The 229,870-nt window shown below is 37.7% G+C and overlaps 2 protein-coding genes and 1 pseudogene across 19 annotated transcripts; 2 read left to right on the top strand and 1 right to left on the bottom strand.

The window, feature by feature from the left end:
• Nucleotides 1-11,676: 11,676 nt before the first annotated feature.
• Nucleotides 11,677-148,099, bottom strand: TRIP12 (thyroid hormone receptor interactor 12). 18 transcript variants are annotated; one of them, XM_045559460.1, is made up of 43 exons: nucleotides 147,929-148,067; nucleotides 120,173-120,319; nucleotides 105,323-105,448; nucleotides 103,851-104,506; nucleotides 103,704-103,763; nucleotides 85,032-85,137; nucleotides 81,948-82,084; nucleotides 75,564-75,647; nucleotides 74,315-74,410; nucleotides 62,430-62,578; nucleotides 59,464-59,499; nucleotides 59,289-59,384; nucleotides 58,369-58,461; nucleotides 58,006-58,167; nucleotides 56,280-56,348; nucleotides 56,024-56,189; nucleotides 53,272-53,389; nucleotides 52,997-53,153; nucleotides 51,009-51,162; nucleotides 49,674-49,902; nucleotides 49,250-49,368; nucleotides 46,428-46,635; nucleotides 43,993-44,093; nucleotides 43,591-43,765; nucleotides 41,990-42,131; nucleotides 40,912-41,103; nucleotides 39,539-39,690; nucleotides 37,891-38,048; nucleotides 36,706-36,779; nucleotides 36,421-36,620; nucleotides 35,550-35,677; nucleotides 32,966-33,117; nucleotides 32,162-32,304; nucleotides 30,918-31,074; nucleotides 28,273-28,371; nucleotides 21,714-21,828; nucleotides 21,254-21,408; nucleotides 20,076-20,240; nucleotides 16,856-17,020; nucleotides 15,162-15,275; nucleotides 13,399-13,493; nucleotides 12,795-12,898; nucleotides 11,677-12,216 (listed from the first exon to the last, which is right to left on the bottom strand). In XM_045559460.1, exons 2-43 carry the CDS (start codon nucleotides 120,268-120,270, stop codon nucleotides 12,020-12,022), a joined length of 6,102 nt encoding a protein of 2,033 aa, XP_045415416.1. In that variant the 5' UTR covers nucleotides 120,271-120,319; nucleotides 147,929-148,067; the 3' UTR covers nucleotides 11,677-12,019. The 18 variants fall into 18 exon arrangements, with proteins under 18 accessions (XP_045415416.1, XP_045415415.1, XP_045415406.1 ...); XM_045559459.1 differs by having other exon boundaries at nucleotides 37,891-38,063; nucleotides 52,994-53,153; nucleotides 147,929-148,051; XM_045559450.1 differs by having other exon boundaries at nucleotides 37,891-38,063; nucleotides 52,994-53,153; nucleotides 103,704-104,506.
• Nucleotides 34,967-35,195, top strand: LOC123643762 (annotated as a pseudogene).
• Nucleotides 148,100-148,337: 238 nt separating the features above from the next.
• On the top strand, nucleotides 148,338-216,540 carry FBXO36 (F-box protein 36). Its single transcript, XM_045559472.1, has 4 exons — nucleotides 148,338-148,666; nucleotides 199,746-199,854; nucleotides 207,324-207,496; nucleotides 216,044-216,540. The coding sequence occupies exons 1-4, from the start codon at nucleotides 148,571-148,573 to the stop codon at nucleotides 216,230-216,232; spliced, it is 567 nt and encodes a 188-aa protein (XP_045415428.1). The 5' UTR covers nucleotides 148,338-148,570; the 3' UTR covers nucleotides 216,233-216,540.
• The last annotated feature ends 13,330 nt before the right edge of the window (nucleotides 216,541-229,870 follow it).

The following is a 229,870-nucleotide window of genomic DNA, read 5'->3' as shown; positions in this document are numbered from 1 at the left end:
GGTTTCCGAGCCAAGAGTTTGGGGTGTTATGTTTCCACAGAGTATCACTGTTGCAAAGGCAGGTGGGCAAGTGATGGGACACAGGTAATATGAGATAAAGGCCTATGCTATGCACTTCCTGTTCCTAGAGGCAAGGTCCAGACTCCATGCTTTGATGGCTCTAAGAGGTTCACACCTCAGATTGTCTGACCCATGTTCTAAGTTATCAGATCTGTAGGGAAAAAGTACTTTTAAAAGACATCATGTCAGAGGAAAATCAAAGTTAACAGCCCATTGCCATTCAAAGTCCATGAAGTTGACCACCTACTCAGGGCCTGGAGCCAAATTACCTGGATTTGGATCTTGGGTCTGCCACCCCACATGACTTTGGGCAATTAGCTTCTCTACACCACAATCGCTCCCCCTGTGAAATGAGGATAGTATTATTTGCCTCTTAGTGTTATTGTGAGAATTAAATGTGATTGTGTGTATAAAGCATTTAGCACAATTCCTATCACATGATAACCACTCAACAGATGTTAGCCACTACTGTTTATTTCAGCTCACCAAAATCTTTTGAGTACCCGTTATATGTCAGGAGCTATATGAAGCAATAAAGCACAAAGACGAGGAAACTGTGAAAAGCATTCCTAGTTGCTCACCAACTGGGGGCAAATGGGCATACAAACAGATAATTACAGTCCAATGTGACAGGCAGGGAGTCTCATCAGTACACAAGAAACACCTAAGAAAGATGAAGTGGCAGAGCAGGCTTACCTGGTTCGCTTAAAGATGTTTGGGTATCCAGACTAAATAATTACAACCCAGGGCATTCACAGAATCTGCAGGTGAGCTTACCACACTATTGTTGATTTTGTGAGCAATGGCAAAGGGAAAGAGATGCTAGAAGCATGGACCTACTGGCACATAGAATCCAACTTTCACCAGGTGGCACTGACCACAGTTAGACTGATGCTAATTCTGGGCTGATGGCCCAGCCTTCATAAAAGCCAGCATTGATCCCTGGAAGCCTGCATAGGTCCACCATGAACAAATCTTGCCTGCTCAACCTCATTTCCTTTTTTGATAGGTTTCCTAATAGGAGAGAAAAGAATCTCTGCAAAAGTTTGCTAGGCCTCTTGTGAGATCTCTGTAGATGAAGTGGAGCAATACAGGCTGATTTACAGTGCATTTGGTTGGATTCATAACTGGTTAAATATCCTAATCCCCAGAGATAGGGTGTTGGTGGAAAGCAGACATGTCTGTAAGTATGCTCTTGCTCCTGTGGTGGCTCTTATTCCAACTTGCATTGCTCTCACGTTGATACCATGTGAGGGAGACATAAAATCAAGACAGATAATAAATATGGGACATGACCAAGTCAGGATCTCAAAAGATCTTTTATACTTTTGAATAGTGGGTCATATTCAACAAGATCTTTTTAATTTAGAAAATGTTAAATCATGTACCTGGAGTTTAGGCCGGGGGGGGGGGGCAGTTCCAACACAAGTTGGAGAAAGAATAATGGAAAATAGAAATAAAATCCTAAGCCTCCTGCTGACCAAACTGACCCCTCTCAGCCAAGGGAACCCCAGAGAAACCTTAAAACTGAGTTCCCAGCCAGGATGGGATGGTAGGCGGGACACGCCTCATTTTACCCCTCCCTTGCTAACAGCCATCAGGCTTTATTTCCTAAGGGCCAGGCCAGCATTCTTTCCTGATAAAAGACCAGCAACCATGAAGTGGTTTTAACAGTCTACAGAGCATGTGCAGAGAGGGTTTTCATGTCCTTGTTTCACCTTTTTGACATAGAGGGCAGCCATTTTTAACTATGGACTCCATGAAAGGACAGAAAGCCCCATTGCTCAGGAGCAGAGATCTCTTTGCATAAATATTCATGACTCCTCCTATAGCTTGTTAAAAATGCATATTTAGCCACCCCCAACTCCCAGTACAAAATCCTGTTCCCTTTGTCCTTCCCTTGAAGCACATATTCCTGGCTTGCGGCCAGGAGTCCTTTTTCCCAGCCTGCCAGAACGGCCACTGTGAGATGTAAAACCTTAGAAAATAAAGCTCTCCTTTTCCAAATTATAAACCCTCACTTTTTTTTTTCCAGTTACCAATAGGTATAGGAGAAAAACATGGCAGACTTTTTAACATTAACATTCTAGGCGTTTGTGGAGTAGATAAGAGTTATGGTGAGGAGGTTGTGGAGGGAATGAAAGGAGGGAGGAAGAGGAGGTAAGGGAGAAATACTGCAACAAACTGGAAAATAGTTTTAGTATAATAATAACAACTAAAAATAAGAAGTGCTAGCATTTACTGAGTGCTTACTATAAGCACTGTTCTAATCACCTAGTGTTTAGATGGATTTATACTGTTAAATATCCCAATTGAGAGTTACAGTTAATAGAAATAATATTTCTCCATTGTATCTACAAAGATATCTTAAGAGGCCTTATAAAATGTTTTGCAGAAATGTGTGTTTTGTCTACTGTCAGTTCCTACCAAATCACCTTCTTGGAATTATCTCTAATCATGAGGTGTGCATTATCACCATCCTTAGCCTTCAGGTGAGGAAAGGTGAAGTTGAGACACTTTCCCAAGGTTGTGCAGCTAGTACCTGGCTCTGCCAGACCTGAGCCCCCTCAGCTGCCTCTGGAGCTCAAGCTCTTGGCCTGCCTGCAACACTGCCTCCTGCAGGGTAGAAACTTCTATCTGTACTTACACATAATACAGTCATATCTTTACATATTATTCTAAATATGTAAACTGGCTGGGCTCATGACTGTAATCTTAGCACTTTGAGAGGCCAAGGTAGGAGGATTGTTTGAGGCCAGGAGTTCAAGACCAGCCTGGACAACACAGCAAGATCTTGTCTCTACAAAAAAAAAAATTAATTGGGTGTGTTGGCTGGCATTATATCAAAGGAATAATGGCAGGAAAATAGCTGGAGACTTAGGGAAATGTGTGAAGTATAGCTTAAGAAGAATATTGGGATGGGAAAGTCAGAAGGAGAAATGAGAGTGAACTTCAAAATTTAAGGTCTACCTTGTGGAAAGGGGATTAGATGTTATCTAGAATGGTTATAAAATACTGGACTGGAATGAGAATCACCAAAGGAGGCAGATTTCAACTCCATATAAAATGAGATTTTTCTACCTAGAAATAGCCTCCTCCCTGTGGTATAACGTAGTCTCAATATTAATTAAAGGACATTTAGAGAAGAAACCAGTTTTTGCTATTTCCTTGGGTAGTAGCTTAAGAAAAATTTCTGTGAAATAACTAATAATAAACTCAGGAAAAATGAGAGGCAGAGAGAAATGCAATAATCCCTAGGAATAGTCGTTCTCCGTAAACCATCCATTTCTCCAATGACAAAAAAATAAAAAATAAAAGAGCAAAGACTTCTACTAAATATTTCTGCCACTGGATTCAAAAAGTCAGACATGTAAAATAAATGTTTTTCCAGCAAAAGTTATTATGAAAATTGGAAGAACTTTTTAATAATGAGAGCTTTAAAAGCATTGATTGAAGAATAGGAGGGGTGCCAAAGGTTGAAGAGGAGGCACCTGGCTGAGGATACTGGGACAAAGACTTAGCACTGGATGAGAGGGGAAGAGGATCAACTCTGATCACGCTGATGGTTCCTCTACCTTGAGCGTCCAGGTGCAGTAGAGAGAGCAGGGGCTCTAGGCCTGGGTTCTACCCGTTCTACCCATGGCTCAGCCACTTACAAGCCACACAAGCAAGTCCCTACACCTTTCTTGACCTCTTTCTTCATCTGTAACTTGAGAAAGCTGGGTCAGATGATTGCTAAGATCTTTGCTAGCCCTCTAAATAATAGGATTTGGAAAGAGTTACCAGATAGAGGCCTGTTCCTCATCTGTTTAACAAACCGGACTAATACAGAGACAACTGCCATTCCGTCAGTCGTAGAAATATTTGAAAATTGCAGGTACATCAGACCGACACAAAATTCTATCTGAAAACACTTACACACATTCAAAGCTGACATTACTCAAAAAGACAATAAGACCCCCTTGGCCAGCTCATCACGCCCGAAACTCCAAAGGTAACCCTTTAACTGAATAACTTATTTTTTTAAGCTACAAGTGATTCATAGAACATTTTGCCACCTGCACAGGGAGAAAAGAAATGCCTCTGAATATTTAAGTATGCTTTCAAAATGTTAAGCACCTCCCACAGACTGTGGAAATGATATATTTATCCTGTGTCATTATCTGTCTGGGCACTGCCTGCATCTGGTCTTGATCCAAAAACACAGCCAAGTTCAACATACTTTTACCAGAGCGAGGATCACAGATCACAGCTGTCTCTCACTTGCCTGGGCTATTGGCTGGATCCAGTCGGCAGCAGGTAGCGGACTGTTAGGAGCCTCTGTTTTAGATTCCAACATACTTCAACCCCTGCAAGGAGACGTTAGAAATGTGATCAAGGACCCAGCTTGGTTTTCTCCCTCTTGGCCAACATTTTTTGAGTCCCAGTTCTACTGGAAAGGAAAGAAAATAATCTTTAAATAACTTGTATTGCTTGTTTTGTCTTACTACAAGAAGGGTTTGCTAAGGAAAATATAGAAAAACCAAAAAGAAGAAAAATTTGAATTCCATAAATGCAGCACCTAGAAACAGCCTTAATTGAAGAAGAAATGAGATAGAATAGACTAGAAAAGATCAGAGTATATTGCTGGTCGTATGGGTATTACTTTGTGGAACTTTTATTTCAGTTACAAATGTATGGGTATATATCGTTAGTTACAGTGTGGAATGTATTTCAGACTATGGATTGTGGCAAAACTCCCCTTTGATCATACCTGACTTTATTCTAAATGAGGTAACTTAGGATGGGGCCCAAGATGGCTTCAGGATGGGGCTGGTAACCCCAAGTGATTAGAAGGCTGGAATTTACAGCGCCACCCACCAACCTTCTGGAAGGGGAGGCATGGAGGCAGGGCTGGAGATTACGCTGTATGAAAACTCCTGAACAGTGAGGTTTGATGAGCTTCCAGGTTGGCAAACACATCAAAATGCTGGAAAGGGCGGTGGCCCAGAGAGAGCATGGAATGTCCACTGCCTCTCTACCTCCATACCTTGCTCTGTGCTTCTCTTCTATCTGGCTGTTCCTGAGTTGTAAACATAAGTGTTTCACCCGGAGTTCTGTGAGCCATTCTAGCAAATTATCAAACCTGTTGTCCAAGGTCATGGCTAATTAGTGATACATACGTCCGAGTTTAAGAAATAATGACAAATATAATTTGACCCTCTTGCATTTTAACTATGGGAAGATATTATGACTAAGCATTTTGTTCTGCTTTGAACACAACTCCTTGCTGTTTTTGTTCAACCAAACAAAACCTTTAAGACATGGGGCCTTTGGGAGCTGACCGGCAGAATCACCAGAGTGCTATGGATTGTAAAAGCTATGGGATCATATGAATCTATTACAGCTGCAGTCCCCCTCCCCCAGGCCGCCGACCGGTACCAGTCCCTGGCCTGTTAGAAGTAGGTGTCACAGGTAGGCAAGCAAGCAAAGCTTCAGCTGTATTACAGCCACTCCCCATCACTCACGTCACTGCATAAGCTCCACTTACGGTCAGATCAGCAGCACCTGTAGATTCTCACAGGAGTGCGAACGCTACTGTAAACTGTGCATGTGAGGGATCTAGGTTGCTTGCTCCTTATGAGACTCTAATGCCTGATGATCTGAGGTGGAGCTGAGGCAGTGATGCTAGTGCTGGGGAGGGGCTATAAATACAGATTATCATTAGCAGAGAGGTTTGACTGCATAGTAAATGTAATGCACTTGAATCATCCCGAAACCATCCCCCAACTCCTGCCCCAGTCTGTGGAAAAACTGTCTTCCATGAAACTGGTCTCCGGGGCCAAAAAGGTTGGAGACTGCTGTATTACAGCACTCAACCGTACATGAACGAAAGAAAACTTATTTTGCCTAGTCTATAATGAGTAGAGACCAACTTGTTTTAGTTCTAGAAAGCTAAAAACCTTGGCTTGAATATTTACTTAACATCCTCATTAGAACTATTAAACTTTTCTCAATGAATTTAGCTAAGGCTATTTTTAAATTTGAAAAACAGGACAATTGTAATGACATTTTCTGAATTCCCTCATTAAGAAAATGCAAACTGAGCCCACTGGGCTTTCTTTATATTACTGTTAACTTTGCAGATGAGCATTTCAGCTAACAGCAACTGTCCATGTAACATTAGCCAGCTAGTTTAGGCTTGTCCCTGTAGCAATCTGGATTTGTGTTTTCCACCCCAATCAATATTCCTTAGCAAAATTTTCTTGATAATAATATAAATCCTTAATATAGCATCCCTAATGAATATTTCAATGCATCTTAGCCACATAGAGGATATTAAAATCTACTCTTAACACCTCAATTCCTAGTGAGAGTGCAAGGATCCAACACGTGTGCCTGGGCCTCAAAGCCACAATGGGGCATTTGAGCTACAGACACCTTAGCTACCTGTCAAGGTTGCCTTGAGTCCCAAGGCAAATTCTTAAAGACCAGATATGCCTTTAGGTGTGGGGGTTCTGGGACGCGTTCCCCTGCAGTTTCTTGCATAGGAAGGACAGCATTATTCCAGGCATCAGCGTTGCCCTTCTTCCAGCCCTTCTCACATAAAGTGGGAGGGGAAGCAACAGGAGACCAGACAATCCTGAGGTCACTAACCTGGCTGAGAAGAGGAGGATGGAATGGCATGGGCTTCTATGGGAATTATACTGCAATCATACCCAAAATGCTTCAGGCTTTTGCGTTCATTGGCCTCAAAGAGTGTCTGAAGGGACACTGTACTTTCTATTGGGAAAGTGGCCCACTAACTGCCACTAAGATTTAAAACTTCATCCATATAAACCATTAACATGCCAATATCATTTGAAATAATGACATCAACCAAAAGCACAATGCTATCCAGCCCCAAATACAGAATGGGTAATACAGCATCGGATACAAACTTCAATGTGTGGCTTGTGTCTTGTGGTAGACTTGTATTTGGTAGCACCTTCTGTTTGAGATTTAGCCATTTAACAGACCAAGAGATTCATGGAAGGAAAAATGTTTTTTTTTTTTTTAGGCAGTTATACTAAGGCAGTATATAAGTAGGTATGTATACTTATATATATATTAATATATATGAGGTCTGTCTGGAAAGTATCCGGCCACTGTTAACATAATGAGAACATTTGCTCGACATCAACATACCCTGGCAGCCAAGGACAGTGGACTGTAATGCACACGCGTGAACAATGACAACTTCACTGTACTAGTCAGTGGGGTGCCAGATGCCACTGAGTGTGCATGTGTATTGTGTGGCCACCGCATTCAAGGTGACCGAGCAAGTGGAGCACCAGATCTGCATCAAATTTTGCGTTAAGCTTGAGCATTCCTCCATGGAAAACTATTCAGATTGATTCAGGCTTTCAGGGACAATGCAAAGAGCGCAGTGCAAACACAAGTGTGGCACAAATGCTTCAAAGATGGTGAGACTCTGTTGAAACTGATCCACATTCCGGAAGGCCTGCAACAAGCAGAACACCTGAGAATGTTGAACGTGTATGGGTTAGGTTAAGAGACCCTGGGGAGAACTGTAGGGAGGTCCCTAGGTGTCGGTTTTGAAAGGGACTGAGGTCTCATTGTCCTGTGTACAACGTTTCTTCTATTTTGTTCAATAAATGTCTTTATTTTCATATTACATGGCTGTATACTTTCTAGACAGACCTCATCTATATATAGACACACGTGTATTATATATCTGGACATACACATTTCATTCACTTCTCTGAAAAATAGCAAAAACTAAATTCAGTCATCATTCTTATAGTAAGAATTTATCTCTTCTCTTTCCTTAATCAATTCTACTTTCTTCTGTTTCAGTGAAATAGACTGATCTGGACACTCATCATGGGTAGAAAACAGTGACTTCAGTGAGCCAACCAGGAGGTTCTACTGTCTTTGCACATATTCAAGTATCTTCCAGTGCCAAAGGCACTACACTTCACCAGTGCATAGAAGGATCTTACACAAGTACAAATCTTTCTACCAATAAGCAAGTAGCAGGGCCATTTCTCTGAGTATATTTGTCTCCTATAGTGTTTTCCACTATCTGCCTCCAAAAAATAAAAACGGTAAGGTCACTTTATTACTTACCAAAATAGGAAGCTTTCCAAAAGCCACCCATACAAGCACATACCACCTCTCAGAAGAACCTTCTAGTTGTGTATAATTTAATAAAACTGACCATGTAGGATAATGCTGTTTATTAAAAATATAGTCAGGGAGAAGGAAGTCAGTGCATTTATGCAATTTTACATACACATCTGTAGTTTGAGGTTCCATTATTCCAACAGTTCATATAAATCACTGTTTCAGATAAAAGAAAAAAAATGCTTTACACAGGAGATCAGCAATTGGTTATAGGTTTGGTAATATGAGTAGGCTTGTAGTAAAAATAAAACCACCTCTTCCATTATTAAATGTCTCCTTTATGCAGAACAAGTCTCTAGAGTTAAGAACTTTTCCTTGCATAAAAATTGTTAACTTGAAGTTCTTGGAAAACAGCCAATCCTCTGCTTTCTATATATATAAACACTATACTTCATCTGGATTTTTTTGAGGTAACACATTTTCAGTGATTTGTCACTAGGTTATCCTTTACCATGTCTGTCAACTACTGCAATGTCAGACCTAAGACTCATACAAAAGCATTTCTCAGAGAATTATAAATACAGAGTATGACATTTTCAAACAATGTTCTCATTACAGCAGGGAAAACAAAATGTATCAAAGAAACAAAGCCTAAAATAAATGAATTGAAGGCTTGATCATCTTTGCTAATGGAGAAATGAACAATAGCATCCAGCATCTCCCCTAAAAGGATTTGGTTTATAAATGCACTTTTATGAAAACTTCCAACTTCTTAATCACATTTTTTTTGAAGTATCAACATTCCCATTTCCTGAGCTCATATTCACTGACAGGAATTCATAGTATAGCCTCAAAACCTGATGAACCAGACGGAAGATGACAAACTTACAATTTGCTTGCGATAATCCTTATTGTGGCAAATTAAGAGTTGGATCTAATTTCTTGGATGAAGAAGTTGGTGCTTTGTCCTTTGGCCTTCTAGCCCATATGTATAGGATGTCTTAGGGAAGTCACTCCAGGATAGGAAGTGAATGATCACATTCAGCCAGCTTTACCACTCCTTTCTGTATTATGTACCTAATTCAAACCCAAACAGGGACTTCAAGCACATTACCTTCTTTATATACTGCTATGGTGAAAGTTCTCTGTCACTACAAACACAGGGAACCAGAGACAAGCATAAGAAGAGAGAAATCTGCATTCCTTCTTATTAATGGCTGTGTGAAAGATTTCTGCTGGGTTTAGCTAAGGCATCTAAAACTCCCTCCATGTCTGTTCCCAATTAGTCTACCTAGAACTTAAGTTCACTTTTTGGAGCAGGGGACAGGGCGAGCGGATTACATTTAATCACCTCTTTCTTCTTAAAGTAGAATATTTAAAACTAGTTAAAAATGTGTTCTCATATACAAAGCAGATCAAGTCAGTAACTGTCTAAATAACAATACAAACAAATCTGGTGTTAGTGGTGACTAACATCTGACTCCATCTCAGTAAGAAAGGACAACAAAATCTCAGTTGCTACCCAACTGTCTACATGCTGTAAAGCATACCAGGAAATTAGTGCTCGTTGATAGGATTACTAAGCAAATAATTTTAAGGCATAACTGGAGTAACAGCAAATGAAGTATATACTTTTTCCCTATGAGGCAATAATAAGTCCTCTGCCAAGAGAGATTGATTGCTTTAAAATGGGAAGAGTTTTCCTGCTCCAAATTAACCAAAGATTCCCCACATTTAAGGAGTAAGCTAAAGGCTCAAGCTTTTAAACAGGTAACTACTGACTTTGAAATGCTCAGACTCCAGAGTTTGAGTCAAAACCATCTTATGTACTTGTTCGATGCTGGAATCAATGAGGCCAAATCTGCCAGGGCCACAACACGGATAAAATGTTAAATACAGATATTTTAATACGTTAACATTTTGTTTATACACGTCTAAATTTTAACTAACCCTTTAAAAAATGAGCAACAAAATGCTATGTTCACACAAAAATCATTGTGCTTAGTTTGTAAGATATCAGAACAGTTGAAAACCAATTGGTTCAGTCTTTAACTTCACTTGAAGCTGCTCAGCTCCAATGCTGTTAGTGGTGAAACTGCAGAAATGCAACTCCTTTCTTGGATTTCAGGATAAAGCTGCTCACTTGTCAGAGCCTCTGCAAGAACAGGGAGAGACTCCCCCCACCCCCCAAATCCTCTGACAGTTCCCTCCCACTTAATGGGGTTACTGTCCAAGTTAACTGTTAGGAGGGGATGTTTCCATGTAAGGCCATGTAAGTGTAAAATGACAAAGCAATCTAAGTAAAACAAGCCATTAAGTTTCTTTTGGGTGGTGGGATGGGGAAAGGGCTACTATGTCAATTAAGACTTTGGAACAGTCAGTAAAACAAAATTGATTTCTCAAAGTTCAATAAAAAAAATAAGTTCATCTCATTTTCAAAGAGATGAATTATGAAAAATTCTTACAAGTTATGCAACAGGCTTAATTTTGAAACTTAGGGAGTAATCTCCCATTTTCTCTTCACATTTTATGTTCTTCAAGTTGCTATTATAAATTGTTATTATATAATAGCAAAATTGGCCATGACCCGAATCATGGAGATGTGATGATTTACTTGCACTGAAATATGTCTATACAATCGAAACTTATGCATACAGCACAAAACTATAAACAAAAAGGTGAAGCAAACTTTATTTATTTTCAGGTAAAAACAGTAACCTGATGGATTATTGCAGATTTGAGAAATCAGCACATAAAACAACTGGACAGCATTGCTTACAGGTGCTTTTATCTGTGTCGAGACAAAGGCTGAACTGTTTGTCCCAAGTCAGCTCTAGGAGAAGGGAAAGAGGAGAGTGGAATAAAGAAAGAAGACTGAACAAAAACTTAAGAACAAGGGAGAAACAAATTTTTACTAACAGGGAATGAAAACTGCTAATTTTGTTGAAAACTTTACATCAATTTAAAAATGCTCTGGCCACAGAATAAATACAGGCCAGCCCAAGCTGTGGGTTTTTTAAGCTACATAAAAGAAATGAATGAGCTTTCTTTGCCTTCATTCCAGAGGCCGCTGCTGCTGGAATTGCCATGTAAACAAGTCCTAGTGTGTCAACCTGGTAAAAAGCCAATAATATCCTACATTAAAACTAACCTATAAGAAAAGTCTACTTAGTTACAAAGGCTGAATTATATTGACAATATTTTTCAATCCAATGAATTTTAAATTATATCTTTGAGAGAACATGGGACAACAAGAGCCCATGTCTAATGAAAGTGTAACAACTGTGAGTGTTGTGTACAAAAAAAAAAAAAACCCCTGAACTGCACAGACAATAATGAATGAGGGAGAGAAAATCAGAGGGAAGTGAAAAGCACATAGAGCTAGTCTACTGAACTGTATTTGTCAAATACATGTGAGCTTTAATTTCTGTACTTATGTACAACAAGAGTTGTCTTTGGAGGAAACAAAACTGCAGACTTAGCTAGATGGATACACACAGCCCAGAATTAAACTGCACAGCGACATTTATTGTTCCAGCCTGGAAAAACATCCCTTTTTTAAATTTCACACAGCAAAGCAAGTTAAAAACTTCACTCATCAAATAAATGATAATTTAAACAAGAACTTGCTAAAGAAACCTCATCACAACAATGTTTTAGGGCCTGATCACTTTAAGTCCATGGGGCCATTAATGAATATCAACCAAGTGTCTCTCTTATAATCTGCAAGCCGTTTTTCCTACAACAAGAAGGCGTAACACGTTTCCTTGACTCAGGTGATACATTTAGAAAAGAAATCATGATTTGTTTCTTTTGCTGTAACAGGCAGACACTGCATTTCTTGTTGTGATCAGGAAAGATGGAACGACTGCTGCCCTTCTCTTGCTGCTATCAACAGTTTTTCGCGCATTATCTCAATGCTCGAATAGTCCGGCAACTTAAGATAGTTCACACAAGTCATTACGGAGGGCAAGAAGTCATCTGGGTTTTCTGTTGATTCAAATGTCTTCCGGACAATTGTCAACGGTGGATTCAGACTCCGGAATCCTGATTAAGAGAAAAAAAGACAGATGAAGGAATTTAGCAATTTTTTAAAAAAATGCTACTACTAAAAATGCTTTGCTATACAGTATTATCACATTCACAAGATACTCTTCTTTCTCGCTTGGCAACTACACGTTCAATATACATTCAGCATAGGAAACTGACTTTTAAAATTCTATTTGTCATAAAAATTATTGTATCATTATATAACATGAAGGAAATGACTGACTTTTAAACACAGAGTCAGAATTCAACTTATATTAGGATTCATTTCTGAAAAACCAGATTTTAGAATCCATTCTTATCTAAATCAACTAAGAGTTTATAATGTACAAACACGCTAGAATTTTATCTAATGAGCATTACATATGCATTGGCAATCCTATTCCAGTATGTTCAAGATAATCCTTATGAATTTCCCTGCCAATGCAGACTGCAACACAAATGGAGAGCTTAGAAACATTATGACATGGGGATAACTAAGAGGCACTGCAAGTCAAATAAAGAACATCCTGCTATTAGTAGTGAAGTTTCTCTCTCTCTCTCTCTCTTGTAGAATAAATACGAAGCACAATACCCACCTCCAACAGGCAATCTTGGGCTACCAGTCACAAACTGGAGAAATAACCTCTGCTGCTCATTATCAAAACTACTGAGAATCTCAAACAAGAACTTCACAGCCCGACTACAGCAGAAATAAATATACCAAAATTAGTTCATCATGTTAAAACAGAGTTTTTAATCACACCACATCACTGGCAACCTCTCACAATTAGATCATCAATTTTAATTATGATTACATGTAAATTCTCATTATAATACACTCTGAAATCAAATTTGTTTTTGTTGTTACAGCTGAAATTAAAATGGAATGATTACTATTGCAATAATGGGACTTACTCTGATTGTAGATATTTCTGTTTTACTGTATTTAATAATGGGTAATAGGATTAAACCTGTATTTCCTAGCCCCCAAGATTTTCACAGAAATACTTGAAAAAGAAACCCTTAGGTATTAAATTTCAGTCTTGAGAGAAATAAGGCCAAAATATCAGTAAGCCTCCTTTAACAGGTGGACAAATTTTCGAATGACCTCCCCCCAAACTTTTGTTTACATACACCTCCCCAACCCACGCTCCAAAGTCTTGATTATCAATTTAAAAATTGGCAGATCCCAGTATTTACCTGTCATGAGTATAACCGTGATCAGGCCTACAGCATTCCATCAGTGTCTTTGCATCCCAAGTGTCTGCTTTACTGCCACACAGGAGCTGATCCAGCTGCGAGTTTAAATAAGGGTATAGAATTACTAAGGAAACATCTTGCCTACCTGAGTGAAAATAAAGGACCGCGTGTACCAAATCAGAGTGTCAGTTTCAGTACTGAAACCTTCTGCTTGAGATCTCCTTACAAAATGTATTCTTCTAACATATTTAGAGATTCCATTTCCTTTTCAGTTGCATACTAGTAGGTATGCTGCCCATTTGCAGGGACTGGGATCTGGAGAAGCCTTTAATCTCAAACAAAATACACCTGATATAGGCCCTTGATTTCGGTCTTCCAAACTCTTCTCATTACTTTAGAGGCTTTAAATTGATAATCTGCTTCTAATCTGGGAGATTTTTATAAATCTTGGCTTTCAGAAACAAAATGGTAAACCATAACAGAAGCAAAGAGACAGAAAATTGAGCTGGACAAAGAAATGGAAGAAAGCTGAACTGAGACATAAAAAAAGGGTACGTCTTTACACTTTGTAAAGAAAGGCACATCTATGCCATATGGTTGTTTGTATGGGACCAACATAGACATTATAGAACACATACTGAAAAGAAATCAAGAAGTGCTTTTGTGTCCTTAGAAAATCTAAGGTTAGTTTCAAATTAAACCATTTTTTCTCCCTCCACTTAATTGCCCAATTGTGGAAGACTATTTTTGAGAAAATCCAGTTCAGGACAAATGGTATTTAGTTATCTACTAGCTATCCACTTACTGTCCAGTACCTTATATATGTTTAATTTGCACCACTCTGTCAGATGAGGTTATTCCAATTATAGATAAAATAGTCCTATTAGATAAAGTAACTTGAGTAAGGTCATACAGCTAAGTGGTAAGGACCAGGATTCAATTCTAGAGGCAACATGTGCTGCTTTCAATTCCAGGTGACATGTGTGCCTAAAAGAACCAGGTATACCAGATGCTTGAATAAGCAGCAAATCGAAGTGGACATAAAAACACTGAATGTTAAAATGATAAGTCATTCAAAGATTTCCAGATTCAGTCAGTAATGAGTGTGTACTCTGAAACTAGTATTCAAAAAAATAAAGTTTCCAAATTGGGGGAACCTAACACATTCTACCGCCTTTCTATGACATCTCATTACCAGTGAATAGTTCTCTGGGATTGTTGTGCTTCAAAGTAAGGATAGCTAGAGAGAACCATGCACAGAAACCCTTTTTTTCATTCTCAGAAGTATTCTCTGTTTTGTGGCAATTAGATAATTTACCAACACTTCCTTAAAGCTTCAAGGACTAATTTTGATGATGAAACAATGCCTCATCTAATCCAGGAAGTTTAGTTTTCATTGCCATAGACCCATGGTTCTCCCTGCAGCCACAGTAGTACAGAAATATGCAGAGCACACCACACACAGCACAAGTCCCATTCTCCACTGAGACAATATCCCACGTGCCATCCAGGGTCTCAGCTGACAAAGATGCTATGCTGATTGGGTCACATGTTCCCTAAGAGAGAATACTTTATTTTAACATTCTTCCTTTCTCAGGAAATGTCCTTGTCTTTCCCAAACATCCATGCCTTGCTTCCAACCCCCATTTTTTGTTTTTATGCAACAATGGGGTCTGTGACTAAACAGCAAAGAAATACTCCACTAAGATAATTATAGGTACAGAACTAGAAATGATCATTTCTTTTAGACATACGCTACTCACTTCCTCCGGGTAGAAGTACTGAAGATGACTGAGTGGGAAGACTGATTCAAATCCGTCTCTGAATGAATCAAATTGCCTAGAAACGCCTTCATTTAGTGCCCAGAATATAACCAGCTGCAAAAAGGAAGGTTTTTAAAAAAATTGTGACAATATTTCAAATCTCTTAACATGTGACAAAGTACAAAGAAACACTCTTGTGGATCACTTTATAAAGAACAAACAAATTATTAAAAGTCTTTAAAATATCTCCTAGAAAATTGCACTAGTAAAACGTCAGTGAGGTTAATTTCTAATTTGGGGCTTGGCCAATAAGAAAATGTAAAAAATTTTGATATATGCATTTAAACTGTGTTTTAAAAATTGATTCGTTTAAAACTCCTACAGCATAGTTATATTACCTTACCAGATGAGAAGCAAATGAAAATTTCCCAAGAGGATAGAATATTATTGAGAATTAAAGATAATGTTTCAAGATTCGCAATTAGCAATTAAGGGTTTTTAATTTTTAATGTGAAATATTTAATTCTAAATCCTGTTAAGTTCTTAGAACCCAACCTTTCGGCAATTTGTGCCTCCTGCTAGAATGAGGCAAAGTCTAGAAATGCAGTGTCACGAAACTGAAGGGTAAGAGAAAGCAACTCTTACTGGTCCAACATTATCTAGTCACTAATGACTTTGGCTAACCCTCTGGGTACAGAAATAGAGAACATTTTCAGATAAAAATGAAAACATTAGTATTTTGTTGACAGAAAACTATAAGCATTAGTACAAATTATTTTCAGAGAACCTTAATCTGGACATTAACATTATTTGCTAGTAAGCTGAAAGAATAGCTTTAACAAAATCAGTAAAAGAAAGGGACAGGGTGAGAAGACAGTCCTACTGAATACTAAAAGGAATTACTTATGAATCCCAGAACTGTTAGGTAACAGGGGATATTAGACATTATTTGTCTTCTCTCTCTCTTTTAAGTCGATGAAGAAACTGGAGCTCAAGTTTTTCAGAGGTTCTACCTACAGTCCCACAGCAAGTTAGTGGAAAACTCAGGTCTAGGTGTAGGTGGATATTCTGACTGAAATCTAATGCTCTTTCCTCCCAATGTCAGGAATAAACCAAAACAAACTTTTCAAACACTGGTAATAAAGACCTATACAGGTTGTAATTTACTATATAATTCGCATTCAATATAAAATTATTTTTCCTCAATTTAGCAAACATGGTCAAGGACTACAAATAAAAATCCATAATTTGAAAGGCCTCAAACACGTGAGTATGAACGCTGGAGGCAATTTTGTCAAGTAAGGTGGCTTGAAAGAAAGGCAGAAACACACTTTAGTGAGAACACAAGTGATGGTTCCTTTTCACTCATTTTTCCTGAAACTGAGAAAATGTTGTGTTATTAGATAGTGTTCAAACTTGAGCATGGACAATTCAAGGTCATACAAGACATCAAGAAATATTTGATATGTTCTCTCCAGAGCAAACAGAGCTAAGGCCTGACAAGGGGGCCTTCATACAGTGGTCCTGGGCATGTGAAAGGTCTCAAGCCACAGTTTGTGCAGGCAGAAGCTAAATGACACCTGCCTTTGCTTCACGAGGTGAGCTCCCTTCCCCTTCCCTCAGAGGAGTTCAAACAGACGCAGTCCTACACCCTCACAGCTGGCCTGACCCCCAAAAGACATGCAGCTACATACTCTTAGATACTCCTCTAAATTGTAGATAGTGACTGGTATATCCTTCCCTCCTTTCTTCAGTTCGATGTTGGGAAACCCTGGCAGAGTGAAATCCAGTCCCAGATCTTCAACTGAGCAGCCATTCATAGTCAGAGTTTCCAATGCATATTGTAGACTCTCTTTGGTCTAAAACAAAACAAAAAATGGAGTAGTGAGAGAAGGGCGTTAAGCACAAGAATTCAGTTTTTTTGTTTATTAGAATATCTTTTGCTTTTATAAAGTTGGTAAGTTTCTTTAGCTCTTAGCTTTATTTTTGTAGAAGAGAACAAGATCTTGAGTGTAACTCCATTATGAACTGTTACAGCTCAATGTAAGCATACCCAAATCAAATTTCATGGAAAGTGCATAGTAGTCTGCCTAACATTAGTTAATTTTATGAGTGTAGACCCTAGAACCAGACTAACTTTTAATAAATTCTAGGCTAATCTTGGTGAATCCAATAATGTGTAAGTACATAGCAAATACTGAGTAATACAGTTGGGAGATTATAAATACAAACAATATACTATCTAGTGATGGTAATTAACTTTTTTCCCTGCAAAATTCAAGTCTAAAGAATACCCTGGAGACGCTTCATTGAACTACTTCAGGCCTCTGAAGCATAAAAAATTTGTATCCAAACGTAAAACTGTGATGAAAAAAATTCAGAAACTCTCAGAAAAGTCAAACCATACTCTGAAGACAAAAGTTATAAGCAGTCTTTATTACTCACTTTTAAAAATGCTTAACATTATGAAAGACCTACATAATCTTTTTTAAAATTAAGATCATCAGATCAAAGACCAACATACAAAAATGCAAATTCCACCTGAAAATGAAGGCATCTAGTATAGTAAAAAAGGTAAATGGCTGTCTGGATTGGAGATGCCTCTGTATATGAAATTCCTGTAGGCTAAGCAGCAGTTATGGTACACAAAATTGGTCATTTAAACTAGAAAAAGTTAGGAAGTTGATTAACAAATTAGTCATTTTTAAAAGACAAAACTGAAAGATGTTTAGGATTCCAGATAATTCACAATATCAAGGAAGTGGCAGATGATTTAAGATTATGGTAAAATATAGTCGTGAGGATTTATGTCCATTTTTAACTTCTCTGCAAAAACTCATATTTAAGCCTCTCTGCATTTCACGTGCATCATTTGAAGACCCTCAGAGGAAGGCGTTTCATTTTACATTTGAAATTTTCTTTAGAAGATTAAAAAAATAATTCTCTATTTTAATGTTCCCTCACTGGAAAGCTCTCAAAACTGTCTTTATACCTTATGTCACAGATCAAGGTGATCACCACTATGCAAATGAAAGTCTCTTCTCCCAAAGCTACCGAGGAAATGTCTTATTTGTAAAGATGTGCATTACAAAGTGTTGCCATTAGACAGAAATCTAGAATATACAAAATGTCCTAGAGATATTTAAAAGGAATTTACTGTTTCTCTAGATCTTACATGTTAAATTGAAAGTGAAGCTTTACTACATTTTCCATGTTTCATTTGAGAGTTTAAACTGCCAAGTAGAACCTGAGCCTGCACAACCTGTTCCATCTGTACGTTTTATTGAATAATGGGATGGAATGTTTTAGAATGCCACCATTTCTCATGCTCTTGTTGAAAGCTGGTTAATATGGTAAGTCAATTTCTAGAATGGGGATTTTGTGCTGTGCATTTTATAATTATAGACTAACAACATCAGGAATAATAAAGGACAGAAGAACAAATCTCAAAAGGGAACTACTAATGAAGAGAACTGTGGCAACATACTGCATGTGAGAAGAATATATAAAAGAGGTGGCATAATGTATGAGAGTGTGGGCTCTAGAGCAGACAGCCTGGGTTGAATTCCAGCTCTCCTGTGTTCTAGATGTGTGAACCTAGGCAAGTTACTCAATCTGTCTTGGTTTTCTCATCTGTAAAATAGGGATAACAACAATACCTAAACTTCACAGGTTTGTTGTGAGGAATAAATGAATTAATACATGTAAGGCATATGAAACAGTACCATGACTTTTACTTTCTCTTTTTCCTTCTCCTTTTTTGTTTTGCCATCATTTACCTAAAAGATAATCCTAAATAATACTGTAGTAGCTTAAAACTTACAAAGTTGGCAAATGTTAACCTATGTGGTTCTAAATATCTTAAGATGAAAGATTTTGCATAGAAAAGATGGAATTAGCCTCTTTACATGCTAATTTATCTTAATAAATAAGCTTATTTTTTCCAAAAAGTACCAGTTAATAATTACTAATTAATATTAGAGATTAAAATGAATTTCCTTGCAAATCATCATCTCCCTGATAAAAAGGCACGCTAAAACCCCCACCCTCTACTGAATGCACCTCTCCACCTCATCAGGAGATGTGACACGCCTTCTCACTACAGAATCTCAATTCACTACTGCTACTTTATACGATTTGTAAAATGAGAATTGATTTAACATTGGTCCATGTTACCTGCCCAAACAGAAGCTATCTGGGTCTGTGCCACAAAAAGTACAATATATTTTCTTCTAATACCAGAAACAAAACCACTACTCTTCTCACACTGACACACTGAGTCAAATGATTTCTTACCTATTGTTAATATAGAACACAAGTAGAACAATTTCAAATTTTAGAAATTGTGGTGCTTTTTTACCTGATAACCTCTTGGCAATGTGGACAAATAAAAAATATACAATAATGATATAAAGCTTATCTATGAGATTTAACAGAGAAAGCACAACATGTGTTACCAAGAAATAGTGGACACCCAGCATGACCTTTAAAAATATCTTAAGATCTTTCTAGAAACAAGTAAACTTCTGAAATTAAGCCACCTTTCCTGAAAATAGATCTGTTCTCAGAATAGCTTTATTAATCCAAATGCTTACTAGAAGAATTCAGTATGCTATAGTATCTTCCCAGATATATATAACATCCACCTAAAATCTAATAAACAAGACTTCTTATTTATGGTTTGATTTAGAGGTGTATTTTATTTGCTAACCAAGATGTTTATTCATCACCTGCTGTCCGTATAGGTCATCTGACCCACTATGAAATCACATGCTTCAGTTAGTATACTGAAAACTCTTCTAGAATAAAATATTAATATAAAATAACAACTGGGTCAAATACAAACCATTTAATAAAGCCTCATTTTTCTAAAATAAAAAACAAATACACTTAACTGTTATCTTCTAAGCCTACCTGGGATTTATCTTGTTCAAGTCTTTTCTTCTGTCTGACAATGTCTTCTAGGTGATACACTGATCTGGCTACGACCGGGTCGATATCAAACAAATCATGTGATGTCAGTGAAGTTTCCTGCCGCAGCATCCACTTATAGAAGGGTAAGCCAAGGGGGAGGTCCACCTCAAAGGAAAAATGCAAAATATCTTAACAGTCACTCTAGAATTACCTCAATTCTCTGATACTTCAAGAGGTCATTTAAATAGGTCAAGTAATCCCCAAGAAAGAAAATAATATATTTAGTAACTGTTTCTCCCCCTATATGAAATGTATTGGCTCAATTTAGGGCCCTGATCACTGTGGAAAACTTACAATACTGAAGAATCCTATTTAAATGTCAACACTAAAAAGAATTTTTCAATGGTGAGTATATTCTCCATAAGACATTTTACATGAGGGCTTCTGAAACACAAGTACTTAAGGCATGTTACTCTATTTTGGGGAAAGTAAACCCAATTCCACAGTATCCTGTATTATTGAATATTCTGAAGCAAGAAACATTTTAAAAAAGAACTTATTATATTTAAAATAGAAAAATTAACAAAACTTCTAAAATAACTGATAAAACTGCCTACTCTTCAGTTACAGTGAAATTGTAAGCTTGTAAATTTGGCCTTAGATAAAAATGTCTTAACCACACTGACAAAGTACCTCAGAAAATGGGAGAAGAGGAAAGAAGAAAAATCTAGAAATATTCAAACCTCTGTGAATACTGATTACTTGGGTTATTTTCACAACAGCACTTTTACAGAAATTTAATGAGGTTTAGCTACATGCTCATGCTTTCCTACTGAATTAAAAAAGTAATGTCAAACACTTTAAAAAATAAAATTAATACCACCCTTAATACTGCCTGATTCTCTGAACCCTTGCTACTCAAGGAGTGGTCTGCAAACTGGCAGCTGGGTATCCCCTGGAATCCAGTATAAAAACTTGGAATCGGGCAAAAGACAGCCTCACCCCTGTTCTACTGAATCAGAACTAGCATTTTAAACAAAATCCCCAAATAATTCATATGCATGTTAAAGTTTGAGAAGCACTGCTCTAAAATACAGCATTAAAGTGCAGGGGACTGACATACTTTCACAGAATATTATACAACAAAATTGTAGAAAAGCAAACCATCTTAAACTTACCAATCTGAAATCCATGATAGCCTTGGCCATTAATTTTCCTAAGAAGCGAAACTTCATCTTAACCTTTGCAATATGAGCTGGCTTAGCTGTCCTACCAAAGGGAAGCGCAAACAGGCCCTGGAGGTTTTGAATATACTTGGTCCCTTCTTGGCTTCCTGTAAAATAAGCAGTTCACCAATCTTTAGATTGTATTTCTAAAAACAAAACAAAACAAAACCTGGACACTAAGAACATTTAAGAAATTCAGTATTCTGAAAATTAGAGAGCAGATCACCAAATGAAGTCCTCCAGAGCTGGAAGGGCCTCACCTTTTGATAAATGAGAAATCAGAGGCTAAAAGAAATGAAGGTCAGAAAGCATGGTCCTCCATTAGAAATTAAACATATTTAATGAATTATAAGAGTCTGTTACCTGATCCGAGTAACACCAATTGACGGACTAACTCACAGATTAACATTACCTTTTGGATTGCTAAGAGTTATTTCTTCACCTCTCCAGAGACCCAAGTCAGCTCTCTGTAGTTCCTGAGATACAAGTGCATAAAACTCCAGTGTAGGCCCAAGACCTGTACCAACCTACAGAAGAACACAAGTAGAACAATTTCAAATTTTAGAAATTGTGGTGCTTTTTTACCTGATAACCTCTTGGCAATGTGGACAATTAACAGCAAGTGTTCATCAGCTTGCTCTCGAGATCATTTTCCCAAATGTCCTGATTGGATTTATTCATTCAATCCTGGTCACCTGGAATAAGAACTTAGCAACCCTTTATTACTTCCTATTCTCTACAGTGCCAACATTTTGATTGTATGGTTTAAGCTTGTACATTGATAAGATTCCTGTTGTGGCTATACATCGTTCCTTCAGAGAACAAGACAGCATTGTCTCCATATGGATCCCTTTCCCCTTTTTCTCTTCCGTGAACTGTTACCCAAAACCAGTGCAAATGTCACCTTCCCAGGAGAAGTTTCCCTATCTGCCCAAATAGTTAATTTGCTTCCTTTTTCTTAGGACTTATAATACATTTCAGCTATTTAACTACTTATTACATTACCTGACCACAATTTCATTATATACTTGTATATTTCACAAGAGGATAACTATTTTAGTTACTTTGTGTCCACTATAGTGCCCGGCACACCCTAGCCATTTAACTGAGGTCTGTTGAGTAAAATGTAAGTAAGGGAAGGTCTGAACCCACGCCAGAACCCACAGGGCTAACAGCCTCATACAGGATACCAGTGCTTCTCAGGCCCCATGGGGCACTGGAATCCCCGGGAACTTGATCAACATGCACAGACGGAGCGGCCATGTCCTGAAGAGGCTGACCTGGTAGGGTCTACTTTACAGCCTTGGCACTGGTATTATTAGACGAGCTCCAAAGGTGACTGTGGAGAACCACTCCTCCATTAGATGTGTGATATGAACCACAAATGGCATGGTGATCATAGCCTAGGCGCTGCTTCAAGTCCTACCAGCTCAGACCATGGCTAATTCATATTATAGTTAATAGGCTAAATCTAACACTCCTGTCAAGAAAGCTACATTTCATTTATATTAATAAACTGCTTGTAAATAAAGGACATTATTTTACCAGTTTAACAATTACTTTAAAAAATGACCCACACTAGCATAAAAGATTAGATGTAATCCACCAAATGTTTAACTCTGACTTTCAAAACAGAGATTTGCTTAGACCTGGTGGCACTTTCTTGATTAACCTCCATCCTTCTATTAGAATTCCACATCGGGAAAGAGAATCACTATTCACCCCAAAATGAAGGCTCCAATGAAAACCTTAGCACCATCCTTGTCCCTTCTGTAACTCCCCATAATCCAACCCATCAGTAAACACCATAAGCGCTACCTTCAAAATATATCCTAAACTGATTACCAACTTTACCCAGCCACCATCCTCTCTTTAAGACCACTACTGCTACATCCTCCTAGATGGTCTCTGTACTAGCTCCCCAACACCTTACATTCCATTCTCATGGTAGAAGAGTGAGCCTTATATTAATAAAACACAAGTTCATGTCACTCCTTTGCCCCCTCCAAAGGTTTCCCACTTTACTCAAAGCAAAGTTCCAGTTCCTATCATGGTCTGCATGTCCTACATGGTCCCTTCCTGTCCCCCACCTCTGACCTTGACTGCCCTGTCCTTGCTCACTATGCTTAAGGCACACTCATCCTCCAATAGGCCAGGAATGCTCCCTCTCTGTTCTTTTGCTAGATACACTCTTCTCCCAGATAGCAATGACTCACCTCCACTCAAATGACCCTCTGATCACCCTACCCTTTCCCATCATGCTCCACTCTTATTGTGCGTTGCTTTTCTTTACCACACAGTCTAAGGTATGTGTATATGGTGTGTATCGCCCTTCCCAAACTAAAAGATAAGCTCCACAATGGGGGGAACTTTGTATATTCTTTTCTACACTGAATCTTGCGCACTGGAGGAGAAAAGGGAGAGGAAAAGAAAAGAGAAACAAAGAAAACCCTGCAGTAACATCTGGTATCCACCAGATGGTGCTTTAAATCCAGTTAATTCTCCTTTTGGCATAAAATTATCCCAGGCTAAATAGAAGTCACAGATCAAATTAGTCTATTTCCTTCGTACAAATACTGTTATTTCTAAAAGTAAAACAGGCTTAACTTAAAATATTAAATCACACAGTGTAACTAAAAGCACTTTCCTCTTTGAGTCTGTGGCAGGTGGAAGGCCCAAGTCACATTTGCTCAGACAATACAAGCCAGCTACCTGGAGCTAGCCAGCATTTCCCTGCAGACCAACCTGACCTATCCAGGGATCTTCATTCTACCCAACCACACCATTAAAAAGGTAAGTTCTTTGGTTTTGCTTCATTTCTGTTTGTAAAGGAAAGGAAAGCAAAGCATAGAAGTCTAGACACAAAAACAGAAAAAAAAGTTGACAACTCGCCTTAAAATGAAGTCTTTTTCTTTCAGAGTTAACACTTGCATATACTAGCACTTATGTGACTGGCAATGTTCTAAGTGCTTTACACATTTAAGCTCATTTAATCATTCTAGCAACATGACATGATGAGGCCTCAACTGAGAAGAGGACACTGCCCAACTTCACACAGCAAGTACGTGGGGAAAAGCCACGCTCCACAGTCCGTGTTCCTGACCCTGCACCATCCCAAAGGGGACTGGGTCATTTTCAGCCCTAATTCCTCAGGCCTGGATGGCTTTCTGAGCCCATAGATTGGTTAACCAAGGGAAGAATTAAACCAATCATTTCAATTCAAGATGGAGCCCATTCTGATCTGACTTTTACAGCCAGTTAGAAATTTTTCCTAATGGCCATGAGCTGACTTTGAAAGTTGAATCTGATTTACCACCTGAAACTCTACACATCTATAAAGCCAGTATTTGGGGCGTGGGGAGTGGAAGATGCTACCCTCCTCCTGCAGTGAAGCCAGCTCCTGAAATCTTTCTCCAAGCCAATAGGTAAGACCCATCAAGGAAGATCACAATCCTGGTACTTAGAACAGTGTGAAGCCAATCTGAGCTTATTTAGGTTTCATGTAAGATGCAATTTTAACAGAACCATGAAGTATTAGAGAGGAAGGGATATTCCTGGCAAGGGAAAAATATGTTGAAGTAAAAAAGTAAAAAACATAATTAAAGAGAGTAAGCACACCAAGATGTGTGGTGTGCTTTAACAAGCAAAGGTTATGCAGTCTTATGAGTAAGAAACTTGAATACATAAATTTTTAAGAGCAGTATACTCTGAACAACAGGCATGATCAGAGTGAATTCAAAAGAAGATCTACGTTTCTTATCCCAGCAGCAAGGCAAGGGCCTCCACCCCCATCTGGACTCCTCTCTCTCTCTCTCTCTCTTTCCCCTCCATCCCAGCACTTCCAGAGTGGCACTCATTTCTGCCACTCACCACCAAGCCCTATGCTTTGCTCAATCCCCATCTCCTACTGGAAGATGGTCCTTTAACCCTCCCCGTCTCTTCCACTAAGGTCTAACTCAAGAGCTTACTTCTCCACAGGGCCTTCCCCACACACTTGAGGAAAGCCTCGTTCACGTGGTGCCTATACCATGTTGCATGCCAAACCCTTTGGTACTTTTGTCCTGTGTCTCTCCAGCTATGCTGGTAATCGTTTGAGTACAGGAACTCTGCTCTAACTTGGATCTCTAGCATGCAGTATACCTCCCAGCACACAACTTAAAACTTAAATTTTGGTGAGTAAATACTCTTCAGTTAGCTTTTTGCAAGTCTTACAAAGAAGGAGAAAATACTTTAAAAATGAATGGAAAATCAAAGTCATGATTAAAATTACTTGAATAGCTACAGATAACACTGCAGATTAAACTGCTAAATCTATATAGTGGTTACCATAAGCCAGGCACTGCTCTACCTCTCCACATATATGAAGTCCATCACAACTATGAGCTTGTACTACTATTACCCACGTTTTACAGGTAAGAAAACTGAGGGGAAGAGTAGTTGGCTATTATAAATAAATAACTAGTAAAATGGAAGGTTTGGAAGTTTTAAGTACATAAGAGGTTCAGAAAAGTCCAAAAACTCTCTAAGCTCTGTTTTTTAAAAAAAAAAAACAATAGGCAAGAGGAGGAGGGAAAGTATCCCCAGGAGACTCAATAAAATAAAACTGTCTTTACTTGCTATCTACAACACAGGTCAGCAAGCTACAGCTGGCGGGCCAAACCACAGTGCTAGCCATTGTTTTTGTACTATCTGAAAGCTATGAATACTTTTTACATTTTTAAATGGCTGAAAAAATCTTGAATATTTCTCAACATGTGAAAATTATATGAACTTCAAACTTCAGTGACTATAAAGTTTTACTGGAACATAGTCATCGTTTGTTTATATGTTGTCTATTGCCACTTTCATGCTACAAAGGCAGAACTGAGTAGTGATGGAGGTTGCTGTACTCACAAAGCCTTTATTATCTGGTACTTTTTACAGAATAGTTTCCGAAGCCATGGGTATACAATAATCCTAAATAATTTATTAAAGAAGTTAACTAATAATTAAGTTTATGAAGATCAGAGAAAACAAGTTAATATACAAAACCAACTGTATTTCTATAAACCAACAACAAACAACTGAAAATTGAAATTGAAGAACAATACCATTTTTAACACCATCAAAAAACAAACAAAATATTTGGGGAGAAATGTAATGTGCAAGAAAGGCCTAAAAACATAAATTAAGCAACAACACTGAGAAAAATTAAAGACCTACTAAGTGGACAGCTACACTATATTCATGGATCAGAAGATGTAATACCGTAAATATGTCAATTCTCTTCAAACTGATGAAGCTGATTCTAAAATTTATATGAAATACAAGTTGAGAATAACCAAAAACAACTTTGAAAAAGAAAAACAAAGCTATAAGACTCACACTATTTTGATTAAAACTTACTATAAAGAACAGAACAGAAAAATCTTGAAAGAGACCCAAACATCATAGTCAACTGACTTCCAACAAAGGGGACAAAGTAAATTCAATAGAGAAAAGAGAATGGTTTGCTCAACAATGGTACTAGAAAAACTGAATGGCCGATCTTTTTTTAAAAAAGCAAAAGAACCTCAACCCTTAATTGATGCCATATTTAAAAATTAACTTAAAAGTGATCACAGACCAAGAGCTAAAACTATACAACTTCTAGGACAACACATAGAAAAGAATCTTTGAGACCCATGGTTTGGGGGAAGATTTCTTAGGATGCAAAAAGCACAAACAAGAAAAAAAAAAAAAAACCTGATAAAACTGGATTTCATGAAAATTTAAATCTTCAGCTCTTCCAAAGACATTTTATAAGGAAATGAAAAGATACTCCACAAACTGGAAGAAAACAGCCAAAAAAAAGTGGGCAAAATTCTTAGACACTTCTCAAAAGAAGATATGTGAAGGGTCAATAAGCAATGAAAAAATGATGAATGTATCACTAGTCACCAGGGAAATGCAAATTGAAACTACAATAGATACCACTATAAACCCACTAGAATAACTAAAATTGAAAAAACTGACAACACCAAGTATTGGTGAGCACTTGAAGCAACTAGAACTCACATACATACATACATTACTGGTGGGACTGTAAAATGTGACAGCCACTTCAGAAAACAGTTTGATATTTCTTATGAAGTTAAAACATATCTTACCAAATGACTCAGCAATTCAATGCTGAAGTATTTGCCAAAAGAGAAATAAAAACATATGTCTGCCTACAAAAAGACTTGAACACAAATGCATATGGCAGTGTTACTCATAATAGTCAAAAACTGGAAACAACCCAAATGTGCACCCACTGGTAAACATATTATGTTGCATCCATAAAATGGAATACTACCCAGTAATCAAAGTAAACAACATGGATGAATCTCAAAAAGCACGACGCTAAGTGAAAGAAGAGTGACAAGTGGCTATATAGCATGATTTCATCCATTATGATAGTGTAAAAAATATAAAACAGTAGAGAAAGGAAACAGACCAACGGTTGCCAGAGGCTGGGGATGGAGGCTGGAGAGATGAATGGTTGCAAAGTGGTCTAAGGGAAATGTGTGGTGTTGATGGGACTGTTCTTTATCTTGATGGGGTAGTGGGTACAACTGTATACATCTGCCAACTCTCAGAACCGTAGATTTTTAAAGTATACAGTTTATTGTTTTATCTCAGTAAACCTGATTTTTTTTTAAAAAAAAGGGCAGTCCTAACACTGTGAAAGCTTTTAGCTCTATAAATTATCCTCCTACTTTATCAACTTGAAGACATTCTTAAACAAAAATATGCTTTTATGCCAGGAATAAACTTCTCTTTTATTGTAGTCAAACTTCTGAAAAATGGAGAACTAAGAACAAATCATTCAAGAAAAAATAGAGCACATCTTAGTTTGTAGCTAAATTTGCCAACTGTCTTTCAGAATTTCATAGCACCAAGAAACTCAAATGACATTTTATGAAGAGCACAAATCAAGCTAAACACCATCATCAGACTTGGAAGCTCACCTCATTCTCATACTGGATTTCTAACATGGCCCGTGAGCTGCCAAGATCCTGCATTACAGACTCGGCTTGCTTCAGCAGCTCCTCTCTGTTCACAGTACGCTACAAAAAAAGAACAAATGTGAGTAAACTATGCTCTACTTACAATACACTTTAATAAACAGGTGGCATTTTTTGAAATGCAAACAAGTCAATTCAATTGTTAGCAAATTATTTCTTCGAACGCATACCTCAGAAAACGTTAAGCAGCAGCTGTACTGCTACGAACATCAACATCAACCTGACCTCTATGAAGGAAAGCTAGATGCAAGAGTAATTATTAATTTGTCTTGAGGTCATGGGAGGTTTAGAAAAGTCAAGTTAGAGAAGAAAGACCTCTGTAACTTTGCCAGACATCAATGTAATTCAAGGCTGCAGTTTCACGAAACCTCCCTGCGTTCATTTGTAGTTAGATGATGGGGAAATAGGCATGGAGATGGCAAGTGAGACAGGTGAGCTGGAACCTATTGGCTCTGACCTGCCGACATTCTATAAGCACTACGGAACCCATCAGGTCATTAAATAAATATGAAGTGTCTGATTTTGAATCAACAGTTTAGTTTATTATATCTCAAACAAAAAGCAGTAGAAGTAGTCAAAGTATGCATCTAACCTATCAGCACAGTTTTGCCATCTTAAGGGTAGACTATGCCGGCAGTAAAGAAGCCTGGAGAGCAAGTGGCAATGAAATCACAAAAGGCATTTTCCACAGCTTGTTGATAATTGAGTATTTTTCCTTGCAAGAAGTGGTCCAAAGCCTGGAAGAAGTGCGAGTCAGGTGGTACAAGGACTAGTGAATACAGTAGATGATAGTTTCCAAGTCTAGTCTCTATAGTTTGAGCAGCATTATTTGTGCGACATGTGGTTGAGCGTTGTCTTGCAAGAGGATTAGCCTGTCTCTAGTGACCAGTCTCAGCTGTTTAATCGCAAGCAACCTCATCATTTCATCCAATTGGTTGCAGTAGACATCCGCTGTAATTGATTGACCAGGTTTCATGAAGCTGCAGTAGATAATACCAGCAACTGGACCACCAGACACCATTAGATTTTTTTGACGAATATTCAGTTTCAGACTGTGTTCTAGCACTTCATCTTTATCCAACCCTGTGCTGAATGCTTGCAATTGTCAAAAAGAATCAATTTTTCATCACACGTAATAATACGGTGTAGAAATGGTTCCCCGTTATGGTGTGACAGCAAAGAAAGGCAAGCTTTGAAACAATTTCTCTTGACACTCGTTTAATTCATGCAGAACTCATCTATCCAGCTTTTTTACTTTGCCCATTTGTTTCAAATGGCCCAATATTGTTGGAATAGTAATGTCAAACCTTACTGCTAATTCATGTGTAGGATGAGATGGATTCGCTTCCCCTATAGCTTTCAGCTCATCATTATCCACCTTGGTCTCAGGTCACCCATGTGGCTCATTCTAGGGGTTAAAATCACCAGAATGGAACTTCTCACACCATTGACGTACTGTGTATTCATTAGCCACATCCTTCCTAAACACGCCACTGATATTTCGAGCTGTCTACACTGCACTGGTTCCATGACAGAACTCATATTTGAAAATAACACAAATTTTTTACTTATTCATGGTTTTACAAAAATTGCTCTAAAATTTTTTTTATAATCACAGCGCAAAAAGAATGCATTTCAAAGAATGAGGATGTACCTTCACAATAAAAATAATACAAGAAGTGTCAGAGTGAAATGTGAGAGATTATCAACTATCAAACTTAGTACTTAAGGAAATCAGACATTTCATACTTAATAACGTAGTAATGAGATATATGGGGATGATAAATGTCCTGGCTAGATTTCTAAATCATGCCAAAACCATTTTTTATTGAATCCCAATGGGACAAATTAAGATAAGAATGGGATGGTTTTGAAGTACAATATTTGCTTTATGTTTTGTTTTACTTCTCATTATAAACGCAACTCTCTCCCTTTTCTATATCATTACTAACGGCTCTTATCTGTAAAAGGAGATAAAGGCTTTTGGGAGAGAGGTTTAAATCCTCAGAATAAAAGGGGCAGATGACAGAAAAGTCCACAGTAAGACAGGGCAGGTCAGAAGTGTAGGACTGGTTCTCAGATGGGAAATGACTCAGGGAACTGGAGTTTATGCAACACTGAGGATGACTGGTATAGATTCAAAATACATTAAGGATTTTGTTTCTTTCTCTTCTAATTGGAGTGATTTGTTGAGGGAATAAAATGGGTCTGACTGATTCTAATTATTGTGTTAGGGATCAATTTTAAAAGGGAGGCTATAATGCGAGTTCCTGATTTAGAAAGAAAAGTCTCAGTAAGAGAAAACAAGATTCTTTCTTGGTATAAGAGTTATGGCAACAATATGGGAAAAAAAGAATCATAAAAATTATTTCAGAAACTGTGGAGAAAGGACTCTTAATGGAGGATAAAAAAGAATCACACATAGCCCAGTTTCAAAAGACTGATAAGGAAATACGGCTAAAAAGGCAATGACTGTGACTAAGGTCTCCAAAACTAAGAGACCAACCAATATTTACATACATTACATTTCTAGTTTTCCCATTAGTTTGAAAAGCTCATTTATTTAAATATTTTGCGGAGAAACTTACTTTTTTTCTATCCAATCTAGGTGCAACTCTGCTATCTTGAGAATCAGACTGGTTGATTTCTGGGTTGGTATCAAGTAATCTTTGCATTGCTCGGTCCCGATCAAATGCAGTTACATAAAAAAGCATTTGCCGGGTATCAAAAGGAAAGAAAAATGGGCTGTAAAAAGATGCAATATAAATTTATTATCTGAATAAGAATCAGAAACCACCAACAATATCAAAACCTCTATTAGAAATAACTTTTGATATGATATAGAATTATGAATAAAACCAATAAAAATGATCTGGGCAAATTAATTTTTAAAAATTTTCTTAATTCTTGCATGAAATTTCTAAGTGATCAAGTAATAATGCATTACGTAGCCTTTCAATATAAAACCTGAAATTTAACTTTTAAAATCCTGCACTTCAGTCTATCCAAGACGATCTTTAATCTACTCCAAGTCTTTTAGGAAGTATAACATGGCTAGTTAAAGCTAAATGTAAAATTATGACCACCACTTCATGAGGCTGCCAAACTTCCTCCACACTAAGTGAACTTAGTGACCCCTCCCCATGCCACATATACACAAGAAATGGCTTTACTATTTCATGATTTTCCTCCCAGCTTTGGCATTTCTAAGTGACTCAAAACTGCTAAAAAGCAGCTATTGATTTTTAAAGAATGAACCCTGTAGGAATGGGGTTCCTAAGCCCTACTGCCTCTTGATGCATGATTTTGATAATCCTTGACAGAGTGCTGCCAAGAGCATTTACTATGGTGACCTGAACATTCTGTATCTGTTCTGTCCAATATGGCAGTCATGTGAGGATGTGACTGAAAAACTCAATTTCTAATTTTACTTAATTACATATAACTAATTCAAATGTAAAACGTCAGACATGGCCAGTGGCTACTGTATTTCCTGGTGCAGTTCTAGAGTCTCTGACCCAAAGAGGCTCAGAGAATAAAGCAATTACACCTTTGGAGACCAATTTTATGATGACAGAGGATTTAACTCTCCTCAAACATCCTTGTATACCTTCCTATCTCTTATATATAGACACATACCATCATCAAGGAGATTTAATACCAGCCAACGTATCTAGTCTGTTTGAATGCTAAAGCAAGCAGTGATCAAATACAACAGTTTTAATCAACATTTACTTAGGTCCACTGAAAGATAATGTTTCTGTTACAAAATTATATAAAGACCAACCCAATAACATTCCCAAGGCCACCATTACAGAGGTAACTGTCTTACCAGGTTTTTCCTAGCTCAGTAAGCCATGTCGGGATGTTTCCTGTCATGATTACTAAAGGATCTTGAAGTTGCCTATTTGCTTTTGCTGTTAACTTACTGTTGTTAAATTCACTAGTTGGAATAATCTCCTTGCACATTGCATTCTGTAAAATGTTAAAAAAAAAAAAAATTCTACATGCAGTAAAACATTAGGATTATATTCACAATCTCTTCCTTTATCCCCAGATACATGCAGAGTGCCTAGATTTCACCTGCTGGTTTCCAACGTACAGCATTCAGCTTTTCATTGGTTTATCTCAACTGATAATATATTGCTAAACACCAACCCAACTCCTACTTCCCCCACGGGATGCTGGTGCTGGCTCAGTCACTGATGTGGCAGCTAATGTTTCATGCAAGTCCAATTACTTTCCAAAGGCAGTAAGCAACTTTCACCCAACTTTTTACTTGATATAAATTTTTGGTAAATGACCTTTTGGTTAAATTTACCTAAAGAATTTTAATTATAATAAATCCATGTTCAGTTTTCATGTTGTAGCTTAATTTAATTAATTTATAGCTAGAGAATATTTTATAAATCTTCCAAGAGAATTAATCTAAGAATGTAGGCCAGGGGGCAAAAAGTGGGAGAAAAGTTTCCACTTATGAGTACATGGTACTTCACTAGGCTATAGGATCCCTGCAATTGGTTGAATCACTGTTTCTGTTTCTAGTGCAACAGGAAATGCATCAAACAGACACTATGAGATAACATGTCATAAACAACAGACCATGAAAACTTTGTAAGTGGGTAACATTACTCACATCATACAAGTAATACCAGTATCGACTGATGGCATGTAAAACTCTTAAAAGTAGGATCACATCTAATGACGGGTCTTCAAAGGTTATATTTTCAGGTGGTGTGGGAATGAGGTAAACTTCTAAAGGATTTGATACTGATGGGCATACTCCATCTAGAGGGCAAAAGATCAAAGTAAATTTTTGTTTGTTTGCTTGTGTTCTTTTTTTTAAGACAGAGTCTCACTCTGTTGCCCAGGCTAGAGTGCAGGGGCAGCATCAGAGCTCACTGCAACCTCAAACTTCTGGGCTCAAGTGATCCACCTGCCTCAGCCTCCTGTGTAGCTGGGTCTACAGATGCACACCACTGCACCCAGCTAAGTTTCCTATTTTTCGTAGAGACGGGGTCTCACTCTTGCTCAGGCTGGTCTTGAACTCCTGTTCTCAAGCAATCCTCCTATAGTGGCCTCCCAGAGCGCTGGGATTACAGGTGTGATCCACCACGCTCGGTCCAAAGTTAGTTTTCACAAGCTAAAAAGGATAAGTCAATGGAGCCAGTGTCTTATCATCCCGAAAACAGTAACCACAATTGTTATATTTAATGCTTGACATATTTTTTAGAGTATTGATAGTATAGACATTTTCCCCCTTTTCCCTTTCTATAAAATGTCTAGGCTTATGAAAATTACACTTTCCCCTCCCATACCCAAATAAACATTATAAAGAAGAAAAACAGAATCACTTGCATTTCTCCTTTATACCAGAAACAATAGCTAACAATCAAATGGCCAGAGGAATAAAAACTAACCTTTTAAATTTAAGTTCACTGTTATAGAAATTTTCTGGATTTTTCATATCCAACTTAAACCTGTCATACAAGATAGATGGAAACTCCCAAATCATAAATTTGATAAAAAGAGACTTGGTTATTTAACCCACGGCTTAGGACTGGGTAGACTGTGATAGTTTTCAAGCAGGGTCTATGATTTCTTTGTTTTTAGATCTTATTAAGTAATAGCATTTTTTTTTCTTTTGAGACAGAGTCTGCCCAGGCTAGAATGAGTGCCGTGGCATCAGCCTAGCTCACAGCAACCTCAAACTCCGGGGCTCAAGTGATCCTTCTGCCTCAGCCTCCCAAGCAGCTGGGACTACAGGCATGCACCACCATGCCCGGCTAATTTTTTCTATATATATTTTTAGCTGTCTATATAATTTCTTTCTATTTTTAGTAGAGACGGGGTCTTGCTCTTGCTCAGGCTGGTCTCGAACTCCTGAGCTCCAACGATCCGCCCGCCTCGGCCTCCCAGAGTGCTAGGATTACAGGCGTGAGCCCGGCCAGTAACAGCATTTTTTTAAAAAAAGTCTGAAGGATTGAAACTGCTGCCATTTACTTTTACCAAGTAAAATAATAATAATAAAAAAAAAATCACAACTATCACTTCATAAAAGAACGTTTTTAAACACCAAAATGAAAAACGACAATCTCAAATATTAAGAGCCTTTTAAATGAAACAAACTTGGTTTTATGGTAAAAAAAAAAATGCTAAAATGCCCTTAATTTCTGTGGACCAGAGAAACCAATGTTTGAAAATTACTGTGACCAGGAGTGTCCCCCCAGCCATTATGCTAAGACACTGTTACCACCATATAAAAAGGGCTGGGGGGGGGGGGGGGGGAGGGTGGCGGTTATGGGAGGAATATTAGGCTGGAACGAAGTACTGCAAAGGAAAGTAAGTCAATTGGGAAGTGGCTACTACATTCTGTAGTCACTATATTATCTGGTATCACTTTTTATAACTTCTGTAATTATTAAATTATACTACTGTAATGAATGACAATAAAAATTAAGGGCCAATCTGCCAATGCCCAGCCACTGCCTTTAGTCTTTTCTTTAGTGAATGTGTTCTACTAAAATTGGTTTCAGCCTTCATGAAAACATGAATTCTTAAAAACTCTTGAGTAAGAGTTTTTCCCAATTTTTGGAATTCTGTTTCAAGGTAGTTCTGAGCCTGTGGAGTAGATACCATGAGCAAAGCTCACATTTCGAACTGAAAAAAATTTATAGACAAGAAGTTATCACTGAAATTAAATGGTGGCAGACATGTCCAAGGAATTTTATGGGTATTTGATCCTTCTATGACTCTTGTGATGGATGAATGTGTGGAGATGGCAACCAGTGGGCAGGCAACAGAACAGTACTGGAATGGTGGTAACATGAGGAAACAGTATCCTCAGGGTACAAGGCTGGGAATGAGCATAAATAATGGCTGTTCAGCAGAGAAATCCATGTCCCCTCTCCAAAGGGTCTGTATTAGTATGATGTAAAAATCAGGTCATGTCCATTTTCACAACTTTTTCTTAAATAAACTTTTGTAATAGAAAAAAATAAATTCTTTCCAAATTAAATTTTGTAGGTACTTAATTTTTTGTTTTCTAGATATTAAAGTCAAGGATTCAATTAAAAGCAATCAGACTGTTGTAATTTCATTTGCTTCTAAATTATACTGAAAGATTTACTGTTAGATATACATCACTCCATTAAACTCGTGGAAACAGGAAGACTACTACCCGACAGCAATCCACTTTTCCTTTTATGTATACATCTTACCGTGCCATAACTCATCATGTTTTTTTGCATTCCTAGGGGAAGTTTTTGTTGGAGCTGTTTGGGCTCTTCCTCTTTTACCACCAACACAATCTTTATTACTTTCCTCATCCTCTCGCACCGGTTTGTACCTAAAATAACATAGTATGTAAACCAAATGTAGATTTTAAAACTAAGCATTATTCTACAAAGCCAAATCCAAGCCACAGATTTCACACACAGTCACCAAAAGAACTCTTAAGTCTATCCTCTCTTTCCCTATTTTGGGTTCAGAGAATTAACAATGACACTACTTCCTAAAAGAGACCACCTGGGAAACCAGGAGGGGCCACCTAAAAAACTCCAAGAGTAGTTCAGGGAAGAATGGCTCTCTCTTCAAATGTAAGTAGCAGACATTCACAGAAAATGCAGGAAGCTGCATCCAAATGCCTCTAAGGACTCAGAGATGGTAAATGTCTTAATATCTAATGAAATATATCTTATGGAAACATTTTCTTAAACATCTGAAATAAATCTAGACAAGTAAATGTAAAGCATGATTACTGCCCATAACTATGTTTTCCAAAAGACTGAACGAGGAGGCTACATATACATATGTATGAGCACACGATCAAATATTTGAAGTAGCTTTCCATCATTAAAATGTACGATTAAGGACCTCCTCTTCTTATGAAAGTCAGCCATTAATTTAATATAAATTTATATTTATATGTAATACTACATATAAATATATTATATTTTATTATATTATATTTACTTGATCAAAATATATTTTATTATATTTATATATTTAATAATAAATACAAAATAAACGAATGCTAACACACAGTTTCAAAGTTCATGAAAAACCAAAGGAAATAATTTTCCGACTTGCCATATTGTATGAGTCTTTGTCCAAATCCCAGCTCTCCCTAGAGGATTGCTCTCATCATCTGTGGATTCCCTTTCATCTTCTGCCTGTATGCTGAACTGCCGTACTGCCTGATACACAGTCATGTTATACGGTAGCAAATGTTCTCCAATGTAAAACTGTAGCCTGTGTCTTACATTTCCTGAATTTAAGAACTGCGCAGCCTAAATAAAGCAAAGCAAAATCCATTTAGCTACAGGCCTTGACCTTTACACAGAACAGTACAACGTGGTGGGAATAGCATCTTACCAAAGACTCATCTATTTCCTCATCTGACCCATCGTCATCACTGTCTTCATCATCTTCTCTTACTCTTCCATATCCTGAAGAACCAAGAAGGGTATTAAATTCCTAGCAATTTTAAGTGTCAAAAACAAAAAAGCAACAAATCCTGTATACACTGGTTAAACTAATATATTCTTAGAAAACCATGTAGAGGTTGAGTATCCCTATTTGAAATGCTTGGGACCAGAAGTGTTTCACATATTGGATTTTTTCAGATTTTTGAACATATGCATATATAATGAGACATCTTGGAGATGGGACACAAGTCTGAACACAAAATTCATTATGTTTCATATATATAAGGCCTAAAGGTAATTTTATAGAGTATTTTAAATAATTCTGTGCACGAAACAGTCTAGGGGCACTGAATCATCAGAAAGCAAAAGTGGGCCGGGCGCGGTAGCTCACACCTGTAATCCTAGCCCTCTGGGAGGCCGAGACCAGTGGATCGCTCGAGGTCAGGAGTTCGAGACCAGCCTGAGCAAGACCCCGTCTCTACTAAAAATAGAAAGAAATTATCTGGACAACTAAAAGTATATATAGAAAAAATTAGCCGGGCATGGTGGTGCATGTCTGTAGCCCCAGCTACTCGGGAGGCTGAGGCAGTGGGATCGCTTAAGCCCAGGAGTTTGAGGTTGCTGTGAGCTAGGCTGACGCCACGGCACTCTCTCTAGCCTGGGCAACAAAGTGAGACTCTGTCTCAAAAAAAAATAAAAATAAAAAAAATAAAAAAAAAGAAAGCAAAAGTGTTGGGTGTGGAATTTTCTACTTGTGATGTCGTGTTAGCACTCAAAAAGTTTCTGATTTTGGAGCATTCTGCATTTCCAATTTTCAGATTTGAGATGCTCAGTCTGTATATATTACACTGATCTATGAAGCAGAAAGGTCTAAGAAAACTGTCAAACACAAAATGTTATTTCCTCCACATTCCAACAAAGTAAGTTAACTCATCACTCAAGTAAACAGTCAACCCCTAGTAAGTTCAGTGTATGTCTACATACTAAATACAAAGTAAATGACATGAAAACAAGTTCTTTCTGTGTAGGTTTTAGAAGAAACAGCACTGAACAGAGAAACAGTGCATACATCTCCTAATATTTTCATCACAAATACACATCAAAACATACAAAACATACACAGGGAAAGTACCTCTAACTACAAGGTATCTCTCGATAGCTTGTACCAAAGCCAGGGGGTCGATCTTAACAGGTCCACCCTTCCACTGCTTCACATTTGCACAGTCTGGATGTCTTTGTAACTGGCATTTTAACTGATGTGTGTTGAAAAATTTTAAAGCCTGTGATCCTCTGTTGAGAGAAAAGCTCAAGATAATTTGTGAAAAAAAAGTTAGTCTATTATTTTCACAATCAATATATATTAATTCAAATAAAGGCAAGATAATACAAAGCCTGAATTTTCTTAAGGATATTTAAGGATATATTTTCTTACAAAATAATCATGTACCAGTTTTGTAAATGGTAAAGCCAGTAATTCAAGTTATTTAGTAAAAGTTACTATAAATAAGAAAAGATGGGTATGTACACATGTATATGAAAACCTTAAATGAACACTCAATCTCTATCCCACCAACAATCCATGCAGAAATATTTTGCTATAGATATTTAATTACTTCTCTGGAATCAAAATTCCTCAACTATTTCAGTGTACTCACTTCTGCAATATTTTGCCCTTTCCTATTAAATCTATTTAAAAACAAACAAAAAAAACCTCTTCTTTTGCTTTCAAAGATTTCAGTGACATTACTTCTAAAACTAACCTTTAAAAGTTACTTTGCTATATATACTTTTGAATGAAGAAGTTTAACAGCTACAGCCATCAAAACCTGGTAATAGTATTTAATTGCTCGTTTTTGAAAAGCTCTGACAGAAGTCAGATACAGACAAACTTAAAATGTGGTTATCTATAAAGCATGCAAATAGAGGTATGGAGACTATTCCATTATACTAATATATGCTTATTTAAACATATAGATTGTATACAAAAATGGACAAAAATTAAAAGTCTCATGGTTTTCTCAACCATAGTTGAAAATATCCCTTTATTTCATAAACTCCAGGATAGTACAATGATCAAAACTGAATACCACATTCTATATTAAATTTCAAAGCAGAAAAAAAACCCTAGTCCACACCGTGATTGCTTTATCCACTCAACAATGCCTATTATTTTAATTTAATCACATTTTAAAAGTATTTTTGAAACATCAGAATGTGGATTTTAAAACTGAACTAATTTATCTTCTAGGCTTCCAGTCAAAATATTCCACAAAGCTCGTAACATTCCATAACACACAACACTTAATTTTTACAATTAATTCCTTCTTGTAGCACAAGTCTCTAAAACTATTATTGAAAAGAAATAGAAACTTTTAAAAGTTTAAAATACTTGTTCAAACGCATCAAAATACAACCACTTATTATAACCATTTATTTCACATACGAAATCACATTGCACAGAATGTAAATATTTTATTATCTGCATCTATAAAGTTCTTTGAGAAACTTTATATGTTAAAGTATATCAACTTAAGGAAAACTAAGCCTATTACAAGGTGCCAACATAATCACTGGGTTATATATTTTCAGAACATCCTGCTTAAGGTATGATTTTAAACTTAAAAAGCATTTGATTTATTCTTTACAGTACTCAATTTCTAAGTCACTATAGCTCAATGTTCTTAGGGTACAAGGCTTTACGAGACCTCTTGCCACTTTACCTCAATGAAATTAAGCACCAAAGTCCAGTGGCAAGGGCATACCCCAGCAATGGTCCTTACCTGCCTCCTGTCCCATTTCCACTAGGGAAATCATGCACTTTTACTGGAAATTGTTCCATCTGGCTGAGGCAGTTGTTCATCTTGTGAACTAATGCCAATAAAGGTGCATTACCCACTGGTTCTACTCTTCCAATGGGCTCTTCTCCAGGAAGCTAAAGTTATAAATAAATCAACAGGTTAAGCAAGGCCTTCTGAAAATGGAACACTCTTCAACAAGAAAATTTAATAAGCAATTCTACAAAAGAGAATCATTCATCTATTCATTTTTATCTTTTATGACAGGTTTGGCTGGAACAACGTTTTCAAACATATTATTTCAATAAAAGCACTTCTTTGTACAGCCCACAATCTCTTATTCATAATTCTTAAATTCAAAAGGCTATGAAAACACAAGTCATTTGGTACCAAAATCTAGCCCAAACAGACATGAGGCTATTCACAGTCTTTATTTCCTATTTTAGTAAAAATATTCATATATTTTGCTGTAAAAATATTTAATGCACATGATTATAGAGTGTTGTTTAGAATCCACCAGGAATATTTAACGTACTGCAGACCACCGGAAACCCACCCAACCCCAGGCAGGTGTTTCAGGTTAAGAGATTGCAGACTGTCACATAATTTTAAGCATGGTATAAAGCTATATCCAATACTGTCACACATCTAATGAATCTCCAATAAATATCAACTCTGCTTCAGGTACCCCTACAAATTAGAATAATTCAAGCAGTACTCAAATGCCCATGAATACTGCAAGGGCATGGTGAAATAGTATTGCTAATACATAGGAGAGTTATCCTTAACCCTACTACACAGATAATCCAGACAGAAACTTCCCAGGGGATGCCTTCTCTTAAGCAGTTGTAAAACAAGAGGAATATTGTTCAGTCAAGCATCCACAAGTGATTACCCTGTTGTTCTCACCATTGAGAGTAAAGGGAAGGGAGCCACTCTGTGGTTCCTGGCCTTGTAATCCACATTACGAATGGTGATTAAGTACCCTTGAATGGAATTGTTAGGACTGTGTTTTATATACAAAATGGAAACATGTCTCCTCTATTGTATGTCTATAGCTACGCTATGCCTGCCTATTTCCCTAAAAGAAGATATGACAGTATGTTTAAAAACTATTGTGAATAGATACTTCCACCACAGAAACTGTGGCATGGGCTTCATTAAATCACCATTTCGTTGTTTTACTATTTACTTTGATATATAGAAGTTCAAGGAATCCAACTGTCCGTAAGCAAATCAGACATTTTCCCTCAATATCCTGACAAACACCTACTGGAAACAACTACTGGGATGAAAATATATGCATTAGTGAACACTAATTCTTATAATAAGATACACAGCTTTATTAGATAACTTACCGGAGAAGAAAAAAATACATGGAGGAATCTCTTTAATCTGATCTCTCTGCTCACAGCATCCTTTTCACTTTTAGACGTCAAATAAAGCAACAGCTGCTTCACAAATCCACTATGTTGGATTTCAAATGATGAAACATCTGACTCTGAGACTATGCTACGGATTTCTACAAGGCACTCAGCTCCACCATCCACCTGTAAGAGTTGTGAAGGGTATTTCTATAATTATTTAAACAGCATTTACTATATGCACAATTCACATTCCTCTCCCAAAACAAAAGACATTCTCAATGCCTTTAAAAAAGAGGGATAGGAAGTGGTATATTCTTAGTAAATCCTTTGAAAATATGTTCTTATATGTATACAACAATGGTCAATATTTCATGACCAAAAAAACAGGTATCCATAATAACATAAGAAAACAAATCTTCACATTCAACCAATGTTACTTGTTTAAAAGAAATTTTTTTTGTCAGCAGATGAGAATACAATCAAAGAATAAGGGACTATAATACCAGATAAAAGAATACAAGGCTTAGCTTTAAACTTATACATTCAAAATCTCAAATTTCTTGGAAAACATGTACTACCAAAATTGTCAAGGTACATCAAAAACGTAACAAAAAAAAAAAAAGAGAGAGAGAGAGAGAGAATCAGGTAAAACATAAAAGGCTTATTAAACCTCTAGCCTCTCTTAATAAAATGAGACTGCATGGGGAGAGGGGTTAAGGAGAGGCCTGCCAACTCTTAATACCTACAGTTGAAGAGGACTTAGAAAAGAGATGTGCTTGAAGTAATGGACATTTTTAAAGTCTCTTCATTTGTCAAGAAATATGGAACGTGAAGGAAAGAAAGTCAAAGATGATCTGTAGTACATTTAATGATAGAATGATGAAACCTGACAGTCAAGGGACAAGTAGCAGAAATGTCAGCACCAAACGTACATGTGGGATAAGAAAGTTAATTAATCTATGATAGCTAAATCTATGGAAAGCTACAGTCACCACGGAAAGCAGTAGTAAGACTAAAGAGATGCCGGAAGAGACTGAGAAGAACTAGCAAGATGCACCAGACACAGTACCTGGAGGTTGAGTTGTTCGGTTGCAGCACAAAGTCTCTGAAGGACATTCAGTGCAGGGTTGCTTCCATCCATATTCTCAGAACTGAAATAACGCTCTACAAATTTATGTGCCTGCTCCTTAATCCAACCTTTAATTTTCTCTCTACAAGTAAGAAAAAGGAGATGTTGAAGTCTCAGTGCATGTAAAAAGGATCTCAATCATAATTTCTGACCAAGACAAATAGCTACTACATTTAAAACCATTTTTGGCCTATTGCTTATAGATTAGTACATTCAGATTCCATATTAACCCAAATTAAATTTCACTTTAAAAATGGGCTAAGAGGTACCCAGAGAATTGTTCAGGTATTTAAGATACCTTTCAGGTCATTACAAATGTAAACAAAATGTTCTAAATTCTTAGAACCCTACAATTTAACAGTGTCCTAAGTGTTCACCCAAATGCAATTTTACATGACTGTTTTCTAAAGTGCAGACATATCTACATTGTCTTTTATTTGTGTTCCCTGGAGAAGTGAAGAACTATAGAGAAGAAACATGCACATGTTAGGTGCGTGATAAGGTATTACGAATGAAACCCACCTATTTAAATTACAAATACTGATAGTTTCAGAAATACACTTATTATTCTTATTAACTGAAATTCAGAACCACCGACAACCAAACCAAAAATCACGTTTTCCCAATAGCATTTGATTTTTCAAAACTTCTTATTTGCGAAGGAAATAATCCAAGTTGGGATGTTACATCCAGAGCCACCCCCACCCCCCCAAACTCACAAAATGTAATTCCCAAGGACTTTAAAAGCTGTAAGTTGGTGTGAAATTATTTAGCTGACAGAGCTCCAAGTTTTTTTTTTTTAAAAAAAGGCTCTCCTCTAAAATCTGAATGTTCCACTGTAATGGGTAGAGAAATTTTATCATAAATATGCATGGGTGTGGACAGAAAATGTCAGCTTTTCCTAGTAGAGAGGAACTGAGGAACAGCTTCCATGGGGACATAATTTTTTTTTTTTGAGACAGAGTCTCGCTTTGTTGCCCAGGCTAGAATGAGTGCCATGGCGGCAGCCTAGCTCACAGCAACCTCAGACTCCTCGGCTTAAGCGATCCTACTGCCTCAGCCTCCCGAGTAGCTGGGATTACAGGCATGCGCCACTATGCCCGGCTAATTTTTTCTATATAGATTTTTAGTTGGCCAGATAATTTCTTTCTATTTTTAGTAGAGACGGGGTCTCGCTCTTGCTCAGGCTGGTCTCGAACTCCTGACCTCAAGCAATCCACCCGCCTCGGCCTCCCAGAGTGCTAGGATTATAGGCGTGAGCCACCACGCCCGGCCAAGGGAACATAATTTGACTGATTTGAACATATATGATTTCCAGTTAAATATGTTGAAAGGAGCTTTAAAATATAAGACTGGAACTTAGGACAAAGCCAGATGCAGGGTTCATGAATTGAGTATCTACCTCATCTTTGAGATATCGCACTTCTGACAACAAATGGAAGTTCTGTGCCCATGTACCATCTCCATATAATAAATGTACTGGCTGAAATAAGTGTTTAGGATATGGGAATATAAGCAACATAGACTTCCCCCCATTTCACCTATTATTGGATATGGTGTCCTTTGAGGCAGCCCTGGCAAGACCACTAACTCCGGCAGTTCGTGCTGGCTCAATGTTGTTGCTGTTGGACTGTGCACTTAACCGTCCCCATGTTTTTGGATTCAAGCTTGCCAGGAACGAAGACTTAGGTGACTGGGTAGTGGTGGGGCTTTTAGCTATGAAAAGAAAGGAGAACTACAGTTAAATCATTTTAGCACAATTGATGAAAAACAATTGATTCAGTTTTAACATAGTAAAAGAAGGAATTAAGAACACTATGTCCTTAGGAAACTTAAGAAACCCAGGCGTACTTTAAGAGCTACTGGCAGTTTTAACAAAGTATATTTCTGCAACTGTGATCACTTTCCCCTTTGACTCCCCATAGTTTCATCAAAAGGATTACCTTGATTGTCTACTTTGTCATCATCTCTTGGAGGTGAGTACTTTGGCCTTCTCGGCCCTCGTTTTGGTAGTCGTTTTCTCTTTAGAACATCACTTAACCGACTATCACATGGGAAAATATGGAATAAGTTTAGTAATTACCACTGATTTATGTCTTCACTCATTGAAAAAGCAAGCTAAAATGGCAGAAACAATGAGTTACAAAATGTTGTAACGGTATTTTTCTTTTAGTGATTATTTATTTAATGCTGACTCTGTGCCAGTTATGTTCTAGAGGTGTACAGACACAGGAAATGATTAGTTCAGAAGATAACTAGCTATTTGACTATAGTGTACCACTAAAAATAAAACCAAATAGGGTAGTTAATTCTGTGTGTTCAACTTTCTTATGTAATACATAAAGTACATAAAGCAAATACACAACACAAAGAACCAAGATAAAAAAACTGAGTATTCACCAACTAGAAAAAGAGTATGTTAAATATGAGTACCATATTTCTTTCCTAACTTAAACAGCAACAATTAAAATATACACAAGCACTTAGTGTTCCTATTATCAAAGCATTTTCCAAACTACTTACAAAATACTACCTAAAAAATTTCATGGTGTGGCAATGGCAATAACATCCTAAATGAATACATTTATAAACACTTTCGTGGGCTTTTAACCTATATACAAATCTAGTAAGTAACAGTGTGAGTAACCTATTTTGAATTAGAATCACAGATTAAACGGAACAGCTGTAGCTTATGTTCTTAACACTAGAAATAGTTTGAAATAGTAATAGATTCTTAGAATGACAAAGCTACATAAGATGGAAAAGATGAAAAACTGCTTTTGTCTGAACTGCATCACAGTTCCCTGAAATTCACTGAGTACCTATGATGTCTCGGGTACCATGCCTGCATTAGACGTAAAACCCTGCAATTACTTCGGGTTACTACAGCAGCTAGGGGGCATGGGGCTGGGAAGGAAGTAAAGAGGATGGCAAGGATGGAAGGTTAAATGTCAGACAAACATAACCTTAGAATCAGGAAACTGGAGGCCCCAGAATTCTCCAAGTCCAATCTCCTCAGACTGGTCAGATGACATGGGTACCACCTAAACTCAGCAACTTGTTAAAATAACAGTCATTTTGACAGAAGTTCCAGTTTGCCACAAGTCCTAGAACTGCCAAAATTCATATTTAAGCTAGAATGGACAACTGCCACCAGCTGGTACCAAAAGCAGCTATCCTCCCTCCCCCAGCTGGCTACTTGCTCAAGACAATGCAGTTTAGAGGATTAAATGGTTGGAACCTACTTGTTGATTATTATTATGCTTTACCAAGATCTACTTCTCAGCTTAAGAGGATCAAAAAGGAATACTGCATTGAGTACATTCTGAATTTCAGAACAGATTTTGGATCATCATGTGCTATTCACCTAGCAATATTCAGTTCCTAACAGCAAAGAAACAAAAACACTTTTAGAGTGTGATTTGTTTCAAATAACAAAATGAAAACAAATATGAGGGTTTGGTAACATTCTTAGTAGCACAATATAACACAGATTAAAAGCTAATAAATGAACAGTAGAAAATTTTCTTAAGAACTCCCATTTTCCTTTATGAAAAGCAAAGTATTTGCTCCCATTTGCCAATTAAAGATAAATGGGGCCAGGCATGGTAGTTCATGCCTATAATCCCAGCACTTTGGGAGGCCATGGTAGGAGGATCACTTGAGGCCTAGAGATCGAGATGAGCCTGGGCAACTTAGTGAAGTTCCATCTCTATAAAAACATTTTAAAAAATTAGCTGGGCATTGTGGCACACACCTATTGTCCTAGCTACTGGGGAGGCTGAGGTGGGAGGATCACTTGAGCACAGGAGGTTCAAGTGACGGTGAGCTATGATTGTGCCACTGCACCCCAGCCTCCTGGGAAGCAGAGCAAGACCCTCTCCCCTTTCTTCTACCATCCCTCCAAAAGGGTAAATGGCAAATCAGGGGTTTGTTTGCCTCCATATTCTAAATCTTCTAATTTTTAATGTTTTCCACCAAATCAATATCTGGATATCTCAAAAGTGTATCAGAGGTGATATGTATGCAGTAATATAATAATAACAAGATTATGGAATAAGAAATGAACACTCAAATCCTGCATCTGTAACATAAGCGTGTATCACTGTGCAAGTCACCAGTGTTTCTCAGCCTTACTTCCCTTATATATCAATGAAAATGGCATGAGTCTCTTGTAGTTCCTAAACACAGCCCAATACAGTAGGTTTCCAATAAATGCTTTCTTCCCATTTCCATCAAACATCTAACGAAATACAGATGGAAAAATATAAAAGGTACACTCTAATATTTTACCATTTCACTCCCTATATGAGGTCTTACCCACCAAACCAGAGCTAAAGGCAAAGAGCATAAAAAGCACAAGAAAACTCTCACTTACCCTTGAGGGCTGAGATCTAAAGAATCATCTCTACTGTGCTGCAAGCTAGGTGATCCCAAGTCAGCTGCGGCGTTAGTGGCAGCTGTGGCCGTTCCACTGCTGACTGATGTTGTGGATCCCAAGGATCCTGACCCATTCGTACACGCCTTTGGTGGACTTGTCAGCAAAGACTCTGATTCTGCTAAGTGTTTTACTTGATGCATTACACCTTTACGGTAACAGAGATGAAAAGAAGTCAGTTTTAACACACTGACTGCCACACTAGAAAAAAAATTTTTTTCTTTGGGGTCACAGTGTTTTATTACGAAAATGGAATAAAAACTTTGAAGACAAAACTACCCTTTCTAATTTACAGAAAAATTTATATTTTTTTGCTTTTTACATGAGTTATATGCAACTTGAAAAATAGTTCTTGTGGCTCACTCCCAAGGTGAAGAGACATGAGTTATGTACGCTTCATGAGGCCCCAGGCTCAAAAGTAGCATGAGTTAAATACAACTCATAAGGCAGTTAACGTGTTAATCAGGAGACAGGACTGACTGCCTTCCTGTCATTACAAAATCCCCAAATAACACTGATATAATATAGAGAATGACTAAAAAATAGCTGGCAAATAGGGAAAAAAAATTAGGAGCCAGAGTTTTCAACTTGACTTAAATCAGAGAAACAAAATGAAAATTCAATGTTAAAGAAAAATATTTACACAGAACATCTTCTAATCTTCAAAACCAGATCATATGAAATTTAACAAGGTCACAAAGTCCTATTCAAAGTACAAAATACTCATTATAAGAACAATAATCAATTACAGAAATACAATTATGCACCTTGTGGTGTGATAGCTAGAAGGGGAGAAAAAGACCTAGAATCATCAGTTAACTTCAAGGGCTACAAAATTACAAGATCACAGTAACACCGCCACCAAAAAAGAAAACACCAGGTATTGAAAGGTGGTGACTGTCACATCCTTGGAGGTGTGTAAGAAGAGCTAAACATGAATAATCTCTGAGGCAGAGGTTCTTATCTGGGCTAGAATCACAGGAGGGTATGTACATGAAGGGGTGAACTAGCAACTGTATACAAAGGTGTGTGTCTATCAGTCTGGGTAAAATCTATGGCAAACCGGTGGACGAATTTATGTGAGTAGTGTCCACACATTCACAGTTTTCTGAGTAAGAGTATAGGTCTCCTTCAGATTCTTTAAAAAAAAAAAAAAAGAGATAGTAAAAGCAAACTGCTTAAAAAAAAATGCCACACGAATTCAAACTTGTAGCATGTGTTCCACAAATACTATTTGATGGAAAGGGACAAGGCAAATGCACTCGGGGGCCTTACTGACTAGTGAGAAAGATACATTTTGTAAGAAATTACAATAAAGAGTGATGTGTTTATAAGAAATAAAATACAGCACTGCTGGAGCTTACAGTGAGAGGATCTAACCAAATCCAGAGGTAAATCTAGAAGTAAGACAAGATCTTCAGAGAAAAGTGACATTTAAGCTGAAACTTGAAAGAATAGCAAGACCTAGCTAGATGCAAAGCAGTAGAATTAATCAAGATTTTGGCATAAACATCAAAATGTATAAGCTATATAATTATTTGGTGGTGGGAAATTTAATCTGAAGGCATAGCTGATCCTATCGAAATAAAAAAAAAAAAACACTCTGAAACGAAAGTGATTCTGATATAATTCAAACCAGAAAAGCAGAACAAATAGAAGGAAATATATATATGTATGTGTGTGTGTGTGTGTGTATACATATAAATAAAAGACATTTGTATGAGTTCAGAAAAATGCCTATTTGTTATATACCTGATGTCTTAACAACAGTTATCTTTGGGAAATGGAGGAATTTTGCTTTCTTTCATATAAATATGTATTGTTGGATTAAAAAAATTTGTTACTTGAGCAAAATAAATTTTAAATGGCAGAAACCTCTTTCCATTTTGTTCAATACTGTCATATTAGCACATCTATTACATTCCCAAGATAGGAAGAGATAAGGATCCAGCGTAAGAAAAGGTGATCAAAAGAGGAGAAAACAGATCATACGCAGAAAGAACTAGGATTGCCTGTAAGAATGAAGATAAAGCTAAAGATTTCTTGAGGGGAAAATACAACTATTTTGCAAATCCCCACAAGACCTTAGTACCCTAAAAGACCAGAAGAGCCATAAGGAGATTTCTGTTAAGAACGAACTTCCTGATCAATTAGATAATATTTTGACAGGTTTAGAAAATATAAAACACCTGAATGAGAGAAACAGTTTCATTTTTAAAGTCTTCAAAAAGAGAATGGAAAAGTACCATGTCTCCTACGTTGATTTTGACATTCAAATGCCTTAAATTGAAGACCTACGAATTGCATTCTGGAAGATTGTTCTAAGCCTTGATATAGTTAATTATGTGCTCAATAAAGGATAAAATAATTCCTCTAACATTAGAAGTGCTCTGATCTACTGATATGATTCACTGGGAAAAAAAGCAATTTCTGACTTTTACAGAAGGAATCTTTATATTACATACATATATACATATACATACATACACACACACACACACAGTCCACGATTGCTTCTGGCCTGCAAACACTGAAATCATTGAAACTTATTAAGTATTCATCAACTGATAGTGAATCTCACACAACTTGTATTATTAATAGGTTGTGTGAGATTCACATAAAAGACACACTGTACACCTTAGCTATAGGCATGTAAATGTCATAATAAGAAAAGCTAAAAGTTTCTGTTCTTAGATTAAAACTGTATTTCTATCGAAGTATTATCTAAAGGACCATTAATTTACTATCATGAATGACATTACCTTCTCTTCTGAAGTAAACACTAAAAATATCAGGTAACTTCTGCATTAAGATTTCTGCCATCTGAAGTGCTCCAACTACTATCTTCAGGTCTTGGCTTGATAGCATGGAAGCAATGTGACTAAAAAAAGAAAGCATTTGTATATAAAACTTGGCTTGAATTTGATAATTATTTTTGGCCATACTACTTTAAATTTCAGAACAAAATGTTTTCATTGTGAAACCATTCCATTAAAACAAAAATTTTTCATAAAGGCTCAACTTTTATATCTCATAAAAGTTGTGTGTGAATATAAATAGACCAAAAAAGGCCTCAAGATACTCCAAACTTGTATGCATATTTTTCTGTATTATTACTTTAGATATTTCTGAAATTACTTGCAGACTTGAATTTCTAAAACGTTTTTACTATTTTCATGAACACACCTTGAAACAGCATGATTTTTCAGAACATCCTTCAGAAGTTCGGCATCCGCAAAATAAATTATCCTAAGAATTGCTCTAAGGCACTTATGTCTGACTGCAGGTCCTGCTGAGGAACTATACACTTCATAAAGAACACCAAATAATGTCTTAATAAAAGACTTAGCCAGTTCCGGATCCTCTTTCATAAGCTGTGCTCGAGCATCATCCTTCTTTAACTCTGAATATCCACCTGTTATACATATTAAAAAAAAAAAAAAAGACAATCTTGAAGTGACAGATTTTAGAAACACAATAAAAAACATAAACCATTCATGTCAATGCAAACTGAAAATGCTACTAAAAAATTTTTTGTTATAAAACAAATTAACTTATCTAATGTGATCAACTAGGGTTTACAAAAATGCTAAAGGTGTCATTAAGATAAAATTCAGCCAGCTAGAAAACCACTAACCATTCTGGTCAGCTAAAGGTAATGAGATATCACCACACTGTACTTTATTTTATTAATATATATTCAATGAAATATTGGAGAAATTTCAGTACTAACCAACTAAGCAGTATTCAAGAAATGGATAGTATTTAGTAGAGTTCATGTGAACTGGATAAACAAGGTAATTCTGCCACTTTGCTTAGTGGCATCAGTTGTAGGGAAAGGGTAGTTGATGTAAGTGATCATAATAAGTGACCAGGGGTTGGCAAAGTATGGTTCACAAGCCCAATCCATCCCACCACTTGTTTTTGTAAATAACATTTTATTAGAACACAACCATGTAAATGTCTTTACATGTTGTATATGGCTGCTTTAGAGCTACAATGGCAATGGTGAGTATAGACTTATATGACTTACAAAACCTAAAATGTTTACCATCTGGCCCTTTTCAGGTAAAGTATGCTGATCTCTGTGCTCTAAACAAGAGAAGTAAAAGCAATGGACTAAATCTCTGAGGGAAAGATAAATGTCAGGGGAAAAAAAATCACTATCATCCGTTCTTCATTAGTTAAAGAGAATTTTGGCAGCAAGGTATACAATGAAAGTCTGTAAAGAACTAATGAGTGGATGGATCTGCATGAGTCAATCTTATTAAGCTGTGTCCCAGGACATCACATTAGTAGAAAACTCTTGGAGAAAATACCTGGTAGGTAACACTGGGTCTTTTGTCAATGAAGGAACAGGACTTAAAAAAAAAAAAAAAAAATGCAGCCACCAAAAAAACTAATTACTGTTATGCAGTTGTCTTAAGTTTAAAAGTATAATCAATGAATCAACAATTACGCAAATAGAAAATATTATTCACAAGACAATACAGTACTAATTTCAACTCAGAAGGTACTTACTAGTGTTAGTATTGGCTAAGGGGTTAGGTTTTCTCTGAATGGCACGTGCTGTTCCCGTGTCCTCATTGATTTGCTGCATAGAATTAAAATCAATAGTATAAACTCGTCCCAGAGTGGACAAGCTTATCTCATCCTCACCGACCTGATGGGCTGCCTGAGAGCAAAGAGAGAGAAACCTTGAATATAAACATGGAGAAATTTATTACCTTAAGACACAGCGGGGACCTTCCATAAATGCTATCTTACATACTTATTTCATCAGGCCTTAGATGGCAAAGTAACAGCATATGTATAATTTAATAGTGCAGATATGACAAAACTCATTCATTCAATAAATCAATTTTAATTAAACAAAGAGATACACCTCAGGCCCTATCAGGCACCCACAGACATAAATCCAAGTAAAATCCTCAAAGATCCAGTCATACATGCATCACTGACATGAAGACAACGACACCATTTGTACTACGAAAACTTTTAAGATATTGCTGATAGAAAAAAATTTGTTAGCCACATATCTTAGGATTCTTAGATTAAAAACATTTACATGATGGGTTCTTAGCAAACCCATCGGGATCCTCCTTTAAGCAAAATCATCCTATAAAATTGTCCTTAATAAACAAAGACAACTTTAAGATTGAAAGAGACACAAATGAACTAATGAGATTCACTACCAGGATTACATACAATATACAGAAATATCTAAATTGAGAGAGTTTGAGTAACACAGTTTGCTTGATTTTAGACAGCCTACAGAAGCGGCAGAATATTTATTATTATTACAGAGTCCAATTTATGGAACTCCTAGGCTGAATGGAGGACAAAACCCTCAGCACATACTAGAGACTAAGCTAATGGTGAAGATGCAATAATCAGGAAAATGTCAAAAAGAAGAATGCTGAGAGTTCAAAACCAGGATCATTAGTAGGCTTGGCCTGCTTGCTTATATGCTAAGGCTAACAATACACAAAAGACCAAAGTCAGCTTCCTCATAAAAGCTGGCTCTGAATTTAGATTTAATCTTAAGAACTCTCAATTTTATAACATTAAGCCAATGGTACACAATTTTTTCAAAAAGTCATTTTTAGAAACTGGTGGAAGACATCATTAAAGAATGTCTGTTCAAGAAGTGTGTTGCTCTAAAGAAATTCTAATACCAAAGGTTGAAATTAGAAAATATATTAACACTTACAAGCATCTTACATATTGAAAATATTAGTAAATGATGGACAGTATTCCCAATGCAGTAACCAACACTTCATAAGCTAGGGCAAATATGCTGATTTAATTTTTTAAAAATATTTCAGTGTAAACCTAGTAAGTATGAAAATAAAAATTAAAATCACACAAAACTATCACAGAAAATCACTGTTCATATTTCGGTGTATTCTTCTCCTTTATATTACTCACCTTTCACTTATTTTGCTAAGTTCCCATAAGATTCACATAATTTTGTATGTTGTGTTTTTTAATAATCATATCCCCCTTTTTGTCATTAAAGTTTATCCCATTATTTGGACTATATTCAAGCCAATATATGTAATCACAATTTACTTTTTCATTCACATACAGTGAGATATTTGTTTCAATGTTTTTACTCTTAAAAAGTATTAAGAAGCTATTTTTATCTAAATCTTTGCTTGTGGGAGATTTCTTTTGGACAGGAGATAGAAGATAGATATGTTTTGGAAACACATAGCTTAACTCCTCCAATGTTTCCTTTCAGAAATGAGGAAACTATGGAACAAAGAACTTAAATTACTTTCTCCAAGTCAACCAGGTACTTAGCAGCAGAAGCAGGACTAGAACATCATGTTTTCTGACCTGAACAGAAATGAGGACCTTGTTCTCAGGAGACAAAATGAGAGAATCTTGAGTTAATTCAAAATTGAGCATACTACAAGTACACATATCCACCTCCCATTCCATCCCTACACCCACTCTCCCACCAAAATAGACTTATTTAAACGGTACGATGAAACTACTACCTCAATGATCCGGCTGTCAATCCTGTTATAGGGATGCCAGAGGCCTCGGTCATCACGCCACTGCCATATTGCACCATCTGTGTTCTGCGTGTTTCCCTTCTTCAACATGGTATCGACTGCAAAAATGCCTTCTTTTGGTAAACATGGCATAAGTTCACTGAAAACAAGAAGTACAATTATTTTAATAAGTAGCTTTGTGAATTATTAGTAATGTTAGGTTTCTAAAGAAAAACAACCTCACATGAACCACAGGTTATTATAAGCGCAATCCTTACCAAATCAGAGATGTCAGTTCATACAGTTCTTGAGGACTTCGTGGAACAAGATCAATCTGTTCTTGACAGCTTCCATTGGAGGCACCACACAGGAGGAAGTGAAGCGTTTCTGCAATGTCTGTAAAACCAATAACAAAAAACAAAAGCCTATTAAACTAGTTATAGTACCTTACTTAAAAACCAAACATTCCCTGGAGGAAAAATAATCAGAATTAACATTTTGTAAAGCAACACAATATAGAAATTAAAGTAAAAAACCCAAAAGAGCTGTAATAAAAATCTAAAAAGAAATTCATGTAGAATTTAACAATACCTTTCTGAGGACTTCACTCAACTAATCATAATTCCTTCTCACCTCCAGAAACTTTAGGAATCTTATTATTTTCCTTAAGGAGTGTTTAATTTATACAAAAGTGCTTTCCATGTACCTCAATTCAAATTTGTCTTCGATTCAAATATACTGAAAAGGTGCACAAAGCATGATAAAATATAGCAATTTAAAAGCATCTGGATCTGACCATATTTTGATCAGGAAAACCATTACCTATGTGACACTGATAGCATGCCAACTTGATACAAAGATCATTAAAGTATTCTCTACCATAAGTTCCCATGCCAAGACATCAGTTTCTGGGGAATTATCCATAATAATTACTGGAATGGGCCGGGCACAGCGGCTCATGCCTGTAATCCTAGCACTCTGGAAGGCTGAGGCGGGTGGATCGCTTGAGGTCAGGAGTTCGAGACCAGCCTGAGCGAGAGTGAGCCGCGCCCCCCCCGCCCCCCCCCCCCCCCCCCCCGTCTCTACTAAAAATAGAAAGAAATTAGCTGGCCAACTAAAAAAAAAAATATATATATATATACATATATATATATATAAATAAAAATTAGCTGGGCATGGTGGCACATGCCTGTAGTCCCAGCTACTTGGGAGGCTGAGGCAGGAGGATTGCTTAAGCCCAGGAGTTTAAGGTTGCTGTGAGCTAGGTTGACGCCACGGCACTCACTCTAGCCAGGGCAACAAAGTGACACTTTACTGGAATGTAAAGAACTGTGAGTGGAAGGAGCTTCTGGTCTCTATAGTTTAGTCACTCTAATAGCTGAAACCGAAACACAGAGCTGGGTCTTTGTTGGTTGTGGTATTATGTGTCTGTTCCTATAAATATTATACATGTGTAAAATATATCCTACATAAACATTATGTTTTGCCAATAATCAGTAAGTTATGCTACCAGTGATAACAGAGAGATGTAGATAGTTAAATCCTTTCCTCAGAGAAATTTCACAAATAGTGATTAAAATTTTTTAAAAATTAGTTTTGCCAACTTTATCAAGAAATGTGAATACATGGAATAGCACATCAAAAGGATAATTTTTAAAAAAGAAATCAGAGGATGACAATGAAATGGAGATTAGGAAGAGGTCCATGTTTCCTTTGAGATATTACTATAGAAAAACTACAGTGGCCTCCTTAAGGTAAATATGTAGCAAACTTCCTGGAAGATGCAAAAGAGGTGAAAACATTCATCATCACATTAAAAGAAAAAAACTCAAATTGCTGAAACAAACAAAAGTAAGGCAGCAATTTCCCAAAATTGGTGCTCAGGAATATACTGTATGTAACAAGATATATAGTAACAAGAGGTCATCTGTACTCTAACTTCAGGAAATGTTGAGCTAAGCAAAGGTCAAAGAGCTCCTAAGGATTTTAATTAAATAAAGTATATTGCTACTAATCAAGAAGGAGTTGAACCTTTCTCAATCTTATTTATTTAGGCAGAGAGCACTTTCTTCATGACATACTCAAAACTCTTCTCTGCATACCAAATTTGGGAAAGACTCAATGCTTTAAGAGGAATCTTTCCGACTCATCACCTCAACAACTCTGGTTTTCTACAAAGTTCTGTACCAATGCATTAATTCACAAGAAATGCAACTAAACATACAACTGAGTTTCTCAAATATAAAAATATTATACTGCTATACATACTTTCTGAGACACTGAGACCAAATGCTCCTTTATCAGTGAATATCACCACTGACTCCCCCAATGGTAACATCCTTAGAGGTTAGAATTATGGGTATGAAATGACACATAATTATGGATGTTCCATGCAAAATTGATCTACTAGAAATAATTGTAACATAGATGTTTCTGAAGCCCCACCATTCTCTGACATTAACTTGTGAAGTCTAAGGTTTCAGAGAGGACTGATCAAACTGCAAACACAGTGCAATAAAATTGTATTTTCTGCACATTGGATGAGGCTGGAAAAGGTTTAAGAAGTACCAAATTAGCAAACATCAGAGACAATCATCAGCATAAATAAGTTCTAACTTTTTAAGGGAAGAAAGCATTCTGGAATCAGATAAACTGCTACAAAATTTAACATAGGCAGAAAAGACTAGCTATCCACTGAAGACAAGTGGTTATTGATAACATAAAACCCAGAATACTAATGAACGATCATTACGTAATTAACACTGTATAAAAATCAATGATCTTGGGTCATTAGCCCTAGAACCACCAAGAGTAAACTTTTAACATATACATAAAAACTGTACATTAGAAACATTAATATACTTTCCCAACACAAATTTATTACATATTAACATTTTTCTTCTTCACCATCCAGTGCCTATGATATCTGTGATCTGTTTTACTTGCTTGGCTTATGATGACTGTACTTATTAATGAAGAACCAACAAGCTACTTTTCCTGCATAAAGTAGAATAATAAAATAGCACTTACTTTGCTTCATGAGTTGAACAGCTAAAGTTGGACAGTTGGAACACATCAGAGAAAACATTCGAACCACCATAATAAACATCCCAGAACTTAAAATTGGCGGAGTCACTACCAACAGCTGTTGAACATTTGTAAGCAGATCTTTGGAAGCAACCTGCTGGAGTAAATTCTACACAAATACAAGAAAAAAGAAATTGTTACATCATGATTCAGTAATTCAACAACTTCATAAAAATATAACAAAAGAGTAAATGCTTACCTCCTCATGCTGGAAGTTGTCCACTAGACGTGCAAAACAAAGGCAAGTGCTTTCCACTGACTTTTTGTCCTATTTTTTATAAAGAAAAATAAAGTTTATTAATAGAAAACATTTTTTCACTGTGATACATCACTACTTTATCTTCTTCCTAATCCCAAATTTAAGGCAAGTTCAACTAATAAATGTGAGCTTTGAAAATGCAAATGGGCCTAAGCAAAGTGCAGTCAGTAATATCACAATTACAAAGCAAAGAGAATCATACCAATTGAACAACCTCTCTCCTCCATGAAGGCCCCAATGGATAAATGCAAATATACACAAAAGGAAGAACAACTATTGTGCTTATATAATCTCAATGCCTAAACAAATGTTATACTAAAGAAAAGATAAATATCCTACTTTCCTTTAAAAGTGTTAAAATGTTTAAACATGTATACTAAAAAGTCAGAAACAGTGAAGTATAGGTATGTGAACCAGAAATTTATTGATATAATATTTCAAGTAGGGCACAGATTTGTGTCTTCACTATAAAAATAATCTAGAGATTCACTAAAAAAATGATTTGCTATATTCACTATAAAAACAATAGAGTGGCCTCATTGAGAAAACATTTGAAGTAATCTTCATAGTAAGAAAAAGAATATTTTACTGGCTAAACAAGTGTTTTGACAGACCTTGTTTTTTCCTAATTTATAAGTGGACTTCATATGTAAAAACTATACTTGCTTCTGTAAAAAGGAGAATAATTTAAACCTTTGTTTCCACTACATAAATCTAGCAACAGTGCTACAAACAGTGGCCAACTATTTAACTTCTGATTCTCATATCTTATTTCTTTAAAAAGAACAGCATATGTTACTGATTATCACAATGAACTAGAGAATATATTTTTAGCATACAAAAAGATTATCTAGGACCACTGTATTTTTAAAAATAAATTTAGAAAAATGAATGGCACTACTTTGTCTTGCTCATTTTAGAAACAAATTCCTCCAGGGTGACCGAATAATCATTACTATTTTATCTTACATAAATCCCCTATTTGCTTAAAAATATTTCACGTACCCAATTTCCCCAAAGTTTTAAACACACTTTGTCATGGCAATTTTAAAGCTAGATTTTTAAAAACTTCTTTAGCAACACTTTACAGTATTAATTTATATTAATTTCTCCGTAACCTTGAAGCTTAATTCATGATCTGTCCTCTGGCCCAGCCCCATAACCCCCGATTTTCATACCACATTGCCAGGTCCATTGATTCTACCTCCTAGATAATTGCTCTTGCCCTTTTCCAACCCCAGACAGCCCCGGATTATACTTTTCATGTCTATTTGGGACACAGTCTAGTCTTTCTTCTGATCTTAACCCTTACCCTCCTGGTTCCCATCTGCCGACTCCAATCAACTTCAAGAAAGGGTAATCTTTCCAAAAGGAAATTCTGATCGTATCACATAGTAAACACTCAATATTGAAATAACAGTCATCCCTTAAAGTCTAAGTAGCTGAAAATACCAAACATATGAATTACTGTTTATTTGGGTAAACCCACCAAAATTTTACAACATAACCCATGTGGTCCATGACTGTGTAAAACAGGAAAAGACATTAATCAGAACAGTTTCAATTACATATATTCATCTGGAGGATTTAAAACACTAATTGAAATTATCATTTTTTAAAGAGTAATAAAAATGTTTATGACACACAAAATAGGTTCATATTTTACCTGATGGGTAAGCCTTTGGGTAAGCAATGGGAGGGAATCTGCCACAAAATGAAATTCATCTGGTGTGATACTCTGGCAGCAATTGGCTGCAATTGCTAGTGCATTTCTTTGGGCATTTATGCTGAAGAATTCTAGGTACAGCAAGCAGTCTGCCAAACCACCCTAAAATACAGAAAACTGTTAAGGTGAAGAAAAATCCTTTCTCAGTAATAAAGAAAAAAAACTAACTCCAAAAATGTCTAACAAATCACCTTGCAAAGGACATATGTTTCTTTCAGAGACTGCAATTAAGGGGCTAGTAACAAAGGTGGATTTAAAATCCAACATTAAATGAAACATACTCCCTTTGGTAACAACACTTACGGCCTGTAGAATGGCTTTACTGTGTCTCCGTGACAACATCTCCAAGGCAGTCAAGGCCTGTTCTGCCACATCAATACACTGAATAACTTGCAGCTGAAAACATATAAATAGGTTAAGGTTCTCATTTAAGTTATTCTCTACTAATTTATCTTCTTAATAAATAAACATGCAGAAGATATTTTATATGTCTAATTTCCATCAATCTACACTGTGTCTAACATGAAACCCACCATAGGAAATAAGTCACTTAGGAGCTTAAGCTATAAGGTAAAGAAAACAGTTTCCATCAAACTACTTTATTGTTTTAAAATGCTGAAAAATATGCTCTACATAAAAAAAACAAACAAACCCAATTACATAACTTTAAATCTTGTATTTAAAATAAATGTGTTGTTTTACATAAATTTTAAAAATCAGGTTTTAAATTTTATGACATATTCCAAGTTTATCAGATGAAGCAAATCTTATCACACATTTAAAAACTAAAAGGGTCCATAAGACAGACCAAAAACACAACCTACCACAGACCATATTAAAAAATTTCCTTTCTCCAGTGACTCAACTTTATGACCCTGAGCAGGGCACTTTGTCCCAATCTTTTCAGCTATATAATGAGTATATAAACAGCTACCCAACCTCACTGTGATGTTTTCTAGAAATAAGATTACTTTTAATCAAGCGCATTAAGTTCTCGTCTGAAAGATATTAAGTATAAAGCTGGGCTGATTCTATAAATGATTTATTAGCTTCAAGTTCAAACTACTGGTCTGCTGAACATAACATATTTTCCTAAAATTTTGGCTAAAAAATATACTTTAGTTAGATAATGGAAGCCAAAATTCAAGAGTTCTAAACTTGACTCCCCATGTCTACTTTTGAACAAGCTGGGGAAAGTAAGTTGGGCAAAAAAGTAGGATTACCTTTTCTAAAAAGACAGGAATAGCATCTACTACAACAGCAGATGATCGAGGAAGTGCTTCCATCATGTATGTTAAGGCTCGACAAGCATGGTTCATCTGGAAAAGAATGGATTTTACTCAATAAAAACTCAAAATGTAAATTTAGAGTGTTATAAAAAATTTAGTCTATACTTACAATATCAAAATTATGCTCCATCTGCAGTAAAGTTATCTGTTAAAAAGATAACAAAGTATATTAGAGAAGCTATATTCTGAGACAAAAATCCTAGTATTTCTTCTTTTTCCACTTCAAATGAAATGGAAAGTATTATTCAAGACTTTTATCACAAAAGATAAAACCTAGCATGCATACGCAAGAAATGATTAGACTTAGGACGGTATTCCTCACAGGCTGCTAGATTGCCATCACATCACAATCCAAGTCAAAACCAAAGCTGCCTTGTTGCTTCCAACCAACCCCTTTGGTAGATAGAAAAGCCTCTTCAGTAGTCCATTAACATATCACTGAGGACTTACTAGTGTCAAAAATACTGGATACATAAATGAACAGGACCAGTAATGCATTGACATTTGGTAACAATTGTTACCAAAGATTCAGGACATGGCTTCAACTGTGGTGAACAAGCTTCTCTAAAAAAGATTAGCACCATTTAACTCAACTGTAAACTATATAATAAAAGGATTTTAAACACAAGTTTGATCACATGAGAAACTAATTATGCACTAATTAAAAGCCAAATTAATACAATTACTTCACATTTGCATGACAGTCTAAATTTGTGATTTTATTTTAGTTTTTCTTGTGGAAAAACCTTAAATAGATTCTAGCCAGTTTCTCTAACAAGGTAATACAAAACTGCCATGTTTTTACACTCCATCCTCCTGAAGCAGCTGAGTCAAAGAGATTTCCTTCTTGGAGGGAAAGACAGTCATTCACTGTTTTCAAGTTCAATGGAAATTTTTAAATGCACTGGATTGAAACTGTAAGGTACCCTTCTATTAAATGTATAACTATGATAAAAGCCATCAGATATTCTAATACAATACTCATTTGAGTGTCTTCTCACTTCTGAAATATGCTGGGGAAAGTATATCCATACACCAGAAGTCTTGAGAACTATTTTTTGTTAAAAAAAAAAAACACAAACATATAAACACTCAATCTCAAGATCAAACAAAACTCTGCCTCAAATCACACATAATCAGCCACTTAAAACACTTTATTGAATTTCAAAGGATTGTCACCTTAAAAGATCCCCAATTCTTAAGACAGAATGAACCTCATAAAACCATGTTTGGAAAGGATCGTTGTGAACAGATTCACTTTCACCAAATATGACTATTTATGATCACACAAGTGTACTGTGATGAACATATATTAACAATATATTGTGATAAAAGATAAATCTGGACAACTCCTTTACGACAGCCATTGTTGGCACGAGCCAACACTTGTGCAAGTCAATTATGTACTTAAAATCTAATCAACTAACCATCAAGTTAAGCAAACTAGATTATGTGTCACCATTTCTGCCTAGACTTAATGGCTTCCTTATTTAACTAACAAAAACTAAATTTTAACTGTAAATAGAATAAGACAAGCCCAATTCTTTGTTATTTATTTTTTAATGAACAACAAAAGTTTAATTGAGGTGACAGAAGCCAGCTATTGAACGAATCAGCAATCTGTGAATTAACATAAGCAAAATCTGAAAGTATAAAGGCCAATATTGTTGTCATAAAACATTCAGAAAGTAACATACAAATAGTTTACCAGAATGGAACCAATAAGATTTGAGAACCCGGCTTTATTATCTGGAGGTCTGACTGGCAAAAGGTGAAGAACTGGATCTATCTTTTATCAAACCCTGCCAGAACTGAACCATCCAACAAGAATAGGCAGAATGAAGATTGTGTCACCTTGCATTCCACAGGCCTTTCTTTGCTCAGCTCTCTCTATAACTCGATAATGTGATCAAATGACACAATCTGGTATACCAACCTTAACTTCATTTTTTGACACCTTTATTGGCTATTGAAAAAGACTTACATAGAATTTAATTAATAATTTCTGGAAGAAAATATGCTATAAATGTAATAGTGAGGTTTATGTTAATCTTTTGTCAGTATTTGATTTGAACTTAAATTTCAATCTTTATAGTCAATTTCTTTACTTTTGCACTAAGAAAATTACATAAAAGCCAGTTTATTCTAAGGTACCCATATACGTATGGTAACAGCAATTTTTCTTCCTGTTGCCACATTAAAAAGCTTAGCATTAAATTAAGCTGTTTATAAATCTCTAATATCAAAATATCAAGTCACAACTGTGTTGAAAAGCCATTTAAATGACTTTTTTTTTTTCTTGCTTAACATAAAACCTTTTAAACTGGAAGGAGCCACATGGTATACTGGCTTGAGTGGTTTTCCCATGCACACACTTACCAAACATAAAACCTTTCTGGCCCACAAAGACAACCCAAACTAAGCTGCTTCATACTATTGCCCCACGATTAGCAAGTTAAAAGAGAAACATGCACTCTTTACATGGTAAGAGTCAAGGTATAACTGCTGAGGCAAACAACTTACAACCAGTATTTGAGTATCAAAAATCAGATGATCATGCATCAAAAAAATAGCTTAGAAAATTTACTAACTCATCATTAGCAGTCACTTCACAACATCTGTAAGCATGAAATAAAAGCACCAAGCCATAACCTCCTCTTAGTTCTATCATGTTTTAAAATTCACAATTACATCTGGGAAGCTGAGGCGGGAGGATCGCTCAAAGTCAGGAGTTTGAGACCAGCCTGAACAAGAGCGAGACCCCGTCTCTACTAACAATAGAAAGAAATGACCTGGACAGCTAAAAATATATACAGAAAAAAATTAGCCAGGCATGGTGGCACATGACTGTAGTCCCAGCTACTCGGGAGGCTGAGGCAGGAGGATTGCTTAAGCCCAGGAGTTTGAGGTTGCTGTGAGCTAGGCTGATGCCACGGCACTCTAGCCCGGGCAACAGAGTGAGACTCTGTCTTAAAAAAAAAAACAACCACAATTACAATAATCATGGATTCAGTAAAAAATCAGCAGCATTAAGAGGACAACTGAGATAAGAAGAGGGGACAACTCTATGCTTACCAAAGCTGGAACAACACTCTTGACAGGAAACCCTCCCAGTGTCTCCTCATTTCCCATGACCAATAACTGACACATTTCAATAACTGCCTGAAGCTGCTGGCTTTCATCACTGGCTTGTAGTCCTTGCAGTAGTTGCTGGGCTTTAGAACCTTCAGAGAAAAAAGAAATCATTATTTTTAAACATTTAAGAAAATTATTACTAGGTATAACGAGTGACTCTAAATGGTAACTGGCTGATGATCTTTCCTTGGATCCCAGTTAGAGGCCAGGTCTATACTAGGGTCAAGACATGCTGCCAACATATTCAGGGCAGAATTACATTAGTTGGATCAGCTCTGCGTTAACTTGATCTCACAGTTACTTCTGTTTTGGTCTTTTTAATTGAGAGAAATTGACTGGTTTTTAAAAGCAAAACCAAAAAATAATATCCACAACACTAATACGAACTGAAAGATTTAACATGTTTTTAAGGAAATACACAAAGTGAGCAAGATTTTTCTGTAATAACAAAAACTTGTTAAACTATGATGCCCAGACTTCAAAGAAAATGGTATATACCTCTAAATACCTGCACCAGAGTAAATGGAATTCTGTTAACAGCGAAAGGGTAAAGAAATAAAAACAAACAGAACAATGCATCTAACAAAATAGGTTCAAAGAATTAAGTATTCTGTAACAACAGCAAAACTATTAGGCCCTTGTATCTGCTCTCATTTCATGCGCAAATTGGAGCATTTCCACTTTTAAGACTCAATTCCGTTATCCAAATATCTGAAATACAGTAAGGCTGTTACACAAACAACTGAAATACACTAAGACTCAACTACCACAGAAAAATAAGTTATTGTTAAGCAGAACAAGACACTCAAAAACAAAGTCTACAAATGTGTTTCATTTTTATGAACACCTTCCTATTGGAAACCATGATTAACTCAATTAATGCTTACCAAACTTATACTTGATGTTACTTCCAATCCCTTTTTCTTCTTACATATTGTCAAGTTAGGGACTCTTTGTGTATTGGATTTTTCCATTCTCATATCACTAAGTATTGAAATGTACAGAAATGGGATATATGTTTGGAAACTGTCAATGAATGTGGAATATACACAAAACCCGAAGTTTTTTATTTCTATTAAGCTTCACTGATATTCCTGGGAGCAGAAAGCTCTCACCAGGGCACATGGTGACCCATGGAAGATTTCTCTAATATTTAAGACTGTGGCTAATGCATTCCATAACTATAGCTGCTTACCTAACCTGCACCATAATTAAAAGTTCCTCCAAAAATATACTGCAAAAAAGTCAAGTTTAGAGATACACCATTTTAAAAAGTTTAAACTAAATAATATCAATAATATAGATTTACCATTTTTGTGCTGAAATAACATGGAAGGAAAAAAATTTAACGAAAAGTAGTGAAAGCAAAAGAATCCTCAGTTGCTTCTAACTTCACTTTAAAGGGATAAAACGGTTATCAAGTATGTCCTAATAGCATAACCACCTAAAACAGGAAAAACTGACACTTATATCACTGGATAGAAATTTTATAAACATTGATCCACATTTGGTTGTGGATATGGAACTCTGCAATAAGGAGGGCCAACCGCATTTATTGAAAAACTCCACATATAGATGGACCGTGATGTTTGAAGGTCAACTGTATATTTTAAAAATGGGCCTTTTGTCACAATGATTTTTATTTTTATTTTTTAAGAGACAAGGTCTCATTTTTTTCACCCAGGCTAGAGTACAATAACTCAAGCATAGCTCACCACAGCCTCAAACTCATGGGCTCAGTGATCCTCCTGCCTCAGCCTCCCGAGTAGGTAGGACTATCTATACATACACATGCCACTACATCCAATTAATTTTCAAAATTTTTTGAGGAGACAGAGTCTCACTGTGTTGCCAGGTTGGTCTTGAACTCCTGGCCTAAGCGCTTCTCCCTCCTCAGCCTCCCAAACTACTAGGATTACAGGCATGAGCCACCCCACCTGCTACAAAGATTATTAAAAAGACATGTTCTTAGTAGTAAAGACCTAATTAAATTAACTGTGTTTCATTACAGGCATCTTTAAGTAAAGATGGAATTATTTTTACTAGGAGTATATGACACTGAATACAATTACTACTAGTAGAGTTTGGTGCCACCGCTTTGATTTTTGTCAAGGTAGCAGCTATTTTACCCACCACTTCTTTTGCACTGTCAGTTCGAACATCAAAGAGTGGAAAAGAAATAACCTTCATAACTATTATTATTAGTTTTGACACTACAGATTTCATGTAAGGGTCTCAGGAACCATCCTAGGAGTCCACAGATCACACTCTGAGAGATATTATTGTAGATCAGGGATTAGCAGGCAAATATTTTCTATCAAAGGCCAGATAATAACTATTTTGGGTTTTCCAAGCCACATGGTCTCTACTGCAACTACTCAACTCTGCTACTGTAGCTGGAAAGCAGCCATAAGCAGTAAGATTTATAAGAACAAATGAACATGGCTATATTCCAATAAAACTTTATATAGATACTGAAATGTTACCTCCATTTACTTTTCATATGTCACAAAACAATACTCTTTAAAAATCGTTTCAGCCATTTAAAAATGTAAAAGTTATTTTTAATTCATAGGCTGTATAAAAATTAGCAGGGGCCCAGGTGTTGTGGTTCACACCTGTAATCCCAGCACTTTGGAAGACTAAGGCAAGAGGATCACTTGAGCCTAGGGATTCTATAGACCAGTCTGAGAAACACAGTGAGACCCTGGCGCTACAGAACATTAAAAATTTAGCAGGGCATGGTGGTGCACACTTGTAGCCCAAGCTACTCAGGAGGCTAAAACAGGGGAATCACTTGAGCCCAGGAATTTAAGGTTGCAGTGAGCTATGATGACACTACTGCACTTAAGCCCAGGAGACCAAGTGAGATCCTGTCTCAAATAAACAAACAAAACGAAACAAGCAGGAGGCTGGATTTGGCTCTTGGGCAGTCGTTTTCTAGCTCCTGATATGAAAGAGAAAGAGAAACTCACCGCATAATAGGGAATCACAGGAGTCTAATGTGCTGGATTGAAATAGCCCCATCAGACATTTGCTGAGTTCTGGGACTGTGAAAAAAGCTAGAGGCTAAGAAGTTTTGCTAAGACAGAATAAAATCTCCTGCAGTCTCATAGTGCTTAGAAAGCAAAGTCCCAATAGAGAAGGCTTGCCTCAAACACACACAGCCAGCAACCAACCTCCCAAGACATCTGTCATATTTTGAAGTTGCTTCATTATTTAAGTCTGAGGAGACACAGGTTTGCAAAGGACTCAGTCAAAATCCTGGGAGGACCACAACAAAGAAACAGGGTTCCGCCAGAGGTAAATCGGTCACACCAAAATTGCAACTCTGGTCAAAACAAGCTGAAGTCCTCACTGGAGTTAAAGTGAACAGCTCTGGAACCTTTCCTTTATGTTTAATAAAGAAAAAGAGGAAACCATCACTAGCAGAAAATATCATCTGAACCACTCAGTTCTTTTACACAAAATGTCCAGCATATAATCAAAAAATTACTAGATTTTATGAAGAGGCAGGAATATGGGACTGAGCATCAAGAGGGGAAAAAAGACATTAAAAGCAGACCAACACTTCTAGAATTAAAAGACAACTATCTTATAACTATGATTAGTGTATTAAAAATATAAGCAAAGATGGACAAAATTATTAAGCATATACAGAATTTCAACAAACAACTGGCATCTAGGAAAAAAAAAAAAAAAAAAGAATCAAAGAACTATCCAGAACTGAAAAACATATCTGAAATTAAGAACTCGTTGATGATTTTAATAAAAGATTGATGAAGAGAGCAGCAAAAAGAACTAGTAAATTTAAAAACTGGTCAATAGGAAGTTTTCAAACTGCAGAATGAGAAAAAAATTCTGAAAACAAAACCAAAAATAAAAGAGAGCCAGGAAGACATGCTGGATGCAGACCAAACTTTGAACATGTACAATCTTGATATTCCCCAAAGAGAGAATATTTGAAAAGATAATAAGAACAATACTTTACAAAATAATGGCCAAAAATTTCCCAAAACTCAGGAAAGATATCAATTCACATATTGAAAGTCCAGTGAAGCCCAAGCAATTATGTGTCAAGGAAAACATCATCTCAGCCCAATACAGTCAAATTATTTTTTAAAATGTTTATTAATAAAGCATTTCTTTTTTAAAGCCAGAGTAAAAAAGAAATTGCCTTGAAAGGGCAATAGTAAACTTTTGGCCAGGCGCGGTGGCTCACGCCTGTAATCCTAGCACTCTGGGAGGCCGAGGTAGGAGGATAGCTCGAGGTCAGGAGTTCGAGACCAGCCTCAGCAAGAGCAAGACCCTGTCTCTACTAAAAATAGAAAGAAATGATCTGGAAAGCTAAAATTATATATATAGAAAAAAATTAGCCGGGCATGATGGCGCACGCCTGTAGTCCCAGCTACTCGGGAGGCTGAGGCAGGAGGATTGCTTAAGCCCAGGAGTTTGAGGTTGCTATGAGCTTGACACCATGGCACTCTAGCCCAGGCAACAGAGCGAGACTTTGTCTCAAAAAAAAAAAAATAAATAAAATAAAGGCAAGATGTTGGTGTGGATGCGGTGAAAAGGAAACGCTTATATACTTTTCATGGGAGTGTAACCTAGTATAACCACTCCAGAAAGCAGTATGGAAAGTCCTCAAAGAACTAAAAGTAGACCTACCATTCGATCCAGCAATCCCTCTACTGGGTATATGCCTAAAGGAAAAGAAGTCATTTTATACAAAATACACCTGCACCCAAATGTTTATCGCAGCACAATTCACAATTGCAAAGATATGGAACCAAACTAAGTGCCCAACAACTGATGAGTGCATAAAGAAAATGTGGCATATATACACCATGGTGTACCACTTGGCCATAAAAAGAAACAAAACAATGTCTTTTGCAGCAGCTTAGATAGAACAAACCAGAGACCACTACCCTAAATGAACTATCTCAGTAAGGAAAAAACAAATAACCACATACTCTCACTTGTAAGTGAGAGCTAAATGAGGAACATACATGGCCATAAAGTGGCACAATGGACACTGAAAACTAAGAAGGGGAAAGGGATAAAAATCTGCCTTTTGGGTACAATGTACACTATTCTGGTGAAGGGTACACTGAAAGCCCTGACCAGCATGAAACAATTCATCCATGTAACAAAAAATACTTGCACCCTGTAAATTTTTTGAAATTGACAAAAAAAAAAGGCAAATCAAGAATTTCTCAATCAGAAGCAGAGAGACATCATTACTGTTAATCCTGTACTGCACGGAAGAAAAGTTCTTCAGCCTGGAGGGAAACAATCCTTCACAGAAGAAAGAAACTGCAAGAAGAAATTAAGAGTAGTGAAAGGGTAGATAGGTGGGCAAACAGAAGTTCTAAAACAAGAATAATGTCTTATTGAGTTTATAACACACGTGTAAGTAAAACAAATTAAAACAACAGTATAGGCCAGGCGCAGTGGCTCACACCTACAATCCTAGTACTTTGGGAGGCCGAGGCAGGAGGATCTCTTGAGCCCAGGAGTTTGAGACCAGTCTGAGCAACACAGTGAGATCTCATCTCTACAAAAAACAAAAAATTAGCTGATGTGCACCTGTAGTCCCAGATACTCGGGAGAGGCTGAGGCAGGGGGATTGTCTGAGTGCAGGAGTTTGAGGCTGTAGTGAGCTACGATGATGATACCACTGTACTCTCTAGCCTGGGCAACAGAGTGAGAATATATCTCAAAAAAACAAACAAACAAAAAAACAAAAACAACAACAGCAGCAACAACAACAACAAAAAACCCACCAGCAATATAGAGGATGGCAGAAGGTAAAAAGAGTTAATAAACTGTTTTAAGGTTCTTGCACTTTCTGAAATATGATAAAGTATTAAATTAAGGCAGGCTATCATAAACCAACAATGTGCATTATAATCTCTACAGCTACCACTAAAAGAAATATATGAAGTACAGAAGATATATAATTGAAAAGTTAATAGAAGAGAAACAATTAATTATAAGGAATGCTTGATTAATCCAAAACTACCAGTTTCCAATTCTTATCTGTCAGTTTTGTAAAAAAAACAACACTATTCTGTTGTTACATATGACTGGTGGAAATGCAAAATGTTACAACCCCAAAAAGAGGGAAATTTACAACATCTACCAAAATATTGTATGCATTTACACCTTTTTATACACCAAACCTACTTCTAGAAATCTACCCTGAAGATAATGCAGGAAATAATATGAAAGCTGTATTTCACTGTAGCACTTAGCAATAACAAAATAGTGAAAATAACCCAAATGTCCAACAATAAGGAATTGGCTAAATAAACTATGTATAACCACACAATACAGTAGTATGGTAGCTTTATACAAGGAGTAGCATTCATATATATGTAATAGCTATAAAGAGTGAACACGAAAATACAGTGTTAAAAGCAAAGCTAAGTGTATAAAGTTTGCTACTCTTATCTAAGAAAGGCAGTTCACAGATAATATGAATTTGTTTTTGTTTTTTAAGTAAGTAAACAGGAGGATAAGTCATAAAATTTTAAAAGGTTATTTATGTGAGACGAGGAAATCGAAAAGAGAAAGCAAAAGAAGGTTAAGGCTTTTCTGAGTACACCTTGTTTGTAGATTTGACATTTAGAACCATGTAAATATCATATAATTATAAAAAACAAAATTAAATTTTAAAAAGCAATCCCCAAAAATCAAATGCAAAATGAAACAAATAAATCAAACCAACTTGGTAGCATGGAGAGAAGAATTATTTTAAATGACTTTAAAACACAAAAATTTTGTCACAAAGTAAGAAATATTCTAAGAACCCAAAAATATGTCAAATTTTTAACTTTCTCAATAACACTTTCGATGATAACTTGGAATACTACATTGTGGGATAAAGCAAATGAGTCACTAAGTTATTGTTGTTGCCAACTAAGATTTTTGGCATAGGAGAAAAAAACATATTATCAATGAAGTTAAATAAAAACCCTAAATATGAATTGATAATATCAGTATCAACTTTAAAAAATAAGATAAAAGACAATTATTTCCTAAGTTTGTCCATTAAAACAGTCTTATAATAATGACTGACCCAGTAGCAATGAATGTGCCCAGACTATGGGTCTCTAAATACCACATCATATAAAAGAAACAAAGGCTCTCTGGAGAAATGTACAATTTCAGGTATGGGAGGAAAAAAGTAAGTAAACTGAGTCTGGCACATGTTTTCATACCAGAAGGCAAGTAGGCTATCAATAACTACTAAGATCACGTCAAAAATAAAGAAGCCAACCTCAAAAAGATCCCATTATCCAATTATGGGACAATTTAAACATAAATAAAAATCAATGAAATGTCTAAAACCCATGTCTGAACGCACTGCTTGTAATACTTAAAAACGAACAAAAAAACCAAAACAAAACACTGGCATCTATGGAAGCTATAAAAATCATTTTTTTGAAAACTGTTAAATAAAGAGGAAAAATAATTTTTCCTATATTAACTATTCTCCAGGGTAACAAAGTAGAAGATAAAGGAAAGATACTCTTTATATATTTCTACTAAATTACTTTTTACTTCTTATAAGAGTGAATATTAGACCTAAAGTACTACCATTTTGTATTAATAATACCTGCTACCAAGGAAGGCATTGAGTTTCAATGGCTTGTTAAGAGACAATCAGATATTATGTACTGCCTAATATAAGAACACACTACCACTTCTGAATACTCTTTCCTCATGAAGGAATGAAAATAAAAGAATCAAACTCAAATCTGAAAAAGCCTCTAGATATAACTACCAGCTTATAAGAAATGCACTTATGACATCTAAGACAACAGAAATTTGACACTGGATAGCTATTATTAAGGAATTGCTGGTTTATTTTTTAAGTGTGATAATAGTAATCTGTGTGTGTTTAAAGGGGCATTATCTTGAGCTACCTGATGAAATGTTTATAGATAAAATTACAGTTATACATTGCTGAATGACAGAATACACCTTGAGTAATGCAATGTTAAGAGATTCTGCTGTTGTGTCAATGTCATAGCATGTACTTAGACAAATGTAGATGGTATAGCCTATTACATAGCTAGGCTAGATGGTAGAGCCATAGCCTACAAATCTGTACAGCATGTTACTGTACTGAATAGGCTATTTTAACACAATGCTAAGTATCTAAACATAGAAAAAGTACAGTAAAAAAGACAGTATAAAAGATGGAAAAAGAAAAAAAGATATGCCTGTGTAGGGCACTTACCAAGAATGGTGTTTAGAGGATCAGTTGCTTGGGGTGAATCAGTGGTAAGTGAATGTAAAGGCCTAGGCCATTACTGTACACTACTGTAGACTTAAAGATATTGTATATTTAGGTACACTAAATTTATATAAAAATTTTTTATTTCTCCAGTAATAAATTAAAATCAGCTTACTTTAACAATTTTACTTTATAAACTTTTTAACTTTTTGACTGTTTTGTAATAATACTTAGCTTGAAACAAAGTCATTATACAGCTGTACAAAAATATTTCCATTTGTTAAATCCTTACTCTTTTACTTATTTTATTAAACTGCTTTGTAAAAAACTAAGACACAAATGCACACATTAACCTAGGCCTAACACAAGGTCAGGATCGTCAGGATCATCAATATTACTGTCTTCCATATTCACATCTTGTGCCACTGGAAGGTATTCAGGGAGTGGAGAGCATGCATGCTAACGTCTCCTATAACAATGCCTTCTCCTGGAATATCTCCTGAAGGACCTGCTTATGGCTGTTTTACAGTTAACTTTTTTCCCCCAATAAGTAGAGGGAGTACACTTTAAACCATAAAAGCATAGTAAACCTATAGACCAGTAACACATTTATTATCAAGTACTTTGTACTGCATATATCATTACTGCCAGGAATTTTTCAGCTCCACTATAATCTCAGGGGACTAACATTGTATATGTGGTCTGTCAATGAACAAAATGTCATTATGTAGAATATGACTATATATAATGTGTTGGATTCATTTTAAACTAATATGGGAGGAAGGATGTGGATGAGGGAAAAGATAAAGATTGAATACAAAGTAGGTACAGGTAAAGCCAGGTTTTGGGCATGAAGAGGTATAGCTTTTTTCCTACTCTGGTTCTATTCTATGGTTTATATTAATTTAATGTGAAAATGTCAACCCTAAATATGGAGTTGAGATGTTTTAATGTCAATACTCTTAGGTACCCTTGTACTAACTTTTCTTCCAAGTTATCTTTCCAGAAATATATGAAGTGGTAAAATAAATAAAATCAAATTTCTCTTTTAAAAAAAAACAAAAACACTTAAGAAACATATTAATTGACTGCAATGTATAGATCATTTTGATCCCAATTCAAAGAAACAAATTTTTAAAATGGATTTACGAAAAGGACAGAAGCATTTGAACTTTGAACAGATATTTTACAATAGTAAAGACTGACTCTTAAGATAACCACGATATTATCTTAGAATTTTAAAGTGTGGACATTTATTTTTATAGTTATAAATTCAAATGTACAGAGATGAAATGATGCCTAGGATTGGCTTAAAAATAATCCTGGGAGTGCGAAGAATGGTTGAGGATATAAATGAAGCAATAGTTGCTATGGGAACTGATAACTATTGATGGATTCATGGGAGTTATTAGACTACTAAAGTCTCAACTTTTGCCTGTGTTTGATCTTTTCCATAACGAAGATTAAGTCATTCCTCTTCTCTCTAAATTCTTAAATGGTTCTTGTTTGCCCTTAGATTAAAACCCACACTTGTTAGCCTGCCAAGGTTCTCCAAGATTTGGCAAATGCCTACAACTGATTCCATGTTCTACAACTTTCCCTTCAGTCTTTCCACAGGCCTTTCTTGCTGTCTGTTTCTTAAATTTGCCAACTTCATTTCCACCTCTGATGGTTCTTCAAGTGCTTTTTTCCTCAGGCCTGTCCATGGCTAGCTTCCTCACTTCACTCAGGTCTCTAAAAAATCACCATATCTCAGAGGTTTCTCTAACTAGCTTATCTACATCACTCCACCAACCAACCTACATCCTTACTCTGCTTTATTTTCCTTCGTTGCACTGATAACACCTGCAATTTTATATAATAATTGTCTTGTTTGTTGCCAGGGTCCCTCTCTAGCATGGAAGCTGTGTGTGAGAAATAACTGCTTATCTTGCTTATGAGTACTACAATCTCAGCACCTAGAAATGACACTAAATAAATATCTACATTCAAGAGTTCATGAGAATGTTTGGGCAGGCAGGGTATGTTATATGAGAGGAGACAGGGCAGCAAAAGCATAACAAAAACAAAACTTCCAGCTGCTTCTTGAATTTCCTTGCCAATCCCTAAGGCTAGAAATTCAAAAAAAACCTCAAGTACATATGTGAGCACACATACACATGTTGCGTTACTTTAAAAAAAACACTTGAAACATTTGATGGTAAATTAAATAAACACACATTAGTAAGGTCAGAGACAACAGGCTTCAATAACACTTTATAAATTTTGAAATTAAGATTGAAATCTAGGCCGGGCGTGGTGGCTTACGCCTGTAATCCTAGCCCTCTGGTAGGCCAAGGCGGGTGGATCGCTCGAGGTCAGGAGTTCGAGACCAGCCTGAGCAAGACCCCGTCTCTATTAAAAATAGAAAGAAATTATCTGGACAACTAAAAATATATATAGAAAAAATTAGCCGGGCATGGTGGCGCATGCCTGTAGTCCCAGCTACTCGGGAGGCTGAGGCAGTAGGATCGCTTAAGCCCAGGAGTTTGAGTTTGCTGTGAGCTAGGCTGACGCCACGGCACTCACTCTAGCCCGGGCAACAAAGTGAGACTCTGTCTCAAAAAAAAAAAAAAGACTGAAATCTACAAATAACCTACTGATTCTATGGAAACATTATGAAGTTATTAAAAAATGTTTAAATGTAAATTTTGGATAAGGAAGATAATATTCTATGACACAAAGAATTTAACTGAACCAGGTGCAGTGGCTCATGCCTGTAATCCTAGCACTCTGGGAGGCGAAGGCAGGAGGATTGCTTGAGCTCAGGAGTTCGAGACCAGCCTGAGCAAGAGCGGGAGACCCCGTCTCTACTAAAAATAGAAAAAATTATCCAGGCACAGTGACACATGCCTGTAGTCCTAGCTACACAGGAGGCTGAAGCAGGAGGCCAGCTTGAGCCCAGGAGTTTGAGGTTGCTCGGTACTGTAGCCCAGGGCAACAGAGCAAGACTCTGTCTCAAAAAAAAAAAAAAAAAAAAGAATTTAACTCAATATGTAATTATATGAAAGTTATACTTAGTTATAAATTGAGACTTCAAGAGTCACTCACTATTGTGTTGAACATATGTGGTAAGATCTCTTGGGTTGTGATAATTAATTTGACAATGAGTCTAGTGACTGGTAATTCTGCTTAGAAAATTTTTCCTCTCAACCTCACATTAAAATTTACTGTCTTATGAATCAAAAGGCTCAAGATTCAAATCTATGCAAAACTTGAAATCAGATGCCATAATTATCAATGCAATCATCTGAGATTCTTTTCTCTTCCGTAGTTCAAACACAACAAAAAGTCAATCCTGCTATAAAATCTGGATGGTTTTCTAATGATTCCAATTCAGTAATCAAAAATAAAAGCAAAGAAAATCTCACAGTTGCTGTATTTAAGGCATGAAAGTATACAAAGCCCTATTTTTAAAAGTAAGTTAAAGTTCGTAAAAACTTCCTAATAGGTACATCAATAGGTAAACAGAAAAAATAGCAGTTAACTAATTATCGAGGGGTTTTAAAGAAGGAAATATTTTGAAGTATTCACTTACTAGCTCCGCTTCCAATTGTTCTATGGAAAAGTTGTGACATCCGAGGACCAAGAGGACCAAACAGGTGAGGAGGAAGACCCCTGGCCTCTAACAGAGCTAAAGAGAAAAGAAGGGCAGGGGGAAGAGTTGAGTTGATGTAATGCAACTGATCCTATCTAATAATTTCAAGTAACTGATTCATCTCAATTAATTGACTCAGCCAATCTTACTTTCCATTCTGAACTTTGAGAAGCTACATTAAATTTTCAAGACCACTCTAATATATTAATGTAATTAATATGAATTAAAACATACAAGTGCAAGCTTAGTTCCAAGTATGGTTTTATGGAGAAATAATAAAATCAGTGCCAGAAGGAACTATGTGACTAGTCCAAGAAAAGCTCAAGATAAATATACATACTTTGAAGAAATTATATGTTAAGCACCTTTGTCCTGTTTTCCCTCTGACATTATTTTGCAATTAGATATTGGTCATGAGACCCTCTAAAAACATTATGAAAATAGTATATTTTTATCAGGTTAGTAACATTGTTTTTATCATTAACAGTATTTTTATCAGTTCCAAAAAGGGAGAAAAACTGTGTGTTCCTAAGAGTCCTAGACAAAAAGAGACAGTACTAAGTTCCCTCAGGAACTAAAGAACAATCTGAAACTGACTTATAAATATTACTCATAAGCCTCACACTGGGGATCTATTATAAATCAATCATCTGAGATAAAAATATATGCCCATCCATTTGTAAAGAGTGTATGCATAATATTAGTATAAGACTACTTTTTATAAAAAGCATTTACAACACTGAAAAATCTGGAGTTTATATATACACTATACACTCATTTTAAAAGAAGTGATAAAAAAGACAAAAGAACATGGCTAAAAAACACCTTACTAGATGCATTCATAATGGTATCAGGCACTAGAAAACAATATATTAAGCTATCCCCTTTTCAAGATGTTTCTTAATTTATTACTAAAATCAGCTACACATCTAACCAAAATAAATAAAATTTTAAAACAAAGCTATGTAAGTCTCTGTCTACTTAAACAATAAAAAATGAAGAGGAAGATAACTCATCTTCTAATCCTAAATTATAAAATCACCACTAAGAAAAAGCAGCTTTTCTCAAGGTACAGGCAACTGTTAGATTATGCTCAAATGAATTTATCTGAATCTCCACAAAGAACGCAGGAACAGGAAGCCCACTGTAATTATTTCTCATTTCTCACAGGCTCAATAACTGTCTTTACCTTGTAATCGTCCCATCTCGGAATCATCTGATTCACTCTCCCCAGAGGTGGTCATGCCAACAGCCCCTGCAACAGAACTAGAGGCTGGGGGTGGGGGTGGGGAATAGAAGGTAAGGGTTAGGAGAGGAGTACTTAAATTCATTGTGTCTGGCTTATCTTAAGAAAGAAAAATCAAAGCATTGTGGGCAATAAACAAAGGCAACTAAACCTATCTTCCTACTGCATAATTAGCTATTCTAGACTTCATCCTGTAGCTTTTAGAAACAAAAGTGTAGCTCAACTATTTTAGCATTAAGCATAAAAATACAACCTTTGCATTTCATTCATACATGGCTTTTGACAAATTTCTTAACCCTCTGAAAGTGCTCTCAAATCAAAGCTCTAAAGTCTTGTCCTGAACTCCCCTACTGAAGGCCAATGAAGACAATACTGCTAAAACCACTGTGATATATTAATATAATAGATGACCAATTAGTCACAAAAATAATTAAAAGCTAAATTGACAATTGGGGAAAATGTTCTATGTAGAGGTGTGCCTTCTAAGTCTGCTTTACTCCTGGACTTTGGACTTGATACAATCATTATCTGGTTTATCTAATTCCAGGAGTGTGAAAAGATATTATAATTAATAGATGACGGCAAAACATTGCTCTGAAGTAAGAGAGGGTAATAAGATGTTAAAACTAGTGTAGAATAAAGAGTCAAGACTCAGGACACTACTATACTACCCAAAAATGTTACCCCGACCAAAAACAGTCTAAGCTAATAGAGGTAGATTCTATAATGAATCTGACCAGGAAGTGAAAATATATTCCCCTGCAAGACTAGCACTTTACTTTGCCTTTGCCTCTAAGTGTCTACTCAGCTCTAAAGGATTTTTACCCCCTCACACAGATGATAGATCTACATATGACATCATCCACAATACCTTAACCCCTATATACGCCACAGATAATGGCAGAATGCAAGCCAGGAAGAATAGTTTTGTCATTACTGTTAAAAGAGGCATGTGAATAACATGTAAATTTAAAGAGCTTCTCTGAAGAAAGAGATGCCAATACACAAGCTATCAACTCGGTATTTTCGTAATACCTTTCATCGCATACTATTTTCTATGACTTCATTGGGATTTTTGGAAAATTTCTCTTAGAAAAATTTATGGTTTGGAACAGGGTCAGCAAACTATGGCCCAAAGGCCAAATCCAGTCCACCACATGGTTTTGTAAATAAAATTTTATTAGAGCACAGCTCTACTCATTCATTTACAAATTGTCCGTGGCTGCTTCAATGCTACAACCACAGAATTGAGTACTTAACAACAGAAACCATATAAAGCACAAGACATTTACTCTCTGGCCTTTTACAAAAAATGTTCGCACTACCATCCCCAAGGTTTATAGCTACAGATTAACCAGAAATGTTAATGTTAAAGGGTATCAAGCTTTAGCCAAATCTGCTCTTCTGGTGAAGAAAAATGAAATGAAACAATAACTGTACTCTATAATGCTATTTATAGGTAGCATTTATTAAATGTTTACAATATGCAGACATTGCCTATATGTTTCCTTATAACTGTACAAACAGGTATTATGAGCTTCATCATGCACCTAAGGAAACAGAGGCTTTGTGACTTTGACCATACTTACCCAAAGTCAGATAGCTAATAATGGATCAGAGATTTGAACCCAAGCAGTCTGACTTCACGGAGTATATCCTTAAGAACCATACAACTCAAACATATTCTTCAACAGTAATTTTTTATTTCAATTGAGTTGTTTCTTCCCGTTATGCAGAAACTCTGTTAACAAATACTGTTGCTAGGTACAATTATGACTAGCTTTGTTAACATGGCTCTTAAACTTCCATCTATGTGGTAAGCAAATACAAACTTTTAACAAATAAAATAATTGGTTTTGTTTTGTTCGTTCTCTATTTTTTTTTTTTTTTAACAGAGTCTTGCTCTTTTGCCTGGGCTAGAGTGCTGTGGCGTCAGCCTAGCTCACAGCAACCTCAAACTCCTGGGCTCAAGTGATCCTCCTGCTTCTGACTCTCAAGTACTGGGACTACAAGCGCATGCCATCAAGTCCAGCTAATTTTTTGTATTTTTAGTTGCCGGGCTAATTTTTTTTCTATTTTTTTTTTTTAGTAGAGACGGGGTCTCGCTCTTCCTCAGGCTGGTCTAGAACTCCTGACCTCAAGAGATCTTCCCACCTCGGCCTCCCAGAGTGCTAGGATTACAGGCCACTGAGCCCAGCCAGTAATTGGTTTTTTTAAAGCACACTCTGGAGCTCACACATTAACAAACACCAAAACCTCATTTGTTAAGGTAATGCTGGTTTTTTGAGTTTATTTATCAGAGGATCTATATGATTTTACTTTAAAATGTTCTACAGATCTAAAACCATTAAAGGTTTCTATATTACTGCTTAAACATATTATTCTAATAACTTTTGTAATGAATACCTCAAATTGCACTGCCACAAAGATATTAATTAAGCAAGACATAAAACTAGTAAAAGCACACAATTAAAAGAGCTGCCAAGGTTCTATTACAGTGGAGTCCTGATCTTTAGGGAATCAGAGAACCATTACAAGAAGGGACAGATACTGTCTAATTTTTAATGGGAGTGGGGTGCTGGTTTTGACAGAAATCACTTTACAAGCTGTAAATAAAAGGATTCTTTTGCCCACCCTTTGATGGCAAGTGTTAAGCATTTGTCCACTGTAGTTCCTTTTAAGTATGTTTCCCAAAATTAGATGGCCCAAACTGGCCTAGTCTTTAGGCTAATTTAAGAGCAGAGAGGTGGCTGTTTTGTAAAGTCATGCAGATAAGAAAATGTAATAAAAATCAACTGTAGTCAACTGCAAAGTTCTTTAGTCAAGGCTTCAAAGCTCCTTGGGCACATGTACCAGATTTGTTCCCGGAATCAAATACAAAAATATGACTATTAAATACCAAGAGACAAAATTCAATGCAAGATTTTTGGCAGTGTCAATTATTTCTTTTTTTCAATCAGATATTTTTCCTGTTTAGTTTTAGTATATCTTCACAATGCCATGTAATACAGCTTACAATATACACTTAAGTGAAAATAATGGAGAAAATGTTTAAATCAGAACACAAAAATTCTATTATGGAGTACCAAGTTTTTGTACTTTAGCTGATGTAACCTCTTACCCAGAAAGCAAAGATAAAATATTAGAAAGCTCCAGAGAAAAGCTTGTTAAAAGAGAAAAATATTAGAAAGCTCAGAGTTAGATTTTACTTGCCAGGAAATGCTAACAGTTTACTAGATGCATAACTACGGGAAACAATATGAAGATGATTATTATTAATTTTTTTTGGAGTGTCACAAAAACTTTGTAGTAAGGCCAGAAGAATGGTTGTTAGTAAGTAATTATACACTAATATGAGCCTCAGAATCAGGTAATATGGTAGCAGTATAATTTGCAGTGGAATTAAACAAAAGTTTACAAAACTGGGTTACTTTCCTTTTACCACCTAACCCTGATCATTTATTGTGAAATTACAAATTTTCTCAATGAAAATGTAGGTGGGCAGAACATAGCCTATTTTTCCTTACCATTTTATTGTTTTGCAAGTATAAGGAGGACCACTTGATTCCTTGTTTTAGTATCTCTGACATGTATAGGAGTTCATCAACACTACAAAGGGCTGCACAGCTCCGACTAAATCCAAAACTAAAAACGCATAGAAGTCAGACTCTTGGGACAATTAAGCAAACATAACTTTGAACTTCAAAAGCTAGCATTTCTCATATGAAGAGCTAAGTGGTTGGGCTTAAGGAGAATTTAAGGCTCCATATTATATTATACTACAGAGTAATCCAGCAGAGACATCATCATCAACAAACTTTTCTAAGTGTCAACAACGCTGGCAAAGTCAGGGTGATAGAGCAAGTTTGCCTCAAGATGGACCAAGGCTTTAATATCTACATATGAAAAAATACATTTATTTCAATGATTACATTGAAATAGGTCTTTAAAAATAAATTAAATAATTATTATTGAAAAAGTAAATAAACAATGAAGGGATCAATTCAATATAATGAAAGGTAGAAGCTGTAGAAGCATTTTCTGAGAATGGACACTTGCTAAAAAGTGCTCTCTGTCCATGAACCTATACTCCACAAGAATCTGGAGGTGTGTATTTTTTTTTTTTTTTTGAGACAGAGTCTCACTCTGTTGCCCAGGCTAGAGTGCCATGATGTCAGCCTAGCTCACAGAAACCTCAAACTCCTGGGCTCAAGCCATTCTCCTGCCTCAGCCTTCCAAGTAGCTGGGACTACAGGCATGTGCCACCATGCCCGGCTAATTTTTTATATATATTTTTAGTTGTGCAGCTAATTTCTTCCTATTTTTTTTAGTAGAGACGGGGTCTCACTCTTGCTCAGGCTGGTCTCCAACTCCTGAGCTCAAATGATCTGCCCGCCTCGGCCTCCCAGAGAGCTAGGATTACAGGCGTGAGCAACCACGCCCAGCCTGGAGGTTTGTATTTTTAAGTTCCCACTTTTAGACATAGAGAAACTAACGTACATTATACTAAAGAACTTAATGTAAAGCTGCTAATTCCCTTCTTTTGTAAGGCACCAGAGGAACTTCTATAATCCACAAGAGAGCTATTCTCCAAAATGTAATAAATAAAGCCAGTGCTCCTCTAATACCAGTGAACTTGTACCTTTTATCACCAGTTACAAGGGACAAACTTGGAAAACACCTATCACACAATGATTTCAAATATGATTGACAATTTAACAACTCATCTGCCAATTCAAAAAAGAAAAAAACCATAAATGACAATGAAACGCATGAAGCATTTAAGAACACTAAATCTTTTATCTTCTTAGGTAAATGGATCAAGGAACAAAACTTTGTACCCCACCCCCTCATCCTGGCCTTCAATTATATATGAATTAAACAAACTCTTGTAACCACAGGGAAATAGAATGACACAGCTGTTAGAAATGTACACTTGATTTCTATGACCTGGATTTCAGAAGTCACACATCCCAGCTTGTAACCCCAGGCAAGCATAACCAATATAGGTCACAGTTTTTCATCATTTATAAAATGGCTATAACAGCACTTACACCTCAGGTTTTTAAAATATTAAATGAGAATATATGGAAAGCACTTAATACTGTGTCTACAGCAGAGCACACACCCTACAAATGTTAGCTATTACAATTACTGTAATGAGTCTAACTTTAACACATTCAGCAGCTCCATTTCAGTCATCCATTTGGGAATTGTCCCACTTCCATATTCAGGTTTGACATAAACATTAAAAGACCAGGAAGGATAGGCTATGTCATGAACAGTTGCAATGAGCTTCACATAAAATGGACTTTACAAATATCTACCATTTAACCCTTCGGTGAACAATTCTAGGAAAAAGATATGGGGAAAAAAACTCCTCTCCCACCAGAAGAGATGCTGTAACTCAACCATGTAATTGATTATATAAAACTGAGAAAGAATAGTGGTAAAAAATGAGAAGCTGAACAGGATGAGAAGACAACAGTAATGGGGTAAGCCAAACCTTCCCGACATACTGTGACCTATGATCAACCACAGGCATTAAAGAAAACTAGCACGCATTCTAATATTAAACAACAGTACATGAAATACTTTGTTCAAAAGTAAGTACATGCCTACATCTAGACCTGTGTTATTGTCTTGATTTAAGAGACTCATACCCATAAGCAAGTAATGATGAACTGGAACATTTCTGTATCTGTTGGTAGTATGTCAGTGAGAAATATCAATGGCAGACCACGTTTAAAAACTCATTAGCCACAATTAACAGTTGAAGGATTACCCTTGTTTTGGCATTGGTAATGGATACATACTGAAAGGTCAAGGGAGGAAAAAGCTTTAATTTTTGCTACTCCAATACATCAAGAAGAATAAAAATAAATCCATAAAAATATAAACACTATTCTTATAGTTGCATAGTTTCAAACTAAATTATTTTTTTTAGGGGTTGCAAAATTCTAAATTAAAATTTATGTATGTGTGAGGCAATTTAAACCACGTTCTTACATTTTTATTATGAATTTAAATTCTTTCAAATAATCAATGGGCATATATAAGTTCTAGTGAATATATAAAAAGCTTAAACAGAAAGGAGTTTACTCCCTACTAAAAGTCCTCTGAATGTAATTAGTACAAATTTGGACTGGACAATTTAAAAACAGCAATGATAAATCCAGCTAATCAAAATGCCAAATCTGTAAAGTAAAACAAAACAGAACAAATGTTTATTTGACAGTAACATCTAGTTTATTTTTGTCCCCCCCCTTCTCTCTAAATGAATCTGTAAAAGATAGAAATGTATTTTAGGGCTAAGTGTCAATCTACCTGCAGCTCCTTGGGGAGTTTCATCTGTCCGTGCAGCTGAAGAATTTACTGTCTCCTGGTTGCTTTCAGGGTCTGCCATTTTCTCCTGTCGACGAGCTTCAGCTGCTCCTCTTTTGCCCAGGCCAGAGCCCCGACGACTACAACAGAAAAATGTCATCATAGGCAGCATTACCAGTGAACCAGGAGCAATGTATAGAGAACACAAAGCTCAAATTCATGGAGCACAAAGCCAGTTTCTTCTTTTTAAATAAAAATTGTTGCAGAAAATCATTATGCGTAACAACCAAGACTTTGTATATTTAAAATTCTTCCAAGTTATACTGTATTTACAATGCAAGCTTTTGTGTAACTAGGAGATGTTGTCATCCTTAGAGACAGAAATGATTTTTAAACACTTGCAAATAAATGGAAAAGTGACTCCTGCAGAGAAAATTCAATTCATTTAAAATAGAGGACCACTTCCAGGGTAAATAGTGGATCAATATACACAGGCTTGCAGACTAACACTGACAATGGGAGGAGGACAGGGGAAGAAAAGAAGGGGGAAAAATTCCCATCCCCTGTGCTCCAGACTGCCTAAATCATCCAAAAATACTATGCTAATATGGACAATAACTACATTCGTTAAAATAAAAAATTATGAATTTAATGTTATAAATAAATACAGATGGTCTTTGGGAAGACGCTTGTTTAGGACAGAGGCAAGGAATAATGTATATGGAAAAAAGAATGATCACATTTCTCATGGAGCAAATTAATTTAGACAATGACTTTTTCTATTTTGATAACCAGTATGCAAACTGGATAGAAACAAAAGAAACCTCCCAAAATTATTACAATTTGTTAGTATTTAAACAGAAGCTCCCCAAATTTCCTTAGGAAATGCAGAAACCTACTACGAAAGACATGTTTTAGAATAAAGTCACACTGCAATGACATGAGATGTCACCCAGTAAACAGGAACAGGCATAATTGACATGTAAAAGAAGGCTCTGACTTCTCTGAGAGCACTAGGAGAGTTTATTCTCCTCATTAGTGAAAAAGCCTCCCCAAACAGGGATTTGCTTAGCCAATCCTTCCTTCACAAGGAAGCAGCTCATTCCAACCCATTTTACCAAGCTACAAATTCTTGCGATTCAAATTCATTCATATAACATCTAATTTGTGCCAACACACTGGGCTGATCACATTGGATACACAGGGTTACTACTGCCCTAAAGGAATGTTAGTCTAAAGACAGTTTGAGTAGGTTAGCAAGGCATTAGTTTTAAGCAGAATCTCAACTAATTCAGAAAAGGTCTGTGAAAGAGTGTTTCAGGCAGGTGGCTGGACGGCTTGTGCACAGCATGAGCACATATACCCTAAGTATTAATAACTTCACATGTACTAATTAAGTGGTCACAAGAAGAAGGAAAGAAGGTGGCAAAGGCCAGGAAGACAATTGTTAACGCTTATTTACCTGACTTCACATGTAGCTTAAAATTAATTTTCAGACACAGTGAATTCAGTTTATATCTCAGACTATAAACCTTTAGTGAATAAGACTCAAAATTTGTCCCAAAATAGGACAAAAACTCTGGAAAACTAAGATATTTTTTCAGAGAGTCTCATAAAAGTTTTGCTAAGAAACCTCAAAAGCAAACAGGTATACTAATTCCAGATATTTATAATAATCCCGAGAAACAGAAGTAGAGAAGTAGGGACTTAAAGTGGCAAGGGTACACGTACACTTCTGACTTCTAGGCAACAAGTCATATTGTTTACTTATGTTACTATTTTACCACCACCAAGAGGAATCAAAATAGATTACCTTAGACAACCAAAAAAAGTGCTAAAACCTTTCCACTAACCTGAGTTACAGTAGGGAAAAGGCAAACTAAAATCACTCCACCATCACACATTTTTGATGCATTTAGTAGAAAGAACAAACTACAGTCATGAACCGCATAATGATATTTCTGTCAATGAAGGGCCATGGCATACATAGCAGTGGTCCCATAAGACTATAGCTTACTGTACCTTTTTTATGATTAGATATGTTTAGGTACACAAATACTTGCCATTATGTTACAGTTGCCTACAGTATTCAGTACAGTAACATACTGTATAGGTTTGTAGCCTAGAAGCAATAGGCTATACCATCTAGTCTAGCTGTGTAGTGGGCTAGACCATCTATTTTGTGTAAGTGCACTCTATAATATCCACACAATGGCCAAACTGCCTAATGTCGTGTTTGTCAGAACATGCCCCCCTCATTAAGCTATGCATGACTGTACATATAAAAGAGAACTCATATCTGGCTACTGAATAAAAAGCAGAAAAAGGGCATTTAACAAACTGACCAATCCTAAAAATCTAACAGGAAATTGCAGGGAAAAGATTTTTACCTTTAATAAGATTCTCAATCAGTTAATAAAGGTGTATGAAATAATAATGGACTATATCATATCAAAAGTAGTTGATGTTTGAAAATGAGATCCACATCAACTGGGAGAAAATAGGAACTGGAAATATGAGAGAACACACACAATACCTATTTTTTTTGAGGGAAAGGTGTAGTACAAAATAAAAAAAATTAAGCACATTTTCCCCCTCATCCACTAAACTAAATAACTGGTGCCAACACTTTTGGAAACTAATTAGGCAATATTACAGCCATTAAAGCAGGCATCTCTTTTGATTCATTAATCACTCTACTGGGAAATTTAACTGTCTTTTAAAAACAACCCAAATATGTATAAACATGCTCATTGGAGATTTATTCTGCAGAGTAAATTCCAAAAACAACAGACTACTGGCAACAACTGTGAAAATAGTGTAGGAACAGAGGAAAAAGTAGAAGATAGAAATGGCATCAAAAAATAGCATGATTAAAACTTAGTAAAAACATGTAAATAAATGCTGGGGAAGAATTCACAAATACAACTTATGTTACAATAAATACTCAAAGAGTCCAGTAAAAAATTATTTTATTACACTAATTAAAAAAAAAAAACACTTGGAGTTAAGGATTAAAAGTTGAAAATATCTAAGCAACAGAAGATAAATGAACTCACTACAGAGTGAAAATACTCAAATTATTACCTGGTACTAGCACAGGAGCCCGTGGTCTTTTGGCGTGTGCTCCGCCTCAAACTGGGGAGCTCAGCAGGTGGGGACTCACTGCGTTTCTTGGTAGATTTTCTTAAACCTATATGTGGGAAATGTTAAAGTAAAATTTTATAAAGAGAAGTTATCATGAATTAAAAATTACAAAATTCTTTGAGGTCATCATCTTATTCAAAAGAGCACAGAATCTTTTCATGGCCTCTCCAGCCATATGATAGGTTTACTTTCATAGCTTATTCATAATGGAAAGGCAAATGGCATTTGGCACTCCATTTCAGGACCAGTCTTCTCACTGTGGTCCAACCTTGATCAAGCTATCCCACACCATGCGTGATAGTCCCACCTCTCTCAAACCATCTTCTTTCAAATTTCCTCCACTACCCTTCTCCACTAACTAAAGCCAAGAGATTTTTTTGTATATTCTATATACTTCAAGAATTTACTAAATTTCATTGAATATACTAAATTTATTACACTGTTCTGACACTGTCCCATTTCAGTTAGTGTATCAGGTTTGTCGATAAGCTTATGAGAGAACAAAATGGGTTATACCACTTACCAGCAAGGAACACACACTGGAACTGAAGATTATTGGACTGCCCAATTTACAGAATACCGGGTAATTAGGGGGGAACATCAATCAAGCACACTTTACATGTTATTCTTGAAGCAAACTAATGCCTTTGGCAGGGTTAACAGACTGTTAGAAGATATAGGAATTACGTTTATTATTTTATAAATGAGAAAGTCATGAGAGCATCCATCTTCCCTTCCCCAACCCTGACAATGTTATCATAAATGATGACATCCTATGAGCTCTATCTAAACAAGGACCTCCAATAGTGAAAGGTCTCCAAAGTCAACAATCTTATTTCCATGAGAACTATAGCACTATCTTAACTTCTTTAGAGAATAATTAATTATACAATTAATTGGTCCTGGTCACTTGTTTTTTTTTTCCAAGAAGTTTTAATTTTTGACTATTTCATTGCTTTAAAGGGGAAAGTTAAATCCTTTACTCCTTTGATTTTGTTAAAAGCACCAGTAAAGAGTCTGGGAGAAAAGTGGTAAAAAGGATTCAAGACATCTTAATCATTTAGATTCTTAATTTAAAACTTCATTCAACTTGAGATGGTCTTTATAGCATACATAATGCAAGCTGCTAAGTGAAAATCTAGTTATTCAAGAATCCTTGAAAACAAAAGAGAAGCTGTAAAGACAAAATTTATGTTCCGACAGGCATTATCATTTAGATATCTAAACCACACCTTCGGGGACTTTTTTCAAAAAATTTTTTTATGAAATTATCTGGACACCTGAAATTGACTTAAAAGATTCGAAGAATAAAACATCAATTGGGGAAAGAAGATTGACTTAACATTTTCTCACATTACAATTTCATTTTTAGGTTTATTTCTACATAGCATATTGTCAGAATTACTTGATATGATCGTATGCCTGATATGCTATACTATCCGATCTTTGCCTGGGTATATACCCTGGTCACCTGAGAGACAGAAATGATATGAAGATAGATCAAGGGAGCCAGCTTAATACGTTAATATGTTATAGCTAATTAGTATCACCATTTTGTAATATTTAAAAAATTAAGAAATAATTTAAGTATTTCAGAAAATATTAAATTATACTTGTCTATGTGGATTGTGTGGCTAAGTTAAAGTAGACTAAAAAATGTACAGTTTAGAGAGAAGGAAAAAAAAAAACCAAAACCAAGTGCAGATTACATTAAAACACTCCCCCCGGGGGGGGGGGGGGGGGCATGTTTCACTTATAACAAAGTACCCTTGTATTACTGTCACTAATATTACTTAGTTCTTAGTTCATGTGATACTAATACCTTTATGCATACATTATACAGTAATGGATATCAGTACAAATTTTCACATCTGTTTAGTGACATTCAAAATAAAATATTCAAATTAAAGTATTGTGGGCTACTGCTATGCTGCTGATTTAAGATCATAGTACACTTTTGTAACCAAACTTTATATTTTTACTATTCATGCCCTAAAATAGACTTCAGTGTTTAACTTTCTTTTAAACTCTACTCAACTATGATTTACATGTGATAAAATGTACTCATTTTAAGTGCGTGGGTCAATGAGTTTGACAAAATGTATTCACCCATGTAACCAGAATAACAATCAAGACACAGAACATTTCTATCACTCTAAATAGGTCCTCCATGTCCTTTGCAGTTAATCCCCTCTCCTTCACTTAAGGCCCTGAACCACTGATCTACTTCCTGTTCCATTTTTGCCTATTTTAGAATTTCATACAAATAGAATCATATAGTGTTTTGAAGATAAATTCATTTTGTTACACATACTAGTACTCCATTCCTTTTTACTGCTGAGTGGTATTCCTGTGCATGGATGTGACAGAATCTGCTCATCTATTTTTGGTGTTAAACTTTAAGAGGACCAACCACACTAAGTTGCAGAGAAGTAGAGAAGGGAAGAACCAAAACAACAGTGTGGATACAGAAATACTTATAACTGATGTTGCAATCATACCATAATGTAAAATGACTATTAGGAGAATTGTCATAACTCCATCTAGTCTGACAAACTAGGAAAAATAACCTTAAACATTTTGTGATCTGAAAGAATTTCATGTAAAAGTGATGTGATAGATAGCGCTCTCTAGTGGACAGAGGTATCCATTTGCAACATAACTTGAACCCAGGATGGGAGACAAAACTAGCTTTTATATACATCTCTGCTCCAAAAACTAGAACTGGGGAACACCTCACATGTGAAAATTGGCAATTAGTAATGTTTCAGCATTTTTAAATAACCCAAGTCAAACTTTGGGAGGACTAAATGAATTCACTTGATGATTAATTCTTTTAAAGTCTAAAACATTTGCAGAAGATCAGAAATGGCAGACGTTCTTGGACAAAGAAAAGTTCAAGTGAAGCAACTTGGTAGATCATGTTCTGGAAGATGATAGCTTAACTTGCTTTTGGCCATTTAGCAAACTGACTATGCTAGAACATACTATCTTCACAATTTCTGATGATTTGAATTTTTCAAAAGCAACTTTCAGATATAAAGTCATGATAATTCCTATTTTTCAAACACAAAAACATTAACTGCCTTGCTTAAATGGTGCATAAGCCAGCCAACTACACTATTCCTAAGCTTATCTGGAAGCAGAACAGAGACTAACAAGTCTTCAATATACTTCTGGCAAGGTGCTAAAATTTTGCCATATTAGTTCTAAATGAAAACTGTATAACTTTCATAAATAAATACAGTATTTTGTAGAATTGAGTTTTCTAGCATTCTACTGGTAAAGCAAGGAGTATTTCAATAGAAGAGGATACACAGGAGGTGAAAACCTACAACTTACTGAAAACCAATTAAAACACATGTACAAGGGTACACACACACACACACACTCCTCTTTCCCAGGCTCTGTAATGCAGCAAAATTGTATTTATAATTTATTTTTATGATGTCACTTTGAGAAAAAACCAAAAGTCAATTGTCAAAATATTCTTATCCACAAAGACTTTGTGTAATGAAGTTAGATATAAATGTAAATATGCTACTTTTCTCAAAGCTCTTGACCTTACTATGGTATAAGATTATATGTACTTGTTTCTATAATCTTTAATCCTTTGGATAAAGGTGAAACTGGCAATTAGTACTGTCCTCTTAAAAAATTCTAATTGATTTGTTCTACAATACAGATGTCTCTTAAACACACACACACACACACACTTACTCTCCTAACAAAAACCTGATTTATTCAATAAAAGTCCAGGGTTTCACCTTCCAAAAAAAAAAAAAGGTTCTTTTCCAAGTATTGCTTTTGAAATATGAAATAATTAAGGCTTTTATATACCTTGTAAGCTTGAATTTTTTAAATATAACAACATTTTATGAGCAAGAGTAAGACCCCATCTCTACTAAAAATAGAAAAATTAGGTGGGTGTCGTGGCATGTGCCTGTGGTCCCAGCTACTTGGGAGGCTAAGGCAGGAGGCTAAGCCGAGGAGTTTGAGGTTGCTGTGAGCTAGGCTGACACCACGGCGGCACTCCACTCAGGGCAACACAGTGAGACTCTGTCTCAAAAAAACAAGACAAAACAAAACAAAACAAAACAAAAAAAACCCACAACATTTTAAAAGAATCAACAGAAGAGAGGAGACAATAGTCTCAGATATTTTACTTACTGAACTCTTATTTATGTAAAAATAGTTAAGGTGCTTTTGGATGCCTTCTACCTATGATTTATTTTTCTTACCTACTTAAATTTTATAAATTTGAAAATGTATTTCTGATTAAGACTACTATAAAATGATGCCAATTTTGTAATTCTGCAAGAAAAATGAGCTCTATTAATATGTCTGCCTACTTATATAAACAAGTCACCAAAGGTAGATCACAACCAATACAGGAATGGTTTTTATCCTTAATTTTGTTAAGTTACTTAAAAAGTAGCAATAGACAACTGGACATGACCCATACTCACTGTCATGTTTTTTCCTTCAATTTCCTGCATAATCTATGTTGTTAGGCATGCTAATCTTTTATATGGCATATATAAATATATCAGACCTATTACATAGTCCTACAATGGAAATATGGCTTCCCTCACCATAATAAGTATTCTAGCAATGCCATAATTAAGTGTCCCAATTCCTTAAAGATCCCTTCTGTTAATGGTGATATAGCACCTCTTGTATTTTCCTGGATAGAGCTGGAACCCATTCAACTAAGTGAAGTATCCCAAGAATGGAAAAATAAGCACCACATGTACTCATCATCAAATTGGTTTCACTGATCATCACCTAAAAGCACATTTAGGAATAACATTAACTGGGTGCCGGGCAGATGTGGGGTGGCGGATGGGTGTATACCTACATAGTGAGTGCGATGCACACCATCTAGGGGATGGACATGCTTGAAGCTCTCATTTGGGGGAGGGGCCAAGCGCAATATACGTAACCTAAACTTTTGTACCCCCATAATATGCTGAAATAAAAAGTTTAAAAAAAATTAAAAAAAGATTCCTTCTGTTACGTAAGAAGTCAAGGCAAACATCAATGTCAATATATTTTATAAGGCTATTTGACAATCAGGCAGGAATGGAAGGGATTATAGAGGTCAATCTAAGATCTTTATTCTGTGAATAATTCAAACACATGACTATTTTTATCTTCTAATTTATATATTAATTTCAAAGTGACATTAAAAGATGATCTAGTAGACACACCTATTTTCAATGTCCAGCAACCCTTTTTTTGAGCACCCCGCTTTATTTATTTTTTAAAAAGTCTCTGGGAGCTATCGCCTACCCCTTCTCCATGTGGTACTGATGAAACTGTCATTCACTGTATACTCCTACTATAGGAGCAGGCCAATCACCACTCTACCTCTACCATCACCCCCTGCCCTCCCAACATACTGGTTCAATCAAGCACCACCCTCTGAAATCAGGGATTTCCTTAAAGGCTGATACAGACATGACTGGATGATATCCCTTTTTTTATAATTTGGGGGTAGGGGTGGGGAGTCATAAGTCTCAAGGTGTGGGACTGCCAGGGCCATCTTCATTTGATCTCTTGGATCTAGCCAAGCCTGAAGCTCACCAATCTCTTAGCTTTACCAGTCATGTAGGCCAATTTCCTTTTCCATTTAGTTTTGGTTGAATATACATCATAAATATCCCCCAAATTCTGGCGGTAAGTCATTATTGTATTAAAATTTTTAATCCAGATTGGGTGTCAACAAACAGCAGCCTATTGGCCAAATCTGGCTAGCAACTTGTTTTCGTATAGCCCCCAAGCTGTATAAAAAAGCGCTTTATATATTTTTAGAGAATTCTAACAAATGAAGATGGGACACACATTACATGTGATCAGCAAAGCCTAAAATAGTTACTTATGGCCCTTTACAGAAGATGTTCACTGAGCTGGACTTTGAGAATAAAAAGAAAGAACAGTATAATGACTCATTCAAATTTCAAAAGCTAGTTAAAAGTTAAAAAAAAAAAAAAAAAAAAACACCTCTCCAAAACACAATAAACAAGACCTTTTTATGTTTTAAACAGAAAAATAAGACCTGAGCTAAACTATGCCTTAGTAATAAAATTTTCAGTACCAGCTTTTTCTAAAATACTAAGTATCTTCATTTTATTTACAGTTTTTGTTACATTCCTAGAGACAGTAATGAGAGCTCCATTTTAAAAATGGAGTAGATACACACCAAAACAAAGTATACAAATTATTATCATAAACAAGGGTAGATGTCTAGAAAATTGCTCCAACTCACTTACATTCATAGGTAGCAGGGGATGACCATCATTGATTTCTAATCAAGGCATCCTCAATTTGTTCATATACTAAAATGAAGTGTCAAGTAATTACAGTAAGTATCCACCAATTTGCATGTGAAATCTGTTTCAAAACACTGTCAGAACCATTCCTTTTACCTTTATGCTTTGCTACATAAAAAGCACCAAAGAAATGACTATTACTGCACATCAGAACTTTAATTTAGAATGCTGTGATACAGCCATTTTGCTCTGGAAAAGTTGGGCCCAATAAAGAAAATTAATTAACTATGGGTATATTTTCAGTAACTAGCCCTTGATTCCTTCAGCCAATGGGTGTGCACACATATGATACAAGAAAACAGAATCATGAGAACCCGGCATAACTTTACTATTTTGTGTCTACTTTCAAGTTTATACAGGCATACGTCATTTTATTGTGCTTTCCTATGTTGCACTTTATAGATACTATGTTTTATTTAAATTGAAGGTTTGTGGCATCCATGTTCAGGAACTTTTTGTGCCATTTTTCCAACATCATGTGCTCACATCTTTGTGTCTGTGTCACATTTGGTAATTCTTGCCATCTTTTAAACTTTTTCATTATTATTATACCTGAGATCAGCGATCTTTGATGTTACCATTTGTTTGGAAATAACACGAATTGTCCCCATACAAGACAGCAAATTTAATTGATAAATGTTGTGTGTTCTGACTGCTCAACTGGGTGTTACCCAATCTCTCTCCCTCTCTTCAGGTGTGTCCCTAGTCTGTAAGACCCAACAATATTGAAACTGGGCCAATTAAAACACTACAAGGGCTTTTAAGGGTTTAAGTGAAAGACTTCCATGTTTTCCACTTTAAATCAAAGCTAGAAATGATCAAGCTTACTGAGGAAGGCGTGTTAAAAGTCGAGATAGACTGAAAAGTTAGGCCTCCTTTTGCTAAACCGCCAAATTGTGAATGCAAAGGAAACTAAAAGTGCTAATACAGTGAACACATGAATGATAAGAAAACTAAACAGCCTTATTGCTGATATGGAAAATGTTTGAGTGCTCTGGATTGAAGATCAAACCAGCTACAACATTCCCTTACACCAAAAGCCAAACCCAGAGCAAAGCTCTCACTCTCTTTAATTCTATAAAGGCTGAATGAAAGAGGTGAGGAAGCTGCAGAAGAAAAGTTTGAGGGTAGTAGGTTGGGTTCATGAAGCTGAAGGAAAGACGCCATCTCTGTAACATAAAAGTACAAGGTCAATCAGCAAGTGCTGATGTAGACGGAATCCACAGCAAGTTGCCCAGAAGATCTAACAAAGATCTTGATGAAAGTGGCTACACTTAATAACCGATTTTCAATGTAGACAAAACAGCCTTATATTGATATTGGAAGAAGATGCCAACTATGACTTTCATAGGTAGAGAACAGAAGTAAATGTTTGGCTTCAAAGGACAGGCTAACTCTTCTTCAGGGCTAATGCAGCTGGGACTTTCAGTTGAAGTCAACGCTCATTCACCATTCTGAAAATCCTAGAGCCCTTAAGAATTATGCCTATGCTCTATAAATGGAACAAAAAGGCCTAGAAGACAGCACATCTGTTTACAGCATGGTTTACTGAATATTTTAAGCCCACTGTTGAGACCTACTGCTCAGAAAAAAAGACTCCCCTTTCAAAACATCTCTGCTCATGGACAATACACTTGGTCACCCAAGAGCTCTGATGGGAGATGTACATGGAGATTAATGTTTCCATCCCTGCTAACACAACATCTGTTTTGCAGCCCATGAATCAAAGACTAATTTTGACTTTCACTCTTATGATTTAAGAAATACATTTTGTAAGGCTACAGCTGCCATAGATAGTGATTCCTCGAATGGATCTAGACAAAGTCAACTGAAAACCTTCTGGAAAGGATTCATCATTCTAAATGTCAGTGAGAACATTGGTGACTCATGGGAGGAGGTCAAAATATCAAGGGGTGTGTTGAAGAGGTGGGTTCCTACCTTCATGGACGACTATGACTTTGAGAGGTTCAAGATGTTCAGTGGAAGAACTACAGATATGGTGGAAACAGAGAACTAGAATTACAAATGGAGCCTGAAAATGCGACCAAATTGCTGCAATCTCATGATCAAACTTGAACAGATGAAGAGCTGCTTCTTACAGATGAATAAAGAAAATGGTTTTTTTGGTTTGGTTTTTCTTTTGTTAAAAAGAGACAGTCTTGTTTTGTTGCCCAGGCTGGCTGGAGGGCAGTGACTCAATCATAGCTCACTGTAACTGTTGTAATCTCAACCTCCTGGGCTCAAGCAATCCTCCCACCTCAGCCTCCCAAGTAGCTGAGAGTACAGGTGCATGCTACCATGCCCCATAAATTTTTTTATTTTTTGTAGTGAAAGTGTCTCTCGCTGTGTTGTCCAGAACGAAAATGGTTTCTTGAGATGGAAGCTACTCCTGATGAAGATGCTGCAAACATCGTTGAAATAACAACAAAGAATTTAGAATAGTACATAAACTTAGTTGATAAAGCAGCAGCAAAGTTTGAGAGGACTCCTAATCTTGAAAGAAGATCTCCTGTGGGCAAAATGCTATCAAACATTATGACATGCCTCACAGAAATCTTTCCTGAAAGGAAGAGTCAATCAATGCAACAAAATTCATTGTTGCCTTATTTTAAAAAACTGTTATAGCCACCCTAACCTTCAGCAATCACCAACCTGATCAGTCAGCAACCATCAACATTAAGGCAAGACTCTCAACTAGCAAAAGGATTATGACTTGCTTAAGACCCAGATAACTGTTAGCATTTTTCAACAATAAAGTAATTTTTACTTAAGGTATATACATTGTCTTCTTAGACATAAGCTATTGCACACTTAACAGGCTATAGTATAGTGTAAACACAATTTTTATATGCACTGGGAAACCAAAATATTAATGACTTTTTTTTTCTTTTTAAAAAAGAGAAACAGGGTCTCAGTATGTTGCCCAAGCTCATCTTGAACTCCCAAACTCAAGCAATCCTCCAGCCTCCTCCCAAAGTGCTGAGATTGCAGGTGTGAGTCACTCGCTATGCCCAGTCTGATCACTTCACTGAGACATGAACCTTACTGCAGTGGTCTGGAACCAAACCACCAATACCTGAGGTATGCCTGTATATCTTTATTAATGGTTACTTTGGCATAATAAATTTAAAAAATGGAAAGTGGCCAGCACGGTGGCTCACACCTATAATCCTAGCACTTTGGGAGTCCAAGGCAGGAGGAACAGCTGAGGCCAGGAATTCCAATATCAGCCTGAGGAACACAGTGAGACCCTGTTTTCAAAAAATTGAAAAAATTAGCCAGGCCCTCCTCAGGAAGCTGAGGAAGGAAGATTACCCGAGCCCAGGATCATGCCACTGCACTCCAACTAAGGTAACAGAGCAAGACGTTGTCTCCAAAAAACAAACAAAGTAATCCAAAAGGATATAAAAAAGGACCACAGATTTTTATTTTAAAATCACTCTAATAATAAAATTCAAGTTTCATAGATGATAGATAATGAGCTAAGTCCCAAATGCAAATTTCTAAACTAAATTTTTATTTCCTAATCAACGCACAGCCATTTCATGCATTGACTTGGTGGTATGAATTAAGAACATTGGAAATATGCAAAGATATTCACCTAACCACTATTTATGATAAGGAAAAACTGGAAAGGAGCTAAATGCCCAGTAATAAGAAATGGTTAAATAAAGAGTATGATAATAAAAACTGCAGGAACAGTTAGTAGGTGATGAGGATATGAACAAATTGGCACTTTTATATAAGTGGTAAGAATGGGAAATTTCAAGATATATATCAATATTTAAAAGGAACATAACCAGTGACCTAACAAGCAAATAATAATGTAAATTACAAAGCTATATTTAAAATTTACAAGAACAATGTAAATACCCAATAGTAAGGAATGGGTTAAATAAGGGCATGTTCATATGCAGCCATTAAAAATGATATAATTTACAGTTTTCTGAGAGGAAGAAGTCTGTTAATACGTGTTTAGGCAGAGAGAGCACTTTCTTCACATCTAAAACATGGATACACTCATTCTGTCATTGTGACGATGAAATTTGATGTATGTCAAATGTCTATTTTAGAGCTTGGTACATAACAGGCACTCAAAAAGCAATGCCTCTTGTCATGTATAGTGAGATCCTACTTTTGAAAAAGTATGTGCACATGCACAGAAACGTGTCTGCCCTCTAGGTATAGACAGAAGACTGAATACACATGCATTCAATTCTGTCCCCTCATGAAATGCCACTAAAATAGCAGTAACAGAATCTGAGATATAAGTTCATAGAGATGGAAAAAATAGAAGACAGTACAACGACAACACAATTTTAGAAGATGGAAAGCAGAGATACCAGGGCTAATGCACTGGAAACTCCAGAAAGCTCAGAGAACAAACCTGAGACAAGTACCAATTAGACTGACGCTACAAAAACCCAAAAAGGCTCAGGAACTGATGGTACAGTTACCTTTGGGATAACGTGGGGGTTAAAACTGAGGATTGGTTGATAGGCTGTTTATGAAGCAGTCAGATTCCCAGATCTCCTCCCCCTCTTGCACAGCTGGGCAACTATTCCTCTCCTGACCCAGCAAAAGGACCTTTCTTCTTTACAAAGTACAAAATATAGAAATTCTCCAATTAAAGTACATAGTATAAATAGGTGCACTACACCAAAATTGAGAGGGAGATCAAATACAAATAGATGTACTGGATGACACACTGCCTCCTTCCCAGGCCTATTCTCCCGCTCAGCCCCCAGAACTCTGGCATTGAGGCCTTTGCTTCAAGGCAGGAGTTTAAAAGAATCTTCCCTGTGGAATTCTACCAGCTGAAGAAAAAAGTTCTAAAAATAATGATAAAAGAAGTTCAGCAAAGAAACAGCCCAATCAGATAACCAGACAATGAATCTCAGTCTAATGTCACTTATATACTTAAAGCTTACAAATTAGATTTTTGGTCTCCTCTTACACTTGACTATGCGGAGACAACCAGAATTACCAGATATGAGGAATGTTCTTAGTATCAAAGACAAAGCTAACCCAATCCTGCTGCATCCTCCCAAAAAGCCTATTTAAAAGAGACTATGCAAGCAAAGAAAATTGTTTATGTCCTCAAAAAAGAAATTCATCCATAAACCAAATACAGTATTCTACAAAAAGGAAGTGAAAACAAAACAATCTTTTGACAACAAAACATGATAGCAAACACTAAAAAAAAAAGGCAAAATCAAGAGAAGGGTTGGAAAATGAAGTTTTAGAAATCCACCAGAAATAGAAAAAATAAGCAAAGCAAGAGCAAAGAGATAAGATCAAGACCATCTAAAAGGACAATTACCCCAAATATTGAAAATCTAGAAAGAGAAATGAAATAAGAGGGTGACCAACCATTCTAGTTTGCCCAGGACTATCGCAGTTCTAGAGCTGAAAGTCTTGAGTCTTAGGGAACACCCCAGACCCAGAGACACCAGGACAGCTGGTCACTCTGACAAATAATGAAAATAAACCAACAGTAATGGGCAATATTGCAACATTTCTAAATAACAGGTAACAATCTGCATGCTTCCATATAAAAGGGTTACATATACAACAGATCAGGAATAAGAATGGTTCTAGTAGTGAAATCTAAAAGATATAATTCTTCAAAATTATGAAAGAAAATAATTCCAAACCCAGAATTCTATATTCACCCATCTGTCAAGTAAGTATCAGGGTAGTATGATATATTTTCAGATATTTAAAATCTAAAAATCTAAAACAAACAATTTAAAATCTCATAAATACTATTTTTTGGATATGTTCCACCAAAACAAGAAACCAAGAAAGATGACATAGGATCTGGAAAAAGGAAACTGAAAAGATTGAAGAAAATCCCAAAATCCCAAAGCTAAAAAGTAGTACAACCAGGCATAAAGAACAACCATCCAGAGGCCTCATTTGTTCAGGAAGATGAAACAGATGCATAGAGACAGCTTGAGAAAAGGCTGTGACAATTAGTAAAGAGTATGGAGTTGAGTGATGGGTTCACAGAGAAGGAAAACAGTAAAAAAAAAAAAAAACCATAAAATTCAGGAAATACAAAAATGTGTAAGAAAGAAAAATGTGGCACAGTGTAAATAACATTTATGTAATATAAATACTGAGTACTGATCATGTCTGGAAAAATGGGAAGTATGTATGGCTGTATGGGGTGGAGTAAGGTAAGAATGCAAAACCCTCATCTTCCATAAGGGGAAATGCAATACAGATCAAACTTAAAAAAAGAAAAAGAAAAATCAACAAATGGACATATGAAAGCATATAATTCAGAGACTGAAATAAACATCAAAATAAGAAGCTACAGAAAAGAGCAAAGTGATTGATAGAAGGATTGTGTTTTTAAATAACTCTTTCCTAAGTCTTTGGCTTTGCACAGAAGTGCTGACAAATATAAAGGAAAAAATTTTGGCAGGATATACACCAAAAAAAGAGGTAGCCCTTGGTGAATGAAATTAAAGGCGATTTTGTATTTTTCTTCTTTGCACTTTTTTGTATTTTCTCAATATTTTTAACAAACATCTTAGAATGTCAAAACTATTCCAAAATACAGAGGCAAGAATATAAAGAGCAATTTTCACTAACATATCTAAATTCAATAAAATGTAACTCGGCTAAGTTAATTCTTATTGTGATCTGGTATATAAAAGCACATAACATGGCCATTTAAAATTCACCATGTAACACAAAGCAAAATTTTCCTAACAAAAAGGCCAACAATATTTTTTTTCCATTAAATGTTCTTTTTTTTCTAGCTTGGCAACTCATTTTTTTAACTTATTGAAATTTTTTAAAAGCCTTAAAAATACTAGGATTCTTTGTTGGTAATTTTTCTAAGTGGTTACATAATGGAAATATTAAACTTTTAAATTGCTAAATTATTTTGACAGCTGTCTTAGAATACAGAAAACTCTTAACACTCAAGCCTTTTCCTTTTAAACTCCCCGCCCAACACCTCACAGGGCTCAAAGATAATCCACTTTTTTCAGCTCAATAGGGCTGATCCTACAAGATGCAAGCAAGTGAAACCAAAAGTCTAATGTAAATTGTCTTCTCCTGCTCAACTCACTCTGATTTCCTCCCTCTACTCTAGAGATGCAAAGCATTATGTCTTCCTAATCTAAGCAGAATTGCCTTCTTTGAATTCAGCATCTGTCTGATTCTTGTCTAGTTCAGGTAATGGACACAGGCTGCATGCAAGTCACCAGGATAGTATGAAACTCAAGATGAAAAGAAACTGGTATTACTGCTGACTATGTTATTAATAATACGCACACGATGTCCACTTTAAATAATGGAGCGTACAGTGGATCTACAAATAGAAACATCAGCCTGGAAATACAGTACCTCTAAGTTTTTCTATAAATAAGTTGTATAATTACTTTGACTTTGATTACCAACTATTTCTTATAATTCTATCCCATCATCCTCTACTGCTCACTTTGAAATTATTGCAATTTTTCAAAAAATTAGCTCACTTTAAATAGGCAGATTAGCAAAATATATTTTGAAGCTGAACTAATTATAAAATCATTAAAAGTATTATATTAAAATATTAGAAAGAAATTTTTAAAACCACCTATATCATTATATTACCCTACTGGTTTGACACGTATGCCTATTTAAATTTACAAGAATGTCTACTTACTTAGGTTAAATAACACAAAGACAGCTACAATAATTTCCTAATACACATTAAAAATTGTCACATAACACTGTTCTTTCTGGGGTACTCCTGAGACCTCTACCAAGTGATACAGATGACCTCTGTCCCAGAGCTATTCTGATCAACTGCAGCTGGCAAGCAACAAAGCTTCAGGAAGCCTAGCACTGAAGTAGCTGTTTGACTAGCTTTCCTGCCAGCCCCAGTTTCTCACCAGGAACTTGTTCATCAGCCCCTATCTAACAGTTTGAAGCAGTACACTGGAAAAGGTCTTCCTGCTAAAGGTATTATTTCCCAAAGTGTATTCCATAGACCACTGCTGTCTTCAAAGGTAATAACAGTTTAAATAGGTCTGCAAGGTACTGGATTAAGGAGAAGTTACTTTAAGACTTCCCACAGATTTCAATATGCTAGTACACATCTTGAATCTCCCCGAGTAGTATTTGAACATGGGGAATGAGCCTTTACCAGAGGAAACATAATCGCATTTGAATTAACAGGTTCACTGATTCTTAAAAGGTAGAAGACAAAAAAAAAGTATCCAATTTGAAACGTTTTCTATCTCACAAAGTAGCATACTCCATTTTAGATAATTTATAGACTTTTCCCACCAGACTTACAGTAATCAGAAACCCACCCATCAATTTCTACCCACTGAATCTAATTCTGCCCTTTGGATTAATGCCAAAAACCAAAAACCCTGATGTATACAAAAGCCTTTCAAATACATGACCACAACTCTTAATACATCATTATATGTTGGTTGGTGCATTATATAGCACTTTAATTTTTCAAAGTTGTTTTCACATCAATTCTTTCATTTATGCTTCACAAAAATGAATATTATTATTTTGCAAATAAGATCAGGAATTAGGCTAGTATCATAACTATAGCTGAATTTGCCCAACCTCACAGAACTATCAGACAGGCCGGGCGCGGTGGCTCACGCCTGTAATCCTAGCACTTTGGGAGGCCAAGGCGGGTGGATCACTAGAGGTCAGGAGTTCGAAACCAACCTGAGCAAGAGCAAGACCCCATCTCTACTAAAAATGGAAATTATCTGGCCAACTAAAAATATATGTAGAAAAAATTAGCCGAGCATGGTGGCACATGCCTGTAGTCCCAGCTACTCGGGAGGCTGAGGCAGTGGGATCGCTTAAGCCCAGGAGTTTGAGGTTGCTGTGAGCTAGGCTGACGCCACGGCACTCACTCTAGCCTGGTCAACAAAGCGAGACTCTGTCTCAAAAAAAAAAAAAAAAAGAACTATCAGACAGTAACAGAATTTTATAAATCTGAGTCTTCCAAATCCTAAACTGATCCATGCCCAGGATTTATTTACTGACCCCTTCATCCTGTAAATGCTGCTTTTATATATTAATGTTTTCTGCCTTAAGTTACTCAACTTTAGTTGTGCACCCTAAATTGTGTGATGCATGCTATGTATCAAACACTATGCTAGGTCTTCTCACATAATTCATTTATTCCTCAAATAACTATTATTCCCATTTTACAAGGAAAAAGTTATAAACTTTTTCACAATCACCAGCTAATAAGACGGCAGAACAAGGGTTCAAAATACCACTACCTGAAACTCTAAGAAATTATCATAAAATACCTCATTTTGCCCCTATATCCTTAAGTAAAATTACCTGCCAATTTTATTGATTCTTACTGAAATGACACATTTAAGCATGTCTAAAATGCACCCTGTCCTGTTTAGCTTCAAGAAGTCTTCCCAGATTTAGCTCACCCAATCTGCTCGGCTCCTATGCATTCTGTTCAAGGGACCAATTTCTGAGATCACATGGCCTAGGTCTGACTCTTGGCTCTACCTATCATTTCTTAGTTCTATGATGACCTTAGGACAGGTGACTTGATCAATAACCCTGAGTTTCTGTACCTAGAAATAATAATGCTTGCCACACAGGGCTGATGGGGAACAAATAAGATGATCCCATGTAAAGCATTTACAACTGCCAGGTACTTATAAGCACAGTAAATATTTGCCATTATTTTGTTCTGAAATGTTTTTCACTTATACGACGAAAACAAATATAGTGTGAATGCTATGATATGAATCCTTGGGTTCACAAAGTATTCATCCCTAAAGATTAATCAATACAGGCAAAGAAGGATCTAATAAAATTTCACTTTCTCTGGGGTCTTAATATCTCCAAAGGACTCAATTATGTTACAACATACAACACAGGAACATGGGTAAAAAATAAGCACATAGTGAAAAAAGCAAAATCTTCAAAGTCGCACATACCCCTATCTTCAAATCTTAACTCTGCCACTTATGAAATATGTTACTCAGAGAAATTATTTCTCTTACCTGGAACAGGTTTCCTTAATAACTATCCTAAAGCACCATTATTTTGAAAAGTAAATGTGAGTACATATGCAAAATACCCAGTACTTTTTGATAATGAACAAATGCTGGTTCCCTTCTCTTCTTTCAACAGCTTAGGCTACAATTGGAGATCAGAACTAGAACAGTGGCAGTGAGAATGGAAAAGCAATTTTATAGTGACAATAGAACACAGACTTTGTCAAAGTGAAGACAATTGTGAAATGGGCTTTAAAATACTAAATCAGTTTGTGACCACGTGTAGAATGGTTTTAAAAGAATTATCTGGACTGGTTTTATCATGGCACAGTAATATAGCCAGAAATTTTCAGTGTTTTCAGATTGAGAGCCCCCTCACAACCAAGGAAAGCCCCTCTGATTAGCCACGGGTAGGGTTGGGTTTTCTTTAAATAAATAAATAAATAAATAAATAAATAAATAAATAAATAAACAAATCATGTTAATAGACCCTATAAGAAAAGGAAGCTGATCTCTGAGAAGAATCGAGGCCATGACACTCAAGTACAATCTGCCATCAACTGGGCCTAGAACCCTCCTAGAAATAATACCTGAACAAAACTGAGTTCCTGAAGTGAGGTAAACTGGAACACAGAAAGGGAAGAGTGAATCCCATGGAACTTTCCATAAACTCAACCTGGCCCACTGGCTGTGAAGATTACACAGCTACAATTATCATGGCAGGACACACATAGAAACAAAGATGCACACATGCTTCTACTTCACTTAACCGCAGACAGGAGAGGTTTATATAAAAGCCAACATAACTCCATTGCCACTAAAACTTTGAGAGGGCACAAAGACAGTTGGCTGTTCTTTCTTAACCTGGCCTTTTATTTCTTTTGACTTCAAGATACCAATCTAGCTAATCTTAATCCAGTATCTGTGCCTTTAAATTTAAAAGATTTTATACAGATCTAGTGCATATTTAGATAACTAATAGAAAAAAGTTTTACAATCTAAAAGCAAAAGATGTTACCTTCACAATAACCCTATGATGCAGGCTAGACTTAAGATTTTATATAGTGCCTACTAGTATTCTTGTCAATGTATAGATAATATTGAATCAACCAAAAGTAGTTATAGATTGTAAGGTTAAACTAAACTAACAGATCTGATTCAATATTAGGTTAGGCTGATTCAATATTAGCTAAACCTTCACAAGAATACTAGTAGACACTATATAAAATCTTCCCAATAACCAAGGAAAAGGTTCTAACTCTATCAAAATGTAGAATTGAAATCAGAATCTTCTATGAGGACTCAAAGGGGGAAAAGATGGTCAAAACCAAGCTGATTAAATATTATAAAAATTAAATGCTTAAAAATATTGTAAATCTACTTGTCCTTTATACATCTCCCAAAAATGAAAGAAAAGAAAAGAGAAACACTTTAGCTTTACAGCAATCACATAATTCAAGAGTGTCATCACCAGTTCTAATGATATAATAGCTGGCTTCCTGAAGAAGTTTTCTGGGAAAAGGAGAGGGGGAAAGTGCCTGGAGATCTCCAAGGCTGACTCATGAAAGAATATACATAACACTGTTTCCTCCAACTGGTTTCTGTTTCTTTGGTTGAATGTATTATTCTCAAACATTAGTTCTTCCTATTCCACAGCAAACTTCAAGAAGACAACATTCTTTCCCATTCACCTGGGACCCAGACTGCTGTATAAAACATAAAGGTATTCATCTTTAGACTTAGCTCCTTAAAGGCCATGAAATATAAAATATGAATAAGGTTTAATTTAAATCAGGGTACATTTTGTTTTTCTATAAATCAAGAATACATAATATCAAAGAGAGTATTTCATTTCTGATCATGGCAACTCAAAACTAAAAAACTCATACCTAAATGATAATTTTGTATCTGGTATAGAAGAAAATCCAATTTTATGTCCCATCCCAATATTAGGAAATAACTGAAGTAGCAGATGCTGCACAGACCAAGAAAGACACACTAAACTGTGATGGTTTAGCAATAAGAGGAAGGCAGCATTCCTTACCTGTCTCCATAAAACTAAACGTAGTATTAGTTATTACACACTATTAGGCACACAATTAGAGGGACAGTAATACCTCTAAGACTTGTCTCAGACTGAAAAAACAAAACAAAAACAAGAAACACACACACAAGAAACCAAAAAACCTACCTCGAAAGCATAATCACTTTTGACAAACCAAGATAAATTTTCTTTAAAGAAAAAGATCTTCCTATAAACTTACTTGCTAATTTGGCCTGTAATCCAGAAGGTCCAGGTTTTGATGTCTCTGACTTAGAAGACCCTGGAAGAGACAGTTTTGTTTTAGGAAGGCTAACTTTAGGGCTGAAACGAGCAGCCCAATCAAATTTTGAAGAGCCACCAGTTTTACTCTGTTCCTTTTCCCTGCTACTTCTTCTGGGACTGGGACTCGACGCTGAACGGGAACGCCTGGCCTTGTTCTGGTCTTTTCCTTGTTTCACCCTGGCACCTGCAGGTACAGTAGAGGAGGCCGAGGCTACAGCAGATGATGAGGAGGAAGTAGAGGCAGCAGAAGAAGAATCAGTGATGGTGCTACACCCAGCTTTGGCTGAGGCGGCCGATTTTGAAGCCAGCTTGGTGGGTTTTGCAGATCTCTCTTCAGCACCAGTTGATTCAGACCCAGAACCACTCTTTACACAGGAACTCTCTGTCCTCTTTCTTTTCTGACTCCGTGAACTACCAGTGGCCCCACTCTTCCTGGTATGAGCTTTGCTTGTTGATGGCGATTGTGTAGATTTCAGCTGTTGCTCCTGGTCTAAATGTCTCTTCTTTGACTTACTATGTGGCTTAGTCGTTTCTGAGGGAGAGTCAGTATGCTGAAGTGCTTTTGGTTTTTTTGCAGAGCTAGGAGAATTGGTCCTGTTGTAGTCTGGACTAGCACTGCGCTTCACTCCTCGAGAATTGTCTTTCTTAGGCACCTGCCCCGTTTTTTGTCTTTCTGAAGTATTGGCTCTGTCCGGATCCTCTGGTTGTGGAACTATGACAGCAGATGATGAACTGCAGCTTCTAAGAGGTTAGATAAGAAAAGAGTTAATAAATAGCCTGTCACCATTAAACCTGTCATATATAATATTTATTTTACTAACTTCTTAAATCCCTGGAAATAAGTGCTTTAAAAAATGCACAAAAATTTTCCTAATAAGTCCAGTATTAAATAAATATAGGTTTTCAAATGGTTCAAATTTAGGGGGGGAAAAAGCAGGTGTGACTTTGGAATAGTAAAATATTTGATAAGAAGATAAGGGTTTCTTTACCCAAAGGTTACTGACACTAGCACTCCTAATCACAAAACAAGACTTAAGATTAAAAGAAAAAGAAAGCGTTATGGTTCAGAACCAGTGGAAATTAGAACGTTGATGCTTTCTTCACAAGTACAACTGCTTTGTCAAGGCTTAGAAGAAATAAGCATTAACATATGTGCTTTCACACTCAAGGTTAGACATTTTTATACTGTAGTACTAGGAAATATTCAGTTAACATTCCTTTCCAAAGACTCCTACAAATTAGATCTTAAGAATCATTGACTTGAACTTTGGCTCTGAAAATAAAAATTAAAGGAAATGGCAAGATGGCATTTTTAGATGCCTATAAAGGTTTCTTAAGCAAAATAGGAACCTCGCAACTCTCTAAACAAGGAAAAAATTTCTTGCAATAATAATATCTGCAAAGGTGATAAACTTTTAATCCTAGAATTTCCCTCAGAAAAGAATGAAAACACGTATCATAACATTTTGGAATAAAATGATTAAATTTTAACACTATGCAATGATTTCAATGCATATAATTCTGCCTTGAAAATGTATAAGCAATGTGAAGATTTACCTTTTAGAAAGGTGTCCCCTTGACAGTTCAGAAGTAGTATTAGACTGCACTTTGGGTGCCTTAGAATTAGATTTTCTACTCTCAGGAGGGCTATATCCCTTATGTTTTGCCTGCCCTAAATGTGACCTGTCAGCAGAAAATCAAAACAGAAATCTATCAGGAAACTGGGATGCAAACACAAGATTGAAAGCGAAATATTTTTATTACACTTAAAAAAAAAAAAGCCTCCCAATTCTTCTTTATTGACCCTATCCTTTTTTCAAATATTTATAAAATTCAATTATTATTCTATCAAATAATCTGGCAAAGAAATTTGCCTCTCAGAACCAACCCCCTCAATAACTCAAGACTTAATGTTTCTTATTATTACCAGTTGTCATAATTGTATAGCATCATTATGGTTGCTTAAGCAACAGTAAATTTTTCAGCAATTTTACTACATTCAAATATGCTACATTTTTATAAAAGGCAAATCCAGACTTAAGACCGAAACACTATTTTTTTAATAGACCATGTGACTACAAGGGCTTTAAAAATGTATAGAAAAGGCAATTTGTGAGTCCCACATACTGATTTTCAATTTGCATATTAAAATTCAGGTAAGCACAGCAAATGCAGAGGCAGATGAACCAATTCTCAAACTGATTTTACACAGAAAATCATCGGAAGCACTAAACAGTAAATAAACTTACATGAAATCAATATATTAATAGTGATATTTGCTAAGAATTTAAAGTACTAGTCAATACAAAGTACACAATAAAAAGAGGGACACAGAATTTATCACAAAATGTTCCAAACACATTCAAAAGATTCCACCATTGATATGGTTGCATCATATTTATAATAAAACAAATCCTTATGTCAGCACTGCTCTAAAAGCAAGTCTGAGGAACATGAAGAAACTATCTTTTCAGATGTTAGATTTTTTAACCTTTACGTAAGTAATAATAAGCATGCATTACCATATATCCAGAAAAATTGATGTTATACACAGGTGAGCTATTAATGTAATAAATGCTATTTATGTAATTCACAGCTAGCATCCATCCTCCACATAAAAGAGGGTAAACAAATGAGAACTTTAAAGTTGCATTAGTATCAAAGATGTTTACTTGTTTAAAAAAAACTTTCAAAGGCTATATTAAATTCTAAACACTATCTCAAAAGAACTTAGAAATGAGTCATTGAAAACCTTATGCAATGATAATTCTAACTGAATCTGTAAGGATGCCATGAATTCCTTAAGATATCATACAACTATATATCTTCCAAAAGAGGACCTACGGTTTCTCTTTTCAGCATCTTTCTTTCTTCCTCCATTTTTCCAAGAAATTCAATAATAAGGCTGGGCGTGGCTGCTCACGCCTATAATCCTAGCATTCTGGAAGGCATAGCCAGGAGGACCGCTTGAGGCCAGGAATTTGAGACCAGCCTGAGCAAGAGTGAGACCTCCATCTCTACTAAAAATAGAAAAAAATTAGCCGGGCATGGTGGTACGCACCTATTGTCCCAGCTACTCAGGAGGCTGAGGCAGGAGGATTGCTTGAGCCCAGGAGTTTGAGGTTGCTGTGAGCTAGACTGACACCACAGCACTGTAGCCTGGGCAACAGAGTGAGACTCTATCTCAAAAAAATTAAATTAAATGAAATTAAAAAAAAAAAAAAAGAAAAAAGAAAAAGAAAAATTAGCTGGGGTGTGGCAACAAGCACCTGTAGTCTCAGCTACTCAGGGCGGGCCTGAGGCAGGAGGATCACTTGAGCCCAGAAGTTCAAGACTGCAGTGGGCTATGATCATGCCACTGCACCCCAGCCTAGGCAACAGATGGAGACCTTGTCTCTTTAAAAAAAAAAAAAAAAAAAATCACAGGGTTTTTAAAAATCATGTTGAAAGAAAACTATAACCATTCAAACAACTTTGTGAAAAATAATGTTCTAAACAATTAAATAGGCCAGGCGTGGTGGCTCACGCCTGTAATCCTAGCTAGCCCTCTGGGAGGCCGAGGCGAGTGGATTGCTCCAGGTCAGGAGTTCGAGACCAGCCTGAGTGAGACCCCGTCTCTACTAAAAATAGAAATAAAAATTACCTGGATAACTAAAAATATATATAGAAAAAATTAGCCGGGCATGGTGGCGCATGCCTGTTGTCCCAGCTACTCGGGAGGCTGAGGCAGTAGGATCGCTTAAGCCTAGGAGTTTGAGGTTGCTGTGAGCTAGGCTGACGCCACGGCACTCACTCTAGCCCAGGCAACAAAGTGAGACTCTGTCTCAAAAAAAAAAAAAAAAAAGAAAAAAGAAAAAAAAGAAAACAAATATTCAAATGTCAATCTTAAGAAAATATGCTATTACATATCCCTGTAAGTCTCAAAAAAAATTAAAACGATTCATTCTCTTTGTCATCAGAAATTGACCCATATCATGCTAATGTTGGTCCCACTATACAGGCAACAGTCCTCTTTTTAACCCAAATAAATTGTTCTTTGGTCTTAAAACACAGCTAACTTTAAATCTACCTAAATCTACTCCAGTATTTCTCATGCCCTTACTAACACCTTCTATGAACTTAGGAATTCAACAGGTAAACTCAATCTCAGACCACAAAAATATAAACAGTATACAGTCACTTTAGAAAACACTAAAACTGGCTCACAGCTGTAATCCTAGCACTTTGGGAGGCGGAGGTGGGAGGATCACTTGAGGCCAGGAGTCCCACACCAGCCTGAGCAAGAGGGAGATCCTATCTCTACTAAAAACAGAAAGGGCATGGTGGCACAAGTCCCAGCTACTGGGGAGGCTGAGGCAAGAGGATTGCTTGAGCCCAGGAGTTTGAGGTTCAGTGATCTATGATGACACCACCACACTTTAGCCTGGGAGACAGAGAAAGAAGATGCTGTCTCTCAAAAAGCAAAAAAGTAAACAAAAAAACCCACAACCACCACCACCAAGGCCCACAAAACTAGTTTAAATTCAACAATGACCACACAGATCTTTCCTAAAATTATTTTATAGTGTGACTGATACTCTCATGGAGGACTGGTTAAAATATATTTTTAAAAAATACCATAAAATATTGATCAGCTGGACATGGTAGCATGGGCCTGTAATCCCAACTGCTGGAGAAGCTGAAGCAGGAATATAGCTCAAGCCCAGGAGTTCAAGACCAGCATAGACAACACAGTGAGACCCTGACTCAAAAAACAAAACAAAACAAAACATGAATGTCCTTTGCCTATTTGCTTAAGCACAGAGCACTTAACACATTTTCTGTAAAGAATAGTAAATATTTTCAGCTTCATGGGCAATGCCGTGTGTCACAAAAGCAGGTATAGACAATATGCAAACAAATGAGCGTGGCTATGTTCCAATCAAAATTTACTTATAAAAACAAGCCATGAACCAGATTCAGCCCATGGGCTACAGTTTTCCAACTCTGGCTTAGCACAAGAAATAAACCACCAGATGGTACCATGAAGTGACAATATGGGGCCTTCCCATAGTGGAGCTCTATTTTATAAAGTCCATTTATAAATTATTAATGCTCAAAAATACTCAAAGTAAATCTCCATAAAATAATGCCAGCAAATCTGGAATAGCCAATTAGAACATCACAGTATTCAGAGAAAAAGGAGTCTTGGATGCCTCCTTTTAGCTCATTTTACCAACTCCTTCCTTTATCAAGCCTTAATGCTCAACTTTAATTTCTATTAAAAAGCGTAATTTCTTTGAAATTTAGTAAAATTTATATCCACTATAAATCAAATGTGTAGGAATAGCCTAGTAAAATTCACGACAAACTCTTTTAAGTAGCACTAGAATAAGCCCATTTAGTGAATTATAGCACAAAGATTGTGTGTGTGTATGTGTGTGTGCCTTCAGGAGGTTCTACAATATATGGATGTTCCAAACAAAAAAACCAAAAACACAAAAAACCCTCACGTTTCTGTAAAATCACTAAAAAATAACAGAGGTAATGGTAAAAGTAAGATTGGGCACAGAGCACTCAAACCTATGTTATTTTGTAATGACAGTCCTAACAAAAGCATCATCGATTTTAAAAAGATTAAATCTCTACTAACATTTGCACTAATAATCAGTAATTTCACCCTTTGGAGTCTTATTTTTTGTACTATAAGTTTTAATATTTTAAAGACATTTTAAGACCAGCTTCAACAAAATTAAAAATACAATTCTCGGGCAGAATTTCCTTCTTGTCATCTTTCTTTATAAACACAAGAGTAAACAGCTTTCAGCTTCCTAAGAGTATTTCTGCTGGTACAAATGTATGATGGTTCTGGAATGCACTGTACTAACTATTTCTTTCACTGAACAATTTCATTAAATCATTTCTGCAAGATGTACAAGTTTTTTGTAAGGTCTTCACATATTACAAAACCTTCCTCTTTAATTGAAAGGTCTTTCCCTATTTCTGTTCATATATTAGCACTACAGGGAACGCTGCCTGTAAACCAACACTATTCCACGTTACAGTGATTTTATTTCCCTATTTACCAAGTGTATATGGGGCAATTCACCTTAAAAGAAACCCACACTGCAACAGAACATACTATAATCAACTCTGGGTTATGTGCTTTCAAGACTACCTTAAAAGCAAGTCTCAAATGCCTCTTGATGACTTTTAGGCACGTAGTATTGACTGTACCCCTCTACCTACTTTAATTTACTTTTACTGCTAGTTAGTCAAATCCTAGGGAGTCCAAAGAACTGAAAACCATCTCTACTCCAGAGAAGATCTAAAAGAGAACTTAACTTTGTATTAAAGAGCACACTGCTGTCTTAATATTAGGAAAAATGAAGAAAGTGGTCAGTTACATGTTGCTAGTTAATTACTTATATTACAGGTATTAAATTGTTTTAATTTAATTTCCAAGCCAGACATATTCACAACTTAAACACATCCATATATTACCAAATGTAAATAGATCTGGGATTTAATTACATCTCCAAATTTGTGTGCAAGCATGCAGACATATTTTTATGCTTTTATATTTTATATACACAATTATAACATTATAGTTTTGTCTTCTAAAAATTAAATGTTTTTATGGTAGTGCTTTCATTTGGGTAAAAATTTTTTTTTTAATTCAATGGTTTAAAATGCTGTAAAATGTATCTTTTAAATAAGCCATTGATTTTCAATAATCTATGTGGAATACCCATTTTAAGCTAAATATAAAACTCGCTAATATTAACTCTAAAATATACTGATTTTTAATCCTTAGTAGACTCTAGGTGGGTGGAGAACATACTATGTATCTATTTGGATCACAAAACAGAAGCTTGATTAGTCTGACCAATCTTTCTACATTTAGTAATGATGAACTGCTAGCCCAAATGATTCTATAATTAGCATAAAAGCTAAGCCTGGGGGCATGCGCCTGCAGTCCTAGCTACTTGGGAGGCTAAGGTGGGAGGATCCCTTGAGCCTAGAGTTTGAGGCTCCACTGAGCTATGACTACATCACTGCACTCCAGCCTGGATGACAGAGCAAGACCCTGTCTCCAAAAAAACAAAACAAAAAAACAAAAACAAACAAAAAAATTAGAGTAAAGCAATATTTCTAAACAGCAGTAGTACTGCCCCAAAGGAGCACTCTGGAAACATATGTTGGGGAACAGGAGTGCTACTGGAAGGTGTGGACTAGAGGTAGAGGATAGGCAAAAAACAGAACAGTCAGACACAATGAAGAACTGTCCCACAACCCATATATTTCATATAGCCTTGGTAATATATGAAGACCTTATCTAAAAAACTAGAAATGTTGCAGTAACGTAAGTGAAAAGTATGCTTGTAATTTCTCAGTTTAGATTTGTTTTGCACGGTTCAGATACATGTTAAATTTCCCAGGAACGAGTGTGAACCTACAAGTGATTATTTGGGGTTTTTTTTTTGCAGTTTTTCCAAGAGTCATGCACCATTTTTAAAGTCTGTGATGAAAATGCCACTTATGGCATATAAGTCTGTTGTAGCATCACAGTCACTCAATCCAAACACAGATGCAAGCATCTAAATACACAGTCATCTTGTGTTAGCGTACCCAAGCATTTACCTACTAGGATCTTATTTCATAATTATTTTCCTTTTGTTTCATCTTTGTAAAATTCAGTAGATTATATAGATATTTCTAAATTGTGTGTAGGCAGGCATTTTATTTACTTCTTAATTTATTCAAGATACTAATGGGGCATAACAAAAATATTTACATTATATGATATACGCGATACACAGTGAGCACTGGATCTCATAAACTTGAGAACAATTGTACTAAGGTACTCATTTCAACAGATGTTACATTTACCAACTATCAAACACATGTAAGTCACAACAGGGCATACAAATGCAGATAACATACAGTCTAGTCCCTGTCCTCAAAAAGGTCAGCGTCTCATAAAACAAAGTGATCTGCACCAGGTGCTCTACCAAAGTTTCCAACAAAGGAAAAATTACTTCTAGCAATAGAATACAGGGTTACAGACCACACGGCATTTAAATTTCACCCTAAAGGATGAAAAGCTGAGGAAAAGAATGTAACAGTCAAGCAGGGAAGTTTTCTAAATGCCTTGTGAAAGGGCCTAGATTACTGTCCTTAATAATGGTTTGCAGTAAGAGACTGACAGGGTTAGAAGCAGTGAGGCAAAAGGAACAGACTTATATATATTATGTTCAACAATCTGGATATACTGAGTATGGGTGAATAAGATACCACGCTTACATTACTGTGGCAAGAAAATGTATGGTGGCAGAGGGATTCAATGGAATCAAAACCACGGGAAAGACAGCCCCCAAAAGGGAACCAACCTTATAGCTCAACTTCCTTTGCCCCCATATTTCACAAAGTAGGTAGGTAGGAGAGTTAGGGCTAGAAACACTGAAATAATCAAACAGTGATTAGTGATAGAGTATGGAGTACCTCAAGAATTACACTGGCTTTTATAAATACCTGGGTAAAAACTTAACATGGCCACTGGATAAATATTTTTAAGGCCCTGATTACATGATAAGCATTATATTAAGCTTATATTAAAGCCATTAGCTAACTTAATCTTCAAATGACACCCAAGGTTGGTATTATTCCCATTTTAAGGATGTAGAAAGTGAGGCCTGCCACACATGAACCCTAGGCAGGAAAGGTGAGACTGAGCCCAGGTATTCAACTACCTAAATCTGCAATCCCAGAGCTATACCTAGGAACTCAGTAATCAAAGTAAAAGGCCTGCATCTACAACTATTAAATTTTTTCTACCCATGCTGGCATTTCTGTCCCTAGTCATATATGGGTCAAAATACATGGCTCTGGAGATGGTATATGAGAAAAAGGTAAGAAAGTATCACTGTTAATCTTTTAAAAAGGTACCCTCTGCTTTCTTTTCTTTCTGTATTACAAGAAAACAGCCTTCTAAATGTGATACTAAAGCTTGCTATTCAGATAATATAAGAAGTATTTATATATATTCACATTTTTTTAGTCAAACTGAACCCTTCTAGGAAGGCATTCTGAGACTGAGGAAGTGCTTGTAAAAAGTGGTTTGGAACATCAGAAAAATGAAAGCAAATCCTCAGTAAAGGAAACAAAACTAATCTATGGCAGCTGACCACATCTTAAAGGTTTATAATGTAATTTTTGGAATCAATTTCACATTTATTAAAACAACAAATACATATAACTAAGAAAATTAAAAAACACAAAAGCTCTTATTCTGTAGGCCCAAGAAAGAATTTAACATGGGTACTATTAAGAATCAAATGTTTGTAACTTCCAACTAGAGAAAAGTAGCCTCTGCTCCTCCTTAGACCAAGGCAACCACGCCAGTGCTTAACACAACACTGTAAATCTTGTCTCCCTGCCCCAAAGCCTGATGGGACAGGCTAGCCTTCTCCACTTTACCAAAGCAGCATTAAAAATGGAAGAGCGTATGTACACATGGTTCTGCAGCTAAACCTCTAGGCTCCCTATCATATCAGTAAGATTTACTATTACTGAAAAAGCAAGTATGAGTTACCTGGCTAACTCTAGTATAAATTCTTTTTTAAAGTGGTTCAAATTCAGCACACTGAAGTCATTTTCACATCACACCATGTCTCCCGACAACATTCTCCTCCTCCCAAACAAGATGAAGCTTGAATTTCCATATGACGGAACAAAGGACAGGACAGAGAGAGACAGAAGGAAAAAGAATATAAAAGCAAGGCATCCTTACTGGTTAATTAGGAGAATGAACAGAACACACCATACCAGCAGCTACATTTCACTAAGTAGACTTTAGAGAAACAAACTATTATAGAGATGCAAATAAGAATGCAAAATAATGTTTAAACAGTCTTGATAGCTGTATCACGAGTATTCTATTTCTCCGCTTTCCAAACACATGGTAGGAAGGTATTTCTCCAACTACTTGCAAGTATGTGTAGCCAGCCACGTGACTTGCTTTGGTTAAGGGAATGGGAACAGAAATGAATCACTTCTGGGGGAAGTTTTGGAGAGCCAGAGTGTAATTTACCACATTTTCTTGCTTGACAACACAATAGGATATCTGAATATCTGCATGTGTAGACATGAAGCAGCGCTTGCAGCTGACCCAAGAAAACTTTTTTAGTGGCTAGATTGCAAACTACTAATATTTAGGAGTTGTTTTTTTTTTTTTTTACTGTATCATAATCTGGCCTACCTTGTTAGACAGTCCATTTAAACTATGCCCTTCAACACTTCTTTGACCCCCATCAATCATGTTTTCATCATCATTTCAGGAAAAAAAAAAAAAGAATGTCACATTTATGTTCCTAGAAATGCCAATGAAACAAGTCTCCTGTTATCTAAGCCACACTAGAATTGTTGAATATCTACTACTTAGGAGCAGAGAAACAAGTAACAGAAAGATAAGAAATAAAATCCAAACTCTGAAAGGAACTAATGAGTCCACATGTCAAGTAAAGACAAATATAGCTGACATACACCAACTGCTTTGCAACTGCTGCTTCAGCCTGCAGAGCCCAGATCAATGAGGTCATCTCTAGAAATGTTTCTCACCTGACTCTAGTAACAGCTTGCATGCCCATTTCCCCTACTGGGTTGGACTGCTTGTGACAAAGGCTACCCTACTCTCAATTCTATAACTACTATAGAGCATGGTGCTTACTAGCATAGTGTTCTACAAATGAATGAATGCAATCTTATACTAATATGTACTTGTATTATAAGTACATCAAGGCAGAGCTCTAAACTGCCAAAAGAGGCTTTATTAAAATATCACACACATCTCCAAAGTCAAAGTCAGAGTGGAATAATCAAGCCTAGAGAAGGCAAAAAGTCAACACAGTTTTAAAGAATTACTAAGGAATTGAAACTTGTTAGAACTTTAATACACATATACTCTTGCTCTTCTCTGTCTGTCCACCTTCTTCCACAAGGAAAGAGTCATGGCAGTTTACAACTTTAGATTCACACTTCCCCACCTTTGCCACCAGAAAGGAAAAAGCTAAAGTTTCCACTTTTTCCCAGCTTGGATCATGGGAGCACACCAGTCCCATCACTGTGTTCAAAAAGATGAAGTACTGCAGATTCTCCCAGCTTTGGCCAAAGACTAGGAAATGGCTAACCAGGATCAGAGTAAAGACATGTTACAAGAGAGTAACTACCATTCAAAATCCATGAAAGACCATTCTACAAAAGAGGACTACTGTTACAGGAAGAGAGGCACCAGGAAGAACAAAAACCATCAAGGCTATTACTTCTCTCCCCACCCCCTTTGAAAATGGTATAATGTTTTTAAAAACTCAAGAGGAAAGATGACTTGATTTGATAAATAATATATGCAAAGGTACTAGCACATTTACATCAAAAAGTATTCTCAAGCAGATCTCTTTCAAACCTTTTTTTTCAATTTTTAACCTTATTACTGGAGAAACCAATAAAATGACAGTTTTTCCATTTATAAATTAGAAGAAAAATGCAAAATGGAGATACCATGAATAGCACAATGACAAAAAGCACCCTTTTTCCTGATGGTGATGACGTAAATTGGAGGTAAAAAGAAATTAACATGCAAGAAGTTGATCATAAAAAAACTTCCTTTTAAAGGAGGTGGGAAGTAGGGTGAACTGGATTCAAGCATTTCCTCTCACCATTTAAACATTTCAGACATATTACAGTCAAATGTAAAAGTAGAACCATAATAGAACTGAGAAGAAAAATTTATGCTTGGGATGGAGAAGGCAAATGAATAAAAGAAACAGACTTGACAGGCTTGATTATCCAATTTTTAAAACTTTATAAATAAAAACACATAACAAATAATAAAACTAGGAAAAATATTTTTTCATGTTAGTGGGCTGGTATCTTTTATATAAAAAGCAATAATAAGAGAATAAGCATCTTAGCCAGACATGGTGGCATGTGCCTGTAGTCCCAGCTACTCAGAAGCTACTGGAAGGTGGGAGGATCACTTCAGCCAAGGAATTGGAGGCTGCAATAAGCTATTGATGACTGCACTCCAGCACAGGTAAGAGTGAGACTCCATCTCAAAAAAACATTAACAACTCACAAAATAAATAAAAATGGCTAACGTGCCAAAATTTTCAATTCTATAGTAATCAAAGAAATGGTAACTTTAACAAAAGGAATTCTGGGCCCATCCCCGCCACAAAGTTTTCTTTTAAAAATGGTGTGCCTGACCAGAAGCAGTGGCTCATGCCTATAATCCCAACACTCTGGGAACCCAAGGTGGGAGGATAGCTTGAGGCTAGGAGTTTGGGACCAGCCTGAGCAACATAGTGAGACCCTGTCTCTAAAAAAAGTAGAAAAATTAGCTGGGTAGAGTAGCAGAAGCTATTACTCTCAGCTACTCAGGGGACTGAGGCAGGAGGATACCTTGAGCCTGCAATAAGCTATGATGAAGCCACTGCACTCCAGCCTGGGCAACAGAGCAAGAACGTGTTACTTTAAAAAAAAAAAAAAAGAGGTATGTTCTATTAACTAGGATTTGGAGAAATGAACACTCTCCTGAAGAATTAGTAGAAATATAAACTGGTCCAATCTTTCTGAAAGACAATTTGGCAATCTGTTAAAAGTCTTCAAAATATTCATACCCTTAGATACTATAAACCTATTTTCAGGAATTTGACTTAGTAAAACTATGATCACATTAAAATAGAACAGGTATAGCAATTTTTTAATAGCCAAAAATGGGGAAGGGGAAGGAACTAGACACCCAAATTTAAATCATGGGCTTTCATATCAAAGAAAATCATGGACATATTTAATATTTCCTCATAGAAGAATGTTACAGAATTCCAGAAAATACATCAAGGGATAACAGCTGGTTACTATATTATTATATTATCCCTAATTATTTTATGTTGAAAGTATACATATAGAAAAGACTATAAGAACATAAAACAGAACTATTAACCATGGTATTTTTGAGTGGTAGGATTAAAATTATCTTATTTTCTTTAAATTTTTCCTGAAGCTTCCCAATTTTCTATTCTCAATATGCACTGCTTTTATAATAAAAATAATATTGAAGAAACTATCACTATAGCAATCGTAAGAAAAGTTGCTATAAAATTAAATTCAATCCCAATACTGCCATTTGATAAAAACAGGAAAAATGCACACGGTATAACAAAAAGTTACTGCATCACCAAGAGGAGGTGGTAGCCTACAAATACCTGTGCTAGAAGTGGAAAAGGCTAGGAAGTATCCCTGAGAGCAAGCCAACACAGAGAAGCAGTGGAAGGGAGTGATTTCCTAAAGAAGAAAAAGAGAACAGAAAAAAGAGGAACAGATCAGCTATAGTCCAAAAAAAAAAAAAAAAATCATAGGAAAGGGGAAGAGAAAAATAACAGAAGAGGAGTAAGATGTCTAGTTCAATTACAGACAGTAATGAAGGACAAGTGAAAAAGAACAGAGAGAATAATCAGGAGAGAAATATATCCCCTACTTTATCTTAAGGATGAATGCAAACTATTCCTTTAAAAAAAGGAAGCAACCTTGATTTGAGGGAAGGCAGGAGTGGTCACTGGAAGGAGGCTCCACAAAGACGACAGCTTAATGCAGTTTTGGAAAAAAACAAAGTGGATCAAAAATGAATTAATCCAAAAATTATATGAGGAAAAACTGCTACTTAAATTCTACTAAATGTGTTAATACTCTTCTATTATAAGTAGTTTATACCCTCTTCTAACTCCTTCCTTATATGGATCAAGTGATGTGGGCAGAGAAAACAGTTTGGCATAATGAAAAAAATTCCTGACTTTATAGTCAAGAAGTTTGGAAACTTGGACAAAAGGGGTATAATACAGATTTAAAAAAAAAAAAAACGCAGTCTGGAATCAAGTCCTGACAACATACTAGCTGTATAAAGCTGAGCAAGCTTCCACATTTGTAAAATAGAGATTACATACTTAATGTGGAGTTTCTAGATGTCTAAATTAAAGGACTATGTATAATAAGTTTTTAAACTTAAAACACTCTACTAATACTGTTGTAGTAGCTGCTGTAATTGTCATTTGAATCATGGTGTCACTATAAATACTTTTACAAGCCCAAGCCCATCGTTTTCAGCAAAGAAAAGCCATAATAACAGCACTTTACCTAGGAAAGCTGAACAAGAGAGTCACATGAAGAGTATGAAAATATAGTTGCAATTGTTCTCTCCCAATTTATCCCAATCCTCTCACTTCCAAAAATCCCCTAAGGGGTTTTTGAGAGATTAGATAATTGCTAGGATAGCACACTATGTCCTGATCATAATTATACTTAGCCACATAAAAATAAATGGGAAAAAATCTATATATTCAAAGTTACTACTAAATCATGGCATAGCCACACAATTGAAAACAAAGACTCTAAAAGTCATGTTTTCAAATAATTTTTAATTTAATGGGAAATGACACAGGCTAGGCTTTAAAAAAGTGAATAGGTCCTCTTCCATTTATTACTTTAGTGGTGAAAATGTTTTCTGGAGACATCAAAGTTGAAAAATATGAAAGTTGAAATGGGGTTACAATACAGTATGGGGGAGTTAAAGCTACAAAATCCAATGTACACTTTCTCTCTACATTCTTTGGTATGTTTTCTGCCATTCCAAATATACTTGAAAGTTTTTATTCTTTTCCTTCATAACTGAGCATATTATTAGTTTAAATTACATGAACATAAATCTTAAAATCACAAGATTTGCAATACTACAAATCTAATTGAAGTCTGTCTTTATTACAAATTAATAAAGTTATTTAAACCAACACATCTTAGTCACTAGTATTAACCACTTCCCTTTTAGCCAATTTTTAAATACATGATATAATAATTTGTAAAAATGTATATAACATTAATGCATAGAAAAGATAACAGTACTGAACTGCCAATGTGGATGTGAGAAACAATGCATTACGATAGTCCAAAATGTTTGTCATTGCATGTGCCAGAGTCCAAATACAACCTCAACATTAACATGTATAAAACTGCAGTTGTTCAAAAGGTACAAATTACTTATATGCACACATACACACCATATACACACACACATACACATTTGGTTTTAAAGTGAGAGAAAATACATATGCCAATGTCAATAATAACCATTATAAATGGATTGTGGAACTGTAATGTTTTTCTTTTTAGTCTTGTTTGTTAAAAATTCTCTAAAATGAGTATCTGAAATTTTTATCATGGGAGGAATGATTTTTTTAATCTGCAGCCTAAAGTTAAACGTGGCTGCTACAAAGAATAACCTGAATGTAAAACAGCAAAAAATATCAGCACAGAACTCTGCACTAAGCACAGTGCTAAGAGCTTAACATACTATAATACTGAAGTTATCCAATAACACTATGAAACAGACATGCCCACTCTGGGTACTAAGAAAGTGAGGTTTCCTGAATCTCTTAACAAAGAAAACATGGCTACTTAATGGCAGAGACAGAAGTCATGCACAAAACTGTCCTAATCCAAAGTCCACATGCTTAACGACTTAAATAGTCCGACATCAACATAATGTTTCGATTTATTCTTTACATTTGACACTTAAAATTTTTTTATAGTTTTCTAGACATTACATACATGCTTATGCCTCAAACTGTTGCATCAGGTAATCCTATTAGAATTTAGCCATTATTTGCTGCAAGCCAAACATGATTAATATTCGTCCTGAGATTAGAGAACTAGGACTTGCAAGAAGAATTCTGAGAATTTTATACAGAGATTAACAATCCTTGGCCAAATCAGACCTGGAATTTTACATTCAAGTGAATTCAACTGATGCTTCACACCACCTCATCTGTAACTATGCCAACTAAAAAGACAAACAAACACCAGACCACTAAAAATTGTTAGACAACTGATTTGCTAACAAAGTCAGACTGCCTCGGTATCCTATCAGCATCCTGTCAAAAAGTATGATGAGAAAAAAATACAGAAGCCAAGTATCAAAATTCAAGTTCTTAAGATAAATGAAGCTTCCTTTCAATGAAGTATCATTAAGTCAAGACATACATAAGGAAAGGGACCACAAATGGTGGAAAGATATGTTTTAGCATGTATGTAAGGAAGTGAAGAGAAAGGGCAAATGAAACATGACATACCACACGCTAAGAACCCTAAATTAGGTGTTTGAAATGTCAATGACTGAGAACTGTTTTTTTTTTTTTTTTTTTGAGCCTACCGTTTTAAGGAAAGATTGAGGATTTGCTTTGGATTCCAGTTTTGTTACTTGGCTCAAAATTTAGGAAAAATTACTCATTTGCAGTGAGCCATTCAAGTTTTGGCCCTCACAATGAGATTTCAGAATATTTTTTTTATTCCCAATTCCTTTTCAAATTACCATGTGATACATACCTTCCTCCTATCGAGTCGTCTTGTGGTTGGGCCCCGGCAGTGTTCCTCTGTGAACGTCGCAGTGACCCCCCTGGATTGTTATTAGGCCGGTTGGACATTGGCACCTCTCTCTTGAAGGGACATACCCTTTCTAGACACTACCATTCACTAAAAGAAAAAGAAAAGAAAAAAGAAAATATAACAGATGTACACAATACAATACAAAAAAGAAATGAGGGGCACTGAAGGCAATGGAGAAATTTTATACAAAGTACTTGATTTTACAGCTTTCACCAACACTGCACTGTCTTATTAAACTGTGAAGTATGATTGATTAATGTCTTACAAAATGTCAGGAATATAACAAATCCAAGGCATGTGGTCCAGAACCCAGCACATAAAATTAACTTAACATTTTTCATGGAAACTCTCAATTCAAAACCAGAGCACAGGGATTCCTCGGCCACAGAATTAAAAATGTGTCAAGCCACCTTCACAGTATTGTTGTGAATAACAAATGAAATAATAAATACAAAGAAAACTGTCAACCTGTGTTATCTTAATGAAGAGATGATGAGAAAGCAGCTCAAATACAGTAAACCGAGCAACAGTCCCAGATATCCTGGATTTCAACAGCAGCTCTGCTAGCAGTGACCTTAGACAACTTAATCTCTTGATTTCATTTGTCTCTTCTGTAAAATTAGTATATTACCTAGCTCACAAAGTTATCAGCAACAAAAAATTGTGAAAGTTTTTTTATAAGTGTTAACAATTTAGCTAGCTCAAAACACATTTCTTAACCAATTTGAACTTTCTTTCTGTAAGAAATTTAATTATTATACAGACAATATGCTTATAATACTCAGAAAATCAGTTTTGCTGATAAAACAAGCCAAAATTACACCCATAGAAAAAATTACAACATGCCCAAACCAAATCTTTCGCTATTTTTTGGATGCCTCCAGTAAAACTCAAAGTAGAGTTCTTTTATTACTTACTATTTACTGAAGAAGAAAGAGAACATATGATCATTCAGCATTACAGAACCTAGTGCCAAAGGGAATGCAAACTAATCATAACTAAATCTATTACTGTACTGGACTTTATTAGAGTCCTTGCATTGTAACAGGAAAGTAGGTTTTCTTTTGAGTTACATGTTGACCTAATTCAGTAGAAAAAGACTTTCTTTCTGCTGCATATGCCCAAATCAATTAATATACTACATAAACTTTAATCAGAAAGTTCAAATTACTAAGTTTATGATACTTTATGTAAGTATCATAAACTTTTAGAAAGGAGGGGGGAAGAGACAGAGATTAAATTTACATACACTGACATGTAAAGATCTACCCAAGATATGTTGGGGGAAAAAATATGAAACTTCCATTTGTGTGTATGTATTTGACTTGTATATATATTTTAATACATCACCTACTTAAAGATTGATGGGACAATTCACAAAACAGACTTTGTTAATACCAAATGCCTTTGAGAAAGACTGAGGGTCTGGAGTTTAGAATGAAAGAAATAATTTTTGTTGTTGTTGAGATTATTTAACCCATTTATATAAGCAATAGGGCAACCTGCTCGAGCACCATAGCTACAAGCATAAAGCTCCAGGAGTCAAACTGCCTCTGCCAGAGTTTAAAACCTGACTCCAATGCTAACAAGTTATAAAAGTGTGTGTGTGTGTGTGTGTGTGTGTGTGTATGTACACGAGCATGCATGTGCAAAAGCACATACACTCTTCTCTGTGCTTCAATCTATCAAATGAAGATAAAGAACTTACCTCAGAGTAGTTGTGAGGATTAAATGAGAAAATCCACATAAACCAATTAACACAGTGCTGATCATATATAGCAAGGGCTCAGTACATATTAACTATTAGTTATTACTGTAAACATTTATTCAAAAGAATACTTGTGGTAAAGTAAAATGTAACATATCAGGGGAAACTTCACCATGAAAACCAGTCAATTGTGAGTCTTAATTTATAGCAAAATAGTTTCAAAGGTGATTTTATGCTGTAAAGAAAACATATATACACACTGGTGTTTTTAATAAAGGGGGAGCATCACAACCACCCAGGAGCTTAGTCAAAATAAGAAATCAGTGACATATTTTAAAAGAGTTATCTCGGTTGTACTGCAATAGAGAATTGTACCACATTAAAGCATTAAATCAAAGGCCAGTCTTTTTCAGAAGTCATCTTAGAAGTTTCTCTACTTCAAACATTATCTCAATGCCATTTCACCTGTACCAAAATAGCACGGATAAAAGAGAATAGCATGATACTGCTGCTCTCACTTTAAAAAGCAAATACTATTACTAAACAAGGTTGGTAGTTGTCACCTGCCCACTCTCTGCTATAAATGCCTACCGTATGTCATAGGGTATTAAGTCATTCAAATGAATGTAAATCATACTAGTTATTTTGACCTATAGTCACTAAGATAAGAACAATGTTTCCAAAATCTTCAGAGCTTGTCAGCCAGCACCATAATCAGCCAACAGTCCATTTCTGGATAATTCTTGAGATTTAAGGTAAAGAATGACAAGTAGAAACACAGATGTTTACAAAGTACTATCTGCTTTTAAAGTGTAAATTAATCTTTAAAATAGGACAGATTCTGTTAAACTTTGGAGTTTTAATTCTCTGAAAGTAAATAAAAGATTAACATATGATGGATACAGGATCTCTCACTCAGTCACGTATCAACAAAACCATAGAGCTAGAAAGACCCCGAGAGATGATCAAGTTCAACCCCTTAAACTACAGACAAATCCAAACGAAGACAGTTCAAGGAATCTGTTAAGGACCAGTCCTCTAAAGGCTGGTACTGAGGAGATCTATACTCTCTCCATTAATATTACCACCTCAACTTCAACCAAAATCCAATAATGCCTCATTGGCTTCAGATAAGAACCCAGAGGCCAAAAGTTTTTGTTCTGCAATGATTTCCTTCAGAATGTTTTCCTTATAGAATATTCTGTACCGACCAATTACTTATGCCTACCATATGTTATTTATTTTTAAAATACACACACAAATGAGAATTCTGTTAACAACTATACTGCTAGAAGTCATGCTTTGATAACCTGAAATGAATGAACTCAGATTCCATCTTATTAATAAGCTATTCTCATAATGATGAAACTATTAATAGAAGTTATAAATCCAATCTATTAATAGCCCAGCCTATTAGAATCTGAAATATACTACTTTTCTAACCTTCATTTTTGTGAAAATAATCACCAGCATTGTTCACATAAAATCTTTGATATTAAGTCCTAAAGCACTGAAATAAAATAGATGGCATGTATGACTTTGAGTTCAATAGGAAAAACATAAAAACGATAAGAGATATCTTCAAGGCCGGGCGCGGTGGCTCACACCTGTAATCCTAGCACTCTGGGAGGCCGAGGCGGGTGGATCCTTTGAGCTCAGGAGTGCAAGACCAGCCTGAGCAAGAGCGAGACCCTGTCTCTACTAAAAAAATAGAAAGAAATTAGCTGGACAACTAAAAAATATATTAAAAAAAAAATTAGCCGGGCATGGCTGCACATGCCTGTAGTCCCAGCTACTCAGGAGGCTGAGGCAGAAGGATCACTTGAGCCCCGGAGTTTGAGGTCGCTGTGAGCTAGGCTGACCCCATGGCACTGTAGCCTAGGCAACAGAGTGAGACTCTGTCTCAAAAAAAAAAAAAAAAAAAGGAGAGAGATATCTTCAAGGTTGAAAACAAACTCATGACAACTTTCCTCACAGCTTAAGTGTGCAACAAACTTATTCACTATTTGGATTAAATAACATTTGAATTTTATGTGAAAAAGTATTTAGCTCTACAGGTAAATTCCACATAGGAAAAACAGACTTGTATGTATTTTTTAACACAGTTTATCACATAAAAGAAAGAATGAAAGTAAAGAAAGCTTACACAATAGGAAAATACACTCCAGAGAGAGTGGAACAGTCACTCAACAGCAGTGGAGAAATACATAGACTTGTATGTTAATCTACATTTTAACATTCATTTTAATATTGTATCAAGAATACTCTTTCAAGGAAAACAATAACTGAAAACATTATGGAAATCAAATTTCTTCTAATTTCTTAATGCAAAAATCACGAAAAAAGCTTAAGGCTAGAAAAAAAAGCCTCTAAACATACAAAAATTCAATCCTTTGTTTGGTGTAAAACTTTTAGAACACCAAGAAAATCAACTGCAAAAAAACCTTGAGAGTTGCACACCTTAGTCCCAGCTACTCAGGAGGCTAAGGCAGGAGTGATCATTTGAGCCCAGGAGCTCAAGGCCAGCCGGGGCAACATAGCAAGACACAGTCTGTTAAAAAATAAATAACTTCAGAATGTGGTAGTACTTACTACTCAAATGGCCAAAAGTATGGAAAGGAAATAGATAGCACAAAAGTTAGAATTCATGCAGAATTTTCATCACACGAATGACATTAGGTAAAGTGGAGAACAAATCTTCAATTTAGTAACCCAAAATAGAGTCATGAGCAGCCTCAAAGCTAACCAATATGTTTACTCATGTAAATCACTATCACCTATTTTGATAGGCAGTTCTAAAACCTGAAGGAAATCTGCATTATTTTTACAATAAACACAATATTTAAAAGTTAATAGTCACAAAACCACATAACAATACTTTGGTTAACAAAAAAACCACATACACGGTGGTTCCATAAGATTATAACACCACATTTTTACTGTGCCTTTTCTATGTCTGGATGTGTTTACATACACAAATAATTACCACTGTGTTGTTACAACTACCTACAGTATTCAGTACAGCAACATGCTATACAGATTGGTAGTCCAGGAGCAATATGCTGTACCATACAGCCTAGGTGTGTAGTAGGCTATACCATTTAGGTTTGTCTAAGTACATTCTAGGGTGTTCCCACAACAACCAAACTGCTGAAGGACTCATTTCTCAGAACGTACTCTTGTCTTTAAGTATAGCGTGACAGTACTTAATGTCCCATGAAATGTCTGTAGAAAATTCTCAGCTTTTAGAACTGGCATTTTAAATGAATCTTATTTGTCCAATATGTACCCCCTCACTTCTTATGCATCCTATTTAGATGTAGTCTCCAAAGAGACTTGGTTAGGCTCCAGATTATGAATTTGGAGTTAAATAACAGTAATAAACACACAATGTGCACAGCACTTTACTTGTTTACTCTAATAGCAAAATTTAAATGTGCCAATGAGCCATATAAACAATTGTCCCTTAGTCCTACTTGACAAATAAAGAAACTGAGGTGTTACAAAATTAGTAGCCTACACCCAACAAGTTATATAGCATCAGGGCCTGCAGACTGCAAAGAAAGAAAGATATCTGTAGCTGCAGATCTGAACAACTACACACTCCAGATCAAAAAGGAAATGACTAGGTGCTAGAAGTAAGTGTGGTAAATTAAACATACCAGGGACAATATATAATAAACAACTCCATAAGAAAATGGAATAGAAATCACCCTTGCTTATAAAAGAAGTCATGCTTGCTTATCTAAGAATGTCAAGGAGTTCATATAAGCCTATCTTTAAAATGGCAATGAATAACCTTTAAGCTTCCCCTAAAAACAAGGGATTGAGGTGCTGAGAAACAACAGCAATTGAGACAATCCCTGCACACAAAGAGTTTACTGCTCTATACCCCCCACCTAGTGCAAATCTTAGCTCTGCTCCACAACAACAATAAGACAGACAAGTACCTTCATTCATCTTAAGTTTCTTTCTCCATTAAACTGAAGATAATATTATCAACTTTAGGGTTCAAGTATTAGAAACAATGTATATAAGGCTCTCAGAATCTTACCCTAACAAGATAGCTGCTGCCATTTAACGAGTACCTATTAACTACAAATAAATGACTGAATCTGAAAGAAAAGGGGGCCGGGTGGGTGGGTGTGGAGGAGTCATCAGGTCCACTATCATGAGTGAGAAAGGAATTGAACAAAAAGTTTCCACAAAACTGTGAAGACAGTTTATTATTTCATTTTAATTTAGGAAGGTAATACACTATCAGCAATTTTTTACAGTATATTCACAAGTCAAATGCCAAACTCTACGTAGCTGTATGTCAAACTCAAAATGGCTGCATCTATTATAGAATAGCAAAGTGTAACTTATTAATTCATGTTGGCACTAAGGGAAATAAAGAAATTTATTGCCCTTCGCCCCTCCTGACAAGTTAATCAGAAAAGCTCCGTACAGAAATTAGAAGAGTAAGAGCCATTCAGTGCAGGCAAAAGGGCTAAGTTAGGGTCTCTGTCAGGCATTTAATTTCATTTAGGGGCCTCAAAACCATTTGAACATGATAACTGAATACTGTATAACACATAAAGAGTATTCTCATATTTTTATAACACTGGAAAATATTTAATGGGAAAAAATTTAACAGTAAAATAAGAATGATAATGTGTCATGTTTATTCTGTGCTTACCATGTGCCAAGCAATGTGCCTTTTCATTTAACTTTCACACCAACCTTACAGAATTGGTAGTGGAAATAACCTTACAAAGAAACTACGGTACACAGTAAGTTAAAATAACCCTGAGGCCATAAAGCTAATAGGTGACAGGGCCAGCACCCAAACAGAGGTTTGACCCAAAACCCATGCTCTTTATTACTTTGCTATATGGATGAACAATAATGAAAAATAATTATGTATTTACCTCTTTTAAAAAAGTTAAAACATTAGAGAGCCCCACCCTAGGCTACAGAGCAAAACCCCCATCTCTTTAAAAAAAGAAAGGAAGAGTAATTGTGCCCTCACAGGTTGAGAAGTGGGCAGTCACTTCTGCTGCTGCCCCAGATTGTTCTTAAAAGGCCAAGACAGTGAAGAAATGCATAGAAGAGTAAGAGAATAAACCACAACGGAGGGATGCCAAATGGTTCCTCGAGCCTGAAAACAAGTCTAAACTGTATTAGCAAATCGGCAAAAACTAAAAATTTTGCATTTAAGACCTACAGATATGGAGGCAGCCCAAAAAGAAAGCTACCAACTAGACCTAAGTATAGATGAGGGTCTGATAACAATAAAAGGTGAAAAGATTGGGGTGGGGGGGTCAAAGAAACATTTAGATGAATCTACACAATGAAAAAGAAAAATCTAGCACTGTGGTTCTCAGATTTCAGCATATATACAAAATAGAAACTCATCTGAAATGTCTCTCCATGTATCTTGCTCTGATGACAAGGGTTAAGATATTTAAAACATGTAAAGAAAGAAGACCACCTATTCTTTCACTGTCAGATGAAACACTGTTGTTTTATAGGCTCCTCTAAGGGTTATTTAATTTTCTAAGAGAGTACCATTTTTTACCTTTGCTATTTACTATTAACTAGGTGTTCAGACACTGAAGTTACCTATTAACTTGCAGATTTATGTCTGATAAAAGTACAAATAATTTCTGTACAGTAGGAAAGATAAACCCAAAGACTACAGTTTGCTGTCTGTAGGATTATCAGTAATATCATCCTAAAATTCTTTATCTAATTGCCTATAAATATCCAGCTCCCCAAATGCTCTTTGAGCTTTACCCTAACAGCCTCCCCTCATTAATCAGCTGAATAAAATCTTTACCATATACATTCTATAGGTTTAAAAGATATGCTTTTAACTTCAGAAAATTATACAATAGATTGTAGTAGCAACATCAAATGATACACATGGGATAGAAAAATAAGGTTTAGTGTTAATCATGTCAAATTTGAGTTGTTATGTAGGCTATACAGGTAAAGACTTCCAGTAACTACATGGAAATAAGATCCAGAATTAAGTAGGCAACTGGCCATAGATGTGAAAAATTATCAGTGTGCAGGATGTAGGAGAAAGCAATGTAATCAAATGATATTCCACTTCCTCTATGAAAAGCAGAGTAAAGAGAGGAGCAGGCCTGGGATGAAACCATGAGAAACACTAAAATCTAAGGAAACAGGTAAGAAAGAATCCAATCAAGGAGAATCAAGGACTTAACACATGTATAAATCAGGATGGTGGTATTGCAGACACCAAGAGGAATAAGATGGATAAGCAGAGGTCAAATGCCACAGAAAGGACAGACACACAAAACTCCACAGTGTCCATTAGACTTGGAAAATGGTGAGAGCATTTCTAGAAATGGTGGGGGAGAAGAAGGTATGGATGGGATAAGATAAACAGACAGTACATACCAACTCTCCTCTGAAAATGGTGGGTTATAAAGGAATAGGGGGAGGGGAGGCAGGGTGACAGGCTGTGTGCGTGCATGAGTATGTGACTCTTGAGCATGTTTATGTAGGTAAGGAAAAGAATTACCCAAAGGAAGAGGCTGGGGACAAGGTATAGTTTATTAACAGGATCCTACAAGGGAAAAAAAAATTAAGAGCAGAGGCTTTGGATGAGAATAATATCAATTTCTGAGGCATGAGAAGATCACACCTGAAAGCAAAGAAATACATGCCGAGCCTTTTAATCTGTGATTTACAGGTATGAGAAGTGTGAGGATAGAGGTGACCCTTGACAAGGAGGTCCAACCAAAACAGACCCAAAGTCTATTTTATCAAATAATATATGCTGATCAATTTATATAAACAAATACACTGTAACTATTTCCAAAATAAATAGCCACTCATTCCCTAATATAAATTCTGTCTTCGCTTATACAGTTTGCATTAATATAATCCTTCAGAATACTAAATGAATTTATTTAATAGAATATTTTCTTCTTCTTCAGGTCTCAAAGATTATAGACTAGAGTCAGCAATTTTTATCCCACATGCCAAAAATGGCAGATAGACCTGGTTTTAACAGGTCTGCAATCCTGCTGGCTATCATAATTAGACAGTCACTGGGGGTAGAAGGTCAGCTGATCACTAGCCATTTTAGTACTTCTTGAAGATACATTTTTATACCCACCCAGGAACGATGAGACAAAAGGGAAAAAGGTATTAAACTACAAAGTCTCTAAAACTGGATTCAGCTCCAAATTCTATAAGATCCTAACATTTCAGTTTTGCATAAATGGAGTACTTTAAAAATTCTACCTTATAAAGACCTAATAACACTACTTATTAAGCATGGTGATTATGAAAAGGGAGGGGCTACTGAGGGAGGGAGAAGAGAATGATTTATAAATGCCTCCTCCCCTAAGGGACAGACAGATGCCTTATGGGTAAGAATAACAGCTATTGAAAACAAAATACTCTTGGCCAAGCGGGCATGATGGCTCACGCCTGTAATCCAGCACTCTGGGAGGCCGAGGCAGGTGGATCATTTGAGCTCAGGAGTTCGAGACTAGCCTGAGCAAGAGTGAGACCCCGTCTCTACTAAAAATAAAAGGAAATTATATGGACATCTAAAAATATACAGAGAAAAAATTAGCCAGGCATGGTGGCACATGCCTGTAGTCCCAGCTACTCGGGAGGCTGAGGCAGTGGGATCGCTTAAGCCCAGGAGTTTGAGGTCGCTGTGAGCTAGACTGACACCACAGCACTCACTCTAGCCCAGGCAACAGAGTGAGACTCTGTCTCAAAAAAAAAAAAGAAAAGAAAAGAAAAAAGAAATGGAAAGTAGATTGCCTAAAAGTTAAAAGACGGGATGAGGCAGCAAAATCTTAACTCCAGGCAGATTTAATGTCCTTGGACTACAGTTCTTTACAGGGGGTAATTTTATTTTTATTCCTCCTTTACAAACTAAAAAAAAGATGATTTCTGCTCCTGCTTTACAAGCTACTTGATATATACCTACACTTCTTTTAAAAAAAAAGGGGGGGGGGAACACATCAACAGCCATCTTATCCTCTAAGAAGAAATACTTCATTTGTCTAGCACTTCAAAGCAGTGAATTTAGCCTGGACAACGTGGCAACACCTCGTCTCTACAAAAAACTTAAAAATTAGCTGGGTGTGGTGGCAGGCACCTGTAGTACTAGCTACTTGGGAAGCTGAGGCAGGAGGATCATTTGAGGCCAGGAGTTGGAGGCTGCAGAGAGCTATGATCAGCCATTGCACTCCAGCCTGGGCAACAAAGTGAGAACCTGTCTCAAAAGAAAAAAACAACACACAAGAAACAAAGTAGTGATTTTACATAAATTTTCCCATTTAAGTCTTCGTATCAGTTGCACTCAGGGTTTTCTTCTTGTGGAAGGGGCATGGTCCAGTCTTATTAGTACCAGGGTACATGGAAATGCCAAGTCTTATTAACTTACTCATTGATTTAACAAATAATTTATTGATTACCCCACTTCACAGGGTTTAGGCACCAGAAGAAGGTGATAAACAAGACAGTCTTTTCCCTCGAGGAACATACATTCTCTACTGGGGGCAGCAGACAAACAGCACATTATAGACAGTAGTGTGAGGAAAATTAAGCAGTCAGGATGATGTGGGGGGAGCAACATACATAACCTAAACATTTGTACCCCTATAATATGCAGAAATTAAAAAAAAAATGCAAAAAAAAATAAAAAAGTAGGATGAGAGAATAAGAGACAGGAAACTACAGGCAGAAGGTGGCAGACAGTAATCCCTACCCAAATTCCACCTACCCTACCTTTCTTCCCTGCTAAAAAATTCTGCCTTACAGGGGTGCAAATCCCTTTACCTCCTAAGAAGCAGACTACTTCCCTAGCCCACCGGGATGAGTCATGATTAGGTTAAAGCCAGTATTCTTTCAAACTGCAAGATTAGAGCCATGAGATCAATTTAGACCATAATCAGTTCATGTACTTGGATTGCAAGAAATAATTTGACTAACCTCTAATTGAAATTTAACATATTTTTCTATAATAGTATGAATAGGGCAACAAACCACAGCATTTCTAGCAGTACCTTTAACTTTGCACCAAGAGAAATCACAGATATTATCGTATCTCATTACAATTGTTGCAGGTACCTCAAAATGCCATTTACACTCAATCACTACTTTGAACTGCTAAATCATGTTATTGACAGTGTTAATAAGGAAACGTATTACTATATTACACACTAAGTTTCATGGTTTGACAGCTAGATTTCAACATTTTGATATATTTGCCTTTTGAGTCCTAGGCATTTATTATGTGAGTTTTAACATTATTATTTTGAGGTATTCATAAGCTTCAGCCTGCTAAAGGGTCAACACTACAAAAAAGATTAAGAACCTCCAGACTTAAAAGGCCCTAACCAAAATATTCAAATGAAACAGAATAGAAAACAGCACACATAATGATTAAGCACTGCTTACAGGCGGGGAGAGGTGGCTCACACCTGTAATCCTAGCACTCCTGGGAGGCCGAGGCGGGTGGATGGCTCGAGCTCAGGAGTTCAAGACCAGCCTGAGCAAGAGCGAGACTCTGTCTCTACTAAAACTAGAAAGAAATTAGCTGGACAACGAAAAATATATAGAAAACATTAGCCAGGCACGGTGGCGCATACTTGTAGTCCCAGTTACTCAGAAGGCTGAGGCAGGAGGATTGCTTGAGCCCAGGGGTTTAAGGTTGCTGCTGTGAGCTAGGCTGATGCCACAGCACTCTAGCCCGGGCAACAGAGGAAGACTCTGTCTCCAAAAAAAAAGCACTGCTTATAAAATTTATTACAGTTACATACCTGTATCTACACATACACATGCGATGCATTGTAAGGCATTCTCATTAGATTGCATATCAAAATAATTTAAAAGCCAGAGGTCTAAACCTGCCTGTGTACAAAATACCATTACTTTATGGTTTTTTTTGCTTTTTATGCTGGAAGTATGATCCAGTTCTCAACAATAAGATCAACAATAAGATGTATGGGGAGGTATGCTAGGCATTCTCTAGGAATACTCTTACTTTCTGGATTAAAAAAAAAAAAAAGAACAGCAACACAGCATCTTTTCCTGACTCAAATGCAGCAGGCACAACAATCTCAAGCCATGATAGTCATTTGGGAACCATGAGAACCACCTGATAAAAATGGCAGAGCAGAACAACAGCACCTGGTCCTCACTGGAACCACAATGCAGCTGAATCACATTGTGTGAGGAATGCGATCTGTTTAAGGCCCTCAGTTTCCTGTTTAAGGCATAAACCTGATCTGTTTAAGGCCCTCAGTTTCCTGTTACTTGCAGGTGAAAACATTCCTAGCCAATAAAGGAATCATTATGGATAGGGTGACCAAGTAAGGCCTCTTGAGGGGTAGCATATGAGCTAAAACTATATGCACTAAGAAACAGCTATGTAAGATCTAGAAGTCATTCTAGGGAGCAAGAACACGAAGTAGAAAGCAAGAGATTCAAGCTTTAAAAAGGGCTGTTTTAAAAAAAAGGCCAAGAGAAGTACATGACGTCAGAGAGGTGGCCATGGAGGACCTTGTAAGTCACGAGGAGCCTTCTGACTCTTCCCATTGGACTGCCACATGCATACATACACATTCTTCATATATATACAAGAATATTTCTCAAGTTAATACAAAAGAGAAAATCTTCATTTAAAAACTTGGCTTCATTTAGGTATAAAGCTAATATTTTAAAAAGCATTATTAAAAACTTTTTAATCTAACAGGATTCGGTAAGTTATGGTTAAATCAAGTAATTATAAAGGAAACAAAGAACTAGTAATGCAACAGGAAAATGCTCATCATAATAATATGGGGAAACAATATGGATCTTTTATTTAAAAAAAAAAAAAAAGTTACCCAGATCTAAAACCAACCTATATTGCCACCTGATCTTTGACAAAGCAGACACAAACATGCACTAGGGAAAAGAATCCCTATTCAATAAATGGTGCTGGGAAAATTGGATAGCCATATGTAGAAGACTGAAACACGATACGCACTTCTCACCACTCACAAGAATTAATTCACAATGGATAACAGCCTTAAACCTAAGGCATGAAACCATAAGAATTCTAGAAGAAAATGTGGGAAAAACTCTTACAGACATTGGCCTAGGCATAGAATTTAGGAAGAAGACCCCAAAAGCAATCGCAACAACAACAAAAACAAATAAATTGGATTTGATCAAATTAAAAAGCTTCTGCACAGCCAAGGAAACAATCATTAGAGCGAATAGACAACATACAGAATGGGAGAAAATATTTCCATGTTATACATCCAATAAAAGGCTGATAACCAGAATCTGCAAAGAACTCAAGCAAATCAGCAGGGGGAAAAAAAAAAAAAAATCAAACCACCCCATTAAAAACTGGGCAAAAGACATGAACAGGAACTTTTCAAAAGAAAATACACTAATGGTCAAAACACATGACAAAATGCTCATTGTCTCTAATAATCAGGGAAATGCAAATCAAAACCACAATGATATTATCACCTAATTCCAGTGAAAATGGTTTTAATCAAAAAATCCCAAAACAACAGATGCTGGCATGGATCTGGACAGACGGGAACATTTATATACTGTTGGTGGGACTGAAAACTAGTACGACCTCTATGGAAAGTAATATGGGATACCTCAAAGAACTAAAAGTAGAGCTACCATTTGATCTAGCAATCCCTCTATTGAGTATTTACCCAAAGGAAAAAAAGACACCTGTACTCGGATGTTCATAGCGGCACAATTCACAATTGCAAAGATGTGGAAACAATCCAAGTTCCCATCAATACATGATTGGATCGATAAAATGCTGTACAAAAAACGGTGAACTACCTCTTGTATTATCCTGGATGGAGCTGGAGTCCATTCTTCTAAGCATCACAAGAACGGAAAAACAACCACCACATGTACTCATCATCAAATTGGAACTAATCGAACAACACTTACGTGCACATATAGAAATAAAACTCATTGGAAATCAAGAAGGTGGGAGGGGGAAGGAGGGGATGAATAATAAATTCACATCTAATGGGTACAATGCACACTATCTGGGTGATGGGCACACTTTTAACTTTGACTCAAACTGTACAAAAGCAATTTACGTAACCAAAATGTTTGTACCCCTGTAATACACTGAAATTAAAAAAAAAAAAAAAAAAGGTCCTCTTAGGCCAAAAAATAAAAGTGTTAAACTTTGGCCTCTTAACGTTCTTCATAAAGTTAAAAAAAAAGTTACAAGAAAATACTACATAAAAAATATTTATAGTGGTTCTATCAGGTGGTAAGATTATGGATGATTCTTAGTTTCCTTTCTTACATTTCTCTTTGTTCAGATTTTAATGATTGCTCTATACTATATGATCAGAAATAAATGCCTCAAAAACTATTAAGTTTTTTAAAGTCACTCACTAAATGTTATATGGCACCCTGGATGGGATCCTGGAATAGAAAGACATCAAGGTAAAAAGTCAGGGAAATCCAAATAAAGTATTGCCATCAGGCCAAGCATGTGGCTCACACCTGTAATCCCAGCACTTAGGGAGGGTGAGGCGGGAGGATTGGCTGAGGCCAGAAGTTTAATTCCAGCCTGGGCAACATAGTGAGACCCAGTCTCTATAATAAAAAATAAATTAATAAAATAATGTGTCAGTATTCGCTCATTAGTTGTGTCAAATGTATCATACTAATGTCGGAAATTAACAAGAGAAACCGGGTAAGAACTCTATTTCTGCAACTTCTCTACAAATCTAAAACTATCCCAAATAAAAGGTTTACTAAAAAAATTGTTTTAAGTTCTCTTACTGAAGAATCTTCAAGTGGATATGCACACATAGAAATCATTACTAAGCTAGAGAGTAGGTAAAAGGAAAAAGTAATTTAGTATGAGAGAGAATATATTTTGAAAGAGTTAAGGTTATACACAATAATGTATGCCTGGCTAGAATAAAGTCCTCACTTATTTACTCTCTTCTCTATAATCTCTTAAAACCCAGTTTTCAGAAAAAGAGGTTTAAAGCATCTTTAAAAACAAACAAAAAAGCCTTATCGATTGATCCTCTCAACTAACAAGAATAGTGTTGAGAACTCATACTTTTAAAAATATCTTTGAGCTACCAAAATTATCATTTTCTTTAAGGGGAGAGAGGACATACTCACTGTACAAAGCAATTAAGTTCTACAAAAACAGACCATTTAGGACTGTCCAATAACCAATGATGGCCTTAAAGCTCAGTGTAATAAACTAATGTTCACTAATGATGGCCAAGAGTCAGGAACAAAACATTATAACACGTTCAGAACACTCTGAAAAATCAACAAGTATATAATGACTGTTAAAGAAGCACATGAAAAAAATGTGTTCACTGTATTGTTCTTTTCTCAACAGGTTTTTACCACATTTCTTTCTTTAAAACAAAAAAAGGTTTTCATTGCTTAAAAAGGGGGGATTTTTGGTATTTATTTTTAGACACCAAGTCTCCCCTCTATCAACCAGGTTGAAGTGCAGTGGGACCATGGTAGCTCACTACAGCCTTGAACTCCTGGGCTCAAGCCACTCTCCTGCCTCAGTCTCTAAAGTAGCTGGGATTACAGGTACAAGCTACCACACCTGGCTTAAAAGAAGTTTTAACGGAAAACGAATTTATCCTCTAACAGTAAAAAAAAAAAGAGCTTCACCTTGAACTGGGTAATGGGGAACATGAAGTGTCCCGTATATTATTTTTGCAACATTTTTATAAGTCTGAGATGATATCAAAATAAAGATATCAAAAAACTTAAAGCTATGTCACACTGCTAACATTGACTTCACTTATTTGAAAATATAAGGAGTCAAACAGACTATAATTAGCAGTGATAAAACACTTGAACCTGAATCAAATTTAGAAACTGCCCCCAAAGGGACTTTTCAAAGTACTTAATCCAAGTCAGGGTTATTTTTCCTTTCAATTGTTAAATTTCACTTTAATTGTCCACTAAATTTACCCAACACCTAAATTATAACATCTTAAAAATAATAAATTCACACTCTGTAGACCATAACTGTATGCATTTATATCAACTGCGAAAATAAGATATCACTTAAAAGAACTACTATTATAGAATAAAAGCTACTATTAAACTCCTTTTGGATACAATATCGTAACCAGAAAATTTTAAAGACAGCAAATACTATTTGATCATTTACCTGTCAACTAGGCACTGTGCTAAGGACTGTACTTTTTCATTAAAAACTGGAAAAAATCCTGAGAAGTACATATTTTCTGTAATATACACATTAAGTAACTTGCCCAAAAATCAAACGCGGAAACTAGAACCCAAGTTCATCTCACTGCAGAGTCCATCAATACTCTTGATGATCTCCTTTGACCCTAAAACTCTACTACTCAAATAATTCCAAGATGATATCAGAGAAATCCATCTTCTCAAACCTGTCTTTTCAGATGGAAAGAAAAGGGAAACAAAAAATGTTTCCTCCCAAGAAGAGTGAGTATCTTACAATCCTGTATCAGGCAGTGTTTTAAAAGTTTTACATATGTTAACTAATTTAATCCTTATAACATAGATACTATTATAATTCCCATTTTACAGATAGGAAAACTAAAGTAAAAAATAGTGCCTTACCCAAGTCTACCCAGCTAGTAATGTTGGAGCCTGGATTTAAATTGAATCTGTCTTAACTGCTTCACTGAAACTCCTTTATCCCTTGAAATTATCTCATTATCCCCCACCTCCAGAGACTCTCCTAACCTCTGTAAAGTACCATGGGCCAGGCACTGAGCCAAGGGAAAGATTCAATAGTGGTTAGCTGCTGTTGTTGCCATTAATATTCACAATGCCTTACTTTATTATTCTTATCCCAGTAATCTCCCACACCACTGGATTTACCTAGATTATTAGACTATATTATACATATTTGATTGTTAGCTACAGACATATCAGAAAGGTAATAAGGAATTTAATTTAGAATTCAACGTGGGGAAGTATACGTGGATATAGGTAATACAATATTCTGGGAAATATCTTGGTAGTATTTTCACCATTCTCTATTCTAAATGGCTGGCAACATAATGAAGCATCTGTGTAACGTCTCAGAATTCAGTTTAAGAGTTTTTATGGTTAATTTTGTACCCAAGTTTACCACCCTCCCTATAAGACTATAAACTGAAGGCCACGGACAGTATTTTTTTATATCTTTATAATCCCCTTGGCCTAGCGCTTGAAATAAAAAGTGCTCAAAAATATTTACAATAATACACATCATTTGCTTATTAATCCTACACATTAATTCTATCTCCAGTGCTAGACAAACTTCACTGAGAGCAGAGATGTCTTAAATGATGGCTTTTCTAGGTTTCAGTATTTTGCTAAATGCAATGCAAGCAACACCTTTACAGATAAATGAGCAGTTGCTGAAACCAAGATAACTTCTTTCCTTGTGCCATGATTCTGATACTAACCCTTAAAATAGAAATAATTCTAGTTTCTACAATTGTTGTTTTACTAAGTCCAGGACTTTACATTCCTTAAAATAACTACAGACTACGCCATTTCTAACTTTACAACTCTCTTAAATATGGAAAACTTCCCAAATCCTTTACTACTGCATTAAAAACGTAAATAAACTCAGCAAGCATCATGAAAAAGTTCTAGGTTTCTTGAAATATAGTAAACTCTCAAAAGTTAATTGTGTGATTATGAAACATCTTAATTTTATTTTTTAATAACAAGAAACAAAGCTTTAACACCTGACTGAATGTAAGCAACCACATAAGTAGTAGGCCTATCCTATAGAAGAGAAATTCTGCTGTTCCAGCACACATAAGTTTACCAATTCCTTAGCTGATTCAAGAAATAAGTTATCAATTAAAACAGGCACCACAGTAAAGATACTAAATAATGGTCTATTATCTCTTCAGTAATTCCTTTCAGTAGTCCTTAGTTTGTGTAATGGGAAGATAACCTGGAAAAAATGTCATGGCCTAATATACAGGCAGCTGAAAAGTAATACTAGATGGGTAGAAGAGACAGAAGCAGATTATCTTACAGTGCCACACCAAAAGCTGAAATTCCCTAAGTCTTACCTCACAGCAGCAACAGGAAGGGCAAAACTTTTCAAAAGGCATGGTGAAGAGCAGAGCAAAAAAGAAGACAAACTCTACAATTAACAGTCTAGTTTTCTGAGAAAAGTATTTTGAGGCCAAGATGTGAAAATGAACACTAAAATTCCTAATGAGAGTTGAGAAATAATTAGCAAACAGATCTGATCACAAAGTTAAGACTACTGAATCTTCTCAAAAATCAGTCTAATTGTTGCCATCTACTGGGAGAAGGGCACAAATGCATTTGGATCTGGGGTGAAGGTGTAGGGATAGGGTCCAATTCTCTGCTTTTCTTTGGTGGGGAGAGGTGACAATATATGATTCATAAAGAAAAAAATACGAAGAGTGTCTGTTTTTGCTGAAAGAAGTAAAACATATAGAAGCAAAACATACAGACTTTATATAGATGTAAAACAAAGACTTCATGAATAGTTTTATCCCAAAGTCCACAAAACCACACAAATCCTAGATAATACAGCATTCCTTACACGACAAACAGGTATAACTTTGAGTCATAAACCTGCACAATTAGCATCTCTGCTAACTCCAGATACAGAAGAATCAAATTAATTCAAACTCCAATCAGAAAAGTCTATAAGAATATGCTAGAAATAAAAGCTGCTAAGGAAGCTAAAAATTATGGCTACCAGAACCCTGAAAAAAATATTTTTCCTTTAGTTTCCCTTCAGCCAACATCTAACCTCATTTCCTATTTTAAAAATCCTGTGTACCTGTGTACACATTTTTACAAAAATTAAAGGTACCAGAAGTTGGGAAGGGTGGGGAAGTAAGGTATAGACAGAGATTTGTTAAAGAACACAAAATTACAGATAGGAAGGAGCAGTAAGTTCCAATGTTCTACTAGGCTGTAGGATGACTACAGTTAACAATACCATATAGTTTCAAATAGCTAAGAGGAGGATATTGAATGTTTCCAATACAAAGAAATAATAAATGATGATGGATATGCTAATTATCCTGATCTGATTATACATTATATGTATTGCAACATCACCATGTACCCCCATAAATATGTACAATGTGTAAAAACTAAACCTAAAAAGAGGTAACAAATAGTCTACTATGACATCAACCAGAGTATAAGCAAATATTTATTAAAATATTTAATTTTATTTAACTGGGTAATATTAATCAGCACTTTTTAAAAGTATATATTTGAACCACAATTCACTTTTACTTTAAACATCATTTCTTCACTGCATTAGATGTTAAGTAAAAGTTTCCCCTACATATGAGTGAAAAATTACTGAGTGAGCAACTCAAGAAAAAATCATGTATTAGGTCTCAAATAGTACTCCAAATTTAAAAGAAAAAAATCTCTGAACATACAAATGAGAGTTGAACATGCTAATACAAAATGATTCCAGCTTCCACAAAAGGAAGACTTCTGTGAAAGAACAGAGGACTGGTGGGAGTCCTTTAGACAGTAAACCAGCTCCTGCTTATTTAACAAAACATTTTAAACTATTAAGTACGGAAATTGAACAAGAAGTAAGTTTTAACTTCACCACTTCTATCTCCTCTGAAACTTACTTCTTTGAGACAGGGTCTTGTTCTGTTGCCCAGACAATGAAGTGGCATCATCACAGCTCACTGCAACGGCAAACTCCTCCTGCCTCAGCCTCCTAAGTAGCTGGGACTATAGGCACATACCACCACACCTGGCTAATTTTTGTATTTCTTGTGAAACTGGGTCTCACTATGTTGCTCAGGCTGGTCTGGAAGTCCCAGCCTCAAGCGATCCTACTGCCTGGGCCTCTCAAAATGTTAGTATTACAAGTGTGAGCCACCAGGCCCACAAAAACCTTTATATGTAGTCCCAAAAAGGGAAGTGATGTCACAAAAAGATCTAAAGGCATTTTTATTTTCCTTTTCAGTTCATTTATAAATTAAATATTTTCATACACTTTTCATGTTGTCACTGACTATTCAGGGGCACACATTCATTCAACATAATATATCTGCTAGGTCTAACTCCTTAATCTCCCATTTAAGAACTTTAATAATCTCAGGTCAAATTTCCTAATTTCATAAATATAGACCCTCAATTTGAGGGTTTGTTTACCTTACCATTAGATCCTGACCACAATTACACCTTTAAGATCCCCATTCTTCTATACCTACCCCAAACAAATCGGCCCAGTTCAAGTCCCTCCTCTCTCCATAAAGTCATCTTCAGTAACTTCAACCCAGGACGGAATCTCTCTCTCAACTTCTGAGTACCTACCATATAAAACTCAATTTTGTACTTAATAAGCACAACGTTAGATATGTGTTCTCTTGTCATAAGTTTGAACTCATCTACAATAAAATACATTTCAAGAAAAGCGATCTTGTTTTATACATCTCTTTTTTCTCCTCAGCACTCTCTAAGAGGGTAGATCTTGTAAGGAACTAGAAATGCATTCACATTAGCTGCTAATGAAATACTGTCCAATGAAGGTGCTTCCACCAATTTAGTTAGTAAAGTCAAAAATAATGCCCTAATTCATCTGCTTCTTAGATTCTAATATCAGGTTTTCTAAATGCAGAAAACCTGCATCTAGAATACTTACAGGATACTTCTTCATGCTAAATACTATACTCCTATATATAGTTTTAGACAAGTTATGATTAAGTCAATTATCAACTATATGAAACAGAACTCAGAAGACAAGGCCTAAGTTTTAAGTCCTTTTGCATTCCTCCCACAGCACAGTCCTGGCACACAGTAACCACTTACTATGTATTGATAAATAAACTATCATCTACTGATAAACACAATCCTCAAATGCTAAAATTGGGGTAACCAAGTTACTAAAATAGTCTAGTGCCTTAAGTAAGGGACCGGCACAGTGGCTTTTGCCTGCAATCCTATTAATTGGGAAGGCGGCAAGGAGTTTAAGACCAACCTGGGCAATAGGGACACCCAGTCTCTACAAAAACAAACAAACAAAACTTGGCTAGGTGTGGTGGCATGTGCCCATAGTCTCAGCTACTTGGCTACTCCAGAGGCTAAGGCAGGAGGATCACTTGAGCCAGGAGTTTAAGGTTGCAGTGAGCTATGATCATGCCACTACGCTCTAGCCCAGGCAACAGAGTAAGACCCTACCTCATCAAAAAAAAAAAAAGGAATTCCTTAAGTAGCTGATTTTAATGAGTGTAACTTTGAAAAATATATATTCTACACTCAGCTGGCAGCCCCTGAAAAACAAAACAAGCAAGTTGACAATAAATTACAGCAAATGATACTAATATTATTTCACAATATAGTTTCTTGATGTGTCTCACACCAAAACAGACTCTACCACTAACACCTACCATGTACAATGCATTATGTTGGAAGCCTTATGCCAGATACTACAAGGATAGAAGAATAATATCTCTACCCTCAGGAAGCCAAAAATGTAGTTAAGAGTTAAGATGTAAACAACTAATTATATAAAACAGAATATGAAAGCCATATTGAAATAAAATGTGATAGAAGGGAAATATATTAATAGAAGGGAGAAGAGAGCGAAGAGTAAAAATCTTACAGGAGCTACTAGAAGAAAGTTAAGTGTATGTATACTGCTATTAAGAGATACAAGATCGGAGAGGGTATCAATTCAGGTAGACAAAATAAAAGCCAGGGCAAGAAAGCTAAAAAGTTCCTGGGTGTGTTCAGAGAGGAAGAAGTAGTTCAATGTGACTGCATACAAGGAGACAAAACAAACAGTATTACAAACACTGGGGACATAGAAATTAATAGCATTTTCATATATTTGCTACTTACAAGGCTACTACAAGCACTTGGTTTTTGAGAATTAAAAAAAGAGAGAGAGGACCTCCATATGATCTCCATGAACTTGCTCTCTAAGGACACAAAGCAGCTTAAATTGCAGCTTAAGAGACTTTCAGATAGGCCACCTGTAAAAATTCACTTGGGTTTCCAGGGCATCACACATGTTTACCTGTATAAGAATTTTAAGTTGAGTTAATCTGACCTTATTTATTCAGAGCACTGCCCACAGGTGGAAGAGTAAGAGTTTCAAAGTCAGGGTAAAACTCATTGGTTATGACAGCCAACAAGTTGATTATTAAAATACACATTGAAATGCCATAACTTCAAGTCCTGAATGCTTGCTGATAGATACTTCAGCTTATATATAGTCTTCAAAATTTGTGTATGGGTAATAACACCATATTTATACAAATATGTACATGCTTTAATACACTAAAATGATGTATATTATAATAAATTGGAACACTAATCATTTAGCATTGTATCAAAACATACTTTGGTCCTCAATGTACTTTTCCTTGAGACAGAGTCTCACTCTGTTGCCTGGGCTAGAGTGCGTGGCCTTAGCATAGCTGACAGCAACCTGAAACTCCTAGGCTTAAGCATCCTGCTGCCTCAGCCTCCCAAGTAGCTGGGACTACAGGCATGCGCCACCATGCTTGGCTAATTTTTTCTATATATTTTTAGTTATCCAGCTAATTTATTTCTATTATTAGTAGAGACGGGGTCTCACTCTTGCTGAGGCTGGTCTCGAACTCCTGACCTCGAGCGATTCTCCAGCCTCGGCCTCCAAGAGTGCTAGGATAACAGGCATGAGCCACCCCGTCCAGCCTCTCAATGTACTTTTAAATGGTCAAATATTATATGCAGATAATAGACAAGTAAAGAATATGAAATGGCTGGCCCTAATTCTTTTTAATATGTATTTTTTAAAGTAACTTGCAGTCTAAAATATATACCAACTGATTAAAAACTCTCAATCATTTTAGCATTAACAATGCAAAACATGAATCAAAACAATTAAAATAGGACACTAAACCATTACAAAATACTTTCACTTACAGTATCTTACTCTCACAAGACTTATTCTGTCAACAAATATTTAAAGAATCCCTATTATGGGCCAGGCACTGTGCTAGACACATGGAATAAAAAAGAGTACTACTGACTTCAAAGAATTCATGATCAATTAAGGAATGGTACTGTATACTGAAAGTATTTTCAAGTAGAATACCTATATATATAATAGACATTCTAGTTGTATATGTTCTAGGTAGAAGAGTGTTAACAAACAAGCCAATGGTCGATGCTACTGTAAACAAGTAGAGAAAGAAGAGCCTTGTGTTCCACCTCATCTGGGTAGCCTAATCTTCTAAATAGTGTTTGGCATATAAATGACAGCTGACTCTAGGTTAGGTGGTAATAACAGCATTTTTCAGATGAGGCACTGGAAAACTCACAAAGGTTAAATTATTTGTTCAAGGAAACAAAGATAGATAGGGCATAGCCAGGATTGGAACCCAAGTCTTTTATCTTCAAATCAGATACCTAAACAGTGCTGTTCACTAATGAACACAGCAGCAGGCTGCTAGAATGACTTTTTAAAGCAAGCATAATCACAAAACTATTACCAATAGCTTCTGCACACTTAAGACAAAGAAGATAAGCCTGAATAATGCACAAGTTTCTTTTTCTTCTGTCCAATCCAGTTTAATGAAACCACAAAAAACAACCAAAATCTAAAACGCCTCAGAGAGAAACAAATGAACAGACTTATTTCAGTCTAGGAAACAACCTCTTTTTGCCAATAACTTGAAACTATCCATAAATTAGGATATTAAGATTTAAAGAACTACATTTTTAAAAAATCCAGGACATTGACCAAATTAAATTTTACTTAAAAATCAAGAGACAGGTCCAGCATCAGTATACTTATCTATAACTGAAAGCACCCACAACGTACAGAGTAACCTACCAGACAGGAAGAGAATGCAAAGAACAACTGCTAGGGCAGTTATACCTTCAAGAAGTCTGTAACATGGCTGTTGAAATGATACACAGGCATTAAAAGAAAATACACAAGTAAAGCTTACATTACATGTTAAAAACTACAAACACTAAGATTACATACAACAATCTACAAATTAATTATGTTTATTGTGTAATATCCACCAGATTCTTACTGTTCCACCTTATCTGGCCTAGACTCCCTTCAGGCTTGGCCCATTAACTGCATCTTGGCCTATGAAAAAAATGGCACAGAATAATCCACTGGTTTAGTACTGAAACATGGCAGTAACAATTTAATCCACCCAGACACTCTAATGGCACACTGGTCAGAGAAGATGTGAAGATACCATGGTCACCAAACCAAAACCACAGTAAGCGTTCTGAAAAATCTGCTGGCGTCAAGAACCCTTCCAAGCATTAGACTGGTTGCATATTCAGCATGACCAGGCTAACATTACTAGTTTGGAGCAGGAAGGAAAATAGGGATTATTTTTCAATCAGGTTTATTAGTGTACCTTCATGTATACCACAATGATATGAAACAATCCTTGCCCTCAGGAAGCCTATAATCTAGTCACGAAAACAAAGCCACACAAATCAACAAAAGCAGCACTATAAATCCAGAAATGAAGCATATACAGATAACCAAGAAATACAAAGGAAAGATCATGGGGTAGAATTTTGTCTGAAGAAGTGACCTGAAGGGGTAAGCTGATGTGTTCTGCTATGTTACTCTGTATACTGGGTGCTTGCTTGATTTAAATGAGGGAAAAATTCTTGTCAGGTTGGCTATTGCAAGGAAGAACTTAAGTGAAGATGAAAAACAAGTAGGTTGCTATTTTGGCTCGAATCCATCAAATTACCTTAACAAACAGGAAAATAAAGGGGCAACTGGTATCACATTTGCTCAGAAAAATCCCTACCCATCCACTTAAGAAAAAAAAAGTTCCCTAGATTCTGTAAAGAAAACAGAGACCAAGATTCAGAGCATTTTTCCTTAATTGTAATCTCTGACATTAAGAAGTCAATTTCATGAGCGCCATAAACCAGAATAGGTACAAATTTTGTCAATAATTAAAAAGACATTTGAAGTTTCTCTAAAAAGAATTAACAAATTTACAAATTAACAAATTTCAGTAGGATGTATGGTGAAAAATATCTGGCATGCTGATGCCAAAAAAAATTAATTTGATGGATAAAAATTAGGCTCAAATTCCATTACCAATTAAGCAGCAATTTCAGATTATTAAGTGCTACAACTTCATATCTTCAACCTACTTTACATCAATTTCCCCTCCCCCAAGACCACCACCACTGGTAAGAAGCTGTATCTTTTAATGACCTCAAAATAGCTAATGTAATGTTCTAAAACAATAACAACTTACACTTATTTAACATTTTGTTGTTTTTCACAGTCATTATATTCACTGGGTCTCACAACCACCTAGGGAGATAAGATAAAGATTACCCATCTCCATTTTACAGATAAAATGAAGACCAGATAGGTTAAGTGACTAGCTCAAGGTCACACAGATACTAACTGGCTGTGTGTGAATTTCCTAGCCAGCAAGGTGTCTTCTTTGCTGAGATGACAAGCTTAAAATAGGATCAGAAAACCTTATCCAGATAACATGAATACAGTAATCTTAAAAGTTAGAATGGAAAAGTAACCATATATTACTCCAAATTTACTTTACCAGGTGAAAGTACTGATTTTACCATGGCATACCTAATATCCTGTTCATTTTTAAAATACTTAACTATTTTAGTTTAGCACCTTCTGGAATTCTAAATGCCAAAACTGTCCTCCAACTTTTAGAAAGTAAATGAAAAAACTAAAACAAAAGCCTGTTCATAGACGCAAACTAAGTAGTAAATGTCAGCTGAGCAGATTTAAAAACCATTCACACGCCTAAAAAATGGGGAACGAATGGAAACGATAATCTTAATTACAGTTCTCCAATTCTTATGGATATTGCCACACTCTCAGAAAGACAGATATGTACAAAGCCCACAAATCCCAACCATGTTAATGTGCTCTCTTAAGCTTAAAATAAATAAGAACTCCCCCCAGTCTCACAAAGATGATAGAAAGCCACTCTAGTTCAGTATTTCTGGGGCTGAAGGAAAGATTAGAAATTGTGTTTACTTGAGAACTTACACTTAATATTGATCTCTTTGCATGCTGTAAATACAAAAATATGCCTCAATAAAACCCTCTAAAATTTATTGTCTCTGAAACTCTGATAATTCCTCTCCTCAACCCTAACTGCTTCCCTCCCCCAGGGGTGTAAATGCGACACACACAGGCCTCACATACAGGCCTCTTGCCTTTTTTTCTAACACAACTAGGACCTTTGTTCTGAGCGTCGGTTTTTTACCCCACTCAATAGCTCTTTCAACTTTCTACCCTGTATTTTTTGTTTTGTTTTTAGAGAGGAGATTCTGAGCCTCAACTTGCCAGGTCTTTAAAAAACGAAATGCCAAAAATATCTAATGAGACTCTCGAGAGGAATAGAAAGTTAAACACACCACTGAAGGGCCTACAAAACGGAGTAAAGCCTGGAGATCGGGTGATTTGGCAGCCCAGGCAAGATCGGGGAACGCGACCAGAAAGGGAGACAGCAGGAGAGCAGTTAGACGACCACTCAGAACAGACTCACTGCGCGCTATTAACCGTACCCCCCTACACACACACACAAACGTTTACACAGACACATTCCCTCCCCCAATTAACTAACGAAGCAATTAAACTATACCCACCACCAGACACCTTGCTTAGACTAAATCTCTCCCAAACTAAGACGGCATTATCAAAAACAAATTTGTCTTAAGGGTTTGGAAGCAGCCCCTTCCATTCTCTCCTCACCACACAGGGTAACCAATTCTCTCTCGTCCCCGATCAGTAGTTCAAATTCGTTATTTCCCCCCGATTTGCATATGTTTTTAGATTTTTGTCAATTTTTCCCTCTAGCAAATTAAAGAATTCTCTTTTTCTGAGGAACGGAGAGACATGGAGGACAGGATTTGAGATTTTTCAATCTTCGTTATTTGAACTCCCCTCTAACTTATTTCTGCACTAGAAACCCGCTCATTATGGAGAAGGAAGGAGAAGAGGGGTTGAACTGATGGGTAAACGTTATAATAGGTTTTATGTAATCCACATATAAATAAATTAATCGCCTGACTCGCTTTGAATGCTAATACGATTGGGGTGACAATTGGCCCACCTCCCTCCCCCGGGTCCTGGTTAACCCCCACCACCACCACTACCACCACCAATTTCCATTCTGATCTATTTAAAAGGATGCTCGGTTCCTCTCAGCCAAGTTTCTCGGCTTCTTTCATGCCCCCCTACATGTCCCTCTCGTCAGGAGCCTCAACTTCCCACGGGTAAAAACACTGCCCCGCGAAGACCCCGACTCCGGGCTCGCCCGCCCTCAACCGTCCCCCTGGGCAGGAAACCCCTTACTGCGGTCTAAAGTCACTCCGGCCTTTCCCTCCTCTGACCCTCGCTTCCCACAACTGTTGTCACTCGAGCTGCTCCCTAGTTTCCATTTCCGGGCCGTCCCCGGCCCCGGAGCCTCCCCTCTCCCAGTTTCCGGGCCCCCAGTCCCATTTCCGGGGAACCCTTGCCGTCTCCACACCCCCCACCTGTACTTCCGGCCCCCCACTTTCTCTCTTCCTAGACGCCCTCGAAGCTCCAAAGCCCACTTCCGGCCCCCCACGCCCCCGCCGGGCTCCCCAACACCCGTACGCCTTACCCCGGTTCCGTGAAGGGCCCTCCTCATTGCTGAGGGCCGGAGGGGGGACCCAGCGACCCCCCCCGCTCCCGCCCGGCCCCGGTCCCTCCGGCCGCGGTCTCCCTCGAGCGCCTCGCCCGTCAACCCCCGTCTCGGTCCTTCCGCAGCCCTGCCGCCGCCGCCGCCGGGAGCAGGCCAGCGGGGGCCGAGTCGCGGCGATGACACAACCGGGCTTCCTGGGACTTTCTGTTCCAGCTCCTCCCCCCGCCCCCCCAACCCCTCAGCACGGCCCCCTCCCCCCAGGCCTGGCCCCGCCGCTCGGAACTGCGCCCCAATTACCTAGTTAGGCCCCAAAGTCTCCGGTCCGGACTCGGTGGCGCGGCAGTAACTTCCACTCGCTCCCCCCACCCCCCCCAGCGGCGGCGGCGGCGGCGGCAGCGGCTCTCGGGTCCCTTCAATTATCAGCTGAGCCGCAGCACCGCGCCCGGCGTGCGCCTCCGCCCGCGCCGCCTCCCTCCCAGCTCGTGCCAACACCCTCGGGGAACTACTTTGCCCTCTGGCTCAAGCTGACTGGCTCGTCCGCGGGACCTGCCCCGCTGCCTACTCGTGGCCCATCACATAGCCCCTCCCTCTCCCGCCGCCCAGCTCGACTCCCCCTGCGGCCTCCGATCTCCTCCCGATCCCTTCGAGGGACCAGGAAGGGGACTGAGGGATCCGCTTGGTATCCCTCCGCCGGGGTCACCCCCTCCCCTCTGTGGTAGCAGGAACTAATTCCCCTTCGGGTCACGCGGGACCTGGAGGTAGAAATTTCACGGATCAGGATTCCCTGTGACCTTTGGAAGAGGGGACAATCACTCCAAGTTAAAGAACCCCCTGCCAGCTCAAAAGCGGGGTTTCATTTAAACTAGGGCTTTGGCCCCATGACCCCAGTCAAGCCCCGCCCCTTCCTGGTTGTCTTAGCGACGGCGGTGGCGTCCCAAGATGGCGTCGTGGCTGCCGGAGACTCTCTTCGAAATCGTAGGACAAGGCCCGGCGCCGAGTAAAGACTACTACCAGTTATTGGTCACCCGGTCTCAGGCAAGTGCGAGTCGCGGTTTACCCTCTCTTTTAACTCCCTGCCTGGCCCATTTCGGGCCCAAACCACGGGCCGTGCTAGGCAGAGAGCGACCGTGGGCCGCCGGAAGCGCTCAGTCCCAGTTCCGAGCCGGGAGATTTCCCTCGTCACCTCGGCCTCCTCGGCCCGGCTGCTTGCGTGTGCCTTCTCTCCCCCAACCCGCCTTGTCCCGGGCAAGGCTTCTTTGCCTTCCCACGGTGCTACCCGCTCCCTTCCCGCTATCTCGGCTTCCTGCCCTCAGAGTTCCCTCCGTGCGAACAGAAAAACAGCCTCCCCGGCTTGCCTGCCGCCTCACCTCAGCGTGGGAAGGAGGGAAAAAAAGACTCTGCCAAGTGTCCCAAGGAGGAGCTGGCAGGGGAGGGAAGAAAGGGACGGTATCTTTTCCAGGATAGGACTTATCGCGGGGAATTTTTTAAAGTCTCACTGTGGCCTTTACGAGTACCGCGGCCACATCAAAACTTGATTATTTCTAGTAGGAATTGATGAGTGAGAGCTCTCCCCTTACCTTTTTGGAGCTCCTTCTGTCTCATTCAAAGTGTGCGGGGATGGGGGAGTGGTACAAAAATATTTCAGCTGCTCTGCGCGTTAGCCCCACCCATAATGACATCTGCTCCACAACAATAAGACCCAGGATTATGTTATCGCTGGAGGAAAGTAACCATTGTCCCGTTTTTATGACTACTTTCGTTATTGAAGGTGGGCTTTGGTTGATTTATTGTGCTCATGAAATTCTCAAGTTGAGCTGGGCCTCCACTGGGAACACATTTCTGATTTCCTTCCGAGCTTATGCCTGTCACTGAGTTATTCATGCACCTTGCACTTTGAATAGATGCTATTCCTATAAAATGAAATGTAGAACTTTATATATATTTGTTTTGGTGTGGCTGTTGATTATTCCATCATTTTTTCCTGGAGCTCTTAAATAAAATAGGTAGTGAGTTTTTTATGTGTTTAAAAGCATCTTTTAAAATAAAGATGATAATATGGCTATTTTATTTTTAAATCTAAAATTTAGAAGTATTACAAGCATAATATCAGCCTGTGAGATTTTTGTTTATTTGTTTATTGTTTTTGTAGAGATGGAATCTCACTGTGTTGCCGAGGTTGGTCACAAACTCCTGGCTTCAAGCAATCCTCCAGCCTCAGCCTCCCTCCCAAAGTGCTGGGATTACAGAAGTGAGCCACTGGGCCCAGCCCTCAAATTTTTAATTAAGCTGCTTTTTAGGGGCTTTTGCACATTTATGGGATTTCTTAAATGCTGAAATTTTCCCTTTTCCTGTAAAATTGTACAGTCATTTTTTATACATTTTTAGAAAGATTATTATTGTTTCCATTCACTTTAAGTAAGATTTTTGATCATAACAGTTCTTCACTTTCTAAGGAGTGATCGAAAACATAATAACATCTTGTAATCTTCTATCATTTGATATTTTCATCTCCCTCAAGTAAGTTACAGTATGCTAATTTTTGCTTTACAGGCTTTTAAAATTTTTCTTTTGAGCATTTTCTTTTCCTTGAGGGTCTGGTATTACAAGTATGCTACACTTTCTCTGATGTTGTGAGCCTCAACAAATTGAATATCTGTTTACTTTTTATTTTAGTAAATTAACCTTGGGAGTGCTTCTGGCATTAGTTTTCCGCAAGAATGCTTCTGTTGTTGGTGTTCTTCAGACTTTAAAGTCTGACTTGGGCACGTGCCTTTCTCAACTATTCTGTTTAATGAAATCTTTCCCACCATTCCCTCAATGTTCTTAATTTTTTCTTTTTCTTTCTCATTTTTTTTTTCTTTTTATTTACAGGTCCAAAACCCTCCTTTATTTCAGGCCCTGTTCTTTTTATCAGTTATATATAAAATCCTTTTCAGGATCTGATCCATTTTCTTTTTTAAGCAAGCTGAATAAATCCACTACAGTTCTCCACTGCAGTTCTACCAGTGAGAGTTAATGTCAATTCTAATTAATTCACCCTCTTTTTAAAGTAAAATTTGTTGTAAAAAATGGCAAGCCAAAAAATATACTTTTCAGTCAACCGTCTTGAGAATATGCTATTTTCTAACCACCAGATAATTTTTCTAAGTCTCAGCATAGGAAACCAAACATCCAGTAAGAGGTGGCCTGACATAAATAAGTACTAAAGACTAGAATTAAAATGTGTTTTATAAAATGGACTTTTTTCTCAAATGACTTTTCTTTAATTGTTTCTTGTACATTTCTTTCCCATCCCTTCTGCCTTTATTCCAAAAAATGTTGTATATTATCCAAAATATGCCCCAGATTTAGATGTATCCTTCTTTCATGCTGATTCTTTTTTTTTAGTCTCTGTTTCACACTGTCTTTTTTATTGTTTGTCCTTAAATCGAAATAACTGCACATTTGGCATAGATTTTAGGGCAAATCTCTCTCTCATCAGTGTCATACCCACCACTGGCATAGTCCAGAATATAAATGGTTATACATAAATATTTCCTTTGTCTTCTTGCTTATATAATATCATTCAAAGTATATTTTTATGCTTATAGAGACGTTCCCTATTAACCACTTTGTTGATTAATGGGGAATAATACCATGTTGTTATTTGATATTTAGGTTTCTGTTTTTTCGAAAAAGCAATGCTCAGAATATAGATTGGGGTCAATATAGTTTAATTCTCAAATCTGATTTTTATAATGATTCCAGGGCTTAGGAAAAAATCAGTGCATTGCTTTCTAAATCAAAGATTCACTTGGTTATTCTCATTCTAGTTTTAGTAGTGTGTACATATTTTCTTTCTTTGAAAACTAGTAGATTCATAGTGTGTGAGGGCTGGAAAGAATCTTGAATGTTATTTAGGCCAGGGATATTTTACACGTGGCTTCTAAGAAAGTCTTAAATTGTGTTCCTGAATGAAGATGCTTTCCTTAATTTTAATCATAACTTGGCATTTTGTATGCATTTTTTTTAAACTCCAAAGTAAGTTTGTGAGAGATTGCCAAGTTAATGAATAATACAGAGACTTTAAAATCTAAGAGTCCACACTCTAGCCCAGGCAACAGAGCGAGACCCTGTCTCAAAAAAATTAAAATAAAATCTATGAGTCCAGAGGAAGCAAAAAAAATCACTTTAGACTAGATGGTCTAGGAGGTTACTGTTATCACTATTTTGCTCTTGAAATTCTGTCTTCTTTGTCCTCTCAGAATGGAAATATTGCTTAAGGTGACCAGAACATTTGACTTAGGTTTAATGTGACAAATACTGGTAAAGTGTTAAAACAGTAGCCATATGCTAAGTAGATGAGTATAGGCAGATATGGCCTCTTGCAGGTGATAACCCAGGTGGTTGTCCCAAGAGCACCAACATGTTATAATCACTTCAGCAGATGGAAGAAGAATTGGGCAATAGATTAGTCTTACTTTATCTATTTTACTAAATCCTACTCAAAACTCCAAAAAGCTATCTGAAACTAATATCGTTAGGGGGAAAAAAAAATCAAAAAGCTCACCTTTCTGCCCCTGAAAAAAAATGGCAATTATTTTTGAAGTACTTTAGAGTTGTAGCACTGACAAGCTGAAAACACCTGAGGTCACATGCCAGCCTGTGACAGGAAACTGTCATCTCATTGACTTCTGACAAAGTAAGTAAAGAGAACTAGACTTGGTGATGGCTGTGCAAGAGACAACAAAGAATTGTGCTCCTGTCATTTCAAACTACAGAACCAATTTTAAAGATTCAAAATTTAAATGCAGTCCAATAAAAATGTTAATGCATGCACCCTTTGACCCAGCAAATCCATTTCTAGGACTTTTAATATCCAAAAATGCTATCACATGTACACAAGGATATGTGAGCAAGACTATTCACCATAGTAAAATAATTTTAAAAACATCTTTCCATGAGTGGAAATGTGGTTAAACTGTGATTCATTCATACCATAGAATATCATCCAACCTTTTAAAAACAATGTGGTGGATCCCTATTTAGTCAGTAGACCAAATAAAATCTTTAGCAAGAAAAGCAAGTTACTGGTTTAACCATAGTAAGATCCTAATTTTTTTAAAGTTATTTTAAATAAGTGTTAGTGAAGTTTTAAAATGTTAGAAGAAGAGCTAGAGTGATTCGCTCTCAGGGATAGAATTATGGATTGTTTTTACTGTCTGCATTTGTATTTCCGAAAGATCTGAGTTTTCTGCAGGGAGCATTTATTCTTATAACCAGAGAAATACAACAGAGATTTAAAATGAAAGTGTAAATGCATGATTCTCACTCTGAGACCTTGCCTTACCCTGCAATCCCCCTATTTCACCAGTGCCACCTTTTAGCCATCTCCCATGTGGAATATTGGGGCAGCACTGATATCTGTGCCACAAACTCCTGCTGTTTTTGTGGGGGAAAATAATCCTAATTGACAAATTTAGAGAGAGTGCAAGTGGGTTAATTATTACTTGGAAAATTTTAAGGATGTTTTAGTGTCTAGAAACTTCTTTTTAATGTAAGTAGTAATTACTTTTGAGAAACTAAAGGATTTCTCTTTCTTGCCTTAATGGATATGAGTTAGTACTAATGAGCTAAAAAAGGAAACGTGAAGAGTAAAAGAAGGCAAAGGTAGTCCACTGAATAGATTTATTTGGCCCCAAAGAAAGCATAAAGAACACCATTTCTCAAGTAACTTGAGATCATATTAAATAAGCCCCAGATTGCACTTTTTTCTTTTTTCTTTTTTCTTTTTTTTTTTTTGAGATGGAGTCTTACTCTGTCACCTGGGCTAGAGTGCCATGGCATCAGCCTAGCTCACAGCAACCTCGAACTCCTGGGCTCAAGCGATCCTCCTGCCTCAGCCTCCCAAGTAACTGGGACTACAGGTGTAGGCCACCAAGCCCGGCTAATTTTTCTATTTTTAGTAGAGAACAGGGTCTTGCTCTTGCTCAGGCTGGTCACAAACTCCTGACCTCAAGAGATCCTCCCACCTCAGCCTCCCAGAGTGCTAGGGTTACAGGCTTGAGCCACCATGCCCAGCCCAGATGGCACATTTTGAGAGCTGGATGGGGTGCCATCAGCTGGACATGAGGATATTTTCCTAGGGGACCCAGGAACCCCATATCATGTTCTGCTCCAGCCTCCTGCCCCCTGCCCCCACACACAAGGTCCCCAAGGGCCACATACATAAAGTAGAGGAGAGGACTTGCATATCCCCCTTTGCTTCTGCTTATTCTCTCCCTGTCCTTAAGGGAGTGTTGCCCACTGATGGAGATGAATGTTTCTGCAGACTTCCAAGTCATGGTGCCCATTCTGCCCGTTGGCCACTAGCCACAGCCAAAATGTTTCCACACACAGAGAACTACTGCTGTTTTTTCTGAAGTCCAAAAATCACTATAATACTTGTGCTCATTTATTTTCCTCTTCCTCATTGTTTACGTCTTGATTTACATTCCTCTTTTAGGCCTGTCCCTCAGAGTCCCTCATTCTCCCCCTGCTCTTAAAAAGATACACTTTCCCTGTCTTTACTACGTCTGAGAACCTCAGCCCAATTCTGCTAAAGCTCTCATCAGGGTGTGTTTTGGTTTTTTCTCTTGCCATCATTCACCTCTTCACCCGTTCCTCCCGACAGCACCAAGTGCAGGAAACATGCCCTTCCCTGCCCTACAGGTTAGGCCAGGTGTTTATCGTAGTAAACTGCATTATTCTTCTATTCCTCATGTCTGACACACTTTAGAAAAATGATTCCCAACCTTGTGACACTCCAGGATGTGCCTAATTAGAGTTGTGAAATAACTTTTAATCAGAAATTTTTAAGTTCCTTTTAATTTTTTTAAGTGGCATATGGCACTTTGGAGAAGCAAGAGATGAAATGATACAAGTAAGGTGACTAAACTCTTAAAAATAACAATATTCAGTGCTTTTTCATATTATAATCTAGTCATGAAGTGGCTCCTGAATCCTCATTTCAAAATTACATGACAACTGGACATAGCTCCAGTAACATCTTTTTCCAGGTAAATCATTCATTCAGCACCTCTGAGCGCCTACTCAATCTGGGCACTTAATTTGGTCTCACCCTACATTGACACAGATTTGCTTCATAATTATGTGGGGCAGTAGAGCACTTAATTGGGAGTCACTGAGTCATGAATCCTTTAATTCCTCCTGCTGGTCCACAAGCTCTTGACCTGGGGCAAGGCACTTAATTTGTCTGAGCCTTGGTTGCCTCATCAACAGGAGGTTACTAGTTTAAGAGATCACTAAGGTTTATTCTAGCTCTAAAATCAAAATGCTACTTCACATCTTCACGTGAAAGTAGTGTTTTATACTGGGGAAAGCACTGGATTTTTTTTTTTCTTTAGAAAAATTGAGTTACGATTCTGTATTAGTAGCTGTATGACCTGGCCTAAGTCTTCACCTGCCTTATGTTCAATTCTTTCATCTGTAAGATGAACAGTTCAACCCTTGGCTACTTCACAGGTGTGGTAAGAACCAAATATGTATAAAAAGCACTCCAGGCCAGTGTTTCTCAAAGAGAGGTTTCATGAGTTGGGTGCATTGGCTGGCACCTGTAGTCCCAGCTACCCAGAAGGCTGAGGCAGGAGGATTGCTTGAACCCAGGAGTTCTAGACCAGCCTGGGCAACATAGGAAGACCCTGTCTCTAAAAAAAAAAAAAAATACTCACGCACACATAAAAACAGAGGTGATCAAATAAGATGGGAAAATCCTGGGTAAAAAAAAAAAATCTGTCTTTTCTCAGAGCCTTTAAAATCCTACTGTACATCCTGAATCTCCAAGAGGAGACTGCAGCGTGAGCTTTTCCTACAGGCATGTGACCATGGAACCTTCTTTTCCCTGAGCAGCTTTAGGAACTGAGACTCTATGGAACACCTTTTGGAAAACACCCAGCAGTATGCCTGGTACACAGCAGCAAATATTGAAGAAATGGTTGTTAAATACGAATACCAAATCAACCAAACTTCACCTTTTCCATGAAAACAATTATAGTAACCTTTTAGTCATTTCACAATCTCATTTTATTTTGCTTATTTGTTTTTAGAATCAGCTTATATTGTCACTGATATACCTATTGGTGTTTTGATTAGGATTGCAATGAATATATAGATCATTTTGTGGTGAATCAACATCTTTCAGTATCAAGTTTACAATCCACAAATATAATCTTCCTTTTAGAAATGTTTACATATACTTTAATTTTGCTCAATGATTTCTTGTAGTTATAATGTAAAAATCTTACATTTATTTTGTTAGATTTCTAGGTGTTTGATTTTCTTCTGTTGTAAATGATATTGCTTCCTAAAGTTGTATCCTCTGTTTGTAGCTAGTAATAAAAACACAATTTTTAAAATTCTTTTTGGTGATGAGGTCTTGCTGCGTTGCCCAGGCTGGAGTGTAGTGGCTATTTATAAGCGCAGTCATACAGCCTAGAACTCCTGGCCTCAAGCCCACCTCAGCCTCCTGAGTAGCTGGGACAGGTGCACCACCTCACCTGGCCACAGTTGATTTTTGTTTCTGGTAAATTTCCTTTTATCCAGTGATCTTGCTAAATTACTTACTAACTAATAATTTATCTGTAGATTTTTTTAGATTTTCCGTGACACATTCATGTCATCTATGAATAATGGCATACTTATTTCCTCCTTTCTAATCCTTGTCTTTTTTTTCCTTGCCTTATTGCATTGGCTGAAATTTTCATTATGATGTTGAAGAGAAATGATGATATCAGCCATTGTTATCTATTCCTGGACTTAAGGGGAAGGCTTTCATGATTTCAACATAAAATATGATGTTTGCTGTAGGTTTGTAAAAATCCAATTAAGATGTTTCATTTCAGTCTGCTAAAAGTTTCTATTTTGAATGGACAGAGAATTTTATTTTTAGAAAAAACAACAAAAAAAGATCTTTTAGCTATATATTGAAATTTAATTCTGCTGTTTTTCTCCAAATCATTCTTCAGATCGCTATTAACTGTGTACTCTCTGGCTCCAGGATCGCAACATTCTCTATTCCTTAAATAACACCCCTCACTCCCATTGTTGTAGCTGTGCACTTGATCCCAATCCCCTGGATCACTTCCCATCAATCTCCTCATACCCATTCCTCCCCATCCTTTGAGTCCCATCCAAAATGACATTTGAAACCGGTGAGTAAATGAAGAACCATTCAACAATTATGGTGACAATTGGCTATTAAAATTCTCACAAAATAGAGCAAAATTAACTAAATCCCTAGCTCATAGTATACATTTAAAATTTTTGTATCAATTGAAGAGCTAAGTATTACACCCACAAACGTATACTCTGAAAATACCATAAAAATATAAGAGAATATTATTTTAATCCTGAGGTAGACAAGGCCCATCTAAGCAAAACTCCAAATCTGGAAGCCGTAAGGGAAAAGAATGGCAGATCAAGGATATTTAAAATAAAATTTTGTTTCATAAGTGATACTTACAACAAAATTAATATTTTGTTTAGAAAGATTGGGAGAAAATGTTGGCCACATGTGTAGCAGGCAAACTCAGTATCCAAAGATTATTAATCCTATAAATTAATAAGGTAAATAGCCTCATGGGATAATAAGCAAGTTACCTGAGGAAATATACACAACTACTAATTATATCAAAAGATGCTTAACCTCACTAGTGATCAAGGAAATACAATTTAAAACTACAAGATATGGCTGGGCGTGGTGTCTCATGCCTCTAATCCCAGCACTTTGGGAAGCCGAAGTGGGAGGATCACTCGAGGCCAGGAGTTTGAAACCCCATCTCTACAAGAAATATAAAAATTAGGTAGGGTGGTGACTTGCACCTGTAGTCCCAGCTACTTGGGAGGCTGAAGCAGGAGGATCACTTGAGCCCAAGACTTTGAGGTTTACAGTGAACTATGACACCACTGCACTCCAGCCTGGGCAATAGAGCATGACCCTCTCTCAAAAAAAAAAAAAACCAAGATACAGATTTTTCCACTGGCAAAAAATTGAGACTCTCCAGATCGGCAAGATTGTGAGAAAAAGGCAGACTTTATTAAGTGCTTGTTGCGCACCAAGTTTCAGACCATGCGAGTAATACAAAGGTGAAGTGTCTTCCCTCAAGAAGCTTGCAGTCTAGTGGGAAGATAGACAAACACAGACGACAGCAAGGTCATTTGTACAATGGAGGTCAGAGCCAAGTCTGGTGAGAGCACTGGAGGGAATCCTGCGTAGGTGGCCGAGGTGGTTGGTGGTCAGGGAAGACTTCATAAGGACAAGATCTCAGCTGAGACTGAGGATAGAAGAGGTGAGGATGGTAGTCTGGGCAGAGGAACAAGATAAGAAAAGCTAAGATGTGTGAATGCAGAGCTTGTTTTAGCACAAGTGATAAGTAATGTGCTAGCTGGGTGTCAGGACCCCCAAGGAGAACACAGGGAGCAGATCAGGAAATGCCTGGTAAATCAAGAGTTAAGACTTAATTTGGCGAGTCATTGGTTTTCAAATTATCCTTTAGTTTTGCAAATAAATGTGCTTCTGAGGTTCCATGAGCATTTTAATCAAACCTCCTCTTTGGAAATATTCTTAACTAATTTAAAAATTATAATACAAAAGAAATACCTGCAACCTCAAATGTATTATATACCACATTTTAATGCATTAACTTGTGCTTCTAAAATCTGAATAAAAATGTTTTGGTGCAGGCCAAAGAGAAAAACATCTGTCATCACGGTGAATTCAGTAGAATTTCTTACAAATGTTTCCTTGTTTGGGAAAGCTGAGCCCTGACCAACCCTCTGGATTTGTGCCTATACAAAGCAGGTATAATTGGAGCAGAGAGTAAGCCGGAAAATCACGAGAGTCTCAAATGCACCAGCCCAGCACACACTCTTGGAACACTGACAGTTCACAAAAGCCTATTGACCACCTTGTGACAATAATACCAAGCTAAGCAGAACATGGTGGTTCATGCCTGTAATCCCAGCACTTTGGGAGGCTAAGGCAGGAGAATCACTTAAGGCCAGGCGTTCAAGACCAGCCTGAACAACATAAAAAAATTATTCACAATAGTATCAAGCTATAAACAGCCTTAACACATAGTAAGTAATTTTCAATGCTTTTGTCTGTATTTGGTATTGGTATTTGTGATAAGGAGACAAGAATTTGGTAGATACTGTTAATGATTCAACTCTGAAACAAATCTTTTTTTTTTTTTTTTTTTAGAGACAGGGTCTTGCTCTGTTACCCAGGCTGGAATGCAGTGGCATGATCATAGCTCACTGCAGCCTCAAACTCCTGAGCTCAAGCAATCCTCCCACCTCAGCCTCCTCAGTAGCTAGGCCTACAAGCACAGGCCACCATACCTGGTTAATTTTTTAATTTTTGTAAGAGACAGGGTCTTGCTATGTTGCCCAGTCTGGTCTCGAACTTCTGGGCTTAAGCAATCCTCTCTCCTGGCCTCCCAAAGTGCCAGGATTATAGACGTGAGCCACTGTGCCTGGCTGTGAAACAAGTCTTCCTACCCTCACATTTATGGATCTTTTGGATCCTAGGAATTGAAAAGTATGCTAAATCCAGTAGCATGAATGACTTTTTTAAAAATTGATTTCAACTCACTCATTTAACAAATGTTTGCGTGCCTTCTGTATACCAGGTGCTACTAGGTGCTGTGCCAAGCACTGAGGATACTATTGGGAGCAAAAGTATGTCATCTCTGCCCTCATGGACCTGACAGTGTAGTGGGGGGCATAGGTACTGATCAAATAAACACATAAGCAAAACTAAGATGACAACCATGGTAAATGCCATGAAGAGACACCTGTGTGCTCAAGGGTGTATTATGGGCTGGGCACGGTGGCTCACGCCTGTAATCCTAGCACTCTGGGAGGCCAAGGTGGGAGGATTGCTTGCGCACAGGAGTTCCAGACCAGCCTGAGCAAGAGCGAGACCCCGTCTCTACTAAAAATAGAAAGAAATTAGCCAAACCACTGAAAATAGAAAAAATTAGCCAAGCCTGGTGGCACATGCCTGTAGTCCTAGCTACTCGGGAGGCTGAGGCAGAAGGATCGCTTGAGCCCAGGAGTCTGAGGTTGCTGTGAGCTAGGCTGACGCCACGGCACTCTAGCCTGGGCAACAGAGTGAGACTCTGTCTCAAAAAAAAAAAGGGGGGTGGTATATTATGGCAAATATGTGGCCTTGGTCAGGGAGGTTGGGAAAGGCTCTTTGGAGGAAGTGAAGCTTGATCTGAGATCTGGAAAACTGGGTGAGTGGAAAGAAGGCCAGTGTAGCTGAGGCACAGAGAGCAGGGTGGTAAGGCAGAGGCAAGGCTGTGCTGGCTTCGTGGAACATGACCAGGAGCTTTGTCCTGATACCAAGAGAATGTGAAACTATTGGTTTTTAAGGAGGTAAGACATATTACATCCCAATGATTATAAAATGTACTTTTTTTTTTTACATTTTAATACCTCTGAAATCAAAGTTTAGTTAGTACTTTTTTTCTTTCTGGGCTATATGTAAAATAATGATATGACTTAGTGGCATTTTGAAGTTGGTGAAATATAGTGATCATGTTTGCAATTTTAAAAGATCACATTGGATATAAATGGAGAACATTTATGATTATCTGCATGGATCACAGTTTTCTTTATAATATCTTATAATGTAGAAATTGACTACTGATGCTGAGTAACACTAGTATTAATTTTCATTTAATTTCACTGCCTAATTTCAGAGTTCTCTTTTTATAAGAGTAGTTTCTTCTCATTAACTTCATAAGTAAATGCTATTAATCTGAATGTTTTAAAAAATCTACCTTCATAAAATACCCCTTTTATTCAATAGATAAACATAAATTGATATAGACATTCATACATAGATATAACTAAATCAGTACAGAATTTCCCTTAATATAAGAGTTCTGTTTTGAAAAGCTAAAAGTTGGAAAACTGCTAGCCCAGGTAATAGGGATTCACCAAGGGTTTTTGCACAGGAGAATGACATGATTGAAACTGCAGGATAGGACTGTGATTCTGGCCAAAGCAGTGTGGAAGACATGAGGGAAAGGGAGGAAGGTGTTGTGAGATGGGCTTGTTTTCTTACCCCCCAAAACAGGTAAAATGTTCTGCCTCATAGTAGTGTTTTAAGGATTATATGAAGTGAGATATACAAATTATTGACATAATTTCCTTCTTTATCTTACATTTGTATTATGGTAAGATCCTTTAGTTTCTAAATGAGTCTTTCTCCTGTCTAAAACTATATTCAAATGTCTCTCAGTATGTTTTAAAAAGAGAAAAAAATTGCCATTCCAGGGAAAAAATTATTCCCACATTCATACCCTGTTATGCCAAATTCTCAGTGGTTGCCTCCAGCTCCTCCATGATGCTCTCCCATGTGCTTATTATGAAAGGTTCTCCCTTTTAAAGATGGGCCATCCTGGCCAGCAGCCCCTAACCTTTTTGGCACCAGGGACTAGCGTCATGGAAGACAGTTTTTCCACAGACAGGGGTGGAGAGATGGTTTCAGGATAATTCAGACGCATTACATTTATTGTGCAGTCAAACCTCTCTGCTAATGACAATCTGTATTTGCAGCTGTTCCCCAGGGCTAGCATCACCACCTCAGCTCCACCTTGGATCATATCAGGCATTAGATTCTTATAAGGAGTGTGCAACCTAGATCTCTCGAATGTGCAGTTTACAGTAGGGTTCACACTCCTATGAGAATCTAATGCCACTGCTGCTCTGACAGGAGGCGCAGCTTGTGCGGTGATGCAAGTGATGGAGAGTGGCTGTAAATATAGATGAAGTTTCACTCACTCACCCCACAGCTCACTTTTTGCTGTGCAGCAGATTCTTAATAGGCCTGAGGGGTAGGGACCACAGATCCCAGCCATTACGAAGGCTCTGCACAAGACAGCTCCAAAGGATCTAAGAGGCAGTTGGACACACTTTTAGTGCTTTTGCATTTTGCCTGTGGTATCAAATTTATTTTTCCCAATTAGAAGACCTTGTTTAAGCTGTGACTTAAATCCTTTAAAATCCTTTTAAATAAATGAAATAAAAATTACGCCTAAATATTACTTTTAAATACTGACCCTTTTCCCCTTGTTTCTTTTTTAGAGGGAGTTTGGTAACACCAACACTACTTTATTAAAAGTGTAATTAAGAACACTGGTGAATACATAAAGATACATGGTAGTGCTTACTGTAGTGAGCAGGCATTCAGGAGGAATTTCGCTGTGATGGTTAGATGTGCATTCCTGAATTGTGGGAGAATAGGCTGTACAACCCACATAGGTAGGAGTTGAATTGTGGCCCTCGCCAAAAGATATCAAGTCCTAACCCCCAGCACCTCAGACTGTGACCTTTTTTAGAAACAGGGTCAGTGTAGGTGAAATTAGTTAAAATGAGGTCCTATTAGAGTAGGGTAAACCCCCAATCCAATATTATTGGTGTCCGTATGTGAAGACAGACACACAGAAGGCCATGTGATGATGAAGGCAGAGACTGGAGGGGAGGGGGATTGTTACTGCAGTTGAAAATGCAAGTTGCCTCTCCTTAGCTATTCTCACCTTTTAGTAGAGAACCCAGCTTTTAGTTGGGCTTAATGCTTAATGCAGTAAAAGACTGCCGTGTCCCCACATGGCAGCTGGTTTAACCATGAAACTCAGTATTCATGCCATATAGGAAATTTCCTTACAGGGAAGTGGAGTGGGGGCAGGTCTCTTCATCTGGCTGGCTGCTTAGAAATAAAAGCAGGAGTAAGGGGAAAAATAATGGGAGGCAGCACTGCACCCCACCCCCACCACCATCACAGCGCCAGAGCCCCATTTTTTGCCTTTCCCTTTCTCTTCATTTCTTTCTCTTCCCCTTTCTTTTCCTCCTTTTTGTCTTTACCTTCCCTGCATAAAAGTGTTGGTTAGGACCTTTGGGTCCCTCATCCCAGTCACCCGGTGCAATGGGTCTTTTTCATGAGATCACCTTGATAAGGAGTCTGTGCACCGAACCAAGCAAGCGTGTGAGAACTGAGGACCAGCAGTTCACAGGGACCTAGGACAGCTGTAGCCTGGCTGTGCTCAGCGGCAGAAGTTTGCCAGGGCCTCTTTGCTGCTTCACCACGGGACTTGACCACTCCATCTCCCCCTATTTCTTGGTCTCCGTGTCCTTCTGTTTTTTCCGCTCCTACCAAAGGCTCAGTTCTGGGCCTCAAGTTCCATTTCTTCCAGAGAGAGGATCTGATGTTTTCATTCAGCCACTTGTCCCTTCTGGGAAGCTTTTTCCCACCAGACTTCCTCAGTGGCCACAGTCAGGCCTGTCTCTTGCCTGTCCTTGGGTCCTGTGGTAGGAGCCAATGTTCTTACCACCAGCCTCTGTCTTTCTTGTGGTAACAGTGCCCTGAGTTTCCACAGAGAAATCCTGCCTCCCTCGCCCTCAGTCTGTATGGTGTGAATATTCTTACATGGTCCCAACATCCTCACTGTCCACAGTGATTCAGAGATGGACCTACTACCCGAAACTCTTGAGAAAGGTGCACTTCCTTGATCCCTAGACTTGGCGCTGTAGTGTTGTGAGCCAGAATCTAGCAGCCATCTTTGTCACTACCGGGGACAACCTGCCTGCAGATGCGGCCAGCATATATGGGAAAGGAGCCAACAGGTGAAAGGTTGAGTCTCTGGTGAAACCAGCTAGGCTTTACCATTATATAAGTCAATGAGGTCCTCTTTTGCTCAAACCAGCTTGAGAGGGATTTCCATCACCTATAACTAAAAGTGTCCTAACTGGTCCAGGTCAGATGGCCACCCTGGTCTAATCAGCAATGGCTGGAGTAGCAGGCCAGATGTCACTTTCAGAGCAAACTCAAGCCAGCTTTAGAGATGGGGGCTGTGAGACAGGCAATTTGAAGCTCAGCCTTTCCTCTATAAGTAACGTTATGCAAAGCTAAGTTAATAAAAGTTTGGAGTTCATAAATCACAGCAGCTATGGTTATGAGACCAAAAAACAGTAGCCTTGAAAAGCTCATGAGGTCAAGATGTGAAAGGCGTTCAGGAGCTCTGGCCTGTTGGCAACCTTGCTAGCAGGTGCTGTGGCCATGTGTGTGTTTGAACCTACACATACTACTGATGTAGACATCTCATCAGGTGCCTGATAGGTAGTGTGTGTGTGCTGAATAAAATTCTTCCCATGTTTCTCAGAGACTACCACTCCTATATTCTCCCCTTTAACAATCAGCAGTGTTTTGAGGAAGTAAAGTGAAATGAAACCTAAAATAAAATAAAGCTAGCAAACAAAGGAGATATTTGTGTAGACAGTTTAGGAAAGTTTACATTCTGCATCAAAATACTTGCATTTATTTACCGGGTCCATTATGACTTTACAGTTGTTTTACAGATATTATGGCAGCATTCCAACTAGGAAGATCATATCATGCCCTTAAACATGAGGAAATCAAACAAATGGCTTAAGGCAAAAAGATAGAATTCTTTTACTAGTACCTAAAAGTCCAAACTATGTTGCTATTTTAAATATAGACAACTAAATTTCTTGGTTAGAGGCTAGCAAAACTGGTATTTTTAAGTGTAAAAGAGTAAAGTATTTAGTTTTATTTGGAAAATAAACTTTAAGGATTTAAGTATTTGTGAGCTACAGTCTGAAATAGGTTTTATTTATTTTATTTTTTATTTTTTTGAGGCAAAGTCCTGCTCTGTCACCCTGGCTAGAGTGCCGTGGCGTCAGCCTAGTTCACAGCAACCTCAAACTCCTGGGCTCAAGCAATCCTACTGCCTCAGCCTTCTGAGCAGCTGGGACTACAGGCATGTGCCACCATGCCCGGCTAATTTTTCCTGTATATATTTTTAGTTGTCCAGCTAATTTCTTTCTATTTTTTTAGTAGAGACGGGGTCTTGCTGTTGCTCAGGCTGGTCTCGAACTCCTGACCTTGCCCGCCTCGGCCTCCCAACTGCTAGGATTACAGGCGTGAGCCACTGCACCCGGCCCCCTGAAATAGGTTTTAAATAGCTAAAGATCCTTGATTTTTTTTTTTTTAAGAGAAAACTGATTGAATAAAGAAGTTAAAGTGAATGTGGTTTATTACTGTTATGTTTTAGATGAGAAGCAGTGAGTACTATTGACAAAGCGACAAATTAGGAGTAGCATGGGGGGAGGGGGAGGCAGGAAGACAACAATGTGGTGAAGGAGAGTTTGCAAATCAATCATAACCAACAGTACCAATATAGCCCATGATAGTTATGAAAAACACACCCAGGCCTTTTTGATCTGTCTGGAATGCACTTTAACTCTGCTCTAAATCATGAGTTTCTCCCTAACTTTTGCAAAATTTAGTGTACCTGGATTTCCTTCCGTATATCTTCTCTATCCTTAAAAGATTTTTCAGTTGAGAAATATTCTTGTTTGGGATAAACATTACAGGAAGAAACTAGGAATTGGGAAGATGGGAAGGAGGTAAAACAGGAGTAGAAATTTTGTACTGCTGCCCCGGGGACGGGAGTGCGGGGCAGGGACCAGAGGCTGGTACTTGAGGCCTCAGGACTGTACTTCCATGGGACATGTATAATCCAGGTGGATGCAACCAGGTGTCAGTGTGCCTCTGTGCCTAAGGTGTGCTGTGAGCTAAGCCTCTGCAGCTTTGTTTGTGGGCATCCTATCCCCTTGAGAGTGTCATCTCTTGAATTCACCCAGTGTCACTTCTGTACTTCATTCAGCCTTTGCTTGTGCTACTTCTCCACTTGGGACACGCTTTCCGCAATCTTTGCTTAGTCTTTCATCCAATTCTCACTTCTGCCTTCATCTCTGCCAGTAATCCCCTTAAACTTGCCTTTTTCAGGGGTGAGTTTGAGGAGAAAGCTTAGGAAATAGTAGGTCAAATAAAGGTTACCCCAAATTTTTCTACCTTAAACAGCCAAGTGACTCTGGATAGTGGCAGCCAACAACATGGAGTCATAAAAGCACAGATAAATAAACACTCGAATAAGGGGCAAGACACTGAAGAAAATACCTCTTGACATCAGCAACAGGCAACATCAGTTTCTTAGCATCTCAGAGAGATTGATTGGGAGAGAGAATTTCTTTTCTAGCAAATAAGAGATGGTGAGTGGAAATTAGGCTTTGCTAATGTAAGCTATATAAACTAAAAGCTGTACGAGCCTGAAGTCTATGTTCAGCTCACACATGGTCATGAATCCAGCTCTTAGCACAATGCTGAGCACAGTGGGAACTCAGTAAATATTCGTTGGATTAATAAATATTAGTCCTATTTATTATAATGTTTTAAGAGTATAGACTTAAGCATTATACAAGATATCTGTGTAACAAAAACATTTGTACCCCCTTAATATTTTTAAATAAAAAGGGGGGAAAAAAGCAAGTATAGAGCACAAAAGTGGCACAAAGGAAGGAAGTAGGTCAGGAAGAGTTTTATGCAGGATGTGACTATAGGATTTAATCTCAGAAAAATGGAATAGATATTTTCTGTAGAAAGAAATGGGGAGCAGGAACAATTCTATGCAGGAGGGATCCATTTTAGCAGTCACTAAATTGTGATACTCTAGTTGTGGAAGTACAGGTGAAGCGCTGAAACATGGGCCATAGTCAGGGGCTAGTGCGAGATGATGCTGAAGAAGAGGTAGCAGGGGTCACCCCCAGGATTTTGGCAACAGGGAGTGGGGAAAGATCACATTCTCACCAACATCTTAGTAAGGGGCCTTCAGCTGCTGTGTTGAGAACAGCCTGATTCAGTTCAAGCATGGAGGCAAAGAACTTTCTCATGAGATTTTGTCACGATCCTCTAGAGTACCGTGGAGATGAAAGGAATGTCAAGTGATGTTAAGGAAGTGAAATTAATAGAATTTGGCCATGAAGTTGATGTTTTGTGATGGCAGAGGCTAAAAGTCTAGAATGACTCAACTCGTGCCACCAAAATTAGGTTTGTGAGGAAAGATGACAAGATCAGTTTTTTATAGCTGAGTATAAACCATACTCAACTTTGTCTGTGGATTACACAGGTGGGTGTGCACAGTAAGCAGCTGGATAATTTAGTAGGACTCGAGAACAAGAGTGAAGATACAGATTTTGACTCAGCAGCACTGAGAGCTATTTGGATGAGATTACCTAGAGAGAGGAGAGAAGTTATCTAAGGACAGAGCTTTACCATTTAAGAGTCAAGACAAAGGGATACTTGTGTCTCCACATTTGCATGTTCTTTTTACTTTTAGGGGTGGAAAATGTACATCACTGATATTGATACTATAAGCTACACAAGTTATTTGAAGATGGGTTATTTTTCCTCGTAAGTAAAGAAATGCATTTGTAGTGGGAACAGTCTGATAAAACAGTGTTAGTAAAGGCAAGGCATCATGCTCTTGTATCATGTCCACAGGAGTGTAAATTGGTACATCCTTCCTGTGGCAGAAACCATTAGTTTCCCCCAATATCCACCTTTCCTTTTCCTTAGCAAATGATCACCTGACTTTTAGCTATACATACAGGATTTGGAGAAAAAAAAAAAAAAAGACTACTTTTCTCAACCTCCTCTGCAGCTCCATCTAGCTACATGACCAAATTCTGGCCATGGAGATGTCAGGGGAGGTGGTGACTATGACTACACAGAAGAGTCCTTGAGAGCTAGACCCTTTTTCACCTCTTGCTGCTGTCTGGGATGTAGATTCAATGGCTAGGACTTAAGCAGCTATCTCCTACCATGCAGAAGCAGCCAAACGCTGAAGATGATGGAGAGCTGGAATGGAAGAGGCCTGGTTCCCTGGGGCATGGACTGCCTCCTCTTGCACACATACATCTGTCTTCTGTGAGTCACCCTGTTGGGTGTTCAGTCACATTTGACTGAACCTAATCCTGACTGATAGGCTGCCCAAAGGCAGGTTAGCAATATTTTGTCAAGTGTAATATGTGCAAATTCCTTTACCCTGGCATCCCAGGATAATAATAAATGACTGTAGATTGGGGTAGGAAGATAAATTACATAGAGTTACTTTGGGGTAGAAGCCCATCTTTAACAACTCAAAATTTCAGTGACATTAATAAGTTCTTATTCTGTGTGCATAAATATTTTGCTAGATTTAATAATTATTACTATGGATATATTTCTAAAGAAAAAATTAAAACTAGGAGTCCTAAGTTACTGAAGATTACTCTGAAACCATAAATATATTTCCTTTCTCCACCCCAATTCCTCAGGGAATGTACCGTAAGGAGATAATTACACAAATTGGGGGTGGGGGTGGAAGAGCGAACTAAAAGTCTTTCCACAGAAAATTGGTTAAGTAAATTATATTTCTGTAAAAAGAAGCATTGTGGAACCACTAAAAATGATGATTTTATATTTAGACATCACATGAATAGATGTCTATGACATAGAATGAAAGAAGAGATTACAAATGAGCATGTTTAAAATTATCCCATTCATGTAAAACTAATATATATATACACACACACATGCACACATACACAAATGAATCTATAAATGTATAGAGATTATGAGAAATATTTGGTGGATGTCTGTAAGTGTAAAAATACTTAAATACTCTTTAATGCCTGGAAATAGAATTTTAGATTGTTTTTTTACTTTCTCCCCATACTTTATATTATTTGAGCTGTTTATGATGAGCTTTATCATTGTTATAAAAACTATAAAGCCTTTTTAATTTTTTTAAGTGTTCTTTTAAAAAAATTAATGTCATTAAGAAAATAATGTGGGGAGCTTTGCCAGCTAACTATGCAGGAAGAGGCGTGGCCATTTCATTTCATCAAATAAATGAAAATATGCTCCAGGAAAACTGACTCACCTTTTTGTGGTAGTCCATATTAGGTGGAGATATTCTAACGGACAGATTTTTAAACTTTGTAGTGATAAAAACAATTGGAACTTAGATGACAGCCTTAATGGATAGCATATCTCAATTCTTTCATTTTACTTTTTATAGGTCTGGGGGGTTAGGATAGGGAAAAAAATATATGATAGTCTGTTATAGTCTGTTTACTTTTAGAACTGTTCACCCCAGTATTTCCCATTGTTAAGATTCTGTAATAATAAGTCATCTCCCTTGTTTTTTATTTGAAGGATTGCCTGCCACCCTGATGAGAAATAATCTGAGGCCCAGCTTGCAAAGTTAGTTTTTATTCCTTTTGTTTAATCTTTTTTATGGCTGTTTAAGTCGTACTGTGTGAGAATCCCTTCTTCATTTTTTATCATGTTGGTTTTTACAGTGTCTGCCCTCACTTAGCATTTCAGAAAGAAGAAGAGCAGCAGGCCCTTTGCACCGCCTTGTCTGCTTTAAAATCAGAGATTTGGCTTAATTACAGTCTTAATTTTTAAATGTATTTAATATGATTAGAATACTAAATTTCACATACAAATACTCTTTGCTCATTCACAGAAATGTGCTTTTGTGGTAATTTCATAACAATAAGTATTTCTCAGCTGTTTAGATTGCTTAGTATCTTTATTCTTTTTGAACTTTACATTATGAGAAATAGATAAAAGCATAAGTATAAATATAAATATATTTTTAAATGAAAATAATGTAAAGCTAAATGTTTATGTTTATAAATCTATAAATTTAAATATAAATATGTACATAAATTTTATCTTCCAAAGTATAGTTTTATGTAGTTTATATCCCACATATTGATGAGTTCTAATATCTTGAAAATGTCATTTTCAACAATACAGTTTAATGGAAAAGTCCCTGACCTTTCTTGATTTGATCCTGCCATTTACTGGCTCTGTGTCATTAGATAAGTCAATGCATTAATTTAATCAGTAATTGATTCAACAAGCACTTGTTGACTCTATGCCCTTCACCACACTAGACCCAGCAAATAAAGAAAAAAATCTCTAACTAAGACTTAGAAATTGCTTTGGAAGCTACTGGTGGTCACAAAAAGATAAACAAGTAGTTATGGTTCAGTGGACTACATACCCACTGAATAAAACTCCCAACCAGGGATCTTGGGTGGAATTCAGACCATAGAAGGCCCTACTGGGATGTGAAAAAAAAGGATTCTAGGCCAGACACGGTGACTCACACCTGTAATCCTAGCACTCTAGGAGGCCAGGGTGGGAGGATTACTTGAGCACAGGAGTTCGAGACCAGCCTGATCAAGAGCGAGACCCTGTCTCTATGAAAAAATAGAAAAATTAGCCAGGTGTGGTGGCACACCTGTAGTCCCAGCTACTCATGAGGCTGAGGCAAGAGAATCACTTGAGGCCAGGAGTTTGAGGGTTCAGTGACGTATGATGATGCCACCGCACTCTAGCCTGGGTGACAGAGCAAGACTTTGTCTCAAATAATAATAATAATTAATTAATTAATACTATTTCTGAGTCCCAAGTTCTTTGGCAAATTATAATGTCCAAAAGTTTGCAGACTTTTCCTGTGATAGGCCAAATAGGAAATATTTTAGCCTTTGTAGACCACATATGGTCTCTGTCGCATATTCCTTTGTTTTGGTGTTTTTCTCTTTAAAAATGTAGAAACCAAGTAGGAGCGCAGTGGGGGAAATAAAGAAAAGTAAATAAAGGAGGAGAGCAATTGGAGAAAAAATAAATAAATAAAAATGTAGAAACCGTTCTTAGCTCAAGCTATGGACACATATAGCCTATCTCCTGAAGTTTGCCGGCCCCCAGGAATGCTGTTCACTGACATACAAACCCAGGAAGGGGAGACTCACAGGAGAAGATACTGAATTCTGTTTTAAATATATTAGGGTAGTACATCCAGGTAGAGAGATGTTCATTAGGCTAAGAGATGTGGAGTGGAGATATAAATGGTGAATCATGAGCACACGGGTAGTAGGAAGCCAAGGAAGAAGTCTTAAGGGAATGGCTGGGATCACCCAGGAAGACTGAGTAGAGTCTACTCAGTAAGATGAGGAAAGGGCCAAGACTAGAATTACAGAGAGCCTTCTCCTCCAGGATTGGAGTGAAGGTCACAGTCCCAAGCAAGTTAGCTGGGAATTTGACAAGAAGTAAACCAGTTTCAGTGCAGTTGCTTAAGAGCTATGACAGATTTATGCACAGAATCCCATGAGAGCACATGAGAAAGGCATCTAACCAGCCTGTTCTTGGAAAGGGAGCTCAAAATGTCATGTATTAATGGTCTTGTGAGATGATTGGGAATTTGCCAGGTATTCCAGGTGGAAGGAACAGCCTATGCAAAGGTATAGAGGAGTGGAAGACAAATACAAGTGCTGGTAAGACTAAAATGTAAGGTAAGATACAGGCTGGACAGATAAGAAGGGCCAGATGAAGGTATGTTTCATATGCAGTGCTAATGCCTTGAAAGGGGTGGGGAACTCTGAAAGAGTTTCAGGCAGAGAATTGACATGATTGCACAGATGTTTTAAAAGGAGCACTCTGACAGCAGCTGTAGGAAGGACGATTTCCAGGGGGGTGAAACAGGGAATGTGGAGAACATGAAACCTCTGTAGCTATGCAAGGGGAAAACATGTAAGGTTCTTGATTAGTGGTATGTGAGTAAATGCTTTACAACTGACTCTCCAAGGGAAAAGCTCTGATTTATAGCATGCCAATTTCTGTAGTATAAATATTTCCATGGCCAAACTAAGGCACGTAGTGGGAATATAGAGAAATGGTGGGTTAGAGGGGGACTTAGGAGTTGAAGTGAATCTTGGTGTCAGATTGAATGAGGGATTAAGAAGTACAAGGTCTTCCAGATTTCTGTCTTAGGTGGTTGGGATTGGGATATCATTGAAATAAAGACAATAAAGAAATTAGCAAATCTATATGGTCTTTCTGTGCCTACTAGAATATAAGCTCCATTGGGACAGGGACTTTTAATTAATCATTTTGTACACTGCTGTATCCCTAGGACCTAGAACCGTGCATGGCAAATGGTTGACACTCAATCAATGTTTGTTGAAGGAATGACTGTTTCCGAATTAAGCCACTGAAGAGATCATTGCTGACCAAAGCAGTAGCAGTATCCATGAAGCAATGTGGAGCGAGGCTGTGTGGGTTGAAAAGTGGGGATGAGGAATTTGAAACAGTGTGCAGACTACACTTTGAAATAGCTTGGGTCAGAAACAGGAGACACATTGGATGGCAGCCAACTGGAGGAAATTTTATGTTTGTCTCAGGGAAAATCAATCTTAGCATGTAGCCTCAGTGCCACCTGCACCCACTATGAGCTCTAGGACAAGGGAAACTTGCCCAGGGGGACCGACAAGAGCAATGGGACCAGGAGCTTGTTTTAAAATCACAGTTCAAAGAAAAAGAGAGCTGAGTCTGCAGGAGAGTGAGGGAGCAATGTGAGGTGTGAAGGTAAAGTGAGCTCTAAGGTCAGAAGTGTTAAAAGATAAAATTACAACAAATTTAGTAATAGATCTAATTGCCTTTTATTTGCAATTCATGAATGGGGCAGCCTCCCTTCTACAAAATAGAATGAGAGCTCCCATTGGGCAGTGGGTTTTGTAAGGTGGAAAGCAAGGAAACAGAACAATAGAAAAAAACTGATTGGCTAACATTCGGTTACTTCAGGTTACTTTTTTGTAAGGGTTAAAGCAGAAGGGACTTCCTCATTATGCTGACTCAGGCAGACTGGAATCTCCTGTTTTCAGGAAAAACTGGTCTGTTTGGGGATCTGTATGCTTCCCAAACTGTAAGTTTCAGTTTGATAATGTGCATTTAGCGGGAGTTACCGAAAGTTTGGTACTTTTCCCCGTGGCCAAATGAAGAATGAGGACAAGCAGCTTGAGGAGAAGGAAACAGAAGTTTATTAATTTGCCAACAAATGAGGAGGATGGCAGACTCTCATCTTAGGAAAAAAAACCGACATCCTGTCTATAAGCAGACATACAGAGCTTTTAACGGGAGTTTTCAGCTTTTACAGCTGTTTAATTATAGCATATCAGGTGAAGGTAATCTGAGAGGCTGAAGACAATCTCGTGACCTCTGCCTGGGCAATTCCATTGAGTCATCTCCTATGGTACAACGAACAAAGGACACTCACCTGCCCCTCTAATTACTGGCCTCGGGCAGGGATGCAGGTTTTAATTCCCAAAAAGAGTGAGGGGATCTGAAAGAGACAGCTCAAAAAACATTTTGCTCTTTTTCAGGCTTTTGCCTCTGTTACATATTCCCCACTGTCAGTTTTACCTTCCATGTCTCTGGGAGAAAGGGTGATACAGTCATTGAGCTACTTCCTGCTGAATTGAAGTGATGTTTTAGATGGAAGGTTTGTACTTATTTATACCATTGCAAAGCTTTGGCAGTAGATTTACAAAAAAATAAAGAATGCAACAGAACTTACAGAATAGGAAAAAATTTTCATGTGCTACACATCTGATAAAGGACTGATAACTAGAATCTATTTAGAACTCAGGAAAATCAGCAAGAAAAAATTAAACAACCCTATCAAAAAGTGGGCAAAGGACATGAATAGAAATTTTTTAAAAAAAGAAGACTGGCCAACAAACATATGAAAAAATGCTCAACATCTCTAATCATCAGGGAAATGTAAATCAAAACCACAATGAGATGTCACTTAACTACAGTGAGAATGGCCTTTATCAAAAAGTCCCAAAACAACAAATGTTGGCATGGATGTGGAGAGACAGGAACACTCATACACTGCTGGTGGGACTGCAAACTAGTGCAACCTCTGTGGAAAGCAATATGGAGATACCTTAAACAGATACAAGTAGATCTACCATTTGATCCAGCAATCTCATTATTGGGCATCTACCCAAAAGAACAAAAGACATTCTATAAAAAAGACATCTGCACTCGAATGTTTATAGCAGCACAATTCACAATTGCAAGGATGTGTAAACAAGTGTCCATCAATACATGAATGGATTAATAAAATGTGGTATATGTATACCATGGAGTACTACTCAGCTATAAGAAACAATGGTGATATAGCACCCCTTGTATTTTCCTGGATAGAGCTGAAACCCATTCTACTAAGTGAAGTATCCTAAGAATGGAAAAATAATCGCCACATGTACTCACCATCAAATTGGTTTCACTGATCATCACCTAAGAGCACATCTAGAAATAACATTAATCGGGTGTCGGGCAGATGTGGCGGGGGAGGCGATGGGTGTGTACATACATAATGAGTGTGATGCACACCGTCTAGGGGATGGACATGCTTGAAGCTCTGATGGGGGGAGGCAAGGGCAATATATGTAACCTAAACTTTTGTACCCCAATAATATGCTGAAATAAAAAAAAAAAAAAGAATGCAACAGGCGAAAAAGGGCATAAGCAACAACTACAACTGTGAGGATTGACAAAGTGAAATGAAGGATACCTGATAAGAGATTTTACCCTGCTTCGTATTTAAGACACCAGTAGGACTGTGGATCTGTAAGCCCCCTGCCATAGGGATGGACAGTTTGAAAACTTCCCCCAAATGGGTGGAATCAAGGGTCTCGGCATGCACATCAGGGAATTTGACAAAAAAATAGCCAAGGCATCACAACCCTTCCCAAATCTGTTTCCTTTTCCTCAAAAAAATTCAGGTTGGTCAGAGCTGAGTCTAATTCAGGGAGAAAGAGATGGAAGTTCCCCAGAGCTAAACAGCCTCCAGAGGCTGCTGGGGCAGTCCCTTATTCGTCCCCACAAGATGCCGCCCCTACTGGTGAAGATCCATGGCTTGACCTGGGGCTGCTCCCCATTTCTTCCAGCCATGGCAGCAGTCGTGGGGTGCCATTCCACTGGAGCTCCAATGGGCCCACCCAGGGATGGCAAATTCTGTTACTGAAAGTTCAGTACTTGTCCCTGAAGCCAAACGATAAACAAGGACAAGCAGCTTGAGGAGAAGGAAAGAGAAGTTTATTAATTTGCTGGCAAATGAGGAGGATGGGAGACTCCCATGTTAGGAAAAAACCACCGTCCTATCTATACGAAATACAGAGCTTTTAAAGGGAGTTTTCAGCTTCAGGCTATTGCTGTTTAACATCTCAGGTGAAGAAAATCTGGTGGGTGAAGACAATCTCATGACCTCTGCCTAGGCAATTCCGTTGAGTCATCTCCTATGGTACAAAGAACATCAGACACTCCCCTGCCCCTCTGATTACTGGCTTCAGACAGGGATACAGATTTTAATTCCCAAACAGAGTGAGGGTATCTGAAAGAGATAGCTTGTAAACTATTTTGCTCTTTTTCAGGCCTTTGCCTCTGTTACAGAAGTGACTCCATTTTGGTTGTTTAATGGAAGTCAGCAAGTAGAAACAAGGAAAGATGTAGATTATATGACTTGTCAAATGCCTGCAGATCATTTTGCTGAATTCCTATTTAGCTTAAACAGAAAGGGCCCTGAACTGCTTTGGCCAGGTGAGCCTGAGAATGCAACTTAATAAATATTGACATGAAAGCCCTTGCCAAATTTTGCAGTGTGGTCATGGATGTAACTTGGGGAAAAAAACTTTTTGAATAAAATGTTGTACTTAAACATTTTTTTTCAAGAAAATACTTTTTTCTCCTTAAGAGGACATTTCATAAATTATTTTAATTACTATATCTAATATAATTTTTTTAGTCATTGCTTTATTTTAAGTTGTATATTTGGAAGTTTATACTATCATAACCAGACCATAGGCCAGACAAAACTTTAGGTTTGTTGGAAAAGGACTTTTCCTAGAATTTTTCTATTTTCTTTTGCCCTCCAACATCTGCTTTCTTCCCTTAAATCCCTTCCCTTCATTGTCTTAGGGGGTTTTCCAAGACAACATTTTGAGTTGCAAGGTGCTTAGGAGTTTTAAATTACTAAAGTCCAAACATTGGGTGAGGGTTTAAAGTTTTGGGTATGGACAATAGATTGGTTAGAATATGCAGAAAGCCCCTTTTCTAGTCTCTGACCAAGCAAACTTCCCAAATTGCAAGAGGGAGAAGAGATTCAGAGAGGAGGAAAAGGGAATTTGGATGCTGCTGGTCCTGGTGAAGAGTCCTCTGCCATTTCCTTCCAAGCTAGTTTGAGGATGAATATCTGTAACTCAGTGGCTGAGCAGACCTTTACCCCTTCCTCACCAAGACCGCAGATGAACAGGAAAGCCGGTTGAGCGGTCTCGGGTTCCTCTCAGCCCCAGCATGTTGCTAAAGGAGGCCATGACTGGACAGGCCTGAGACACCTTCCCAGCTCACCACTCCCCCAGCCTCCTGCAGGACTTGGGGAGCTATAGAACACTTTCTGTGGCCGCCAGTGGGGCAGTGTTGTCTAGAGGGGACCAGGAGGAGATCACTGCAGGCGTGACCTGTGCGACTGATATCAAAGAACCCAGTGGGATGGAGGGCATCTTACCTGATGCTGGCTTCTAGATCATGGCACAGAGAACTCAGCGCTACTCCTGAGAAACTTGGATGCAGCCCCAGGAGAGAGGTGAAGGAGGTGCCAAAGTGACCAAGATTCGGTTTAGGAAACGGTCACTCAGGGTTGTGATGGAGACACTTTTCCCTGTGTAACCTGTTCATTTTGCCATGAGCATTTATTGCCTATTTGAAAATAAATAAAGTAACATTCAGAAAAATGTGGATATATATGATAAAAATGTTTCCATATGACATATAGAAAAAATTCATTTCTGGCACATCTTTGTTAGTGAAATGAAAGTCTTATAACTCCTGGCCTTAACCGATCCTCCAGCCTCCCAAAAGTTCTGGGATTACAGACGTGAGCCACCATGCCCAACCAAAGTATTTAAAGCCATTTGTTCACCTTTTACAAATAAACATAAATAATTAATTTTTTACATTACTTTGTATTAAGTATTAGGCTGTATTCATATTATAGGTCTACAAATATAAGATGCTCTTCTTGAACGAGAAGACTATTATTTATTTTTAACACCTCTCTCCTCCCATGCACAAACAGTTGCCTGGCTCACTGCTTTGCAAGTAGTAGGGACCCAATAAATATTTATTTGACTGATAATTGCATTGGTTCAATAGGTAAATAAATGATGTGACCATCAGTATAAACCCTTTGAAAATTTAACCCAAATTATTTTGGAAGTTTGATCATATATTGAACGCTAAGTTTTGCAGAGAGAATAGAGAACATTCTCCGTTGAAGTTAATCCAGCAAGTCATTTGAGTAGTGAACAAATAAGAGCTTTCACTGACTACCATGACATAATAAAAGTGACTCAAACTAAGCCTTGAGGAATAAGTTTTTCAGGAGGATGCAGGGGCTGGGGAGGGCAGTGGGGGGGGTGGCTTAGGCATCAGAAACACTTTTGGAAGCACTTGTGCAAATGCATGGCACTATAATCAAAGGATAGTACTTTCAGACAACTCACTGAGGTGATGAGGAGAAATGATAATGAACAGAGAGACAGAATGCTGATCATCCAAAGGCAAATTTCTCATTGCAGTTGCAGCCATCTTCTACATGGACGATGCATTGGGCTGTACAACCAGGACACTCCTCCAGATGAGAGCCTTCAAGTCTGTAGAAAGCATACAGACCTGAAAACAAATGAACAAGTGCAGCAATGAATATCAGAGCACTTGAAGAAAGTTTTCTTGCTGGTGTCTTTGCTCTTACTCTCCCTTATGATCTGCAGTTTAACAGGAAAGCCTTTTAGATGTAATCCCAGAGACTATAATACACAATGCAGGTACCATTTGTCTCCAGTGAGCAATTCAGCTTTAGGGTAGGATACTAAGAGGGGATTTTGCTTATCACCTACATGCTTGAAAGCGTTACATGGGGCATGTTGAGTGGACAAGCCAAACAGTTTATCAGCTTGGTGTCTCACCACCTGGCTTCTGAAGGGCTTAAATGACCTTTGCCCTGACTATCCTATTTAAAATGGAACCCTCATTCCCTGCCTAGCACTCCCTATCTTCTTTTCCTAGTTTTTTTCCTCAGCATTTATCACTGTCTAACACAGGGGTGGGGAATCTGTGTCCTTGGGGCCACATGTGGCCTTCTGGATCTGCACGGCCTTTTGACTGAATCCAAATTTTATAGAACAAATTGTTTTAATAAAGGGATTTGTTCTGTGAAGTTTGGATTTGGTCAAGGGGCCGTACTTGGGAATCTGGAAGGCCACATGTGGCCTTGCAGTGTTTATGAAATATATTTACTTGTTTTATGTATTGTCTGTCTCCATCCCCGTAGAATGTAATCCTCATGGGGCAGGGGTTTTTGTCTATTTTTCCTAGAAAATGCCCTATATGTTTGTGGAATGTGGAGTGAATGAAATACTCTGATTTCTTTAAGCATACCATTCACACTCCTGTGAAGTATAAGTACAAAACCCATCCAAAGCCAAATATAAATGATTTGTGGATTAGTCTCATTATGAATTATAAACACCATTGCTTCCCTCCATTTTCACAGACAATGAAAAGTTAAGGCTTTCTGTCATTACAATAAGGTAACATGTTTAACAGATTTGTAGGCTTTGGATTACATAAATATATTCAAGTCCCTGGATTCAAGTCCCACTGAGCAGTGAATGGTTAAGGGCAAGTTCTTCTAAACTTCCTTGAATCATGGTGTATTCATCTGTGAAATGTACAATGATGCTAACCTCATAGGGTTGTTGTAAAGATTAAATGGGATTAGGTCTAAAACACACTGTATGTTGCACGTTAGGCACTCGATAACCATCTATTATTATTTTATTATCATTTTGGTAGCCATATTAGTCTGCACAGGCTGCCATAACAAAATGCCACAGACTAGGTGACTTAAACAATATAACTGTATTTTCTCACAGTTCTGGAAACTAGAAATCCAAGATTAAGGTGTGGGCAGGTTTGGTTTCTGCTGAGGCCTCTCTCCTTGGTTTGCAGGTAGCCTGCTTCTCACTATATCCTCACCTGGGCTTTCCTACAATGTACATTATAGGGGCAAAGGGAACTTTCCCATCATCCTCGGAAGGTTCCGTAATTCGAGTCTATGAAATAAATGGGCAGTAGACAGATTAACAGGAGAAAATGTTTACAAATTTATTACATGCACAGGCTTATCACAGGAAAGAAAATTAAGTACCCAACAACCCAGTGAAATTTAGAAGTTTATATACTCTCTTCATAGGACAGAGGGAATTGGGGATGTAGGCAATTTAGGGGAGAGTAAATGATTTTGTTGAGAGAACGAATGGACCTGAAGAACAGGTGTTAGCCTGTGACAAAGTCTGTCTGGGCCCAGCGCAGTGGTTTATGCCTGTAATCCCAGTGACTCTGTAGGCGGAGGCAGGAGGCATCACTTGAGGCCAGGAGTTCAAGTCTAACCTAGACAACATGGTGAGACCCTATCTTTTAAAGTAATAAGAAAATTATTTGGGTGTGGTGGTGCCCATCTGTAGTCCTAGCTGGTCAGAAGGCTGATGCGGGAGGATCACTTCAGTACAGGATTTTGAGGCTGTTGTGAGCTATGATTGTGCCACTCCACTCCAACCTGGCAACCTGACAGTGAGACCCCCATCTCTAAAAATTTTAAAAAAAGTCTGTCTGGATGTTTGGTGTTAACCTTTGTCTTCTTTCCTGTGATATGAGTCAGTCTCCCTGGATGATTCCTGGGGAGGGGACTCAGGACAATTAAATTCTTTTGGGAAGAGCTGGTAGATCTCAAAGCAGATAAGGCAAATTCAGAGAATGCCTCTCCCTGAGCTTGGAGGGAGAAAGAGGGACAAGAAACAGAAAGGCATGAGAAGATCGGAGAGATCTTGGTTGCCCTTTAGTTCAAAACACTCAATATGCCAAAACACCATACTTTGAGGTATTGTTTTCTAAACCCCAATAATATCTCTGGGATCTTGTTCCTTCTTATAAGAACACTAGTCCTTGTGGCCCTGCCTGCCACAGCAGGTGCTGTCTTTGTGGTGGGCACAGGAGCCATAGCAAAAAAAAAGAAAGAAAGAAAAAAGAAAAAGAATATCAGTCCTATTGGACAGTCCTATTGGCCCCACCCTTATTACCTCATTTAATCATTTAATCTTATTGACCTCCTTATGAGTCCCATCTGCAAGACCATGACACTGGGGATTAGGGTTTCAAAGTACATATTTGGGAGGGACATGATTCAGTTGATGTCAGGAGTGAAGGAAGATTTCAACAATGTATGTCCAATTTTGACATATTTAATAATTTTAAAATATCTAATTCGCAGAAACACAGGTGCTTTAGTGGATGTTCTTTGGACTGGCAGAAACGCACTGACAGGGCCATGGATGCAAGTATTCATTAGCAGGCTTTCATTCTTCTAGACAGGAAGAAAGGAAACCATAGTACAGAGGGAAACGTTACACGTGGAGAGAGACTGAAAGAAGGCACAGAAATGAAACTATGAAGTGGCCATTACTAAGTGGTACTTACCTGAAGATGCATTTGAAGAGAGCAGTAATAGGGAATGGGCAAGTAACCAGAGGAAAACAAGAAGCTCTCGTTGTTTAGAGAAAGGAAAGGAAAGAGAAAGCAAAATTGTATTTCTTTCTTTCTTTTTTTTTTTTTTTTGAGACAAAAGTCTTGCTCTGTTGCCCAGGCTGAAGTACAGTGGTGTCACCATAGCTCATAGCAACCGCAAACTCCTGGGCTCAAGCGCTCCCCTCTCCTCAGTCTCCACAATAGCAGGGACTACAGGCTTGTGCCACCATGCCAGCTAATTTTTAAAGTTTTTGTAAAGGTCTTGCTATTTCCCAGGCTGGTCTCCAACTCCTGGCCTCCAGCCATCCTCCTGCCTCAGTCTCGCAAAATGCTAGAGTTACAGCCGTGAGCCTCTGAACCCACCTGAAATGTATTTCTGATAGCAAATGTTTGTCTAATCAGAAGATAAAAACTGTCAGCTTCTCAACCAGATGGGTCTGGTGTTCCCTCATTCCCTGCCACAGATTTAGGAACACGCAGAGCTACCTAGCTAGACCTCTAAGAAACTTGGGAAAAAATTTTAAAATAAATTTTTTACAACTAGATTACTATTTTGTACCAAAAGCAAAAGCATGACACCTAGTTGTAAATAGTAATTTGATGAAGAAGCAGTTTACAGGTTTAGAGTCAGGTACAACCCAAGATACACTCCACCTGTGTACTCCACTTAGTACCTGCTGAGTCACTTGCTTTGCCCATGTCTGGAAACGTTTTGGGGAGGGATTTCAGGTTGTGTTATTTTTTCTGAGTTTCAATCCACAAGACAATATTGTATTGAAGGAAAAACAAATAAACCCCCACTTCCATCTGTTTTCACCTTTTATTTTTTTCTTATCTTGTTTTATAGAGCACTTGGAATTTGGGGGGGATTTTTAGCACACCTATCTGTAGACACACTGAGTATTTTGGGGTCAGGCCTCTGCAAAGTGTGTGTTAGAATTGATTGGGTGGCACTGACTCACACTGTCCTACACTTGGGAGTGGTGTCTCACAGTGTCCAGACTTAGAAAATTGTGGGTTTCATCAAGTTCCGCAGCTGGAACTGCAAGAGTGGATCTGTGCTTCTTTCCATAAACCTTAGGGGACTACAACTGCATTCTTGTCCTGTATGTAAACAAATTTCAATAATAATTTGATGGCAAAGGAAACCAAAAATACTGGCACGTTTACATGTATCACTTCATTTCTCTCTTTTTTTTTTTTTTTGAGACACAATCTCACTGTGTCACGCAGCCTAGAGTGCAGTGGTGTTGTCACAGCTGACAGCAACCTCAGACTTCTAGGCTCAAGAGATTCTGCCTCAGCCTCCCGAGTAGCTGGGACTACAGGTGCATGCCACTACGCCCAACTAATTTTTTCTATGTTTAATAGAGACGGGGTCCTGCTCTTGCTGAAGCTGGTCTCAAACTCCTGGCCTCAAGTGATCCTCCCGCCTCTGCCTCCCAGAGTGCCAGGATTACAGGCATGAGCCACCAAGCCCAGCCGGCCATATCACTTCATTTCAGTCCTCCCAGAACATTGTAAGCAAGCCAATATTATCTCCTTTACAACTGAGGAAACAGAGATTATGATACTCTCCCAAGGTCACCCAGCTAGTAGGTCCTTGAGCTGAATGTCCCTCTACTTTCTAGTACTTGTATGGTCTCATTTTTACATGCAAATGTTTGATCTATTTGGAATTTATCCTGGTGTGAGGCATGAATTAATTTTCTTTTCCCACATGGGCTTTCAGTGGTTTGCAAATTAATCTTTTTAATCTGATTTGAGAAGCTCTACTTTGTAATTATTTGTAATATTTAATTTAATATTAAATATTGTAATATTAAACTTTCAGCACACAACTTACAAACCTAATAAATTCAATTATAAATAAATCAAGTAACTTTGTGTTAAAATTAAAAACACTCATTTTCATTGTACTTTGATTAATGTTTAATTAGCTTATACATCTGATAGATTAAAATCTCTTAAACATTTAAACACTGTTTACAAACTTAATCAAATTATCTTAAACATTATAAATTAAAGCCATAAACTTATAAATCTAGCAAATTAAATTTTCTTAAATTTAAATGCCATTTACAAACTTGATTAAATTCTCTTAAGCATTTCATTCTGTAATCACAAATTTAATATATTTGATTTTCTCAAGCATTCCCAAAATCTAAAGAGGCATAATTACAAATCTAACAAAATTAAACCAACTATTTTTAAAGTTATAATGAAATAAAGATGTAGATGATCAAACTCTTTTAAACATTTAAAATCTTAAAATCATTATAAATTTAATGAGATATTCCCAAGTTTAAATATTGCAATTACTTGTGTTATCTTATGTATTTAAATCAAAATGACAAATATAGTTATGTCAGATTCTCTTTCTCATTTTAAACATTTTAAGAACATACAAGGCCCAGTTCTAGTTAAAGAACTATTGTTTACCTTCCTGCCCTCTGGCAAATCACTAAAATGACAATTACAGAGTTTTTCTAAAGCATAAATCCCCAAATACAAGGAGAATGGGAAAGGCAACAAAGGTGGCAAAAGTTTTGCAAGCAAGATAGCAGATGACCTAGTGGTAGCTGATATAGCATCCCTGAGAAAGCTAAAATCCAAGCTAGTGGTGGGGAAGTCAAGATGCAATCAGATTTGGACTCCAGAAACTCAGTGTTGCTCAGGACGGGATGGAAATAGGTTCCTCTGAAAGCAAGGATAAAGAAAGGGCTGAGAACAGTAGCAGTGGTTGAAATTCTATTTTAAGAAGTGATTAGAACCACCTTCTTCATCCCCTCCCCTCCTATGACAACCAGAAACTGCTCTGTTCCACTTCCCAGGAGAAGACTGGAGGTTTGGTCTCTGCAGGGGTAAACCGGAGAGACCATATAGTGCCCACCCAGAGTAATTGACTGAGGCAAAGATCTCAATCAATGGAGGTTTATTAATGTGAAGTTGAGGATACATCTGGGAAAAACACAAGCCATAGACAAACCTTTGACTGTTTTTCCAAAGGGGCATTTGGATTTTCAGTATTTAAGGGGAGTAGGACATACAGAAAGAAAAAGGAAAAAGTAGGGGTTGGGGGAGTGGGTAGTGAGAAAAAATGGTTACATGCTTGTGAGGCCCAGGGAAATCTACATTTCACATAAGATAAGGGGAATGTTAGAAGAGAAAAAGGGAGTAAAGGAAGCATCAGTTATGTAGATGTCCCTAGGTAGATGGAAGAATGTTTTATCCTGTCTTGTCTCTGTTCTGTACCTGGGAACGTAAACTTATTATCAGTGTGGAATAACAATAATAATAATAATTCTTATCCTCAGAAGGATAAGAAGAGATGTTACATCATGAAACAAGAACAGTACAAGGCCGGGCACGGTGGCTCACGCCTGTAATCCTAGCACTCTGGGAGGGCGAGGCGGGTGGATCACTCAAGGTTAGGAATTCGAGACCAGCCTGAGTAAGAGCGAGACCCCGTCTCTACTAAAAAAAAAAAATAGAAAGAAATTATCTGGCCAACTAAAATATATATAGAAAAAATTAGCCAGGCACGGTGGTGCATGCCTGTAGTCCCAGCTACTCGGGAGGCTGAGGCAGAAGGATTGCTTGAGCCCAGGAGTTTGAGGTTGCTGTGAGCTAGGCTGACGCCACGGCACTCACTCTAGCCCGGGCAACAAAGCGAGACTCTGTCTCAAAAAAAAAAAAAAACAATACACAATAAAAAAGTAACATTCAGAAAATTTAGAAAAGCTCTAGAAAATAAAAATATGATAGAAAAAAATGAAAAACTCAATGGAAAGGTTTAAAAATAAAATTAAGAAAACCAAAAGTAAGAGCTGGACAATAGGAAAAAAAGATACAAAAATTAGAGAATTAGACCGGGGGTCCACTATCTGAAAAAAAAGGAGTTCTAGAAAATAGTTATACAAAAAAAAGCTATAGACATGAAGCTTGTGTCCCCAGACTAAAAGCACTCACCAAATGCCCTGCATAGTAAATGACAAACGATACCTATCAGTATCTCAAACAAGGTCTGTTCAGGACACAGAAACCACACTGGCTATTTTACCTGGGAAAAATTATTGTAAAGAATTGTTAACTTACGGAAGGTGGTTAACAACTTTTTTAAAGGGGTAAAGAGAGGCTGGCTCTTTAAGGGTCCAGAAATAGCAGCAGGAAAGAAGCACCTATTACTGTAAGCTAGGGGAGAGTGGACAATAAAAAAAAAGAACTAGCAGATCTTTTCCTTTCTCTCCCACAAGGCTGAGATCAGACTTCTTTGAAGAGGGTGTAGCTACCAGAGGAACAGGAATGTGTAGCCTGCCAAAGGCAAGGAACTTGCCTGAGAGCAAGGGTCAGAGTTGGCCTGTAGGAACAGCTGCCAGTGGGGAAAACATTCCCTGAGGGCACAGCTGGAACTCATCTGCACTGGTCATAGCTCCTGCATTGAATAATAGTAACAGAAGGCCAGAACCTAGAAGGGAATATGAACATTTTCAGGCAAGAATTTACCTACTATAGACCTTTCCTCAGAAATCTGTTGAAGGATGTGCTCTACCAAAACAAGGGAGTAAACCACAAAAGAGGAAATAAAAGTCAGATAAAGAGAATTCCCAGGATAATGGCGATGGCATATTCTTTTTTTTTCCCCCCTAAGATTCTTCAGGCTGAGGTGATGGGATATTCTAAGATGGCAGTTATTTTCTCTACAGAGTTATTGTCTTTTTTTTTTTTTCTGGCCGTTTTTATTTTCCTAGTGATTGGTTCTTTCTATACCCAGCATTAATTGAGCCCTAAACTCTCTACCATATGTGTACAGTCAGCCCTTCATATCCATGGGTTCTGCATCTGTGGATTTAACTAAGTGCAGATAAAAAATATTTGAAAAAAAGAAATTTTACAAAGTTTCAAAAAGCAAAGCTTGAATTTGCCACATGCCAAATACTATGCTGAATCCTTGCAAGTAAAGTGATGTGTAGACATTGCATTAGGTATCATACGTAATCTAGAGATGATTTAATACTACATCATTTTATATAAGGGACTTGAGTATCCGCAGGTATTGGATACAGGGTGTCCTAGAGGGACAACTATATTTCTTCTTGATATAGTCAAGTACATCACGTAATTAATTTTATCATCTTGAAGATACTTCTAGAGCACAGCTGTTGTTTTGTGACACTTGACACAGTTGAAATGTTTTTGAGATTTTTAAATTAATAGCTTTCTCTTTTTTTTTTTTGAATAAGATCCATGAGGCCATAGCCATGTCTTTTACTGGACATTATATTTCCAGAACAAAATTGGTGCTTAATAAACATTTGTTGAATTAACTTAATGAATGCATGATACAATAGTTTCATATAAACAAATTTGAGCAAATTAATAAACTTTAATATCATTTGTAAATTTATGAGAAAAAAGAGTTTATGTATGTAAAATTTGGATTAAGAGGGTATTGCTTTTTGAATTAAAAGTCTTGGGTGTCTGCATCAAAGCAGAGGGATGATCTTTGGGGAGGGCAGCCTCTACAGCTAGATCACCATATGATAAGACCTTTTGTGGGGAACTCATCACAGGCCACAGATGAGGCTCCAATCCTCAGGTCTACAAGATAAGCAGTGTATGTCTGTGATACTGTGAAATAAATATTTGGTTTTCATCTCTGTTGCCTAACACACAACTCTTTTAAAATCCTTGGAATCTCCAAATTGCTGTGTCTTTTTGTATGTTAATGAGATTACTGGTGGCTAGCAACCCCTAGGTGGTTTCTGGATGGGGGCTGGTCACTAGAAAGACCAAAGCAGGATTAGAGGGGTGGGACTTTCAGCCCCACCCCCAACTTCTGGGCAGGGAAAAAGGGCAGAAGGTTAAGTGGATCACCAGTGGCCAGTGATTTAAACAATCATGCCTATGTATCTGTGCCTCCATAAATACCCAAAAGGACCTAGTTGTTCAGAGACTTACCAGATAGCTGAACACCTGGAGGTTCCTGGAGGGTGGTGTGCCTGGGGAGGGCATGGAAGCTCCATAGCTTTGCCTTACATGTTTTCATTTGTATCCTTTAAAATAGCCATCATAATAAACCAGTAAACATGTTTCCTCGAGTTCAGTGACCCACTCTAGCAAATTAATTGAACTCCAGAAAGGTTATGGGAATCCCAGTTTACAGCTGGTCAGTCTGGAGCACAAATAAAGCACCCTGGGGCTTGCAGCTGGCATCAGAAGTAGGGGACATTCTTGTGGGACTGAGCCCTCAACTTGTGGGATCTGACACTATCTCCAGGTAGATAGTGTCGGAATTGACTTGAATTAGAGTACACCCGCTGGTGTCCACTGCAGAAGCTGCCAGAAAATTGGTTGCTGGTGGGGAGAAATCCTCACATGCTTGGTGACAAGAGGTCACAGAAGTGATTTGTGTTGTCAGAGTATAATGGGAGAAGGCCGGGCGTGGTAGCTCATGCTTGTAATCCTAGCACTCTGGGAGGTCGAGGCCGGTGGATCCTTTGAGCTCAGGAGTTCAAGACCAGCCTGAGCAAGAGTGAGACCCCCTCTCTACTAAAAATAGAAAGAAATTAGCTGGACAACTAAAAATATATATAGAAAAAATTAGCCGGGCATGGTGGCACATGCCTGTGGTCCCAGCTACTCGGGAGGCTGAGGCAGGAGGATTGCTTGAGCCCAGGAGTTTGAGGTTGCTGTGAGCTAGGCTGACGCCATGGCACTCTAGCCTGGGCAACAGAGTAAGACTCTGTCTCAAAAAAAAAAAAAAAAAAAAAAGAGTATAATGGGAGAAACTGAGTTTATTATTTCTATATTCTTAATTCCCACCCCATGGTGGGTGTCTGTTTACTGAGGCCTTATGGGGAAAAGAAGTGCTTCCCCTGTGTTCCTTAAGCCCGTAGACAGAAACATACGGGTGAACTAGAATGTCAACATAATTTACAGTGGGAAATACAGGTAGGCCAGATGCATGAGCCAACACCTTGCCTTATAGCCTCTCCTCACAGGCAAGCCCTATGGGAGACCAGCTCATCAGAAGGTGGCTTGGAGAACACAAAACAAGCACAGTTAATGTCAAAAAGTCTCTCTCCAAAGGCACTGGACAAGTAAAACAATTTTGAAAAAGAAAAATAAAGTGGGAGGAATTACACCAGCCATTTTCAAAATAGTACATAGCTATCATAATTAAGACTGTGTAGTACTGGTAAAGGAATAGACACATAGATCAATGGAACAGAACAGAGAACCCAGAAATAGACTCACACAGATATTTCCAACCTACTTTTGGCAAAAGTGCAAAAGCAATAAAATGGAAGAAAGATAGCCTTTTCAACAAATGATGCTGGAGCAATTGAACATCTATAAATAAAAAAAATGGACCTTGACCTAATATAAATATTACCTCAAAATGAAATATGGACTTAAATGCAAAATAGAAAACATAAAACTTTTAGGGAAAAAAAATGGAAGAAAATCTTCAGGATCTAGGACTAGTTCTTAGACTTGACACTGAAAGCATGATCTACAAATATTGATAAATTGGACTTCATCAAAGTTAAAAGCTTTTGCTTTGTGAAGACCCTGCTAAGAGATGGAATGGAATGGGAGAAAATATTTGCAAACCACATATCTGACAAAGGATTAGTATTTAGAATGTATAAGCAAACAATCTAGTTAGGAAATGGGCAAAAGACATTAAGAGACATTTCACTGAAAAGGATATACGAATGGCAAATAAACACATGAAAAGATGTTCAACAATTAAAACCACAATAAGATATCACTACTCACCTATCAGAATGGCTAAAACAAAAAAGAGTGACAACACCAAATGCTGCTGAGGATGCAGAGAAACTGAATCACTGGTATATTGCTGATGGGAATGTAAAATGCTCATTACTATTTTAAGTGCCAACATTTTGGCAGTGTCTTTACAAAACAAAACATGCAACTATTAATATCATATAACCCAGCAATTGCACTCCTGGGCATTTATCCCAAAGAAAAGTAGACTTATACATATTCATACAAAAACCTGTACACATGTGTTTATAGAAACTTTATTTGTAATAGCCAGAAACTGGAAACAACTCAGAAGCGCAAGCATCAAAGCAGCAGTTTGGAAGAAAATTCAGAAGCTAGAGAGCACACTTTTTTTAAATTTCAAAATATTAATTAAGGAGGTACAAGTGTTTTTATTATATGGATATCTTGTCTAATGCTTAAGTCAGGGCTTTTGGTGTGCACATCACCAGAATACTGTTCATTATACCCAATAGCTAAGTTTTTATCCCACACCCACCATGAACACGCTTTTAATCTAGGATGTAAATCGTTGTGGGAAGGAATAGGGTGAATCTGACATGTTTACAGCATTCCCAAAATAGAAATCAAAAGGAGGCTAGCTCTACGAAACTGCAGAGCCAGCTTGAAAGTCTAGTACAGGGTGGGGAAACTTTTCATATTGAAAGGCCGCATTAATTTAGCTGTAATCAAATAAGGCCACATTCAAGAAACTTCAATTAGATATACTTGAAAATGTATATTATTTTATAAAAATCTAAGTACTATGTAGTTAATAATTTCAAAAAATGAAAAGCAGTGGTTAATTTTTAAAGTTAACTAACCTTTTAATGACTTTGTTGTGTCTGCTTTTTGTTGGAATGCATTTGAATATCTGGTGCAGCATGGAGGCCCGCAGTTTCAGTTGATCCTCTAGATGGGCACCAGTCATCTGTGACCTTAAGGACATCTTGATTTGGGTTAGGTAGGAGAATGTAGATTTGCAGCAATAAGTGATTGAAAAGCAAGAAAGCATTTTACGGGCATGTTCCCAAAGGCGTGGGTATTCTATTGCATTTTTCCATATTTCAATTGGATCTTTCTTTGCATCAAACATGACTTTAAAATGTCATCTACTGAGAGCTCAATCAGTTCCATCTGTAGTTCTTTAAGTGCTTTGGTGACATCAACTAGGTGAGGCTGAAATGCTAATTTGACTATGATGTCATGATTCTCAATGTCAGTGAACCTTTTATTGTATCCTCCAATAAATAGGTCTATAACAGCTGCGTGTTCTTCAAATGATTCACATATATCATCCTGCTCATCAGTGACCTTTGCTAAATGGGGAAAGTGTTCATCCAAAATTTCCTTTTGGAGAAGTGTTTTGAAAAATATATAGCTTTTCTTGAAATGCTTGGATTTTTTGCCATATATCCTATATAGACTTAGTTTTACCTTGCAAAGAAATATTCAAGTTGTTTTGATTTGACATGATATCACACAGAAATGCTGTATTCCTATAGAAATCTTCTTTCAATAATTCACATTGCTGATTCTATTCTTCATAAAATTTAACTATCTGTTCTCACAGAGATAAAATTTTGGCTCACACCTGTCCCTGTGATAGCCAACACACTAGAAAGATGCGGCAAATCCACACCACAGATCCATACCAAATACCTCATCCTTCAACTTGAGCATGTTAGGAAACTGACAATGCCATGTTGCATTTGCAGGAATATAGTTAACACTACTTATAACTTGTTGCAAAGTGTCACTTAAAATATTACCTTTAGCACAAGAGATATTGTTGATGGAAGATACAGTGAAAAGAAATGAGAGCATCTGGATCTGTTAATACTTTTTTTTATCTGTGAAATAAACCCTTCATGTTTTCCTGTCATGGAAGGCACACCATCTGTACATCCACTCACTAAATTTACCAAATTCAGTCCAGCTTCATGTCATTTATCTTGAAAGTTGTTGAAGATATCTATTCCCTGTGTTCTGTTTGCAGAGTACCCGAAGCAAATAACTCTCTGTAGCAAAGTAAATCTCCTATTAATGACCTGAATGAAGTATAAAACCTACAATGAGTCAGTAGTATCAGTTGATTCATCCAAAGCGATTGAATAATATATATTTTCCTTTTGAAGTATTGCATGAAGTTATTCTGTTAAATTGAAATCTAATTCATGCTGCCAATCAGTGACGGTTCTCCTTGAAAGAGGCAGTTGTTGGTACTTTGAAATGCTCTTGGGGTCTAAGCATCCTACAGCTTCAACAATGTATTCTTTCAAAATTTCTACATCACTGAATGGCTTCCCTTTTTGCCTGAGTATATAAGCTACTTTCTAAGTTGCTTTAGTGGCATTATTTCCAGTTCTTTATTACTGTTTGAAAGAATTGTCTTTGCTTTTGCTTTTCATCTTTTAATTTCTGCAGTACAACCTTTTGTACCTCTCCCTCTAATTTAAAATATTTGTCGTCCTTATGAGTGTTATAATATTGATGAGCATTGAATTTCTTTATTGTTGATATTGCAGTATCACAAAGCAAGCAAATCATCTTATCTTTAGCAGAAACAAGAAAATATTGCAATTCCCAATCCTCATTAAAAAATCTGTTTTCTTCCTTCAGCATTCTCTTGGTCTTCTTTGACATGATGGGCTATTAAGCAGACAGGATTAAAAAATACTGTCAAGCTGTGCAGCTATTCACAAATTGCACTTCAAACAGAAACACAGTGCACTGTTGTCAAAAGCTGATAACAGACTGGTGTACTTGACCCCCATAAATTCTCACCAACCAGCCTCGTGCAGTAGTGGTGCCAGTCAGGCAGAAGTTAAACTAAATCATGAGCACAGTGTCAATTTAGCCCTTATGGGTTACTAATATTCTAATTATGACAGTCAATCTGGGAGGATTATTTTGCTTAAACTTACTTTATTCTTTTATTTTTATTTATTTATTTATTTTTTCAGACAGAGTCTCGCTCTGTTGCCCAGGCTGGATTGCCGTGGCGTCAGCCTAGCTCACAGCAACCTCAAACTCTTGGGCTTAAGCAATCCTTCTGCCTCAGTCTCCCGAGTAGCTGGGACTACAGGCATGTGCCACCATGCCTGGCTAATTTTTTTTTCTCTATGTATTTTTAGCTGTCTAGATCATTTCTTTCTATTTTTTAGTAGAGACAGGGTCTCGCTCTTGCTCAGGCTGGTCTCAAACTCCTGACCTCGAGCGATCCTCCCACCTCGGCCTCCTGGAGTGCTAGGATTACAGGCATGAGCCATCGTGCCCGGCCTAAACTTATTTTATTCTTTGGTATTTTAAAAATGTTCATTTTAAAAATAAAGCAAAAATATAAAAGACAAACAAAATGTATTAATAAAAATAAAAGGATTTGTTTTGTAAAATTTGGATTCAGTCAAAAGGCTGTACTTAAAGATCTGGAAGGCCACATGTGGCCTTAAGGCCACAGGTCCCCCACCCCTTGTCTAATACCTTATTACTGTTATCCTCAATGCTCTTGACATCACAGAGGACAATATTCCGTGTGAAAGACTGAAAACTCTCATTCGTGATGTGACTTAGAAGGCTCAGACTGAATATAGAGAAGTTTTGGGAATACTTTCATCTATTTATTCCACTTATATTTTCCTTTCTTAGGTATATGCAAGGGTAATATTAATATATTATTAAGATATATTGTTTTACTATAATTTATAAAATAATGAATTAATATAATTGCTAAAAATAATTTAATAAATACATGTTTAATGAAGAATAAAAGAGCTTTTCAATAGTATGAAATAAGTGATAAAAAAAACCATTGTGTCTTAATTTCCCTGGCAGTTTTTTTTCCTACATGGCATATAGAGTAATGCTGTGGCATACAGTGGATGGCATCTTAGACCTGATGAAATACGCTGCTATTTCACATAAACTGAAGTCAGTAGAAAAAGAGTTTCCAACACAGTGACTGTGCTCTGGCTCCTCTTCTCCATAACTCTTGGTTCTGTCTTTATCACGTGACTGTCATTACCTCAGGATGGCTCCACTCATAGTCCAAAATGGCTGCAGCAACTTCAGCAAACACATCAAAGCACAAAAAGAGACAGTGCCCAAAAAGGAACTGTGTTTTTCTAGTTTCTTTTTATAAGTGATAACATCTTTTCCAGAGCTCCTGCAGACTTCTGCTGCTGTTTCATTGGCTAAAACTTTATCACATGCTTATTCCCATGCCAATCACTGACAAGGAAAGAAACTACCAAAAATGGCTTGGACCGATCAGGTCTTGCTTCCTGGAGCTGCCAATGAGGCCTATGCTCTGAGCAGAAACTATACACAAATGAGAGGACGCTGGAACTGGACAAATACAGGCTTTTCTAGGAAGGGCAGGTGGACAAATGCATGCTGGCTGGGAAACAACATCTGCCATAGATTCCTAATGACTCTCCAAGGGCAGCTTCGTTTCTGAATTATTATTTTTTTTTATTTTTTCTTTACCACAGGATAACACAGATAATTTCTGAATTATCAAAGGGAAGAAACATTTCAATATAATCAGCCTTCCCATCCTACAAATTTCAGTTTATTTTAATTTCATTTCACCCTCAGCCTCATCTTTCCCATTTCCCATTATTAATATTGTTGCTTTTATTTCTGATGTATAAAATTATTACCATTCAGGATAATTTTTTTTTAAGAGATGAGGTCTCACTATGTTGCCCAGCCTGAAGTGCAGTGACACTGATCATAGTTCACTGCTACTCCTGGACTCAAACAATCCTCCTGCCTCATCCTCCCCAGTAGCTGGGATTATAGGTGTGAGCCATCGTGCTCAGCTCCCCATTCCAGGGTAAATTTTCCATAGCTGAAAATCTAAGTGTTGCTGTATTTAGGCAAATTGAACCAAACGTAGGTATATAGAAGAACACATATTTGATGTTATAAATTTTCACTAAAACCATATCATAATTGTTCATACTTTGAATATGCCATGAAATAAAATAAATTATCTTTATAATTCAGTTTAAGAAAATAACATCTTTCTAACTTTTGGAATGCCAGTGCTTTGTGAACTTTTGAGTAATGTTAAAAGGTAAAATTACATGCAGTTTATTCTTGAGTTTTCCATTTCTCAGTAGACTGTTCAGATAACAAAATCCTTCTTCACCTAGTCAAAGATCTAATTTCATAAACTCTCCATGACACAATATATCTCAGCCTCACTCTGTGAAATCCCCTAATTATGTATGATTTCCAGAACAGGGAGAAATTTGATCTTGTAGAATAACAATGGTCTGCAAGGGAAAGCAGAGACCACACAATACACAGTCATTACAAACCTGTTTTCTGGACAAATACTTAGAAAGATACAGGATGCCCCTTTTAGTATGTGATATCTGTTATGTCGCTCTGTTCCTTCATAAGTGACTTTCTTTATTAACTGAATACATAGATGACTCTTCCCAGTTATGCTGTTGGACACATAGTTATAGCAAGAGTATGCAATTCTTAACGATTACTGATGATTAGAAAATCAAATACTAGGTCTCTGAGTGAAAAGCTGAAATAAATATCTTTGAAGAATGCAATTAGGAAAATAGGCCTGAATGAAGTATAAGTATGATCGAATATTGTTAGATAGTTGATCAGAAAAAAGATATGGTCCGATCTGTTGGTATTTGGGGTTGAGTTTGTTATTGTAGATATGAAGGACTGACCAGTAAGTGAACAAGAGGGAAAGGGAGGAAGGAGCAGGGAAGGACCTGCCTCTGGGGGGCACACTCTGTGTCTGGCTCTGTGCTGGGCACTTGGATGTTACGTTCTCTCATGTCACCCCTCCAAACTGCAGTGAGTGAGCATCACTGTCATTTCTATTTTAGATGAGGAAACTAAAGTCAAAGAGATTAAGTAATTCGCCCAAAGTAAATGACAGATACCAGGGTTTAAACCCAGACCTGTTTTACTCCAGATTCTTTGTCCTAGTAACAGGACATTTCAGCTGAGGAGCAGTGGAGGGAGTATCACAGTCTTGGGCCTAGGAGTGGGGGGAGGGTACGCGTTTTCCAAACCTTCTCAAATGCTGAGGTGCCCACTGGCCCAGCTTTTGTCCAGTCCCTCCTGGAGAGGTGCCTGGGAGTTGCTGTTCCAGCGGGGAATAGGACTTCACACTTTGGGTCCTTCATGAGGTGAATGACCACGCTTCATCATCCTGCCTCCAACATTTATGCAAAAGTGGTACCAGGGGGATTAATGAGAAAGCTTAGATCTCTTAGATCTCTCTTAAAAGTAAGCTCAATTTTTTTTTTTTTTTTTTTTTTTGAGACAGGGTCTCACTTTGTCACCCAAGCTAGAGGGCAATGGTATGATCATTGCTCACTGCAGCCCTGAACTCCTGGGCTCAAGTGATCCTGCCTCAGCCTCCTGATAGCTGGGACTACAGGCATGCACCAACACATCAGGCTTAAGTTTTTTATTTTTGTAGAGACAGGGCCTTGTTATGTTGCCGAGGCTGGTCTGGAACTCCTGGCCTCAAGCAATCCTCTCTCCTCGGCCTCCCAAAGTGCTGGGTTTAGAGGAGTGAGCCACCATGCTCAGCCAGAATTCTTAAAAATATGCTAAATACAAACTTTTTAAAGAATTCTGTCACTGGTTACATGATTTCTATTAGGCTACCAAATAATGACATGTATCCTATAAGGAGAATGACAGCCTACCCTTCCTGAGAGGGTATGAAGCAATGAATGGGCACTAGACTTGGCAAAGTCAGCTGCTACCTGGAAAAGAGGAGCTAGTGCAAGTTACCTAACTCATCCATGGTGGATTCTTCATCCATACAGACACAGTCATCCACTGCTCATAGGTGGTTATGAGAATCAGGAAGCTGTGGAAGAGTAAGGGAAAGCCTAGGGATCTATCCACATCTAAACAGTCTTACAAAAATGGTGAGAAGCTCCTCTGTGGCTTTTCCTGCAGGCATATTCATTAACAAAACCTTCACAGAAGAACCAAGATGTGGAAAGCAGAATTCATAGATTTTAGGATTTTCAAAATCAACATGAAATACATAAAGATAACTTTATGTGTATGTATGACTTAAAATAAGCTAGTACCTTAATAGATAACACCCAATTTACAAATATTTGGGTGACACATCTTAGTTCAAATCACTTCAAGTTGCATCTGTCATCTGTCCTATGAAACAGTTCCATTTACTGCCATGCTGATGCTCCTTCCTCATGTATATAGAAATACTTTCCTTTCAATATTTGGATCAGTGGTGCATATACTTTTGAGCCTTTTACCAAATGATCATTAATATTGTTCTATGTTATTATTTTTCCACAAATTATTTTATGGGCTACAGAGTATTCTCTGCATCATCTAATGTGCCATAATTATTTAACAAGTCCCAAATATCGAACTCTTGAGTTGATTCTGATTTTTCATTATCATAATTCATCTATGACAGCCATCCTTACAAAGACATGTTGTATACATCTCCAATAAATTCCTTAGAATAAATTCTTGCAAGTGGAGCATCCGGGTCAAAGGGTGTGGATGTTTTAAGGTTTCTGATAGGTATTGCCAAACCAGTTTACGCTCCTCTCAGTGATTTTTAAGGGCTCCAATTTTTGCTTGTCCTCACCAATATAGGGTTTTATCACTTTAGAAAAGTTTACCAATCTGAGAGAAACTAAGTGTTAGAAAATACCTATTATTCTGCTTTAATAAGTGCAGTATATGGAACATAATTGAGTCTTGGGGCTAAGTTGTGATTCTGAATATTAGTTTTCCGTGTGCTGCTCTGTAGAGGTGTTCTAATGTATTATATAATATGAAGGTTGTGTAAAGAAAGCTTGGTGCCTCGGAAGGAACTCTGAGTTAGCCGTGGGGAGGCTGGGATTCTGGTCCTAGCTAGCTAGGTTTCCTTAGGCAAGTGTTTTATTCTCAGTAATTTACTTTAAATACCTCAGAGGAGCCACTAGGAAGCTTATCTGTTTGTAAGTCTGAGTTAGCTTGAATCCATGCTGTTGGGATTGGCCCTCTTGAGGCCACTGTGACAAGCACTGCAAATACTGCCTTCTAAATCAGTACCGGAGGGTTAATTAGTATAAGGAATGTTGGAAATAATTTTTGTTGATGAAATGAATGGTGTGCAAGATATGAGGCTGACAAGATTGTACAAGCATCTCTGCCTGTTTTCGAACCAGTTACGAAGTAAGCTGGGCAGCATAGTATTTTGGAGTAGCACCCTGGGCTAGAGCTCTGTTTGCTCTGGAATCCCCCACTTAACCAAGGATTTTGTTGCTTGATCTGGCTAGAAGGGTGGCTGATTATGTCATCATAATACAGAGACACTTAACCTACAGAATGGGAGAAAATATTCGCATGTTACACATCCAATAAAGGGCTGATAACTAGAATCTATATAGAACTCAGGAAAATCAGCAATAAAAAATCAAACAACCCTATCAAAAAGTGGGCAAAGGACATGAACAGAAACTTTTCAAAAGAAGATAGACTAATGGCCAAGAAACATATGAAAAAATGCTCAACATCTCTAATCATCAGGGAAATGCAAATCAAAACCACAATGAGATATCACTTATCTTCAGTGAGAATGGCCATTATCAAAAAGTCCCAAAACAATAAATTTTGGCGTGGATGTGGAGAGATAGGAGCACTCATACACTGCTGGTGGGACTGCAAACTAGTACAACTTCTGTGGAAAGTAATATGAGATACCTCAAAGAGCTACAAGTAGAACTACCATTTGATCCAGCAATCCCATTATTGGGCATCTACCCAAAAGAACAAAAGACATTCTAGAAATAAGACATCTGCACTCGAATGTTTATAGCAGCACAATTCACAATTGCAAAGATGTAAAGTCAACCCAAGTGCCCATCAATACATGAATGGATTAATAAAATGTGATATATGTATATCATGGAGTTCTACCCAGCCACAAAAAACAATGGTGATCTAGCACCTCTTGTATTATTCTGGATAGAGCTAGAGCCCATTCTACTGAGTGAAGTATCACAAGAATGGAAAAACAAGCACCACATGTACTCATCATCAAATTGGTATTAACTGATCAACACTTAAGTGCACATATACTAATAACATTCATTGGGTATCAAGCAAATGAGAGACAGGAGGAGGGGATGGGTATATACACACCTAATGGGTGTGGTGCGCACCATCTGGGGGATGGACATGCTTGAAGCTCTGACTTGGGTGGGGCAAAGGCAATATATGTAACCTAAACATTTGTACCTGCATAATATGCTGAACTAAAAAATAAATAAATAAATAAATAAATAAATAAATAAATAAATAAATAAATAAATAAATAAAAGCACAAAAAAAAAGAAGAAATTAAGATCCTTGAACTACCCAATCCACATAGTTTTGGCCAATTCTTATATCCAATGATGACTTTTATATTTTGTTCAACTTGCTGTCTGTCTTCCCATGTTATTTTTCTTCCTTGTTCCACAAGTGTTGTAAGTGGCTTATCACAAAGAGTCATACAATAAAATAATGATACAATATTACTGGAAAAAAAAATAATATAGGAGCACTTATCTCAGAGGGAAACTTTCCTGGGCAGGGTGCCACAGAGTGCCAAAGTGGATGCTGAGCATCCAGCAAGAGGTTTTGGACTTTTATGGTGCCTGCCTCGTATAGTAAATGTCTTTTTTGTGGCAGAATTCGATCTGAGTTTTCCTTTCATTGTAATACAACATCTGGGAGTAAGGTTGTGGGGAAGGAGAAGGGAACACTTCTACTCTAGCCTCTCTGAAACTTTTTGCTCACCTGCAAGATGAGTCATGGGAGATGGACTAAATAATTTCTGACTTTCCAGTTAGTCCTAAAAGTCCTAGATTAGGTGGTGCAAAGAATATGGGCATTAGAGTCAGACGTCCTGGCATCTTTATTCAATAGAGAAGAAATATTATTTCTAAAAATGTTAATATTAAATAATATTTAATAGAAAGGAAAATTGAAGTGCAGAGAGATTAAATTGTACAGGCCTGTCTTCCTTCAAAATGTATGCTCTTTCTACCCCTCACAACAGATATCCCTCTGTTAGGGACTGAATTTTTTCCCTCCCACCCCCAAATTCTTATGTTGAAGCTTTAACCCCCAATGTGACTATGTTTCCCATCTTTCTCCTCCTAGCCCTCATCCAAGTGTAGAAATAATTTGGTCTGTTTCTCAAGTTAGTGGAAATTTTATCATCTCATTTAACTACCCAGCTCCATTACAGATTTAAAAACATATCATAAGCTGGGTACATTTCAACGGGTTTCTCATCAGGCCCAGTAGTTGACACTGCCATGAAATCAACACAGTACTTACGTGCAGTCCATAACCATGGAAATAAGGTTTGCTATCAGCAGATCCATTACCAAGAAGTGTCCTGTGTAATGACACTCTTTCATGTGTCAAACAAAATATAATGGTGCTTTCCCTGGCCGTGTACTATCGCTCTCTGTGAGAAAATTACCCACTCATCTTTTCTTTCTTTTAAACTAAACCTACAGCACCCAGTATTCCCAAGCAGTCTCCCATCCCAGTAGTACCCAGGCCTGTCCTTACTTAGCTCCTTTTTTTTTTGAGACAGAGTCTCACTATGTTGCCCAGGCCAGAGTGCTGTGGCATCAGCCTAGCTCACAGCAACCTCGAACTCCTGGGCTCAAGCGATCCGTCTGCCTCAGCCTCCCGAGTAGCTGGGACTACAGGCATGGGCCACTGATAAGGAAAACCCCCATCTATTACTTAGCACAGCAGCCACCTGAGACCCCCACCCCTCAGGGAAGACTCGCATTAACATAATACTAACCTAACACCTGGCACATCAGCATAATACTAACCTATTACCTGGAACATCAGCATAACACTAACCTATTACCTGGCACATCAGCATAACACTAAACCTATTACCTGGTGCAGCAACTAACCTAACCTCTTTCCTGGTGGGCATTAGTCACCTGAGACCCCACCACTTGGATCACCCCAACTTAATAAAAGTGGGAAAAATTGGGTAGACAGGGCTCAGAATTTGGTGGCGAGACCCCTCTGAGCTCACCGGCGAATAAACCTTCATTCTCCGACTCTCCGTGTGCCGCTCGGTTTGTAACACCACCATGCCCGGCTAAATTTTTCTATATATTTTTAGTTGTCCAGCTAATTTCTTTCTATTTTTAGTGGAGACGGGGTCTCACTCTTGCTCAGGCTGGTCTGGATCTCCTGAGCTCAAAGGATCCACCCGCTTCGGCCTCCCAGAGCGCTAGGATTACAGGTGTGAACCACCGTGCTTAGCCTTACTTAGCTTCTGAGGTGAGGCACAAATGGGCATATTCAGGGTAATACAGCCACCAACTGTTCACACATTTTGTCTGCCCTATAGGAAAGGAAAGAGAGCCAAGCAATTACTTTGGAATTGGCTCCCCAAATCATGGAATGTCTGTTCTCAGATATCTTCAAGAAACAGATAACCATTTGGCTCTGGGTCATTTTACCATCAATTGACCTCATAGGTTTTTTGGTTTTTTTTTTTGAGATGGTAGTCTCCCTGTGTTCCCCAGGCTGGTCTCACACTCCTGGGCTCAAGCAATCCTTCTGCCTCCGCCTGAGTGGCTAGGACTACATACAGGCTTGAGCCACCATGCCAGCAGCCTGATAGATTTTTAAGATTCCTTTCAGCACTATGGTTTTGTGACTCTAATCTCTAAGGAAAACTTTCTTTGATGCCCAGAGCTTGCTTCTAATTTGATGTGATGCCAGATTGCAAAGTTATAGCTGATGTTGGATACATAGCCTATGTGCATATGACAGTGATTTTTCAGAACCCCAAACTTAACATAGCTGTTGGTATTGAAATCAGTTTAAATTCATATAACCCTCTATTCAATATAGGTCATCTTTAGATGGTGGAAGATCTCTCTGAGGAGTGAGTATCGATCAACAAAACCTGGAGAAATAAAAGAAACTCATGAAGACTTCCTAGAGAATTCACATCTTCAAGGTAAGGAAAGGAACATTTTTCATACTTGTTGTTAAGTTCTCTTTAATTAGTGATAGATTTTTGTCAGAGAAGTTTCAAATATATCATCATCTGAAATATTGATATGTAATTATGTACTTGGATATAGAATATTAGATTCTTACAAAACAAAATTATTAACGTATCCTAAAATTTCTTTTTTAAAAAATCAAGTGTTAGGCCAGGTGTGGCCCACACCTGGAATTCTAGCATTCTGGGAGACTGAAGTGGGAGGATCCCTCAAGCTCAGGAGTTCAAGACCAGCCCTCAGCAAGAATGAGACCCCATCTCTATTAAAAATAGAAAAAGTAGCCGGGCATGGTGGCGCATGCCTATAGTCCCAGCTACTCGGGAGGCTGTGGCAGTAGGATTGCTTGAGCCCAGGAGTTTGAGGTTGCGGTGAGCTAGGCTGACGCCACGGCACTCTACTCAGGGAAACAGAGTGAGACTCATTCTCAAAAAAAAAAAAAAATCAAGTGTTAAAGATTCCAGGTTAACATGTGGATTCCATTAATGAAGTCAAGTAAATATAATTTTTTGCTGTAATATTCATCAATTGGGCAGTGCCAAACTACAAGTGGTTTGTGCTCCACTGAGGGGCACTGGAGGGGGAAACTTTTATAAGGTATTTTAGGAAGCAAGACAAAGAAAATATTTGATTGGTTAAAGTGGAAAGTGCCTAGTTAGAGGTTAGCTGGAGGTTTCCGACTGGTAAAGTCTCTAGTTAGAAGTTAGTTGGCAGTTTCTGATTGGGTAAGCCTAAGTTTCATTTGCCTAAGCTACCACCATCCATCCATTCTGAGTTGAGACTGGGTTTGCTTACATAGGAAGTCAGGGCACTGAAGAATTTAGCCCAATGGCTTACCAATTATTTATTTTAACACTTGTCAATATGAAAATTTTAAACATAAAAAGTAGACAGAATGATTTTTAATAAACTCCTGTGTACTTGAAGGAAATTAGAAATATTTTACCCCAAAATATATTTCTTTGACACATTTTGAGAGGGCTGCCCTAGAGTCTCACAGAAGTAATGCTGCAAAGCTGTCTCTTGGAGGGCGGGGGTGGAATTTGCTTCGGTAGAGAAGCAGCCAGGTCTTTCCTACCCCAATCTAGAAAAGATTCACTGAGAGCCTTACACCTTTAAAGGTCTGAAAAGAAACATTTACCATCTATTCTGTCTGAGGGTTGCTGCCTTAAGCTTTCATTTACATAACAAGGCCACCTTTGCTAGCTGTCAGCCTCTTCCTTTTTCCTTCCGTAAAACCGGTTTTATTGCTTCCATTCTTTACATGCCTCTGTACCTCACTGAAAAGTTGAATCCATCCTGAGGGTTCCCCTGTACACATGTTAAATAAATTTGTGTCTTTTTCCACCTATTAATCAATCTGCCTCATGTCAGTGATTTTTCAACGAACCTTAGGGGGGCAGGAGCCTCTGCTCCCTGCAGACTCATGATTCAGCTTCAACAATACTCAAAACGTGGCCAAAACCTGCATGTGAACTCACTGTTTGCACTGGATTATTTTGAAGCAAATCCCAGTTGTTATGTCATTTCATCTTAAACTACTTGAGTATATGTCTCTGAAGGGACTCTCTACAACTAAGCTCTTTAATAAGTATTCCTTAATAATAAAAATTTAAAACTAGAAGACACCTTACAGATTCTTACTAGTCATAGTTAACAATGTTATCTATATTAATATCAAGTACTTTCACATACATGATCTCATTTTATTGTTACAATATCCTTGTGAAATAAATATTACCCCTGTTTTACAAATGGATTCAGAACAGATGTAATCTTCCAGGATTTTACAGCTAAGTATTGACATTGCCAGGACTAAGCATTGAAACTTAAAAATTTAAGTATATCTATCTTATTTAGAAGGCAAACTCTGAGAGGATCTTTGATAACCAACATTCTTTTTTTGGTTTTTTTGTGGGGTTTTGTTTTTTTTTTTTTTTTTTTTTTGAGATAGGGTCTCACTCTGTCACCCAGGCTGGAGTGCAGTGGTGAGACCATAGCTCACTGCAACCTCAAACTCCTAAGCTCAAAAAGTGATCCTCCCACCTCAGCCTCCTAAATAGCGGGGACTATGGGTCCACACCACTATCCCCAGCTAATGTTTCTATCTTTTGTAGAGACGGAGAATCACTCTTGCTCAGGCTGGTCTCAAGAGTGCCTCCTGCTGGCCAGGCACGGTGACTCATGTCTGTAATCCTAGCACTCTGGGAGGCCAAAGCGGGTGGATCCTTTGAGCTCAGGAGTTCAAGACCAACCTGAGCAAGAACGAGACCTCGTCTCTACTAAAAATAGAAAGAAATTAGCTGGACAACTAAAAACATATAGAAAAAATTAGCTGGGCATGGTGGTGCATGCCTGTAGTCCCAGCTACTCAGGAGGCTGAGGCAGAAGGATTGCTTGAGCCCGGGAGTTTGAGGTTGCTGTGAGCTAGGCTGATGCCACGGCACTCTAGCCCAGGCAACAGAGCGAGACTGTCTCAAAAAAATAAAATAAAATAAATAGTTCCTCCTGCCTTAGCCTCCCACAGTGTGGGATTACAGACATGAGCCCAGCCGGATAATCAACACTCTTAAACAAACAGTCTATTACTTAACATTATATAGTAAGTGATTTTTTTTTTACGAGAGAGAAGGCTTTGGTTTTTTTGCTTCCTTAAATAGTTAAAGTCTGGATTGATTGCCTTTTAAGAGTGTACCATAATGGAGCAATATTATTAACTCCTTTACAGCAAGTATTTGTAAACTTCATTATTGGCTTAATAAGAACCATGTTGGAGAAAGACTGTTCACTTTTGATTGAATATAAATCAGTCCAGTCATGCCTTCTTTAATTGTGGAACACACATGTTCCTACACAGATACCTATAAACTTCTATAAAACAGATTTCATTTTCACGTTGGGATCCATTTATTTTCTAACCAATGCAGTACCTACCCCAGAGCTATATGTCGATAGTGAGTGCTGCATGTTCACTGACTGATTGATTATGTGATTTTCTGATTGACGTCCACAAAAACCTGGAGATGGGGATTTGGGCCAGAGAGATTGGAGGCCAAGGCCAGCCTCTGCCTTCTGAGCACTGGCTTACCTGTTCCGGGTGCCTTCAACCCTCCTGCTCTGGTAAGATGGGGGGTGGGGTGGTGGTTCCACGTTAGTGTCAAGATAACCACATAACCACTTGCAGGTTTCCTGACCCTGGAAGAAAACAGGCAATAAAGCGGGCATGTCGTGAGTCTGAGTGCCGGCCTGCCTCCCTGCTGCTCCCTCCCGCCCCACAGCATGATAGCAGGAGAGTTGAGGGATTAAGTTAAGGGGTGTACCCAGCCAGGCTTTTTAATCTTTTAATTTTTTTTTTCTTTGGTATCTTGAAAGAAATGGAACCAACCAGTCTTTTTAAAAGGCAGTTTTAAGAGCTGTAGTCTCAGGACTGCCTAGTGGCTTCCCGCCAGGAGCGGCACTGTGATACCAAATTAAATCAGCCTAGCAAGTTCAAAGACCCCTGTGTCTCAGAGGGGAAAAGTCTAAACAGCTGTTGTTAGTCTCTGTCCTCCCTCTTAGAGAATCCTTCAGAAAGTCCTCTCTCACCAGAGCGAGGGAGGAAGACTCGGTGGCACAGAGTGGGGCTCAGGGATCAGCTGGCCAGGGTTCGAATCTCTGTGCTGCCACTGGCCACCTGTGTGACCACAGTTGGTTGCTCATGGCCTCTGTGAGTCCATTTCCTTATCCTCATCTGGGGGTGGTGTTACTCTGTGTGGTCCTGGTGAGCATTCAGTGACCTGATACATGAATGGAATTTAGAACTTTGCCTGATACTGAAGTAGCTCTTAATCATTGTTTGCTGTCGCGGCTAAGTATATGACGTTTGACTGGATTTATTTATTTATTTATTTTTATTTCTTTTTTTTTTTTTTTGAGACAGAGTCTCACTCTGTTGCCCAGGCTAGAGTGCCGTGGCGTCAGCCTAGCTCACAGCAACCTCAAACTCCTGGGCTCAAGCAATCCTCCTGCCTCAGCCTCCCAAGTAGCTGGGACTACAGGCATGCACCACCATGCCCGGCTAATTTTTTATAGTTATATTTTTAGTTGGCCAGATAATTTCTTTCTATTTTTAGTAGAGATGGGGTCTCGCTCTTGTTCACGCTGGTCTCGAACTCCTGAGCTCAAGCGATCCTCCTGCCTTGGCCTCCCAGAGTGCCAGGATTACAGGTGTGAGCCATGCACCGGGCCGACTGGATTTATTTTTTCCCGTCTCCTCTTTGTCATATTCCTAAGATCTCCCAGAAGGTTTTCTCATGCAAAGGCCCTCTCCAGCTGGTATCCCATACCCTGACAACAGTCTGTAGAAATCCAGGTCACCTGGTGGCAGTCCTGGCAGAGGATGGGCCCATGTCACTCTTGATGCCTTGGCCTCTCAGTAGCATTTAGCTCAGGGGTGACATTTTCTCCTGTGGCTTCCAAAGGGCACCTTGCTCTTGGCTTTTTGTCTGCTTCACTGGCTCCTTAGTCTCTTTTGCTGGCTCCTCCTCATCCCTCCAAATTGAAATGTTGGGACCCAGCGTTTAGCTCTTGTGCCTCTTCTCTTGCCTGTCTATACTTTCCAGGGCAGTATGGAAAGTATCCAGCCATGTAATATGAAACATGGTATTAACAATGGCTGGATACTTTCCAGACACCCCTCATATGCCCTGGGAGATCAGATCCAGTCTCTGGCTTTAAATGTACCCCGTAAATGGGCAAGTCTCAAACTAGTATCTAATATGAACTTGCCCCTAAACTCCACACTCAGATATTTATCTGACATGTCCACTGGAGTATCTAATAGACTCTTAGCATGTGCAAAAATAGCTCCCAATCTTGTGCCTCCTCCCCAAGAAAAAGGGCAAAATTCTGAAGTTATCCTTTGTTTCTTTCTCTCACATGTTAGATCCAACCATTCAACAAAACCAGACTCTAAACTCTGGTAGGCAGTCTCCATGATGACTCCCAATGGGGCCCACCTCCCAGTGTTCACACGCTCGTGCAGTGCCCTCCCACATGGTACCTAGACACCTAGGTCAGTCTGTGTGACCAATAGAATTCAGCAGAAGTGATGGTATACCACTTTTGAGACTAGGTTATAAAGGATACTGCAACCTCTGTCTTGGCACCTCTCTGCCTCTCTCTCCCTGTCTGTCTCTTTCTCTCTCTCTCTCTTTCTCTCTCTCTCTCTCTTTCTCCCTCTCTCGTCACATGTTTTGGGGGAAGCCAGATGCCACAGCTTGAGGACACTCAAGCATCCCTGTGGAGAGGCCCATGTGGCAAGGAACTGAGGGCTTCAGCCAGCAGCCATGTGCATGAGCTTTATTGGAAGCAGATCCTCCAGCCTCATTGAAGACCCAGCTGCTACAGTCCCAGCCAATGTCTTGACTGCAACCTCGGGAGAGACCCTGAGCCAGCACCACCCAGCTAAGCCACTCCCAGATTCCTGAACCTCAAAAATGGTAAAATAAAATAACAAGGGTTTGTGGCTTAAGCCAGTAAATTTTGGGATAACTTACTATTCAGCAATGGGTAACTAACAGTAACCTCTCTCCCAGATTGTTGAAGTAGTCCCCTCACTGGTTTTACTCTTTCACCCTTGCCATACTTTGTTCTCAGCACAGCAGCCAGAATCAGCCTTCCAAAACGTATATCAGGTCATGTTCTCTCTCTGCTCCAACACCTCCAGTGGCTTCCTGGCTCATGTAGAGTGCAATCTTCAGCCACTTTCCCCTCTTGCCTCCTCTATTTCCTCCAGGCACTCTGGCCTTCCTGCAGTTTCTTGCACAAACCAAGCATACTTGTGCAAGAAACAGCATAAATTTCCACCTCAGGGCCTTTGCACTCACTATGCCCACTGTTTAGAATGTATTTTCCCAGGATGTCACCATGGTTTGCTCCTCATTCAGGTCTCTGCTGAAACTGCCTTAGTAGAGAGTGCTTCCTTGACCACTAGGTAGCAAATAACAACCTCCTCCCTTACCCTAGAATACCATCTCTCCCAGAACATTCATCACCTTATGATATAACATATATTTACTTATTTATTTGTTTATTGTTGTCTCCATCACTAGAATGTACACTCCATTATGGTAGGGATTTTGCTTTGCTTACTGATGGATCTTCAATACCCATCTAGAACAATGCCTGGTACATATGCCTCAATAAATATGTTGTATGATTTATTTAAGAGGACTCTTAGAGAATAGGACAAAGGTGAACTCTCACTATGTTGCCCAGGCTGCTCTCAAACTCCTGGCTTCAAGTGATCTTCCTGCGTCAGCCTCACAAAGTGCTGGGATTACAGGTGCGAGGCACCGTGCCAGTTTAAAATATTTTCTAATTTCCATTTTCTCTGTCTTCTAAGAGCAGTTTCTGGAAGGGCTCCATAGTGGTGCTTTCAGAGTCAGAAGGGAAAAAGTGAGAAACCAAGAAAGCCCCCAGTTTTGGGACCACCGGAATTCACAAGCATACCTCACCATCGCCCTGTTTTCCTCTCTCTTAAAAGGAGGTAGCCCTTCCAAGACTTTAAAAAATTACATTGGTCATATGGGTTTATTGTAGAAAGATCAGAAAATACAGATAAACAACAGGAAGAAAACAAAAGTCATCAGATTTAACCACTGTTTAAATTTAAACATCTATCTTTCCAAGCATGTTTCCATTTCTTGTTTATTCAGAGAGCTGGAGGGGAAAATCCTGTTTTTTTCCTACATCGAAAATGGTGAGGTAGATCATTATATTATAACAGCTGATTCTTTATGAACTATTTCCTAATTTGGAAATAAGTGAAAGGTATGAAAAAGAGTAGGTACAAGTTAAAATAATTTTTATGAAATAGTCATCTGTTTTTCTCCTTGCCTCTCTTTGTTTTTTCTATTGTATGAAGATAGGGATGAAAGAAGGTAAAGAGAAAGGAAGGAAGTTTAGTAGAGAACAGCATGTAGAAATAAGAGAACGAAAATCAACTAAAACTAGGAGACGGTGTGTTTCAGCCCAGTGGAGCGTGGAGAGGGAAGAAAAACCGCGCAGACCTGCATCTTTTTCATCCATGTAGCTGCCCAGTCAGGGAGGCTGTGCGGGTCACGCAGAGACTAGTTAAGCCGGTGGTATAGGCGGGAGTTTGGTGCTGGTGCAATCAAGGGGTGCAGAAACCACTGTGCTAAACAGTGAGTGTCCGTGAAAGATTCTCATCTCAGAGCAGGGACAGCAGTTGAAAACAAATGCCTCAAACGTGTGTGTCCAAAGTCAGCTTGGGGGAAGTAGGCATGACTTAGCATAATTTAACATCACTCTCAGGGGAAAAGGTGTCTCAACGCTTGTGTCCCACTGATTATTATTATTATAGTTTTTATGTGACTGCACATGATAACCATGTTGGTTTGTTGGTTTCTTTGAATTACAGTTCAAATTGCCATAATATTTGGTGCAAGAATAGTAGACTATGTCTTCAATTTGTGTGAAGGTAAATTTGACTTCCTTGAACGGCTCTCAGACGATTTACTCCTGAGAATCATATCTTATCTGGATCTTGAAGATATTGCCAGGCTTTCTCAAACATCACGCAGATTTGCAAAGGTAACAGTTGATTATATTGTATCTGTATAGAATTCTCCATGCACTTTTTCAATTTTTTAAAATATAGCAGTGGTTTATTATTTGCATTTATTTCAACACTCATTTGTTGAGTGCTAACTTTGTGATGGACACTATCCCCGGCACACAAGCAGCAAAGATGAAAAGATATTTTTTCTGTCCTCAAGGAACTTACAGTCTAATAGTAGTAGAGATCCATCCAGATACAAATAATATAGTGTGATCTGTTCAACAAGGGATGTGTGCAAGGAACAGACAGTGCAAAGGGATTTTCTCTGCCTGGCTTCACAGAAGTGGGTTACTTTATCTGGATTTTGAGGGGAAAACAGGAGTTTGACTGGTGGTCTAGGTCAAAGGGCTTTCCAAGTTGAGAACCAGCTCAGGCAGAAGCATGGTGGTATGAGAGAATAAGGCAACATGCCTGTAATCCCAGCACTTTGGGAAGCTGAGGTGGGAAGATCACTTGAGGCCAGGAGTTCAAGACCAGCTTGGACAACATAGTGAGATCTCTCCTCTACAAAAATAAAAAAATTAGCCAGGCCTGGTGGTGCGCACCTATAGTCCTAGCTACTTAGGAGGCTGAGACAGGAGGATCACTTGAGCCCAGGAGTTTGGGGCTGCAGGGAGCTAGAATCATGCCACTGCACTCCAACCTGGGCAACAGAGCAAGGCTGTGTCTCAAAAACAAAAAACAAAACAAAACAAAACAATAAGTAAATAATCAAATAAATATATTGAATTATGCAAGATATAGGTAGTATGCAGGGACAGTAATGTATGCCCCCATGAGTCTGGATAAAAAAGGAAGTAAGTGTGTACTCTGGGGAAATAGGTTATAACTACATTTACTGAGCATTTACTATATGTCTGGCATTCCACTCGGCACTCTATATTATTTCACTTAGTTATCACAGAAATCTCAAGATGTAGATACTACTACTATTTTATTAATAAGAAAGCTAAGAATCAGCAAGATGAACTGATCTGCCCAAGGTCCTATAGCCAGTGAGGGGCAGAACTGAGGTTCCCTCAGGTGCCTGTCTACTGGACCATGTGATAGACTGTACACCGAAGGGCTGTGTGCAGTCAGGGAGTAATCACTGCACTCGTGCTGGGGGCTAGACACAGTGTTAGGCGCTGGAGACTTGAAGGTGAACAGACATATATGGTTTTAACTATTCATAGATAAGCCCTAGAATTCCTTTCAACTTCTGACGGTTTATGTGTGTTAAATTATACACTACCACTAGGGGGAGCTAAATCCCTGCTTAGTTGTGCTTTGCATCCACATAGCTGGAACCATAGGATGGGTACCTTGCGTTTTGCAACCTGGCAACCACTAAGCAAAAGAGCCCCAGGGTCTGGGAGTCATAGATGAGGGTAGTTTGTAGGCCAATTTATAATATAAAACAAAACTAAATATTTTCAGTATAAAACATGATGACTCGTAAGTGGAAGTCTTAGCTCCTGAAAATTCTTTCCTTTCCCCCCAAATCTTGTAGTTTTCTCCCATAATTTCCATTATACAATACACACTGATATCCTAAAATGTATTGTGCTAGTAACAGGATAGTAAGCTACATTAGTGCTAGAATTCGGATCTTTTAAAGGCTGTTCAGATGATCTGTTTTTTGATATTAGGACATTTTCTAAGAGTTTTCCTTTGTTGTTTATATTTAGAATATGTTGTGATCTGAGGAGAGAAACTAAATTTTGAAGGACTGTTGAAGGTGGGATAAGATAATGAATGACCTGCTTAACATCAAAATGTTTTAGGGGCTGTAGATATCATATGATTCAGTGTTGCTGTTGAACAATAACCTTCATTATGGGAATATAATAGCTATTGCTTTGACGTTTATACAGAAAGGATCTTAAGCAGTTATGCTTTGTTATACTATTCATTTCTATTTGTAATTCATTCTTTTCTATTATTAGAGTACTTTTATGCTTTAAATTATTTTTTAATTTTTTTTTTTTTTTAATAATTAGGGTCTGGCTGTGTTGCCCAGGCTAGTCTTGAACTTCTGGTCTCAAGCGATCCTCTCACATCAGTCTCCCAGTAGCTGGGACTACAGCACCACTGCGCCCACCTAGAGTACTTTTACAAGAGCATGAAGTACAAAAGTAAAGAGTGCTGGCTGCTTTCTGTTCAAAAGTGAATGTAGTGGTGTAATGAAGTAGAGATGACACTTATATGTTCCTTCCTCCTCAGGAGGAAGTCAGGATGCTTGGAGCAAAGCAAGGCAGTGGCAGGGCCAGGCCAGGGTCAGCCTTAGTGCAGGCTCAGCTGTTTGGGATTGTGGGTACGGGGGAAGTGGGAGGCTGAGTGTGGGCCAGGTAGGCTGCAGTGATGGTCAGTTATAGGGACACAGCAATCAGGGCATGCTCAGCTCACCTTCAGATGGCTGTTGAATGCTGGGCAGGGGTGTCTAACCCCTGGTGCTCAGGTGGGGTGGCAGCTTGGGAAGCACAGGCAGAGATGGTGGTGGCAACAGGCAGAGCAGGACTGTGTCCAGGGCAGAAACAGGCCCAGAGCCCAGCTCCTTTGAACATGTGTGTGTTGTGGGGTGGGGTTTGGTAGCAGCTCAGGCCTCCATCCCAAAGACAAGGGAGGTTTCCTCATAGGGGCATTCAGGGACCTGCCACCCAGCATGGTCTCTGAAACGCTCAGTGCTTTGACCCTTAGACGTGGCGCTGTCCATCCCGTGCCCACACCCACAGGCTTGGATGAGTAAAGGCTCTGCTGTCCTCGCCTCCCGCTGTTGTCAGCAGAACGTCTGACCACACTATGCCCTAAGACAGTGTGGGTGGGTATAGTTCTCTTCAGTTTAGTTTCTAGGATCTGGAGGGATAGAACATTCCAGAACTCTCTTTGAAAGGATGGTCAGAATTGTAATTGATACAAGATTTTTTTTTTAATTCATCTCACATTTGGGCTTTTTTGTTTCTTTCCATCATCAACACAGAGCACATTGTAATTCTTTAATTGTGAATCTGTCTTCTTCAATATTCTGCTGGTATTCCCCATGCCTGGCAAATACAGGTTCTGAAGAAATGTCTGCATACATGGATAAATTCAGATCTTTAAATTCATCTAAATGACTAATTGGAAAAGAGAAAGTACGTTTCCTCTGGCCTTAAACTCTGTGAACATGAATTAATCAGTCACATTATTCATTGTCCACAAATATATGTTCCTTGATATTTGGATTTGGATTTGACTTCTGATTTTTCCATCCTGTGAATTGAGGGTCTTTCCTGGCCTCGCAAGACTCCCAATCATGGCAGCTGAACTGTGCATCCTGTAGTTTACTGCCTACAGGGCCTTTCTTTATACTCTTCTGAGAAATGGGTAAAGTGGCATGCTCTTCTGTCTCTTTCCTGCTCGTTAGTTACATATGTCCTAGGTACTTTACGTATGTCATCCCTAATCCTCACAGCACAAAAAGTTTATTATCATTTCCATATGGTTATTTATTGAATATCTACTATGTGCTAAGCACGGAACATACATAATCCAACATAATCCTTACAACAGGCTCATGAGCTGGGTAGAGAGTGTCTTGTCCTGATTTTATAGAGGAGGAAATGGAGGCTTAGTACACAGACAGTGAGCAGTGGGGCCTCGCACTGAGCCTGGGCTGTCTTATTCCACGGCTGATGTTCTTACATCACTTTATTTTGTACCTCAGCTGACCAAACACAAGATTAGATGTGGAGACAGGCTCAGAGAAATTAACTAGTATCTCCAGGATTACATAACTATTAAGTGGCAAGGACAGGATTTCAATCAAGTATGTTTGCCAGTTCACTTGTCTACTTTGGTATCTGAAGAATATAAAAAAAAAGTTCTATCTCTTATAAGGAGTTAAGTATGGGAATGTGTTTTTTCCCCTCAGTAGACAGGAACTACAGCAGGTGGGTATCACAATGACAGGCCATTGCTTTAAAAGTATTGTCTTCTCTGGCCACATGGAAGCATCCATGAGCAGCAAGGCAGGAATGGGGTCCTTACCCCCTCAAGACAGAGGTCAGATTTTTTGGTTTAGGGTATTTCAAAGTCTTCATTATCCTTGCTGTTATGTTACCTCAAATATTGTGGTCTAAGACTGATATATTTGCATGTAATTGTGATCACTTAGATTTCTTTTTCATGTATCTTTTAAATATTTGTCTGTGAGTCTTTTCCAATGACCAAGTTTACAACCATAGATTAAAACTAACAGAAAGGGTAATGTCAGAGATAGCTTGAAGCTATACTAGTTTATAATATAAAGGTGATTCCATTTTGAATGAGTTTCACTATAAGAAGGACCCATTCATCGTCTTGTGAAAGAGGCAAAGTTTTCAGTCATTCTTAAATTGTAATTAGATACTATATATCAAATATATAAGAAAAATTCAAAAGCTTTCCACAATAACTATGTCAGCATAGACTAAGTTATAGATTGTGATTTGGGATTACAAACAATCCTAAAACTCCAGTGGCTTCACACGATAACAGCTATTTTTTCAGTCACAGTTGATACCCTTTGGAGGTTGATGGGTGGCTCTGCTGTGCTTCACGAAGTCTCTCAGGGGCTCAGGCTACTAAAGACTCCACCATCTTGTAACTGTACTGTCTGAAAGAGACAGTTTGAGGTTTATGCACCATTTTCAAGTTCATCAAGTGACTTTGATGCACCACTCCTACCTGCAGTTGTTTGGCCAGAACTAATTACATAGCCCCTCCTATGTGCAAGGGGCAGGGAAATGTGGGAGAACAGATGGAATATTCGGTGAGCACTACTTTGTCTGCCACAAGGTGTGTACCCTCCAAGGTGTCTATTGTACACCCTCTTCTCTCTCCTAAAGTCTCTGACATCCTCTTTTTACTTTTCTTTTCTTTTTCTTTTTTTTTTTTTTTCTTCTGAGACTGGGTCTCACTCTGTGACCCAGGCTGGAGTGCAGGGGCACCGTCACAGCTCACCACAGCCACAGACTCCTGGGTTCAAGTGGTCCTCCTGGCTCAGCCTTGTGAGTAGCTGGGACTACAGGCATCAGCCACCATGACAGCTAATTTAAAAAAAAAAATTTCCTAGAGATGGGGTCTCACTCTGTTGCTCAGGCTGGTCTTCAACTCTTGGCCTCAAGCAATCCTCCCACCTCAGCCTTCCAAGTTGCTGAGATTACAGGCGTGAGCCATCATGCCGGGCCCCTCCTTTTTCTTCACTCTTAATTGATATTGTGGCTTCTTATTTCACTGAGAAATTAGAAGCAATCATAAGAGAATTGCCTCATTGTTCCTCTGTCAGGCTTATCAGTGCCTCACACCTCTACCCATTGACTCTGCTTTACTTATTACAGTTGATAAATTCTCCTTGTTATTATACGTGGTCAAACCTCTACCCATTGACTCTGCTTTACTTGTTATTACAGTTGATAAATTCTCCTTATTATTATACGTGGTCAAACCTCCGCTTCCAGATTTCAACTCCTCTCATCTATTCAACAACCATGCTCATGTGGTTGTCCCCTTTCTATCCTGCATCATTGATTTTATTCCCTCTACTGGGTCATCTTCATCAGCACAGAAACATAGTTTTTAAAACAAATTGCCTTGACTCTATTCCCCCTTCTGCTCTTAAAGCATAATTCCCCCAAAGAGTCTTCTATACTTGCTTCATCTACTTCCTCTTCTATTTTTCTGTCTTGGACTCATTCATCCCCACTATGCCACTGAAATTGCTCTTATCAAGGTTGCTATTGTGTATCATGTTGCAAAATACACCAGTTTTTAGTTCTCTTCTTGACATCCAACATGCCAGTTGCAAAGGCATCTGGGAAATGTAGTTTCAGCTTTCTAACCTATGCAGTTCACAAAGGCAACTCCATCGAGCATGAGGGAGTTGAAATGGGTGTTGAGCAAGTCAGACCACAGCATCCTCCTTGAGCTGATCTTCTGGATGTTCTCATCCAAACACACCCTTCTCCCAAGTAAACTTCCAAATGCCTTTGCGACTGGCATGTTGGCTGTAGCCTAGGCTCTGTCAAGTAGACCTCCCTGCAAGAATCCAGGAAGGAAGGCGTGAGCCAGGTGAGGCAGCCTGCACGTGTATAGAAACCAGCTCTTGTGGCAGGCACAGTGCTAGAGGCATCTGGGAGGGCCTAGTGTCTGGTTCAGGGCATTGCTGCATCCATCATCGGTGCTGTGAGAAGCAGTGAGATTTCCACTGGAAGAGTCTCTGTTTTGTTTTTCAATCTGGCTGTATAACACTGAACTCTTCCCTCTGGATTTGCTAGATATTCTGTGAGCTACCAATTACCTAGGCTGAATCTCTTTGTGCTTAAACTGCCTAGAATATACTCCGCGATCTGAAACCGAGAGCCCTGTCCAATACAATAGGCAGTTCATACAGGTTGGATGGATGAATGAATAGGCTATTGAAAACTGAGGCAGCTTACCCTCACACTACATGGCCCCAAACTGCAGTGATTTTAGTTTATATTTCTCTTTTCTATTTTTCTCTTACCATTCATTTCTCACCTGTCATTCTTCTCTGCTTTCAGTATTCTGCCTCTGATAGTATCAACCACCCTTCTAATTTGCTGTGGCTAAACTGCTAAAGGCTAAAAGCTGTACACGAATCTAAAACAAATTCTAAGGAAAGGAAGAATAACTAGACCATGAGTCAAGCCCTTTCCTACAGAATGAAGTGTGTGGATTTAAGCACATTTGTTCCTGACAGCTCTTTTAGCCATTTGAGTGCTTTTTCCTCTTTGTCACTATGTGCCTATATTTCTAGACATTCAGGTCCCCAGAATCCTGACCTCTCTGTAAATAGAGCACAACTGGATTCAGTATTGTGGAATCTGAGAGATTTTTACCCTGCTTGTCTGCTTTTCCTATTTAAGTGGCAGAGTTGCCCCCAAAAGAGAATTTTAAATGTTGAAAATAAGTTCAACCTAATTTTTATTATATCAGTAATAAGGTTAACTCTATTATTCATAGTCAGGTAATCTGCACTGATCATTATCTATAGATAATCTTACTTCCCACCATTATTGATCTTTGAAAGGTTGATCAGCTTCCTGCCTTTCTTGGTCTCCTTGTAAGAGAAGTCAGTTACCCAGGCGACTTGTGGGGGTTCCTACAAAGGGGCATGTCAGAGAGGGCTAGTGTGCTCTGGTATCACTAGTACAGAGGAACCGTGGGCCACTTACTGTCCCTCTGCCATGCCTAGCTCTCTCCACTTGTGTATTTTCACATGTGACAACCACTGAATAGAAGAGATACATGGGAAAATCAGGTTGGTGATTAAGTTCTTCAGATGCACATGTGGCATTGGAAGGATGGAGCCGGGAAGTGTCCATCACCAAGGACTTCTTAAGGCATATTTCTGTATCACCGAGGGTTACCACTCTGTAAGGCCAAATATCCAAGCATCTTTAAATGTTCACATTCTTGTATACACCCAAATCCAAGGCTATCACTAAGTCAGAGATACTAAATAAATATAACTAATACTTTAACTTCAGGAAGGATCTGGGGTCATGTTAGGTAAGAGGTCAGGAAATCTCCATTCTGATAGTGTTTAGTAGCAGGAGACTAATGAGAATAGTTGCCATAATTAATACTGAAATAGTAATATTAAGAAACCTTGGGTAAATGGAAGCTGAATTTTGGCAGCTTTGAACTTGGAGGGAGGGCACAATAGTCTTGTGCAGATACACTGGGCTAGAAGGTGTTGCCTGTCCTTAACCTTGTGGCGCTTGATTAAAGCCCCTGAGGCCACAGATGAACATCTAGTGGAAGGTTACTTCTGGAGAGTGGCTCACTTGCCACGTGCCATTTGGGCTCAAGGAAAAGACAGAATCTTGTAGTCTACTCTGGTGCTTGGTATAGCATCATGTATGTAGAGAACTCAGAGCAAAACTTGTGGATGGGATCCTGGCACCAGGAATGGTGGATTTTAGATGTGCTGGCTGGCAGTCTCTGAGGGCCGCTTTGTTCATTTGATGCAATTTGCCACCGAGTAGCTCGCAGTTAACGAAGCTGTCAGCCGTATAAGCCCAGAACTGGCTTAACCAAGGGTTTAAAATGAATGCAAATAGTGTGAATTAGCAATGTTCCTGCCCCAAGAAACTTATGTAGCCCTAGGTGGATGATTGGTTGACTACACCATTGTTAGCCTCTGTTATGTGGATAACTGGAAATCAATGACATAATGTTGTATACAAAGCCATATTATCTGTAACTGTCCTATATTTGGCATTTTAAATGAGATCAAAACTTGGCTTATTCCATTGATCAAATATTGCTTTTTCCTTTAGATACATGTGCACTTAGATAATCTGTGCCCTAGCCTTTTTCCTCAAAGAGGAGGTTTCTTGAGGCAGGACCTGTGTCTGGCACACCTTCGTGCACACGTAGCGTTTCTCACTGTGTCTCACAAGGCAGCGGGAGACCGATAGTGACTGAATAAGTGAAGGGCTCTTACGTGACGCCTGTGTGCTGTCACCACCTCTGGCTTTTTCCACCCACAGCTGTGCGTGTCTGATAAACTGTGGGAGCAGATAGTCGCGTTGGCCTGTGACACCATCACTCCTGACATGAGGGCCCTGGCAGCGGACATGGGCTGGAGGCAGATGTTCTTCACCAACAAGCTCCAGCTCCAGCGGCAGCTCCGCAAGCAGAAACAAAAATACGGAAGCCAGAGAGAGAAGCAACTTTAGGACGTTTTCCTACTAGCAGGGGAGCTGAGGCATGGCTGTGTTTCTCTTCCCTGTCCGATTCTCTTCTGTCTCCTTTTCTTAAGAACTAAGAGGTTTTGCTGACTCAAGGAGGCATCTGCAAAGCGTAGAGGCTTTGCACACAAATGCGGCAGAACCTGCTACCCAGTGCCTCGCTTGAATCCCTGTCTCTGTCGTTCTTAGCTCAAATTGTGGCCCAAGTGCAAGGGCTGCGAGACAGGAAGCCCTATCCTGACACCCATAAGAAAAGTGGCTTCTGCTATGTATAAACAAACAATAAATGATTATTAACAGTTTTTTTAAAAATCAGATATCCACTTTATCTAAGGATTCAAAGGGGTAACTGGGCTTTTGAATTCTTTCCTGGGGTTGTGTCATCAGAGCCCATCCATGGCATAGGTAGCTGAGTGTCCCTTCAGGGAACTGTGAGGGGCAGGTGCCACGGAGGGCACTTGGGTGAGTGCGGCTGCCTCCCCACTTTGCTCCGCTAAGTCTATATTCGGGGCCCTGTCCCTGTGGGCCTGAGATGCCAGGCTCTGTCCCCCGAGTAGACAACCTCTGACCTGGCACTGGGGCTTGGCTAGAGAAGTCCGGGCATTCGCTTTCTGACTCTGTTCAAAGTACAACTTTCCAAGACTCCACATTGTAAAATAAACCCATACACAGTTCTTAGGGGGATGCTGCTTTCCCCAAAGAATGTGGACAGCTACCACTTTTCTTAAGGATTTTAAAGAACAACCATCTAAGTGAATATATAAGTACAGTTTGCATCCTGTTAACATGACAGAGGGGTAAAAACAATGCAGTCTTAGGGGAGAAAGGTCTACCTTACTGAGAAGGGTTACCTAAAATTCTTTTCTTCTTGTTTTTTCGCAATGATTAAATATCCCCAGATAATTAACTAACTCATAGTGGCAAATAATCTAATGACTCCTTTTAGGTCACAGAACAAAGTTGCTTTCTACCTCCACCCCACCTTATTAACCTCATAATGTCTTCTTCCCTGCTGCCTCTACTTTCCTACCAGGAAAAACAATATACCTCCTGTGCCAGAGAAACACCCCAGATGCACCACGCCCTCCCGAATGGTGCAGAAGTGGTGGACTCTGGCTCTTCTCCCCACCTAAGTCCTTCCAGAAGGGCTCAACAGTATGGCTTAGTGACAGATATTTTTTAAAAAACTAAACTTGTGTTAATATCACACCAGATTTTAACCCTAATCCATCCACCCTTAAAACCCGGTCACCTTGCTCCACAGTGCCAATTTGAGACTTCAGCCTAGCCCTGTCTGCTTCTCATTCTTCGAGGTCCACAGTCATGAGTTTCCAGGGACATCTGTGAATTCAAGTGCCATCTGCTTGCTGGCCGATGAGGGGTCCGTCAGAGGTGTGTCTGGATTTAGTCCAAGCACAGAGCAAAGTTTAACTGTCAAGAGACCCAGGCCTCATTGTCTGTGTAGGTGCCGGGCAGGGAGCTCCGAGGGCGGGAGGTCACGTCTCTGCATGGCTTCTACTGCCCGTCTCTCCCTGAGCTTCCAGACTTCACTCACGGCCCGGTCTTCGGTGACAGAACACAGGTTAACACTGTGAGTATGCACACATGACCACAATTTGGTATGTCACTATAACTTCATAAATGTATAACGTCAACTCATTTGTAACAAATCAGTGCAAAATGTCAGCAGCTTAAAGTTTCATGTGTAGTGCTCTATCAACAAACTGAGATTCTGAAATCTTACGGACGTGCATAATAGTCAAGATTCAACATGAATCAATAAGAACACAAATATGGCCATTTGAAAATACTTTACATATCTATATACATATAATATATATTTTACATGTTAATACAATATATACTTATGTGTAGTATATAATATAAATAACAAAATATAAAAAAGTATAACATTTATTATAATACATAATGTAGTAATCTATAATATATATATCATTTAGCATAGATGCTAAAGTAAATAACAAAATAAGATATTAATATATTGACTATTGTTAAGTAATAGTTAAAATAATATATATTATTAAATTATTTCAATATTACTTGCCTTAATAATTTGAGTGCCTTATTACTTGGTTATAATTATTTTTGCTAAAATATAAACAGTATCATCAAGCTAACATCCTGTATGTCACTCGTGTCCTCAGTGGTTAAAACATTGTCCCCTCTGCCCCACCCCATTTCCCATGTAAGTTCCCACAGGATGATCCCATCGGATGGTACCAGGCAGCGATGGTCTTTTCGCTGCCTTTGGTAACAGCTCTCATGTGGATGGATAACTCTGCCTCATTTACGATGTAACATTCAGAGTGAAACGCCACAGTGTTTTATAATCTTGCCCTTTCTCATCTTTGCAGTCCAATGTGTTTGTACTCTGTTATCATTTACCATTGTCATCGTAAAAGTAAAATGCTGATATTTTCTGATGATTTATATATTTAGTGTTATAATAACAATGTATTAACATAGCAAATGTAAATATTTAATTTATAAACCTAAAACAATAAATATATTTTACTTAATGTTAATTTCTGTTACTACTTTTTGCCTGAATGGGTTGGCATAGTATGTGCATTAAGCCTCAGTAACATTGAATCCAAGAAGTTTTATTTCACTGAGTGGGCCCCAGAACTTAGGCTGAGATTATCATTTGGGGAAGGACAGGCAGCGGGGGTAGGGACAATGCATTATGTACCCCTTGTCATTGTTTCGGAAACTGCTTGTGTACACAGTGACCATCAGTCCTCATTTATTACCTCAAACTGGCTCCTAAGACTCTGAAGAATAATATAAAACAACCTTACTAAAAACATGAAACGTGCACCACAGTTTTTTGCTCTGAGTTTTAGTGTAATGACCTTTATCTTCAGTTTGTGTTAAGGTAATATACTAGACATTTTAAACACGTAAACATTTCTACAATTTACCTACAAAAATTTCCTTTTTTATAGAGTGGTGGCTCATACCTATAATCCTAGCATTCTGGGAGGCCAAGGCAGGAGGATCGCTTGAGCTCAAGAGTTTGAGATCTGCCTGAGCAAGAGTGAGACCACATCTCTACTAAAAATAGAAAAAATTAACTGGTTGTGGTGGTACGTGCCTGTAGTCCCAGACACTTGGGAGGCTGAGGCAGGAGGATCACTTGAACCCAGGAGTCTGAGGTTGCTGTGATCTAGGCTGACACCACAGCATTTTAGCCCAGGCAACAGAGCAAGACTCTGTCTCAAAAAAAAAAAAAAAAAAAAGGTCCTTTTATTAGTAGAGAAGTTGAATTTCTTAAAAATTTTTTGATTGAAGCCAGGTGTGGTGGCTCATGGCTGTAATCCTATCACTTTCGGAAGCTTAGGTGTATAGATTGCTTGAGGCCAGTAGTTCAAGACCAGCCTGGGCAATATACCAAGACCCTGTCTCTCTACAAAAAATAGAAAAATCAGCCAGGCATGGTGGGGATACCTTCTAACAATATCTGAACTCCCATGTTCACTGCCGCATTATTCAGACTAGCCAAGATATAGAAACAATCTAAATGTCCATTGCAGGATGAATGGATAAAGAAAATGTAGTGTATATATATATATGTATACACACACAGGAGGAATATTATTCAGCCTTAAAAAAGGCTGTTCATCTGTTTCACTATGGTAAGCATTTTATAATCTATATGTATTCCATAACATCATGTTGTTAACCTCACATGTATTCAATAAAATTTATTTTTTTAAATTTTTTTTTATTTTATTATTATTTTTTTATATATGGGGTCTTGCTTTGTTACCCAGGCTGGAGTGCAGTGGCCAGATTATAGCTTACTGCAGCCTCTAACTCCTGGGATCAAGTGATCCTCCCACCTCAGCTTCCCAAGTAGGTGGGACGACAGGCCAGAGCCACTGCACCTGGGGAATTAATTTTTTCAAAAAACAGACAAAAACACCAAGTGAACAAAGTGCCACCACACTAAAGAAAAATTGCACCTGCAGTTAAGAGCATAACAATGTGTACTAAGTCATTTTACAAAGTAAAGTTAATATCTTAGCTTCACCTTTATTTTGTTTTAAAATGAGATTATCCGCACACTGAGGCAGCATCAGTTTGCCCTTGCAGCGTGGACCCATCAGGGCAGGGAGCCAGGAGGACATTCTGTTTCCTGCTTATCACATAGTTTTCCACCCAGGAAAGTTATTTTCAGCTGTGAAATCTACTCTGCCCATTCAGAAAGGCTCAGAGCCATTGATCTGTGGTCAGAGACTGAGTTGTAATAACCTTAGAAATAATAACAGCAGGTTCTATCTACTGTCTACTATATGCTAAGCAATGAACAGGTAGTAAACAATTTAATTCTTACAGCAGCCCTTGAAGGTAAGTGATGTTATTTCTGTCATTTCTCTCAGCCTTCCACAAACTATGGCATGGATCTAATCTGACCAGCCTCCTGTTTTTGTAAATAAAGTTTTATTGGAACACAGTTTACGTATTATCTATGGCTGCTTTCACATGAGAGTGGCAGAGTTTTCTATATGGCCTGCAAAACCTAAATCATTCTCGGAGAGGACAAGTTAATTTTCCCAGTTTCATACAGCTGAGACTCAAATCTCTACCTACTAAGTCTGTGTTCTTAACCACAGATGCCACATCACCTCCCCTTTCAGAGCCAACACGATGTTTGACCAACAGAACTTGAAAAGGTGATAGGATTTGTGCAGGTCTCATCGGAAACTGCAAGGGGAAGGGCCTTGAGCATAATATGAGTCCATTCTAATTTGCTTGCCCAGAGAACACTCCACTCAGTCCTCTCTTCCTGCTACTGTCCTCCACTTGACCACTTGGAAACCCGCCCCTCCCAAGGAACTCTGGCCTCTCTCTACTTCACCAACAATGGAAGAGGAAGGGGGCGCTGCCCTCACCCTGCTCCCTCCTGCCCTCACCCCCACCTCTCTGCCCTTCACTGTTAGAGGTCCGTGCAGCCCAACCGCAGCACCTTCACTGCACTGCCAGTCATCTCTGCTCTCCACCGTGACCTCTCCCGAGATGCCAAATGCTTTCTCTTCTTAGTCTTTCCAATTCAGCATAAGTGTTCCCTCCCCACCTCACTGTTCTCTGAACATTTCGACTCTGGAGACCCCAGTGCACACATGCCACACTCCAACATGGCCGGCCTGGCCTGTCACTGCTGCGCAGCATCGCATCTGCGCGTCCTGGTGTGGGGCGCTTCCTTCTTGAGGGCGGCCTTCTCACCTTGCCGAGTTGCCTTATTTCCAGTGCTCACTTCTTCCAAGCTTCTGTGCATCTGGTCTCCGCCCTAAACTGGGCCTCCTATGACCTGTCTCTTCCCATTCAACCAGTAGCCCCTTGCTGACTGTACTTGATTACCTGCCCTCTCTGAACTCCGGGATTAGCGAAGCCCTCAACACCTGGAAGGCTCCTTTAACCTGCAGCATGTCCACGTGACCGGTGGTCAGACTGCAGAGCATCCCTGGAGAACATCAGGTGTGCTACTGTGGCACCGACACACCACACTGGCTGCAGTTGGCTTCCTTCCCTTGCCTTAACAACTCTTTTGTCATCTATTTCCTGGGCTTCTCCAGTGGATCTTCAAACCATACCTCCCACTTGGTGGAGTTTAAAATTTTCCGCATGAACTTCACAGCTCTCTTCTCTCCTGCTTGAAACCTCCCTGTCCAGGGCCCACCTTTTCTTCCTGCCCTCGAAGGGAGGAGCTTCCTTATTCCCAGTCCCTGCTCTCCCGACTGTCAGGGATCCTGGTCCTTCCCACCTCCTTGTTCTCTTATACCTGCCATCTCTCCTCTTCACAGAGTCTCCTCCCTTTTCTTAAGAACACAGTTCTCTCCTTGACAGAAGTGTCTTCATTCTACTGTCCTCCCCAGTGCCCTCCTATTTCTCTCCTTCTGAGCCCTCAAACTTCTGTAACAATTAATCTCCACTCACTGCTTCCACTCTGTCCTCCGCTCTTCCTGCAATTCCTTCTCCTTCCTCAGCAGTCTTCTGAAGCTACTCCCTTAGTTGCTACTAGGAGTTTCTGATCCAGTATCCCCTTCTCAGCTCCAGTTGTTTGTTAATTTTCAAATACTGTTTATTTATCAGTTACTCTGTGCCAGGCACTGGGTTAAGCACTGGGGATACTGCCCACAAACAAGTGCAGTCGGTAAACGTTCAGCATTATTCTTTCTTAACATCCAAAGTTCTTCACTAGCTGGCTTTACTTCCTACCTCTCTGCTCCTTTTCTTCCACCTTTGAAGGATTCTCCTACTGTTCCCAATGCTACAAGTGCAGCACGTGTTCCTTTACTCACCGCTGGTGGATCCAAGGCCCCTGGGATGCTGTGTGGGACAGCGCTGCGTGATGCTCTTTCCTGCTTCGCACGCCATCAGAAGTGTGGCCCACTTTCAAGCGGACTTTCACCAGTGGTATTTTAAGTGTCTGTTCTTGGAGGCAAACAGACCAGGTCACGGTTCTCATGCAGCTTCCTTGGTGGTGATAGTGGACGGGGTAGAAGAGTAGGAGGGTGATCGAGTTCAAAACCTCTTCCTTAGAGATTCTGATATGCTCCCCTGTGTGGAGGGTTTTCTCTGCTCCGTCCTGTTCTTTTGACCAAGACCCTCGAAGACACCTGACCTGACAATCAACCTGAGCTCCCACTTTGCAGAGGTTAAGCTTATCCATGTGAACTTCACGGCTTCTTCTCTTGTCTGTCAAGGTTTTACCTACCTGTTCAGCCCGGTCACATCCCTAATCCTGCTGGCTTCAGACTACTCATTGAACCTAAACTCCTGTGTTTTCTGAGTCTGTGTCCAGCCATGCTGTTCCCCTCTTGCCCCAGTCATTGTGCCATCCCCCAGAAGGTGTGCCACACCCTAACCAAATCCCGCCCAGCCTCCACAGCCACTTAAACTTCCAGCGATCTCTCAGATTCCTCTAGCACAGCAGTTATCAAAGTGTGCTGCAGGGACCCTTGGGGGTCCCCAATTTCCTTTTGGTGGTCTGTGAGGTCAAAACTATTTTCATGATAATACTAAGACATTGTTTACCTTTTTCATTCATTCTTTCACAAGTAAATGGTGGACTTTTCCAGAGGCTACATGACCTGCGATGTTATCACTCTGATGACTAATGGAATGCATGCTTGCCTATTTTTGTGTTTTCTGGAATTTTCTAAGGTAGCAGGTTTAGGGAATAAATATTTTGAGTTTCAGAGGCTCAGTTTGTTTTCAGTACTTCTACTGTACTCTTGCTAGTTATCTCTGTTATACCTGCTATCATTTATGCAACCTCATCATCATCCAATAAATAAATATCCTGAAGTGTTCTATGTGGAAATACAAGAGTAGGTATACTTTGTTGTCTTATTTTGCAATAATATTTTAAAGTATGTTTCAAAGTAGTTTATAAGTTTTTAAACTTTACCAAAACTCTAATTTTAGATTTTTTTTAATTAAAACAAACAATTTTTAAAATTTCAAAATGGGGTCTCTCTATACTGCCTGGCTGGTCTCGACTTCCTGAGCTCAGGTGATCCTCCCACCTCAGCCTTCCAAATAGCTGGGATTACAGGCATGTAACACTGTGCCTGGCTCCCCTAATTTTAGAATTTAATATTTTCTAAAGTTTAAAAAATTATATTTTTATTATATTTATGGATGGGTCATTAGCTTTAAAAAGGAAGATTAGAAATCCTGCTTTCTCTCAGGTGGGGCAAAGGCAATATATGTAACCTAAACATTTGCATTTGTATCCCTATAATATGCTGAAATAAAAAAAAAAGAAATTAAAAAATAGAAAACTTGCCTTGGCACTATGGCACTCTAGCCCAGGCAACAGAGTGAGACTCTGTCTCAAAAAAAAAAAAAGAAAAAAAGAAATCCTGCTTTCTTAGCCCACATCTGCACCATCTAAGACTAAAGATGCTGAAAAAGATGAAATTGACATAGTAAAGAGTTTTCAAACTCACATAAGAGAAAAGCAATTAACAAAAGGAAGCATAGGCCAGGCGCAATGGCTCACGCCTATAATCCCAGCACTTTGGGAGGCTGAGGCCGGAGGATTGCTTGAGGCCAGGAGTTTGAGACCAGTCTAGGCAACATAGTGAGACCTGATCTCTACAAAAAGTTTAAAATTAGCGGGGTGTAGTGGGGCTCACCTGTAGTCCAAACTACTCTGGAGGCTGAGGCAGGAGGATGGCTTGAGCCCAGGAGTTTGAGGATGCAGTGAGCTGTGATGATGCCACTGCACTCTAGTCCAGGGTATAATAGAGGAGACTTTGTCTCAAAAAAAAAAAAAAAAAAGAAGTGTTAATATGACTCAAAAGGTATTTTTTCTTTGGCTTTATAATGTTAAAAATTTACCTTTTTGGTACCTATTAAATTGTGTCATCATTTTGAGAGGGATCATTTAGAGTTCAAAGAAAATTGGAATTAAATACTTTAAATGTAGATGCTGTGAGTTTGTTAAAAGCCAAAAATTGATCATTTACAGCTTTTCAAACCAGAAATGAAAAAGCCATTGAAGTACCATTCAGGGTAAGTTACTGTTCTGAATTGCCCCGAGAAAGGTACAAGGGCCTGCACAGCTGACATTGCTGAATGCCTGCTGAACAGAAAGTCAGCCAAAGAAAATCACAACAGTGCCACTTTCTAATGATGTAGTAGCTTGTCAAATTAAAGATCTAGCAGCAAACATGAAGGCTGAGTTAATATCTTCTCTGCAGAATTGTACTGATGCCTTACAAATGGCCAAATCAATAGATATGGCTGGACTTGCTGTTTTGCTTATTTTCATCCAGCATCAACAGCGACTAATCAAAGACCTTCTTTTATGTGAGTACTTGGAAACAAGCACAAGTGGTGCTGGAACTTTCAAAGTGCCAGATAACTTTACTCTTATGGTTGATCCTGGACCAAGCTTGTTGATGTTTGCACTGATGGTAAAGTAAAACTGCTGATGCTTTGGCACAAGTCAGGGCAATGACACCAAAATGTACAGTAGTCATTGTATTCTTCAGCAATGCAGTCTAATAATAGCCAGATTCATTTAAGGATATATCCTCCTTGATGAGGCAGTAAATTATTAACTTTTATTAAGTCTTTGCCCTTGAGTCCGTATTTTTTTAATATTCTGTGTGACAAAATGGGAAGTAAGTATAAAGCACACCAGCCAAAGTATAATGGTTGTCTTGAAGAAAAGCAGTTGTACGACTGAGTTGCAAGCTGAACTACTGCTTTTTTCATGAATCACCATGTTTATACTTGGCAGAAACATTACTGGAAATGAGGTTATCCCTTCAAGGAAAACAACCGCTGTATTTGTTGCCAATGATAATATTCAAGCTTTCAAAAGGAAATTCGAATTTTGGGTAACTTACATCAACCTCTATGAGCTTGTCCACTTTCTAATATTTAAAGTATTTTAAAATATTTTAAATACTTTAAGTACTTTTCTGATGAGATTTGGTAATATTAACACAGGTGATTTTTAAAAGAGATATAATTCATATACCATAAAATTCACATCAGTGGTTTTTATATTATATTCACAAAGTTATGCAACCATCGCTCTTATCTAGTTCCGGAACACTTTTATCACCCCCAAAAGAGACCCTGTACCCATTTGCAGTCACTTCCATTCCCATCTGCCCCCAGCCTCTAGCAATCACTAATATACTTTCTGTTTCTGTGGATTTGCCTACTCTGGATATTTCATATAAATGGAATAACTGTGATTTTTTTTTAATCACATAGTAACCGTGATTTTTAAAATGCTGTACAAAATTTGAAAATATTTGGAAGATCTACAAAACTCAGTGGACCGATATTTTTCAAATGACTAAAGCATTATGTTACAAAATCATAAATGGGCAAAAGATTCATTCAGAGTATAAGCTAGATCAATGGATCTTAATGTAACAGTGTATGAAAAGTTCATTAATGTGGTTTCAGATTCCACACTGCAACCAACATTTAGAAAAAATACCACTTAATTAAGCTTGATGTGGTATCAAAAACATATTTATATTTGCAGAAATAAATGAGAATCCAGCTGTTTTCTGTTAAGCCAGGCATTTATGAAATTTGCAAAAATGTAAAAACAATGCCACTATTCGTACTAAATGTTTTTGGAAAATATAGTTGCTTTTCATAAAAATGTTATTTATATTAACATTGTAAGCTCAATATTATTATTATTGTTTTAAAATGAAGTAATATATAAATCTTTTTTAAATTTCTCAGTTTTGATTTCTAATATGGTAAATATTGACAGATATGGCCTGCATAAGCAAAACATCTTTGGGTCTTCATTGGCTTCTAAGAGTGTGAAGAGAACTTAAAACCCAAGCATTTGAGAACTGCAAGTCCAGCACTTGTGGTCTGTGTCTTTCCTTTTATAAGTGGTCATTCCTAGTGATAGTTCTTTAAGCTTTTTATTGAACTTCTCAGCTTCTTTTATAAGATCAATTACAGTTTCATTTAAACAGGTTCAGAGTCCAGTTTCCCTTGGCTTTGTTATCACTTTTAGTGCGCTGTAATAGCTTACTCACGCACGCACGCAGGCTACTTTGCACCAGCCTGCCTTGTTCCTATAGAAGGCCATTTTACTTTTTGTTGATTGGAAAAGGATTGAGTAAGCTGACTTGTAGAATAAAAATGTTATATTCTGTGAGTGCTCCATAGATAGTAATTGACTAGAATGCTGTATAAAAGGAAATAATCAATGAGAGAGAGTCAGGACAAGTATTAAATATTGGAAATTCATTGGAATGTTTTGCTCTTAAATATGTTGAGAGTGGGTCTCCAATTTTAGTGTGCATAAGAATCAACTGATAAGCTTATCTAAAAGGCAGATTTATTGGCCCTCCTTCCCCAAGATTCCTAGGTTTTAAGTAGGCCCAGGAATCTGCATCATTAGGATACAAATTTTAAATTGAAAAAGCTTTAGGTGCATAAGGAAAAAAAGTCAGACCCACCCTAGTTCCTAAATTTTCTTCCTCGGAGCCAACCACTTTTCATGTTTTCTTGTGTTTCTTCCTAGAAATGTCATATATATATATATAACATGTATATTATTCATATACATACCTATACATGAATGACCTTTTTTTTCCTTTGGGAGAATATTAAACATATTGCTCTATTTTGCTTTTTTCTTTTTTAAAAATTTTTTTAGTTTTCAGAGATGAGGATCTTGCTATGTTGCCCAGGCTGATCTCAAACTCCTAGGCTCAAGTGATCCTCCCACCTCAGCCTGGAGAGTAGCTGGGATTACAGGTGTGAGTTACTGTGCCCCTGCACCTGGCCATCTACTTGCTTTTTTCCTTTAGAAATATATCTTGAAAACTGTTTCCTAATTCTACATATAGATCTGTATTAAGAAAATAGTTGCATAAATTCCACTGTATGGTTACACCATAATTTAACAGTTCCTTATTGACGGACACTTAAATTATTTCCAGTCTTTTATATATTAATAACAAACAATACAGCAAAGGGTCTTTGTTTGTTTGTCTGTGTTCATATGCAGGAAAACATTTTAGAAATGCAACTGCTGGATTCAACGGTGTGTGCATTTTTAATTTAATATTTGGACTCAGTACTTTTCACAATCCCCCTAGGTGATCCTCTCCAGGTTGTCCTATGGCCACACCTAGAGAAATACTGTTTCAAGGGAAAGAATGAAACAGATGATCAATCATCAGCTACATTTTAGGAATGTTCCCTTTAAGGCCAAAAAACACAGAGATTTTACATAATATAAAAACTCACTGATCATTTTAAAAGATGACAAAATTTATTTAGCTGTATGTAAATAAAAATCACTTGGATATATGAGGGGAAATTATAAAGCACATGATATAAATATACAGTTAACAAATATCTTCAAAGAACTGTGAATAATAAGACAAATAGGAAATATTTGCTGTAATTCTTTATAGCATTCTCTATTATTGTGTTGTTAACATGAATATTGCAAGCAGGGTTTACTCTATTTTTGTAATGTGGAAACTTCTACTGATTTGTTAGAAGTCACCACTTCCAAAAACATAGTAAGTCAACAAACAACTGTACAAACTGAATGTGAGGAAGTGTAACTTGGATGTAATTAGAGCCGGGGTATTGGATAAAAAGTTCATATTTATGATGTACAGCCAGCAGTGTGAGCGTGCAAATGCATTGGCTATAGCACCATTCAAAATATTTAACACTGCCTCTTGTTAATTTGATGTTGTTAGAAAATAAAAGTAATGAAGTGATGTAGTCAGTTTTAAAATAAGCAACATGTTTTTCAATCTAATCATCCTAATTTTGTGGTAAATATATATTATATATAGCATTGCCTCAGCTTTTAAGATTACCTTTATCAAAATAGAGAGCTGGATTCTTTAACAGCAGCCAAAGCTGTAATGATAACAAACAGGTCACTGTGTTGAACCAAATGGAATATGACATGCAACTTATTATCTATAATAATTTACATGCAATTTTTGAACCATTGGAGGTAATATCGAGTGTGTATATTAGCTATGCTTTTGTATCTTCTTTCCATTAGCTGCCTTTTATTATTTTGGTGGTCCTTTCATTACACAACCCCTCCCACTAGACATTAGAGCAGGAAATAATGGAGATGCAACAAAAAGGAAACTTGTCCATTGAATCACTTGTTAACATCTTGGAAGTGCTCGACAGAGTATAACTGAAACTGCTGGCTAAAATTAGGCTAGGGGTAACATTCTGTGATTCCAGTTCCTAGTAGCATTCCTGCCTCTAATTACCAAGGATGACTGAGAATGGGCTGTATTTCACTTTAGATAAATTTGACCGAAGACACTGGCAATGATACTAAAGGATTTTGGGGGGAGGGGGGCATGGGCAAATGTGAGTAGAAATTTAAATAGTTTTAAAATATGTATAAACAAGTAAGGCAGCCAGAAATTTCATAATGATTCTGGGAAGAAAATTCTGCAGTCTGAAAATGTTTGGCATAGAAAAATAGACATCTCAGATAATGGAAGGGCATTATTTGATGTCATGGATCACAGTTATCTTCTGTATGAAATCAGTCAAGAGAACTATTTTTAAAACTGCGCTCAAGCAAATGAATGATCTATATCACAAGAAGAGGGACTGGAGGTGGGCTGTTTGTTACCACTCCTCCAATGTCCGGTGCACAGGTGGCATCTAGACCAAAGGCATTCCATTTACTACCCTCACTACTTGATGGTCTTATATTTTGGATTAGCAACATGCTTTACAAATGATTTAACCACCAACTTTATATGTCAATTAGCAATTAGTTGTATGTAATATTTTGGGGGGAGGAGAAACTCAGAAAAATTGTTAGAGGCCCCAGATCATGCTCATAATCTAAGACAGAAGCCAATGGATATGAATATAAGTGCTTGAATTGTAGCCCTTGATTCAATGATTGTGTGTTCAAAGACAGCTTTCGCTAAGGACATCATTAATACTATTTATTTGTTAAGGTTTTGTCTCAAGATTCAGTTTGTAAGTGGATAATATTGAATTAGGATTGATGTCAAATGCCTTCTCTTAGAGGAAGATTTATAAATCGTACACCCTAGCTGCAGAATTCTTTTATAAAAA

This window comes from Lemur catta, chromosome 8, assembly GCF_020740605.2.
Source record: "Lemur catta isolate mLemCat1 chromosome 8, mLemCat1.pri, whole genome shotgun sequence".
NCBI lineage: Eukaryota > Metazoa > Chordata > Mammalia > Primates > Lemuridae > Lemur > Lemur catta.
The sequence above is the reverse complement of the archived record's forward strand: the minus strand, read 5'-3'. Positions and strand labels throughout refer to the sequence as shown.

What these genes read in the sequence shown, in the direction of transcription:
- FBXO36 (XM_045559472.1), top strand. Translation starts at nt 148,571, where the DNA reads ATGGCGTCGTGGCTGCCGGAGACTCTCTTCGAAATCGTAGGACAAGGC. An exon ending in TATTGGTCACCCGGTCTCAG is followed by an intron (nt 148,667 to 199,745) that starts GCAAGTGCGAGT and finishes TATTCAATATAG; the next exon opens with GTCATCTTTAGATGGTGGAA. An exon ending in CATCACGCAGATTTGCAAAG is followed by an intron (nt 207,497 to 216,043) that starts GTAACAGTTGAT and finishes TTCCACCCACAG; the next exon opens with CTGTGCGTGTCTGATAAACT.
- TRIP12 (XM_045559450.1), bottom strand. Translation starts at nt 120,270, where the DNA reads ATGTCCAACCGGCCTAATAACAATCCAGGGGGGTCACTGCGACGTTCA. An exon ending in CCGAACAACTCAACCTCCAG is followed by an intron (nt 41,104 to 41,989) that starts GTACTGTGTCTG and finishes CAACTCTTACAG; the next exon opens with GTGGATGGTGGAGCTGAGTG. An exon ending in GAGATACCTTGTAGTTAGAG is followed by an intron (nt 36,780 to 37,890) that starts GTACTTTCCCTG and finishes TTGGTTCTTCAG; the next exon opens with GATATGGAAGAGTAAGAGAA.